At 60.3% G+C, this 212,500-nt stretch overlaps 64 protein-coding genes, 3 non-coding genes and 1 pseudogene across 68 annotated transcripts in view; all 68 read right to left on the bottom strand.

The window, feature by feature from the left end:
- Positions 1-7,206: 7,206 nt before the first annotated feature.
- Positions 7,207-8,484, bottom strand: LINJ_30_0010 (conserved hypothetical protein; the record flags this gene model as incomplete). Its single annotated transcript, XM_001466778.1, has 1 exon — positions 7,207-8,484. The coding sequence occupies one exon, from the start codon at positions 8,482-8,484 to the stop codon at positions 7,207-7,209; it is 1,278 nt and encodes a 425-aa protein (XP_001466815.1).
- A 764-nt stretch (positions 8,485-9,248) lies between these two features.
- CYP9 (putative cyclophilin 9) lies at positions 9,249-9,986 on the bottom strand (the record flags this gene model as incomplete). The annotated part of the gene is made up of 1 exon (XM_001466779.1): positions 9,249-9,986. The coding sequence occupies one exon, from the start codon at positions 9,984-9,986 to the stop codon at positions 9,249-9,251; it is 738 nt and encodes a 245-aa protein (XP_001466816.1).
- Positions 9,987-10,786: 800 nt separating this feature from the next.
- On the bottom strand, positions 10,787-11,503 carry LINJ_30_0030 (conserved hypothetical protein; the record flags this gene model as incomplete). Its single annotated transcript, XM_001466780.1, has 1 exon — positions 10,787-11,503. One exon carries the CDS (start codon positions 11,501-11,503, stop codon positions 10,787-10,789), a length of 717 nt encoding a protein of 238 aa, XP_001466817.1.
- Positions 11,504-12,541: 1,038 nt separating this feature from the next.
- LINJ_30_0040 (conserved hypothetical protein) lies at positions 12,542-12,967 on the bottom strand (the record flags this gene model as incomplete). Its single annotated transcript, XM_001466781.1, has 1 exon — positions 12,542-12,967. One exon carries the CDS (start codon positions 12,965-12,967, stop codon positions 12,542-12,544), a length of 426 nt encoding a protein of 141 aa, XP_001466818.1.
- Positions 12,968-14,037: 1,070 nt separating this feature from the next.
- LINJ_30_0050 (conserved hypothetical protein) lies at positions 14,038-16,326 on the bottom strand (the record flags this gene model as incomplete). The annotated part of the gene is made up of 1 exon (XM_001466782.1): positions 14,038-16,326. The coding sequence occupies one exon, from the start codon at positions 16,324-16,326 to the stop codon at positions 14,038-14,040; it is 2,289 nt and encodes a 762-aa protein (XP_001466819.1).
- Positions 16,327-17,554: 1,228 nt separating this feature from the next.
- On the bottom strand, positions 17,555-18,277 carry LINJ_30_0060 (conserved hypothetical protein; the record flags this gene model as incomplete). The annotated part of the gene is made up of 1 exon (XM_001466783.1): positions 17,555-18,277. One exon carries the CDS (start codon positions 18,275-18,277, stop codon positions 17,555-17,557), a length of 723 nt encoding a protein of 240 aa, XP_001466820.1.
- A 1,017-nt stretch (positions 18,278-19,294) lies between these two features.
- On the bottom strand, positions 19,295-19,852 carry LINJ_30_0070 (conserved hypothetical protein; the record flags this gene model as incomplete). Its single annotated transcript, XM_001466784.1, has 1 exon — positions 19,295-19,852. One exon carries the CDS (start codon positions 19,850-19,852, stop codon positions 19,295-19,297), a length of 558 nt encoding a protein of 185 aa, XP_001466821.1.
- A 984-nt stretch (positions 19,853-20,836) lies between these two features.
- Positions 20,837-22,099, bottom strand: CYC3 (putative mitotic cyclin; the record flags this gene model as incomplete). Its single annotated transcript, XM_001466785.1, has 1 exon — positions 20,837-22,099. One exon carries the CDS (start codon positions 22,097-22,099, stop codon positions 20,837-20,839), a length of 1,263 nt encoding a protein of 420 aa, XP_001466822.1.
- Positions 22,100-27,133: 5,034 nt separating this feature from the next.
- LINJ_30_0090 (conserved hypothetical protein) lies at positions 27,134-27,799 on the bottom strand (the record flags this gene model as incomplete). Its single annotated transcript, XM_001466786.1, has 1 exon — positions 27,134-27,799. The coding sequence occupies one exon, from the start codon at positions 27,797-27,799 to the stop codon at positions 27,134-27,136; it is 666 nt and encodes a 221-aa protein (XP_001466823.1).
- A 3,903-nt stretch (positions 27,800-31,702) lies between these two features.
- On the bottom strand, positions 31,703-36,400 carry LINJ_30_0100 (conserved hypothetical protein; the record flags this gene model as incomplete). The annotated part of the gene is made up of 1 exon (XM_001466787.1): positions 31,703-36,400. The coding sequence occupies one exon, from the start codon at positions 36,398-36,400 to the stop codon at positions 31,703-31,705; it is 4,698 nt and encodes a 1,565-aa protein (XP_001466824.1).
- Positions 36,401-37,405: 1,005 nt separating this feature from the next.
- On the bottom strand, positions 37,406-38,689 carry LINJ_30_0110 (conserved hypothetical protein; the record flags this gene model as incomplete). The annotated part of the gene is made up of 1 exon (XM_001466788.1): positions 37,406-38,689. The coding sequence occupies one exon, from the start codon at positions 38,687-38,689 to the stop codon at positions 37,406-37,408; it is 1,284 nt and encodes a 427-aa protein (XP_001466825.1).
- Positions 38,690-41,095: 2,406 nt separating this feature from the next.
- ADS1 (alkyldihydroxyacetonephosphate synthase) lies at positions 41,096-42,961 on the bottom strand (the record flags this gene model as incomplete). Its single annotated transcript, XM_001466789.1, has 1 exon — positions 41,096-42,961. The coding sequence occupies one exon, from the start codon at positions 42,959-42,961 to the stop codon at positions 41,096-41,098; it is 1,866 nt and encodes a 621-aa protein (XP_001466826.1).
- Positions 42,962-43,783: 822 nt separating this feature from the next.
- On the bottom strand, positions 43,784-45,394 carry LINJ_30_0130 (putative lysyl-tRNA synthetase; the record flags this gene model as incomplete). Its single annotated transcript, XM_001466790.1, has 1 exon — positions 43,784-45,394. One exon carries the CDS (start codon positions 45,392-45,394, stop codon positions 43,784-43,786), a length of 1,611 nt encoding a protein of 536 aa, XP_001466827.1.
- Positions 45,395-47,135: 1,741 nt separating this feature from the next.
- On the bottom strand, positions 47,136-48,176 carry LINJ_30_0140 (conserved hypothetical protein; the record flags this gene model as incomplete). Its single annotated transcript, XM_001466791.1, has 1 exon — positions 47,136-48,176. One exon carries the CDS (start codon positions 48,174-48,176, stop codon positions 47,136-47,138), a length of 1,041 nt encoding a protein of 346 aa, XP_001466828.1.
- A 1,189-nt stretch (positions 48,177-49,365) lies between these two features.
- Positions 49,366-50,016, bottom strand: LINJ_30_0150 (putative leucine-rich repeat protein; the record flags this gene model as incomplete). The annotated part of the gene is made up of 1 exon (XM_001466792.1): positions 49,366-50,016. The coding sequence occupies one exon, from the start codon at positions 50,014-50,016 to the stop codon at positions 49,366-49,368; it is 651 nt and encodes a 216-aa protein (XP_001466829.1).
- Positions 50,017-51,706: 1,690 nt separating this feature from the next.
- On the bottom strand, positions 51,707-53,551 carry LINJ_30_0160 (conserved hypothetical protein; the record flags this gene model as incomplete). The annotated part of the gene is made up of 1 exon (XM_001466793.1): positions 51,707-53,551. One exon carries the CDS (start codon positions 53,549-53,551, stop codon positions 51,707-51,709), a length of 1,845 nt encoding a protein of 614 aa, XP_001466830.1.
- A 2,141-nt stretch (positions 53,552-55,692) lies between these two features.
- On the bottom strand, positions 55,693-56,592 carry LINJ_30_0170 (putative 2-hydroxy-3-oxopropionate reductase; the record flags this gene model as incomplete). Its single annotated transcript, XM_001466794.1, has 1 exon — positions 55,693-56,592. The coding sequence occupies one exon, from the start codon at positions 56,590-56,592 to the stop codon at positions 55,693-55,695; it is 900 nt and encodes a 299-aa protein (XP_001466831.1).
- Positions 56,593-57,623: 1,031 nt separating this feature from the next.
- On the bottom strand, positions 57,624-58,099 carry LINJ_30_0180 (annotated as a pseudogene). The gene has a single exon. A coding segment is annotated over exon 1 (476 nt).
- A 455-nt stretch (positions 58,100-58,554) lies between these two features.
- LINJ_30_0190 (conserved hypothetical protein) lies at positions 58,555-60,033 on the bottom strand (the record flags this gene model as incomplete). Its single annotated transcript, XM_001466795.1, has 1 exon — positions 58,555-60,033. One exon carries the CDS (start codon positions 60,031-60,033, stop codon positions 58,555-58,557), a length of 1,479 nt encoding a protein of 492 aa, XP_001466832.1.
- A 973-nt stretch (positions 60,034-61,006) lies between these two features.
- Positions 61,007-61,366, bottom strand: LINJ_30_0200 (conserved hypothetical protein; the record flags this gene model as incomplete). The annotated part of the gene is made up of 1 exon (XM_001466796.1): positions 61,007-61,366. The coding sequence occupies one exon, from the start codon at positions 61,364-61,366 to the stop codon at positions 61,007-61,009; it is 360 nt and encodes a 119-aa protein (XP_001466833.1).
- Positions 61,367-62,135: 769 nt separating this feature from the next.
- LINJ_30_0210 (putative ribosomal RNA adenine dimethylase family protein) lies at positions 62,136-63,260 on the bottom strand (the record flags this gene model as incomplete). Its single annotated transcript, XM_001466797.1, has 1 exon — positions 62,136-63,260. One exon carries the CDS (start codon positions 63,258-63,260, stop codon positions 62,136-62,138), a length of 1,125 nt encoding a protein of 374 aa, XP_001466834.1.
- Positions 63,261-65,694: 2,434 nt separating this feature from the next.
- On the bottom strand, positions 65,695-66,855 carry LINJ_30_0220 (conserved hypothetical protein; the record flags this gene model as incomplete). Its single annotated transcript, XM_001466798.1, has 1 exon — positions 65,695-66,855. One exon carries the CDS (start codon positions 66,853-66,855, stop codon positions 65,695-65,697), a length of 1,161 nt encoding a protein of 386 aa, XP_001466835.1.
- Positions 66,856-68,718: 1,863 nt separating this feature from the next.
- LINJ_30_0230 (conserved hypothetical protein) lies at positions 68,719-69,774 on the bottom strand (the record flags this gene model as incomplete). The annotated part of the gene is made up of 1 exon (XM_001466799.1): positions 68,719-69,774. One exon carries the CDS (start codon positions 69,772-69,774, stop codon positions 68,719-68,721), a length of 1,056 nt encoding a protein of 351 aa, XP_001466836.1.
- A 982-nt stretch (positions 69,775-70,756) lies between these two features.
- Positions 70,757-72,547, bottom strand: LINJ_30_0240 (conserved hypothetical protein; the record flags this gene model as incomplete). The annotated part of the gene is made up of 1 exon (XM_001466800.1): positions 70,757-72,547. One exon carries the CDS (start codon positions 72,545-72,547, stop codon positions 70,757-70,759), a length of 1,791 nt encoding a protein of 596 aa, XP_001466837.1.
- An 883-nt stretch (positions 72,548-73,430) lies between these two features.
- LINJ_30_0250 (putative cysteine peptidase, Clan CA, family C19) lies at positions 73,431-76,829 on the bottom strand (the record flags this gene model as incomplete). The annotated part of the gene is made up of 1 exon (XM_001466801.1): positions 73,431-76,829. The coding sequence occupies one exon, from the start codon at positions 76,827-76,829 to the stop codon at positions 73,431-73,433; it is 3,399 nt and encodes a 1,132-aa protein (XP_001466838.1).
- A 1,629-nt stretch (positions 76,830-78,458) lies between these two features.
- LINJ_30_0260 (putative Zn finger protein) lies at positions 78,459-80,384 on the bottom strand (the record flags this gene model as incomplete). Its single annotated transcript, XM_001466802.1, has 1 exon — positions 78,459-80,384. One exon carries the CDS (start codon positions 80,382-80,384, stop codon positions 78,459-78,461), a length of 1,926 nt encoding a protein of 641 aa, XP_001466839.1.
- Positions 80,385-82,177: 1,793 nt separating this feature from the next.
- Positions 82,178-83,362, bottom strand: ATG4.2 (putative AUT2/APG4/ATG4 cysteine peptidase; the record flags this gene model as incomplete). Its single annotated transcript, XM_001466803.1, has 1 exon — positions 82,178-83,362. The coding sequence occupies one exon, from the start codon at positions 83,360-83,362 to the stop codon at positions 82,178-82,180; it is 1,185 nt and encodes a 394-aa protein (XP_001466840.1).
- Positions 83,363-84,646: 1,284 nt separating this feature from the next.
- Positions 84,647-85,300, bottom strand: LINJ_30_0280 (conserved hypothetical protein; the record flags this gene model as incomplete). Its single annotated transcript, XM_001466804.1, has 1 exon — positions 84,647-85,300. One exon carries the CDS (start codon positions 85,298-85,300, stop codon positions 84,647-84,649), a length of 654 nt encoding a protein of 217 aa, XP_001466841.1.
- Positions 85,301-87,518: 2,218 nt separating this feature from the next.
- LINJ_30_0290 (hypothetical protein, unknown function) lies at positions 87,519-92,090 on the bottom strand (the record flags this gene model as incomplete). The annotated part of the gene is made up of 1 exon (XM_001466805.1): positions 87,519-92,090. One exon carries the CDS (start codon positions 92,088-92,090, stop codon positions 87,519-87,521), a length of 4,572 nt encoding a protein of 1,523 aa, XP_001466842.1.
- A 1,792-nt stretch (positions 92,091-93,882) lies between these two features.
- LINJ_30_0300 (conserved hypothetical protein) lies at positions 93,883-94,329 on the bottom strand (the record flags this gene model as incomplete). Its single annotated transcript, XM_001466806.1, has 1 exon — positions 93,883-94,329. One exon carries the CDS (start codon positions 94,327-94,329, stop codon positions 93,883-93,885), a length of 447 nt encoding a protein of 148 aa, XP_001466843.1.
- A 1,225-nt stretch (positions 94,330-95,554) lies between these two features.
- On the bottom strand, positions 95,555-99,742 carry LINJ_30_0310 (conserved hypothetical protein; the record flags this gene model as incomplete). Its single annotated transcript, XM_001466807.1, has 1 exon — positions 95,555-99,742. One exon carries the CDS (start codon positions 99,740-99,742, stop codon positions 95,555-95,557), a length of 4,188 nt encoding a protein of 1,395 aa, XP_001466844.1.
- Positions 99,743-100,722: 980 nt separating this feature from the next.
- LINJ_30_0320 (conserved hypothetical protein) lies at positions 100,723-102,483 on the bottom strand (the record flags this gene model as incomplete). Its single annotated transcript, XM_001466808.1, has 1 exon — positions 100,723-102,483. One exon carries the CDS (start codon positions 102,481-102,483, stop codon positions 100,723-100,725), a length of 1,761 nt encoding a protein of 586 aa, XP_001466845.1.
- A 959-nt stretch (positions 102,484-103,442) lies between these two features.
- Positions 103,443-106,751, bottom strand: LINJ_30_0330 (conserved hypothetical protein; the record flags this gene model as incomplete). The annotated part of the gene is made up of 1 exon (XM_001466842.2): positions 103,443-106,751. One exon carries the CDS (start codon positions 106,749-106,751, stop codon positions 103,443-103,445), a length of 3,309 nt encoding a protein of 1,102 aa, XP_001466879.2.
- A 707-nt stretch (positions 106,752-107,458) lies between these two features.
- LINJ_30_0340 (putative KU80 protein) lies at positions 107,459-109,855 on the bottom strand (the record flags this gene model as incomplete). The annotated part of the gene is made up of 1 exon (XM_001466843.1): positions 107,459-109,855. One exon carries the CDS (start codon positions 109,853-109,855, stop codon positions 107,459-107,461), a length of 2,397 nt encoding a protein of 798 aa, XP_001466880.1.
- A 3,207-nt stretch (positions 109,856-113,062) lies between these two features.
- Positions 113,063-114,895, bottom strand: LINJ_30_0350 (putative kinesin; the record flags this gene model as incomplete). The annotated part of the gene is made up of 1 exon (XM_001466844.1): positions 113,063-114,895. The coding sequence occupies one exon, from the start codon at positions 114,893-114,895 to the stop codon at positions 113,063-113,065; it is 1,833 nt and encodes a 610-aa protein (XP_001466881.1).
- A 1,589-nt stretch (positions 114,896-116,484) lies between these two features.
- On the bottom strand, positions 116,485-118,413 carry LINJ_30_0360 (putative endosomal integral membrane protein; the record flags this gene model as incomplete). The annotated part of the gene is made up of 1 exon (XM_001466845.1): positions 116,485-118,413. One exon carries the CDS (start codon positions 118,411-118,413, stop codon positions 116,485-116,487), a length of 1,929 nt encoding a protein of 642 aa, XP_001466882.1.
- A 1,583-nt stretch (positions 118,414-119,996) lies between these two features.
- On the bottom strand, positions 119,997-121,229 carry MPK12 (putative mitogen-activated protein kinase; the record flags this gene model as incomplete). The annotated part of the gene is made up of 1 exon (XM_001466846.1): positions 119,997-121,229. The coding sequence occupies one exon, from the start codon at positions 121,227-121,229 to the stop codon at positions 119,997-119,999; it is 1,233 nt and encodes a 410-aa protein (XP_001466883.1).
- A 3,164-nt stretch (positions 121,230-124,393) lies between these two features.
- LINJ_30_0380 (putative phosphatase 2C) lies at positions 124,394-125,548 on the bottom strand (the record flags this gene model as incomplete). The annotated part of the gene is made up of 1 exon (XM_001466847.1): positions 124,394-125,548. The coding sequence occupies one exon, from the start codon at positions 125,546-125,548 to the stop codon at positions 124,394-124,396; it is 1,155 nt and encodes a 384-aa protein (XP_001466884.1).
- A 5,667-nt stretch (positions 125,549-131,215) lies between these two features.
- Positions 131,216-131,968, bottom strand: LINJ_30_0390 (hypothetical protein, unknown function; the record flags this gene model as incomplete). The annotated part of the gene is made up of 1 exon (XM_001466848.1): positions 131,216-131,968. The coding sequence occupies one exon, from the start codon at positions 131,966-131,968 to the stop codon at positions 131,216-131,218; it is 753 nt and encodes a 250-aa protein (XP_001466885.1).
- Positions 131,969-134,026: 2,058 nt separating this feature from the next.
- On the bottom strand, positions 134,027-135,517 carry LINJ_30_0400 (conserved hypothetical protein; the record flags this gene model as incomplete). The annotated part of the gene is made up of 1 exon (XM_001466849.1): positions 134,027-135,517. The coding sequence occupies one exon, from the start codon at positions 135,515-135,517 to the stop codon at positions 134,027-134,029; it is 1,491 nt and encodes a 496-aa protein (XP_001466886.1).
- Positions 135,518-136,439: 922 nt separating this feature from the next.
- On the bottom strand, positions 136,440-137,258 carry LINJ_30_0410 (putative dolichyl pyrophosphate phosphatase; the record flags this gene model as incomplete). The annotated part of the gene is made up of 1 exon (XM_001466850.1): positions 136,440-137,258. The coding sequence occupies one exon, from the start codon at positions 137,256-137,258 to the stop codon at positions 136,440-136,442; it is 819 nt and encodes a 272-aa protein (XP_001466887.1).
- A 467-nt stretch (positions 137,259-137,725) lies between these two features.
- Positions 137,726-139,165, bottom strand: LINJ_30_0420 (WD-40 repeat protein; the record flags this gene model as incomplete). The annotated part of the gene is made up of 1 exon (XM_001466851.1): positions 137,726-139,165. The coding sequence occupies one exon, from the start codon at positions 139,163-139,165 to the stop codon at positions 137,726-137,728; it is 1,440 nt and encodes a 479-aa protein (XP_001466888.1).
- Positions 139,166-140,135: 970 nt separating this feature from the next.
- On the bottom strand, positions 140,136-141,236 carry LINJ_30_0430 (conserved hypothetical protein; the record flags this gene model as incomplete). Its single annotated transcript, XM_001466852.1, has 1 exon — positions 140,136-141,236. The coding sequence occupies one exon, from the start codon at positions 141,234-141,236 to the stop codon at positions 140,136-140,138; it is 1,101 nt and encodes a 366-aa protein (XP_001466889.1).
- A 785-nt stretch (positions 141,237-142,021) lies between these two features.
- QSOX (putative quiescin sulfhydryl oxidase) lies at positions 142,022-143,704 on the bottom strand (the record flags this gene model as incomplete). The annotated part of the gene is made up of 1 exon (XM_001466853.1): positions 142,022-143,704. The coding sequence occupies one exon, from the start codon at positions 143,702-143,704 to the stop codon at positions 142,022-142,024; it is 1,683 nt and encodes a 560-aa protein (XP_001466890.1).
- Positions 143,705-144,632: 928 nt separating this feature from the next.
- On the bottom strand, positions 144,633-144,915 carry LINJ_30_snoRNA1. Its single transcript, XR_001203186.1, has one exon. It is a non-coding gene (small nucleolar RNA).
- Positions 144,916-145,390: 475 nt separating this feature from the next.
- Positions 145,391-145,441, bottom strand: LINJ_30_snoRNA2. The gene has a single exon (XR_001203187.1). It is a non-coding gene (small nucleolar RNA).
- Positions 145,442-145,622: 181 nt separating this feature from the next.
- Positions 145,623-145,684, bottom strand: LINJ_30_snoRNA3. The gene has a single exon (XR_001203188.1). It is a non-coding gene (small nucleolar RNA).
- Positions 145,685-146,739: 1,055 nt separating this feature from the next.
- On the bottom strand, positions 146,740-147,375 carry LINJ_30_0450 (conserved hypothetical protein; the record flags this gene model as incomplete). Its single annotated transcript, XM_001466854.1, has 1 exon — positions 146,740-147,375. One exon carries the CDS (start codon positions 147,373-147,375, stop codon positions 146,740-146,742), a length of 636 nt encoding a protein of 211 aa, XP_001466891.1.
- Positions 147,376-149,160: 1,785 nt separating this feature from the next.
- LINJ_30_0460 (putative eukaryotic translation initiation factor 4e) lies at positions 149,161-150,087 on the bottom strand (the record flags this gene model as incomplete). Its single annotated transcript, XM_001466855.1, has 1 exon — positions 149,161-150,087. The coding sequence occupies one exon, from the start codon at positions 150,085-150,087 to the stop codon at positions 149,161-149,163; it is 927 nt and encodes a 308-aa protein (XP_001466892.1).
- A 1,732-nt stretch (positions 150,088-151,819) lies between these two features.
- On the bottom strand, positions 151,820-153,472 carry LINJ_30_0470 (putative aspartyl-tRNA synthetase; the record flags this gene model as incomplete). Its single annotated transcript, XM_001466856.1, has 1 exon — positions 151,820-153,472. The coding sequence occupies one exon, from the start codon at positions 153,470-153,472 to the stop codon at positions 151,820-151,822; it is 1,653 nt and encodes a 550-aa protein (XP_001466893.1).
- Positions 153,473-154,457: 985 nt separating this feature from the next.
- On the bottom strand, positions 154,458-156,104 carry LINJ_30_0480 (conserved hypothetical protein; the record flags this gene model as incomplete). Its single annotated transcript, XM_001466857.1, has 1 exon — positions 154,458-156,104. The coding sequence occupies one exon, from the start codon at positions 156,102-156,104 to the stop codon at positions 154,458-154,460; it is 1,647 nt and encodes a 548-aa protein (XP_001466894.1).
- A 1,067-nt stretch (positions 156,105-157,171) lies between these two features.
- Positions 157,172-158,581, bottom strand: LINJ_30_0490 (putative bystin; the record flags this gene model as incomplete). Its single annotated transcript, XM_001466858.1, has 1 exon — positions 157,172-158,581. The coding sequence occupies one exon, from the start codon at positions 158,579-158,581 to the stop codon at positions 157,172-157,174; it is 1,410 nt and encodes a 469-aa protein (XP_001466895.1).
- Positions 158,582-159,517: 936 nt separating this feature from the next.
- Positions 159,518-161,668, bottom strand: LINJ_30_0500 (conserved hypothetical protein; the record flags this gene model as incomplete). The annotated part of the gene is made up of 1 exon (XM_001466859.1): positions 159,518-161,668. One exon carries the CDS (start codon positions 161,666-161,668, stop codon positions 159,518-159,520), a length of 2,151 nt encoding a protein of 716 aa, XP_001466896.1.
- Positions 161,669-162,296: 628 nt separating this feature from the next.
- LINJ_30_0510 (hypothetical protein) lies at positions 162,297-162,572 on the bottom strand (the record flags this gene model as incomplete). The annotated part of the gene is made up of 1 exon (XM_003392650.1): positions 162,297-162,572. One exon carries the CDS (start codon positions 162,570-162,572, stop codon positions 162,297-162,299), a length of 276 nt encoding a protein of 91 aa, XP_003392698.1.
- A 1,555-nt stretch (positions 162,573-164,127) lies between these two features.
- LINJ_30_0520 (conserved hypothetical protein) lies at positions 164,128-165,591 on the bottom strand (the record flags this gene model as incomplete). The annotated part of the gene is made up of 1 exon (XM_001466860.1): positions 164,128-165,591. The coding sequence occupies one exon, from the start codon at positions 165,589-165,591 to the stop codon at positions 164,128-164,130; it is 1,464 nt and encodes a 487-aa protein (XP_001466897.1).
- A 1,543-nt stretch (positions 165,592-167,134) lies between these two features.
- Positions 167,135-170,581, bottom strand: LINJ_30_0530 (conserved hypothetical protein; the record flags this gene model as incomplete). The annotated part of the gene is made up of 1 exon (XM_001466861.1): positions 167,135-170,581. One exon carries the CDS (start codon positions 170,579-170,581, stop codon positions 167,135-167,137), a length of 3,447 nt encoding a protein of 1,148 aa, XP_001466898.1.
- A 795-nt stretch (positions 170,582-171,376) lies between these two features.
- On the bottom strand, positions 171,377-174,067 carry LINJ_30_0540 (conserved hypothetical protein; the record flags this gene model as incomplete). The annotated part of the gene is made up of 1 exon (XM_001466862.2): positions 171,377-174,067. The coding sequence occupies one exon, from the start codon at positions 174,065-174,067 to the stop codon at positions 171,377-171,379; it is 2,691 nt and encodes an 896-aa protein (XP_001466899.2).
- Positions 174,068-174,964: 897 nt separating this feature from the next.
- LINJ_30_0550 (putative glycosyltransferase family 28 protein) lies at positions 174,965-176,278 on the bottom strand (the record flags this gene model as incomplete). Its single annotated transcript, XM_001466863.1, has 1 exon — positions 174,965-176,278. One exon carries the CDS (start codon positions 176,276-176,278, stop codon positions 174,965-174,967), a length of 1,314 nt encoding a protein of 437 aa, XP_001466900.1.
- A 711-nt stretch (positions 176,279-176,989) lies between these two features.
- LINJ_30_0560 (putative nuclear cap binding protein) lies at positions 176,990-177,556 on the bottom strand (the record flags this gene model as incomplete). Its single annotated transcript, XM_001466864.1, has 1 exon — positions 176,990-177,556. One exon carries the CDS (start codon positions 177,554-177,556, stop codon positions 176,990-176,992), a length of 567 nt encoding a protein of 188 aa, XP_001466901.1.
- Positions 177,557-178,688: 1,132 nt separating this feature from the next.
- On the bottom strand, positions 178,689-180,518 carry LINJ_30_0570 (conserved hypothetical protein; the record flags this gene model as incomplete). The annotated part of the gene is made up of 1 exon (XM_001466865.1): positions 178,689-180,518. The coding sequence occupies one exon, from the start codon at positions 180,516-180,518 to the stop codon at positions 178,689-178,691; it is 1,830 nt and encodes a 609-aa protein (XP_001466902.1).
- Positions 180,519-182,649: 2,131 nt separating this feature from the next.
- On the bottom strand, positions 182,650-183,627 carry LINJ_30_0580 (conserved hypothetical protein; the record flags this gene model as incomplete). Its single annotated transcript, XM_001466866.1, has 1 exon — positions 182,650-183,627. One exon carries the CDS (start codon positions 183,625-183,627, stop codon positions 182,650-182,652), a length of 978 nt encoding a protein of 325 aa, XP_001466903.1.
- Positions 183,628-184,215: 588 nt separating this feature from the next.
- On the bottom strand, positions 184,216-185,640 carry LINJ_30_0590 (putative spliceosome-associated protein; the record flags this gene model as incomplete). Its single annotated transcript, XM_001466867.1, has 1 exon — positions 184,216-185,640. One exon carries the CDS (start codon positions 185,638-185,640, stop codon positions 184,216-184,218), a length of 1,425 nt encoding a protein of 474 aa, XP_001466904.1.
- Positions 185,641-187,048: 1,408 nt separating this feature from the next.
- On the bottom strand, positions 187,049-188,488 carry LINJ_30_0600 (conserved hypothetical protein; the record flags this gene model as incomplete). Its single annotated transcript, XM_001466868.1, has 1 exon — positions 187,049-188,488. One exon carries the CDS (start codon positions 188,486-188,488, stop codon positions 187,049-187,051), a length of 1,440 nt encoding a protein of 479 aa, XP_001466905.1.
- A 1,276-nt stretch (positions 188,489-189,764) lies between these two features.
- LINJ_30_0610 (conserved hypothetical protein) lies at positions 189,765-192,260 on the bottom strand (the record flags this gene model as incomplete). Its single annotated transcript, XM_001466869.1, has 1 exon — positions 189,765-192,260. The coding sequence occupies one exon, from the start codon at positions 192,258-192,260 to the stop codon at positions 189,765-189,767; it is 2,496 nt and encodes an 831-aa protein (XP_001466906.1).
- Positions 192,261-199,594: 7,334 nt separating this feature from the next.
- LINJ_30_0620 (putative protein kinase) lies at positions 199,595-202,381 on the bottom strand (the record flags this gene model as incomplete). Its single annotated transcript, XM_001466870.1, has 1 exon — positions 199,595-202,381. One exon carries the CDS (start codon positions 202,379-202,381, stop codon positions 199,595-199,597), a length of 2,787 nt encoding a protein of 928 aa, XP_001466907.1.
- A 4,675-nt stretch (positions 202,382-207,056) lies between these two features.
- LINJ_30_0630 (putative nitrate reductase) lies at positions 207,057-208,670 on the bottom strand (the record flags this gene model as incomplete). The annotated part of the gene is made up of 1 exon (XM_001466871.1): positions 207,057-208,670. One exon carries the CDS (start codon positions 208,668-208,670, stop codon positions 207,057-207,059), a length of 1,614 nt encoding a protein of 537 aa, XP_001466908.1.
- A 1,085-nt stretch (positions 208,671-209,755) lies between these two features.
- LINJ_30_0640 (putative ribosome biogenesis regulatory protein (RRS1)) lies at positions 209,756-210,406 on the bottom strand (the record flags this gene model as incomplete). Its single annotated transcript, XM_001466872.1, has 1 exon — positions 209,756-210,406. The coding sequence occupies one exon, from the start codon at positions 210,404-210,406 to the stop codon at positions 209,756-209,758; it is 651 nt and encodes a 216-aa protein (XP_001466909.1).
- A 771-nt stretch (positions 210,407-211,177) lies between these two features.
- Positions 211,178-212,500, bottom strand: part of LINJ_30_0650 (putative histidyl-tRNA synthetase) — a gene marked incomplete at both ends in the record, with an annotated part of 1,422 nt that continues 99 nt past the window's right edge. Inside the window, one exon of the mRNA XM_001466873.1 lies at positions 211,178-212,500. This exon is cut by the window's right edge and continues 99 nt beyond it. Coding sequence (XP_001466910.1) covers positions 211,178-212,500 — 1,323 coding nt within the window.

A 212,500-nucleotide genomic window follows, 5' to 3' on the forward strand; every position in this document is an offset into this window, starting at 1 on the left:
TAACCCTAACCCTCACCCTAACCCTAACCCTAACCCTAACCCTAACCCTTACCGTAACCCTAACCCTAACCCTAACCCTAACCCTCACCCTAACCCTAACCCTAACCCTAACCCTCACCCTAACCCTAACCCTAACCCTCACCCTAACCCTAACCCTAACCCTAACCCTCACCCTAACCCTAACCAGTACACCAGTACACCAGTACACCAGTACACCAGTACACCAGTACACCAGTACACCAGTACACCAGTACACCAGTACACCAGTACACCAGTACACCAGTACACCAGTACACCAGTACACCAGTACACCAGTACACCAGTACACCAGTACACCAGTACACCAGTACACCAGTACACCAGTACACCGTCACGCCCCCGTCCTGTTGGAGAGGGTGTCGCTGTGCAAGGAATCAGTGGAGAAAAAAACCCTAACCCTAACCCTAACCCTAACCCTAACCCTAACCCTAACCCTAACCCTAACCCTAACCCTAACCCTAACCCTAACCAGTACACCAGTACACCGTCACGCCCCCGTCCTGTTGGAGAGGGTGTCGCTGTGCAAGGAATCAGTGGAGAAAAAAACCCTAACCCTAACCCTAACCCTAACCCTAACCCTCACCCTAACCCTAACCCTAACCCTACCCTAACCCTAACCCTAACCCTAACCCTAACCCTAACCCTAACCCTAACCCTAACCCTAACCCTAACCCTAACCCTAACCCTCACCCTAACCCTCACCCTAACCCTAACCCTAACCCTAACCCTAACCCTAACCCTAACCCTAACCCTAACCCTAACCCTAACCCTAACCCTAACCCTAACCCTAACCCTAACCCTAACCCTAACCCTAACCCTAACCCTAACCCTAACCCTAACCAGTACACCAGTACACCGTCACGCCCCCGTCCTGTTGGAGAGGGTGTCGCTGTGCAAGGAATCAGTGGAGAGAAAAACCCTAACCCTCGGTGTCAAAGGCGGCCAGCTGTGCTGTAATCGCTGATAGAACAGCGAAGTTGAGCACGGTAACGCACTTTGTGCATGGGCTGAAAGTTTGTCCTAAAAAGTCGTGCCCGCGCGCGAATGATCGCAAGGGAGGAGTGGGAGGAAAAAGCAGATGGCGAGATGGAGATGATTGGATGAAGTAGGGGATTTTACTGGTGTGCTAGCAACGGAGGGCGGTCACGGCGACATGGCCACCGCAGCCTCGTTAGCCTTTCATTTTCTGTGTTGCATGCTTTGTCCACAAGTGGCGTTTTCAAAGGGAAGTGGGTGTGGAGAGGGGCGAGGTGGCCGGCCGGGTCAATGGTACCGGCGGGGAAACGAGAATGGCGGCGCACGCACACGGTAGCACTCTCTCAGAAAAAGACAAGACTGCTGCAGTGCCATGAAAGCGCACGCGGATGTCTCTTACTTCTCTTCCGTTTGTGCACGTGTCGGTTTCACCTTGATTTTCGCCCATTGTACTTCAAACTGCTATGCACATGGGAAGGAGGTGGGGGAGGGGAAAAAAGAAGAACAGCCCGAAGGGCGACCTCGTCTCGTTTTTCATATTCCCGTCTTTAAAGAAATCAAGCAAAAGGCGAAAGAAGAAGGGAACCCCGAACACCGTTATTCCTTCACTTACTCAGCCGCCCTCTTCCCTCAATCCCCGCGCTCTCTCTCGTCCATTTCGCGCCTCGCTGTGTAGTCGCTTGTGGAGCGAGCAATGTCAGCACGGTCAGTCTGTTACACAATGAAAGAAAGATGCTAGGGTGGGGCTGAGGGAGAAATGGGGAAATAGAGACACCAAGTAAAGAGGTGCTGCCTGAGAGAGTCAAGACCAGAAGAGGAAGGGTAAAAGAGGTCGAAGGTGATGCCATATGTTGGAGGGGAAGAGGGAGTGGAAAAAGGGGCCAGCCTCTGTTCTGTTAGGGCAATCAGCTTCGCTCTTTTCTATAACGGGCTTGGGGGCTTCTTCGATGTGCACATGGATGCCATGCTGATGGTTGCGCTGCTGTGGTGAGAAAGGAGTAGGGGATGAAGACAGGGTTGGGCTGCGCACACATGCACGACAGGACGCGCTGTTTCTTCGGCCACGGGGACGTGAAGCAATGAAAACAAAAAGCTAGAAAAATGCGGAATAATCAAACCCTCAGTCTGAAGTCCACTTGGCCGCAACGAGTGGCTTTTTGAATGCGTCTGCAAACGGATAGGAAAGAAGAAAAGAGCGACCACGGCCTTTTACGCACTCAAAGCGAGCAAGTCTGCTGCGTCACCCCGACGTTGTCGCGTTGGTGTGCGCCGGTATGCAGGTGGCGGACAGTGCGTGCAGAATGAAAGGGTTGTGCATGCCGGCTACCGTGTAGCCCCCATTCATCACAGCTTCTGCGACTCCTAAGCTGTAGTCGCGACCACGACGAGGTATTCGTACGCAAAGTAGACGGGACACGAAAGCAGTCACGTGCCAGAGCGCACCTCGAGGGCAGCAGCCCCTCACGACACACCTCCCCTCATGACATATGCGTGGCGGCGAGTCTGTGTCGGTGGGTGTGGCATGGCACCAGGGTGTAGGCTCAGCGTGTATCGTGAAAGTTCGAAGGGGTAGAAGAAACGGAAAGCAACGACGGCAGAAAGAACATGCGAGAAGTGGAGCAGTGCAGGAGCTGCGCACACGTGAATACACTCACAAGCGCATACGCGTGACAGAATGCAAGACCAAAGGAAGAACCGGTCGTCAGTTGTGGCGCTGAGCCACCTGCCGACGATCGGGATGCCGCAGTCTTCATTGTGCGGAAATCCGAAAATCAAACAGTTGAGCGAATGGGAGGAAGGAAATTAGGAAAGCGGAACGACAAAAAAAAAGTGAGTTAGCAGAAAGCCCTTAATCCGCGATAGCAAACAAGGAGGCTGCCAAGATGGTGCTGGCCACGGCGACAGAGGCGACCGTGCTGGCCGAGTTGCCTGAACGTTTGCACAGGCCCTTGGCGGTGCGGAGGTAGCCCGGCGCGCACTCCTGGCACGCGTTGTTGCCAGAGGAAGAGCACGTCACACAGTTGGCGATGGAGCACGCGGGCGTGCACGTCTTGGAGGGGGTGAGAAGGTATCCAAAGGAGCATGTGGCGCAAGAGGTGTGGGTTGTGTCGTGGGGGTCGCAGATATCGCAGTGCGCCGCCTGGCAGTTCAGCACGCACGCGCCATTCACCGGAGTGTAGCCGGGTGCGCAAGTCTGAGCAGACACGAGCATGGCGATCGCCAGCAGAAGAGTAAGAGGAAGGAGGAGCTTGGAGGCCATGTCTCTCGATGGCGGTGATGACGGGGTCTGTGTAGTTCTGCTTTGTGGGGAAACGGGGAAATGAAAACGGCTGCGTGGCAAAGAGAGCAGAGGGGGACAGCGTGTGAGCAGGACTGCTTGGGTGCTTAATCTGCAGCAGGAAAAGACGGGTGTGCGTATGCGCACCCGAGCGAGTGCAGTTCAAAGCCAGCACAGACAGGTCACAAAAGAGAAAGGGGCGAGGAAGAAAAGGAAAAGAATGCGCCTGACAAGGAGAGACCACGGCATAATCGCGCGGACACGACTGCAGCAGATGCCCCTGCATCAGGCGTCATGGAAAGCACCAATTACGCGGAGGAGAGAGCAGTGGAAGCTTGGGCGCCCCCTCCCCTCTCAGCACGAGCAGCTTTGCTACAAGAGGCGCGTTTTGCTATCACAAGACGGGAAATCGGCAAGGACACAAGATCAACCTGCGAAAATGGAGAGAGGGGGAGCAGTCACCATGGCCCCATTTGTGGTGCTTCTGTTTCTCTGCCGACACGCTCTCTACCTCCCCTTTTTTTTGTAGTAAATCATCTGTTGTGTTGCTTTTGAGCAGGCAATGGAGGTCTGGACGGACGAACTAGTCATGCAACTGGAGAGCACATAAGCGAAGCAAATGATTCGCACATCCAAGTGGGTGCACGTGAAGGAGCCCAGGGAAAAGGAGAGAAGGAAACATATAAAGAGCAAGGCAAGGCGGAGGTGCTCCTCACAACACAACGCTTCTCTCTCCTTAAAATATATACGTATGCTTGGGTATGGGTTCGTCTGCATCAGACGAGAGAAGCTTGGACATGCACGCATACCCAAAAAGGGGATGAGGTGCAAAATGTTAATGTATTCAATCCCACCACAAGACCTCACCAATAACGCAACGATTCCGCCCTCGACGACCTCCTCCGGGGCACATACAGAAAAGAAAAGGAGACAGAAGGCGGGAAAGGATCGCTTTTTAGAAGGGAGCAATACACTGGATGATGCTGCAATGCGAATCTGTGGGCACGCGTGGTACGAGCAGGCCGCAGGATACTTGCCTGTATGGTGCGGTTGTGCTTATCTACTCGTGTGGGTGCTTACGCTGCCGCCGTTATCGCAGCAGCTTCACGGGGAGAGCGATGGTGGTGGAGGAAATACGGAAACAAAAGCAGCAGGTGGGAAGACCTTGGGAAAGCGGGGATGGTTTAGTTCATGTCCATATGCGCAAAGAGGGAGATGGATGCCACGATTAAGGCACTTGATAGAATACTTCATGTATCATGCCCGTCGCGGCAGCGATGAAAAAGGCTCGCTTTTACCAGAAAGAGAACTCGAGGCGGTGGCGCGTCGGTCGTACAATAGCAGATGGAGAGCAAGCAAGATGAGCCTATGCTCTAGAACGTGCCTGTTCCGCTCTACAGCATGAGTCAAACGCCACTCGGGCCCAGGCCTTTCACAGGTTCGTCACGTGGTGCGAAGCAGCCGTGGACACGCGCGGTACAGCAATGTGCCGACTCAGTCATCGGAGAGCACGGCCTCTGCCTCGAATACTACTCATTCGCCCCCCCCCCGGCCTCGCATGTCGCCTCACAGGCACTTCCCCATCATGGAGGTTGCCACTCCTGGCGCATTCCGCTCGCCATGGCACAGACTCTCCCACACAAGTAGGGAGTGCGAGGGCCGGGGTGGGATACGTTCGAGTTACGCTGATACTCTGTCCATCAGAAGGATGGCACAAATGTCTTCACTGCTGCAGGTCGCTGCGAAGCCACGGCATCCAGCGCTTCACCGCCGACATCAGCAGCGATACATCGCTCTGACCTCACCTACGTCGTACGGGCTTGTCCCTTTCACTGCGCTGAGGTGTCTCTGTCCCCGCTCTTTCGTGATAAGGAGCAACAACGAAGGCAAACGACGAAACAAAAGAGAGCGCGCGGTGATGCAGCCGCATAAAAAGCAAAAGAGCAAAGCAGAAAGTGAGAGGAGAGGGCGGCTGAGAACAACAGAACACTTGGGAATGGAGAAGCGGAACGATAGAGGGGGGGGGGTGCAGCGAAGAAGGACAGTGCTCGCCCTCATCTCTACCGCAGCCAGAGGAGCGTACGCGCCTGTGCGTGTCAACAAGTGGAAGCTTGTGTCCTCAGCATGCTGTGATTTGGGGCAGCAGAGATGAGAAGAGGGCCTCCACTAATGCGGGGGAAGTGGGAGGAAGAGGGAGGACGGAAGAAGACGTCAGCATGCGTCAAAGTGCGTGCACAAAGAGACCCGCACCGCTCTTGTGCCGACTGTAACGGCACCCTCGCTGCCGCACCCCTGGTGGCAACTTTGGTGTCTTCGCGAAGGATTTTCTTTCTAGGGTAATGTCGCCATACGCAGACACCCGCTCTTGGAGAAGAATGTGCTTCCTGCTCAACGCTGATCGTCGCAAGCCCAGCTGGAAGACAGAAAGAGCGAGCGTAACGATCAGCAGGGAAAAGGGCGCCATTGGCGTGAAGACGCGCCGAATGAACGGGCTGTCAGTGACGACACGCGGAAACGACGTCCTAGATGCGGCAATACGGCAGCGCTGCCAGCCGAAGAAGCCACCGAGAAATAGGAGTGAGCTATCGAAAACACTGTTCACGCACGCCTACGGGAGGCCGCGTTTCAGCACATCGTGGGACAAGCGATGGCGGGTCACGGCCATTTCGCGGTCGTCGGGGCGGTACCGATCGTGCGCCTGAAGTTCGGCTGGCTGTCGCGCTTGCATCGAAGGCCTATCCAGGGGGGGGGGGATGGAGCCATGGTGGTTCAGTGGTACGGTAGGTATATGCGTGCGATGGGTTTTGAGGGGGTGCTGAAGGGTTTAAGGAGGGCAACTGGCTGCGCTCGTAGACGGTCTGTGCGATCGCGTAAAAGGAGCTAGTCACGCGTGCCGCGTCCCGAACAGAGCCACACGTTGTATAGAGAAAGAGAGTAGGTAATGTCGAATGCGTGCAAGAGCGATCAGGGGGATGCGTGTGCAAGGTAGTGAGCGAAAAGGTGCGGCAAATCCACTCGGGAGTCCTGCTGGCGAAGTCTGGACGCGCGGAGGGGCATAGCTGCCGCTCGCCTCCATGTAGATGTTACGGGTTCCGGTGTGTGTGTGTGTGGTTGGGAGGGGGGAGGGCAAACGGAGATAAACATACACGAGATAGAGAGAAAGAGGAGTCAACGAAGATGCGTGGTGGTGAGGGGGCACGAAGTGCAGAGCGGCAACGTAGTCTTCTGCCCTGAGCACACGTACCACTTGACTTCCGACACCGCAGCTAGAGAGGCCGAGGTACATAAAAGAGTTGGAGAAACGATTTGATGGAAAAGAGGCAAAGGCAGAGAGACAAGAAGGAGGTACGCATATGAACTGCTGTGCACAGTCATACTGAGATGCAAACGCATGCGTCTGGCGCCACCACACTTGTCAGGTCAAGAAGAAACTGAGAGTGTGTAGAGAGAAGTCAAGAATCAACCGAGAATGCTTAAAAAACAGTTAAGGCAGAGGGGCTCGAGCAGAGCGGCACCGAATTCACGCAGCGCCGCGCAGAGAGTCTTTCGGTACTCCAGGCCTGACTGAAGCGGTGGTGGACAAGAAGAACATCGGGACCCCTCGTTTGCAGCAACTCGCCACCTCAAAGCATTCGTGTCCTTTTCCAGTGCGACGGAAAGTACCGCCGGGCGGGACTGTAACGTTGGCTGGCTACAGGTGCGCACGTGACGGTACTAGGGGATGAAGAACGAGAGACCGCAGCATGGGCGATGGCACGCTCACGCCTCATGTCACTCGCCGCAGCAGCAGCCCTGCCAGCGAAGATACGGAAGGGGTGAGGAGAGGAGGAGGGAGAAGGGACACCACCGCAGAAAAGTGCAAACGGAGCAAAAGACAAAATGAGTACGGGGTGCGGAAGATCGCGTTCATCGCATTAGCGCCTGGGCGTGATGGCGGCCGCCACCTCGTAGATGATTTTCTCCATCACCGTCTCCGTCCCGAGCCACTCGTCCCATACGCTGCGAATGTAGCCGAGGTGGCCGCCGTGCGGAATGACGAGCAGCGCCACGTTAGGGTTGGACCGCATGGTGTTAGCCAAACTCGCCATGGGTGGCTCTCCCGTCACCGGGTCGTCGGCGGCGCTGATGCACAGGACAGGTACAGAAAAGTGCGGTAGCCACTCGATCGGGGAGATGTGGTGATAGTAGTCCTCCGGCGTGGCGAACCCCAGCGTCGGGGCGGTGATGAAGCGGTCAAAGTCGCGCACAGTCTTCACCTGCGCTAGAACCTTCTCCAGGCGCCCCGAAGCGAAGGCGGCGCGCACATCCGGGGAAAGCCCGGGGAGATCCTTCAGCACTTTGGCGTGCCGCCGAGCATACGCCGTCAGGCCCCCTGCCATGCTTGGCTGGTAAAGGAGTTTGCTGATGCGTCGGTTCATGACGGCGTTGGAGTCGAGGCAGTCGAGAGGGGAGTTCACGACCATGACCGCGTCCATGACTAGCTCGCGAGCCGCAAGGCACTCCTCGCCAACGTACTTGGACAGAATCACGCCGCCCAGGCTGAAACCGACAGCGATAATAGGAATGCCAGCGCCACAGTGTTTTTCAATGGCGGCACGCGAGAATGGCCCGTCGCGTAGAACGGCGCGCAAGTCGTCTGTCCACTTGCCGGACATGAGCCGCGGTGTCTCGATGGGTGTGTTACCCATACCGCGAGAGTTGAAGACGCCGCAGTGAAAGTGGTGGGTGAAGGCGAACCACACGAAGTGCTCGATATAGTTGGTACCGGACCACGAAGCGAGTCCGGGGATGATGAGGAACACTCCTTTGGCATGGCGCGAATCTGTGAGCAGCCAGTCCAAGTACATGGGGTTGCCGTCCGCGCCGGGGTGAACCACGCGCTGATACGGAATGCTCCGATGGGGACGGAAAGCGCACAGGATGGTGCTGACATGCCCACTGTACAGCGGATCCGCGTACGGCACCTTGTCCAGCCTGTCCAGCTTAAAGAACGATTTTGCTTGAAGAGAGCCGTGCGTAGCCGTTGCCTCTGTCCTAAGCTGTGCACGGCTGAAGAAGCGCGTCAGCCGCAGCACGAGGTCTACGAAAAGCGCGCAAAAGACGTGAAGGCAGAGGAATTTCAGCTTGGGCAGAAACGGCACGCGGCACGGCAGAGGCTCAGCCGCCCCACTCGCAGAAAGACCCCCTGTCATGAGTGGCGCGCGCGGGCTCCACGAGCACAGAGGGGAGGGGGGCAGGCGGCGACGCAAGACGTATTGGCAGCACCAGGTGACGAGTCAGCACCTCCTCTGTGCTCTATGGAGAAGCTCTGTCAGTGTTGGTGGATGTATGTGTGGGGTTTGTCGGGGAGGAGGAGCACCACCGCACCACAGGCTGAGTGAGTTGCGCAAGGATAGACGAGAGAGAACAACGCGGGTGTCATGCACGGAGCGCTGCAAGGAATAGATCGGGCCGCTCCCTGAAACAAGAAAGGGAACAGTGGAACGGAGAGCACACAGAGGTCAGTCAGAGGATGTCATAGAGGAGTTCGACGTTTTGCATAACTGCAGCCCATGTGATACCACTAAAGCGTCTGTGTGTGGGTGGGTGGGCGCGCGCGCCTGGGTCGCCGCGCTGCCTTTCTCCGCCCAAGCAAGGAAAATATATCGGGAGGGGGGGAGGGGGCCTGCAGGTGGTGGCGACGACGAATCGTGCGCGAGTTTGTGTGCGCGTGCAGTGAGGAGGAGGCTGTTGCTTTCGTCGTGTATGTGTTTTCGTTGTCTTGGTTTTTTTCTGTGCGACTGTGCCGCGTCATGCAGAAATACAGAACATCGTTTCAATGGTTCAAGAAGAGAGGAGGGAAGGGGTGAGGGGAGAAGGAGACGCGGGAGAACGCCGACAAAGGGGTGGGCAAGCAGGGTCTGTGCAGTTCTCCAAACGCAGAGAAAGGAGGCGCTTGACTCTTGACTGCTCGTCATCACTGGATGGCTTCGTATGCAAGATCCTCGTCGCAGCCCGTCCTGTCTTGGGGCGAGGCCCATTTGCCTGGGGGACGCTCTCCCGTAAGGGTTCCACAGATCGCAATCATGACTGGTGTTAGAGGGCGGCCTACCTGATCCAGCGGGAGTGACTCTAGCTTCTCCAGCAGATGCAGCCCGTCCACCACCTTGCCGAACGCTACCTGCTTGAAGTCGAGAGAGGGCGCAGCGGCGAGAGTGATGGCGAAAGACGTGTTGCACAGATTTGGCCCGTAAGACGTCATCGTGAGCAGTCCACGGCTGGTGTGGCGCACCTTGAACGTTTCCTGTCGCAGAGGCTCAAGACGCACGCCATACGCCAAAAGATCCCCAAAGCGCGCGTAGCCGTGCTGGCGGTCAATCAGCTCGAGAGGGGTGTAGAGGTAGTCCAGCTTGACGCCAGTTGCGTCGTGGATACCGCCTTCGCCGGTAACGAGGCGGTGAAAGCGTGCAGCGGTTTCGGGTACGACATCCTCGAAGAGCTCCACAACGAGTCTTCCCGCCAATGCATCACCGATGCCGATGTCGAGGAAAATGCGATTTGTGTGCGCCTCCTCCATGAACCGGTGAGCCTTTTGGTAGTTCTCCCACTCCTTCAAGCGACGCTCCTCGATGTTGTTGTACACCTGCTCACGCGATGGCGGCGTCAGCAATGCCTGCGGAGCGTCCCTCCGCGGCTTCAGCACCCGGAAGGGCATGCTGCTCGAGACCGAATTCCGGTGTTCTTCAGGCGGCAGGGAACAAAAGAAAAAGAAGACGAAGCTGCGCCAGTAAAGAAGGGGAGAAGCGTGTGTGCGTGTACAGAGAGAGGCGCACATCGAGCACGCATCCTCACGAACGTACGCGGCCATCGAGAGGTGGACGCCCACAGCAAAGGGCGATGAAGTGAGGAAGATAGTAAGACGCAGAAAAAAAAACGGCAAAGTTGAGAGAAAAAAAGGGGAACAGAACGCGCGAGTAAAAGAGGGCTCAAGCAGCCACGCACTCGCGCACACGGCGATCTCGTCACGGCTGTGGATACTCAGATTTTGTCCGTGGTTGCTTTCTACTTGTTCGTTGTTTTTTTTTCGTGTGTATCTCTCCTTTGTAGGCGAGCCTTACGCAAAACCTCACGTGCGAGAATGAGGCTCGTCATGGCGCGGACGAGAGAGAAAGATGGAATGCGCAAGGCCCTTCGAGCCTTAGAAGAACGCGGCAAGAGAACACTTGGCAGACATCACCTCAAGACGGCGCATCTGACGTCTCCAATCCACTGACAGCGCGGGAAATCAACGTTATCAGGGTGCATTTCGTGCTTGGTTTCTTTGTGTGCCTGCCAATGTGTGTACGTCATTGGCACTCACGTACGCGCATTGGCAGCGGAAGCAGAGCGAAGAGGAGCACGACAGCGTCGCTCCCGAAATGCGCCATCTCCATGAGAGCTGCACGCGTCCATTCCTTTTTTTTTATTTTTTTTTCGTTTCGCGCTGCCCTTCTTCGCCGCACGCGCTCTCGTCTCTCATTCATCTTGCCGCTTTTCGCCATCCTTGGCGTCGAGCGAATTCAGCCAGGCGGAGTAAATCTCATTCACATGCATGTTGGAGCCGTGCATATTTCTAAACTTTCTCTCGAACTCCATGTACTTACGGCGACTCATTTGACCGTACTGGGGCATCCCTTTCGTGTGCTGCGCCAGCCGCTCTCGCGTAATATACCTGGCTGTGTCCTCGGAGAACTTGTCATTTATCCAGTTGTCCTCCATATGCCTCTTGCGCAGGTGAGCGTACGGGTCCGTGCGTAGCGAAGGCGGAATCAAGGCACTCTCGAGGAGCTTCATCGCCTCGTACGAGATGAACTTGGCCGCTGTGTCATCCGTCGGCTTGTAGCGCCGGTACCATGGCGTTCGCTGGAACTCCTCCACGGTCGACCAGGTGTTGAGAGAGGAGCGACTGCCGACCTCCTTGCGCTCGAATATGTGCGCCAGCTCTCGATCCACTTCTAAGGGGCTCCACTTGTTCTTTGTGAGGATGTCGCGCACCACGAACTCCATACGGTCACTCAGCTTGTACGCGCACCGCCACGACTCTTCTCGAGCTACTGGGCGCGGGTTACCGGTCAGTACTGGGATATCGCGCATCTTGTGTCCAAAGCCAAGCTCCTTGCCGAAGCGCTCATCACTGTCAAATAAACGCACCGGCGTGCGTGCGCTGAGAATGCGCCGCTGCAGGCGCCGCATCGCCGTTTTGGGGGGTGGAGGAGGAGGGGCGTCAATATCGCTCGAGAGTCCTTTTCGTGGGTGTCGGCGGCAAAAAGAGAGAGAGGGCTCTAGCGCTTCCAGCAGCGTCTCCTCAGCTAGTGCCGTGCAGGTCCTTCCCTTGTGAGACGACGGGGTGGGGGGTCACAGAGGGAGATGCGAGGCACAAGTGCGGAAGTAATGCCCCAATACCTGCATGCAGAGAAAGAGAGCGAAGAATGAGTGTAGTGGTAAAGGTAAAGAAGCAAAGAGAAGGGAGGGAGGAAGAAAACGAAAAGGCCCACCTTGGAACGGGTGTGCGATGCGTCATGTCGTGCGTGTGCGCTGGGAGACCCCGGAGTGTCTATGCGCAGGCGCGAAGCTGCATGGGGGAAGAAAGAGAGAGAAGAGGGAGAAGGACCGTCAGACGCTCAGCGCCGCTTGCGTCTCCTTCACCGTCCCCGCGCCTCTCTCCGCTCCATGGAGGAGAGCAAACGGAGATGAAGCCGCAGACGTCCACAGAGCTTAGCAAGGGGAGGCGACAGAGTAGCATGCACGCTTCCATACACAGACACACAGTCGAAGGGAAAACACCAAGCACGCAAGCAACGAAGGGAAGGCAAAAGAACGGAAGATGACAAACTTGAAAGAAAGAGCCGGCGCGCGCGGCAACAGCAAGCACACAAGGTGAGATGGGCGCCTTCCGTTATTCGGCGGAGCACCACAGCTAAAGAGGACGGTGAAGCTCTTGCTTTCGTTGTGCGGCAACCGCCCACTCGCAGCGAGGTTCGCACGGATGCACAGGCAGGCGCATACAGAGAGAAAGTGAGAGGGTCTGTGGGCGAGTTTGTGAGGCCTGCGCACGGTTGGGCCACCCCGTCTTTTGGACGCTAGAGAAATGAGTGAGCGAGGATGGCACGTAGCCCTACCGCTTCGTGGAGCACCTCCTATGGGCCTGGGTATGTGTGTCGGCGTTCTGCACCCTATCCCGTCACGGGGCCTGTGGCAGAGCGCAGGCTTTCATGGTTGCTCTGACGTCTATCACCATTCGTCACTGTCGACTACGCGGCGGCCCCACCACAGCACAGACGTGATAATGGGCGCTGTGCACGTGTACAGCACGAGCGACACTCCTGGCATGGCGCGAGTGCGTGTTTGCTTGCCTGTATAGCAGAAGAAGAGAATGACGAGGGCGCCAACGCTAGACCCAATCATGGCGAGCCATGACATGAAGAGCAGCACGCGGCCGCGCCCATCGCCCTCTTTGACCTCAGACGGCGACACGAGGTGGAGAAGAAGGAGACCCACGGTGGAGAAGATGGCAGGGACACAGTGCAAAAAGGAGAAACGATTCGCTTTGTTGGCCTCCTGCTGGGCAAGAACGATGCCATCGATGAAGAGGATGAGAGACAACCCGTATAAGACGCCAGCCACAATCGGTGGCAGGTGTGGATTGCGGAGGTTCATGCTGAGCAGAGGAGCAGCACGTTCGTGATGGCACTACACACAGAGAAAGAATGTACACGCGGAGCACTGGCTTCGCGCCTGCGGTGTCACTGATGAATGTGAGGAGGATAGGCGAATGACCACACTTTTGACAGGGTTGAACCCGTGAAGGGAGCTGTCTTGGTATCGGCTGCGCAGGAAAGGCGGGACGGAGCCCAAGGGTGATGAAGAGGGAAGGGAGCAAAATCGAACAGCAACCAGTGAAGCAGTAGGGAAAAGCCGCTGTGCGTGTGTGGGTGGGTGTGTAAGCGTACGTGGAATGGGCGAGAAGTGCGCTGCCAATCGCGTGAAGGCAACACAGCGCAGCCCATAAACAAAGAGATGGAGGGAGGGGGAAGGCACAAAAGAGGGGAGGGAGTACGAGATGGAGGGGAAAGAGTCTGACCAGAATTGAGTGTGCGGCGCCGCTACTTTCGCCAACACCATTCTTCCGGTGTGGAAGATGGGGCCACAGAGGCGTGCACCGGCACACGCTAAAGAAAAATATAGGGTGAGGCAAACGAGTGCGAGAAATCGGCCGTGGGCCCGTGCCCAGCCCCCGTTGTGAAAAGTAAGAGTGTGCGGTTGCGGTGCTTCCCCTTTGACACTCCAAACACCCTCCGGCCCCTGTTCTATTCCCCACGGCTCGGCAACGCTCGCGATACGCAAGCGGCGGACAAAATGCCGGCACCGCCCAAAGGGCGGCTCATCTCTGTTTTACATGAATGCTGTTGTTCCACGCTCCGCTCATCGTGTTCCTTCGTTTTTACTCTTAACACAAACTGCTGAAACAAGCACACACGTAAGCACGCATACACCAGCACACGCGCCCACGCACACGCAGTGGTGTCCTCATTGCCACACTGCTGACAAGAACGAGGTGGCAGTGAAGTAGGCAAAAGAGATAGAAAAGAAAGGTGCGCTACAAGAGGCCTGCGCGTTTGTATGTCCTTGCGTGGCTTTAGTTTGTGGCAAGACAGACGTCCCGGCCGATCGCCGAGAATATGCACGACGCACACACACACACAATCGCAAGAGCACTCAGTGCATGATTACATATCTTCCGTCATTAGGTTGATGAAGCGCGTGAGGTCCTCGCTCATGAGGTCGTTCTCATCATCGGACGGACTGGGGGTGTCGGGCTCCTCGGCCAGGATGCTCTCGTAGCGACTCTTGGCCGCTGCAAGCTTCTTTTCCTGTGTGTGAAGCTTCTGCTGGGTCGATTGAACCCTGTCCAAGACAAACTTCAGCTCCTGGACGATGCGCTCGCTGTTCTTTTTTGCCTCCTTGGCGGCCTGTGTGGCATCCTGCTTCGACTGTATCAGCTCCGCATTCTCCTTCTTGAGCGACTGTAATCGACTCTTGAGCTCCGCCGTCTGCTCCTGCGCCTGCTTGATCTTGTCGAGCTCCCGCTGCCGCTCCTGCTCCTCCTTGCGCTCGCGGTCCGCCACCTCCTTTTGGGTGCGCTTCGTCTCCTGGCGAAGGCGATCGCACAAGTCGTGGTACGCCTTGCTGGCCCTCTGTGTGATGTCCTTGCGTGTCTTCTCCTCCTCCCGGATGGTCTTGCTGATCTCCTGTTTCAGCTTCTTGCGCGTCTGCTCTACCTTCTCGTCAGCCAGCAGCTGCAGCATCGCCGCCTCGTCCACGCGGGGTTCGTTCTTCTTCTCCTTGGCGACTGGCGCCTTCTCGCGTGCAGTGGGTGTCTTGAGAGGCTCCACCAACACGATGCCAACCTCGATGGTGATGCTGTCGTCATCGGCAGTGACAAAGCCCTGGTCAGGATTCAGCAGCTCCGCAAACTTGATGACGTTGTTGAACCCCCAGTCGTTTTCCTGCGACATGGCGGAAAAGCTCTGCGTGCCCTCATTACAGATGGAGTCATCAGGGTTTGCCTTGTTCACCACCGTGATGAGGAACTTGCAGTGCACGCTGCCGGTCTGGCAGAGGTACAGCGCAAGCGACTCCTTGTTCGTCATGCACAGCAGGCTCCACTTGAGATTGGCAAAGTGGAACTCCGGCGAGTAATGACGCTCCGATTCCTTTGTCAGCATCGATATGTTGTTGACGTGGAACGTCACGAACCCCATGTCGCCCTTGATGCTCATGCTGTCCGGCGGCACCGTGAACTTCACCTTCTTCTGCTTGGCGCGGGAGAATTTCGCGCGAATGCGCTCGCGTGGAAAGGCAGCAAAGACGATAAACTCGCAGAACTTCTCCGTTGAGTTGGTGTCCGGCAGCACGATGCTGAGCTCGTTCGCAATTTTCTTGAGCGGTTTCAAGCGCAGATTCGTTAGCACGGAGAGGAAGCCCATGGCCACCATGCGCTCCCACATGTCCTCCACCGGGGGCTTCTCCTCCGGAAGGCCCAGAACACTACCCAGCGACTGCTTCAGGTGGTCCGGAAGCGTGTTCAAGAAGTCGATGCTGGCGGCCGTAGGCAGCGGGCCCGTTTGCACGTGTGACGTCATATCTTCGATGATCTTCTGCTTCTCCATGAGGACGCACGCCTTCTCGCAGCCCAGCCGCACCGCCGTCTTCACGATTTGGGACACGAATTCGTCGTGTGTTGAGGAGGGCCGCAGCTTCGCCTTGGCGCTCTCGCCCACTTTCTTGAGCGAGTCGATAGACAGGGGCTGAAGAAAGTCAGTCAGGTGGTTCACGGCCTCCCCGCCTTCGGTGGAGCGGCTGCTAATGAGCTGGTTGATCGCTTCATCATCGTCCGACGACGAAGACGTGGAAGAGGGGGTCTCGATGATGGTGCGCTGCTGCAGTGCCTTGCGGCTGGGAAAGGTATTGGTGGGGGCACGCACGGTGAGCCGCGGCGGCGGAAAGGGGCCGAGGGTGTGGTACTGCTTCCCCTTCTCGTCCGTGACCTTGCGCTCCTTCATGAGCATGTCCTCCTCCTCGCGACGCTTGCGCTTCGTCTCCTCCCTCTTGCGCTGCTTCTGCTCTGCGTCCTTGGCGGTGGACTTGATGTCGCTGTTGGAGTCCATTTCATCCTCGTCCTCGTCGTCGAAAAAGCCCTCCTCCTGGTGGAACTGATACTCGTCCTCGTCCGTGACAATGCGGCAGTCGCTCGTGGTGCGGTTGATGAGCTCGTGCGGGGCACTGCGGTGAGCAGCGGATATCAATGTGTCTGTCACGGTTTTGTACAGGTCCGCCAAGGCTGCGCAATATTCAGGGCATTCCTCCTGCTCCATCGATCGTACCAGCTCCTTGCGGAGTGTGCGCATCATTTCACGGCCGGGCTTCGCCTCGATCGGAGCATCCTGGATCAGCTGGTACAACGTGGACTGGTAGAAGCACAGATCCCCCTCGGACAACGAGGAAAGACGGTGCATGGCCACCGATGATATCGCCGATCTCCTCCGCGCCCGCTCAGCAAGGCAGAGCGAGATAAAAAAAAAAGGAGGAAAGAAGGCGGCGCGCACGTGTGTGTATGTGTATATGGATGTGGGTTCAGCTGTCTCTCTCTATCTCTTGGGCGCGTAGGCTGCGCACAAGTGCCCATGTATGGGTGCGCGGGTGTAAGCCCTCTTGTGGAAACCACGAGGCGGAGGAGGCGAGACGCGCAGGCACGCAAGCACAGTGGTACAGAGAGATGTGGAAAAAGAAGATCTAGACGAGCACGAAACGAGCGCGACAACGACGCACGCCTGTGGTGAGCACAGCGCGGCGACGCGGTAGATAGGAAGAGAGAGGGGAAACCCGATGCAGCTGGAGAAAGAGAGATCAAGGGGAAAAGAGAGGTGGCCGGGGGAGAGTGCGTGGACGTCGAGGCGCTCAGCCCGGAACACAAAGCACAATAGACGAACTGGTGGGAGAGAAGGAAAAGAATGTGGATGACGCCGATGGGGAAAGTACAAAAAGGGAAGCACAGAGAATCACAGTGGAAGGGCGAAGACGTAGGCGTGTAAAGGACACGGTGCCCAGCCAAAACAGAAGACGATGGGCGTGGACGATCTGCTCCTTTCAAATAGTTTCTCCGTTGCGAGCGCCATGGTGCGCGCAGAGAGGTGCGAGATCGCGGAGGGAACGGGGGAGGGAGGACGACATGCAGTGCAACGCATGAAGAACGCCAGCGGCGTGTGTGGGCAGTGTAAAAGACAGAGGAGGGGGTGAGGGGCGGAAAAGGAGAGACATCGATGAGGAATGACAGGATTAGCTGGAATGGCAAAGGCACCAGCCGTGGAGACAAGCGAGCGTGCATACCCAAACACAGAAAAACTCCGTACAGAGGTGGAGTTCGGCGACGGCGGAGAGCTGGGTCGAGGGCGATCAATGGAGAGCGGAAGAAAAGCGTCCCAGCAAAGCATCCTGCATCCATCTCCTCTGTGCACATGTCGGTGCACTGGGCGTCTGCTGGCAGAATCGGCTCCGACGTTCCCCCGGCCACACATGCCTCGCTCACTTTGCGTCTGCGCGCAGCCGTCGCCTCGCTTATGCGATGTGGGCGATGGTTTTCTTCTCGGGCTTACGGTACGAGCAAACGATCGCCTCGGTCAATGCAGCGAACGCACACCGGATTGCAGACGTGCATCTTTCCCACCCCAGCCACCAACCTCCAAACTACTCACTCAGCTTCGAACTGCCCTCCGCCGCTGCCTCTGGCAGCGCAGTAGCGTCGCGGGTGTCGCTCATCTCGTACCACCACATAAAGTTCACCTTGCCGTTCAAGTCGGTGTACGGCAGGTAGTCCATCTCCATCCGCTGAAACTTTCGGAGATGGGTGGTGGTGTCGGCCACCTGCTCTGACAGCAGGCGCAAGTGCTCCCGCTTCGTGTCCTCGTTCATCTCTCGGAAGCTCTCCGAGTATGCCGACGTCTCCGTCGCTGACGCGCCGCGCAGGCCTGAGTACAAATCCTGCGCTTCTGCCCGCGCGCCCACCAGCGCACGGACCTCCTCGAACCTCTCACGCGTCAAGTGGCACACCCAACGGTCTGTCACGGCGTCCTTCTCGAACGAGACAAACCCCTCCGCGCGGGCCTGCTGCAGGACCTCGCGCAGGTGTCGCTTGCTGTCCAGCACAATCTGCGGATCGTTCAGGCAGTGCTCCCATAGAGATGCCACCTCACAAGGTTGGTTGCGGTACAGCACGGACAGCAGAAAGTCGCGCGGGATCTTTCCCGTGTCTCGCGGCACGGCCTTCGCCTTGAAGCGCTGTTCATTCGTGAAGCTAAAGTTCTGCGGCACCTCCTGCACGGGCCAGTTCTTCATCCGTGCCGCATTGTATCGCGAGCCATGCGGTGTATGTACGCCCGCTTGAAACAGCCGAGCGAGGCAGCGTTGCATCTCTTCCGCGCTCTTCTCCAGCGTGAAGGTGTGTGTACGTTTCGACCTCGCGTGCTCGTGCCTCTCCCTCTCTCTGGCTGCTTCGAGAGGCCCTGTTGGTCGTCGATCGTGGCGCTCTAAAGTGAACGGGCAACCTGAGACTGGGTAAAGGGGTCGATGGCACGCGCACAGGCACGCACGCACAAGAGCTGCGCTGTTGCTGGTAGCGACGACGCCGTCGAAGGAGACCTGTATGGCGTGAGTGAGGGGCAAGGAGAGGTGGCAAGGCAAGGAGAAATGAAGCACAGCGGAGGCGATCACAAAGTCGACAAAACGAAGCGGTTGAGTTTTGGGCAGCCCGAGCGCATGGGAGAAAGAGGGAGGGCGGGGGCGTGTGTGGAAGTCGACGAATGTAGTCGTTTTCTCTCTGCGTGGGTGTGCGCCAATCATGGGCGCTGCGTCACTCCTACACTCGTGCGCGAGCGTCGCGGTACTTCCTCCTGGCACGGGCATTCAACGTGCCCACTGCGTTGCCGAGCGCCACCGTTCTGTGCGATGCGCAGGTAGCTGCAGAAGTGCGCCAGCTTGGCTCGCCCACCCGCCCTCCCCCCATCCTCTCACCTCCCTGCACACACACGCACAGGATGAGGAGCGAATGGGGCGCGGAGACAGGTGGACCTCCCAGGATGCGTGTGAGCAGAGGGGAGCATTGTTTTCCTCGCCTTCGCCGGTTTTCTTTTGTTGTAGCGTTGAGGGGGAGAAGATCTTACTGTGAGCTTCGCTACAGGATGCGCTCTGGGAAGTGTGCTGCGGAGCAACGCCTGCAGTCAGCCCGAGACGCCGTTCTAGCAGAGGAGTCCGGCGTATCTACTCTAGTTGTCGCTGGCACCGCCGCTTGTAGCCTGAGCAAGAGGGAGTAAGGAGATGCAACTGGAGAAGCCACTTGAGTCGTCCAAGCAGAGCGCCGGCAACGTATGCTTATGCTACGCACGAAGAGCGACGCGCGCTACTGGCACCGTTCCCTTTCTCGCTCTTGCTTTACAGGGGCTTTTCGCTGTGTCGGTGGAACGGATCGGGCAGGACGCACTGCAGCATGCGCTGTGTCGCGGGAATGCAGGCCAGGAAGCAGAGCAGGTAGCCAAGGCATTTGAAGAGCACGAAGCCCATCTGACGATAGTGAACGTGCCCGATAAAGTCGAACACCTCCACGTACGGGTCCACCACCTTGGTGGGGTTGAGCACCATCTTACCTCCCTTGATGCGGCTAAAGCCTGAAGAGAAGCCCAGCATAGGGGTGCCACTGAAGTACAAGAAGCTGCCGGTGTTGTCGCCGTGCTCGTCGAGCAGGGAGACCATGGTGAAGTGAAGCACGAACGGGATGCTGACGTCGATACCTTTGCCGAGGTGGATGACGTATGGGATCTGCGAGAAGACCACCCGGGGCGAGATCCATCCCATCTGCACGCGCACGAGCATCTCCAGCTTCATGCCACCGCTTGACTCGATGTGGCAGCGGTAGCGCGCACGGGCCATATTGCCTGCCGCGTCACGGGTGGTAATCTGCGCATTGGGGTTCATGCTGTCCTGCCCACCCATTGTGAAGTTCGGGTCAATCGAGAGAAAGATACCAGACACGCTGACTGGCCCTTCGAAGCAGTCGGAGCTCGAGAACGTCTTGCGTGTGCCGAAGGCGGGGTGCTCTGTAGAGATGAGGCGGTGGCGGTTCCTCTGCGAGGGGACTCGAGCCTGTTTCAGGCCAAACGCCGGGTGTGAGGTGCTCAGAGGGCAGTAGCCTGGCTGCAGGCTCCTGCTCGAAGGGCGATAGCTACTGACGTTGGCCGGGTTCATACTGGCAATGTGGTTCACTCGACTCCATGGTGAGGACGGCACCGGACGGGACAGACGCACAGCCACGGCGCGCATCCATTCGAGGCGCCCCACTTCCGCGGGGCCACTGAGGGCAAGCGCGAAGGGGAACAGCAACAGAAAATGCGCACGCGCGGCGCGTCGGCGCGTAGGTGTGTACAAAGCTGCCTCAGGATTCGGTCGTGTGCCTGTGTGTGTGTGTGCCCGCACTGCGCGGCTGAGGAAGAAGAGCGGAATCTTGCAGCACGTGCGGTGGCGGCAAGGCAAGGCGAGGCGAGGTGAGATGGCGAGTGTCACCCGCGCACGCTCTTCTTCCATCAGGACTCACATGACGGAAGAGGTAGGAGTGGAAAGCGCAGCGCACGCAGTAGAACATGTGCGCGTGAGGAAGTAGCTCCATGAGGGGCACCATGAGTGCACACGATGCACGCATGCCCACACGTCGGTGGATGACAGCCACCAGAGTATAAAGCGAGAATTGCCTCACTCTACGCTTGCTTGTCCGTTTTCACGTTTTGTCTTGTTTTGCTGCAGAGTAGGATTGCCGCCCGCTGCGGCGGCCATGAGCTCTTGTTCTTTAGCCCCCCTCCTCTCCTCCTCCCCCGCAGCCCTCGTCTCGACCGTAGGGAACACGTTTGTGAGTCGTGTGTGCAATCGTGCATCTCTTCCACTTCCAGCGTCGCTCGTGAATGTTTTACTTCCTTTTATTTCGCTTTAGGACAGTCTGCGATCAAAGCAGTAGCACAGCGTATCGCGGAAGGTCTCAGGCGGGAGCGGCAGGCTTTTGCCCTCTCGGATGGTGGGCAGGGCCTCCTTATACTTGGAGGTAAGCAGGTCCGCGACAGCCAGACCCTGCGTAGCGGAGATTTCCAGCTTTTTGTGCACGTGCTGCAGGAGGCGCCTGTTCTCGTCCTTGTCTGGGGACACAAGACACAGCGCGAGCCCCATTACGCCAAAGGCAGTTACATAGCTGTACAAGCGAAGAAACTCCACGTGCGTCACCACCTCCTGAGTGAGGATGTCGCACAAGTCTAGAAAGCCCGAGTTGATGGAACGCAGGATGACGTATGAGCCGCGCTCTGCAAACGTCGAGGTGATCTGGCTGCTCGAGGAGCACAGGAAGAGGCGACGGCAGCCCTTGCCATCCAATGGGAGGTTCCCCACCACCGCAGTGAGCGGCAGGCGCTCCGCCAGCAGAAAGCAACTACCAAAGAGCTGAAATACAGACGTCGAGGTGCTGTAGAGCAAGTTCGAGGCGGAGAACAGCTGATCGAGGCAGTCCTGCAGAGACACATGCGACTCCAGGACAAGGCTGACCCAGGTGCGGCCCTCGTTCGCGTCCAGCACGAGGACTTCGACCGAGACAACGGGTGGCACATTCTCCTCCGGCTGCGAGTCGATCAGGGCGGGGTCATTGATGAGGTGCAGCTGCAAATAGACATGGTTCACCACCGTGGTGTGGGGCAGGTACCACCTGTAGAAGCTGAGGATAGCCTCCTCCATGGCGAGAACGTGCTCCTTAGAGTAGGCCCCGTCGCATACGTCCACTATCTTGCGCAGATTCGGCAAGTCTGCGTCCATCTCCTCAAACTTGGCTGCAATCCACAGGGCCGTGACAGCGGCCAACTGGCACTTCTGCAGCTCAAGCTGGTGCAGGTTGCCGACAATGTACGAGTCAGCAAGTTGGACGGCGAGGCACAGGGTGGTACTTCGCAGGTTGAAAGCGCCGCACACGTCACGCAGCCAGCGCGTGATGATGCGGCGGTTTTTATAGTTGTAGATGGTTCCCTTCAACACGCTGATGTCGGACAGCGGTTTCACGTCCTTCTGCTTCATCTTGTTGAAGATCGTCTTCGGATCCTCGTACTCGTCCTTCATGCCCGGGTTGGACCGAAAGTCCATTGCACCGGCGGGTCCGAAGAGGCGGCTGACGGAGTCGGAGCTGACCGTCGTCACAATCGCGAGATCGGTTGACATCGTGCACGTAATTGCCTTCTATGAGCGCTACCTTTGTTGTCCGTGCTTATCTAGGGCGGTGTGAAGGTGGAAAGATCAGAGTGAAGGTCTGCCGCACACAGCCAAGGCCGCGGTGACTCTGGAAGCAGTAGAAGGCGTCGGCACCAGACCCGCATAGCAGACAGCAGACGACACCTAGTCGCTGCTGCTTCTGTCGGTCGGCTGCAGCGAGCACACAAGAAAAAGGCGTGTCGGCGCGGGTGAGAGGGGGCGATGAGGGAGCGGGAGAGAAGCGCAAAAGAGGAGCGAAGTTCAATGAACGCACACGGAGAGCCAAGACGGAGCAAGAAATGACGCGACAAAGAAAAAAATGAGCTCAACGCGTAAAAAACCCCGGCACGCGCACCCTCGAGAGGAAAACAGTTGGCGATAGGCACACGACGGCAAAGGTCCCATGCAACAGGCGAATTGGGGTTGGCGTCAGCTGCAAAAGACGGAGGAGCTGCGTAGAGAGAGAGATTAGTAAAGAAGAGAGACGAGGCTCAGCAATGTGGACGTGCGAGGGTGTGTGAAAAGAGAACAGAGCGGTGCCGGATTGAAAGCTGCCATGTTAATGAGACGTGGAGAAAAACGACGTGCAAGCAATCATGGCTCAGCGTCGGGGGTGGGATAGAAGACCAGAAAGTGAGACGGAGAGGAGCGAAGTCAGTGGCGGGAAGAGGAGGCGGGGACGGACGTGAGGTAGAGTGGGTGGGGGGGTAGGTGAATGCTCTGAAAGATTGGACGGCACGGTGAGGTGGTATGGTTGGCATCCCACACATGTTCGGCAGTCTTGCAGACACAAAGGCCGCGCCCGCCACGGTGCCCGAGCGGAGAGCGTAAGGGGGGAGCGAAAGGGTGGAGAGCAACCTCTGGTGAGAGAGAGAAACAGAACTTCATGCAAGCAGCTAAACCAGATACGCCGTCGCCCTCGCTGTGAGCAGCTCTGTTCCTCACGCGGCGTCGCCGGTATTCGCGGATGCTCAACTCGTGCGTGCGTGATCATGTGTGCCGATGGAAACGGAGGAGTGACAAGGGCGACGGTTCACAGGGATCAGAAAGCGCGCATTCAAAGACGTCCCGAAACAAATGCCGCCGCATGCACGCGCACTGGAGAAGCGCAACCGCTGCTAGGGCGAGAAGAGACCGGACAAATAAGCGGGCGAGAGAGTGGTGCCAACGACACGTGAAATTCAAAGATGCGAGAGTCGGTTGGAAAGGAGGGAAGGCTGTGCGTGGCAGCCTGCAGCGCAGGGGGTCGTCCCCGGAGCCTCGTGCGCCGGGGGCGATGAGGTGGATTTCGCGACAGTGCTCACGCTCCTGTGTGAGGTGACGCGCTCGACGGAGAAGTGAGGAAGTGGTGTGCAAGGAAGAGGGGGAGCATACGCACAGGGATGTGGGCGTTTCACAGCACATGCGCGCACCCTTCACGTGCAGAGAAAAGCAAGCGGGTCCGCTTTCGTTTAGGTGGTGACAGCAGCGGCTGAGGGCTTGTTATTGGCTTGGGGGCTGCATGCGAGAGGCAGCGCGAGAGTAAGAGAGGAGGCAGGGGCTGCTTTGCGCTCTACCCGCGTTGTCCTTCAGATGCACAGAGGTGATGGCCTACCCCGCGATGAAGCATCTTCGACGCTGGCGCCGCCGCCTCGCTTGGCGACGGAGTTAGAGTGGTGCTGAGATGCATGCATCGCCTCTCTCCCTCGTGTTGATGGTGCTCATGCTAAGAGGGAAATCGTTCGAAACGGTGGTAGAGGGGGTGCAAGGAGCGGAGCCAGCCTTCCTCCCGCCTTACCTTCCCCGACAGCGACAGGCCTTTTGCAAGCGATTCAAAAAAAAACGTCGAAAACAGAAAAACACGCGAAACGCCGAGGGGACGCCTAAGGCGAGGCATACGACGGTAAAAGAAGATGAGCTGAATGCAACACGAGCGACGTGGATAGCAGTAAGTCGTCGCAAGGAGTGCAGATAAGAGACAAGAACGAATGAAGCCACGGATTTTATGATACAGGGGGCGCGCATGCCGGTGCGTGTGTGTGTGTGGGTGAAGGAGGTGCGCCCGTGAGGACCTGCGAATGTTCTTCCATGGGAGCCTATATGTGTAGCTTCATGGGTATGGGTGTGTGTGAGCAAACCGTGTGTTTCATGAAGTGCGTCATCTCCAGCTCTTCGCATGCCGCCGCCTTATGAAATACGCGTCTGCGTGCACGCTGGCATGATATCTTGCGTTGCTTCTCACGCCCCCAGCAACGTGGACCTTCCGCAGTGCGTGAAAAGCAGTGCCGTGAGGTTGCGTGCGCAGCGGAGAGACATCGAATGGCTAGGCGTGGATCGTGGCGCTGCCACATAGGGTCTGCCGTGCTATAGAATGCCCATACGCACCCGCATCGGCCCCCCTCAAAGCAAGAAGGATAACAAGAACGGAGTCACGTATACAACAAGATGTGCTGCCCCGGCACAACATACGCTCCACGCATGTTTAATACGTGTCCTTAACGACGGTCGCCGCGCAGCTCCGGGCAGATGTGCGTATCGAAGCATCCCCACATTGCACCTGATGAGAGAGCGGCAGCCGCGACAGGGCGGATGTGCAGAAGCACAAAGAAGGAAAACGCAGGCTCCGGGAAACGAACAGGCCATAAGAAAAAGAGACCAGAAGAGCCCCGGCGCCGCTTGTGCCGCCTCCTGCAAGGATGGCATTCACGGTGGAAGGCGAGTGCATGGGGTGCCGCCCACACGGCACCGGCCCCCCCCCACCACCACCACCACTACCTCATCAACGCACCTGTCATCACTGCAGTGCTCAGTTGAAAAACGACTGAGGAAGAGAAGGCGCACAAGCAGGGGTGAGCCGAAAGCCGAGCCTACGCAGCAACGAAATATATATATATACCGTGAATGGAAAGTCAAGAGAAGGTGAGAAGAAAAGGGAAGCGGAAGGTGTGGGGGCGCTTGCAGGCCGTAGCATGGCGCTGACACGTCGGAGCGGCGCACCACGCGAGAACCAGCCTCTTCTTCGCCCTTATGTGTGCGAGCAGAGAAAGAAGGCATCAGATAGGTGTCAATCAGCCCACCGCATTCCACAAATCACCTCTCGCTATCTCTCCAGCTCTATTCCCTGCCCGCTCGTATCAGTCCCAGAAGGTGCACATCAACGCTCACCCGTCGAGATCGTGCTTGTGCGAACGCCTGCACACTCCTCACGTCCGCAAGGAGAGGGAGGTGGGAGTGGCTCGTGTGTGGCACTGATTCGCCGTATACCGTGTGAGTCGCACCGATCTTGCAGATTGTAAGAGGAGGGGGAAAGAGCGCAGCCCGTACGCCACAGAACTGCTGCTGCGCAGTGTGGATACGCAAAACGACACACCTACACGCGCGAACGCGCGTCTGCCTGAGAGTGTGTGTAGCTGCTCCGCTCGCTGTTCGCCGCGTCGTGGAGAGATTTGGTGGCGCTCCTCGCCCGCCCCACCACGCTGCAGTTGTCGAGGAGGTAGGCGAGGCCGAGAATGAGGGGGCGCTGGAATGTCTGCTCGGAAGCACTGGTTTGCGCGTCCTCTTCCTCTGCCCTTCACTCTTCACGCCTCATAGAGCTTTTCGAGGACATGTCGTGGCGCGGGTACGCGCGTGCGTCACTGGTAAGGAAGCGGGGCAAGGGGCAAGGGAGCTGAGGTCTGCTGCTGCCGCGCCCTCCATCACGATGTCCTTCGCCCTCGTCGGGCCTACTTGAGTGTTGATTTGTTTTCATATCGAATCCGTCCATACACGCCTGCAAACGCTGAGAGACACACGCGCACACGCGCGAATACACCCACATGTGCACGAGGGCTGAGGCGGCTGTGCGACGGCAGTGGTGCGATCGCCTACGTCAAGCTCGCTTGGATTGTGGTGGGAAGGAGGGACAGGGCTGCGCCGTGACAAGAGGAGCAGGGCGTGGCGGAAGAACCAGACTGGTGCACGGGAGACAGAAAGATCGTCTTCACGCCGTTTGGCGGTGTGTCTACGAGGGATCTGGAGCAGCAGCGCTCTTTCATCACACGCACCAACTCTGCGGGTGCGCAGAAACGAGGCCACGTCGTGCCGCTTCCATCAGCGATGCGCACGCCGCCAGCCCGCGCCACCCTCGTCACCCATCCGCCCAGCCTTAAGGACGAAAAACTAACGAGGGAGACCGAAGCTGGAGAAAGTCGTGGCTAGCGGGAGAGCTATACGTGCAAGCTACTCAACAGAGGAAAGGGGACAGAGCAGCGGCTGCTTGGAGCGAAGACATCGAGCCGCATGCAATCCTCCCGCTTCACGTCTATTTCGGCTCTCTGCAGCCCTCGAATCGACCTCAGTTGCCTTTGCCGGTCAGCCGATTGTCTTTCATCGAGAAGGTGGGCGATCCAGTCCACCCGCCACCTTCTCTTCGCGTGCAACGCTCCCTTCCCCTCGTCATGTATTCGGCGACGTGCGATTCGACACGCAACAGCAGGCTCCGTCGCCCACCTGCAACTGAGAGAAGGCCGTGGGGGCCGAGCACTGCCTTCGTCACTTTGCTCAGCCGACGTCACGGGAGCGCGCAACACCGACGCTCCCCCCGTGCCGCACCGCCTTCGTCCATCCAGTGGTGATGGCACGCGCGTATGCGTGTGTGCGTGGCCAAGAACATACAAAACAGAAAACAAAACAAGGCATGCACCCACCCTCCTTTCTCGTTTATAGGAGCAGCGAGGCGGTCCTCTGAACGGCTGTCTCGCGATCCGGGAGAGAGAGAGGATGAGGGGGTGGGAAACAACAAGGCGAACGCCACCCGGCCGCAGCCGTCGCTCGCCCATTTCCTGTGCCGTCGCCTCCTGCCCATGTTAGAAGAGCAACTGCTCTCCGCGACTGAAGCAAGATAGAGAGAGAGAGCGAAGGCGCCATGTCGAAGGGCGGTGGCGGTGAAGCGCGTTTTCCAGCACCGCCAGCCTCGGCTCGCGCTTCTACTCTCGCCCCGCTCCTTTGACGCCACTTTTTTGCCACTCCCTCACTGTCCGTCATCCTCTAGCTACGGTAGCTCTCCAGCTGACGGTCCAACTCCTCACGAGTGATCTGCGGCTCGCGGCTGCGCTGAGGCTTGTTGTTGCGCGACAGGCTACCCTGCTTGTTACCGCCGCGGTTGCCCTGGTTGTTATTGTTCCGACGCCCACTCTCCTGGCGGCGGCGTCCGTCACTGGCGCGTTCCTCGCGCTGGCGACGCCCGTCCACCTCAGCGCGGCGGTGGTCAACACGACCAGCGCGGGTGCCACGCATGCGCAGGCGCAGACGACGCGCCTCGCCGAAGCGTCGGCCCTCCACGCGGCGTCCGTCGCCGCGCCTCGCACGCACCTCTCGGAACCGCTCGCGGCGCTCCTCACGCTCAAAATCTTCAACACGACGGAAGCGATCGCGGACGTTGCGGCGGAAGATGCCACGGTCGCTGAACCGGCGCGAGCGCGGCTCATCGCGGCCACCACGCGCGCGCCGCACCACGCGGCTCACCTGAGCGCCACCACGGCCAAAGCCCTCGATTCGGGTCCGGCGTTCGCTCACGACATAGCGGCGCGGCGCAGCGTAGTCGTCCTCGCCACCGCGACGGCGGTCACGGGCGTCCGCCAGTGCCGAAACGCGACGGCGGTTGCGTTCGTAGAGAGCGCGAAGACGGCGGCGGTCAAAGTCGTCGCGCGGCATGGTTCGCAGGCGACACAGCGATACACAAGCGGGTGCCGTTCCGTCGTATGTCGAAGACCGCAGCACTTTGTCCCGGTGCGCCGTTTTCCCTCCGTGCAGCTGTCGTGGGGACGGTGGCAGAGTAACAAGACGAATCACAAAACGACGGCAACGCTTACGGCACCGGCGGGATGCGAAAAACGCGGTGACGAAGGCCGGCGAAAGAAGGGTGTGGAGAGAGAGAGACAACGCTGGACGAGAGCTGCGCAGGTGCAACGGACGCACAGGCAGCAGGCGTGTCTTAGCCAAGAAAAACGCAAGGAGGGAGAGAGAAGGCGTAACTACTTTGCGTCAACGCAGTGAAGCAGGCGAGTGTGAGGGCAGGGTGAGGCGTTGAGGAAGTTGGCGGAAAGAGAGTGCAGCAACGAAGACGCAGTGATAGAGAGATGGGGCACCATGGCCACAGAGAGAGAGAACAGTGAGGAAGTGCAATGAGGGAGAACTCACGCATGCATGGTGACATACGTCGGCGCACGAAGCAAGCACGCCGCTCGCGCTTCCCCGCGATACCCCTCCCCGCTTCTTCGTCGGTGTCGGCCGACAGAGACACATTCCGCCTCTGAGCAGGGTAGGGAAAGAGCAACGTTTCTTTTTTCTTTCGCCTCTGTTGTGTCCTTCGTTTCTGGTTGACAAAAGTGCAGGTGTACTCACCGATATCGTCGAGCACTCATTAGCGAGTGGGTGAAGCCAATGGTCGGGGAGGGGGCAGGAGCATACGTGTGTGTGTGTGTGTGTGTGTGTGCGTGTGTGAGCCATGGAAACGAAAAACAGGATAAAATTGCACGCAGGTGAGAAGAGGGGAAATCGTGCATTTCCTTTCGTTTTTAGCAGGGGGGCTACGTAGAAGGCGCAGCCTGGACCTGCCATTGCTACATGTGCCCGGTGCGCCAGCGTGGAATGCATCCGCGCCGACAAGCCCTGCGCTTCCTGCAGCCGTCGTCGCAGACGCCTGCGTCAAGTCCCCCAGGGTGACCCCGGGTGCGATCTGCACGGAGACGCGGGTGCGCTCGTCGAGGGAGACCCCCCTCGCCATCGGGTCCGCAGACCGTGAGCATGCGACCGCCCATCCAGACCCGAGCCCGGCACGCGCACACCGAGCGCGACGCGTGGCATCGGGGGGGGGGGGGGTGCAGTGAAGCAGCGCCGCTACAGCGACCACTCGTCGCGTGTGTACTGCCCCATTCGCTCTTGATGGGGTGCGAGAGGTGTGAGCAGTGTGCCCTATATATATATATATATGCGTGTGTGTGTGTGTGTGTGTGCGAGTACTCGCGGCCAGGGTACTTCGGAGTGTGAGGTGTAGGCAAGGGGTCCACAAGCGATTAGAGGAGGCCGGAAAGTGTGCCTCGCGGCTGCGACGGGGACGGAAGCAGAGAGAGATTTGGGGTGAGCACAAGGCGCTACGGACTCCATCTATGCGGCTCTTGAGGGCCACTGCCGTTCGTTTTGGTTTCCACGACTTCTCTTCGTCACAACGGTTGGGGAGTTCACCGCTCAGGCTAACAAATAAAGAAGGTGAAAACATTACTTTAAAAACTGCTGGCATGCATCTACGAATATACCGTCTATGAGCGGGTGCGCGTGCGGGTGTGCGAAGAGAGGCGCAACGGGCGTGAGGGGAGGGGAGGGGAGAAGAGGGCGTCTGTGAGGCGGCACATGAGAAAAATCGCAACTCTGCTATCCCAAGAAAATGAAAAAAGAGCTCGTACTCCGCAGCATCAGCATCACACCCCTTTTCGACCTCCTGATGTCTACGTTTGAAGAGAGCGCGCGTCAGCCGCGGCGCTGGTGGAGCTAGGGCCCCAAGAGTTGTTTGAAAGAGGGCACGAGGAGGTTTTCGAAGAAGATAGGCAAGCGCCAGGCGAGTGCCGTCCACGCACGCGCACAGCAGCAGACTCCGTTTAGTTCACTGCCTTTCTCCCATAAGGCGCTTTCGGTGGCGGATTACTGGAAATGGTGAGCGCGTCGATCGCCCGAAACCTTGTCGGTCCGTTCTGCATCTCTCCATTCGCCAACCCTCCCGCTCCCTCGCGCTGCCTTGTCACGCCGGCTGTTCCACCACCTCCCCCCTCTTGCGCTGCTCGACGTGTGTGGGAGCTCTGGTTTCATTGGTGAACGCTGCCGCGCCGTCTCCCGCTCCCTCCCCAGCTTATTGAGGTACAATCCGGAGCGGTTGCTCATCTAGCTTCCTGAAGAAGTCGTTCAGTTCCCGCTGCCACTGATTCACCTCCGCCTCACTTGGCACCGCCGCGGATGTACGTCGACGAGGGAAGGAGCAGCTGTGACTGCTGATGTCTAAGATGAAGACGCTGTCCTCGGACAGGCCGCCGTCGGTGCCGATGGTGGTGCAGACGGACGGTGAGCGGGAGTTCTGCACCGGCGCCACAAACGGGTTCGACGGAATCAGCGAGGCCAGTCCGTTCGTGCTACGTGGCGGAGTGGCCAAGAGGTGGTCTATCGGAGCAGCGTGCATTTCGTGCGCATCAGCCCCAGCCTCATCCTCCCGCAACCGCTTCATGCAGCCTGGCCGCAGCAGACGCTGGTGCATGGTTGCTGGCTACTCTCTGCCAAACGCGGGTACGTGCCTTCGTATGCACAGAAGTAAAGGGTGCGACGCCACCGACTCTCAAAGTGGCGGAGAAGATGCACAGGGAGAGAGACGATGAGAAGAGAGACCCTCTACTTCCGATGCCTCGTTTGCCTTCTTTTCGTTGTGTTTGTGTCTGTGTGTGGTGGTGGTGGTGGGGAGGACTCCGTTCTCCCAGCCGCAGCGACCGAAACGGCGGCAGGAAAGGCCAGGCTGAGGCGAATGTCAAGAAAAAAATGTGTAAAAATACCAAAATGTCGGAAAGAAGATGTACGCGTTGGTGCACGTCTATATATCTTTATATATATATATGTGTGTGTGTGTATGCGTATGTGTGTATGTATATGTATGTGTGCGCCTGTGCGGGAAGCTCTACTAAATCTCGGATTCAGACTAAGGTCGATGGGGGCAAGTGTGTGTGTGTGTGTGTGTGTGTCTATGTGGGTAGATACCTATCGGTTTATACTGCACGTACGCATGGATGTACAGAGATATATGTGTACGTGCGTAGGGGTGTTTATCTGTTGAACTATGCGCGTGTGCGGGCGTTTGCGTAGCACAGTAAGCGCATGAGAGGTTTCGAGACAGAGAGAGAAGCAGATGAAGTAAATGCACCGCACATTCCTGGGTGCACGTGCGCACGCGTGTTCATGATACCTTTTTGTTTCGCGGGAGCTCCACCGAGCCTGAGGGCGAAGCAGCCGCAAAGAAAGATGCGCCGCGCCTGCCCCCTCCCCTACACGTGCCACGTGCGGTGACGGTCGATGGGGAACGGGAGCGGAGGTAACGGAGAGACCTACACGGCCCCATGGCGAGAACCCTTCATGCGGGCCGTCACTGTCGGAGCTTGCTTCTCCCTCTGGCATTATGATGGCCGTCGCCGCGCGCCGAGAAGCGCAGAGCACACGGCACACGCGTTTCACGGCGGGGCATCGCTTGTTGTTGTGCTCGATGGGTGTGCGTGTGTACGGGAGACAGGTGCACACAAACAAGCACGCGGGGAGGGGGGCGAAGAGAAGCGGGCAATTGCGGTTCCACAAAACGAGGAGACACACAACGAAGAAAGAGGGGAAGGCGAGGGCACGTCAAACAGACATCTGGCCATGGTGCAAACCACCGCGGCATCGACATCCACGCCACCGGCCAATGTGGCAGTGCTGGCTTGATGTGCCACCGATCTCCTCCCCTCCTGCGGCGAAGTCAGCGTACTTTACATCTGAGAAACAACACCCACACACACACACACAGAAACGCCCAGACACATGGCAGTGCGGCGCCTATCGTCCTGAAGACCTGCGACTCTTCTCTCTCACGCCGGCGTGCAGCAGCGAGTTCAGTATCACCTTGCCTTGGCCGTGGCCGGTGAGGAGCACAGGGGCGTCCTTGATGGTACACACACACACGCGCTGGCAATCGAGGAAGGCAACGCGGTGGCCGACGTCGTCGCACAGCGTGTCCAGCAGCAGCAGCTCGCCCGTGGCCCGGACCAGGATGAGGTAATTCTTATACACGGACAGTTGCAGGATGGCGCTTGCTTGCACAAGCGGCACAGCAGCGTGAAGCTTCAGGCTCGTGACGACGAGGGCGGCGTGCTTCACAGAGACGATGTTGTCGACATGCAAACGCACGACGGCCCCCTCGGCGTCCACGCAAAAAAGCATCCCCGACCCATTGCCGGCGGCAGCTACCAGTGGGCAGGGATGCGTATAGGACGTGCGCTCCGCCTTGCGCGAGAGACTCCAGAGCCGGACGCACGCGTCCTTTTCACCAACCGTAAAGGCGAAGCTGCCAAAGAAGCTCACCTCGATGATCCGACCTGCGTGGCCCAGCAGCTGGCACAACGTGGTCTCGCCCCTCTCCACCTCGTAGATGAGCGTGCGACTGTGGTGGCACTGATGGACCGTGACGCCGACGCAGAGCTCGTCAGGGGACACGTAGAGGGCGTAGTCCGCCTCTGGCAGCGCGGTCTTGGGGAGCGCGCGCTTGTCAAGCTGGGTCTTCCCTCCCAGGTAGTAGAAGCCGAGGTGGCTCGCCTCCTGCGGCATAAAAACTACCATATCGGGCCCCACCGCCACCGCGCTCCGCACGCGCCCGACGGTGTGCTCGATCGGTGCCCCGGTGATGAGTGAGTAGAGCCGCAGGTAGTGCGCTGCATCCACCGTCACAAGAAGGGTCCCTGCGCGGTTCGTCGAGACGCTCCGCACCGACTGCGTCGACACCTTGGCGTTTCGCAGAATGTTGGTGGTGCGCTGGCCCTCCTTGACCTGGTCTATAGAGGAGAGTCCTCGCTCCAACGACCACGAATGAACGTCGCCGGTGGTGGTGGTCGCGAACACGTTGGAATCATGCACTGTCACGTGCTGTATGAGGCCCACAGGGGCCGACTCGGCGCCGATGAGGCTTCCCTTATCTGGGTCCCACACGATAATGTAAGGCCCAGAGCGCGCCACCACCTTCGCAGAGTCCTCTGTGAACGTGACGTACTCGATATCCGAGTCCACGCTGAAGGGGCTGCGCAGGGTGCTGCATGCGGCTCCGGCGAGAGTGCGCCACACCTGCAGAATGGTGCCCTGCTGAGTCACATAGTGGGCACCAGTGGCACTCATGCGCAGCCGCACGAGCGGATCGGGCCCAACGTCGATGCGGTGCAGCAGCTCACCGGCGGAGGTCCAGACGTGCAGGTATGTGCCGGCGTACGACACCAAAACGCGGCCGTCGCGGTTACAGCTAACGGTGGTCACGAGGCTGTCGTGTGTAAAGGTGACGTACTCCTTCATCTCTTCATCGTAGAGGCACAGGCAGCAGCGACTGAGCAGCAGTAGACGGTTGCCGCAGAAGAAACCACGCTGGCGAACGCCCTCCTCCATGTCCGGCAGCTCCCGCACAATGCGCTTCTTCAGCACATCAATGAGGCACAGCTGGTTTGTGGCGGTACTGGTGGCCACGAGCAGGGAGCCGAACGTGTCGAGATTCGTCGCCCGCGCCTCAATGCTTATGTCAGCGAAGAGGAAGTTCAGGTTGCTTTCGTAGTCCCAGACAAGCACCTGCGTCTCGCTCGCCACCAGCACGCGTGTGCCGGCTGCGTGAAGTACACCCGTGATGCGCTTCTGCCGCTCAAAGGGCATGTGCAGCTCGGCGATGGGCTTGCCGAGGTCTGAGGTGAACACAAACACGGACTCGTTAGTGGCTGCTACCACACAACCGCCTCTGCAGTGGCAACACGAGCACGCCTCACTCACGCGCGCCGACACCGTGGCGGTGTTCTCCTGGCCATCGTTAAGGGGTCGCAGAAACAGCTGCGGGGTAATGCACTTCGTCGCGGCCTCCGCGGAAGCATACGGCGAGAAGGAGCGGCGCAGGAGCGCCGTCTGGTAGAGGTCGGAGGAGTAGTTCGCCACCTCGCGGAGGCAGCACATGAGAGGGCCCTCGGCCATCACTTGCGGCACAGGCGGACCAACAAGGGAGGCCACCTCACGCAGTAACGTCCGCGCCTGCAGGAGATGCAGAAACGCATCCAGTACGTGCAGCCGGTGCACCGGCCCGCGCCGCAACATGGCGTCCACGAGCAGCGGGTTGCACAGGAGTTGCACTGCCTGCCGCATGTTGCCGTTTTCTATCATCAAAGGCGCCAGGTGCCAAAACGCATGCGGCACCTCCGCACTGTAGGTGATGACGAGTCTGTACAGGTGGGACTCTAGCAACACACTGAGTCGCGGCACGTGCTCGCGGCAGATATCCAAAAAGAGCGTCTTGAGGATCGGGTGGGCGACATGGGCGGTGGCATCTTTGTACCACAGGAAGAGGCCCATGTCCGACAGCATCAGCAAGGCAGAAAGGGTGGTGTGGCGGGGGCACGAGCCCAGTTCCTCGCAGATGTACACCAGCTCCGAGGCCGGCAAAGGGGCCAGAGAAACCAGTACGAGCAGCGTCTCCACAGTGATCTGCGGATGCAGCATCACAGCCTTGTCGTGCAGCGACTGTACTAGCTCCGCGACTGTCGGTGGCAGCGCGCCCTCGATCAGCAGGTGCGCCTCGTACTCGGATTCAACGTCGCTCCCGGTGTTCAAGAGGTGGTGCGCATACGACGAAGCCAGGCGCGGGTATAGCACCGTCAGAGCCTCTTCCTTCTGCAGGTAGCTCTTCTCTGACATGCCGAGGGCCCCGCGTGACTTGAGCTCAGACATGTCCATCCCGGGCAGCACCACGTTTCTCTCCTTCAGATACGTCTTGAAGAGCTGCAGCGAGTTTATGTCCGCCATGGGCGGGCACAAGCACTCGAAAGGCTGCGGCATGCGCTTACGCAGCAGCGGGAGCACCGGGCTCTCGGTGTCGAGAGACACCACGATACGGACCGCCTGGGGGAGGATATGCGGCAGCCACGCTGCCAGTATGCTGCAGTGGCACCCACATGTGTCGAGCAGGTCGATGCGGCCCAGCAACAGAGCTACCGTTGGTCCGGCGTAGGTGCGGATCGCATCCCGCACACCCTCCGCCAGTGCATCAACGCTGGTGAACCAAAGGGTGCTCCCAGGCGCGAAGAGGTGAAGAAGGCGGTACAAAAACACGGCAACGCTGCAGTGATCGACGTCCACGACGTGGCACACCACGCGCGCCGGCACCTCGCCACCCACGCTGGGCCGCCCCTCCCACAGCAGACTCGCCACGTTGCACAGGATGCTGCTCTTGCCAATGCAGCCGGCGCCGTAGAGAATGAATGGGGAGCTACTGTCTCGGTAGGGGCCAGAGACGTACCCCAGCACGAGCGCCGTCTTTTTGGGGTGAAAGCGGCCACACAGCACAAAGCCGCGCACCATATCGATCTCGTCGGCGTTGGTGTAGAAGAGCTGCGACGCCTCGAGGCCCTGCACCTCGTCCGCGTGCACGACGGCTGGCGTACTCCCGTCCACCGCGGGTTCCCGGAACGTCATCTGAAGGGAGGTGAAGAGGTCGCTCTGCCAGCGCACCACTCGGTTTCTCGGTGTCATCACCGCCGCCGGCACGGTCACCGTCGCCGTGAGGGACTCGTAACACGCGGCTCCGGCGAAGCCCGCACTGCGCAGCCACTGGCTTGCCGGAACCACGTCGTTGACGCCGCCCGACACCTCCCATGACATCGGCGTGTAGCAGAAGAAGGAGCGCGACGCACGGTAGACGCGGGGCCGCAGTTTTCCCATCTTGTCACGCAGTGGGAGTTGGGACGGCGGCTTCTGGCACAGCACCTGTGCCAGCGCAGACAGCTGTGGCTTCGAGAACGGCTCGGCGCCGAGGAGGGCAACGCACCACGTCAGTTGATGGTTGAAAGCGTCCTGGCACCGCGCCAGCTTGGACTCGACCTGCTCCGCCGAGTCCCCTTCGCTGAGGGTGAGGGCCGCCACGCGGACTCGCGCTGCGGCCATGTACTTGTTCACCGCAGGCAGGCACTTCTCGCAGTATTCTTGCACCGCCTCGCGGGCGCCAAGAGTTAAGAGAAAGACGGTGTGCCACGAGTGAGGGCTGCGCGGTATGCCATATGGCTCGTAGCCGTGCAGCTCCATATCCTCGTTAGCCCGCAGCGTTGTCTGCAGCCGTGTGACCCACTCGTCCGTCACCCCGCAGCCCTCCAGGACGAGGTGAGTGAAGCGCGTGTTTTGCCGGGCCGCCGCCCACACTCGGCGAATAGATGGTGTGGAAAGGAGGTTGCCGGCGACGTCGACACTGCGCAGACTCGGGTGGGCGTCGGTGATAATGTCTGCCAGGAGACTCATGCATGTCTCATCAACGCTGTTCTGGGGCAGGCGCACCTCTTCTATGCACCGATGCTGCCGCACGAGCGAGAGCACGGCGAGCACGCCAAGGCGGCCGAGGAAGGTGTGCGAGGCATCGATCAGTCGCATGTGAAGGAGATCCGACGCCATCACCTGAGCCTCGATGTCGCTGTTTGGCTTCACGCCGTGCCGTTGACAGCACTCCATGTAGAGGTCGTGTGCAGCGTTCATGATGCCGAGGAGGAGGACTGTCGAGGATGCAGCCGGGGAAGAGGAGAGGAGCAAGAAGCGCTGCCGACTCGTCACACAAGAGCAGGCGCCGCCCCGAACAGAAAGAAGAGCAAACGCAAACGCGAGAAGGGGAAGCTTGGCGTGGCGAAGAGCGGAGCAGGAGGCGGTGCGCCTGGCCCTCGTGATGACGACTGTGCGAGCGGGCTCTATTGGGCGTGCGGACCAGCGAAGCGGCTGGGCGTGCAGCACAAGGGAAATGAGAGAGAGGGTACCGCTGATGCACTAAGCCCCATCACCGCCAGTCGTTATTCCTGCCCTGTTTCCTTCTCGTTTTCTAGTGTCTCTGGCCCCATGTGAAGGGCAAGACGTGCACATGTGCGCGAAAGGGGGGAGAGGGGAGAGAGAGAGAGAGGGGTCATTCAGTGGAAGCAGTGTGCAGGCAGGTTGGGTCATCGAGAAGCCGGCGCGCACATCATTAAGCCGCCTGCATGACGAGAGAAGGAAAAGCAACTACTCGGCGGTGTGCAGCGGCGCACACCGAGGCAAACGAATACACGCCCACTGTCGTACACGCTGGCGGGGAGGAAGCTACGGCAGCGCAGTCGTGCTCATCTCCCGTGGAGCCAGTGGGCACTAGTGCGACTCGCTGTAGCCTATTAAGGTGATCGCGTCTACTGAGATAACGCTTCGAGATGCGGCGGCGCACGGTCATGTCAGCTCAGCCGCTTGCGTCTGCGACGACGACGAAGCAAAAACAAACCCGCTGCAGCTCTTCAGCGAGTCCGTACGCGACGCTGAGTTGACGTCAGAACAGCAGACGAGTGTCGCGCCGTCGTTGCGCTCATCCAGAGTGCAAGAGGAAGGAAGAACGCCTTTGGGAAACGACCCGCGTAAGGGCCTTGATGGTGCGCTGAGAGATCAGCAAGCCCGCGCCTGCGCACGTTCCAGCAAAATCGTCGCTAGGATCTGCCATGCGCAGCATGGCCCAAACTCCGCCGCGGCGCTTCAGGAGAGCGTCAGCGACAGGGACTGCTGCAGATCTACGAGCTCTGGGAAAGGATAAGGTAGGCTGCTGCGTGTTATGGTGAGCGTCGCGAGGAAGCGCAGCGAACGGGTAAAGTCCAGGTTTGTGTGCAGGTGCTCGCAGTACGAAAGTGATAGGACAGACAGGAGCGGTGTGTGCTGCACCAGAACCGCCATTTCGACGGCCGTTACGTTTGTGTGGTCCAGGCAGAGCTGCTCCAGGCTGTGCGCGCCGCACAGCCAGCGAATGTTTGGCACCGTGCCGTAGGAGAGGTGGAGGTGCTTGACGGAGCCCAGCACCTGCGTCGGCGGCGGGTCGTCACGAGGCCAGCGCATGTGCGCAAAGTAGCCGGTTTGGAGGTGCAAGGTGGGCTGCGTTATGAACGTCGCGAACTCAGTGGGGAGAAACACGTTGCCCGACAGGTCCACTATCCGCAGCGTCGCGAGGGTGCCGAGCTGTGCCACGAGCATGAGCCGCTCGCAGCTGGAAGCGCGCAGTATTCGAAGGGAGGCGGCACAGGCGAGGGGCTCAAGGCTGGACAAGTGTGGACAGGAAGACACGTCAAGGGTGGTAAGGAGAGGAAGCTGCGCCAAAATGCGGAGCTCCGCGTCGCGGATCAGTGTCTGGGACAGCTGCACCTCCTGCAGGTGCTGGAGCTGACTAAGCGGTTTCAAGCACTCCACACAACACTTACTCGCCGTGACGCGGCGCAAGAGAGGCGCGTACTTAGCCACAGCCAGAGAGCCATGCACGCTCGGAGAAGGCAGTAGAACAAGGTCCTGCAGCCCCGAAAGGGCAGAAAAGACGCGGCCAGTGCTGCGCCTGTGGGCTGAGACGCAGGTGCTGAGACGATGCCGCGACGTCAAGGCGGTTACCTGCACGGGCGTGCCTTCCCAGGCGGACAGCAGCGAGTCCAGCACGAGGCTGTCTAGGTCCGTCACGTGCACCGCCACACCCGCGGGCCCGAAGAGGCGGAAAAGTAGCTGTGTGTGCCACGTCACGAGCCACGGCGGCACGCGGTGGTGAAACTCGTTGAGAGTGATGCCCATGCGGTCCACCCGTACAGTGCACACGCAGCCGCTCTTCTGCTCGTAGGAGGGAAGGTAGTGTACACTTCTCTCGTGAGCGGCCTGCCGCGTGCGGGAGGGGGAGCTTATCACGGCCGCGAACGCTGCAGGGCTCGCTGCGCACCACGCCCACACGACGCCGCTGTCATGGCCCCGTGCGACGTACTCCGAGATGGCGCAGATTCCCTGCGTGTCCATCGTCTCTGCGCACTCACCGTCACCGCATGATGCGCACCAACAAGGAATCAACGGCGCGCTTCGTGCTTGCGCACCCCTCTACAAAGACACAAGGAAGGGCAACTAAGAGAGATGCGGACGGGAAGGGGGAGAGTGGGGAGAGAGGGGGGGGGCGTCGTTTGAGTGTACGAGTTCGTATGTGTGTATGTGTATGGGTGGATGCGTGCTATGATGCGCAGACAGTGTCAGGCGGCCGGCGTAGCGCATTCTCTGAGGCACATGCACACGAATTGGCGGAGAGCAAACACAGAACGGAGAGATACGGAGAGATACGATGAGGTCGCTCTTTTCGCCTAGTGGAGGCGGGCCACATGCCGCGGGGTACAGCGGCGATGGTGAACAGAGACAGCGCGCAGAGTCGCCTCCGAGAGAAACCCACTCGGTGCCGATATGCAACACGAAAGAGCACAACTCTTCGCACGGCTGTGCACTCAAGCCCACCAGCGACTCGCACAGCACGCACGGGCAGTGTAACTTCGAAAACAGCGACCAAAGCATCCAAACCCCCGACGGGGCAGGCAGGTAGCTGCTCCAGCAACCGCAATATGCGCGGCAGTGACGCGAGTGCCGACACTCCGTCATCCGCGCATCACCGCGTAGAGAAGAATAAAAGTGTCTTTGCTGTCTATCTGCGCTGTATCTCTTGCTATCTACTAGCGTCGTGTTGCAGAGCCCCAAAAGCGCCGCGCATTCGTCCTGTCCCCGAGTGATGCGTGTGGGCGTGCTGGTGCACTTTCATAGCATAGGCCGCAGCCTCTCCTCCTTTCACAGGCACACATACTGGCTAGCCACTCGCCTGCGCACATACCCACCAACGGCGATGCACATCAGACGAGAGCCAAAAACGATACGCGAGAAGGACGACGGCAAGGGGAGGAGCAACCACGCGTGAGAGCCTGAAGGGAGACCGAGAAGGGGGGCCCACAGGCGGGGCAGGGCGAGAGGAAAGAAAGACACGGAGGCCGCAAACGCCCGAGCCAGCCTCAGCTGGCAACAGGGGGAAATAAGCTCCACACAAGCACCCACATACATAGGAATGAGGGATGCACAAACATAAAACAAAAGCGTGGCGTCACCTGCCTCACTATCACCGCAGATGGGCCAATGCAGCATTAGACCCATGAACGCAGACAGCGCAAGGCCGCAATTCACGACTCGCACCCCGGCAGCGCGGCCACCACCGACCTGCCACAGTGCATGCGACCAGCCCACGAGTCGGCTGGAGGAAAGAGGCGACAAAAGATAGAACACTCAAATTGGGTTTTACGTCTTGCCAACGTGTGTCCGCTTCACCGCCGCACAGCATTAGTTAAACACCGCGCTGACCTCCTTCCCCCCTCCCCCGCCCGGCCCCGTCACAGGCCACCATCCGCGTGGTGCGAAGCAGCCCTCGACATGTGCAACAGCAATGCGCCGACTCGGCCATCTGAGAGCCCGGCCCCTGCCTCAAACTCTGGCCACTCACCTGCTTCGCATGTCGCCTCGCAGCCGCACCCTATCATGCTGGTCTCCATGTGGTGAATCCCCGTCGGGGCGGCTCAGGCCTCCGAGCACCAGTGGCCAAAGTGTGAGGGCCGGGGGCGGGGTACATGCGACTTGGGCCGGTACTCCGTCCAGCACGTGAACGGCACAAACCCGTGCACTGTCGCAGGTTGCCGCAACGCAACGCCATCCAGGACCTGGCCACCAGCACCAGTAGAGAAACATCGCGCGGGCCTTCCCTACGTCACAGACACTTGCCCCTATCACCACCAGAGGTGGCTCGACATTGGCTGGGTTAGGGGGAGGGGGGGGGGCCTGGCCTCCCCACCCCGAGTGGAAGTGCACGGGGCCCTGGATGCCACGCACTGAGCAGTGTGCCTCATCGCTAGGGAAGCACGAAGGCTGAATGAAAAGAATGAAGGGGCCCCCCGACCCGCGTCTGTGCACGACTTGGGTGCAGAACGCGGCAAGGGAAGAGGATGAAAGCAACGCACACGTGAAGCGGCTGCGTGGCTGTCCTCCTCGCAGCAATGGCGACCTCTATCGCTGGGCGAGGAGGAAAAGAGTCCGCTAGAGCACTGGCAAGCACCGGGGAAGGTTCGTCGCGTCAAGAGCGACAACGGGAACGGGCGAGGCAGCGTGAGGAAGAAAAGAAGGGGGTGGTGGACCAAGGAGAAAGTCTCCGCGTGGAACGTGAGACCGGCCACTTGTGTGGCCTTGCTGCTGCGCATGGCTCCGCCTGGCACGCACTAGAAATAAAGGAAGAAGAAGCGAATCGCCGAGTCTGCCCGAGGCAACTACGGAGTGGCGCGTACAGGAATGTGACAGCAAGCTGCCCGGCGCCTGCATCACGGACACACATCCCTGCCCTCACCTTCCGACGGCTTAAAGGTGCGACGCGACGGCTCCTGGCACACCCATCTTGTCGAACATCAACTCCCTCTGCTGGCGTGCCTTCAGCGCCGCGGCGCTCTCGTTCTCCCGCGGAGGCGACGGCAGCAACTTTCCAGGGTTGCAGATGTTCTTTGGGTCCACTTTCTTCTTCACAGCAAAGAGGAGGTCTATCGCATTAGGCCCCATGTAGCGGCTCATCCACGGCACGTGCTCGTAGCCGATGCCGTGGTGGTGGGTGAGGTTTCCGGTGTGCGCCAGCATCGCCTCCGTCGCGCGCTTCTTGATGGCGAGGAATATCTTCATGTCCATGTCGTCCTTTTGTGCGCTCGCGAAGGTGAAGTAGAGGCAGCAGCCGTACCTGTACTGGTGGGCCGTGTGACATCCAATCCAGCCGCGGTGTCCGTGTTCCTTCCACACCTGCCGCACAGCGGCCTTCACTGCGCGCCAGCACGGGATCGCCTGCGAATAGAGAACACTCGTCTCGAAGACGTCCGCCCAGTGCGAGAGAGACAGGGCGAAGTCGCGTATGTAGGGCAGGTCGTACTTCTTATCCTGCCACGTGTCACCCGCGCCGCGGCCGATACCGACGCCACCGTACTGCTTGAAGACTGCAGCCGTCTCGCTGCGCTGGAACTTGACGCGATCCGGCGTTCCCTCAAAGCCAACAATCACTAGGCTTATGCGGCGCAGGCTCCAGCCGCGGTACCTCTCAAGGAAGGACTTGACACCCGTACTCACCAGGCGCTGAAGGAAGCTGTGTTTGGTGGTGCTCATCGCCATACTCATACGAAAATCGTCCTCGTCGTACAGGCGCATCGTGCACGGAAGAATTCCTTTGGCGGTGCACGTGTAGAAGGCGCTGAAACCAGCCTCGAAAGTGGGGAACAGGTAGCCTTCGTATAGCTTCTTCTCCGGGATGGTTTCCAGCTTGATGGTGGCCTCCGTAATGATGCCGAAGGCGCCTTCGGAGCCGATGAAGAGCCCGTTCAGGTCCACGCCACACGTGCGGGACGTGGTCGGGGTTTCGATGATGCCCGTCGGCGTTGCCACCTTCACAGCCACCACCATGTCTTCAATGTCGCCGTACTGGTTCGACATGGCCCCGCTGCCACGTGCACCAATCCATCCGCCGAGGGTTGAGTACATGTAGCTGTCGGGGTCGTGGCCGAGCATGAAGCCGTGGCGGAACAACTGCTCGTCCAGGTCGGGGCCAAGCACACCGGTTTCAAAGGTGGCCAGACGCGACTCGCGGTCAATCGATATCATGCGATTCATGCGGCGCATGTCCACGGAGACGATCATGCGGGCACGCTCGAAGGGGTCTGCTTCGACGCCGCCCGTCACGTTGGTGCCGCCACCGAAAGGAATAACGACCACGTTGTGCTTGTGCGCCAGTCCCATAATCTCGGCGCAGTCCTTGTGGCTGTTCGGCAACAGAATGCAGTCTGGAGCGTGCTCGACCATGCCCTTGCGCACACGCCACAGGTCGCGGTAGTTTTTGCCCACGATGTGGCACAGGCGGCTCTTGCCGTCAGGGCGAATTTGACTCTTCTCCAGCACCGCGGAGATGTCTTTCATGAAGGCCTCGTTGATGTTCGGCTTGTTGAGCCTTGCAAGCGCCTGCTCGAGCGGGATGCTCGGCGACAGCGGCGGGATCTCCTTTGGACCTACTCCGCCGCTGACCTCCTGGTAGAGGAACTCGAGCAAGTTTTTGATGGGCTTGCCATCCACGTGGCGCACCCAGAGCGGGTTCTCGCTGTCGATCTGCATCTGGACACCCTCGACACCCCACCCATTCCACTTGAGGCGATCATACACCTCCGCCTGGGTGGGCGCCTGCGCCTCGTCAGCGGGCATATTGTCTTACGTTTTTATCGCTTCTTCTTGTCGCCTCGGGCTGTGCACGTCGCGCAACCACCCTCTTCTGCTGGGCTCGCGAGAACGTGCTCGTGAATCGGGGAGCAGGTGGGCACGTGACTTAGGATGTCTGCTCCGTGGAGAGAGTGGGCGAAGAGGGGAGTGAGTGAGGGTGCAGGCGAGTGCAGTCGTCAGTCCGGCTGCGGTGTGCGTCTCAGTGCACTCTACCCTTCTCGTGTCGCGGGGACAGGCAGCACAAGTCAAGGCGAAAAGAAGGGGTCAGGGATAGAGTGGACACCGCAGACACAAGAGAACCAAACAAGCAGAGATGATGATGGTGCGAATAATTCTATCAGCTGGAGACAGGCACACGGCAGAGACTCGCGGCGACACAGATATCAGCAGGAGAACGAAGTACGGTGCGGCACAAGGCAGAGAAAAATAGCGGAGGGGAGCACAGAGAGGGAGAAGAGACGCATGGGGCGCATGCAGCGAAAAAGAAGGGCCGGCGTGCGACGTCGGAGACGACGCTGGAACAGAACCACGACGCGGTCAGCGCCCACACACACGCCATGCGATGCAGCTCTCGCATTCGCGCATGCGCACGCACACAGACGGCAGATGCTTGGAGAAGTGCAGTCACCTAATTATGCTATAAGCGAGCGCGCAACAGAATACGAGGCGGCGCGCGCACACAGGCAGACGCGCACGTGAGCAGAGGAGCTGCAGTTGTTTCACTTTCTTTGTTCGCCGCGCGGGCAATGCCGTAACGAAGCAGCGCTCACGCCATACCACCCACCCACCCGCTCTGCCCTTAGCAGCTCAGTACTTTCCGCGGTAGCAGAAAAGGCGGAGCACGGCCATGGTTGCCTCATAGCGCCACCCTCGCGGTGCGCCATCCTCGGGCGCGTACGTCACCATGTCGCGCTGCTGCATCGTGGACAGGCATTGGCGCAGCTGGCGAATCTTCTCGAGCGACTCCGTCGGAGCGGCGCGCTTCAGCATCTCCTCTTCGAGCGCGTTGAGACAGAAGAGCGTCATGTTGTGGTTGAAGCCGAAAAAAGAGGCCGTCTTACACCGACGTTTTGCATCGTGCGACGTGGCGTCGTGGCGGAGCAGCGGAAACAAAATGTCCTCGCGGATGGTGGAGGACCCGTTGAGGAGCATGGCGACGCGGTCGATCCCCATCCCCCACCCCGCCGTTGGGGGCAGCCCGACCTGCAGCGCCTTGAGAAACGTTTCGTCCAGCGCCATCGCCTCGTCGTCGCCGGTTTGCCTGTCCAGCAGCTGCTGCTGAAAGCGGTAGTACTGCTCCTGCGGGTCATTCAGCTCGCTGTACGCGTTGCAGTACTCGGTGCCATTGATGAATAGCTCGAAACGAGCCGACAGCCCCGGCCGCGTGCGCTGCTCCATCGCCAGCGGGCTCATGAACAGCGGATGGTCCGTCACGAACGTCGGCTCCACCACGCGATCAGTGATGAAGTAGTCGATGAGCTTGTCGAACATCTTGGCAGCCGTGCGCACCGACGGCAGCGGGATGTTGTAGCGGAGCATGATGGCAGACATGTATGCCAGTCCACGCGGCGTACTCAGCTCTGTCGGGGGCGGCAGCTCGACGCCGGCCGCCTCCTGCACTGCGTCGTACGCGTTGACGCGGCGAAACGGCTGCGCAAGGTCGATTTCCACCGGCTTCTTTTCCACGCACGACGTCACAGTGATTTTGGTGGTGCCGTTCGCCGCGAGCGCCAAGTGGCGCAGGATCTCTTCCGTCATGGTCATCAGATCCTTGTAGGTGTGATAGGCGGCGTAGAACTCGCACGTGGTGAATTCGGGGTTGTGGCTGCGGTCGGCGTCCTCGTTCCGGAAGACGCGGCCGATCTCGTACACGCGCTCCATGCCGCCCACAACGCACTGTTTCAGGTGAAGCTCTGGGGCCACCCGAAGGAAGAGATCCGCGTCGTTGGCGTTGTGGTGCGTGACAAACGGCTTCGCGTTGGCACCTGAGGCGACGGAGTGCAGCACCGGCGTCTCCACCTCGACGAAGCTGCGCGCGTCGAGAAAGTCGCGCAGAGCGCGCGTGATGGCGTGGCGCTTGCGGAAACGCTGCACGACGGACGGGCTGGACATCATGTCGACAAAGCGGTAGCGGTATTTGATGCCGGTGTCCGTGAGCGGCACGAAGCCCTTCAGGTCGGGGCACAGCGCCTGGTCTGTGCAGACGTACGGTGCCAAGATGGAGGCCTCCGTCGCGTAGAGGGAGAGCTCTCCTTTCGCGGTGCGACCCGGCACGCCGGTGGCACCGAGGATGTCGCCCGTGTGCAGTGTACTAGCAAAGGCACGCAGGTCAGCCTTGGTGAAGGACTCGTTCACCTGCCGCAGCACCTGCAGTTGGGCTTCGCCGCTGCGGATGGTGATGAAAAGAATACCACCCATGTCGCGGATGCTCACGATGCGGCCCCCGACGCGCACACTAGGTGCCTCGCTGCACCGCTGATCGGCTCTGATGTAGTCATACTTTTCTCGGAACTCCGCGAGCGGCGTGACGGCGTCGAATGGCTGATACGCGTTCGGGAAGTCAAGAATGGTACGCGGCGGTGGAAGAGAGGCACCAGCCGGTGCGGTGTTGGTCGCGACTCCGGCGCGCTGGCTTCTCGAGGCTTGAAGAGTGGCGGGGACAACGGATGAGGCAGGGGCCCGATCGCGCCCCTTCCGCCTCCGCTCTTTGCTCCTCGGCGCCTCGCTCTCGGCGGCGGCGGCAGCGTGGGAACCCGGTGCTGACATTGGAGGAGAGGCAGAGGCGCTGGAGGCGGCCCCCTCCGCCGGCGGTGGCACAGTGTCGGCAGTCGTCGATGCTCCCTGGCGGACGACGGCAGATGTTCTCCGGTATTGTAAGGTTAAAGAGGTGAGCGGCAGCAGTGCCGCTGTCAGTGCTTTAGGGGCACGGTACATCACCGCACTCACCGAAGACGGACCGAGTCGACGAGGACGCAGAGAGAAAAAAAATCAGGGAGGGGTGAAAGAACCTGCGCAGCCGCGAAGCGCGACCCGGAAACGTGAGCATGCACACACAGAGCAGGAGCGGGGATTGGCCGAATGCGTAAGAAGAGCCAGCAGGTGGCCGAGTGCAGCCGTGTGACGGATGGCAGGTGGGCCGTGTGGTTCCGAGGACAAGAAAAGAGGCGAAGACGATGAGCGCGCACAGAGAGTCGGTGTTGGCGAGAGCGACGTGAGCCAAGCCATGCAAGCAGGACAAGAGAAGCGGTACGTCTCTCTCACTCTCTCACGCACGCGCAAGGGTGCATAAATGTCTAAGCGCGCGCGTACGTGCGTGTGCGCCGAGGTGATGCAAAGATGGCGCTTACTTGCCCTTCTCATCTCCTGTGAGGCGCGTGGGCGGCAAGCGGCATTGCGCCACGCCTCCCCGCCCCCTTCCCTCGTACCCCTGAGGCATGTCCTCCCATGGCGATGAACGGCACCCTCGAGTGGAGAGGAGGGACGAGCATCCGCAGCCACAGAGACGCGCGCGCACAGAGAGAGCGCGTGCGCCACATCCATCCTCTTCGCAGGTGGGTTCGTGTGTGCGGTGGGGGGGAGGGGGAGGGGGGCCTCAGGGAGTTTGCCTGTTTTTTTTCTTCCGCAGGGAGAGGTTCACTTCTCAGCTCGGCGGTGAGGGCGGAGCTTCGTCCCCTCGTGTCTCCGTCGCAGAATCCATAGTGAATAGCGTACGGTACCCTAAGCAGAGGTGCGCACAAACAACCTCGTCAACGTCCTGTGCCCGACAAAAATGCACCGCAGCACGACGCCATCAAGATCACAAGTCGAGAAGTGGCGAGACAATCGAGGCCTCCTCCCACACGGTGTGCGCGCTCGCTGGCATGCACGCTTACAGGCACAGTCATGCAACCATAAACCGACACGCAAACGCAGGGGCCGGACTTGGTGCCCTTTCCCCCTCCCCACACGCACACGCACAGGAAGAACGGCGCCGTCACGACGGGGTGAGAACAAGGGAGAAGGGGCCACCGCAGCGCAGCTCGCACGCAAAGGGAGATGAAGTGAGGAGGACGAAGAAGAGCCCAGCAAGAAAACACCACGCTGCGCTCGGCACCGTTGCCAGCCGCAGCGCTGGCATACACACAAGCAGGCGCACACGCCCACGGGTCACCCGCCATCGCTACAGCTTGTAGTTAAAGAAGTAGAACTTAAAGGAGAGCGTGAGGCCCATGTGGAAGGCCGCCACGAATACCACCAGGCCAATAAACCAGTTCCGCTCCAGCGTCGTCTTCCACATGTGCCACATGTTGATGAGCAAGTAGGCTGTAGACCAGGCGCCGCCGAACATGACGAAGGCCCACTGCGCTGTACTAGACGGGATCATGCAGAGGATAGCCACAAGCTCAAATATGAACATGCTGTAGCCGTACAAGCAGACAGTGTCGGTGAGAGTGGCAGGCAAGTTCTTCCACTGCATAATGCCCCACACAACGGCACCAAAGACGAAGCAGTAGAGGTAGATGACGGCGTACGCGACTGAAGCGACGGAGAAGTCGTACCTCCACGGCTGTGTCGTGTTGTTGTTCTTTGTGTAGGCAATCCTGCTCATGATGTTGCTGACCACCGCCAAGGTCATCCAGAGGGTGGTGCAGATCCAGAAGGGGCCGTACAGATCCGGTTTGCGGGACAGCACCACCCCCGCCTCCTCAAGCGTCGTGTCTTCCGCGATCCCACCAGTCCCGTCAACACCAACAGATTCGTTGAGGTGCCAGTTACGATCCATCAGGAAGTCTGGCGGGTTTATCGGGATGAGCGTGTTGCTGAGGCGCAACAGCAGCTGCCGCGTGTTGATGTCAAAGAATTGCTGGTAGAAGGGGAGCGTCCAGAACTTGCTCGTTGCGGTCGTCTGGGAGGCCGCAGCGGCGTCAGCCCCTGCGGCGGCAGGCCCAGTTGGCGGCAGGGGCGCCATCGTGGTTAGCGGCGGGGTGCCACTGCCATCGCCGGCGTACAACTGCATCGGGGGCACGCCTGCATTGCCGTCCGACAGTTGCTTGGAAACCTCCGTGTACGTGGCAGAGCCGTAGCCGTGGGGGTGATCGCCGGTGTTGCTGAGGGCAGCGGAGGGCGCGGACCCAGCGGGCGGCACGGCGGCGCCGGTAGAGGCGTACGGCTGCTCGCGGAACGGGTCGGCCGAGATGCCGCTCTCGTACGGGTTCGCCATGGCTAATGGACTGTGCGGAGCGCGTGTATGCGATATCGAGCACGTATATCGTTGCAGTGGAGAAAAGGGCAGGGGGGACGCGAAAACACCGCAGCAGCAAAGAAGTGGGTGAGGGCGGTGAGGAGCGTTCAGGAATGCGCAACGGCAAAGGGTCGAGTGCACTCGCTCTCACTCTGGCGGTGGCGATGATGCGTGGAAGTAGTATAAAAATATGAGGAAGCGAGTAAAGGGAAGCAGCGGCGCTGACGGATGGCGCGTGACAGAGTAGTCGGACGAGGAAGTTAGAGGCGAGTCAGGCGGGGGGAGACCACTGAGCATGTGGGAGACGCGCATTCGTGCGCTAGTCCTGTCAGAGGCATAGCGTTGAAGCGAAGAAAGGCGTGTGCATCCCTTCGCCTCTTTCTTCCTGCCTCTCGCTTGACCTCCAGCCGGCTCGATGGCATTCTCTCCGGCGTGAGGATGTCTTTGCTGTGCGCAGGACTCCGCAGGCGTGTATGAGCTCATGGAGGGAGACAGGGGGAGGGGGGCAGAGGGCAGCACCTTCTCGACAGAAGTCACCACAAGGCCACGCGCACACACACGTGCCCACCTACGCCCTCCCCCTCCGACGGGGAGATCACGCGGGAGACGGAGTAGCACGGGCGGTTGATTGTATCTGCTAAATCCATGCACGCAAAAGGTCTGAGATGGCTGGGGCGGAAATACGTCAGTGGTGGCCACAAAACTGTGAAAGACGAGAGAAGAGTGGCAAAGCACTCAACGAGAAGACGAATAAGGAAAGGCGGTGGGCGCAGAGGGCCTGCGCGTACTGAGCGGGAGCGAGAGCCGCCCCTTCTCTCCCCCCCACCCACCCACACGCAGACACACATACAGCCACGCCCAAGAAAACGCAGCGACCGCGCAGCGAAGCGGCACGTAGCGAACTGTCGCTTGAGGGTACAACACACAGCACAGGGCACATGAGGGAGACGCTCCCGTGTGCTGAAGAGGAGAAAACCTTGACGCAGCAGCGTGGCTCCGCGGCCGCCAAGGTGCTTGAGCAATCCCTTCACGAAACAACTGCCCACCCCCTCTCTCTCCCACGCATACACGCAAACGCTGCATCCCTCGTGAAGCGCATTGCCTCCATAAAGTCTATCACCCTCCCCTCCTTTATCGCCTATCAGCGCGCATCGACCACAGTGCACCTCTAAGAGTTCTGCCGCTGCCGCATAATGATAGAGACAACCACCATAGCTGCTGTGAGTGCTACACCAGCGTACAAGACGACGGAGCCGTCGCCTTTGAGGGAGAGGCGCGCAGCGGCCTTCGCCTCGATAGCCTCGTACAGCGCCTTCTCTGTCAGCAGCTTGATGCGCGGGTTGTTGTACCACTCCACCGTCCCGACACTGGTGCGGCTGCTACGGATCGCCTCCGTGAGCGCCTTGGCATTGTCGTCCGACAAGTCGCACGAGGTCAGGTCGAGGGAGTACACGTACCGCATGTGTGGCACCGCCCGCATCAGAGCCTCCCGCCCGACATCGGTGACGGCATCGTTGCAAGCCAGGTCAAGCGCGGTGAAGTGCTTATTGTTCGTTTTCGTAAGAGCCTCTGCAATGGCCGCAAAGCCGACGTCACCCATGTGATTGACAGAAAGGTTGAGCGACTCGATACGCGACGCGCTGGAGAGTATAAAAGCCTCAGCGATGGCTACTGCGCCAAGATCACCGATGTGGTTGTCGCTGAGGTCGAGGGTCCTAAGGCTCGGGTGGCTGCCGAGTATCTCCGCAGCTATGCGCCCGCCCTCATCGCCCAACAAGTTGAAGGCCAGTGAAAGCTCCGTGAGGGTGCGGCAGGCCATCACGCCGTCGCACAGCGTGGGCAGCCCGCGTGGGGTGATGTGGTTCGTAACCACGTTTAGCGTCCTCAACTTGACAGACTGCAGCAACAGCGCGAGAGGGTATAGCGCCTCGTCCTGGATGGCGTTCTCATTCACATCGAGGTAGGTGAGATGCGGACAGTGCTCCCGCAGTGCGTCGAAGAGAAACATCGCACCCTGCGGGCCGATCTTATTGTCTTTGAGATCCAGCGACTCGAGATTCACCATCTTCGAAATGTACCGGCTTACCAGCTCGATGCAGTACTCGGGAGACATGTTGCTGCCGGACAAATCCAGTGATGTCACCCCGGCGGGGTCGACAATGGCGGCCTCGAGCGCCTCCGAGGTGAGCTGCCCATACGTGAGCTCGATCACGGGTTCCTGTGATGATAAGGCGGGCATTTCTCTAGATGGAAGCGGCGGGGGAGAGAGCGGCAGAGCGAGTATGGTGATGTGAGACAGAGCCTAGCAAAGATGTCGCTGCACCCCAGCGCCGGCGACTGCACGCGCGAGTGACGGGGGTGTCCTACGAAGAGGGGCAACTCAGGAGGTCCTTTGAAGGAACACCAGTGCAACGCGAGACGGGCGAGCAACAACACAAATGAAGAGCCGACGAAGGCGTGCAAGAGGAAGACAAGGAGGCGCTGGGGTTGCGTGGGTGTGCATGGGCGCCACACACGCGGTGACAGCGTTGGCAGGGGTTAGAGAACGCCAATGCACGCAAGAAATCGAGGCGCCTTTTAAGAGATGCCGTGGAAACGAGACTCACGCAAGCGCGTCTTACGATGAGTGCCGACAAAGGAAGGAAGAAGATAAGGGCGGCTCCGCGGCTGCCACACAAAGAGGGCGAGGATAGACTGCAGTGCGCAAGTCTGCGTCCACGTGTCGCGCGTCGAAGGCTGGCCAGAGGATGTGGGCCCTTGTGGATGGCAAATTATACGTTAGGGGAAGATATCAGTCTGAAGATCTGTGCCAGCGCTCCACACCCTCCTCGAGGGGAGCCCACGCGCAACGATGGAGCAAGCGAGAGAGAAAGAGGAGGCGATGCGGCAACGGTGGAACGGCAAAAAAAGGGGATAAGCGAGAAATTGTCTGCCGCTTCAGGAAGCGGCTCAGCGATGTGGGCGTCGTGTGCGAAGTGGGTGGGAGAGAGTCGCCCACCACCGACCCATACACTGCGACAGAGGGGAGACTACAACGCCCTCACCCTTGAGGTGTGCCATCAGCTAAGAGGGAATGTATGCACCACAAGTCGAGGAGCAGGAGGGGGTGGTGGTGGTGCGGTACGGTGAGTGTCATCCCTGCTCCATCGCCGACGCCGTGACGGTCGCTGGAGCCACCCCCTCGCAGCTCTGCGCATTCCGCCTCGCCTTTTTCGTTCGGTAAGGGCTGTGCGCTCAACGAAGACGTCTGCGGGCGCCAAAGTGAGGTGGGGTGTAAAGATTTCGAGCGTGTGTCAGAGGAGGGAGGGGGAGCACCAGTGCAGTGGTGTTCGCTGAGGGGCAGCCCTGCCCCTCCTGTCAAGGCCCCACCCACCCAACCGTTGCCTCGCCACCCTGCCCATTCCCCGAAAAACACAAAGGGAGCGCAGGCGCTACGTGAGGTGTCGACGGTGTTTGTGTGTGGGTGTGTGGGTTGGGGGGGGGGGGGGGCGTGCGCGCTGGCACATGACTTACGAGTGGCGCGCGCACCACTCCAGACACCGGCTGGCAATGCGCTTGAGGCCTACACGAAGCTGCAAGCATAGCATGTGGTTTTTCGTGGGTTCGTCACCATGCACCTCCGCCAGAGTCTCCTCGTCCTCCGCAAGCGTTGTAGGAAAAGACTCCATGACGCACTGCACGGTGCTCTTCACCACCGACACGACGGCGGCCTCCGTCACCGGCGACAGTGGTTCAAAAGGGCCGTAGCGGCGACCCTCCATCATATCGAACTCGTCTGCCTGTGCGAGCTGTACGCGGAGAAGCGCCAGCAAAGCAGCGGGTGGCACGCCGTCGTGTGGAATCCAGCAGCGACCCGGCAAGCACAACGCGTAGCGACGCATCAACGCCAGGCGCCGCGCATCCCAGCTGCTCTCGGTGCCCCCCTCACGCGAAAGCGGTGCTGACGTGTCTGTGGCGTCGCTCTCGCCCTGCGGCTCATTGGGCCCTGCGGGAACGGCGAGTGGAAAGGGCAGCTTGTCGTGCACGTTGTCGGGCCCCAGCAGAAAGCCGTAGTGCTGAAGCAGCTCCCAGTTCTGCAGTGGGCCGTAGCTCATCCACAGCTCGCGCCCCACATCCGCCGCCGTCAACGCAGCGCTTACCTGCATAGTAAAAGGGCCCCCGTTCGGCTCCACCTTGCGAACAAGCACGTCGGTGTGGTTGGCGTGATTCACCATGTCTGCCAAGGGCACCAGTGCCATGACGACGGCGCCGTCCACGTTAAGGTTGAAGGCGCGCGAGTCGAAGGTCGACTGGGCCCACACAAGGTGCTCCCAGACGAAGGCCGCCGACATGTCAGCCAGCGACGGGGCTGCTGCCGACGCACCGTACAGCTTCGAGAGCGCGCGGTGGAAGAGCGGAAGGAGAGAGTTCTGAAGCTGATCGACAAAAGCCTGCATCTGACTGCGCTTGGCGAGGACGTCGTCGACCATGTCGAGTCCATCGAGTTCTGCCAGATCGCGCAGCTCCCAAGCGATGGGTATGGTGGGGTACCGCCCCGGGCAATGTGTAAGCAGCCGCCTCCAGTGTGAGCGCTCCACGCCCTCAACAAAACGCTCGTAGACGAGGCAGAGAACGAGCATGGCCTCCTCGTTTGCCAGGAGGCCGCGCAGAGACGGCTCGGCAGCGATGGCGCGGCCCAAGGCGCAGTACTGGAGCAGAGAATCGATAAAGAACATCTCAGAGCGAGGCACTTGAAGCAGCGTGCCGCGGCTGGGGACGGGGGCGGCGCAGCGCAGAGACCCCTCGCTGTAATCGTTGCCTGCCTCCATCGGGATAAAGGCGACCTTGTCCGACCACGCATCGGTCAGGGTGGCGCATCGGCCGTGGTCGGCATCTCTAAGGGCGGAGCGGGCCGCGCTGGACTCCGTCACGGACAGGCTGCCCTGTGGCTTGATCGTAGCCGTTGCGTACTCATCGAGTGCCGCGCGAAGCGCGTTCAATGAAGACGCGGGCGGTAACTCTCCACGTTGTTGCTCCTCCATAAAGTGCCAAGCCAGCTTCACGCTGAGCTGCTCGTTCCACGGATCGACCACATCGCGCACGCGACCTGCAATCATGCGCGCGTCCAAGCACTCCCACAGAGTGCGCCCGTCCAGAGCAACGAGACGCGCTCGCCACAGCAGCTCCGGCAACGTCCAGCCCGTGCGACTGGCGAGAACTGCCTGAACAAAGAGCGGGTCTTCATCGCTGTAGGGCACGCCCGTGTCTTCGGCATGCCATCGTAGATAGCGGCGCTTTACTTCGGCGTTGTCAGAGTTGTTCAGCTGCGCTGCAAACCATTGAACGGCAGTGGTGAGCGGTGCGGAGGCAGACATCGCGCCAGAGAGCTGCGTGCACGGGCAGTGGATGTCGGGAACGGTGAGGAGTTGCCAAAGAAAAGGGAGAATGGGGCGGAAGGGGTAGCGGAGGAAGTAGAGGAAGCACGCTACACCGACCAGCGCACGCACGAGCGGCACCACAGAAGGCTCGCAGCCCGCGCAGCAGTCGGCACACTCACACGATGAACGAGTCGTGTGGCACGGAGACCAACTAGAAAGCACACCGCAAAAGAGGGAGAGGGAGGGGGCATCTGCACTCCGCCCAGCACCGAAACGCCGACTTCGGACGGCCCTCTCCTTCGCCGTCTTCTTCGTCAGCGCCTTGCGTCAATGGTACCCCCCTTCATGCGCAGCAGGGGGGGGGGGGGCAGCAGCCGCGGTTGTCATACCAAGCCCGCGTCGCGCCAGCAAACACGCAAGCACATGCACGCCGACAGTGGGCGAGAGAGAGAGAGAGGCAGATCCGACACGCAGTCGTTCGCAGGCGCGGCAAGTACCGCGTACCCCTCGCCGGAGAGCTTCCGCCACAGCAGCCCGTATGCATCGGGACGCTGACGGCACCGTTCGACGTATTTGACCCTCGGCCACATCGCACCCTCCCCGCCATCCAGTTCAGAGCGCTCTGCGGGCTGTTCAGCACCGTGGGGGTCGGCAGAAATGGTGAAGGAGAGTCGCGCCTCCGCCGAAGAGCGTATCTTGACCTCAAACGCGGTGTAGGTGATGTCGCACATCACGCTGCTCTGGATGTCAGCGTCGGGGAACCAGAGGAGGCCTCCCACGGGCAGCGCCAGCAAAGAAAAGGCTATGCGCGATAATGCTGACGCGGTCGCGAGCCCCCAAGTCGTCGACGCTCACGCTCAACGCGAAGGCGTCTCTCGAGGCCAGCGGGCACGGCGCCCCGATCAGCATGCATGCGGAGCGTTAGAAGCGCGAGATCTTATCTGGGCTGATCGAGCTGCGGTAAGAGAGGAGCCACCGCAGGTAGATGCGAAGCGCTATGATGGCGCCGTATACGTGCAGCGCACTCACAGCCACGGTGCCGCGCAACTTTGAAGCAGTGCGCACCGTTCGAGTCGTCGTGGCGGCGGGAGGCGTCATCGACGCCTCCACGACCGCTGGTCAGGCGGCCACTCCTTCCTTGCCGCCGATGCCGCGCGTCAAGTCATCGCACGAGCGCGCGAGTGCCAGAGACGTCTGCTGCAGCGCCGAGGTCTCGGGACACCGCTGAAAGAGGGCGAAGGCAACGGCAGCGGCGGACGCGCCTGTAAGTGGGTGTCTGGTGATGCACAGAACGACAAGGTGACGGCAGGCTGCGCAGCCAGCTCTGCTGCGTGCACGCACACAGCGTGGCAAGACAGCACGACCGACCGCCACGATAGGGAGGTGCGAAGAGGATGCATACGGAGAGCCGTGCGCGCGAGGTGAAAGCACGAGCAGCGAAGAAGCGCTGCGCCTTGTGAGACGGCGAGCAAGAGAAATATGAAGAGAGAGCGAGAGCACCGTGTCTGGAGCAGTCGACGTCGCGGCATTGGTTCGGCAGTTTGCCATGACGGGCGCGGCCATCGTCAGCAGCGCAACACGAAAGCACCTCGAAGTGGGCGTGTGTGTGCGTGCTTCATGGGTGCCTGTTCGCCTGATGCCAAAGGCAGCCTTCACTCCAGAAAGTGTGCGCCAGGACTGCCCGCGAGGTCACTCGCGCCGCTACCCAGCGCCGTTGTCGCGGCGTCTGTCTTGCAGTTGTCGTGCGCCCCAGCGCCTGCGCACGCATGCACGCGTGTCGACTGAGAGACACACGTAGAGCGCGTCCGACATACTTGCACGCCATGACGTTGCATGCGGGTGCGGGAAGGGTGGCGGTGGTGGTGTCAATGTTGATACAGCCAAGGCACTCACATAAAGTGAAAATAGGGAGGCAGACAGACTGCGAACGCGAGAGGGGCCCGCAGGCAACAACCGGAGAAGAGGTACAGCGGCTGATGTGCTACTCCTCAGCAGCCACGCACTCATCGCACTCCACTCCCCCTCCCTAAGTACTCCTCATCTCCCTCAGGGGTGGTACGCCACACACGCGGCCGCCGTTCCATCTGCACTTCACTGCGCTCCAGTGGACAGCGTCCACAAGTGCCCGTGCATATGCACTATTCCTTCTTCACCTCCGAGATGTGGACGTTGGCCATGCGCTCGAGCACGCTGACGACAGCGGAGTTGTCTTGGTCGCCGTCGCCGTTCTGAATCATCGCCTGGAAGAGCTGCGTGTTGACAGCGGTGGAGGGCAGCGGCACGCCGAACTCCTTGGCCGAGTCCATCACAATGCCCATGTCCTTGCTCTGCAGGGCAGCCTTAAAGCCGGGCTCGCGGTTGCCAGCGAAGAGGCGATCCGGCTTCACATCGAGGGTCCAGCACTGCGCCGAACCACTCTTGATCGCCTCGATAACTGTCGGCCCTGACACGCCGCACTTCTCAGAGAAGACAAGGATTTCGCCGAGCGCGACCATCTGGGCAGCCACCATGATCTGGTTCGCCGCCTTGCACACCTGCCCCGCCCCGCAGTCGCCAATGCGGGTCACCTTCTTACCCACTGCGAGCAGCACAGGCAAAACAGTCTCAAGCGCAGCAGCGTCGCCGCCGACCATGACGGTCAAGGTGCCGTTGCGCGCTCCGATGTCGCCGCCAGAGACCGGTGCGTCCAGTGCACGCACTTTTTTCTCCTTCCACAGCCGTCGTGCGATCTCCTGCGCGACAGAGGGCTTGATGGTGCTGTTGTCCACAAAGATGGCCCCTTCACGAATGCCGGCTGCCACGCCGTTGGGGCCGAACACGATCTCCATCACGTCAGGGGAGTCCGAGAGGTTTGTGAAGACGACATCAGAGGCCGCCGCCAACTCCGCCGGCGTCGCGCACGCCGTGGCGCCAGCCGCGACGAGGTCGTCGCACTTGGAGGCTGTGCGGTTCCACACACTCACAGGAAAGCCCGCCTTGAGGATGTTGACGGCCATGGGCTTGCCCATGAGCCCCAGACCAATGTACCCGACGCGCATTGCTCAAGAGGAGCGGCCACGGGGTCCGTTTATGGGAGCAGGATGAAAAGATGCTGTCTTGTCGTGCTGGGAAAGCCCCGGCTTGCGGATGGACAGCGGTGGAAGCAGGCGAGAAAGAGGGATGGTGGGTGAGTGCAGTGCGGTGATGCGGGCAAAAGTAGCAGTGGGCAAGCGACACCGGAGATGTGGCGCAGTGCGCGTGACGGCACACAGACGCCGAAGGGGCGGCGGTGCAGCGGCTTACGCGGTGAGGAGCGACCTCCTGCCTCCCGCAGAAACGGCTCAGAGCACTCAAGCAATGCCCCTACGTGCGCGCTTGACGTGCACGTACATGTTCGTTAGCACGAATGCAGTTGCATCTACGCGCAAGCAGGCAGAAGTTCATTTTCTGGGAAGTGGTGGCTCTCGCCCCAACGCTGTCGTTTCAAGCTGCTGTTGAGGCCTTACTGGCGCGTAGGAGAGGGAAGAGGGAGGCCGGAGCTGCCGCTCAGCGCTCGCGCGCACGAGGCCGAAACGCTGGCAGCGCACCGCAGATGAATGGCACCCCACCGTTACGAGAGTGAAAGCACAGTCGGCTCCTGAAACACGCACCGAACCCCGCCTCGTCAGCCGGCGTTCAATAGCCCTCTCTTGCGCTATCTATGCCAGCCGCATAGAGAGTGAACCAGAGCAGCTGCCGCGGCACCGCTAAAATAGATGAAAGAAGGTCTCTTACGTCCGTGCGGGCGCACTGTCAAGACACACAGCGACCGGCAGCACCCAAACCCTGTCGGCGCGCAACGTCGTCGCCTTCACTGGCGTGGCTAATCGCCCCCATCCTGGCTGATAGACGCTGTGCGCAATGGAGGACAGGCGAGGAACTCTTTGTACCTGCGCTCGCGCCTGGTTTACATGTCCCGCCAGCTCGCGCGAGTGCATGAGCATAAGAATGCGCGCCGGCATCGGCGGGTCGTGTTGCTGTCACGCCCACCCCCGCGCTATCGGCCGCAGCGGTGCCCGTCTTCTTCTTTGCTGACGGCACCCGCTCCACAATCTCAATGTGCGCCTGCCGATCCACCGCGCCGGGGTACGTGTGTTGTCGATCACGACACTGTGTCCGCCCGCCTAGTACCTTTCCGCTTCCTTGCGGCACTTGCCACGTGTCTGCGTCGCGCCACGGTTGACATGACGGTGCCTGTCACGGTTGCAGATGGCGGAGGTAGAAGGTGGACTTGCCACCGTCCGGGTACCTCGGAAAGAGGGTCGTCACCTGCACGTTCGGGCACGCAAAGAAAGGCGGCGCGGCAGGCAGCCCGCCGACGGTCGCCACCGTCGGCGTGGTGACGCGAGCTGACAGGCCGGCATACTGCCACGGAAGCTGCTGCAACTAGACGGGGCTCACATCGCTTCGCGAGAACTCCTCGCGCTCTGCAAGTAATGTGCGCGTCAGACGCAACAGCGCATCACTCAAGCGCATGGATGATGGCGGTGACGACGGCGGCCATGGCAAGAGCGGCGCGCTGTGGCACTACAGGACACGAGAGAAATAGAAAGCACAGCGGAGACATCGGTGTGGTTTAGTGAACGGCACCTCGCCTCCACCGCCTCCTCCCCCTTTCAGCAGCACGCCCGAGGTTTCGAGTGCAAGGCACCGCCTGCGCACATCTGCATGGCCCTCCCCTTTTCGAGAGCGCCAAGCGTCACGGGGAACTCTTCGGTTATGTATAATGTTTTTCGAGGCTGGTTATCCTTGTTAGGACAGTGGCACAGACGACGCGCGCGTGTGTGTGTGTGTGTGTGCCATCGTATCTGTGGAGTGTGCAATTAGGTGGATAAAGCGGTCACTGTCCAAGTGCGCAGCAGCCCATTCTCCGTCGCGGTGGCCAGGCTGGCGTCCAACGTGCCATGAGCGCTGGTGGGGCGCGGTACCAGGTGCAGCGGCGCACTCCTTGTTCATTGTCCAGCGCGAACTCGGCCCTTCGCCTACAAGTTCTTCCGCAGCTCGTCTTGCAGCAGCATGAGTCGCTTGGTGATGCCGAAAGTTGCCTTGAAGACCTTCTTCAAGTCCTCCTCCGACATGGCCAGGAACACCTGCACGTCGATCGTCTCGCGTTGCACTGTGCGAATGAGCCCTTTCAACCCCTTCCGGTTGAACACCGCCACTAGTAACTCCACGCCATGTGTGCCCTGCAGTGCCTCCGGTGCAGCAGACTCTCCGGCTGCGGGTACACTATCATGCGCGGCGAAGCTGTCCGTGGCAGACGAAGATGCGCCGTCGGCCTCCCCCGACTCCGTCGAAGGAGGTAGCACCATGGCAGCGTGTGCGAGGCAAGTGGAGAGGCGCCCCCACTCCCCGTCTGTCCTTGCCCAGCAAAGGAACGCCTCCTGCACCTCGGAGCTCGTCGGCTCGCTTGCCTTCTGCGTGCACACCACCTCGTGCACAATGCGCTTCAGCAGTGCGATGGACCAGCGGTGTACATCACGACTCGTGTCGGTGGAGAGGCGCCGCGCGAGCCGGCTGCGCAGACGCTCGAGAGCATCGCTGCTGCTCTCCAGCCCTGCGATACAGTCCTCCACGTTGCCGCAGAGCTCACCGTAGGAGCCTGCAAGGACGCGCTCCAGCTCTGGCGTACGACGCAGTGCCTCAACCACGTCCTCGCAGCTCTCCAGCACCCGCCATGTGTCGAGCAGCGGGCTTGGTCGGCTGAGCTGGTGCTGCATGGCAAGGGGAGGAGGCATGGGCAGAAAAAGCTCGCGCGAGGCTTCCGTGAGCACGGTGGGGAGCCACGGCAAGCGGTGCAACGTGTGGCCCACGAAAAGCGCGTTGAAGACGTCATCATAGTAGAAGAGCGCCTCGTTGGTGAAGTGCGCTGGGTGGTGCGTCTGGCTGTGTTCCCTGCGCCGCTGTTGCTGTCCCTTGCTCTTGACAGCCACAACACGCAGCGCCCGCGCTGCTGCCGGCGCGGGCGCCTCCGCTTCGCTTTTTGCCACGTCGACGGCCACCGTATCCCCGTCCGCCATGGCCGACACGCGATCCTCCGGAAGCTCTGCGAAGCGCAGCAGCTCCAGCGGTGCGTTGGGCGCGTTCTCCAGCACTGCGCGCTGCACGCCATCGTGAAACGTGGCGTTTGTGAGCAGCGCGTGCCCAAAGCCGTTGCATACCAGTCGCGCCTGCGGGATGTGTTCGAGAAGCTGCTTGATGAGTGAGCTCTGGAGGGGAGAGACGCCACCGGGGAGGAGGACGTGGTGGACGCGGCTCAGCGTTGCGGCGTACGCGTCGCAGAAGCGGTGTACGGCGTCGATGCTCTGCACCTGCGGCAGTCCAACGAGCACCTGCGACTGCGCCGCTGGATCCTTGAACTCGACATCGGATATGCTCGTGGACGTTAAGAGATAGATGGATTGCGTGTGAGGCGGGGCGTTCGGCGACGCCTCGCGAGACACGTCAAGCACTGTTGTCATGTGCCGCCCGCAACCGTGGAGCGGAATGCCTTGATCATGAGAGCATGTCACGTAGAGCCGCGGCGGAGCGTGGCGCAGGTACCGCGAAGAGTGGAAGACCGAGGTCACGGATTCGACGAGAGAGCTTGAGCTGCTCGCGGTGTGCGGAGCTGCACTCCGAGCAGCGGTGACTCGACATGCCAGCGACACCCGTAACATGTGCGCACCGAAAGCAAGCGCGCGAAGTGGTGTGGAGGCAGTCCTGGACAAACTGGATGCCGACGTGTCCACGCGGGCGTCGCTTAGGTTGCGCGTGTGGAGGGCGCGAGGTGTGCCTGCTCACGCGTCTCAGGGCAGAAGACAGGCCGAAAGAGGGGGAGTAGAAGAAAGAGATGTTGGGGGGGGGGGGTACCGACGGCGCTTGTGTCACAGCTCGCCTCCCTTTCGTGCACACTGCCGGCGCCCCTAACCGCAGCTGGTCATGTGGAGCCGACAGACACGCGCAGAGGCACATCAGAGGCTGTCAATGAAGGCGGTGCGGTGCACGCCCGTGAAGTCAAGGACGCGCACGCAGCTCTGCGAGCTCCACCCTTGCCAACGTGCGAGGCGGCAATGCCCGCTCTGTTTCTCTAACCTCGTCTTGTGTTGGTGATGTCGATCAGCGCTCCCTTATGGGATCGGAGGAGGTGGAGGGGACAGGACAAAGAAGAAACAGCGACAGTTGTGAAGGAAAAGGCGAGAGAGCGGGGGGGAGCAGCTGCTAGATGTGTGCAGTGCGAGCGGGCCACTTCTAAAAGCCCCACATCGCCACAGAGCCCACCCCACAATGCGTCTCGCTGAAGAGAGGCGCGCACACGCCGCAGCGCTCATCCTCGACAGTCGCCTCTCTTGTGCTTCATCCTCTTCCTCAGCATGTAAAGATACGCGTGCCCGGCGCCGCAGGGGGGAGGAGGAGGGCGACGCCACCACTGACGAGGGTCTGTGGGGCTACTGACTACTTGCGCCACGGCTCCTTCTGCGACTTAGCGTAGAAGCCCCCCATGGCGCCAACGAAAATGCCGACAACGGCGCCAAAAGTGGTGCCGTTCAAGCTGCCGCCGTCGACGACGCACAAGGCGCCGCTCGCTGCTGCGGTCGCCAGCGTTGCCAAGGCAACGGAAGGGCTGATAGGGGTGACCAGAAGATGGAAGAGCCCGGTCGTCGTCGAGCATGTGAAGAACGAGGAGCATGAGCCGATCAGCACTTTATCCGTGAAGCGGCGGCTAGGGGTGAGGAGGACTGGATGCCTCACCGCACCACTGCTGCTACGCACGGGCAACAAGTGGGGCAGCGTGCGGGAGGGATAGCGAAGCATCGTAGACCTGTTGTTATAATGGTGATTGCAATTCAACAGTACTGGTGAAGGCTGTGGTGCGTGCGTGTGCGTGTGTCTGTAAAGGTGGTACTAAGGGAGGGTGCAGCGTAGATGGGTGAGCTAACCTGCCCAAGAGAGTGAGGTGGATAAGCAGCTAGCGATGGCAGGAGGTGCACGCAGAAGAACAGATAAAGATGCGCGTGGTGAGCGAGGGGGGAGGCACGCCATAAAACACAATGGACGAGAAAAGAGGTGCTGGGGACGGGGTACAGCACAGCTCTGCCGCCCCCCCGCCCACCCACCCCACCTCTTCTCTCCCTATTAGTCTTGCCCTGCACAGACACCTCCAGCAGCTCACCCACATGTCTGTAAGTGCCTGTGAAGACACAGCGGAGGGGACGACAAAACGAAGCTGGCAATGGGCACCGAGGAAGAGAGGAGAGAAGCTCGGCTGCTCCGCGTTGATGATGTCCGTTCCTTTATATCGCTCGACACGATGAGGTCGTATTACGGATGATGGTCGCACCATCCATCCTTCTCTCTGTGAGGATGTGTGTCCTTCACTCACATCAAATCTGTTCAGCGTGCACCTCTCTCCCTCGCTCTCTCCCCGCCCCTTCCGCAGGGGCCTGTTACGGCAGCGTAGAGGTGCGACGCATGCATGCATGCATGCGTGTGTGTAGGGGGGATACAGAAGTTGGTGAGTGCGAATGCAGCTCCACAGCGGCACAGACATCAAACACACATACACCCACAGGCACGCAGGCGCTTAGATGAAGTGAATGCCGTGCTTGATGAAGTGGGCAAGCATAGTCATCAATGCCTCCTCGTCAAGCATGCGACTGCGCTTTTCGAACATGGGGTCCGCAATCACCGAGTCCAGCAACACGCGGAACTGCTCGAGCGACACGGAAGAGCCCACATCCGCACTGCTACTGGACGTCAAGGGCTTTGCGCCGGACGTGGCGGTTCCGACGGGCTGACCGCCCTCCATCTTTCGATAGCTCACGTACTTGTCGTACAGAGCCTGCACAGCCGCCTTGGTACGAAATATCGACGAGGACTTCTTGTTCTTGCGGCTGAAGAGCATCTTCACGAGCCCGTCCCACTCCTCGAAATCCACATCAGGTCGTGGGTGCTTGGGGTCGAGCCGAATGACGCTCGACTCGACCTTCGGCGGAGGGTTGAAGCTGTTCTTGCTGATCTTCATGAGGTGGCTGCAGCGGGCGAGCAGCTGCGAGTTCACAGAGAGTCGACAGTAGGCCTCCGATCCGGGCTGTGCGCAGACGCGCAGGGCGAACTCACGCTGAAACATGAGTACGGCACATTTGAATGTGGGTGTCTTGAGCAGCTTGAACACCAGCGCCGACGAAATTGCATACGGCACGTTGGCCACACACTTGTCGAAGTATGGGAAGTCCTGCTCAAGGCAGTTGCCGCGGATAATCTGCAGCTTCGAGGCCAACGGCGTGTTCTGGAAGCGCTTGTTCAACTCCGCCACCATGCGCGGGTCAATCTCGAAGGCGATCACCTTCTTCGCCGTCTGCAGCAGTTTCTCTGTCAAGTTGCCCGTGCCGGGGCCGATCTCGATGACGATGTCGGTGGGCTTGATGGCGGCCTTTTCGACGATGGCGGCGATGACAAGCGGGTTCTTGAGAATGTGCTGGCCGAAGCCTTTGTTGAAGACGATACCGGACTGGCTGCCGCCAGTCTTGACACCAGAGCTTGCCCTCTTCTCCTTGAGACCCTCAGCCGCTGTGCCGCGTCTGTGTCCTTGTGGGGTTGACTTGCCTAACGTGATGGTCTTCGTACCGAACTTGATCTTGCGGGATGCAGCGTGGATGGGCTCGGCACTGATGATGCCCATTGGCACCGCCCGCGGCTCCTTCGGCATCGCTGCGTTGCTAGCGAAGAGGAGTGGAGGGAGAGAGAGAGAGCAACGAATAAAATAGCGACAGCAACGGCGACGCAAGTGATCACGGCTGCACTGCAGCTTGGCAGCCACACCGTGATGTTCATGTGAGAAGCAGAGCAGACAAGCCGCAGCAGAGGGCACAGTGTGAAAGAGAGAGAGAGAGAGATGGACGAGCGGGGGCCGATGCGGAAAGAGGCAGGGCAGTCGCACAAAACGAGGGAGATGTGCGCAGGAGGAGGGAGGGGGTGACGAGGAACCACAAACGCGGTTAATGCCGATGCGAGAGAGGGCATGCAAGCACGCTGGCCTGAAGCGCCACCGCTGAGGATGGGCGCACGTGCAAGCATGGATGAGGGGCGCATGCATTCCTCTCATCATTGCGAATGCTGTTGCAGCTTGGCTCGATGCTGACATTCTCGCTCTACCCAACGCGGCAGGAAAGGAGGAGATGACGACGACTGAAGGAGAAGCGTGTGGAGGTAGGGTTGGGGACCGGGATGCGATGACGAGCCGTACACGTCTCCCTGCACATCTGCGCACAAGCATACACGGAGATTCAAGCACCGCCACAAAAAGGAAGAGAGCGCGCTGGATCTTGTTGTACGATGGGTGCCGAAACGTTACTGCACCACCCACGCGACGCCCCGACGGGCGGTGTACGCGTTTCGCTTCAAGTTCGGCTGCGCTTCCACTCGCATCCATGTCTGCTTGCTAGTAGCAGATGGCATGGATCTGCGAGCCACGACGACTGGCGGCGGCGGCTGTGGCACTGGCGAATGTGCTGCCGAGCCGCTGAGTAGCACTGGTGCGCGAGGGAGGGGAGACAACGTCAGGAGACTTTCGTTGCACGTCGAAGAGACCCCCGTCTTGTCCGCCGCCTGTTTTATCGAGGTTTCCTTCCTCCCCGCATTGTCGGCCTCAGAAGTGTGCTTGGCTCCCTGCAGCCCACTGCTGCCGGTGTGTGGCAACGCCAACACGGACGCCTCCGCCTGAAGAAGCGCTGCTGCCCATAGCTCGTCTAGGTACCGGTACGTGCTAATGTCTACGCCACTGCCGAATCCGCGGGGGGCATCGAGGCACTCCGCTTCGACCGGCACTGCCGCGGTGGCGGGGGCACCAGCAGCGGCCTTCACGGTAAAGGACTGCTGACGGCGCATCGGTGGCTTTCTTTTCGGTTCTGTTTCTACTTTGTTGTGCCGCCAAGTGAATTGATGTGCGTGTGTGCACGAGAGTATCTGCGTGACGGGCGCGGTATGGTGTGGTGAGAGGTGGGTGGAGATGGAGAGAGACGGCCAGGTGGGCGTCCCTCTCTTCTATCAAGGGTGCCGTGGCGCACTAAAAGTGCGAGCGCTGCAAACAAGCAAGCACGCGCGCCAAAAGAAAAGGAAAGACGGCAACAAGACGCGTTGACATCATGATGCAGAGAGTTGCACGCCATCGCGCGCACCGGCGAGCTTCAGCGCAGGGACGTGGCGGTGCACCCATGAGGTTCTCACCCCGCCCTCCGTATAAGAGACAGGAGCGGCAGCAGTGGTGGCCCACTTAGCGGTACATCCTCATGGGAACACTTCACATCAAGCCAGTAGACCCGGTGTCCGTACTCCCACGTGTGGAATCACCATCACGAGTATTATTACACCGGCACGAGCCGCGCCATGCTCTGCACTACGTGTGTGCACGGGTACTCACGTGTCGCGCACACACACGCCCCCCCCTTTCCCCCCTCTGTCGTCCGCATTTCATGTATGCATTACGTGCCTTTCGCGGGTCATGCTGGGCACACACAGAGCGAGCTCAAAGTGAGAGAGAGAGAGCACGAGGCGGCGCTGTGTTGAGGAGAGGCGCCCACGTGCACACTCTCGTTGCCCTGTCCCTTGGTAGGCGCGGTGAGGAAGGGACGGTGGCGCACGTGGTGCCCCCACAAACAAGCACATGCGCAGCGAGAGCGGTAGAAGTCCGCACAGGGCAAGCACCAGTGGGCTGAAGCAGTCACCGGCCCTCACTATTACCAGCTCCATCCGCATCACCCGTTAGCCACCCCTCTGTCTGTCTGCCTGCCTCCCTCCATCTCCTCCGTGTGCCTTCGATGTAGGAGCCAAAAGGTGAATGGCGAGGAGTGGCGATGACGGGGTCGCGCTACCACCGCCATCGCGAGTGGAGACCGTCACTGCCACCCCGCTCGCCTGTCCCATCTCAGGTGCAGCTACGCCACGCACGCACAGCGCCACGCAGAGAGAAGCAGTAACGCAGCCGTGCGTAGACCAGCAGTCCGCCCAGGAAGAGTTTGGTTGCGTAATCAGCAGCAGCACCGTGGCCATGATGAACTGTATTGCCTCCGTGGTGCAAACTGCATGTCGCGCCGCGCTGGGTCAGGCTCCTCGTTGAGGTCATGCTCGGATGCGCCTCGCTGTCCCTACTTTTCCAGCTCGTGCGGTGCTACGCCGTTTGCTATGGAGCCTTCGATGCGGTCATAGTACGCCTCGCTAGCCACATCGCCGGGCTCACTAGCCGTCGATGGTGATATGTGTGCTGATATGTCTGACGTGGACGTCGACACCGCGGTGCTGGTGGCGATGTGAGGCAGGTGCGCCGGGTCTGCGTACACGGCTGTCGGCGGGACATGGCATGGGTGGAGGTGCCCCCCGGACGTATTGTCCCAGTCGCTGATGGGAAACGTCGCGTCCATGTCCTCCATGTTGGCACCGCTCGACGCCTGGGAGTCGCCGGTCTCCATCTCGCCCTCCACCGCCATCGGCAGCGGCGGCACAATGGGCGAGCGCCTTCCTACGTTGGTGCCATTCGCCGTTGCGACTGATGTGGAGGAGGCAGGTGACATCTTCGGAGTCGTGTGCGGCGAGGAGCGGTGAGTCGCCATGTCTGTGGTGTGCAGCGTCTCGCAGGCGGCGCAGCGCATGGCGGACGGGGCGTTGAGGTAGGCGCAAACGCGGCATGGCCACACCTCGGGAGCCGAGCTCAGCTGCAGTGGCTTCACAGGCCGGCCAGCAGAGGAGCTTGTGAAGCCTACGCACTCCTTGGGGCTGATGGGAATTATGTCGCTCTTCTCCACGTCGCGGAAGCGCACACGTCGATTCTGCACGTTGAGGCAACGCATCAAACTCTTGTGTGTCCGATGCTCGAAGGAGGAGACCAGTGCCGACAGCCGAAGCAAATCGCGATCATCCACGAAGAGGCGTGAGTACTCGAGCAGCGTCAGGCGGGCGAGTCGCTGAGTTTTTTGGTGCGCCTCACCTTCGCCGCGCTTCATGGCTAAGTGAATAATGCGGTCTTGTATGTCGTAGTCCCTCGCCAGGGCTAAGTGGAAGGCGTAGTTGCATAGCGACACCAGCTGCTCTAGCAGCAGCAGGCCTCCGTGGGCCCTCTCTGGCTGATTGTATTCGAGATAGAGTCGAATGGTTGACAGGATCAGTTCTGGGTGCCCGTCCGCGATAGTCACGCACTCGGTCAGAAACTGCGGAAACTCCGGCTGCTCTCTCCTGAGCACGCATTCGGCCACAACGCGACTAGCCCGGTACTTTAGCTTCACATCGGCTACTACGGTGCGCAGGTAGTTCATTCTGCACCACTCCTAGTCTCGTACGACCGTTTCTTTTCGCGTGCGTGTGCGTGAGGGTCTCCCTGGACGTCTGCTAGCAGTTCCTTGCCTCACAGAACTCGTCTGCGCGATGCCTTTCAACAAAGCAGCGGCGCCCTCGAGTGTGCGCACAAACAAGGAAAGTTCGATGAGCTTGAAATGACAAGAAAGGAGGGGAGGCACAGCCGCACGCACGCACGCAACAACAAGACAAAACGACAACGGGCAGCGTGTTGGGGCACAACGGTGTCCTATCAATGATGCAGGCACAAGCACACGCCGGTAAGAGGAAGGGCCGTCGCAAGATGAGCGCAAGCCAGCAGATGTGTTGGAGCCGTGTAGGCGTTCGAGAAGGTAACGAAGAGAAGCACGCGCTCCAGCCAGGGAGGCGAATGGACCCGAGAGCGCTTCACAGAAGCGACGGCAAAAAAAAAACGAGCGTTTTAAAAGCAGCCAAAAAGCGGAGTTGGTGCCGTGAGGCTGCGGACACTGCAACGGAGAGGTGGGGCAACGGAAAGTGGCCGCCGTGATGCGTCCTACACGTCTGCCTGTGTGTGTGTGTGTGTGTGTGTGTGTGTCCAAGTGCACCGACCTTCTCGCTCCCCCAGGTAGGAAAGGGCGAGGCAGCACAAGTGCTCGATAGCGCGCTGATTGAGAAAACAAGAAGGGCAGCAAACGCGGCGCAGAGAAATGAAGTGGATGAAGGCAGAGCGACGCACGCGAACGGGGCGAGGGACGGCCTTCGAAAGGCCGTGCGCGTGCCTCTCTGCTACACACCAAAGTCGGTCCCACGGCGAGAAGCAGCGACGGTTGCGGCACTAACAATCGGCGCCGCCCCTGTTTCCGTCCGCTCCACGTCGGCCTAGGAGAAAGACTGTGTAACGATGGGGGAATTCCGTTCGTACTCAAGGGAGGGTGCACGCAGAAAGAGAGGTGTTGGAGGGGGGAGGCTATGCTGCGAGCACTTCTCCCTCTTGAGCAAGCACTGCCGTTACGCTCCCAAGCTTTCGCTAGAAGAACTGGGAAGAGGGGATCCTGGCAAGGAACAGGCGCTCTTGTCGCTGTATGCCGCACGAAACGCTGAAGGATGTCTCGGAGAGAAAGAGGAGAAGTAGGGAACAATCTCAGAAGTACTACCTGGCCCGTAGGTACGAGTGACGTAGGCAAGCGCAACGAAGGGAGAGTGCTGGCGTGAGTCGATTGCAGAGGTGGGCCAATCGGGGGCGCGAGACAGAGAACCGCCAAGAAACAGTTTCAGAAAGGGATCGTAGTCGTGGACGGCGTGGATAGAAAGGTGCAAGGGAGGGGTCGTGGTGGCAGGTGTGCGTGCAGAAGCCGCGTGCGCCATGGGGTGGAAAATGGCGGGCACATATCACAGTGCGCCAGAGCAGACTGTCCCGCCCACTTTCCTTCTCCAAAGCAGAGGGCAGCGCAGGCGCCAAAGCAGGAGGGCTATTGCCGCACGTGCGCACTCTTCCGCATGCGCACGCTCCGACGGACGCTGAGTTGAAGGCGTCGCATCGAGGGCGTGACGTGGAACGCTAGGCGTGCACGGTTTTCTTTGCGTCGACGAACTCGGCCGCATCATGGTACACATGCAAGTGAGGGAGGAAGGCACCTGGGGGTATGTGACTGCCCGAAGCAGATGGAGCGAAGGCCTCGCCGCTGCCTCCGGGCAATAGTGGAGAAGTAGAGGGGTTATATCACCAAGCAGATCCTCCCCGAGCCCCTCCCCTTGCTTCATGCCAAAGGCGGTGCAGGGTTGCATGGCGGCACGGTCACACACACACACACACATACAAACTGCCAGACAACCGTAGGAACAACAACTACATCGACGGCGCCTCACGGGGCTTTGCGCGCGAATTCGTACGGCGGCGGGTGCGTCAGGTAGGCGGGGGCCGCGACGGAGGTGAGGGACTGCGTGTGGGTCGGCTTCGCTGTCGCCTCGGGGTGCAGGTATTCGGTGTAGTGTCGAGTGCTCACGTCGTACGCGGCTATCAACAACGCCATCGGCACCGCGCTCAGAATCGGCTTACCCCGGAAGAAGCCGTCGTACAGCTTCGTGATGCCGTGGCGCCGACGCAAATCGAGGAAGAGCGAGCGATAATTCTGTGGTCGCCCGCAAGTGGTGGAGTTGATGATGTGCAGCTGTTGTCGCAGAGACTGCACCGGATACTGGGCTGCCATGCCGAGGAACGTGGCGAGGTGGCAGTAAAGAAACAGCACCATGAAATGGCGGTACACACCGTCGTAGCGCAGCCAGTTGTAGAGGCCGAACTGAAGGGCGAACTGCAGCGAGCGGCCCAGCAGCGCGACGGTAAAGCCGCGATACACACCGAGCAGCACCTGCGGCCGCTCTCGCAGCGCCGTCATGAGGACGTCCGCGGCGCCGCTAAACCGGCGTGGTCCCGTTGGGGCCTCTGCCGTTGCACGCAACACGTCGTAAGGATGGGTCGCGGTAGCGTACAGCACACCCGTCATGGCGCCAGCGGCAAAGCCGCGGCGGCAGTTGTCCCACGGCGCCGTCTCCAACCCGTGTCGCAGCACGGCAAAGGTGGAGAGCAGAAAGCCGTAGTGCGCCGCCAGCCATCCGAAGGAGCGGCCCCTCCACCACCGTGTGTGGAACACCACCCGAAAGAACTGGGCTCGCTTATCTGACATGTAAATGCGGCTTGACTCGCCGGGGACGTCGCTAAGAAAGTAAAAGCGATCCAACTTCTCAATCGGCACCGTCAGAAACGCGCAAGCCGTGGAGCAGCCCACGATGACGGCGCCGTGCTGGCGCATCGTGAGTTGCGTCTCCGTGTACCCTTGTCGGTGAGCGATGGGCTGCTGGTACGGGGTGTCGGTGCGGTAGCCGAAGGTGCTGCGGTAGCCCCTCGAGCTATCGAAGCTCATTGTGAAACAGCTTAGCTGTGGTACTGCCGTTGCATCGCTGTACGGGTGTGCGCCCGGTGTGTGTGCGCCTTCTCGCCACCCACGTGCAACTCTGCCCGAGAGGTCGGAGTGCACACATGCACATTAAGGCACACGTCCAGAGAAGCAGAGGGAAGACCGAGAGAGGCGCAGGGGAGGAAGCGAATGAGAGCAGGGGAGCTCCGATGCAGCACAATGTACACACCCCCAGCGATAACGTTAACGCGCTCCGGGGGGAGAGAAGCCGAATGGACTGAATCCAGTCCACGCACGGCCACATGCACACGTGCGAGCGCACACGTTCAGGACGAATGCGTACGGTAGGCGCACATGCACGTGATCTGGGAGCGGCAGGAGAGAACGCATAACAAGGCGGAAAAGAGCCCAACACCACCAAGCGCGCGTAAGCGCCAGCCGCGGCTCGATGTGCGTGAGCGGCCACTGCTGCGTGCGTCTCGTTCGTTATTTTTTGTCCCATGTCATTCGGGTCTATAGAGCTGTATGCCGCTCCCATGACGAGGCTCGCTCTATCAAGGCACTTGGGAGCCGAAATACTGTGGCACAGGACAGCGCCGTGGCCTCCGCGAGCGAGCACAAGGCCCAGCACTGCAAACACGCACACCTACATCAAGAAAAAGGCTCCCATCCCATAACAGCAGAAGAAGCGCTGCGTCTACTCTATAAGCACTTATGCGAAACCTTGTCGGGCGGCATGGGAGAGATGAGGAGAAAGACAACAGACGTCTCGGCAGGCCACCACCTCCACCGACACACACACACACACCTTCCCTCGCTCTCCTCGTGCACGCAGCAGAGAGGGGGGAAGCCAGAGTGCCGGGTGAGGAGCGAGACGGGAACAAATCAAAAGCGAGACGAAGGGGATGTGCACGACTGCAGTGCAGCCGCGCGAAGAAAATGCCAACAAGAGGAACAACTCGCAGTACATCAACGCCGCCTCAGCGCATCACAGAAAGTGGCTGAACTTCTCCATGCAGGAACGGCTAATCTCGTCTCCGCGACGGCGAAAGACCTCCGCGAGGTAACTCACCACGTCCAGCTCCACCTCGGCCGACGGACGATCCAGGCGCCGCCCAGACGTGACCAAGTACGGGGCGACCACGTAGTGCGACGTCGACGTGGCCGCAGCAACGTCGGTAGCGCTACGGGAAGCATCAGCAGCCGCGGGATCGCTAGGCGCAGGAAGGAGCCCCAGCACCTCCACCAGCCCTTGCAGCTCCTCCTGTGTCAGCGTGCCCACGAGCGGGGCTGCCAGCTCGGCACGCGCCGTCGGCATCATGTGAGGATCATCAGCCAAGATTGTGGAGTATGTTGCGTACCATGCGTCCATGGCCAAGGCAACCAGCCCCTCCTGCACCTGTGCAACAGGGTCCGACACGAGCTCGTCCTCGCCTCCGGCCACACCCTCGTCATCGAGCTGAGACACGGCAGTGCATCGGTCCGGCTGCATGCTGCCGCTGTCGCGACCCACGAATGGCACGACGCTTACCGGGGCCGTCCCGCCGCTGCCCACCTCAAGGGCCAGGAACGACGCGTAGAGCGGGTTCTCTCGCTCCACTGGCGCCTTCTGATCGCCGCGCCACCGTGTCGGACGCACTTGCGGCCCGGTGCCGTGCCCCCTACCGCGGAGGCCAAGCGCCTTCGCCTGTCGCTTGTGGGACGCGTTCAGCGTGAGCGCGAACTCAAAGTCACGCGTCATTTCGAACAGCTCTGCATCGAGCGCGAGAAGCTGCCGCTGCCGGTGACGGCGTGTTTGCAGCCGCGTCAGCGTGCTGCCGCCGTCGTTGAGCACCTCTGTCCGCATGCTCAGGCACACGGGCACGCGCAGCAGCGTCGGGTTCATGGCGTCGGGCGCGACACGGATGCAGCTGCTCCACAGCACCCACATGCGACTCTGATCGTCCGCCTTCACGTACAGGATGAGACGCGAGAGCCGCTTTTTCTCTGTAGCGTAGAAGTGGTCTGCAATGCTCTCGCACAGCTGTGTCACCTGCCTCTTGGTTTCGTCGGCGACGAGGGTCTCATCACTGAGGTACGGTGCTCCATCAAAGGTCGCGGCGCGATTTGCCAGCGGCACGACGTGATCCGTCAGCCGGGAGCGGTTTGTGCGGCGGTAAACGGTCGTGATGTATGGAGTCCAGATCACCTGCAGCTGGAAGTTGCGCCGACTGGACCCCTCGCCTTTGGGGATGACGAACTTCTGCAGTACGCCGTCCGGCTTGCGTTTCTGGTCAAACAGAAAGCAGCGCAGAGCGTCAGCCGTGAAGAACTCCACGTACGTGAGCTGCTGGTTGGCGTACTGGTGCGCCCTCAGCTGCTGCGGCGTGAGCACCTCCTTCCAATCCTCCTCCACGTCGACGCTCGTGTGGAAGAACTGAGCAACGATGTCGCAGCCCTTTACGGACTCGGAAAAGTGCGCGTACATAGTCTGCGCATCCAGCATAGACCCCGGCCGCTTCACGATCTCGCTGTTCTTGCGATCGTAGGCGTACCACGCGCGGGGGAAGTTGTGGTCGAACACGACCGTGTCTGGCAAGAGCACCGCGGACATGGAGTGCTCCCGGCCCTTAACATTCTTGTGCAGGTACTGATAGAGATGGACGCACAGGCCGTCACCCTCCACCGGGTGCTGCTTCACCCAGTCCTTTGTGCAAGTGACACGAATGCCGGACGGAGACTCAAAGCCGTCCTCGCACCGCGGCGCACCCGGCGGGGTCGGCGCCAACTCTCGCTTCATACTACGGCGGCACGCTCTCAGTGTGTGTACGTGTGTGTGCCTGCGCGCAAGGGATGGCCCTCGGCAGCTAACAGAGGAGTGGGCACTCCAGAGCACATGCGCAGAGAATCAGCGCCGTCGCAGACACATAGAGAGCGAAGGAGAAAGAAGGACGAGTTGGAGAGGCGGGCTGGGTGCCATCCGGTGCGTGGGAGGATGGTCATGCAGGCAAGAGAGGGGGTCGCGGCCGTAGCAGGAGATGTAGCCGCCGCGTTGCTGCAGCTGCCTGCTCTGCTGCGGGCATGAGATTCAGGGGGCGCAAGGGCCGCTCCCGTGCGGTGCCTTGACGGGTTACACCATGAAGAGGGGGAGGGTGTTCGGCGGCAGTGGTGAGGAGGAGCGACGTGCTCGCACGCGCTCGTCGAGTGTCGCGCCCGTTAGAGGCCAGAGTGAGGGAGGGGGCAGGCCCACGATGGAGCTTGGTCTCACGATCACGCCCGCTCAGCGCGGTGCTGCAATTTGGTGTCGGCATTATCAAAAAAAAAAAAACAGTGGCAGAAACGTAGAGGGAGTCACGCATACAGAGACATGAAACCCCGACACGCACACGCGCGCACAGGGAGAGAGAGAAAGAGAGATATGCCGCGCCATGAGATGCACGCGCACCCCCGCACACGCCCGCAATACAAGGAAACACAGCGAAGAAAAGCGCCGAAATAAGCGTTCGTATGCGAGAGAGAGAGAGAGCACCAATAAGAAAGAAAAGTTCAACGAAGCACCGAAAAACTGTGCTCCCTGCCGACTCAGTGCCACACGCACAGGCACTCCGCCATGCAGCGGCACACCTCGTGGCACAACACAAAATGAACACGTGCGCGGTTAGCGTACGCCCTTGCCGCTCCGCCTAACGCTCCATGGACTTGCGCACGGCCTCCAGCACTTCGCTGGCAGTGGGGGCATCGTCGTCGCCGTCCTCGTCATCCTCGTCGCCTTCGGTCGTCGCCGCCACCGCAGCAGCAGCAGCAGCCATGTCAAACGTGTTTACGTCTCTTTCGTCGTTCTCCGGGACGGCCTTTGCCATCTTCTCGAGTACAGGTGAACCCATCACGGACACTGGCGGGGTCTGCGGGGTGTCGCGGAACAACGACTTCGTATCGGGCACGTACCAGCTCGTCTCCGCACCTTTTGCCATGAGATGGTCCAGCACGCCCTCGAAGGTGCCCTCGCTCTTGAGCTGCTGGTACTTGCGGTAGAGACGCAGTGACGTGCGGGCGTCCTCGATGGAGTCGTGCTCGTCCTCCTGCACGCTCTCGCCGAGCACGTGGTATGCCAGGAAGCGCAGCGAGAGGTACCGGGACCCGGGCTTGTGGAATATCTCGAGTGTGTCGATGATCTGCTTGCGCGGCACGACGATGTTGCACACGCGAAAGTCTTGAGCGAGGCCGTGGCCAACAAAGACAACGCCGCCGTCGACCAGCGCGCGCAACTTCAGGTACGTCGACTTGAGCGACGTTAGGCTCTTGGACGACTCAAGTGGGTCGAGGTCACCGGGGTGGATGCCGCTGTACTGCGTCACGTAGTCCTCGATCTCCTCGGGAATGTGCACGTAGTCGTCCACGATGGTGCGCTCATCGCCGTCCTTGCTGCTCAGGATGCAGCTCACACGGGCTAGGCCCATGTGCGGCTTGCGCTGCGACACGTAGAACATCTCGTTGCCCTCGTCTCGGCTCGCCCATTTGAGCACCACGTACTCCGCGTCGATGGCGATGAGGTCGCCAGCCCTGATCTCCGTGTACGAGGACAAGGGCGATCGGAAGGCCTGCTTCGCTGGGTCTCGCAGCAGCGGACGCGACAGCACGTCGTTTGTCAGCAGAGGGCCAAGTAGATGCCACAAGTTCGGGGTGCGCGAGTCGTCCAGGCGGGCGTACGGCGGCGTGGTGAGGTTGTCAAGGGCGTAGAAGGTGACCACAGCCGAGTAGGAGCGCAGCGCGGGCACCAGGCGCTCCAGCTCTTGCATCTTCATTGGCGCCGTCACGCGGTAGTCGTTCACGAGTGAAAAGCTGTCATCCTTGATGCGCTGCTGGCTGACGAAGTTGCCCGTGTCCTCCACGTCGTCGGCGAGGTGCACGATATTGCTGTTCAGCACGTAATTGTAGTCCTCCTTGCCCGCACGCGAAATCTTGAGGCTCGTTGGCGGCTTCAGGTTGCTGTGCTCCGGGTTCAGTAGCAGGACAATGATGGGTGGAAGTCGCTTAATCTGCACCTGATCTTTATACCCCTCCAACTGCTTCAGCAGGTGTTGCAGCCCCTCATCCACCTTGAGCGCGGAGCCGGGCACCTCCCAGTAGAAGCGCGGCTCAATGTGCACGCGGCCGTTTGACGTGAACTCAGTGCCAAAGAGAGCCGCGATGGCGCCCTCGTACTCGGGCGGCGCTTCGTAGTTCATGAAGGGGTACGCCTTCTGGTCTTGCAGATCCTTGTGCAGTGTTTCCAGCACCAGCCGCTGCGCCAGGTGCATCTTCGCCACCGCATCATCGCGGTTTTTTGGCCGCTGGAACACGTCTGTATTCGCGAAGGCACGGATCTGCCGCAACGTCCGAATGAAGTGCGCCACCGGCACAATCGGCGGCAGCGCCTCGCCCTTCATCCCCATCACACTCGCGGACGTGGTCAGCATGTTGGCGAAGATGAAGGCGATCTCGCACGTCATGCAGAACTCCCGCTTGCAGATGTGTCGCAGGATGACCTTGCGGATGGGAAACTCAGGCGGCTGGCATAGATAGAGCGACTGCAGGAGCGGCGTGATCCAACACTCAGGGAAGCTGTTGTCGATGCCAATGACGCGCTGTGCGATCTCGTTGTAGCTGCGCCAGTCCAACTTGTGCTGAACGCTGTAGCAGACCTGCAGGGAGTCCTCCATCGGGCTGTACTCGCCGCCGCCACCACGCGAGGACTTGTGCTTGCGCTTCATATCTTTGCGCAGCTCGAGCAGCGCCTCCTGCGCGCAGGCCGGGTCGTCGCCGAGCTGTGTGTTGAAGGGGTATGGGTTCGGCAAGATGGAGCTGAGTTTGTCCTTCGGATCTGGCAGGCAGCTGTCTGCCCGCATCAGCCCCCACTCGTTCGGCACAATGCTGTGCGACTCGTAGTTGACGCACCGCAGCTTCTGCGGTACGGTAAGGATCATGTAGTCCTCCTCCGGCCAGTTGGAGGCGAGGGTGCCGAGGTCGACCGAGTCGTCGAAGCCGTCTGCGATGTTAGGCTCCTCCCAGCTGTGGTGGTAGACGGGGTGTTTTGGCCGCACCGGCTGAACAAACGTGGACATCACGTAGTCGTCTCGCGTGGCTGGGTGGGCGAGGGCGTAGAAGGTGCCCTTGTCGTTACCGATGGCGGCGCACATGTTGGACGGGGAGACAGCCACGGCGGTGCAGCTGCCCTCGCTCAGTGGGCTCGACGAGAACACCGGCTTCTCCTGATCCAGCTGGATAATGTGGAAGCCTGCGGGCGACAGCAGGAAGGCGCGGTCGCTCGACAGCCCGAAGCCGTCCTGGTAGCGGCGCATCTGTGTCACATTGCCAGACGGGATGTCCTGAATCGTCGACACCGCCTCCGGCATTTTCCGCACATCGAACACCTTCACAAAGGACGTCGCTGACCGCTCCGAGTAGGCCGCCATCACCGTGTTGTCGAACACCTCCAGCGCCATGACGCGGTTCCGCGACGGGGTAGCCTGGCCAACCACGCTAAGATCAGACGCACTGCGCACGTACACGGCGCCAGAGGCGCTCCCGGTGGCAACCCATCGGTCGCACTGCTTCAGAGCCACCACCGTCGCCTCCATCGGAACGGTGAGCTGGTCCGTCTCTTGGTGGTTGAGGATCAGCCGCGTCAGGCCAGCGTTGCCGGTGTAGAACATTGCGCCGGTGTTGCTGTTAGCCTGGAAGAGGTCGATGTAGTTCTGCACAGCGGTGGGCTGCGGCAGGCACATCATCAACACGCCACCGCGCTTGTACCCGCGGATCACCTCCCGGTCCGCCACTGTCACCATACGCTCGCCACCCATGTTGAGGAAAAAAATATTCGTGGCAGGGCGGCTGGAGACGGAGAACGAGGAGTAGTTCACCCACGCCGGGGCCTCACCCTGGCCCTGCGACTGCAGCGAGAAGCTCATGAGCGTGCCGAAGGCGTCGCACACCCAAAGCAGCTCCACATCGGGGTCAAACTCCACCGCCGTGATGGCCCCAACAGACGCCGCGGCATCGCCGCGGAATTTCCACGGTGTGCTACCTTGCGAGCTGAGACTCATGACTTTCTACTGTCGAAGCAGGAGGCACTGCTGCCAGGGAAAAGAAAGCAGCAGAGGCAGGATTGGAGATCGAAGAGCGCGCGGCAGTCGTGGTGGCGAAGGTGCAACGAGCGGCAGAGTAGTATGTGCACCTGCCGTCACTCCCGTCCCTCTGCGCACACGCGAGGGTACGTCGTCGTGCTGTAAGATTTTGCGCCCAGCAAACCCCCACGCAATCAAGTTCACCTCTCCCGCGCGAGCAACAGAAAAATGGTCCGGTCGATTCCGCTCTTCCTGACCGATGGCACGCCGTGTGGTGTCGCGCCACGCGTGCACACCCGCCGGCAACGATCTGTGCGGCTGCTTCGGCTCACCTCACGCCGTTGCTTTTCCTCTCTCCCTGTATGTGTGGTCCGGATGGCGATCCGAGGAGGGTGCGTGAGTAGGAGGCGAGGGTTCCGTCCTGTCGTCCCTCGTGTGCGCGTGCGTCTGTGGAGTTGGTTCGGAGCCGCGCGCGGTCTTCGCCTTCTCCAAGGCTATCGTTCGCGTCCCTTCGCGCAGTTGCCGCTCTTGTGCGCTGCAGAGCGTGCACCTCGTATGCGTCTCTGCGCGGACGAGGACTGAAGGGTAGTGGGCGCGAAGGGAGCTAGGAGAGAGGTGGGGGCACACGCTTTTATGGAATGTGGAAGGATGGAAGTGACCGTCGTAGCGACAATGGGTCGTGGGGCATGTTGTGCTTGTAGTTGGTCCCACCCGCACACACACACACACAGAGAGAACGCCAAGAGCGGAAGAATGAAGCAGCGACGGCGATGGTCCGTCGGGATCCCGAGGAATGCAGCGCACGCAGTTAGGCGCACACAGGCACACAGGCAGCGGCCAACGTAGCAGCAGCAATAAAGAAGAAGGGGTCGGAAAGAGAAAACGGCGCAGAGCAGAAGAGTGCACAGAGGATGAAACAAGTGCGAAATGTTGAGCGGGAGGGGTGGAGCCGCCGGTGAGGCGCATACACGCGCCCGAAGCAGACAGAGGAGCATCTCTGACCTCATCCCCCCACCACCACTATCACCCGTCTCCGCCTTCAAGGCAGGTCACTTGCCTTTGCGCTTGTCGTGCTTGTGCGGCGTCACCCCGAATCGCACTGCCCATGTCCATCCACCGGTGTGCGAAGCGGCACCACTCTCGGTACGCATATGCGTTGATGCAGTTGTGTTCTTCCCTTGTAGTCTCCTCATGATCTGCTGAGCGCGCACAGACACGTGCAGCCCACCTAACGCGAGCGAGGCAACGAAACACGAGGCGCCAAGCGCCCATCCGCTCATTCCGCTAAACCCAACTATGAACGAGCGCACCGGCGCATCACACACGGGACAGTGAAACGGCAACACCACCAATGAACCAGCCAACGAGCCCCTCGCCCGCCCCGGCGCAGAGAAATGTACACGCAAACTCAAAGAGAGGGCCAACGACGAGGCTGTGAAGAGGAGCGCAGCGCACACTCGAGAGAGAGGAAACGAGCGAGCGTGTGCGACAGAGAGGCGACGGCGAAACGGCAGGGCGCGCGAGCACGCACAGGCTCAGAGGAGCCGCCGCCTTGCTCGCCGGCTTGAGGCAGAACCTCTGCCGTTTCGCATTGCTTTTCTTCGCACGCTACGACTCGGTGGCAGCCTTTGATGGTTCTTTCTTACGTCGAGTTACCTTGCGCGGCTTCGGTGGAGCGGATACGGCGAGGGGTGGCGTCGTGCTGCCAGAGGCATCAGCGCTCATGCCGGGTACTGGTACAGCAGCAGCAACAGCAGCAACACCGACTCCGTCTCCCGCGGTGGACGCCGACGCGGGGGTTAGGAAGCTGCGGACAGGGGCGATGGCGCTCTTGCCGTGGTGTCGAACGGCGTGATCGTGCAGTGACTCGTAGTTGAGAAAGTGTCGCAGGCAGTCGGGGCACTCCACGGAAGACTGAAGCCCCATATCCTTGAGGCTGAGGTTCTTGTGACAAAGCCGGACATGCAACTCTAACGACGGAACATCGCGAAACTCGCGCTTGCACGCGGGGCAGGGGTACAGGCTGGCGATGGTCGTGTGCTTCGACTCCGTGTGCGCGTACAGCGCTGACGCATTCGCAAAGCCCTTCTCGCACACGTTGCACCAAAATCGTGTCCGCACCGTGACCGGTGGCAGCGCTGAAAAGAGGGATGGCTGCGCCGTCTTCAGTTCACCAGATCCATGCGCCTGCGCCGTTCCTGCGACGACGCGCCCTCCCCGGATAGTGCTCTCGCCGGCGCAGCCCACAACCCCGTGCGCGTCACGCATGTGCGCATCCAGTCTGGCCGCGTCTGGGTAGCGATAGCTGCACTGCCGGCATTGAAACACGCGACTCTGCTTCTGCTCCTCGATCATCCGCTCCGTTTCGTAGGCCGCATCCTCCGCAGGATGGCGGAAGCGAATGTGTGAGAACAGGGCCGACGACGAGCGGAAGACTTTCTTTCGGTCTGTGCAGCGATCACATACGACAAACACCTCCACGGACGACGGCGACGCCGCAGCTGTTGAAGATGCGAAAGCAGTGCCGGGAGGTGCTCCACGCTCTACGTCGGCGTCGCTCGCCGAGGCAAAAGCGGTGGGGTTGGCGTGCTTGCTTTCGAGGTGCTGGAGAAGATTCAGCTCCGATACAAAGACGCGGAAGCACAGCTCACACGGGAAGCAGTCCTTGTCGAAGTGCAGGTCACTCGCCACTGCCGTAGCGCTGGCCGTAGAGGAGGCCAAGACGGCGGCCCGGGACCGCCTGCCCCCAGTGGAAATGGGAGCGGGGTCGAACGTTTTGCCACCTACACGTCCTACAGTGGTGCCCAACTGGTGCACCTCCGGCTTCACCGTCACGACGTTCGTGTCCTTCACGGTGCGCACGCCAGGCATGCGGCGCACCGGGTATGCTACATCCAGAAACCCCTCCGCCGCATGCAAGTTAGAAGCCGCCCCAACGCATCCTGCGCCGCCGCGCTGCTGCCGCGTCCACGAGTCCGACATCGCCACGTCACTCTCTGCCGCGGGCGCCCTCGGAGCGGGTGTGTCTGTGCCTTCGTTGCGTGCTGCTCTGGACAAGACCGTGTGAGGCTGAGGAACAAGCGACTCCACAACGTCAAAGTCGAGCTTCGGGTGATCCTTGGCGACGTGGAGAAGGAAGGCGTCTCGGCTCGAAAAGGCAACGCTTCTAAGCGTGCACCAGTTGCATGTGTACGCCCCAGTCTCCGAGACGGTCGGCAAGAATGGCCGCAGTGCGTCTTGCGCACTCAGAGGAGTGGAAAGCGAAAGCCCATCTGGCATCATCGCCTCAGAGTCGGCGGCATCGGCGACACCCGCAGTTGCTTGTACCAAGCAAGCGCCATGCATGGTCTCCGTGCCTTCGAGCGGAGCGCCGGTGACCCGCTCGTACAGGGCCAGTCGTGCATTGCACAGGCGCATCCAGTATGCCGGGTCCTGCTCCTTGTGCGTAGAGAGTATGTGGTGCAGCATCTGTCCCATGTGCACGACCCGGGTGCACATGGGGCACGCGGCGTAGGCGAGAGCGCTGTGCGACATAGACGATGGGGGTTCGAAGCGCAGCGGCTTGCCTGCCGACAGGGGGCTCACCGATGAACCTGCCAAATCTGACGCGCACCTAAGTGAAATGCGTAGAGCTGCACTGGGAAGTCCACCACATGCGCCAGCTACAGAGGCTAGCACGAGTGGCGACGGCACGCACGAGGAGGACGACCGGCAAGCTGTGGAGACGGCACCGGAAGGTGCGCTGCATGTACAGCGGCCGCGGACAGAGTGTTGTGGGGCCTCGGTCGTAACGAGCATCGGCTGTGAGAGACCGCAGCAGCGGTCGCTAAGCCGACGCCACCTCGCCCTTCGCAGCATCGTTCTCTTTCCTTTGCGCTCGCGGCCGCTGGTGAGTTCACTGGCTCGCGGAAAGCAGTGAAGATGGAGAGTATGGTGGGGGTTGGGGAGGCCAAAAAGCCCTGCGACACGCCTCCGCCGAGTCTCACGCTCCCTGGCGTGCGCGGAGCAACAGCTTCGAGGCCGATACAAGGCACAGGGCGGCAAAGGTCCTCAGTGCGTGCGCGCGCGCGAAGGCTGCTGCTCTTCGGTGGGCCACGAGTGGTACAGCGTTGAGCACGCGCGGCACAGCACACAGCGCTATTCGTTTTCTTCCTTGGCCGGCGGCGAACGGCAACCTGCAAAAGAGCCGCGCCGCCTCCTGCGATGGCGCTGGTGAGGAGTAGTGAAAAAAGGGGGTGGGGACACCTGCGCACGGGCTCGGCGTCTGTGCGAGTCTGACTGTGGCAACAGAGAAAACAGGCATGTGCGCCAAGAGAGAGGTGCACAGGCACGCGTTACAAACATCGCCGTCGCCCCCCGCACCCACCCGCAGCCACGGCAACGTCCAGGGCGAGAAGCAAAGAGAGAGGGAAAGGCGTGAGAGAGAGACACATACAGGAGCAAGTCGCCGGCACTCACAATACGGTGCATCCTTAGGGGATGCGGGCCCCACCACGTGCACGGAAATGAACGCGGAGAAGGGCGTGTGGTTGCCAGTCCACACGCCCACATGTCTGCTCAAGCACGCGGTGACCACTGTGGAGGAGGGACGGTGACCGCCAACAACGTATGGCAGCAGTGTCTCTTCGTTTTTCCGCCATTCGGCAGAAACAGATGAGCACACACGCAGCGAGAGAGAGAGAGAGACCAACGCCCGAATAGTAAAGGAGAGCCGTGAAACCACGAGAGATGTGCTGCCGTACTTCAGCGGCACTTCTCTTGCTCGTGCCCGTGGGTATGTGTGCAACTCGTTTTTGTGGTGCGAGGGGAGAAAAGAGGTGCTTGGTCTCCCTTGTGCGTGCATGGGAATATGCGCACGCGTGCAAGCGTCATGGCTGAGACCAGAGCGCCGTCGATACAGAACAGCGAGAGGTAGGCGAGGAGGGGCCGATGAGCTCCGTGGCTTTTTGCGGGGCAGCAGCAGGGTAAAAGAAGAGAACCGTGCCCCCACCCCACCCCACGCCCAGACACGCGTAGTGGCACACACTGCATGGAAAACAAAGAGAGAGAGAGAGCGGCGACCCCTCGTAAAGCAGTGCAGAGAAGCGCAAGGAAACGGCAACGCGGACAACAATGTCCGTGGGGGGGGGGGCAACACGCAACAGACAAGCAGTTGTTCACCGGGGGGAGGGGGGAGGGGGAGGGCAATGAAACGAGTAAAGCGGCTCGATGACGGGTACACAACGCAGCAGGTGCATGGGAGGACAACGTCAGCCGCTCGTCGAGAAAAGAATGCGAGGGGGATGGGGGGCGGACGACGAAGGTGGGCACGTGCAGCAGCAGCAGCATCAATCCAGATACTCCCACGAGTCCGTGTCAACCTCGTCTTCACCATCATTCCTCTCCGCTTTCGCAGCGGTGGCAGTGCCTACCTCACCCTCCTTGAACCTCTTGCGAGGCACCCGCAACGTACGCCGGTGTGCTAGTGGAGCCACCTCGGAAATTGACGTGCCGCCCATCCCACAATTATCGCCCGTCTGCAGCGGGGACAAAAAGGTGCCGTCGGCGTGCCCCGGCCGCGCACGGCTGAGCTGATCGCAGTCACGCTGCGTCCGCTGCGATTCGACGTGCATAAATCTGTTAGAGAGATGCACCTCCAGCGCGGCCCACTCATCGCGTGTCGTAACGGCAAAGGCGAGAAACAGCGACGTGTCCACGCGTGACCAATGCACACAACGCACATCGGCGACGGATGGCGTGACAGAGACCGCGGCGGACGGCCCCTCACTCAGCAGCGCGGCGGCGGTTCGCTGGTGCGGGTCCAGGTAGAAGAGCTGTGTTTGGTTGTGAGCAAAGAAGTAGTAGCTCCGTCCTGGTACTCCGCCGACAACCCCCAGACACTGCGGCTGCTCCATCAGCTTTTCTATCTGGAGATAGCTCTCCTGCGTCAGCTGCGCCGCAGCACTCACGCGCACGGAGGCCAAGACGAGCACCACATCCGCCCCCTGTTTGAAAGTGTGCTGCACCTCGTCGGCGTAGATGCACCCGTTTGTGGACGTCACCACCATCACGCGCGTCTGCAGCTGCTCCGTCTTTACGGCACCCTGCACCGTGCGCTTGATGGCCTCGCAGCCCTGCGATGGGCTCCAGTACTCCGCCTTGAACGCCCGCCGATTCCATAAACTTCGGATCATGTTGTGGATCGAGAACGGCGCCGTCTCGGCACTGTGGTCGAAGAAAAGAGAAAGTCTGCGATCCGCTGGACGGCCGTGGACCCACAAGAAATGAGCCAGAAGCATCTGCGAGGTGCGCAGAAGGCAGCCCCAGCCCTGGTCTGTCTCGATCAGGCGCGTGACGGCCGGGATCGCCTCGAAGCCGTCCCGGTACGTGAAGATGAGAAATGTGTCGGTGAGCGCCTTCTCTAACTCCTCTCGCGATTCTACGGCAGCGCCAGACCTGCCGACGACTTGGAGTGGAAAGACCGCCTCCGTGGGGAAGAAGGCGCTCCATAAGTCTTGCACGTAGCGGAGCATTGATGTATTGCTGGGGCAGCGAGGGAGGGCAGTCAGAGGTCGAGTGTAAGCAGCAGCAGCAGCAGCAGCAGCAGAGGGAGGAGAGGACGCAACACCTGGCAGCGCCGATGTGCTGCCGTAACGCCCGAAAACAAGCAAGCACAATGATTGGATAAGCCACACAAGAAGAGGAGTCGCCCCCTCTCTCTCTCGAATTCCTTCCCCTTCGTGCTGCCGCGCAGCCACCGAGCACGCGCCCGCTGGTGGGCTTCAACAACGAGCTCAGTGACTGCCCCCAACTTCTGCTCGGCTGTTGGACAGCCGCACTGGGAAGCGTGCACAACTTGGGAGAAGTGAGAGGTTGAGAAAGGAATGTGGCAAGAGGGAGGGGGAAGTCAGAGGAAGAGCAGCCTGAGTTTCAACACATATTCGCTCTTGGGACAGGCACAGGTAGCAGGACAACGCGCCGTGCGTAACGCGCGTCGGGGGTGGGGTTTGGGGTGGCAAGTGGTTTGCGTGTGCCGCAGACACACTAAAGAGAGAGAGCGGAGGTGCAGAGGTGGAGGGGGTGAGAGAGGAAGACGTGAAGACGGAAAGTTCGGGCACATCAGGAAGGGCTCACAGATGCTACAGAAGAGGGAAGGGTGCGGAGCCGCCAACGTCGAGAGAGATCACAGGCTCCCTCGGCCACCCCTGCGGCAGTCGCTGCACGACGCGCAGCACCTAGGCTGGATCTCTGCACACCCATGCAGAGGTGGTGCTTGCGATGCGCAGACACGTCGCAGCGCACAGTCACGGGATTCTGCTTTTTTCGCCCCGCATTTCCTTCGTTGTTGTGTTTTCGTGGAGGTTATCCGAGTCCGTTAGCCGCCGGCGAGGTTCTCCCAACCCCTCGCGCAACAGACACGCCGGTGCGGCAAGCCGCCCAAAAAGCGCGTACGAGTACAGCGCGGCGGCAATCAGCGAGGGAGGAGGGCGAAGGAAGCCAAGCAAGGCAAGAGAGCACTCATCTGTGCGCGTTTCTGTGCGCACATGGAAGTCAATGAGGGTGTGAAGCCCTCAACAACAACACTCACTGCTTTCGCACCTCGTGGTGGCGTGCAGGTATGGGGAGGGGGGAACCAGAGCGGCAGAGGCTCGTGACGCATGCACACCGCGCCTCTCTCATAAGTACTACCTGGTTTGCGACAGGCGCGTGCGTGTGTTCGCAGGTGAATGGCGTGTCCCTCCCCTCTCCCCCCCAGACACACACACACGCCATCGCACCCCACCACCCACGCTACTGCGGCACACCTTCGCATCGCTCTACTCTTTTGGGCTAAAGAGGAACTCCATCTGATGGCGGTGGCGAGGGAAGAATTGCCCTGTCAGGCGAGAGCCCGTGCGGTGCGTATTGACGTACGAAGTGTGCCAGCGCCGCGTCGGCACCCGGATGTCGCGTCCGAGCGCGCACGATAGACACCACGCGCGTCTGTCCTTCGAGTAGAACTGGTTGTGTATGATGCGGTACTTGCAGTTCCAGCACTTGAAGCACTTCACGTGGAAAAAGTACCCCTGCGCCGTCGGCACCCTTGCATTGCCAGACGGGACCCACACGTAGCTGTTGATGTCGTCCCCATCGATCGGCTTATCGCAGTTGAAGCAGCACGCACCGTCGGGCACGACCATTGGCTGGTCGACGTCCTCGGTGTAGGCGGGGAAGTGCGGGCGTGATCTGGCCTCTTCATGCGGGACGGCGGTGAGGTGGTGCGCCTTGGACTGCATCCACCAGCGACGGCTGTGTTGCGTGCGTACCTTGTGTCCCGATGCCGGCTTGCCGTGCATGGCACGACATGGAACGGCAAGCGCAGCCGTTGATGCAGCCATGACGGTAATGGCAGCGCTGCTGCGAGGCAAGCCGAACTGCCGCATATGATTCATCTTGTTCGCAGGACTAGGGATGCGTTGGTAGGAAAACATGAGAGCACACTCGCAGAGAAGCCGTGGGCGCGTAAAGAGAGCACTCAACGCAACAGAGGCCTCATACGCTCAACGCCAACGACGCCAACACCGCGCACAGGCAGCCACCGCGCAGAACGCAGAAGCACGCGGAGGCAAACGCGGCGAAAGCTTGTAGTTGTGCTTCGCAAGGATCTGTGTTGTGCTACCGAAGAGCGTGCGCTGGAGTTGAACAGCACGGTTGGCAGGAGGGGGAGAGGGAGAGAGGGTATGGGGGTTGGAGACATGCACCTCGAATGAAGAGAAAATGCAGAGACGTGAAAATAGTTTCAGCAGCGCCGTGCGGCGCCGGCGGATGCCAGGGAGCCGCGCCGAGGAGGCTGCAGCCCACTGCCCTACAGCCACTCCCGCCTCCCCACCCCGCATTCTCTCCGTGAAACGGCGTGCGTCTGTAAGGAGCGATATAACGTGCAGCCGGAGAAGCGAGGACAGCCATAGGAGGGGGAGAGGGGCTTGGATGTAGTGGGCTGACGTGTGAGCGTGCCACATCAATGCCTGGCATACGCCCTGCGACGATGGCGAGGTGGCACCATTTCGACACCTTGTACAGCGCAGCCGTCCTCAGCACAGCATGTGTCGGCATAGGAGGAGGCGCTATGTTGTGCTGCCCTCAGGCAGCGCCGCGGCGGGTACGGGCATGTGTTCATTGTTTGGTCCGTGTAGCCTTGCCATTGCACCTACCTTGCTGAGTGAACATGTATGGGTGGTTATGAGAGGAGCGGTGGCGGTGATGACGGTTGGCTGCACGATCCTGAGAGGCCCTTCCGTATCTTACTCGTGCCATCGCGGGGGAAGAGAGGGAAAAGGCGCACTCACGCCTCCGCCTCGCGCCTGTCCCTCCACCCTCCTCACTGCATGTGCGCCGACTGCGCGATGCGGGCCCTTTCCTACGACCTCCATAGACACACATGAACAGCGAAGCAGAAGGTAGAGAGGAGGCCGGCCTGAGCCAACGAAAAGAATAAGTGTGGCTTGGTGGCACACATCGGCAGCGTGCGCCTAATCCTCAGCGCACGCCACGGCAACGGAGAAGAGAAAACCGTGATTTGCCTGATTTCGGTTCGCTTGCTGCGCCTGTGCAGGGTGCTTCTGCACATGTGCGGCTGTGTGCGGATGTGCTCGCAAGGGGGTGGGGTGAGGTTTGTGGAGAAAAGGACGAGATAAGGCGCCCCTGGTCTCCCCTGTTCCTCGACGGACCGGGCCGTCCATCAGGGGGGAGGACGTGAGGAGGCCGTCTTCCCGCACAAGCGCCAGAGCTCATCGCCGCCGTCCTCGCCCAGAAACGAGCGAGGCACAGACACGCACACAAGCACAACGCGACGTGGCACACATCCGCCAAAGTGGGAAGAGAAAAGAGAGTAAAGAAGGCGACGAGCGCACGCCGCGAAGACGAGGGTCCGTGCATCTGAAAAAGGAAAAGAGACGAACAGCACGCACGCATGACGTGGTGGCGGAAACAGATGAGCAGCAGCGCGGACGTATCAACAACACGCGCACCGGCTGCGTAGTCTCCCGATCTAAGCACCACGGTGAAGGCGAAAGAGCCAAGGAAAGAGTGTGGCTTTGTGTCTGAGAACGCTTCTGTGCGTGTGCCTGCTTGTGGTAACGCATGAGCCGGCGAGTGCGTGTCTGGCCGTCCGCGTGACCATCAGACGGGATGCCTCCAGGGGAGGGGGAACAAGTAGCAAAGGTCGCACGAGCATCATGGAAGGAGAGAGGCAAGTCTGCTCGCGCGCGCGCGAGCGGCAGAGAGACACACATCTGCCTCTCCTGCCTTTCTCTGTCCACTGCGTCACGCTGGTTTCGGCCTTCTCTCTTGTCGCCCTCTCCTTCCACCCCCCCCCGCCGCCGCCCGCCTCGCATCCACTTCACACAGGCATGCGGGTGCACGTGTGCCTGTCAGGCGCACGTCTGCGGCCGTCCACACAAATGTGCTCAGAAAAGCAAGAGACAAAGCCATCTTCTGAGAAAGTCGCGTCAGCGGGGACGGAAGCCGTGGAGTGGGGCGGGCGCTCAGCAGGGAGAAGCGGGCGCTCAGCAGGGAGAAGCGGGCCCTCTGCTGCGTGTCCGCGCGTGCGAGCGTGCCATGGTACCGGGTGAGTTAAAGCGTCGGGGAGAGGGCGAAGAAGAGCGGAGGCTCTCGATCACCGCGTCGTCACATCCCTCTTTCTCTTCGCTGTCAGCTGGCACCTCTCTCTGAACATGCAACGCTGTGCAGCTGTCGGTGCTGGCAATGCCGCCTCGCTCGTGCGCGCTCGTAGGGGCGCCAGGAGAGCGGCTGAAAGGAAGGAGGGTGCACGCTGATCAAGATTATGCTGATGAGGGGGAGAGAGAACGCGAGCATGACGAAGGAGATGATAAGGCTGCTGCTCTCAGCCAGCGGTTCGTAGCGCAGCTTCGTCGTCTCAAAAGCTTCCACCGATGGGAGCAGCGTGTAGTGCAGCGTCGGCGATGCCTCGAAGAAGAGCGACGCGTTCGCTTCTGTTGTCAAATAGGTGTAAGGCCACGACGTGTACGGGGCGGAAGCCTCACTCGCGGCCGCAGTGGCGCTGCGCACCGTGAAAGACACCTGGCACTCCTCCGTGATCATTCCGGTGAGGTTAACGCGCAGCACGGGTGAGTCGAGCGATGAGGAGCCTGCCCAGGTGAAATTGCCTGCGTCACGCAGGGGCGAGCCGCACCGCAGCACGGCCGACACTGTTGCACAGCGGAGCATGTACGTTAGGAAGGCGGCATGATACTCGGAGATCCCGCGCATGTGCAGGAGTGAATCCATCGCGTAGTGAGGGAGAAGGGCGTAGTCTCGCACGCCAGCCGTGAGCACCGTCTGATTCGCGAAGAGCCTCGAGTTGTTGGTCAGTGTAATGGTGTGGGTGGGCAAGCGCGATGCACGCAGACGGAGGCCGTAGCTGGAGAGAGCGCTGTAGGTGGGCTGAGTAGTCACGGCTGTGGCCCCGCCGCGGGCAGCTGCCATCACGCCGCACTCCTCGGCGCCGAGTCCTGTGGTGTACTGCAGGGTCGCCGAGAGGTTGAGCGACCCGGTAGGTGCGGTGGACAGCAGGCGCGGAACGGTGAGACCGTACATGCAGGTCACTGAGCCCTCCAGAGACGTCGTCGCAGGCAGCCCCGTGCCGGCTGCACCGGTGCCCCTGCCGTACCCGCCGAGGGGGATGCCATAGCCGATCACCACGTTCGAGTCCACAAAAAGACGGCCTGGCGATCGCAGGTAAGAGCTCGGTGCGGCCGGGCCGGCTGGGCGGCGTAGACACGCACGCACCGGTTGACCGGCCAAAGACGTCACGCCGCCCAAGGCACGCTGCGGCACGCACGCGCACGTGTTGCGCTCTGGTGTGGCGCTCAACACCGAGTAGGAGCCACTTGTGCACGTCGCACACACAGGCGTAGCAGAGGTGCCGCCCGCCGCCACGCCATAGCCGTAGCCGGAACGGCAAACGCCATCGAGTCCTGTGGACTGACGCACCGACAAGGCGCTGAGCGCCGCACTCACTTTGGCGGTGACGGCAGGAAAAGAGGCCACGTACAGGCCAAGCGAGTGCACGTCTGTAAGAGCCTCCACATCTCTGCCTTGCTGCTCGACGAAGGTCTCCGCCTGCGATCGCCACGCAGTCTCAGCTCTGCTCAGCGCTTCGTGCAGCGGGCTGACAGGGGACGCCGTGCTCGAGAGTCGCGTCACCATCCCCGGCACGTAGTCGTAGTGCAGCGGCAGCGCGGCAAGTTTCGAGATGCCGCTGGCGGGGAGAGGTGGACTCTTGAGCACCCACTGCTCGCGCTCCACGTAGCCGGCCACCCACCCTGCCACAGAGAGGTACATCGTCGTTTTGCCCAAGGGTGGGGACATCATCTGTGACTGCCTCCACAGCGGCCAGTCCACTGTCACCGGGTTGCCAACCGCCGCCGCGTCCTTGTAGAAGACGACCGTGCTCGTCGAGCGGCTCAGCACAACGCGGTAGGTGGTCTTGGCGAGTTGGTTGAGAGTCATAGATGTGACTCTCCACTGCCACGGGGCACTGAGCACCGTGAGCGACGACGGGGCGGGGGTCGTGCAAGGCGTCCTGGTACGGTCGCCCGAGGCGGCGAAGGCGTCGGTGCTCTGCGGAGCGGACAAAATGGACACATTCAGCAACAGTCGCAGCGTGAAGGTGACGGAGGGCGGCGGCGCTGCTCCAGTGGCAGAGGTGGTAGTAGCTGTCTCACCGCCCTCGGGGCGCTGATAGCTGGAGACAAGCGACCAGGACAGTCGCGACTGCGATGCGACTCCCTCGCCACCCTCTCGCACAGCAACCAGCACATGGGCAATAGAGGTGTTGGCAGCGCCTGTGCCGGTACCCGACGCCCGCTGCTGCGAGCGAAGTAGCGACGTGTGCATCTCCCACAGCAGCGTGGCATTCAGCTGCATTGCCGCCTCCCAGGCAACGCCGTCGCGATGTGGCGGCAGACCTGCAGACGACGTCGCAGTCGCGGAGGCAGCGGAGACGGAAAGGGGTTGCAGCAGCAGTCCCACTGTCTGCAACGCCTCCGCCGACACGGCAGAGGACACGACGCGATGCATCAGCACAAAGCGGCACGACATCGGCTCGTCCGTCGTGCCGCTACCAACGAACGCGAACACGCGTGCGTCGTGCGACTGAGCAGGGAAGCTGGAGGGCAGCAACGATGCAGGCCCCACACACGCGTCGTACCAGCCGCCGCTGCGCTTGTCACTGATGACTGCAGTGGTGTTGTAGAACAGGCCAGGCGTGGACACGCAACCGTTGTGCAGCGGTGCCTGGTAGATGTTGATACAAGCGTATCGGCAAGCAGCCTTGGCGTTGTCGAGTCCTGTGCTGGGGCTGCCAGCGAGCACGGCGCCGGCAGGAAGTGCGGGGCAGCCGTGCATGAGGCCGTCACCTGGGCAATAGACAGGCGTCGCAGCCGTCAGCAATGCGGAGCAGGCGGACGGGCACGCCTCACAAGCTGCCGTGTCGGGGTTTGCGTAAGTGCCGGCAGCGCATGTCGCTGCAGCCTGTGAGCCGACAAGAACGCCGTGGCGGGCCTCCTTCGTCGCTGCGCGGTTCGACGCCGTGCCCAGAGCTCTACGAGCAGCAGAGCCAGCCGCGCACGGCTCCTTGGGCACGGAGGCAACGACGCTCGGCGTGTAAAGAGACGTTTGGCTTGTAAAGCTGGTCGACGCCTGCTGAAACATCGTCCAGTAGATGGGTTCGCTTGGGGCAGAAGCCCTGGCGTCAGTGGATCTTGTCGGCAGCGATACCGTCGACTCGTAGCGCGTAGTACCGGGGACAGTGTCTGAGGTGGGCTTCACGGCACGCATCTGGCCCATGTCCCAGAGAAGAACGAGAGAATCCCTGACGGTGGCCCCTGAGGCCTCTGCGCGTGCCTTCAGCAGCGCCTGGGCACAGTCGGATGGAGACGTTACTGCAGCAGAGGTCAGGGGTGTCGTCGCGTCGAGGAAGGCAGCCAGACACGCCATGAACGCTTTCTCGCTCCTTGGCAGCGATTCGGTCAAACGCGTCACGCGCGCTGTAGTGGCCACTTGGAACGCCGTAGCATTGGCCATGGCGTCTGCCACCGAGGCCTCTCGCATCGTCTGCATCGCCCACGCCTGCATGTGTGTCGCGGGCTCCACCCACACCGAAGAGGACGCGTCCAGGAACGGTGCGTCAAAGAGGGCGGTGACGGAAAAGAAGTACGTCGTGGTCACGCAGTAGGTGCGCTGCAGGAGCTGCAAAACAAGCGCATCCGTCTGTTTCTCGCTGAGAGTATCCGCGCCGCCGCCGCTGGATAGAAGCTCTTCCAAGCTGTCGAGCGCGTCCTCCATGTAAGCGACAAGACGCGCGAAGGTTCGAAGCCCGCGGTTGCTGCTCGTCAGAGAGTACCGCAGCTGCGGCCACGCGTCCACTATCGGGCACGATACCTTTGGCGCAGGTCCCGGCTCACCCGTGACGGACTCAGTCGCTGTGTCGTCGAGCGATGGCGCCACTTGCGACGGCGTCAGCGTTGCGACGGCAAGGTGGTAAAACAGCGTCCACTTGCGCTGAAGGTGCGGCACGTACGTGGACCACAGGTAGCTGCCCCACTGCTCTGCCACCGCTCGCTGCATGTCCGCTGCCTCCGCTGCATCCGACAAGCTCAAAGGGGCTGCGCTGTAGGCGCGCGCTGCCTGTTCAGCGTGGGCAAGAGCGTCCACTACACGAGGCACTACAGTCCGCAGCCACGCGCGCTGGGGAAGGTAGTCGCTCACAAATACCGTAAGCAGCTCCGCTGCACACAAGCCCTTGGCGGAAAGGGTCAGTGACTCGTCGTCGCGCGTGGCGTTCGCCGTGGCGGCGAGGGAGTGCGCCGTCCAATTTTCGTGCAACGCGTCAAGTTCGCCCAGCACGCACTGTGCGGGCGACGACCTCAGTACTCCTGCACAGGTGCCCAGAGAAGTGGGAGTGGTGAGCGTCGTGTAGCACCCTTGCTGCAGGTCGAGTCTGCCTGCCACATGGGCAGTGAGCGATGCGGCATCGCCTGTTGACTCCACCGCGGATGGCGACACGAGATACACAGGGCTGAACTGCGCGTCGAACATGGAAAAGGTGAATGGGGCAGTTATTCCGCCTGCCGACGTGCGCGTATGCGCACACACCGGACCCGAAGGACCGGCGGGGTTCTCCGTCGTTTCGCCCTTCACGATGTAGGCAAATCCACCCGCACTCCAAGCAGGCGCCAACACCGCCTCTGAGAGCTGCATGAGGTTGGTGAAGGCTGCTGTCGCGGTCCTGCTCTCATCGGCAAGCGCGGGTGCGATTCGCTCCACATTCGAGAGCGGCGGCTGTCTGGCGGCATGTATCGCAGCACCAGAGTCGCCATAGCCTGGCCCCAGTAGCAGCAGTAGAGGCAGCAGCACCAACCACGCGCCGACATGGCCAGCCCGTCCACGCAGCATGATGGGTCTCCCTCTTCTGTGCGGCGAGGCTCGAAGAGAAAGGTATCTAAAGCAAAACGACGAGAGGCAGAGAAGGGAGAGGGGGAGACGAGGTACAAGGGCCTCACAGAGAGAGAGAGGCCGGAAGAAGAATGCGTCAAAGCCTTCGACTGATCACGCACACGCACAGAGAGAGAGACGGGTGGGCTCACAGCAGTGCGACTGTGCGACAAACAACAGAGGAACGGCAAGGCAGAAGAAAGAGCAGAACGATACGCCCAACGTGTGTCTCATTCAGAAGGGCGTGGGAGGGGGAGGGAAGGGAAAGACGTCAGCGGGAAGGCGGTGTTCAGGTGGGGAGCAGTGCTTTAATGAAAGCGAGATTGCCCACACACACAGACACACAGACAGACCCAGCTCAGAGACTATGTGTGCGTGTGTGTGTATTATATATAATGTAGAAAGAAGGGAAGAGGCACCAACGCCAGAAAAGGGCAAGAGAGAAGCGAAGAGGAGCGTACACTTCGTGCGAAGGTACGGCTGCTTAGTGTCTGTCCGCAAGGTGTGGTTGAGGGGGGGGGGGGCGATATTCGTGTCAAGACGCATACACGCGTACGAGCGGAGTTTGAGAACAAGGGAGGGGCGACAGTGAGCCAAAAGACACGTTTGCGTAACCGAATTATCGAAGGCAGAGTGCGTGCCGTGCGTGTGGTAGAAGTAGGTCAGGTGCATTAAAAAGGGGGCGACACACGAGAGGGCGAGAAGAGAGTGACCGGTCGACAGCAATCACACGAAGGAGCACTGAGGCAGTGTGGAAGAGGGGGAGCGATGCGTCCTGTAGCCAAGGCACTTGGCAGTCGTAGGGGGGTAGTTGGGCGACAGGCGTGGATATGACACGCCTTCTCGCTCGGCTACTGGGACAATCACCTCGCACATGATGAGCGCTAAAGCGCAGTCTGAGGATCGCAGCTGCCACAGCTTATAGCGACAGCATGTGCGTGGACAGAATTCGTAAGGAAGAGGATACAGCCGCGCTTCGCACGGCTGATATTCGCCCCCTCCCTCTCTTCACTGTCTCTGCAGAAGGGCGAACTTCGTCGCCCCTTCGCTTACGCTTTCCTGTTTTTCATCTTCTGCGCTCTTTATGTCATCCTCCATGTTCATTCTGTGTGGCCTCTATGAGCTCAGGTACGCGTGAGACACGAACACGCACGCATGCGGGCATTGGTCTAGTTGTCTGTCACGCAACAAGGTAAAAGAGCCCTCGGCGGCGATACTCCCGACGGCAGCACCACAGGCACATCACACCTACGCAGAGTGGCAGGGGAGGGAGGAGAAGGAGGGCGGAGGGCGGAGACAAGAGAAGCACGAGGGTTGCGAGGGCCGCCTTCAGCCGCCAAACAGCAGTGCACAAAACACCACCGCGGTGCTTTCGTGAGGCACAGAGGCGCCAGCAGTGCACACCTGCGGATGTACGTGCGCGTGTACAAGTGGGCGGCCACAGCTAAGGAGATCATGCGCCAGTGCATCTGTGGCCCAGCCGCCTGTCCACACTCGACCACCTCCGCTTATCTACACCACAGGTCTCCAAAACCAAGCGTCCCTCTGCTCTCCAGGCTCACTTAAGGTACTCCTCACCCAGCAGGAGCTGGTCGCGCTCGTCCACGAAGGCCAGCGACTCCCCAGACCACTCATCCGCCTCCCCTTCACCAAAGAGGCTGTCCAGAGAGACGGTGTCGTACGGAGTGTCCGCGTCGTCGTTGGAGTCCCAGTAAAAGTGGGTGAGACGATCCGCATCCACGTCCTGGACGTCGAAGAAGGTGTTGGAGATGTCCTCCGTATTGCTATCGTGCGGGTTGCGCTCTTGAGCGTAGCCGCGCCTGCCCTCCCGCAAGGAGCCGGCGTAGCTCAAGGGCACCACCGAGGAGGACGTCAATGAGGCGCTGATGGGCAGCGCCAGCGCGGTGCTGGAGGCGCGGCTCATGACACCGCGGTAGAACCGCGTGCCGCTCAGCGACGGCGCCACGTAGCAACTCACGCGGCAGAGAAGTCCCGATAACGCCATTGGACGTGCTTCGGTCCGCAGAGTTCGCTCACACACGTTCGACCGAAGCTCAGGAAAAGTGCAATGACTCAGCGGATCGTATATGTGACTGCCGTCGCGCAAGACTCGCGAGAGAGCTTCACGGCGTGGTGCTCCCTCCCTTTAGTATCTGCGCGAAGGTCAGCGTGTATGCCTGCGCCTTCACAGGTGCACTCTGCAAGCCACGTCGCCTGAAGCTCGCGCGCCGTCCGCTCTTTGACACACGCAGAAGCGATACGAACGCCAATGACAGTCCCCAGTCCCTCCCCTCTTGCCTGCCGGCCCTATCGGGGCAGGCGTGGTGGGCTGCACGTGCGAGAAAAGATGCCACGAAAGGAGAACCGAGAAAAGGGCACGACGAGACAGTGGCGCGCTCGCTCTTCCACCTTCGTCGGCCCTTGCCTGGCGAGTTCGCGAGCTTGTGTCCCTATGCGAGCTCTGTGGAAAGGGAAGCCCAGTGGATGGGCAACGTAACGGTGGTGGCGCCTACAGACAAACCGCGGTGTGTCTTGCTCGGTGGTGCACAGTGGGCCAGTGAGGAAGGAGATGCAACCGAAAATGTTTCTGACGGGAAGCGCGTGAAGCTGGTGTGAAGGGCGTCTATGGGGTGTGCGTGTGCGCCTGTCTCTCCCTCGTGCGTACGTGTGTGCGTGTGCCTGTCTAGGGTTACACGGAAGCGATGCGAGAAAGGGAGAGAGGTAGAGGGAAGGACGCGGGGATGAGGTAAGCAGGCTCCTCAGCTCAAAAGGCGGTGGGCGAGGGTAGAGAGAAAGAGAGAGAGGAGGAAGGGGCAAGAGAGAGACAGAGCGATAGTCAAGGGCGGGCGCATCGGCTTGCACATAAACCGGCGCAGATGGGGCACGGTTCCAGAGGACGGAAAGAGAATAAGGCCAAAGGGAACGACGGACGGTACCCATGGAGTCGGCGAGGCACCAGCGCAGTGCACTGGTCCAGCGGTGCACGCACGCCGAGGACAGGGAGGAGGAGAGAAAGGAGAAGCGCAATGCGGCCAGGAAAGATTGGCGAGCAACGGCACATCGACAACGCACGGAGCGAAGACAGGACCGAGAATCGGGCCATGGAAGCAACTACGTAAGAGAAAACAAAACGAAAGGCGCCGGACGCATACAAGCAAGTGCACAGTGGGGGGAGGAGGAGCGAAGCACTCGATTAGGTGCGCAGAGCAGAAAAAAAATCGCGTCGCGCATCATTCGCCGTGCTCACTGTCACTGCTGCTATCAAACAGCTTCGGTTTCTGGGTAGCGCTTCCTGCAGCTGGCTGCTTGGTGGTGGGTCTGCGAGCACGGCATGGCACGCTTGTCGGCGACTTCTGAGACCCCTGACCCCTAGACATGTCACCGCTGAGGTCTTCACCGATATTGCTGGAGTCGGCGCCGAAGGCGCGCAGAGGCCTTCGCTGCGTCGAGGATGGTGAATCTCTGTCTACCGCTGCCCCCTCCTCCCGCCCCGCGGAGTCGTGCTGCAACGGCAGCGCGGTGAAAAGTGCAGCAGCATCGCCAGCCCTCTGCACCGCAGAGGTGGACGACGTTCGCAAAGATGAGGAAGTGCTCTCACCCCCAGACGAACCGCTGCGTTGATCAGACATGTGCTGTCGGTCAACCTCTGCCACCTCAGACGACGGCGGCAGCGTGTCATCAGACTCCGCTGTAATCGCCAATGTAGGAGCTGCCGAGAATTCGGCGTGTGATGAGCAGCGTGGCGGAGGTGGAGCAACGACTGTGGCGACTGCATGAAAAGTGCTGGCGCTGCGCTGCTCGCTCGGCGCCGCCACAGCCTGCGCCAAGGAGTCGGCTTCGTCTGGTGGCGGAAGGGGCGGCGGCTCACTGGAGAAGAATGTGTCTGTGGTCATCGTCAGCCCCCCGTCTCTCAGACGATTAGATCCGCCACTGCCACTGCTGTGATCGCCCCACGCAACACGCGGAGGATCGGCGAAGCCAAACCCGAGCTCCGCCGCTGGCGGCGGCGGTGGAGCTGGTGACGAGTCCACGTGCTGCAGCGCGACAGCGGGGCCGACTGGTGGTTCGGCATCTGCAGCACCGTGTGAAGGTGCCGGCACACCGGCCACCTGGGGTGTCGTCGCGCTCTCATCAGCCGTCGGTGTTCGGCCTTCGACGGGGTGGGTCGGTGACGGTGGAGAACGAGCGTGGCTTGAGCTGCAAGGTGAGGGAAGAGGGCTGGCTGACGTCTCCTCTGCCAACGGAGGGGGCAATGGCGCGCTATGCATGGTCTCCATAGGTGAAGGGGAGAAGAGGTTAGCAGGGCTGCCCCCTTCCTGTGGTGTCTCAATCGGCGGTGCCGCAGCCGCTTCGGCAGAAGAAACAACAGCTGCAGCAGCGAGGCGACAGCGCTCTACCGCATCCGATGCCTCCTGCATCACGGCCTGCCGTGCCGCCGTCTCTTCAGCCAAGAGACGCTGCTGTTCCACGTGCTGTGCACTGAGCTGCTGCGCGGCGCGAAGGGCGTAGGCGCACTGAAATTCCAGGCCACTGTAGGACATGTAAGCCTCCGCCTCCAGGCCGGCACGGGCGGCCTCCTCCTCTTCCTCAAACAGACGCAGGGCAGAGGAACACGACGCAGCCCATTGCTGCTGCGCCTCATCTGGCAGTAGCCGCCGCCGTCGCTGTTCTTCGGACACCAGCTCATCTCGTGCCTGCATCTCCTCATGCAGCAGCATCACCTGCGCCCGCAGCTGCGATGCGCAGAGCTGCACCACCGCCTCGCCGCCGTCCATATACTCCTTCCACAGTGCCTCGCGTGCCGCCGCCTCCTCGTCCTTCAAGTTCTCCTGCGCCGTGCGCTGAGCAGCCAGCCATTCCTCAATCTCGTGAATGGTCGACCACCACTGCTGCTGCACCGACCACCGCTCTTGCGCCTCCTCCGCGCAGCAGTCGAAGAGCGCGCGGCCGCCGTGTTGCTGGGCGTACAGTTGCGCCACCGCCTCTAGCGTTGCGTCGTGCGCCTCTATCAGCGGATGCAGCCACTCGCGGTCGAAATGGACGAACGCGCCTTTCGTGTAGAGGTCCAGCATGTCATCCCAGAGCCATCGCTGGCGCTGAGCAATGCAGCGGATGCGGGTTTGCCGCCAATGGTCGAGCTGGAACTGCAGGTCCACCCGCACCGGGCCGCCAGTCCCGTCACTGCCTTCGTCGCCATCATCGCTCGCGTAGCTCGACTGCTCAGCGGTGCGCACCGCCTCCATCATTTTCAGTAGCTCATCCTGCGTGCACGGGTGGGTGGCGTAGCTGAGCAGCGCACGCCAGTGCTGGCTCACGGTGTCCCGTGCCGTGCGGCACCATGTCTGCCACTGCGAGAGCTTGTAATGCAGATTCGTCTGCTTGCGCGTCGCGGAGGCGAGTTGCGCCTCCAGCTCAGTCACCTTGCCACCCAGAGTGCGGCGCAGTGCCATGGCGGACTCGATGCTTCGGCGCACCTCCTCTTTGCGTATTTCGACCTCCGTCTTGGCCCGCTGCAAGTTCAGCCGCAGCTCGTCCTGGTGTCCCAGCAGGTCTGTCTCTGCGACCCGGCGGCCTTCTGCCTTGCCGTCGCGCAGACCTCGCATGAACTGCTCCTCGGCAAGCCGGCAGCGATCCACCTGATATTGCCGCTCGCGTGCGTCCAGCGCATCGACGATGTCCTTACGCAGTATATCCGCGTCGGTGGCGCGGTGGCTGCGCTCGTCCTCCATCACCTGCAGGTAGCGCAGGCGCTCCCGCTCCGCCAAGCCGCGCGCGGCAGTCAGCTGCCCGTCAGCTAGTCGATGTTGAGCCTGTGCCTTGCAAATCGCCTCCTCGGTGGAGGACGACTTGGAGGCCAACGTTGCGCTGCGGCGCCGCTCTTCGCTGAGAGACTCCTGAATCGTAGAGATCCGCTCCGCCAAGCCCTTGGACTGGATCTCATGAACGTCGAAGCGACCCTGCAACTGGCGCAACTCCTCGCTTGAGGTGTCGATGTAGCTCCGCAGCGCTGCGACGCGCCGCTGCAGATCTTCCTGCGTCTGTTCCTTCACACGAATCTCATCCTTCAGCTTTACAAGCTGCCGCTCCCGCTCCAGCCGCGCCTCCATAGCTTTCGTAGCGCCCCTGCTCTTCTCCTCCAGCAGCCTCTGCGAGTCGCTTACGGCGCGATCGATGCGCTGCTGGAGTTCTTTGTTGCGAGCCTCAAGAGCCTGCAGGGCGCTGTCGCACGCGTCAAGGTGCTTCTGTGCCGTCTCCTCCTCCTCCACAACCCGCTGCACCTGTTCGAGGAGAGCGCGATTGCTCAGCAGCGACGGCTTCGGGCGCTCTATGTACCGATGCCAGTCCTGGGAGAAGATGGCAGTCACGCCGTGAACGTCCCGTGCTGTCGCGACCGCCGTGTTGACGCCGAGCTCTATTTTGCGGAGCACCGACATGTGCTCAGCTGGGATGCCGTTAGTGCTCAGAAACGCGGGGACGGCGGATGCAGCCGAAGAGGTCGCCGGCGCCACTCCCGCAGCGGTCGGCGCCGCCGCGACAACCATCAGTGCCTGTTCCGACGGCGCCGACGCCTGTCTAGCGTCCCCGTCCTCTGTCGCCGCGTACACAGAGGGTGGTGCCCTTTGCCCGTTGTCAGCGGCCTGCCTTGCTGACGCCGGCTCCTCGTCCACGTGCTCGACCTGCGCCAGGCGGACCACAAACACTAGCCCTTGTGCGGAGACGTTCGCAAGAGAGTCCGACACGCGTGTGGTGAAACCCGCAGGCACGACGAAGACCCGCACGTCCTCCTCACGCATGCCCACGACGCTGCCCTCGAAGCCGAAGGAGCCTTGTGCGAGCTGTGCCGCACTGGTACTCGGCTGGAACACATAGAAGGGCTGCTGTTGCTGAGAAGTGGTGGTCCCGCCAGCTGCGTCGCCTCGTTGTTCGCCAAGAGCGCCGACAGCGTACATGTTGTCCTTCACGGTCAGCTCGTAGGAGGTGAAGCTCACGTGGGCTCTGTCGCCGACCTCGAGACGGAGCGACGACGACGGGAAGCTCACGTCGTAGCTGAAAACGGACGCCCCCGGGGCACCGAAAAGGGCGTAGAATGAAACACCGCAGCAGGCCAGGAAGCGTGTCTGCTGAGCCGCGTCGGCGAAGAAGACACTCCAGCGCTGATCCGCATCGTCGCTGAAGGAGATGTGCCCCGATGACGCATGAGTGAGAAGGCGCAGCGATGTGTTGTACCCATCCACGTAGCTCATGCGTGCCACGCAGAACGTTACCTGCTGCGCACTGTAGCACACGAGGCTGTACTTGGGAGGCCGAGACGGAAGGGCGACAACGGCGCACACACACGCGCCCTTGCTAGAGGAGGCGCCCGTGTCGCTCACTGAAAAGAGCTCCACAGGGAAGGCACACACAGTCTCCTGCTTCATGCTTCTCGCTTGTCCTTCGGCGTATGCATGGAAGAGTGGGTGCCAGCCTTCCTGTGGCGGCTCAGATGCGAGACGAGTGATGGAAACGCCGAGAAACCCGGACACAGAAGAAGAGGAGGGCTGACGCGAGGTGTGCGCTCGCTCACTGTGGTGGCGGCCAAGTGAGCCCTCTCCACGCCTCGTGAGTGGGCGCGTCTGCCGCCGCCTGGTGCAGGATGCGTTTCGGTAGTGCTGACGCAAGTGGAGAGGGGGTGGAAGAAAGGTATACGCTACTCGAGGACCTCACGGTGCCTGCCTACAGAGCCCTCTTGTCGATCCGGTGGCTACTTGACAAGACACACCAGACGCGCTCGACGAGGAGTGCGGGGAGGGTGCACGTGTCTGCCTGTGCGTTGGGGCGAGCTTGTGCACGCGTGCGTGCGCGTGCGCCGGAGTGGAACGCAGAAATGGCAAGGGGTGCCGGTGGCCCACCAGCGAGGTCAGATGCGCAGACGCGTGCCCATGATTGTCAGACATACACAGCCAAAGAGGAGGGAGAAAACGAAGGAAAGAGGAAGCTCCAGGCACGACAGAGAAGGATACGACATTAGAAGCGGCCGGCTCAGCACACCAGCTCTGGCATCGCTACAAGCATGCGCTGGAGGGGACGTTCGGGACTGCAAGTGCGGTGGCGCGATGCACTGCAGTGTGGAGAGCCCTTGGTTAGAGGGAAGGGGCGAAGGGGATAGAGACAAGCAGCAAGTGGCCCGCACTCATACCCTCCAGCCACGGCCACATCGCAAAGCCGGCGGCGCTGCTCGCTGTTGTGGCTGATCATCTTAGTTGGATGCCTAGCAGACTGCGCACGCCCACAAAAACTCGGAAGTTCACGCATTCTTGCCAAGGAGGAAACAAGCGAAGAGAGACGCACAAGAGCGCGCTCTGCTTGGCTCTACAGCACATGAGAGGTCGCCCACCCCAGCCTAGCGCACATCACTCCACTACCTTGCGCGGCCTCGCTGCGGTCGCGGCCAGAGCGGGGGCCTGTTGCCGCCACCCGAGGCCACCCCGCCGCTGCCACGACCAATGTTGTAGTAACATCCCCAACCACTCGGGGGGCCAACGACAGAACGCGATGACGAAGATGAATACATGAGCATCAGTATCACGGCCAACGCCAATAGCGCGAAAGATGCCACCGCCATGGCTGTGTCGCTCCGCATTATGCTGCCGCCGCTTCTGCCTGCGCCGCCTCCCTCGCCGCAGCAGCTGCTGTGCTCGCGAAGAAAGCGCTCTTGGAGCAGTTGCAGCTTCGACTGCAACCCGTGCAGCCGGTCGCGGTACTCGTCGGCCTCCCTCTCCGTTGCCTTGTACCTTGCGTAGAAGTCGCTGAGGAGGATGCGGGTACGGTTGAGCTCTTGGGCCAGGTGGCGCTCTCGCTGCATCAGCAACGTCAGCTCATGATGCGTGCTGCGCTGCTGCCGAAGAAGGTTCGTGAGAAGAGATCCCGCGGCGCTTTGATAGATAGACCCGGATGCGGAGAGGCCTTTGCTGCTCGGAGTGCTCACGGACAGCGCAGGGGCGCTAGTGGGGGTGGTCACAGCGGTGAAGTCGGACGCACCAGACGTGGCCACCGCACACGGACCCCACAGAGCAGTCAGGTCTGTGATGGTGCACTTCACGGACGCGTTTCGGCCAATGGGCTGCGCAGCGCTGCAGTTCACCGACTGGAGAGCAGGCGCCGTCGCGGCGAGCGCTATGGAGTTGGTTGGGGAAGACCGCTTTGCATCCGCATCAGGCTGGGACAGCGGCCCTGTCTCGGCTGACGCGCCGACGTCCACAGGCGCGAGAAGGAGGTCATCGGCGTCGGCCCCCCTCGAAGCTCCGACAGTCGCAGCGGCACCGGCCCACATACCAGCCGCAAGCTCGTCAATGAAAACGGCGGGCGCCGGGGCGTCATTCGCAGACGTGGCGCCGTTCCTCGATGGAACTGCGCTGCTGCCAGCCAAGGGCGGTGCCGCCACCTCCCCCGGTGTTGGGGGAAGCGCTGGTAGATGAAAACGATGCATGTCTGGCGTGCCGCGGAGGCCGCCGCTGGCCCCAGCGGCATCTTCGCCCGCTACAAGGTCGTCGCCCCCGTCGTACCGCGTCAGAGTCTCCAGAACGTCAATGCCGTACACCTGGAAAGAAGTGATCGTGCACCACGGCTCCGGTCCATACGATGTCGCCCACTGCAGCTTGATGAAGCGCACTCGGCTGCGCGGGGCGACGTCAAAGTACTGGCGGCCGCGCCGCTGCTCCGCCTCAAAGTGCCCCAGCACTAACCAGGTGGACGTCGGGTACTGTAGACTGCCAAGCAACGTGAAGTTGCGCACACCGCTGCTAAAGTGTTCAGCGTTGCGCACCATCACAGAGCGCACCTGCACATCGCGGATCAACTGCACCACGAATTGCTTCCGAGGTGCATCACAGGGGCACAGCACGTACTTGTCCACGCTCTCGCTAATCAGCGCCACACCGCCGTGGCATGAAGACGGCTCCATCGACACCACCGCGGCCCCGAGATACAAGGAGGCGTAGTTGGTGGAGAGGCCCGGCGCCGAGCCCGTAGAAAGGCGCTTCAGAGGGGACGGCGACGAGATGCCGACTGCTGCGGAGGTGGTGCGGTGCCAAAAGACGGTCAGCAACTCCACCGGGGCGGAGAACAGCACGTACAGCAGCAACAGCGTGCACAGCACCGTCAGTCGCTCCTGTGGCCGCATAACGCTTGCATCGAGTCGGGGCGTGAGAGCGTGATGTAGTGGCACGCTGTGCAAAATAAAAATGTGGTGTATGATATCTGTTACAGATGCTGGAGCGATGGAGGAGGCGTGAACCGCTTGTGGAGCTCGGCAGTCGCCGGACGGTGCACGCCTTTGAATACGTCCGTACCTTCGCCGGCATGAGAAAGAGGGGGGAGACAGATGAGGGAAGAGAGTTACAACGAGGTCACATCGGCAGGAGTCGAGTCCGTCCTTCACATACGCACAAAGATAGGTGTCTCTGTTGTGTCTGCGTATAGACGACACCGCGGTGCCATTGGTCCTTCCAGCTTCTTGTCGGGCCTACCCCGAGTGTCGCCAGCTCCACCCCTCCGCGATGGGTATACGAGATCGCGGCTCCGTCTCCCCAGCGGGGTTCTCGCCGAATCGTATGCAGCCGGCCGTGGATCACGTATGGGCTGTGAGTCACGGAGTGATGTCGCTCCGCGTTGACTGCACGACTGTGTGGAGATAGCTCGTGAGGACAGCAGCGACAGCAGACAAGAAAAGGTGCCGCACATGCGCAGCGCACCGCTAGGCGCTCTCCTGCACTTACACAGTCGGCGGGGTCATGCCCCCATCGCGTACCCGTCGTGACGGCTTGCTCTGTCGCCCGCCTAACGCACGCGACTTTCGATTCACGCTATGTCGCGTCGGTGCAGAGGCCGTACTCCGATGACTGAGTCGGCGCATTGCTGTACCGCGCGTGTCCACGGCTGCGTCGCAGCACGCGATGTGGCCTGTGGCAGGCCGTATAGAGTGGTGCTCTACTCCCTGCTGTACGGCAGAGAATGGGCTCGCTGAAACGAACACAACAGAATCCCCGACACACGTGCACACGCCACAAACATACATCAGCAACAACGCAGCCAAACCGCCCCACTGATGCAGCGCCTCAAGGATCGACGAGGGCATGCTGGTCAAGGGAGGCCGTCGGCTTCGGCGGCGGAGAGGCCCGCCACACGCGACGCCGCTGCAGGCGTCACGGTCAGGTCACCGAAGAGCTCATCGAACTCGGCGTCGAGGTCCGCGGCGATTTGGGGTGCAGACGCCCCGCGCGCCGCCGTGGCTGCCACTGGAGCAGCCGAGGACGTCGGAGGCGGCACTGGCTCCAGTGACGCCGCCGCCACCGTCACGGCAGGTGACGATGCGGGTGCAGTCAAGTGCCGCCGTTCGGGAGCGGAGACAACGGCCGCCGAGGACGCCGCTGCAGGGGCTGAAAGCGCCATCTCGGCCGCCACCGGTGCCGGCTCCGGCACCACCGTGCCGCGCAGCGGCCTAGCCGGAATGGACGTGATGAGGTCTAGATCCTCTTCTTCGCAGTCCTCGCCAAGCGAGAAAACCTGCTGCGGCTGCTGCGATGGTCGCACGGCGGTAGGATGAGCTATGGCTGTGGGTATGACCGCTTGGCCACTCGTGGAGCTTTTCGACGCTCCGGAGGGAGCGGTGGCAGAGGAGGGCCCAGTCTCGGCTGCAGAAGAGGGGGCTGAACCGCTGATGGCGGTCGTCGTTATCTGAGCTGCCGCGATTTTGCCGCTCACGGAGGACAGCGCTGTCAGGGCCTGCTCGCTGGTTTCACTGAGGCTCTCGCGGACGCGCTTCATCATCCCCCAGCCCCACGAGCCGGCCGCCGCCACGCCCTCCTTCGCCTTCGTACCCAGCTCCTGGGCCTTCTGCCGCACCTCAGCCCCTTCCACCTGCGCGAGATAGCCCGACACCTCGTTGAGAGCGGCAGAGATCGTGTGCGCCGTTTTCGACGCCTGCTGGCCCCAGTCGATTCTAGAGATACCCCACTTGCCCGTCGCGTTTTCGAGCGCCGCTGCAGCAGCGGGGCTCATGATAGCGTCAATGATGCGATTGCGGATCAGCGGAATCGTCGTCTTGAAGCCGCCTGGCACGATGCACACGAACGGGAACGCCTGTCGGTTGACGAGGTAAAGCGCAAAGACCTTCAGCAAGTTCGTCTCCTCCACGATCGGCCGCCCGGTGCCAAAGAGGGCAAGGGGGTGCCCGCGGCAGGACTCGAGCCGCCGCAGCGCCTCCGCGAGGTCCTCGTGGCGGTAGCTCAGCACATCCCCTACGTGGACGGCCGTGGGCAGCCGCACATACTCGAAGCTCTCCCGTGAACGGCAGTCGACAATTATGTACTCGTGCGAGGGGAGCGCGTCTCCGCCGCCCTGTGCCGCTGCGCCGCGCTTCGCAAACGCGGAGGCGATGTCGGACCGCTCCAGCGGTAGGCTTGGCGTCTTGGCGTAGTACTCCTGCAGCTCCTTCGGCGTCTTGTTCAGCACACCGACATCCGGGTAGAGGCAGAAGGCCAGCATGCGCTGTGTCGACAGCGGTGTGACACGGTAGAGCAGATCGGCGTTTTGCAGCAGGGACTTGCCGCCCCACACAGGTGTCGGGGCGGTTGCGCGGCCGTCCACCAGCTCGGGGTCGATCGCGTCTGCCTTGCACGCTGGTAGCGTGAACTTCATCTTGTCGAGATGCTGCGTCAGCGCCTGCTTTGTGCTCAATAGCATGAGCGACCGACGGTGGGTGATGAGGTAGGCGTGTGCCACGTAGGGGACCATGACGGGGTCGCCCAGGATGAGCACCCAGTCCAGCACCTTCAGCGCTGTGTCGTAGTCCGACTGCAGAACCAGCAGGCGCCGCGACCAGTCGAACAAGTACGTGCCGATGTTCACCTGCTGCTGGTCCATGTGGGTGGCGAGTTGAGGGTCGTAGAACTGCAGCATCAAGCGCAGCAAAGACGTCGTCGCAGGCTCGTAGAGGTGAGAAGCCGCTGACGCAATGAAATCCTTCTGCAGCACGCACAGCATTCGATAGAGAGTGCGCAGCAGCATATTCTTGTCAGTAGAACGGCTGCCGGCCACCACGTACGTTACGCACAGGATGACCTCCATCATCACCGGATTGAAGTAAAAGGTCGCGTCGGCGCCCAGGCGGTAGAAGAGGCCGGCGAGTTCGTCGGTGGTGATGTGGAGGGCGGTGGGGAAGAGAGCAGCGGCCTGCTTGGCCACGTGCACGTGTGTCTCCAGTGCCCGTTTTGTGTACGTCGTCCAGTCCTCCTGCCCAGCTACCCCGCCCGGCACCGCCGGGTCATCACTGTCCTCGAGAAGAAGCAGGCAGTACAGCTGGAAACGCTGCGGCCGAGTAAGCTCGTTGGAGAGCTGCGGAACGCGCATGCACATCTTCTGCAGGGAGCGCAGAGAGATGCTGCCGCGCCTCGCAGTCTCCTCATCGCTGTCGAGCACGCTCATCAGTGCCGCCAGAGCGTTCTGCGTCTTGGCCTCGCCTGTTGAGTGAGGAGAGGGCGGCGACTCCGTCGCTGTCGCCTCGCTCTGTTCGGCAGCGGCCATCTTCGGATGCGATGCGCCCTCCATGACAACTGCGCCTTCCGCCAGACCGGTCAGTGGCGGTGTGGGTTCAGCGATGGGGGCGGCCTCCACCCCTGGCGCGTGTGACGCCAGGTCCGTCGTGTGGTCGTTGCTCTCCATCGTCCACCGCGCTGCGCTGGCGACACGGAAAACGAGAAAGAGAGAGACGGTAATATACAAAATCCCGAGAAGGGGGCAAAGGGAGCGGCCCTGGGCCACAGCGGCGGTCTTACCGTGCGCGTGTGCTTGTGCTGGCACCTGACAAGAGAGCAGCGTGTACGACAGAGGGGAGAGGGGGCAGAGAGGAGAGGAGAGGAAGGTGGAAAGGCGCGCAGCAGAGCATCGAGTGCAAACTGCAGAGAAGGCGAGAGCCGTCGGCGAGAAGTGGTGCGGGAGGGCGGCGGGAAGGAAGCGGGCAAAGCCCAGCGTGCCCCTCCCGCCCTCCTTCTGCTGCAGCATTCGCCTGACCTTCTGTGAGCGGCGAAGCAAAACAGAGAGGAAAGCGCTCGTCTGTATACGCGTCCGGCACATGCAGCGGTGCTGCGCGCCAACACACAACCACCAGCTGTCCCTCTCACAGGCGAATGGGCACCTAGCAGCCCTACACCGCAAACAGCACACACCACTTCCCTTGCTGGTTTCGAGTTCGTCTTTTTCCACCGTAGGTGGTGTGTTGATGGATGCACTCTGCATCAACGCAGCCAAACGCAATAATAGAAGACGGAAGGGAACGCAGAAAGCAGACGAGCCTGCCGGCATGCGCTCTCCTGTGTTCGTTTCAGCGAGCCCATTCTCTGCCGTACAGCAGGGAGTAGAGCACCACTCTATACGGCCTGCCACAGGCCACATCGCGTGCTGCGACGCAGCCGTGGACACGCGCGGTACAGCAATGCGCCGACTCAGTCATCGGAGTACGGCCTCTGCGTCGAGCTCGGCCCGACCTCCGCCTCGCAGCCGCCCCCCGTCGAGCCGGTTGCCACGTGGGGCATCTCTCTTAGGGTGGCGCAGGATCCCCACACCAGTAAGCATTTGCGAGGGCCGGGGGTGAGATACACGCCTGAGTCACGCTGACACTCTGCACAACGCATGGATGGCACAAGCCTGTGCACTGTCGCAGGTCGCTCCGACGCCACGCCATCCAGGACCTGAGCGCCGACATCAGTTGCGATACATCGCTCTGGCCTCCCCACGCCGCAGGCACCTGACCCTGTCACCACCAGAAGCGGTTCGGCGTCTGGCAAGGGTTAGGGTCTGCCTGGGTCACCCGCAGAGAGTGAGGCGCTGACCCCTGACGCCACGCGCTGAGGTGTCCCCCCGTCATTCAGGGGCACCGTCGTGAGGCAGAGAGGAAAGCGAAGATAAACGATGAGAGACGCTCACACGCATGCACACATGGAGAGAAGCGGCGAGAGAAACGGGCAAGGAGAAGGGAGAAGGAAGGCAGCGTGCGGGGGCAGGCGAAGGGAGCTGAGAGAGCGTGAATAGGCACAGACGCACGCAAGCAGACCGCACGTCCCTCGCTCTATACTCCCTCTCCTCTCTCCTGTGATGCTCCGCTACTGAATTTCTGCCAGCCAGTCATCATCGTCAGTCGTGTCGTCGAAGGCGATGGCGGGGTCGAAGCGGTCCTTCTGCAGGAAAGCCTTCGCGGCGGTATCGTCGGGCAGGGCTGCAGACTTGCACTCCTGTGCTGTGATAGGCCACACGTTGGCGCTGTCCTTCCGCTCCACCACGTATGGGGCCCAGAAATCGGTGTCGCGGCCGCACTGCCGTGCAACCACCTCCAATTTGAGCAGGAAATCGTTGTAGTAGGCGGCGTCGTCCTGCTTCACGCAGAACTGGCGGAGGGCCATAATGCAGGCCATACACTTGCGGTAGATGGCGTCCTTTATGCTGCTGCGCAGGAGCTCCCAGATGACATCGCTGAGGTCGTCCTTCGCCTTGTTCAGTTGTGCCTCCGTCACTGCAGGGTGGTGCACAATCATGGAGAAACTACCCACTGGGTCAACGGACGTGATCGCGAAGGAGAGACCGCCGCTGATGGTGTCGTGTGGAGCGGTGGAGATGCTGTTCGCATCCGACGTGGCATGGCTGCCGGCAGACGCTTCGTCCGCCTCCCCGCCGCACCTCACGCCTCTAGCAATGGCAGCGGCGATTGTGGACGGGGCTCCACCAGATCCCTGGGATGCTGAAGGCGGCGATACGGCCTGAGGGTCTATCAGTGATGACGTCGTCGCCACGTCTTGGTACCATGGCTTTCCCTTCCAACCCGCGTCTCTGCTTCCTGGCAAGAGCGCGTCCACTTCATCTTCGTACGGGAACGCGCTTGCGCAAGACGCAAGAGCGGCCCGGTGCGCCGATACCGCCTCATACACCGCGCTGCCCTCTGCGAAGAAGTCGGTGGAGGTACCCCTCAACGTGGGCAGCAGTTGTGGTACCGCTGCTTCGGACGAGGTCGCCTTCGCGTTGCCCTTCTCCGCCGAGACATTCATGGCGGACAGCTTGGATCGCAGAGTGGCGTAGTACTGTTGCAGGACCGGGTTGAAGGTGTCGTGAGGCGCCAGCACCGAGTCATCCACAGAGAGGCCGTCGATCAGCTCGTCCATCAACTGCTCCTCGGCCGCACTAAACTGCAGCTCCGGGTACTCGGAGAAGCGAAGGGCTCGCACGTCCTCGGCGAACGGGAGAGGAGCCAGCACCAAGTGGCGCTGCTCCGCAGACGACCCCGCTGTCCGCGCAAAGCATACGCATAACGACGGAGCAGCATCTGCCGTGCGCACGAGCCGCACCAGCATCGCCTTACGACTGGATGCCATCGCGTCCACCAAGGCGTTGAAGCCGCGCTGTCCGGCATGGTCGCCCGCCAGTGGCAGCAGCGCGCGTGTGCCGCCCATCAACAGGTACGGCTCCACCTCGGCCTCTCCAACGAACCCGATCGCTTCCAGCGCGCGCGGGCCCTTTACTCTCATCGTTTCTCGATCGGCCTCGCTGCATGAGATGCGGTCGGCGCCCAAGAAGAACGCCTCCACCCGCTCCTCCTTCGCCAAGGCACACGGCTGCTCTTCCACGCCGCCGACGGCGACGTACTCGATGGTCTGCACCACGTCTACGCCTTCCTGGGTGCTCCGCCGCAGCGAGGGCAGCCGCTCTTCCTGCGTGAGAGTGAACAGCTGCGTGGCAAGCCGCACGTCACCAATGCGAAGCGCAACCTTGAGCACGGGCTGCTGGCGGATCCTTCGACAGCGCGGCAACGAGAGACTCGCCAGCGCCTCTGCGGGGCTGACGAGTGTGCTCGGCGACCCCAGCTCGGCGCACAGCGCCGCGAGTATTATCTCGTTTTGTGCCTTCCTATCGAGCGCAGCCCACGCACTAGCTTCACCTGCGGTGAATTCGTTGAACTTCCCCTGTGAATCCGTGGGTGCTGGCAGTGCCTGAAAATCAAACCCGATCACCACCAACGCCACCTGGTCGCGCTGCAAGGCACCGATGAGGGAAAGCAGATCCTCCTTGTGCCGCACCTCGTGGCGGGCGTCGGTGAGGAAGTAAATGCAGCGATTGTACCGCTTTTGGCTCGTGCGCACTTGCAGCACCGCCACCGCCACCTGAAGGGCGTCGATGAAGTCGTACGCCTCCGCGATAGATTGCCGCACAGTCGCGCCGTCAGGCAGCACAGCAACACCGGCGCGAGTAGCAGCAATGGGTGCGAGGGTCAGCGTCGTTGCCGGTCCGAGATCGGCAGCCACAGTGATGTGGTTGTAGCGCGCCTGCTCAGACCGTTCGTACAGAGCGCTGCGAGACTTCTCAGTGCCGGCTAGAATGACAGCCACCTCGTCCGATGGCGCGTATATCATCTTGTCCGCGAGGATTCTGTCGCACAGGTCACACGCCTCCGCCAGCGCCGCAGCGCGGGGGAGAGTGATGTCCAGCACCAGCACAGCGGCACCCTTGGACATGCGATGGCTAAAATACGGTATGTGCACCCAGTGAAGAGAAGCTAGCCTCTCGCTTTCTAAAGAGAAGGTTGAGGAGGAGAAACGGAGCAGGAGGTATGGCCCGAGTTCCTTCGACTCACAGGCTTGCATAGAGGGAGGTGGAGGACAACACGGCGGAGGGCATGAAGAGGCGCGCCGCGAGTGCGTGTCGCCCCGGAAAACAGCATGCAAAAGCTAATGGCGCCGATTCTAACACTGCAGCCCGCGGATACAAAAGTGACAGCAGCTCGTGTGCTCGGCGCGTACACTCCCGCTCGTGCCGGTGCCGTGCACGGCGGTGGAAAAGGCCGCACGAGATCGGGCACACATGCAGAAACATGTGCACAGATCGGAGAAAAGGTCATGTGGTGCTCATTCTGTTGTGTTCGTTTCAGCGAGCCCATTCTCTGCCGTACAGCAGGGAGTAGAGCACCACTCTATACGGCCTGCCACAGGCCACATCGCGTGCTGCGACGCAGCCGTGGACACGCGCGGTACAGCAATGCGCCGACTCAGTCATCGGAGTACGGCCTCTGCGTCGAGCTCGGCCCGACCTCCGCCTCGCAGCCGCCCCCCCGTCGAGCCGGTTGCCACGTGGGGCATCTCTCTTAGGGTGGCGCAGGATCCCCACACCAGTAAGCATTTGCGAGGGCCGGGGGTGAGATACACGCCTGAGTCACGCTGACACTCTGCACAACGCATGGATGGAACAAGCCTGTGCACTGTCGCAGGTCGCTCCGACGCCACGCCATCCAGGACCTGAGCGCCGACATCAGTTGCGATACATCGCTCTGGCCTCCCCACGCCGCAGGCACCTGACCCTGTCACCACCAGAAGCGGTTCGGCGTCTGGCAAGGGTTAGGGTCTGCCTGGGTCACCCGCAGAGAGTGAGGCGCTGACCCCTGACGCCACGCGCTGAGGTGTCCCCCCGTCATCCAGGGGAAAGGCAATGTGTCGAGAAGTACGAGAAACAGAGAGGCGGCCATCATGGCGCACTGGATCCATGACAACTGCGCTCACTAGTGGCTGAGACCAAGGGGAGGAAGGACTGAGGCGGCAGCGTTCTCCCCTGCGTCCGTGAAACCCAAGATAGAGGAAAAAAAGAAGAAAAAAAAAGAAACGGCAGGCGCTACGGACTCGGTGCTGCCACGCCACTGGAAATAGCAGCGGTGTGCAGGTGGCGCTGATGCACCCCTATCCGCATGCACGTTGCCTCGCAGAAGGACACGCGCAGACTCGCGCACAAGTGAACGCCAGAAGGGTGCCGTACGTAAGTGGCGTAGCAGACAACACACTCAAGACGCATATGCGTTACAGCCCTTTGCGTTTCCTTCGATAAAAAAAAAGCTGCTTTAATCGACACCAACGCCACAAGTCAGTGCATCAACGATAACCCTCATCCACGTCAGCGTCACTTTTCCTAGTCAAGACCCACCACTGCACAAAACAACGACGGCCATCACGGCGACGAAGAGAGCGCACGACACGAACAACGAAGACGAGCAGACACGAAGAAAAGCCGAAAGAAACCCGCACGACGGCGAAAATGAAAGATGAGTGAGGTCCAGCATCGCCACCGCAACCGCCAACTTTCACACAGCTGCGCACGAGCGCAGAGACACGGGCGCAGACAGCACACACAGAATAAAAGATCATAAGCGAAGAAGATAGAACAGATCGAGAGAGTGATGGAGGGAGGGAGGGGGAGAGAGAAGCATGAGTTTGTAGTCATTGAACGGGAGATAAAGAAATAGAGATAGAGAAAAGGGCTAGGGAGGCGGACGGCAGAACTCAGCATTGAGCGCCACCACCACCACCACCAAAGAAGAAAAGGGGAGTTGCATATATATATATATATACACAGAAATGAAGAAGGCGTGTGGCGGTGTCTCTCCCAACAAGTCGCGCGCACACCCACGCTCAAACAAGCAAGCAACAACAGCAAAAAGCAGGAGAAGGAAAGGAGAGGGAGCGGTGGTGGTGGTGGTGGTGGTGGTGGTGGTGGTGTGTGTGTGTGTGTGTGTGCACGCAACGTCCTTGGTGGGCACGAGAGCAAAGCCCAGCGGATGGGCATGCACGCAGCACACACAAATATTTACGGAACTTCAGCAAGCACGCACGGACAGGGGGAGCGAAAGAGAGAGAGAGAGACGCCATCGTTAAAAGAAAAGCATAGAGGCACAGATCGAGCAATCGAAAATAGAAGCGTCAACGAAAGCGGCAATGAAAACAGAAGGACACAAGACAGCAGGCAGCACATAACGCGAGCGGGCGCTACGCATGCGTGTGTGTGTGTGTGTGTGTCATCGTCGGGCCACGTCACACGCACAGACGCAGAGAGAGAGAGAGACATGCCCACAAGCGAAGTCGATGACGGCAGACACGCACACACACACGCATGCGCACGCAGCCACTCGTGCTCGAGGATGTAGTGAGGACAGCCGGGGGAAGGGAAGAAAGGCGCAGGGAGGGAGAGCAAAACAACAAAAGTGTGTTATGGAGGGAGACGAGGGCGTGGCTGTGTGCGGGGGACGGCCCCGTCGAAGAGGGACACCGCACGCGAGGTCCGCCTTCACCACCATCACCACGACATGACTCGCAGATGTTCTTGGTTGAGGCAACAATAACAGGCACACGCACGCAGATATATTACTCTCGTACTCACTACTACGGGCGCCTTCTGATATAGGGCGGCGCTTAAACACGGCAGCGCCGCCACAACGCAGACAAGAGAGCGCGTGCGCGTGCGCATCGGCTCGTTAGCGAATGGGCGGGTGGAGCGGTTGAGCGAGGTGACATAGCAAAACGCGGCAGCTACTCGGACAACGAAGAGGGCAGCCCAGCCGACACGTGAGCACTCTCGAGCAGAACAGCGGGACACAAGAGCGGCAACGACAGCGAAAGATGAAGAAGCGAGAGACAGATACCGACAATGGCGACGGAGGAGACGACGTGAGGGGCCTGCGTGAAGAGGGAGGAAGAAAGGCCACGGCGACCGAAACAGCCCCCCTTAACCGCCTCCACCCCCCCCCCCTTGTTCGACTTTTCCACGCGCCGCCCTCTCACTCTTCCTCTATGCTGGGCTAACCCCTCCCCTCCCTACTGCCCAGTCTATCGCACATAATGATGGCATTCGCACTTTGCCGCTGGTACGCAGCGGTAGGCCGGCATGTACCAGTGCCCGCACAATTACGCTACCTTGCGCTGCGCAGCGTCACGTTCCTTCACGAGCATGCGAATCGCATTGGCCGCCTTTGCCTGGTACACCATGAGCTCCGTACGCTCCGCCCGCAACGCGCGGATCTGCGCCTGAGCGCTTTCAGCGTCGTTGAATTCTTCGCCTTCACGAGGATAGTGCGGGCTGCCTGGGCTGCCTGGGCTCGCCGTGGCGTCGAAGTTGCCGACGGCGCTGAGGTAATCGGTGCCCTTAAGGGCCGCCAGCTCGGCGCACAGCTCCTCCTGGCGCTGCGTCGACTGCTCGCGCTCCATCTTGTAGCGCATGGCGAATGAGCGCATCTTCTGTGCGAGCTGGAAGCACTTGCGCTTCTCCTCGGCCACCACAAGCGCGAGGCGCACCCGCTCATCACTGATGACTTTCAGCTTGTCATCGCGTTGCTTCACTAACTCCCGCAAATCCTGGTTGGCCTTGGCCCAACCTCCGCTGGCAACTTCACCATTGGCACCAGGCACTCCACTGGATGGTGTCTCATCAATCAGCTTCAGTCGATCAGCCGGCACGTACTGGCGCAGCTGCTTGTTCTCGTTGCGCAACATCGCGTTCTCATCGCTGAGCAACTTCATCTCCTCGTCGAGGGCGGAAATGCGTTCCTCGTAGACGCCACGCTCCTCTTCCAGTGCTTCCTCCAGCGTCTTGTCGTTTTTGTTGTCCAGGTCTGCCATGAGCTGCAGGTACAGCGCCTTGTAATCCAGCACCTCGTGTCTCTTCGCATCCTGCTTGATTTGGCTGGCGCGCTGTCCAAACAAGATGGCGCTCAAGCTCTCCTCCGTGTTTTCATCGGAGGGGCTGATGTTGACGATGATGGAGGTGTTGCCGTTACCCATCAGCGAGTACTGGAGAATGCGGGTCAGCTTCGACTCACGGAAGGGTGCGTGCTGGGCGTTATCGGTTAGCGCAGTCACCACCTTACCAAGGGTTAGGAGACTGCGGTTAATGTGCGTGGCTTCGTCGAGCGTCTTGCCCTCCGCATGTGTCTTGCTCACACGCTCGCTACCGGCAAGATCGCACAGCACCAGGCGGCCCTCCAGTGCAACCGTCGGACCCTCCGTTTCAGCGCCGACGGTCACGGCGCCGACCTTCTTCGCCTTGACGATGTTAAGTGTGAAGATAGTGTGGGAGCGCGAGCTTGTGTTGTTCATGGACGTGCTCGCCATCTCCTTCCGCGCTAGGCCCGCTTTGAAGTAGGCCATGGTGCTCTTGTAGTCCTTTACCTCCCGCTCAACTGCCAGTCCGGTGGTGTCGGACACCATCACGACGTCGCCACGGCCCTCCGAGCCCATCTGGATGCGGACCTTACTCTTCTTATCATCCAGCAAGTCGGTGAGGATTTCGTTGTAGAGCTGCACGTAGCTGACGCTGCACGAATAGTCATTGGCCGTGTCGCTGGCGATCTTGTTCCAAATCTCCCTCATGGACTGCTGCAGCACACCCTCGTTATTCGGATCATCGTTGCTTATCGTAAATGTCTTGCCAGAGCCGGTCTGGCCGTACACGAAGAGGACGCCGTGCTGGCCATCGAAGGCAGCGTCGACGGCATTCCTGGCGAAGTTCTCGTACACATCCTTCTGCGTCACATTTGGCCTGAAGACGCGGTTGAATAGGTACTTCTTTTCGAATGATTTCGCGCCGGACTTGCGGTTCACGGTGATGGCGCGGGCGTCTCTGTCATCGTAGCTGATGTTTTGGAAGGTGTGCCCTTTCTCATTCGGCACAGGCGGCCGCACGCGGCAGTAAACCGCGATGGTCTTCGGCGCCGACTTGCTGCTTGTCTGCGTGCGTGACATGCCGATGAAGGGAGACGACAAGCAAAGCGAGAGAGCGCAGGCGCAGACACACGCGTCTGGTACGACGGGGAGCGGAAGAGGGGAGGGGGGAGGGAGCCCTGGGTGAAAAACGCAAGAGACAGCAATGAGAGAAGGACCCGAGAGGAGAGGATGGCGAGGCGGGGGTGTTGAGAGGCCGCTCAGCAAAGCGCTGGTGGGGGGGGGGGGGGGGGCTGGAGTAGACACGCGGGTTGTGCGCACGGCGGGAACGAATGAAGAGGAGGAGCAATGTCTAGCGTGTGTCAACCCTGTATGCTTCTTGGCGGTTAGTAGTCCACTGGGAGAATCAAGCGTCTGTGCAGCTCGCGCTACTAGCTGCGCGTCACGGTAAGCGGGGAGAAGCGGTGGGGCCGAAAGTAGGCGCGATGAGTCAGCAAAGGAAAGTGAGCGAGCGACAGGGAGACGGGAGGGAGGGCGATAAGAGGTGGCAGAGTCAAGCGAAGCAATGTAGAGAAAGAGGTGTCTTGGCACGTGCATAGACGTGGGCACGTGTGTCATTGCGTGAGACGCACACACACACACAGGGAGTAATGGAAGCAGACGTGAACAGCTCAAACAGTCACCACACGCACGGAACAGAGTTGCGTAGCGCGAGGGGAGGGAGAGATGCAGACACGTGGGTGTGGGTGCGCGGATGATAGGTCGCCATCGCAGCAGCAGTGCCAGCACGCACGCGCAGACTCTCTCAGACACAATCCGCCTCCGCCAAGCATGGGCAACGAGGCGCTTCTATGGATATCTATGCCCAGGTGATTTCTTCTCTACATACGTGCTTACGCGCCTACATAAACGAGCTCCCGGCGATGACTGTCAAGCGCATGCGGAGCACGTAAGCGCAGACACGGGTGTGCGTTCAGCACACCAGTTCACATGGGGGGGGGGGGGGGCTGCTCTGTCGGGCCCTTCCTCCTGCCGCGAAGGCCCCCCCATCCTCCACTCCCGCCCCGTCTCTGCGTCTCACCCACACGCTTTCCTGCGCGGCTCTACAAAGCGTCCGTCTCTCCTGGCACACACGCCTCATGTGCGAGACGGCAATGAGACAAGAGGGCGAGGGCACGCGGCTCGGCAAAGGGAGTGCGCAGCGCGCGGTGAGAGACCGGGGCAGTGGAGAAACTGCACGATGCGGGCAACCACGTCAGAGATCAAGCAGAGACACCAAGAGCAGGACAGTGCCAACGGGAGCACCGAGCAAGTTCGAGCGGTGTCCATGCGCATGTGTGGGTGTGTGCCATTAGCGAGGGAGGAAGGCAACTATAGGTACACACATATCCTGCCTTTGCGGTAGGCGTGCGAAGAAACTCAGTAAGGGCGGGGGCGGGGCGGATAAAACCGTTCGAGTGCAAGAACGCGGATGGCGGGAGGAGGAGGAGGAAGGGGAAAGACAAGGAGAGACGCGGTGCTCCGCTCGACCCCCTTTTCGCCGCCCACACCCTCCCGTCGCCCTTCGCCTTCTGCCAAGCCCTCGACGCATGCGCGCCCCCCTCCTCCCCCGTCAAGATCCGTCATCCCTCCGTCCGTCCGTCTGCACCTTCGACGCCCGCGCGCGCCGTCTAATCGGCCTTGACACTCGCAAACAAGATACGGACGAACACCAGGGACGCCAGGAAGCCGACGGCGCCAAACATAAGCGCCACCGTCACGCAAGCCAGCCCCATGTACCCAAAGAACAGGATCATCCCGAGAAAGCCCTTCACAACGGAGATGAACCAGTAGTACAAGACGCAGTACAGCATCAGCCACGCTCCGTACGACGCTGACACGAAGAAGGAGCGCCACCACCAGTGGTAGTTGAGGAGGCTCAGCTGGTTATAGGTGGAGAAGATAGATACCTGCGCCACAATGACCAACACCAGCACAAAGGCTGCAAGTAGGAAGGAGAACATGCGGTACGCGACGCCGAGCCACACACTGCTGAAGATGGACTGCAACTCCACATAGGACGCCGCCAGTGGCACGATGCCGAGAGCCACGTAGGAGAAAACGCCTTTCACGTACCACGGCTGCGGCGGGATCGTGCGCGGGATGGCGTTGATCTTTGCCGGGATCGAAATGTTGGAGCTGAAGCCGGCGACGGCGCCGCCGAAGCAAAGCGGCACCGAGACGCACAGCCACAGCGCCAGCAGGTAGAGGAGAGATGTGAAGGGCAGCGTGCTCGCCGCGTGGGAGCCGAGGTGTATAAAGTTGAGCGTGAGGTAAACCACGAAAAGAAACCCCGGCAGCGCGATGGACGTCAGAAAGATTGCCTGCCACGAGCGCCGCCGCAAGAGCTTAATGAGACTCGCCGTCACGAGCCCATTGACGCTGGAGAAGAGCACAAACAGCATCACAAGCAGCGATGCCAGCGTACCGCGCGAGTCGTGCGAGAGCATGCCAGCCACGGCAAAGAGCAGCGAGGCAATCACCATGCACATGATCTGCATGCCATTGCCGACAAGCACGGAGAGAAAGACAGCACCGCGCGGCGGCCGGAACACATCCCCATGCACAAGCTTCCATCCGCTGTCCTCGCGATCGCCCAGCAAGTCTTCCTCGTTGTAGGATAAGATGTCGCGCCGCACAGACCGCACGAGGATGTACCACAGGAGCACCGACTGCAGCAGCACCAATGATAAGACGTTCACGATGGAGTGCCAGCGCGCCTTCGACTCGCGCGAATTGTCGTCGACGTAGTTGTCCCAGCGCGTCTTCCACGGCGTCGTCGACACCACCCACTCAACGGAGTAGCTGAAGCGAATGCTCTCCATGGGCGTGATCTGCGGCTTGAGCACGGCGGGAAAGGTGCAGGTGCCGTCCCCACCGAGCTCGCTGGTGTGATACACGCTGCGGGGCTGCACCTCGAACTGCACAATCCGCACCGTTAGCGAATCTGCCGAGGTGATTGGGTAGTAGGAGACAATTAAGTGAAGGTGGTTGTACGCCTCTATAATCCCCGTTGCCACGGCCCTAGAGAAGTTGCCAAGCGGGAAGCCGGTGCGGATGCGACGGTGCTCGCCATCTACCGACGGCGCCTCCAGCGCCGGGAGTCCATCCAACACCAAGTGTGCCCGGTAGCGGCCCAAGATGCGCTTCTCGTACTGTTCCCTCTCGGCCGTGTTGAAACGCGCTGAGCAGATGAGAACACACTTCATGTCCGTCAGCACCTTCAGCCGAATGCCAGAGTCCTCCAGCGTTTCACCCATCAGCACCTGACCAATACTGCGACGCGATGGCGGCAGTGTGCTTTGGCTCAGTGACGCCGCGCACGGAAAAACGCTGCTCCACCGAAGCGGTACGATTTTCGAGCGAGATGTGACGGATTTCGCCAGAACGTGAACGGTCTCCCCCTGCGAGTACGCTAAGCCGAGGTCGTGCATAAAGGAAAAGCTGAAGCCGTAGGTGATGGACGAAGCCCAGCAAAGCACAACGACCACCACGCACAGCGCCGCCCGCAGCGTGGCCGGCGCGGCTGGCAAGCGAGTAGGCACTTCACGACGTCCCATGGCGCTCCTCTTTCTTTGAGCCTAACTATGTGCGTGTGGGTTCGCCACAGCACTGGTGCGATGGTGGTGGGGTGGAGTAGAGCGGCGAGACCGATGTTGAAAGGGGAATACAAGGAGCTCCTCGTGTGTATGTGTGTGGAGGAGGGCGAGGAGGAGGGCGTTGAGCGGTACAGGGAGGTGTTGGCGACGACGTCACGAGTGCGTTCGCGCGCGGCATGGGCAGCACACAGAGGTGATCAATAAGGAGGGAGAAGCAAAGTTTGCGAAGAGTGCATCCGCGAAGGAAGCAAGGGGCATGCAGAGAGCGAAAGGTGGGGACGGCGGTGAGCACCTTCTGTCCCTCCGCATCACTCCAGGGTCGCTCACTGAAGGTTCGGGAACCGGCAGATTATCAAGAGGGAGAGGGTCGCTTGTGAGAAAACTGCGAGTGCGTCTGCAAGCGCATGTGTGAAGATTGTCGTTGCTGTGCTGGAGTACATGGGCGTGCACATTTTGCGTCCCCCCTTCCTTCAGCTGCTCCCTTCAATCTCCCTCTCTGCCCCAGCCGACCATCCCTCTGTCGCCCACTGCCCTCGTGAAGAGACGCGCGTGCGCACAGCTGCAAGCGTACGCAGATTGCGTGAGGGAGACACGAAGAACCGAGAGAGAGAATGGGGAAGAGGAGAGGAGAGGAGAAGCGGCAGAAGGAGCAAGTTGGCAAACAGCAAAATGCATGTGCTCGTCGGGTAGGGGGCACATTGGGGCGTGTGGCATTGCAGTAGAACGCCAGGACACAAACCCGGACCACCGAAGAGAGGGAGAGATAGGTACACACGGGGCGGGGCGGCACACGAGTATAAAAGTGCACATGAAGTCGACAAACACACGGGTGTAGGGAATAGGGTCAATGGCAGAAGGGCGGGCGAGCAAGCAAGCGGGAATAGTGTAGCGAGGGATGGGGGGAGGGAGGCTGAAAAGGGATTGCGACGGCATCGACAACGGCAGCAGGCGAGAGCAGTGACGACCGCCCGAGAGAGCAAAGCACCCGTTTACTTGCAAGCGCGCAACAACGGCCGCACACGCACACACGCGCTCACACGCAGAGAGAGAGAGAGAGACAGAGACGCACAACGGCCTACGCCGAAGACACCAAAGCAAACGGGCAAGGCGACAAGAAAGTGCGGCTGAGAGACGGGAAGCGATGATGTAACGGCTCACCTCCGCCGGCGCTCTTATTTGTCGATCGGGAGAGTTGATGTCGCTGGAAACGCGGCCGTTGAGTGAAGACTTGAAAAAAGTGCGCAGAGGAGGAGGACAATGAGAGCGATCACGGAGAGCAGCAACAGAGCGAGATCTGCAGTGACGCATAGCGAGAAAAGGAAAGTCAGAGACGGAGACGGAGAGAGAGGTGTAGAGAAGGCGCTGATGGCCCCCACCCCTCCAGATCTCACCCGCTTACACCCCCTAGCAACTATATGCCATCCCACATCACCGCTTTCCGCCCTCTCGGCACAAGCGCTTGCTCCAGCACCTCCACCATCAAGCGCCCCGCCCATCGACTTTAATCGGGATCGGCGTGCGCGCATCGAAAGCCTCGATGGCGCTCAGCTGCCCCGGGTAGACGCAAACTTTCCGATCTCATCTATAAAGAGATGGCGAAGTTGTGGGATGGTGAAGGCGGTGCCGTCGGCATCCCAGCGGTATATTCGCTCCGCCTCGCAGCCGCCAATGGTCTCCTGTGGGCCGCGCACGTCCGACAGCCACGCATGCGCTATGGACTCCTTCGCTGTGCGCCGCTTCTCGGGGTTGTAACGAAGTAGTCCAAAGATGAAGTCGACGAACTCGGCGTAGTACTCCTCCGGCGGGCGTGGCTGAGGGCGGGCGATGGTGGCGCCCTCCGCAGCGATCGCCTCCTCTAGCTCCGTGTCGAAGCTGTCATAAAAGGTGGTCTCGTCAAAGCGACGCCGCAGCTCCGGGGCGTACTCCTCGAGCTTCTTCCCCTTGCTAGGGGGCAGGGAGGAGAGGTAGTGTATCGCCTCCGTTGACGTGCTCGGCGGCAGGTCACGTGCCAGGTCCGGTATGCCCAGCAACTCCACTATGAGATTGATCTGGTTGATGTAGTCTTTGCCAGGGAAGAGCGGCTTGCCGGTGAACATCTCTGCCGCAAGGCATCCAACAGCCCACATGTCCGCGCTGTAGTTGCAGTGCTTGCACACCAGCAGCAACTCTGGTGGCCGGTACCACCGCGTGAACACATACTGTGTCATGGTGTCGTCATGCCCGATACCCCGCGCGAGGCCGAAGTCGCCCAGCTTAAGGTTGCACTCCGAGTCTGTCAGCAGGTTCCCCGGCTTCAGGTCTCGGTGCAGCACATGAGCGCTGTGAATGTATTGCAGTGCGCACAGCAGCTGAAGGGTGAAGTACTGCCCGTGCCCGGCGGCGAGACGGATGCGTGGGGAGCGCAGGATGGCGTCCATGTCCGACTCCATCAAGTCGGTCACAACGTAGAGCTCGCTGTACGTGTCGACCGGGTCCGGTGACTTGAAGAGATCCTTGAGGGAGAGGATGTTGGGGTGCTTGAGATAGGCTAACAGCTTCACCTCCCGCAAGACGCGCTTTGCATCGACGGCATCGTCGAAGAGGTGCGTCACCTTCTTAATCGCCACCGGCTCGTTCGTCACCGCGTCCACGGCGCTGCACACAAAGCCGTAAGCGCCACGCCCCACAAAGTGCTGAACGTTGTAGCGCTCTGGGACCTCAAGGCGGTAGTCGTTCACACCAAAGACGTAAACCTTGTTGCCAGCCGCGTTAGGGCCCTCTACCTTGGTGAGTATCATTGCCGCCCACACTGTCCCCGATCCCGGGTAATCTCTGTAGCTGCCCCTCCTCTGCTCGCTCGACTCTCTCGTCGTGTGCGGTTGTACCCCCACACCACCACCCTATGTATGGCGACAGGGGCAACACGTGAGAAGAATGCGGAATGGGCCGAGAGGGGAAGACGAGGGCGTGGCGCGTGCCGCACCAAATACACACGTGTATTTGTCGCTTTCCTCTTCTCCCGCTGGGCGCATCGGCGAGTGCGTTTGTGTTGCCTCGCCGCTCAGCGCTCAAGTTAGCACGCACACGTTTTATATGCGCACAGATGTACGAGTGTATGTTTGTGTATGTGTGTGTGTGCGTTCCTGCTTAAACAGATACGCGCACCTGTGCGTGGCGAGAAGGGAGGGGCGCGGCAAAGGAGGCACGGAGAGGTGAAGCAAGAGAAAAGGACGTCATTCGTGATAGCGCAAGAGACCGCAGGAGCAGTCGTGGCTCTCGTAGTGTGCCCTCTCGTCTTCCCTACTATGGGCACGGCAACGCGGTGGTGTGCGGACTCATTGAAGCGCGTCGAACACAAGAAAGCAACAAGATGAAAAGCGATGGCAGGCAGGGGTTGGGGCGAAGCACGATCGGAACACACACAAACACGTGCACGTGCTCACGCAGCCGCACTGGCGCACATTGCACAACTAGCTGAGTGAGCCTGCACGCGTCCTTAAACCAGTGCCCAGTCGGCACTGTGCGCTTGAATGCGCATAGATGGAGGATAGAGAGAGAGGCGGAGAGGGGTGGGGTGAGGTGGGTCCTGTGGCAGTCTGTATTCGCTTTTCTCGCGCGCGTGTATGTGTGTGCTCCTTTTCACCGCACAAGAGAGGAGTTCAAGGCGTTGCATCGCGTTCGTCCCTGGATAGCTTCTTGATACTTCGAGTTGATAGTGACACAGGCACAGATGAAGAGATAGAGCAAAGAGGATGCAGCTACAGCGGGCACACACGCACACACACAGAGAGAGAACAAAACGAGCCGGCCAAAGAAAGGAAAAAGAACAGGCGTAAACAACAACAGCGACGACGACAGCATGATCAAAATCAGCGCGCAGGCACATACACACACAGGCTCACAGGTGCCCCACCCCACGTTTGCTTCCGAAGCTCTCCTTCTCTGCTGCTGCTCTCTTCAGCGTGCCACACACAGACACACACACACACACACTCGACGCACGCCATCGAGCAAGCAAACATATGAAAGAACACCATCAAATAGAGAGAGGTGGGGGAGAGACGTACACATACACACCACGCAGAACAGGGCAAACAGAGCCACCGTCACCATCCCCTTTTGCTTTTTATTCGGCCTCTCAGGTCTTTCGCTCGAAGGGGACGACAAGAGGGAGGCGGCACACGCGAACAAAAAAAAAAGATGAGCATCAAAAGAAAGACCCGGAGTGAGTGTGCGATGGAGGGAGAGGGGGAGGGGAAGGAGGGGGTGTCTCAGTGGGGCATCAGAGGGGGGGGGGGCACACGACCGCTGCGGCAGACAAGGCGCGCCTCCTTCCTCTCCTTCACTCGGTCTTTCTCTGTTGTTTTTCCGTCACGCCCGCCACCCCCTCTCCCACACAGAAGAAAAAGAGGCTATCGCAGCCAGTGCCAATGCACACAAGAAAACAAGGAAAAGGATGAGGCGCAGTGGTCGCAGTGGCAGTCAGGGCCTCAATGTCTGATCAGCCGCTTCTCCATCCTCTCCTCCGAGACGTGCCACTACCTGCTTGCTCCCTCAGCCTACCCCAGCCCTTACGCGCAGACGCACATACGCGCCAACAAGCACACGAACAGATACAGGGAGCGGGAAAGGGGAAAGGGGTAGGAAGGCGTACAAACACGCACACGCATACAGATTCACAGCCCGCTCGTACAAGACAGGACAGCACAGCCAATACAAGCCGAAAGATGAGAAGCGAAGGAAACCAAGACAAGCGCGGAAAAAAAAAATGAACAGGCAAACGGAACATCACAAGACCGTGAACGCCCACCTAGCCCTACACGCGGACACGAGAGACCGGCAAGGGGGATAGGAACGAGGGAGAGAGAAGGGTGGAGAGCTACAAACACGCGGTGAAGGAAGACGGAGGAGGACCAGATCAATGCGCTCATGCCTCCGCAGTCAAGTGCACGTGTGCAGCGTGAGCATGCACGCGGGTCTGTGATGTGGGTTGTTCTCGGGTAGAGGAGGGGCGATCGTGGAGCGAGGAGGAGAGCGACGTCATCGCACACGCATGCGGTTGTGCTGGCGCAAGCCGCTGAGAGAAGACCCCGCCGCTGCTTTCCAGCCCATCATCGAGAGGCGTGTATACGTGGACGTCCGTGTCTTCGCGTATACTTCACCGGCTTCCCAGCTCCATCTCGGTCGCCCACTCCTCCTCCCTAACAACGCTATTGAGCTTGATATTGAGGGGAGTAGTCACGGCCGGCAACGATTCCGGCATGGAGAAAGCTCAGCGGTGCCTTTGCGTCGACGCGCCCAAGCGATGGTTGACGGAAGAGACACTTTTCATCCATCACTACCTCATAGCATCTCTTCACTCGCCACGTTAGTCCCACTACCCATACGGCCCCTCCTCCTCCTCTTGCATCCCTCCAGTAGCACTAATACACTCCTCCTCCACTCCATGGGTACCACCCCTCGCCACCCTCTCTATTTCCCTATCTGCTTGGCAGCGCACACATACTGCATACAAGCCCGAAGAAGAAAAACATATACAGAAATAAAGGAAAGAGGCAGACAGACAGACAGAGCGCTGAGGTGTGTGCAGTTGACTTCCTTGGCGTGCCCCTCTCTTCCGCCATCCAGGGCCACCGCTTCCACCGCCACCCACCACCCTCCAGCCCCAATCCCTCCATTTCTCTGTCCGACTGTATAGGCGTGCGTGCGTAGGTATGTAAGTGTGTACATGTTGCTCTCTCAGGTTCATCGCCTCTTCCAGGCACAAGGTGCGATTGCCCGCGCATTACGCCGTCCGCCGCACAAGCAGTCCGTAGCACGGTGCCGAGACGAGCTCCGAGCATGCAAACACCAGAATATAACAACACGCATACGTGGGCTAAGAGGCGAGAGGCAGGAAGGAGTGACGCATAGGGGCAATAGGGAGGAGGATCGCCGTGGGAAGGTGACGGCGGCATGTCCGCTACGAGCTGTTGCCCGTATTGGCGAGCGCCTCAAAGAAGCTCTTCTCGTTTCCTGGCGCGGGGCCCTTGCCGAAGAAGGACCATTCCGTCTCCACATCCACCTCGTCGCTCATCTCGAAGGCGGTTCGCATCACAGGCGGCTGCGAATTCAACTTGTTCTTGGAGAACGCCTGCAGAAGCTGGTAGCGCGTCTGTAGCGCTGCCGCCGTCGTGGTGTGGCCGAGCTCCGCCATCTGCGCGTAGGCGGCGCGGCAGGGCTGCTGATTGCGCGGAAATGGCGGCCCCGGGACGAAGGATGTGGCGCCGAACGACTTTACCTTGGAAGCGCCCTCGGCCAGCTGCACCACTAAGCAGGAGATGTTGTCCTTGCTGCCGCACCGGATCGCCTCATCGCAAACGCGGCACGCTACAACCGCCAAGTCGTCCCAGCAGTTTTGCTGCTGCTCCCACACAAACTGGCAAACGTCCTCGTTGGAGAAGTTGCCCTCGAAGACGCCGTCACAGGCGAGAATGACAAAGTCGTTCGGCTCGCATTGCAGCACCGACACGTCGGGCACGGCAATCACCTTCTGCATTCGGTAGTCCTTCGTCCCCTTTACCTTGAAAGACGCATCACCGAAGGCGCGCGATACAGCAAGGTCTCCGTCGACGCGGTTGCTGACTACACTGCCGCCGCAGGCAACGATGCGCTCCGTCTCTCCCGGAATGTACGGCTTGTGGTCCTCAGTGGCGAAAATCAGTTTGCCGCCGCGGCAGACGAGGATGCGGGAGTCGCCGACGTTAGCGATGGTCACTGTGAGGTCCTTGCGGATGACGCAAAAGGTGCCGGTGGTGCCGCCCTCGGTGTTGGCCTTCATGTAGGCCTCATCCACCTCTATGCATACCTTCTCTAACATCTCCGCCGTGATCGTCTCCGGCAGCTTCTTTAGCCGCTGTGGCAGCTCCCTCGCCACGTAGGCGCTACACTCGGCGTTACTATGTCCATCGAAGATGCCAAAGTACGCCACGTCGGCGTCGTCGGTAGCGACTAGCATGTGCGCATCCTCCATGGAGTTGCGAAAGCCGTTCTGCGAGGCGCAGGCAGCGTTTACAAAAGAGTTCCCTGCACGATCCACGACCTTGCTAAGGATCGGCTTCGGTAGCATAAGGCCCATCTTGGCGGGGAGGGGTGGGGGAGCGTCCCGGGGGGTGTGGTGTGTATAGGTATGGGTATGGGTGTGGGTATGGTCAAGATACAGAGAAGGCGTTTTGGCGGAAACGGCGTATGGGGCGTACCACGTGACGGTGAGGGCTGCAGTCAAGGGGCAGACGGACGTGGCAGGCGAGGGTGGGGAGGACTCGGAAGGCACAGGTGTGGATGTGTGTCTAACTGCGTAGCACGACGCACACGATCAGGCCAGGACAGCAACACGATGTGACCGTGATGAGACGAATAGCTGATAAGGTGAGAGGGGAACGGGTTGGAGTGGCCAACGCGTGAAAGACAGAAGGACGCCGCAAAGAGAAAGCGTGAACTGAGTAGTGATTGAGGGAGGGGGGCAGGAGAGAGAAGGGGGGGACAAGCAGGCAGAGGGGGAATGTGTATGAGGGGTGGAGGGCAAGGAGGGAGATGTGGCCGCACGCACGCAGGCACACACTGAAAGAAAGAGATGCCTTTGCTGAGCACCGGTCCGACGAGGGAGGGCGTAGGCGCCATCAGCGCTGAGGGGCATTCCCCACACGCACTGCAACGGAGAGAGAGAGAGAGACAGAGCGGCAAGAGCGAGACATGAAGCCGTTTCAGCCGCTAGCAGCTGAAGGAGAGGGAGGGTATATTGCCGCGGATGACGTCGCTGGCACGTGGCTTCCCCAACAGACAACCGCGCACTCGCACCAAATGCCAAGAACAGGCAGAAGGAACAACAAGCACAGAAAAGAGCGGTCGTTCACATTGGCGGAACGCTGCAGACACGTCGCAGCAGCTCGCCTCTGCTCTGCAACCGTGAGCGCGCCTCCTTCAGATGCAGGAGCACATCCTTTTGCGGCAGCGTTAGCAGCGGCCCTTGCTCTTGATGGAAAAGGGCGACGGCGATCTCCACCGTGACAGGCCAATCAGGCACGAGGAGCTGGCCCCACGCACGCAGCAGCACCGCCGGGCGACAGTTGATGCACGAAAAGGCTGAGAAGCCACGGAGAGGCGAGCAGCGAAACGTACACAAAATTTGGATGTAAGTGCGCAGCTAGCACCGGCAGCAGTGCTGGCAGGAGTGGAATACCGAAGAGGCACAGCTCCCGCAGCCCACGCACGCAGCCCGTAACAGGGCCCCTTGCGAAGGCAGCAGCCACAGCAAGAGGTTCGGTGCGGGTACGTTGCCCTCGCGCGTGAGACTGCAGAAGAGCTGAAACGATTGAGTGCCCAGCGCCACCATGAGCAGCACGGCGGTGATGACTGCCATTCCTTGACAGCTCTGCGCATCTGGGTCCAGAAGCGCGTATGCACAGAGAGGGCGGCGTGCACGCACTGCTGCCCGAGAAAATCCTCCAGAGATCCACGAAGTAGAACGCGCGATGGGGGCTTGTGGCGCACGTCGCGGTCGATGGACTCCGGGCGCAGCACGATCGTGCCTCGACGAGCTGATTGCAGAAGCGGCATCGCTCGCGTCTGGCGTGGCCACCGTCGAACCCGCCAAAGCGTGGGCAAGGGCTCTATAGAGGTCCGCCCCAGCCATCTGATTCGTGGCTGGCTGCTGTGGGCCTCCCGAGAAGAAGCCTTACAGTAAAGCACAGAAGGTTCTGTGAGAGCCCCCGTCGTAGGGGCACAAGCGACTCAGCCGCCGCCCCCGAAACCATTGCTCAGTGAAGGTGGCGTCAGCATCTGCGCCCCGGCGACTCCTCCAGCGCGGGGGACGATTCCGCTTCACAGCATACAGCATTCACCGCGGGCAACGAGGCAGGTGGCCCCAAGGCCACATTAACGGATGCACCAGACTGAAGAGTCGCAGCTGCTCGTGCTGCTGGTGGCTCGTACAGCATTTCCATTCCTTGCCTCCAAGAGAGGAACAGACCGAAATCGAAGGCCCGCCACTTCTTCGCCGCCAGTGCCGCCCCGTCAGCCGAGCAGAGGTTCCCCGGCATCGCGACTGCGGGATCATCAGAGAGAGTGCTTCCATCAGCACCGGCGACAGGTGCGTACGGGACACAAAGTAGACAGAGAGCCGCAGGCACCCAACACCAGCGGCGGCGATGCGTTGCCGCAAGACGAAGACAGCATCACCCGGCCACCAGCCGCCTTGAAGCAGCGACAAGCGCCTGTCGGCCAGAGGACGATCTTCCTCTTAAAACGCGCGTTAGATGTACCGCGACGCACTCTCGCTGTATTATTCGCCGGAGAAGACGTAGGCTACCAGTGGAGCTCATGACCACTGAAGGGGGCGGTGCACGCGTCGCCGTGCGTGTTCAACGGCATTCCTTGAGCCGTGAAGGCGATGCCGAGAGTCTGCCTAACGCGAAACTAATGCCACGGTAAGCGACAAGCGAAAAGAGAAGCGGCGGTGGAGACACCACGCAACACATCCCCGCGCATAGACACGAGGAGAAAACAAAAAGATCTAGAGCGTTCCAGGGATACGTGGTGTGCATGTGAGTCTCGTTCTTAGGGAGGGAAGCACGTACACGTGCACAGGGCAGGGCGCAGAAGAAAAGGTTGGTTGTATGTGAGCCAATGACGCCGAGGCAGGCACGGAAATCGCCCTCAGCCTACTGGGTGGACCAGCAGCGAAACGCCTCCTCTGTTACCTTTTCTTTACAGCGGCTACGCACTGACATCTGTGCACGAACTACCTTCGATACGTGATGATGCAGCTTTCGACTCATATGCGATCTCCCTTCGCCATACAGTGCTCAGTGTGAAGGGGGGTGGGGGCAGGACGACGATGCACGGCATCTCCACTGCCAGCGATGGTACCAGCGCACTGCCTGGGTGTCTGCTCACAGTGCATTCCTTCGGTTTTTCGCTCTTTGGTTTTCTCTTCCATCGGCGCATCCAAATGATCCGGCAACCTCCTCCAGCGAGGCGCGCGCGTGTGCACGTGGGGGCGCGCTCTATGTGTTCTCACGGTAGCGCACACCCACGCGCCCGCTCACATGCGGTCCCGTACGTGAGAACGAGAGCCGTCAGCCCGAGATTAGCGAATGCGCAGCCAACACAGAGGAGCAGAGCGACGGAAAAGATGAAGAGAGCGCGTGCACCAAAACAGAGGATGGGCGGCCGCGCTCACGACATGCAGTGCTCGTCTTCTCATCGACCCCACCCCTGCCCCTCACCTCACTAACCCGAGAGGGGCACATGCACACGCTGAAGAGCTCTCCTGCGCTTCACACAAGGGAAGGATATGCGTGTATACGTTTCTTGCCGGTGCATGTGCAGGAGACTGTGTGCGCCAGTGTGTCGCACGTCCCGTCCATGTCACAGGTAAGCAGCCGTGCGTTGCATCCGTGGATTCTAAACGAGGCTAGTGCGGTCCCGTAGATGCGCATAAACAGAGAGCGGGAGAGACGCGCATACGCTCGCGCCATCACCACCACCACAGCCACGGTACCAGCAGCACACACCATCCTCTCCCAGGCAGCGCAGTCCCTCCATCCACGACCACAATGATATCGAGGAAGATGTTGGGGGGCCTTCGTTGGAGAGCGAGCACCCCCCTTCCCCGTATAAAGAAGAACAATCAGCCAGTCGCCATCAAGATGAATATCAGCAACGCAGCACGCAACATCACCATCGAAGGCGAACACGAGAAAGGAACGCACAGCACGAGAAAGCGGAGGGAGAAAGCGAAATGGAGAAGCACAGAGAAGACCAAACAGACAGGTCATGAAGGAGGGAGAGAAGGGGGCAGGCGAGGGCACACACACAGACACAGACAGAGAGATGAGGAAAGGGGCGAAGAGGATACACAGCAAGTAAAGGAGAGCGAAACCAGCTCTCATATGAAATCACAGGATACGTACATGTTTGACGGATGAACACACACACAGGCATCAGGCATTGGTAAGAGAGAGCGCACGTGTTACGAGCGAGAAGAGCTGTGAAGAGCAAGGCGGGCAGCAATGGCAGTGGCGGAACTACAGCAGCGACAACGACGGTTGCCACCGCACCCCCTTCTACTTCCTTTCTCCCTCTCTTGTGGCAGCAGCAGCACCAACAGAAACAGTGACCCTGCGGTGGTGAAGGCAACGCTCGAGTAGGATGAGTGCACCAGAGCTGCTCAAGAGGCCTCAAAGAAAAATGAACCGAGAAAGAAGACCGTTGGAGGGGGGAGGGAAGTGCGAGTTGACGGGAGAGGAGGGGCACACAGACACATGTGTAGGTAGGGGGGTGAGCGGCGTGGCGCGGATGCGTCCACAGAGACAGCCCCCGTCACGAGTCAAAGAGCCACAACACACCACACTGCAAGAGAGGGCGGCATGGCGCAGCGGAAAGGAAAGAAGGCGTGAGAGTCGAAGGAGAGCCAGTGACGGTGACATCCCCCGGCATTCCTCTCTAATCGCCCCTGGCTAACATCAAGCACTCATCACTTCTACTCACGGCCCCGCAAACTGTCACGGCATGAAACACCCATGCGAAGCAACAAACTAGAGAAAGCGGAGAGAAAGCCTTCAAGGAATCACTGAGAGCCAGTACCATCTGGGATGGCAGAAAACAAGTAGAGAAGGAAAAGGGCAGTGCAATGGGCAAGTCACAACCGGAGAGAAGACAGGAAGTGGGACGTGTCACGTGGCACACGCACCGGCACTCATGCACGCACACCACGAGATCAGGCTGGCCAGAGAAAAGAGAAGAGTTTAGAGTATAGGGTCGTTTACAGTGCACATGACAGCCCCTATGATGCTTCACTAACTGGCGGTACCACTGGAAGCAGTCACGGCAGCCGGCGCGCCTTATCCCACGCTCAGTACTCCTGACCATCTACACCTTAAGTCCTGCTCGCCCCACAAGCTCCCCTCTTATGCCCTTCACCGACCTCGCCGACTGCTCACGTCGAAAAAGAAAGGCGGAGATAGCGGCCTCGCGCCATCATCGCCGACAAGAATAAGAGGAAGGCACATCGTAAGGCACGGCCCGCACGCACACGCCCGAAAACAAAAGATGATAGAAGAGCTAAGCACATGAGTCACGCACGTGGCGTCATTCACCGCCGCACGCCCGCCCCCCCCGACAACTCCTTCGCCAGTCCTGCATCAACTACGACTGGACAGCGCGAGGGGCAAGGGATCGGGGGAGGGGGAGGAGAAGGACAGGAGGCCAGAGGAGAAGACAAGAGGAGAGGCACCGCCCTCACAGGGCACAGGGAGAGAGAGGGAAGGAGAGAATACACAGACTTGCGCACCGTCACGAAAGGCAAAAGAGCGACAAGACAAGATGAAGAGAGGGAGAGGCGCGCTGCGGAGACACACATGTGCGCGCGGCACCCAGAAATGGAAGATCGAGGGGAGAGAAAGCCAACCGGTGCGGCAGCGAACAAAGCAAAGGACGAAAAAAGTGCTGACGCACGCGTACACACTGGCAGGCACACGAGGAGGACGACATCCTCGCACGCTTCCGTCGCGTGTTTCCGCGACTGCCAGAGATTTGGGCGAAGTGTTGCGCAGGCACCAGCAAGGGCCCCGGCACGTTTTTTTCTGTGCTTCTGTCTCGTCCCTGCGGCGCCCTGCTCTTGCTTTCGTAAAAAACTGTGCCCTTGATGGGCCCAGTGTGCGGGCTGCCGAAGAGGATGAGGAAGGGAGACGTAGTTGCGGGAATTGGGGCCAAGGTACTGCCGATGCAGCCCCTGAGTCCTGCGTCATCTTTCCTTTCTGTACAAGCCGCGTCGACTGCACGCAAGAGAAAGACGGGAGCCGGTGCGCTGAATCGCCGTGGCCGCGCCGTCGCTAAAGCTGGGGGTTGTCTCCGGCGGCACGAACAAGAATTCGCTCGACTCGTTGGACTGCGTGTCCGCCTGCATCACTGGCTCTGGAAGATCAGCGTTGTCGTTCTCCTCCTCGTACGCCACAGGGGCAGTGATCTCGTTTGCTGCCGGTGGCGGCGGCATGTGTCGCTGGCGGGGCGTCGCGTAGGCCGGCGCTTCGGCGGACGAAGACTCAGATTCACCAGAGCTGGTGGACTGGGAGGTGGTGCGTGAGCATACGCTCTCTGTGTCGCTGTCGTCGCTCGTCTCCAGCAGCTTGTACTCACGGCAGTATGCACAAAGAATGACGATGAAAGCCACCACACCAGCGCCAGCGCACACACTCACGAAGATAATGAAGAACTTCAGTGTGACGTTCGCCCACTCGTCATCATCGAGCGGAGGCTTGTTAGAGGGCGGCGATGGCGACGGCTGGTGTCCACTATCTATACTAGTGTCACTGTCACTGCCAACGCTGCCAGAATAGTGATGTGAGCTGGGCGTGCTGGAGACCGCCATGGAGGAAGATGACCCGCTCACAGCAACGAGGGCCACTAACGCGGCTGCCTGAAGCAGGATGCACACATGACGTAACGCGAGCCTCATGTGCAGCAGGCGTGACAGGTTGCCGGGTGACAACGAAAGCATCCTAGAGCACGCTCCGCCAGCACAGGAGGGAGGCCCCGAGAGGGTCATGGAAAGACAGGGCGTGGAAATTCAGCGGTAGAAACCGAAGGAGGGGAGGCAAAGTCGCTCTCTCACGTGCGCAGATGCAACCGAACGCTTGCTGCCATCTCACTCACTCCGCAAGCTCGACGTGCCGCAGCACGCGCTCCACACCCGTCACAGAGTGTTTGTTCGACTGTCAAGCACACGCAGAGAAAGAGCAATAGAGGAAGGACCGAAGATTGAGTCACCACACCCTCAGACGACCGTCGCGATGTCGTGACGCCGTCGATGGAGCAACGTGCTATATTACCGCGGGCAATCGCGTATACGCCGGTGACTCCCTCTCCGCTTCCTCTACGTATGCGTTGCCAGCGCGTCCACTGGGAGTGTGTGTGTGAAGATACAAATCCGTCGCAGAAGCATGCGAGGAGTGGGGTGGGGGTGGTGAGGGGGCGACAGAAGACGCTAACGGGCTGTGCTGCCACACCGGCGCGAATGGTATCAGTGGATGACGTCAGTGTTGTGGTGGCGGCGAGGAGGAGGGGGAGTATCACACACACACACACAAGAGAGAGAAGCAACAGGTGGCGCCGCGCCGCATCGAAGTGCCATGCAAAGAAGAGGAAGAGAGAGAGATGCCGTATGACGACAGCAGCACGAGAAGCGCGGAGAGCTCAACAATGAAAGGGAGGCGTGAGAAAAGAAGGCGTGCATGAGAGAGCGAGCGAGTGCCGCGGCATGTCTGAGAAGTCCCAATATACGGCTGATCCGTCAACTTGCGGCAGCAAGGCACGCGTAAGCGGCGGCAACAGCGGCCTCTCCCTCTCCCTGCTCCCTCCGAAGCTCCTTTAGCGCCCTCGTCGCATGTGGGCACCGATTTTCCTTCCCAGTGGCGAGCGCAGCTATATCTGCGACTTTGACAACGGTCATCGTAGTACACCCGCACAGCTGCGCGGAGCTCTCTCGAGTACCGCTGTCGTTGCTCGTGACCTACGTGCTGCCTTGTATCTTCGTTTCCATGTTCAGATGCTTTCCCCCTGTCACTCCCCCCACACACACACACTTTCCCACCTAGATCTGTCCCCCCCGCCGCGCAGTAAGTGCGTTGCGTTCTCTATGTACGCGCCGATGCGTGCGAAAATCCGCTTTCTCAAAGGAGCAACATCCGAGCAGGAACACTCTAGGGAGAAGGAGGACCCGGCGTTGAGCGAACGTGGTTCCCCCCAACACCGTCCCCCTCCCTCCCTCCCTCGACGCACAACATATATGCACAGATGCATACACACCAGAGCGCTATCGCACGCGGCCTCAACTGCATGCACGCAGTCCGCAGCGAGGACGACGACGATGGCGATGCAGGGCAAGAGAAGTGGAAAAGGAGGAGGAAGGCAGCGCTCGAGAGGCGCGTAGCAGACATCTGGCCCCCTCCTGGGAAAAGAGGGTGAGCAGCCACCGAGAAAAGAACGCGGAGCCGAAGGAGGGTGTGTTAGGGGATGCAGAAAGCGAGCGAGCAGTGCCCTCTCAACAGCAGCACACATGAGCGTACACGGCGCGCACAACGTAAGCAGAAGAAACCAGGCTGCTTCGGCAAAGCAAGTGAGCGCCATCAGCACACTGAAGCGGAGCTGAGATAGAGGCAGCGAGGGCACAGTGAAAACGGGGTGGCGTGGTGGGGACGCGGAGGAGCTGTACGCCTCCTCAGCAATGCCGCGAAGAGGAGGGAGCGAAGACGAGACTGCTATGCGCTGAAGCAAAGCCTTCCTCGTGTTGCCCGCAGCCTCCTCATTGTCCCTACCCGAGCCTTCTTTCGGAGGCCGTCCATTACCTCGCCTGTTCGTCACTGTGCAGACTTCTCGTCTGTCAACGCCGCACGCCGTCTCCCCTCCCACACACACACAGACACTCCTTAGTCTGGGTGTGCAGAAAAGCAGCCTTATACATCCTTCTCCCCGCCCCTCGCCTTCACGTGCAGCGACGCCCACCAATAACCCGCACATAGCACTCTTCGAGAGTCGCGCCACAAGGGATCAACCATCGCTACGGGCTTGCAGTGCAGTTCTGCAAGCCGTCAGTGGAATCTGCGGCCGGAGAGCTGGGCGGCGGTACGGTAGCTCCGCTGGTCGCGTGCCCCTCACCTGCCACTGTCGCCGTGGAAGCGCTGACGTGCGCTCGTGTTCCACTGGACGAGCGGAAAGGCGTGAGAGACGGTGGGAGTGAGCTGGCCAGCGTCGCCGCTGCCTTTGGTGGCGGAGTGGAATCTCGTGAGTTGGAGCAGTCGTAGACCAACCTGTTCTCTGGCGACAGCGGCACACTTAGCGCAGCTGGCAAAGGCAGGGAAGAGTCGAACGATGTCGATGATGACGCGGATGTGGACGGAGAGGTGGTGGAGGAAGACGCAGTCGCCGACGTGGAGGAAGAAGAGATTAGTGCCGTCCCAGCGCACCTCATACCATAGCTTGCCGGAGGTACGAGCTGCTTCGGAGCTGGAGCAGCAGGCGCACTCGGCCGCGAGATGGCCCCCTTGTTTGCTGCCGCCGCCGCGACGGCGGCGGGTGACGCAGTATTGGCCAGCTGGAGCTCACGCGCTGCCTGTATCTCTCGTGCTCCTTGTGGCTTGTCGATCAGGTAGAGCCGCAAAAAGGCCCTGATGAGTACGTGAATGTCCTCTTGGCGTTCGCAGTTGTGCCCGCCTGGCGTGAACTGCTGCAGGCACGGAATGGGGAAGGCGTCACGAATCATCTCACAGTGCGTCGGGGACACAAAGTCGTCGTCGGCGCCGTGGAACAGCAGTGCGGGCACGCCGCACGCCTTGGCGTACTTGACCGCGTCCAAGTCGTCAATGTCGAAAGCGGCTCGCTTCATGATGCGCTTACGGATGCGCTCCACAATCCCGTGCACCAAAATCTTCGGCAGAACCCGGGCTGTTCGCCCGCCATGTCGCTCCACCAAATCGTCGATGAGCAACCGCAGGGATGCGAATGGCGAATCGCAAACAATACAACGAATCCACGGATCCTTCGAGGCGTACATGATGGCGGCTACGGCGCCCATGCTGCGGCCCCACAGCGCCACTCCGTCCACCTCGTCGCTCTTGAGCGTGAGAAACTCGACGACGGCGACCAGGTCCTGGCGTTCGTAGAAGCCTAGGGAGATATACTCACCCTCCGACATCCCGCTCCCGCAGAAGTCGAAGCAGAAGAGGCTGAAGCCTTCCCGCAGCAGAAAGAGAGCCTCGAGGCCGTCGTAGCGCCCGCCGCAATTCGCGTGGCAGTACACCACGCACGGCACACGGCGGGCAGGATAGGTCTTGAACCACGAGCACTGGAAGCGCAAACCCCGCATGTTTTCCAGCTCAAAGTCGTGGCGCACGAAGCGCTCCGTGCCATCGTCGCCGATGCGGAACACGTTAGGCCCAAGATCGTCAACCTCGTAGGTGGACCGAGGCGGGCGAATAATAAAGTTGCACATGCTGTCCATCAAGCTCGGGCCTGAGGTCAGCTGGAGAATGGCGTCCCTGGCGCTGATCATTGCCTGGGAGGGTGAGAAAAGTGCGAAGCTAGTGAAACAACACGCGGAAGGCGGAGACAGAGAGAGAGGGCGAGAAGAGATGTAAGAGATGCGCACAACCGCAGAAATGCGCGTAAGGCGGGGAGTTCGCGAGGAGTGAGAGAATGTGGAGGCGGCGGCACGTGTGCGTGTATGCGTGCAACGGACGCGAGCGGGTCGTGACACAGAAGCGGGAACAAAAAAAGCAATCACCCAAGATGAGTCGCGGCACGGTTGCAACTGCACAGGTGGTGTTCTTGGTTGTAGGCGTTGTTGCCATGCGAAGCTACACACGCCAGCAGACACGCAAGGTGGGTGCACGCGATCGACTGCAGCTGTCCAGCGCCACAATGAACGAAAAACCGGCTAGAGGCACCCGCAGAAGAGAGCGAAAGCACAGAGCAGCGCGACCCTTGAGAGGCGTCAGCAGAGAGGGAGGTGGGGGACGAGTGGGGTGAGGTAGCGAGAGGAGGGAAGAGATGCGCGATGGCGCGGACAACACAACCAAGCGCGGCAGAGAAGAGAAGTGCTGCAGGGCCCCTTTCCCTTTTCCATCTTGTTACCCCCTCCCCTCCCCTGCAGAGAGAAAAGCACGCAGACATGCACCAAGTGCAGCACGTGATACGGCACGGCGGAAATAATGTGCGACAGATGACGGCCTTGTCCTGCCGCCGCCGTATACGCGATGTCTTCGCCACTGTCATACCCACCAGTTGGGTGGAGCAGCAAGAGGGACTTCTAAGCGAGCTGCCTGTCACGTGGGTGTTTCGATCGTCTTCTTTAGGGCATTGCCTCTCTCTCACGTTCCCCCCCCCACTACTGATGAGGCATTCTCTCCCGGCAAGGTGTCTCATGGCCACAAAAGCGAGAACGGCAAGGCTCTCCTGGAGAGCGCTGAGGGCGCTCAGCAGATCGCTTCCGTCCAGAAAGTGCACACAAGCATGACTGGCACTAGCACCTTCTCCGACACCCACGTGAACCCGCGCTGCACGTGTGCGGTGGTGCACGCGAACGCCAGCGCAATCCCCACCATCCACCCCACGAGCGCTTGCCCAACGGTGTGGTAGCCATTGTAGACACGGCCGACGCCGATGAAAAGCGTCGCGAACAGCAGCAATGCCACCAGTGCATACGGCGATGAGGTCCTTGCCAACGCCGCCGATGCGGAGGCGGCCTTCCGCTGCTGAAGATGACTATATTTGCGCCGTTCCGTGCGATTGCGTCGCGCGCGTGTCCAGCGGCGCAGGAGGTAAACGGAAAAGCCCGCCATGAACTGTGCGTGGTCGCTCGGCATTCCGTACACTGTGGTGTAGCTCATGCCTGCTGCTGGGTGAGCGGGGCGTGGGCTGCGGACGGTTGCCTTGAGCACCACGTTCAGGCACACGCTCAGGATGAGGTAAAGAATAAGATTCATGGCGGGTATGCGACGCTCGCGGCATGGCGCACTCGTCAGCCCAGCCAAGAGCATCATCATCGCCACAGGCACGATAGAAGAGATGCCGAAGAGCTTGCTGAGCAGGTCGTGCTGGCGATAGACAACCTCCGTCATCGCCCACGACCTCCAGTGAGGGGGCTCTGATGGCGTGGCCGACGTTTCCGCTGTGGTCGCTAGAGCTGCAGCATGCTGTCGGTGCTCATGTGCCAATGCCTCACCGTGCCGCATCTCCACGGCCGACAGATGCGTGTAGTCCCACACCAGCCTCGCCGTCTCTAACAACGACATGAATAGAGGAAACGCCGTCTCTACCCAGCGCTGAACACTGGCGCGGGCCACAGGGGCGCAAGAGATGCAAGAAGCTCTCCAAGAGCGAGTGTGTCACGGGAGAGAGAGAAGGAAAGCGCACGAGTGGTCGAAAAGGACGTGGACGGCAGAAGACGGATTGATGGCCGCCAGTCGTTCGCGGTCGACATCATTTGCGATGAAGAGAGCAAAAGCCAGCGAGCGCCGTCGGGGTCGACGCGTTGGCGCTGCCTCGTTCGCGTCTGTCGGTGGACGCCATAGAGAGAGGGAGAGAAGGGAGAGCAAATACTTCGTGTGGCCGGCCATCACCGCTGCCGCTGAGGTCTCAAAAGCTACTTTTTATGTCGCCGTCCATTAGAGGGAAAGAGTGAGCACCTGTCGTGTGCATACTACTGACGCCACGCCCCTTCCCCCACCGGCACCACCAGCGCCACCGTTCAGTACTCTCATCACACCATCACTTGGCCTTGATCGTCCAGGATGTCGCTCTCGACGCCGCGCTCCTTCTCTTCCAGCGCGCCTGGTTTGTTGCGAGTCCAGTACTTGACCTCATGGCCGCTAGACGCGAGGATGTTGCCCAGCGGAGACCAGGCAACACAGTGCACCGGGTTTGGCTTGTCGCGAAACTTCTCATGAGCCGCCTCGATCATCGCCGCGTCGTGGACGACCTCCTCCACGCCATGGGTCATGGTGCCGTCTCCCTCGGCTACCATCCAGTACATCACGCTTCCGTCTGCCCCTGTGCTCGCAAACAGGTCCGATACCGTCGGGTGCCAGTCAACCTTATCTACAGCGTCCGTGTGCCCAGTGAAACGCTTCACCTCAGGCTGCGTCTTGCGTATGTCCCACAACTTCACCGTCCCATCCTTCGACGCGCTCAGCAGCGTCCTTCCATCCGGGTGCCACCGCACGCACGTCAGCGCCTGGCTGTGGCCGTGCAAGGCCGCGATGCTGCCGCGAGAAGCTGTGCGGGGGTCCCACAGTCGGCACTGCGTGTCCTGACTGCCGGTGGCAATGAGAGCTCGATAGGGGTGCCAGTGCGCCGTCGTCACATCACCGCCGTGGCCCTCAAGCTTCACCTCCTCCAGCACGGCCTGATTGCCATCGCTCGCGCCGGCAGTGGCGGTGTGTGCGCCAACCGTGTTCGTGTCCCACACCTTCGCCGACCCATCCTGGCCAGCCGTGCAGAACTTTAGCTCCAGAGGCGCCCACGAGATCTCGCGCACGGCGCGGTGGCTCGTGTCGACCTCTGACATGAAAACAAAGTTGGACATCCACATCTTGAGCTTGCCGGCGTCATCGCCGCTGAGGATGAGGTCGTGGCGACGGCCCCACGCGATGGCGCGGCACGGGCGGTTGTCCTCGTGAGCCACCGTCTTCACCTCCACACCAAAGGACTGCCCGTTGAACAGCAGGAACTCGCCGCGTCCGGTGGAGCACAGCAGACGGCGCCCGCTCGGCGACCACTGCAGGGCGTAGAGTGGCGTGCGGATGCGGCCGCCTTTGCTGTCCGGGTGGTACGAGGTGTTCACCCACTGCGTGCACAGCGCCGTGCTCGCATTGTAGTTGGTTACACTCGCCGTGACAAGGTCCTTTGTGTAATACTCGTGCGGCGCAACGTGGTAGCTGTACGGTGTGCTGCGCGGCACCAGACGTGTGAGGACGTGCCGGATGGCAGGCGAGTAGAAGTCCACCGGTCGCTGGCCGTGCAGTTTGCGACGCGGCGCATATTCCTCGGGGTCGAAATCGCTACGAAAGCGCCGCCGCGGGTCGCCTGGTCCGCCAGCCGGGGGGCCGCCAAAGCCGCCACTGAATCCACCAACACCGCCAAACCCGCCGCCGCCGAAGCTGGCGCCACCCTCGCGCCGTCGTGGGTAGCCGCGATCCATCTACCGCAGACAACGTCAGCCGTAGCAGCTGCCGATGTTGTGCGGCAAGACTAGTGCGCCGGAAAGATACTTTGAAAGAGAAGGAAGCGGAAGACGTCAACTCTCTCAGGTGCCCTTCTGACGCAGCGGCACTCAGGCGATTAGGCGAATATCTGTTTCTCCGTGGGTATGGGTGCGTGTGTGCACACGCCGTCATCAAGCAGCAGAGGCTCGAGAGCGAGAGAGAAGAGAAAAGGTAAGCGGCACGGAATAGTAACAAAAAGCGAAGATTAATACGCAGAGAGAGAGGGGAGAGGCACGAGGTGAGAAAGCCGCCGTTACTGCCATCAACAGCGGCAGCAGCAGCAATGGCACTCAGTTGCAGCAGGCCCCAGTCGCGACTCTGTCACCCCAACTCCTCTGCAGAGCTCAGAGAGCCGACGTCTTTTATCATGTTTCCGTTGAGGTCACGGGCACACGCACATGTGCAAGCATGCGGGCAGGTTCGAGTGATGAACGGAGAGTAAGAGGTAGGCGTGGCGCTGGAACGCAGTCAGGGCTGTGTGGCTATTCTTACTTTACTGGTGCCTCTCACCAGCAACCGCAAGGCACCGTCTCGTCTCATCCCCTCCCTTCCCTCTGCAAGCGTGCATGGATAAGAGAAGTGTAGGGCTGCAAGGAGGGAAGGGGGTGTGGCGCTGATCAATGCTATCCGTGCATGTATTGGCTTCATCGGCCTGCGTCTCCGTGCGTATCTTGCAGTGACGACGGGGTGCTGCGCTCTCAGCGCGAAGGGGATGGAGAAGAAGTTGAGGAACGGGTGAAGCGAAGGGGACGATCCACGTGCCGCCCGCAATGACTGGGCACAGCAGGATCCAGAACGTGCACAGGAAGAGAGACCTGCTTCGCCGTCCCCTACGCTCTCTGCGCCACTCCCGCCCCCGACTCCCACTCCTACCTCCATGAGCATGGTCGGACCGTCTCCCTTTGGCTAGCTTACGATCAACTGCACCGACAGCTCCGTCGGCATCACTGTGACCGAGGAACCGGTAGGCACCTGCACAGACTCGCCGTCCACCACCAGCAGCGCCGACCCCAGCCTCCCCTCACCCCCATCGTTCTCTGGTGGCTGGGTCGAGCGTGTTGCGAGGACGGGGAGCTGTGAAGCAGCAGGGAAGTCGATGCGCAAGCCGCGCACCTGCTCCTGCATCGCGACGCCGTCCTCTGCAAGAATATAGCCTTCCCTCGCCTCTCGGTGCAGAAGATGCCACATCCGCATGCGGGTTGCCTCGGCTGTGGCCGTGGTGACGGTAAGTTGTCGCCGATGGTACGTGGCAGCGGGGGTGAGGGAGTATCCGGGCTGCAGCTGCGGCATCTGCGAGGCCACGAGGAGACGCAGCGGCCCAACACTGGAGGAGGCGGTCTCATTGTTGATGTGCGTCAGCACTACCGTCGATTCAGGAGGCGCGTGCTCGATAGTGGTGAACAGTGCTATGGCGGTAAAGCACCCGAGTGCGGCGGGCATGGAAACGTACTCCTCCTGCACCTTCTTCCAGTTGCCGTGCCGCCGCACCGACGCCGCGTAGGTGCCAGTAGCAACATAGGAGCACATGTAGCGTATTGGAAACGCGCCGTAAGGCGCGTGTGGATGATGCAGATGCACGGCCCACAACGGAACACGAACGGCGCGGCCCACCACGAGACTCGAAACCGCGCGCTCCACTGAGGTGACACCGAGCGAGGTGGCTATGGAGTTGTGCAGGCCGGCGGGTACCAAAAGCAACGGCATAGACTCCAGCACCGACGGCAGCGGCACTGCTGTGTTTGGCCCTGCGCCTGAGGATGGCATGGCCGCAATAAGATTCAGAGCACTGTTCACCGTACCGTCACCACCGCAGAGAACCAGCGCCTCCGCCTGCGGCAACGCCCGCTGCAACTGCTCCGCAACATCATCGTTCGGGATGTGCACGTCGTGGTGCACAATGCCAGCGCGGTCAAGGTACCCTTTAAGTATGCTGGCGAAGGTCTGCACGGCATGCCGACTACCGCTGCGGTTGTTGACGACGAGCACGCATCTCTTCAGGAAAGGCATCCGACCGCGTCGAGGTCAACCTCGACGCGAACGCTCTCTCCTCTTCAGTATAGCTTTCCTGTTGGCCTCCCCGAATGGCACGTGTGTGCGCACCACACTCACTCACGCGCTAGGTAGTGGATGGCGCTCATGCAAAGGCGGGCACCGGTGCACATGCCACGACGTATGAGAGAGACACGGCTGCTGAGCTCACTGCGCGCTGATAGATAGCACGGGTCGTCGATTGGGTGCAAGCAGTGGGCACGCTGCAAAGGAGGAGAGAAAGGGGTGAGAAGTGATAGAGTCGAAGAGAGTCGTCCCGCTGCGCACTTGAAGCACACGCACAACGAAAAGCAGCATGCATGCACTCCCGTGCAGGCATCAGGCCCTCACTGCCTTCTTGTGACTCGTTTGGACATTGGTGGTGTGGCAGCGGTACCGAATCACGTGTGTGTGTGTGTGTGCGTGCGAGTGTGTCTGAGAAAGAGAGGGAGGGATGGGGAAGGGAGGGGCAGACCGTCACGCCTGATCGGCCCGCCCTGTCCCTACGTCTTTTCGTTGCCATGCTTCCTCAGATCCTCTTTTATTTCCTGCCTTTCCCCATTTGTGTTTTGGTAGGAAGCATCACTGACAGTGAAAGCAACGCCGGAGTGCACACTCATGGCGCGGTGTGGAGAAAGGCACGGGTGCAAGAGCGCACACATGCCCATGTGCGCTTTTACCCCGATGTACCAGGAATCATAAGGGGACTCATCACATCACGACCAGTACCACCGAGATGCGTGAGTCTTGAGCACTGCGGCCTTCTAGTCTCGCGCTCGAAGGGGCAGAATCGGGCGGCGCCGTTTCGCGGCAGACGAATGGTGACGCCGCAGCACGTAAACCATACACAGCACCGCCGCCACGATGACAAGGACGATGGTCAGAAAGGTGTCCATGCTGAGAAGGTTGTGGTACACATTTATGGCACCGCCGTGATCGTTGATCGAGCGCTTCGTGGTGGATTCCGTCACCCTGACGGTCCCCTCGTGCAGCGCTTCGGGGTTCCACTTGTAGCGGGATCGCAGGTACTTCGACACCTCTGCCTCCACAAAGCGGTCCTCCTCCTTGCCGGTGACGTCGTCGCGAATACATGCGGGGCACTGCTCGACCGTCGGGAAAATCCGCTTTGGCACCAGCGGATCGCCTCCCTCCCCCAACGAGGCGAGACGCCGGTTCACCTCGTTGTGGAAGCGCCACAGCTGCAACACCGGGTCCTTGTCCCCTGGCTGAAAGCGGAGAAAATGTGTGAGGCACGCATCACAAGCGAAGAAGTGCCGCGCGTAGTCGAGAATGATGAACAGTACCTCGGTATTGTTGTCGTCGGCAACGCCTGCCGTGAGCTCGTCGGCGTCCACGCGCGCCGCATTCACCGTCAGGGAGTGGTAGAGCAACCACATACCGCACGGAAAGCCGCGGTAACGCCATGAAGACCCCTTGCACGTTCGCCAACTCAGATGTCGCGGTGTTCCCTGGTATGGGATACCCGCGGACAAAACAAGCTTCTGCCAGTCGCCCACAGAGGAGGCAAAATCGGCTACGCTGCTCTGCGCGCCATCCACCCTACGGTTGACGGTCATAGAGTACAGCAACACATCCGCCCCAAGTCCAGGCAGTCGCTGCTGCACCAAGCGAAGAAACCTAAAAAGAGCTCGGCGCCGTGCAGCAGACTCAAGACCCTTCAACGCCACTTCGTGGAAGAGGGTTTCGAAAAACGCGTTGGCGACATCTACAACGTGAAACGTCGTCTCTTCCACGAAGTTCGAAGTGCTGGCAGTGGGTAGAACCCCGCCAGCGCCGGCTTCCGCGGCGTCGCTCTCCTTCGAGTTGCGCAGGTAGGTGCGCATGTGCAGGCAAAGTTCCTTATTCGTTGCCCTCCAGAGGTTAGTCGAGGCACTCGTCCACATTTTGCGCGCCGTGTTGAAGTGTGCGTTCGGATTTGCCCCTTGTCCTATCAAGGCGCGCGTCATGTTGATGGGCTTCGCCTCCACGTTACCCTTGTCGAGGAGATTCTTATTAGCGACGACAGGTTCTAGAGTAGTCGCGTTCACGGGCATATCAGATGGAAAGAGGAAGTAAAAAGAGGGAACGCCGACCACCCTCAGCTCGTGGCAGTCGTGCATGCTCGTCTCGCAGTTGAGCGCCGCCACTGTGACCTCGTTCAGCACATCTCCGCTGTCTTCGAGCGTCTCCTCCGCGATGCGGGCAACGAGCGGGGCAGAGTGGCGGCAGTGGCCGCAACTGTCCAAGTAGGTGACCAGAATCCATGGGCACATGTGCGCCGACTCGTGCAACTCCCTCAGGCTCGTGCTGTTGATGTCCACCACCTCGAAGGCATCGCGGAAAAGCGAGCGCGACTCAGAGAAACGCGCGGCGACGCCGGGGCAGTAGAACACCGCGAGAGCGCATAGGCATAGGACTGCCACGGCAAGCCGATGAAGCCGTGTCATGGGCAACGGCAGTGGCGCCACCGCAAGACGAGAAATGCGCAATAAGAGGAGCACGAGAAGCGAAGCTGCGCCCCACCTTCCCCCCTTCCTTATGAAGCGAGACAGAAAAGAAGCACAAGAGAGAAAGTGAGTGCAACACGCAGGAGTCGTGACGGTGGCCGGGATAGTCAGGGGATGGCGGAAGCGCTGGACGAGAGAGTGAGAACGGGCGGAAACAGGTCGAGGCGTGAGTAAAGAAGAGTTACCACTTCTGCTGGTGCTGTGTGTGTGTGTGTGTGTGTGTGTGAAGTCACCGCTCTTGCGGTGCCCCGCCGCGCTCACAGATGAAGAAGCAAGCGCGAGTGGCATTCGCAGCCGCGTATGTGTTTCATGGAAACGGGCGGAGGGGGAGTGGTCAGGAGGGGAGGCAAGATGGACAGAAGCGCGTGCACATGTACAAAACGCAACGTGAAAGATGAACAGCAGCGCCACCGGCTGCTAAGGGAGAGGAGCGTGAGCCCCAAAGGCACACACATGCAGACACACATGCGAAATGTCTCAGCGTCACAGAAAGCATAGAGCGCCACGGCTGTCGCCGCCCTTCGTCGCCTGAACGAAGAGAGCGGGTGCAGGCGGAGAATGAGCACACAGCGGCACGCATCCAGACATCTCGCCATTCGCCTTCCGCCTGTGATGATGAACCTTCACCTCAGGCACGATATGGGCGTCATGCGAGCAGCGTCCTGTTTTCTCCGCAGATATGTTCCTCCATCCATGAGCAGCCCCACCGTACGGCTCTCTCCATCGCTCGGCACCTTTTCCACCACCACCCCCCGCTACTCTGCGCCCAAAGCCTGATCAGTGAGCGCCTGATATGAGAATCGAGAGACGCAGGACAAGCGGCTCCCTCCCAAGACATACACTCGCACATCGCATACACCCCAGCACAGCTTCAGGCATTGGGAAGGACGGCAAGAGTAAGACAAGAAACGCTAACGACAGCGATGAGGCCTGCTCCTCGCAGGCAACAGAAACTGCGCCGTACCATCCGAATTCTCACCGCAGCTACGCCGCACCACCATCCTATCCCCTCCAACTCTCCAACACCTACAACGGAACACACCCACGCTCCTTTCACACAATGTCACCGTCGCATCGAGCACCGTGAACCATAGTCACTCTCACGGAGCGCACTCTCGCTCCAGTGGCACATCGCTGCCGCCACACTCAAAACTCCGCCGCCTCAGTCTAACACGCTGCACGCGTGCATCGTTCTGCTTCGCATCAATGCAACACTTGATCAGATCCCACAGGTAATAGAATCGTGTCTGGCATCACCACGGCGAAGGCACACACACAGGAAGGGGGGACAGCGGCCACACTCACATGCACCGCAGGAGCAGCAGTGCTGCACCGCGAGCAACGCAGCACGCCATGGGCACGCACTCACGCGCGTGCAGCCCCACTCAGTTCGCACCGCTTCGTCGCGAAGGGCGCTCGTTGCGTTTTTCGTGTTCATGCAAGATGCATCAGATACCACAGGAATGCACGGCGAATCATCACGTGGGGGGGATGCAGGAGAAGTTTCGTGCACGCACACGCGCGCTCGATAGCCCTCTTTCGCAGATTGGTATGCGTGTGCGGATGCGCACCGGCGCCGCCACACTCAAAACTCCGCCGCCTCAGTCTAACACGCTGCACGCGTGCATCGTTCTGCTTCGCATCAATGCAACACTTGATCAGATCCCACAGGTAATAGAATCGTGTCTGGCATCACCACGGCGAAGGCACACACACAGGAAGGGGGGACAGCGGCCACACTCACATGCACCGCAGGAGCAGCAGTGCTGCACCGCGAGCAACGCAGCACGCCATGGGCACGCACTCACGCGCGTGCAGCCCCACTCAGTTCGCACCGCTTCGTCGCGAAGGGCGCTCGTTGCGTTTTTCGTGTTCATGCAAGATGCATCAGATACCACAGGAATGCACGGCGAATCATCACGTGGGGGTGCCGCAGAGAGAGAGAAGGGGATGAGGGCCAGACGACGGTGCTGATCGGCGTGGAGTGTGAAGAGGAGCACAGGCGTCACATGGGCGACTGGCGAAAGCAAAGGAGGTTGGCTGTAGCGATGAGATGGAGCCTGGATGCCATGTTCCTGTTCTTGAAGATGTCTGCGGCTGCGTCTCTCTTGAAGTGAGTGCAGGTGCCGCGCTTATCCGGCGTCGCTGCAGACGGGCAGAGACTGCACAGGGGCGGAGCGCAGTGGCCGCTTACATGCGAATTGGTGCAGAAGATGGGCCGGCACAGTAGCAGAGGCGTTGCATGTGCGTGGAGATAGAAAGAGGAGAGGTGAGCGACCGCATGCACATTCAGAGGGAGTGGGGGAGGAGGAAGATTGAGGAAGCGACAAGGGCGTAATGCGGTTGATCAGCGCGCAGAGCTCGCCTTCACGAAGTGAGTCCTCCCCCTTCCCCTTTACGCGCCAAATAAGCATAGGCATGCAGAGGGAGCGAAAGCCTTATGGCCACAGCGGCACAGGGGTGAGCAGGGCACTGTCGCGGCGGCAGGAAGTCGGCATTGCTGCACAACTCTGTAGAAGATCTCAGAAAGAAAAGTTTCATCTTTATCACTGCACGTCTCTCGCGTATTCGAGATGGCGGTCGCTGTCACTTGACCGCCTGTCTGTGTGCCTCTTCGGTGTTGTGGCGCCGTCTTTGCAGCTGCCTTGTGAGATACCGCGCAGATGCGGGCGCAAGGCGGGAGCGGAGGGCGGGGGAAGGGAACGACGACGAGTAAAAAAATGTATATACACGCATAGCCCTCCCGCTTTCCTGCCGGTCAGCGGACACAGAGGCAACAGGCAAGACCACCCACTCGTAGCCACCGCCCCACATTCAGCTGGGAGGAGGGGTAAGACAAGAGCGCTGCCTCACGTTGTGGCGCTGGTGCCGATGCGCTCCGCTTTGCCTTCTCAGCACAACTGCAGTTGCGTCGTCCCCTCACCCGCCCGATCTCCGCGCTACCCCATGCATCGTCGCACAGGGATAGAGTAGCGCTAGCGGCCAGCAGCGACGTCTGACTCGTCAATGCCCATTGTCATGACCTCCTCTGACAACAACTCCAGCTCTGCCGCCTTCTCCTCCACAAAGGCGTTGGCAGTAGAATCCACGAGCGCAGTAAGCTCTTGCTGTACCCCATCAGCCAGACCGGCATCCTGAAGTACCTTCACTGCCTTCGTCCTCGACTGCTTGACGCGCTGGCGAAAGGTTGAGATGAGGTTGTTGACCTCTGCGACGGTCTTGTCGCGGCGCGCCGTCGTGATGGGTGGTATGACGACGCGTATCTTTGTGCCCTCCTTGGAGACTTGCAGGGCGCTATCGAATCGACTCACGCGCTGCAGTATTGTGTTGCCAAAGGATGCGGAGTTCGGCGTAATTTCGATGGTCGTGGTGCCCGTCTTCACCACCTGCGCAACCTTAACGAGCAGCACCGTGTGACCGCCAGCCACCTCCACTTCTAGCAACTCCAAGCACTTGGCCATGTTCAGCACCTTCATGGCGCTGATGTTCGCCTTCTCGGACGTTTTGGCGTAGATGGCCTCCAGCTCTTCAGGGAAGTCCTCAGAGACCATCACCTGCGCCTCCTGTGCGAGCTGCTCGCGGCTCTCGCGCTGGTCCTTTGTCTTGCCCATGCGACGCTCAGCGCGCTCCTCGAAAGTCAGTCGTCGAGCATCGCCGCGGTCGTTTTTGCGAATATCCTTCCTTAGTGGTGCCGTCGCGGAGCACCACAACGCCTTCGCTGTAGTAAGGCTGCTCGAGGATGCCCAGGTCGAAGTGCACGTGACCTGGGACAGGCGAGGCACAGCGGCGCCGCTGAGTAGTATGGAACCCGGAAGCCGAGAGTGGGTGATGCAGCGGAGCATGGAAAACGTGAGTGCGCAGGCATGCCAGTGTGTCTGCGCGAGCGCATAGCAGCGCCGGAGAAAACGAAAATGTGGAGGGTTAAGAGCGAGTTCTATCCGCAAGTGGGGAGCTCCAGCACGCAGACATGATTAGAGACGAGGAGCGTGGCCGCAGCGCGTCGCCACCGTCGCAGAGCGGCAGGGCAGTATTCCGAGCGAGCGAGCGAGAGCGAAATGCATCAAAAAAGGAAGCGAGGAAGCAAGTGCGTTCGTACAAGCGCCTGCGGTACATGCGCCAAAGGGGACCTCCGCGGGTACACGCACCTACACAGGCTCCGATAGCCCAGAACGGCAGTCGCCACGTATACCAGAGAGTGAGGGAGGCTGTAGCGATAGAGGTGCGTGCGGGCACCGCTGCCCTGTTCGCACACGCGCATTAGCGCCCCCTACACATGCGACTGCTAAACCCCTCTCGCTCCCTGTCAACTGTCGGCGGGCAGCTCATACGTTTTCAGGGCTGTGTAATCGGGACGGTCGCACGTCTCCTTTCCTCCTCCCTCCGTCTGGCTATGTGGTGCTGCGCCGTTGGGTTAGTCTGTCGGCGTCGCTTTTTTTTTGCTGTTGTTGTTTGTTGTTTTGTGTGACGCTCTTAATCGCATAATCCCCCTTTCGCGTATTAGACTGTTATCAAATTCGAAAAGATACAAAGGCCGGTGGGCCGGCCTCCCCTCCCACGCTACACGCGCTGCACGAGCCCTCCGGCCGTGTGGGCCCGCCCGCCCGCTCCTCTCTCTTTCCTGGTGTTCTTTCTCGGCTTTGCCTTCGCCTCTCTCGTGTATGTCGAGGATGAAGAGAGGAGGGGGCGGATAGAGCACAGCAATGCCGCTGACCTAGCCACCGTCACCGTCACCATCGCGCTCCCCTCGGCCCAGACACACCCGCAGGCAGACACCAAAAAGAATCACAAGAGGGAGTGAGCGCGAGAGCGAGCGAGAGAGCGTTGATGTGCTGACGCTCACCCTCAAGCAGTTGTGGCGCTTTCCCCAACAACAGAGACAGACAGACAGAGGAGCAGCGGTAAAGAAAAGACGAAGTCTACCGCTCCATGCCGCGCATGCCGCCTGCCACTGCTTCCGCCACATCATCGATTAACGGCGAATGAGGCATTGGTCTTCCTCTCCTCTCTCCCTATCACCGTGTGCGTCGCATCGCGAGGAGGGTGGAGGGTCGGAGGAGAATAGCCAACGATAAGCCACGGAAAGGAAGGGGTGAAGCTGAAACACGTAAATCACAAGCCCACCCACTGAATAGCAACACCGCCGTCAGGGCCTCAAGCTCACTGCAAGCGGGAATGCAAGGAAGCTCAACGTGCGCGACGGGAGAAAGAAACAGAAGAAGCGAAAACAGAGAGAGATGCGGACAGCTACTTGTAGGTGCACACAGACACACACGCACAGAGAGAGAGAGAGTGCACGTGATTGTCAAAGATGGCCACGACGCGCAGATGCGACGCCACAGACCTCTCCTCCCCGCCCCTCACCGCGGCAAAACAGGGGAGCCCACAGGCGCTGCAGCTTAGTAGCGCCGACGGTTCTTTTTCTGCTTTTCGGCAGCTAAGGCGGCAGCGGCGTGGGAGCGCTCCTGCATCATGGCGTGTGTCAGATACGTGGTCGCGAAGGAGGCGCCGAGGATCGGGTGCCAGAGCTCGGCAAGGTCCTTCTGCAGCGCACTCGAGTTCTTTGTGACCCACAACTCCAGCCAGTAGGCGCGCTCGCGGACCTTCAACACCACACCGTTGACGGTCTCGCGCACCGATGGGGACCACGAGTCTCCGATGGTGCGGCACAGCAGCAGCTCCCACGCCTCATCGACCTGGGCAGCAGTCGCCTTCACTTTCACGATGCCGCCATCTCGGTTCGCGGGGTCTTCCCACTTGGGGTCGATGCCGTCCCGGAAGAGATACAGCGTGCTGAGCTGCAGCTCGGATGGGGCCGCGATGTTGTTCACCACCCTCCAGAAGGTCAGGATGCTGTCCACGCGGAATACCAACGTGGGGTTGTAGTCCTCTTCCTTAATGTTCTCGCCCAGCGTGGTGGGAAGGTAGAAGAGACACCAAAGATCGTCCAGCATCATCTCGATATTGTCCTTGGCCGGGTCCTCAGAGGGGGCGAGGGCAAGCGGGGATGGCTGTGTCAGCACCACACGCGCCAGGGTGCGCTGCGGCACGTAGGCGGCGGCAGCTGCATTCAGGGCACTGTTTTTGCTAATGGCCTCGATCTCAGAGGCGCTCTTGGCGCTCAGACGAGAGGGCTGGATGATGGGAGAGTTCTGGAGGCTGCGGCGCGCCGCACCAGGCAGCGATGGCGCGTGGACAGCAGCGGCAGCGGCTCCAGCGGGAGTCTTGGCAAGCTCCATGTCCGCCGTGGACGTGGGCAGCGCCTCAAGCCCGCCGTCCGGGCCGTTGCGCCGCCCCGGCATGAACTCCGTGGCGTTGGGGTTCATGTGGTGGCGCGGGACCGTGGCAGGACTAAAGCGGGTCGGCACACTGCGTGCCGCAACAGCGGGGCTACGCTCACCTGGCGCCGTTGCAGGGGACGAAGGCGGGATCGAGTTCGACACCACGGAGGCAGTCGGGGGTGCTGAATGCATGGGTGGCAGCGGAGACGCAGGTTGCAGAGGGGGCATCCACGCCTTGGATGCGGCAAACGTCTGGCATCCCGCCGCGAAAAAGGGCGCGTAGTTTTTCTCTGGCATCGGCGGCGGCGGCGGCGGCATCGGGTACGTGGTGTTGACGCCAGTGCGAGTCACGCTGATCTTTGACTTGGCCGGAGCCGGCAACCTTGGCGGCGCCGCAGCCGCCGTCTTTTTCATCGTGACAGCGAAGGAAGGGCTGTACTCGGCGGCCCTCACATCGAGAGGGGTAGACATTGGCGCAGCGGGTGCGGCAGCGGGCCAGAGCGCCGTCGATAAGATACAAAAACGCGAAGAGTGTAGAACAGGAGAGAAACCCACACCAGCACAGCCGACGGTGGAGGCGGGGAAAGTGAGAGGCACCGAGAATGGAGGTCGGAGGCGCACGCACACACAAGCAGCCACGCGCAGCGAAAAGATGCAGATGCAAGTGAAGACGGCGCCGTTGTGATTGCGCGTGGCGACTGGTGACTCGCGTAACTGCGTAGTACGCAAAGAGAGCCGGAGGAGAGAGAGGGACGGCGGTGTTTAGAGGAGTGATAGGCAGAAGAAGGCAGAGGTGAAATTGGCTAGAGAGAAAGAGAGCGCGCGCATGTAGTTCCGCACAGGCACGCCTACAGGGAAGAATTGTAAAAGGATTCGTCACACGGGGAGTGGCGCAAACCATCCCTCCGCACCTCGCATACCTTTTATACCCCCCCACACACACCACCACCACCGCAGCGAACGACACCCTTACGAGCATCAGCAGCCATCCCGGGCCAGAGGCGGGTAGCGCTGCATGCGCGTGCTGTGCTGCAGAGCAGCACCGGCTTGAGCCCGGCTCGCTCACATAAAGATAAACGTCCTTTTGGGTTTGGAGAGACGCTTAGCGCACAAAAAAATACACGAGAAAGATCAGACGCGCGCAGAGGGAGGCACATGCACCCACATACGCACACATGCATACACATACATGTGTGTGGTCGAAATTAGTACGAGAACAGAAGAACCGTTGCAACTAGGCGGAGCTCCATAGAGAGGGAGAGAGATGCATGTGTGCGTCCCTCGCCGTGCCCGTGTCTGTGCGCGGGTGCGTGTGACCGAAGGTTTACTTCGGTGGTGCGACGGAGAAAGATAACGAGGATAGAGCAGATGAGAGACAGAGACGGAGAGGCCTTCGCTCCTTCACGCAACCATCCACCGCGACACCTCCCACGCACACGCGAGCCGCAAGGCGTACGCCGCGCAGACGCACACACAGACACGAGCGCGGCCTTTGCCACGGAGTCGTGCGGGCATCTTCATCGTGCCTATCAGGATACTTGGTGAAGAGCACAAAGCCAAAATAATCTCCCGCCCTCACCGCACCTCATCCATTTCCTCCCTCTGTCCGCAGTATACCGCACGCCAAGTCTCTCTGCGGTCCGCCACTAAACACATATGCAGAGCGGCGGAAGGCGGGGAAAGTGCGAGAAGAGCGCCACATCAGTCACCTCTGAGACGAGCTTCGGAGAATGGGAGTTGGAGAGTCGACCGAGCAGAATGGCGTCGTGCGCTGCCTCTACGGCGTCGTGCGCTGAGGGTCACGCGGAAAGAGCGAAGCAAGGCGCACGTTGCTCAGCCCAAGGTACAGCATCACCACGCGCTCCAGCCCAACGCCAAAGCCGCCGTGCGGCCACGCACCAAGACGGAAGGAGTCGACGTACTCCTTGATCGGTGTGAGATCCACGTTCAGCATCTTGGCGCGCGCCAGCAGCAGATCGGGGTCGTGGATGCGCTGCGCTCCGCTGGAGATCTCCTCACCGCGGATGAACATATCGTACGAGTTCGTGAAGCGCACGTCGTCCTTGCACTCCATCGTGTAGAACGGGCGCACCGAGGACGGAAAGCGGTCCGAGATGAAGAAGTCCGTGCCGTAGCGCTCCTTCACAAGCTTGCCGAGCAGCTTCTCGTTCGTCGTGTTGATGTCATCCGTCGGCGCCATCTTCTCGTCCAGCACAGTGTTCAGCAGCTCAATGCAGTGCATGTAGTTGATGCGCAGCATACGGCTATCCATGTTGTGCACGCGTGCCTGGAACTTGTCTGTCGGCACCACGTTCTCCGAGATGACGCCAACGCCGAGCTCCTTCATCTTCTCCGGTGTGAGCTTCCACACAAGAGGTTCAAAGGGGTACTGCTGGCACACGTTCTTCAGCTCCTTTGTGTGAGTGGCAAGGTGCTCGAAAATGTAGTTGAATAGGCTCTCCGCCACATCCAGCACCTCGTAGTAGTGCTCATCGATGCGCATCTCCACGTCCAACCCAACAAACTCCGTCAGGTGGCGGTGCGTGTTGCTGTTCTCTGAGCGGAACACCGGTCCCACCTCGAACACGCGCGGTACATCGCCCTGCAGCACCATCTGCTTGTACAGTTGTGGCGACTGGGCAAGGTACGCAAAGCGGTTGAAGTACTCCAGCTTGAACACGTTGGCGCCGCCCTCGCTTGGCGCGTTGATGATCTTGGGCGAGTGGATCTCACAGAAGTCGTTGTCGATAAGAAACTGGCGGAAGTACTGGCACACGCGCGACTGAAGGCGGAAGATGGCGCCGGACGCTGGTGTGCGCAGGTCCATCCAGCGGCTATTCAGGCGAGTGTCGAGGTTCACCTTCGCACCCTCGTCCGACTCCTTGCGGCTCGCGTCCTCTAGCGTGAACGGCAGCGTACGCAGCGACTCCGTCACGGTGTGGATCTTCTTCACCTTCAGCTCGATGTCCGAGTGCGACGTCGACGTAATGGGCTGCTCCACCTTGCACACCGTCGCCTCCACGTCAACAATCGACTCTGTCGCGATCTGCCCCATGAAGTCGATCATCTCCTTTGGCACATTGCCTTCCACGGCAGCCATCGCCTGCACCGAGTCGCTCCCGTCGCGCAGCACCATGAACGCCATCTTGCCCTTCTTGCGCGTCGTCGACACGCGGGCACGGATCAGCACCGTCTTGCTCACCAACTCCGGCTGCGACAGCTTCGCGACCGGGATGTGAGTGCGCGACTTATACGTCGTCGACTGCACCATTGGTGCGGCACCAAACACGTCCTTGTACTTCTCCACAAGAGCCGCCTTTTCCTCCGCGCGGGCCTTCTCCTCCGCCAGGCGCGCCGCCTTACGGGCCTCTTTGTCGCTCATCTTCTTCTCCATGGCTGGTGCGCCGGCATCGGCGTGGTTTGAGTTCATGTTGCCGCGTTCGATCGAAGGAGAGGGGGAGACAGAGAAACAACCAAAACGCTCTTTTTTTTTTTGGGGGGGGGGGCGATGCGCGGAGGCGGAGGCGTTTTTGCTTATTCTCTCGTCGATTATGGATGCTAGTCGAAGCGCTTGAACTGCCAAACAAAAAAGAAGGAAGAGAAGGAGCGCTTCTGTGTGTGTGTGTGTGTGTCTGAAGCGGGAGGGTGAACTGTCGATGGACAGGTGTGTTTGATGCGTGATATGTATCGAGGTATGAAGAGGGAGGGTGGGAGGAAAGTTGAAGGTTTGTCCACAGATGTGCGTCGTTCTATATTGGGAAGTTGCGGGCCACATTGCAGTACACCACTGTGGCAAGACATGGACGAGCCTGGCGTCCCTTTTCCTCACACTGGCAGCGCCTTCACAAAGAAGAGGCCAAGTGAGCTGTGCAGCGAGTGAAGATGAGGTCTTGCTTGCTGTTCTGCCTCGATCTGCATTGCCGCCTCAATCCCTCACACAAGCCTGCGGTGTGCAATGAAGAAAGTCCGCTCATAATGCAGACACGTACGTGCATGCGTGCGTGGGGGGGAGGGGGGAGACGGGTGTGATGATGCCCGCGCATGCACACTTGGAGCGTCGTCATTTCTAGGGGGTGCTTCCTGATCGGTACGAGTTCCGCCCCCTTCCCAGCCAAGCGCCGCGTTTCGTCTCCCACTGCTTTCTTGGCTATTGCTCTGTGAAGTCAACGCATCCAACACATAGGCACGAGCGTGTACGCACACGTCGGCGCGCGGCGCAACGCGGCCCTACGCAAGAGAGGCAGGAAGGCGACCAGCATTGTCGCTTGCTCAGAGCCAGGGTTGGGGGAGGGGGGAATCTTATCGTGCGCGCAGCACCCCGCTACTACTTGGCAGGAGGGCTCGCGCCGCCTCATCGCATGTCCATCTCTGTGCCACGCCCGTTCCCGCCTCCAACGCGCTACATTGCGTGCTTGTCAAGTCTTGGTCACCGACTCCTCCAGCCCCGCCACGTCAGCGTCGACCTTCACCACTTCTCTTTTCCTCACAATTTTGCTGTCGCGCCGCTGCGCCTTCTCGAGCGCCTCCATATCCTGCAGCCGCCGAATTGTGAACGCCTCTTGCTGGGGCGGTCCACCCACCACGGCGCCCCCACCACCTCGGCACTTTTCGATCAGCAGCCACTGTGGCAGCACGCGCCCCAGTTGAGCAAGGCCGATGCCTTCTATAACGCGGCGCACCGACGGGTCCAGCTTGTGTAGCACCTCGGCTGATGGGCACGGCGTGTCCTTGTCAGGTATCTTGGCGTAGAGGGCGGCAACGAGGTCCAGCGGCTGCCGCTCCGAGGCGCGGCGGATCAGCACCTTAGTGGGATCCTCCTCCTCCGCGAAGTCGACGGAGAAGTAGTGAGGATGGGTGGCGAGCCACGGCGCGATCTTGGTGGGAAGGCCGGAGGCGCGCATCTCAACAGGCAGCAGCTGCATCGCGTCGCGCAGGTTGAGCGTCTTGTATGGCGGAAAGCGATCGTACCAGGCGTTGAGAATCTGCTCTCGGGTGTACACGACGGGTGTGGGCGGCGCAGAAGTCGCACCCGACTGCCCCGCCGCAGCCGCTGGCGACACAGGCGGCTCCGATGGTGCCCCTTGCTGTGACGACGACGACGCTGCTGAGGGCGTTGCAGCACTGGAGTCCCTCGCAGTAACAGCCTGATCATCCGCGCCTGCGGAGGCCGCGTTCGCGCTGGCGGAGGTCGGCGGCGACGGCGAAGACACGAAAATCCACATGGACACCTGAAGCATGTCCGTCGACACCGCAAGTGACCGGCCGTGAGCACGCAAAAAGCCAGCAAAGCTGCGGTATCGCCGCTTGATCTCCTGCTTCTGTGCGCGGGTGAGCTGCTCATACAGCGGGGTAATGCTGACCCAGTGAGGGATGTCGCTGTCACAAACATGACGCTTGATGAGCGCTGCCACCTCTGGAAGGGGGGAGGTGTCCAACGTGAACTCGTCGAGCGCCAGAGGGGCAAGGTGGGGTGGCCGGCGCCGGATGCGTCCGTCGACGACCTGGAACTCCTCTGGCATTTTGCCGGCAATGGAGAAGAGGCCGCCTTGGCAGTTGAAGTACGGGTGAAACAATATATCCTCCGAAATGCTCTCCTCCAGTGCATCTATGGCGGTGAACTCCGCCGGCACGAGACTGCGCAGGCGGTCCAGGACTGGAACTCGCTCCTCCAGCCGCACGCGCATGGCCGGCGGCGGGGCAGGTGGCGTGAGGAGCACTCGCTGCATACCATTGGACTCGATGTTCTCGGCGCAGACGATGAACTCCGGCTTCACCACGTAGCTGGTTGTCTGGCCAACGTCTGACATCATGTACTTGTCATCTGCCACGCCGCGCTGCGGATGTATCAGGTCGGGGTGCAGCCGCACGTTGATGCGGCCGGAATCGACGACGAGGACGTCAAAGATAAAAGGAAACTTTTTGAAGAAGTTGACGAGGCGACCGCGGCCCGTGATCTCCTCGCGTATTGCATCCGGCAGCAACGACGCGACACACTGGAAAGAGACGTAATAGGTCGGTACGTAGAGCACAAAGGTGTTGGCGACCTCCTGTGGCGAGAGCATGTATATGCTTGCACTGTGGCTCGTGCCTCCACCGTGGGCCGGCGTGAGACGTGCGGAAGATAGCGGTGGTGGTGGTGGGAGAAAGCTGCCGGTGCGGCCTGCTGCAGGACCACCAAGCGAGGGCAGTGGAGGAAGGGGTCTCCTGCTTGCGCTTCCGGCGTGGCGCCTTGCCATGGCGGCGGCGCTGTGGAAGCATGTCGCGGCAAAGTGGTGGGAAGCTGGTGTGGAGACACTCCGACAAGGTCTCAGTGCGCCGGTGACGTGCTCCGCGTGTTGCAGTAACATCCGCAGCGCGGTGTCACTGCCGAGGAACCGGCTGTGCAGGAGAGGCGACGGCCCGCAGCCCACCCTGTACATGACGGTGTGCGGTACACGAGCGACAAAAATACAAGAGCAGAAGGGGCGTGAATGTTGTACGCGTGCTGTCGCTGCGCCCGCTAAATGCAAGCACTTCTGTGGCGATTCAGAGGGAGAAGAGGAAGGCGGAAGAGAAAGGTGTGGGATCACTGATCCGCGCATGGGGCGGCAGCGCACTACATAAGGAGTGATGGCGGCGATACCGGCGGACGATGCAGTGGCGCCGATTCACGGGTCACGTTCACCTACCCTGCTCATGCGCGCTCGGCGCAGAACTTGTTTCCGATCAGCCCCACCCAACCCCCACGCCTCCACATCTCGTAGGTGCGGCGCTTCACTTTTCCTTGTTCGCTGTGGCAGTAGTATGCGCAACAGCGCGTGAACACAGAAATCGTGGGCCTTAATCGCCTCGATACCTCTCGCGTGCGTAAGTGTGGAAGAAAGCACGATCATGCACGCAACGCGGTTGCGGCTGATGCCGGCTTACTCGTATTCGGTCCTCTCCTGCCCTGTGCGTGCACTGGTGAGGGGAGGAGGGGGCTTACTCTCTGCTCAGCTGTTGGTGCGCTTACTATCTGGCGTTAGTTAACCGGATTCAGTGCGATGAAGGAAAGCCAACAAAGCACGCCACTGCTTTTCTCGTTGTCCACAAACGAGCCGACACGGGAGGCGCGCGTGTGTTTGCTTGGGCAGCTGTGGCCCCGCACACGCTAGGAAACGGGTGCCGCGCCCTGCTTCATGCGCAGCGCCGCCCCAATCTCGCGGCGGATCTCGGGGGTGATCATGTAGTGAAAATGCACGTTGCACACGTTTGATAGCAGCCCCAGCTGCGCCTCGGCCAGGTCTGCCTTGTAGTGCTGGATGAAGGAGAGCAGGGTCTGATGCCACAGCACCGGCAGCGCCTCCTCCTTCGTGTGCGTTTCCAAGAAGCGATGGAAGTACTTCACCAGCTCGTCGATGGCCTGATACGGCAGCGCCATCTTCTTGTCGATGAGCACACGAAGAAAGACGGAGCACCGGCCGCTAAAGGGCTGCTGCGCGATCTTGTAGATGGTAACGGCGGTAGGCACCGGTGGCAAGTGGCAGCGCTGCAGCACGCTTGCCACCACAAGGGCCTCACGCAGCGTGCACTCCTCATCCATTGCCAGCGGCAGCAGAAAGCCTTTGAAGAAGGCGACGGGCTTGAAGAGCGCCTTGCGCACTGCCATGTACAGAGCCGGGTGCAGTTTCTTTTCCTCGAGCAGCCGCTCGTGCACAATGGGCAGCAGCACCGCGGCGTAGAAGCGCTGCAGCATACTCTCGTTCAAGTTGGCGGCAAAGATGCGAGTGGCCTGGTACGTGGCGTGCGGGGACCACTGATCCGGACGCGTCAGCATCAGCAGCTGCTCCCAGTTCTTCACATTTGGCAAAATCTTGAACGCCTTCGGAATCTTGCCGGAGGTGTAGCGCTTCAGCACCGTGCCGATGGCCGTGTACACGCGTGCCACACGATTGTCGATCTTGTCCTCACTGTCCCCGTCCACCGCGCGGGCGTTATCGCTCGGGCTCGGAGTTGCGCCACGGTGGGCGCCCTGCTCCTTTTCCCTAATCTTTTCCATGATCATGTCCGCCAAGTTGCGGGTCTGCACACGCGAGGCGGGCTGGAAGGCGTTCAGCAGTCGTGCCTCTTCCTCGTCGATGCCGTACATCTCTGGGGACACGTCCGGCACGTCCACCGGCATCTCCGATGCAATAGACTCGTTGTCGTCGTACTCCAGAACCACGTCTTCGTCATCCGCCGCCGCCTCCACCTCGTAGCGGTGCTCGCGACCTTCCGTCGTCATCTCCTCGTTGTCAATGAGGTCCTGCAGGCCGTTGTCGCGGTAGTCCTCTCCGCACACCGCGGTGGCGTTCTCCTCAGCCGTCACCTCACCCTGAATGGCCTCCAGCTGCTTCTTGGCTGTGCGCAAGATCCGTTTCGTCGTGTGGTTGGGGATGAGGTAGCCAGCCTGATCCGCGTCGTTCTCGTCTGCGGCACGGCGCGACGCGCTCTTGGCGCTGGCGAAGCGCTCTGCGTGGATATCGTCGCCAAGCGGGTTGGAGCGGTGGAGCTCCTTCTTTGCCTTTTCCTTGCCGGGCATCCTCAGCGCGTACGTGTGAGAGAAAGAGAGAGCTTCGAGTGTGCACTGTAGATGGTGAAGTGCAGGGCAACCGCTAACGTTGTGGAGGGAAAGAGAGAACATAACAGAAGGGAGTGAGCATGTGAGATAATCGCATGAGGGATGTGCGGGAAGCGCGCAGCGCAGCCGTTGTTCGATCAGTAAAGAGGGGAAAGAGCGAGCGAGAGAGAGAGAGAGAGAGAGCTCGAAGGTGTGCGCGCGTGACAGCACGCGGGTGCAACACATATCCGCAGGCCCACAGCAGCAGCAGCAGCAGCAGTGGCGGCCACACTGAGTCCGCTAGGAAGAGGGGGAGGGGCAAGGGACTACGTGCCGGTGAAATCTTTCCTTTTTCTTAGCGTGCACTTTTCGTTTTAAAGGAATAAAGAGGACAAAGTATGGAGAGACGACTGCGCGGAGAGAGGGGAGGGGGCTGACGGTGCCACGGCAGCGACAGCACTCATACAAGGAAAGAGAGGGCGTGAGGGGATCGGGGGGAGGGGCATGACGGGAAGGACCACCAACGTGGACACACAGGCACACGGTGCGAGTGGCATACAAACCATTTGCTTCCAGATAGTGAACCGGATAGCGCATGGCGGTAGCTGCACTAAGACCCCACCCCCTTGCTCACATAGGCCCTCCCCCACCCCCGGCTAGCAGCTCCTCTCTTGCCACCGCCGACACATCGGCTCGTTACTTCCCAACCTGCTGGGATCGGCAGCGTGACAAGTGAGAGGAAGAAAGAGAAGTGAGGAAAGGCGGCGTAGCGGCAGCTGCATCAACGTCCTAGTGGTGGGAAGACTCCAAGAGGCGCAAGGACGGCTGCATCTGTGCGTGGGGGGGGGGAGAAGGAGGTGTCCGCGTTATTAGCACGGCGCCAAAGAAAATAAACGAGCTGCTCGAGAACTTTTGCGGTCAGCTGATACGCGGCGGAGACGGTGGTGGCGGGATCTGCTTAATGCGCTGCGTCGCCCTCTTCCACACAATGATGTCTTCGGTGCGCTTCAGCAGGTCTGCCTGCACACGCTGCAGACGCTTCTCCTTCCTGGCCAGACGACGATCGCGCTCTTCAAGAATCGCTAGCCACGAGGAGACCTGCTTGCTCAGCTGTTCCACCTCGCCTATCTGTTCCTGCGCCGCCTTCTGCTGATGGTCATGCTGCTGCAGGCGGGCACTGTAGTCCTCCTCTCTCTTCCTCAGCTGCTCCGAGCGCTCCATGAGGCGCTTCTCCGCCGCGGCGACCTCGCGTTCGACGATGAGCCGGGCCTCCCGCTGCTTTTCAATGTCCAGCTCTCGCTGCTTCAACGTGCGCCGCTTCCCCTCGACGACTGCCTCACGATCGGCGACGGGCTTCAAGGACTTCATCGCTCCGTCGAACTTCTCGCGGAGCAATCCCAGTGTCCTCTCGATGGCGGCGCTCTCGCGCTGCCGCAAATCCTCCAGCGACGTCCCCGCCGGCGGTGCCGCCCGCATCTCCGTGTCACGCTTCACTACCATGTCGCGCTGCTCAGCTAGTGCGCGGGCGTCCTCTTGGCGCGGGAGCGGACGTGGGAAGCACTCCGGTCCCGCAAGCTCGGATACGTACTTGGCCCCTTCTTGAAGGATGAGCAGGCGCCGATAAGCAGTCTCGAGCTGATCGAAGCACAGGGCAGAGGAAGGAAGCAACTTCTCCGCGCTCGCCCCCTCCGAGGCGGTGCGAGTCGCGATTGCTGTGTCTGCGAGTGACTGCAGTGCCGCCGCCGATAAGCCGCTGTTTTGTACAGCTGCGGTCGCGTTAGCCGCAGTCAGGTGCCCTTTCGAAGCCGCCGAGGGACAGGAAGAGCCGGAGGCGGAGCGGCTCTCAGACGCGTCACCCAGCCCTTCCGTCGGCTCGGAGGTCGACGTGTCGGTCACGCTCGTCTCCTCATCCGTGCTCCACGCGTGGCCGGTGTTGAATGGACTATGATGCTGCTGCTGTTCCTGAGTGGCTTGGTAAAGATGGCGCTGGCGATAAACTTCTGCGGCTTGCTGGAGAAAGGGATAGGTAGCACCTACGGGACAGGTGGCGGCAGCGGTCAACGTAGCACGCGTCGCCGCAGCGGCGGCGGGTGTTGCAGATGCCAGTGACGGATCACGCGCAAGCGGGGATGAAGCGGGCGCGGCTGCCATAGCCTGCTCTAGGGGGGATGATACCGCCGCATGATCAACGGAACCGCTGCAGGCGCGGTGGAGGCGTCGCAGCACGTCCTCCAGCGTCAGGGACGCCTTTCCACGCGCGTGCTCGTCGGCATCCTCCCCGTCATCATCGCAGTCCTCCTCATCTTCCATGTACTCCTCCACCTCCTCCACCTCGTACTCGTCGCCCTCGCTCCCGTCAGACTTGGAGTCCTCGTAATAGTCGAAAGCATTGGGGGCGAGACGAGGGGAGCCGGCGTTGGCGGCTGTCGCGGCCGCTGTTGCCTCGGTTGCCGACTCAGGGTAGGCAGCGGTGACAGAAGGACGCTCCGGTGCAACCGGGGAAGCGGCTGCCCCGCTCGTCATCACCGAAGAGCGAAAAGCAGCTCTCGTCGGCGACGCATGAGTCGGGCTCGCAGCAGACACGAAGAACTCCTGAGCGAGGTTGCGGGCGAGCTGGGGTGCAGGCACCGGAGCTGGCATCTGCGCCTGCGGCTGCTGCTGTGGTGCCGGCGAGGCCCGCGACACCTCAGCTATTTCAGTGGCTGACGGCGCGGCTGTAGCGCCGCTACCGCTGCTGTTGTCTCGCTGCAGCCCAAACGTGGATGACGGTGCGCCTGCATCTGCCGCTCGCCGCGGAAGGGGAGAGGCAAAGAAGAATGCGTTGGAGGCGGGAGCCGGCGTCGGGTTGGGATTGGGCGAGCTGAGCATCGGTGCAGCCCGGGACGGCTTCGTCGCCGGCGCTTTGTCGCCACTACCGGTCTGAGGCCCGCCAGCACCGGCGAAACCTACGCCGCCAGCAGAGTTGCCCGTCGGGTCCGTGTGGCTGTCAGCGATGTTGTACAGCTCAAGCCGCTCGTGGAGTTGCTGAATGCGCCGCTGCTGCTCGGCACGCTGGGTGGAACCGGACATCGTGGTCACTGTATGTTTGTCTGTGTGTGTGTGTGTGTGTGTGTGTGTGAAGGGTGGAGTTCTTGCAAGCAGTGTTGGCCAGCCGAGGCAAGCAGGAAGGTAGAGAAGGCGGGAGAAGCAGCGGAGGGGGCAGGGCAGTAGGCCGATGACGTATAATCTGTTCTATGAGTGTTTATGTGTGCGTGTGTGTGTGTCCGTCTGTCTCTGTGCAGCAGATATGCACAGATGCTGGCACACTCAACAGCAACAAGTCGCAAACTAAAAAGGCGCACCGAGTCCTGGCCGGAGTCGCTACGTGCGAAAAGGAAAAAGAGAGCGATGAAGTAGCAAAGAAGAAGAGCGCAAGAAACGGTGGACGAGTGGAGGGGGTGAGGAAGCTTGTCCTCCGTTCCTTGTGCATCACGAACCTGACCACAGATCTGCGCAGCTATGCATGTGCATGGGGAGGAGGGGCTGGAAAAAGAGGCGTGATGAAATGAGGCGCTGGTGAATCGCCTTCTCTTCTTCAGTCACTCGAGCTCCGTGCAACGCAAGCGCCGCTTTCGCCTTCAGTCCGATTTGCCTTCACACGCTGTTCAACACACCAGCCAAGAGAAAAAGAGGCAGCCGCAGAATGCGCTGATGTATTTCATATATAGCACCGACCACCAAGCAGCTGTCCGTCGTCTACCCTCTCCCTCCTCCGCTGCTGCCTCTGCGCGGCCCTCGCAGCTGCGCAAGAATGAGCGAGGGAGTCCGGTGCTCTCTTTCGTGTGTGGCAACAGCGATGACGAGGCCGGAGAACTGCACAGACCGCACGAGCTCCTTGGTCTGTGACTCCGGCGTTCTGCGGAGGCAGGGGTAACGCTGACGTTGGGTAAACCCTCGAGTGCAGCCGTTTCTCAGCCCAGTTTTCGGTAAGCATTCGCAATTATGTTGATGTGATGGTTCTTAGCCGAATGGCTTGGCTGAGAAACGTGAAGAGAGAGAACGAGGGCTGGACGAGCAGCACAGCAACAGGAGCAACGATAGGCGCAGCGCTTGTCGTGCAAGTCCGTCCGTGAAAGTCAGGAAGAAACGACGTCCATGGAAGAGAACGTGGTCACGTTCGCTCATGTGTGCCACAGCGATTCGATGAGAATCCAAGAACAAACAAAAGAGAAGAGGCGAGACGTACGTGAGCGCACAGAGAGGGGACAAGGGGAGGCGGCGCACGAAGCTGGTGGACATGCTGCTGAATTGCAAGAGAGTGGCATGGACATCAAAGGTGCTCCTCTCTCTTTCTCGCTGGCACAAGTGAGGCCAATCACAGTTGCCCGTAGCGTGGCGGTGGTGGAGAATGGGCTCGCCACCACAAATGCACACGACCATCGGACCCGCGACCTCGAGGAGAAAATACAGAGAGAGCAAACATACAAGCGCAGGCCGGTCCTGTACAGCCTTGCCATGTGCGTATCCGATAAAAGGGATACCCGCTTCACAGGTGAAACGGCGGCTGCAAGTCCCACGCCGAAGCGCATTTGCACTGTCGATGATTGTTCTGTATGGCATGCACGGATCATCCAGTGGTGCGTGGGAGAAGCGCGTCGCAGCTGTTGCGTTGCTCGTCCCAGGGTAGCTCATTCCTCTCCTCACATCCCCATCCTCATCCCAATTCCCTCAACCACTTCACCCGTCGGCCTTCTTTTCACTCTCGCCGTCCCCGCCCCGGGTGCTCCGATGCGCGCAGCGCGCAAGCAAAACCGAAGAGAAAGAAAGAGACGTTCAGTGGGTGGAATACGCAGCGGGAAGGGAGAGAGAGGACCAAGACAGAGATCGGGCGTGTGAGAGCACCAGAAGCGAAAACTCGGAGTACACACCTACAAGCGTGCAGCCTCATACCACCCCTCTGAGCAGGCACGTAAGCTGTCAGTCAGGGAAGACGCAGGTGTCTGTAGAGGAGCGTGCACACAGCACTCTGCCATCGCTCTCCGCCGGCGTCGACGTTTGCCTGTGCGTATACTATCTACTTGGGCTGCCGAGCCGCGGAGAAGAAGGCGCGCGTTCGCCTTCGCATTCGCAGGGCACACATGCCCTCTCCGCGCGGCAAGAGAGCCACACGCAGAAGCCCTAGAGGAGGAAGAAAAAGGGCGCGCAAGCAAAACAGAGAAAAGCGAAGGGGGCGGGAAAGACAGGGAGAGAGAGAGAGACAACGAGCAGCCACGCCAACGCTTCAGATGCATCTAAAGGTGCTATTATGCAGAAAAAAAAAACGGAAAAAACATCACACTGTAGTCTACGGTAGGCCGCTCCGCGGTGTGCACACTCGCTCTATCGTCACCGTCGGAGTCAAGAGAGAGAGAGGGAGGCGAAGCCCGATAGGACCGCTCTGTAGCGGATGGCTCGACAGCACATAATGCGCGTGCGTGCGTACAAGTTCACCGCATCCGACATTGCCTGGTGCCTCCTCTCCCCTCTTCCCAGCCACTCTAGCTCTGTTGTCAGTGCGGCGCCAGCTCCTGCTTGATGAGGGCACGGATGTGTGCAAGGAGTTGTCGCTTCAGCCAATGTCCCTCGGCGGGCAGCGCCACGCCCTCCTCTCTGAGATAGTCCTCCATGTTGGCCCTCGAGATACGCGAGAGCGAGCGGCGGATGGTGTGATGTATGACGTACTCCTTGACCTCGTCATGATCCATCGGCGGGCGACTCGAGGAGGTGGAGCTGCGACCACTTCTGCTACCATCGCCACTGATGCCGCTACACTGGCGAGGCGAGGTTGTGTGCGTGGAGGATGGCGATCGGGTGCCCTCCCTATGCGAGGACGGCGGAGACGCAGTGCCGCGCGACGGCGGGGGGGACCTGGAGGAGGGCAAAGATGTGCTGCTCCCGCTGCGGCTACGGCTGCCGGACTTTACGGCGGACGGAGGTGGAGCTGGCGGCACTACTACGGAATCGCGGTGAGGCGTGTGGCGGCAGCCGCTCGACTCAGCGCGCGTCTTCTTGGTGGGCGGCAGCTGCTCCTGCTCTTCTTCTTCCTCATCCTCGCTTGTTTCCTCGTCTTCTTCGTCTTCGTCGTCGTCATCGTCATCGCTCGATAACGCGACCACCTTTGTCGGTGTGACCGTCTCCAGCTTGTCGGGACTGGCGAAGCGCACTGACTTGCGCGGGCTCATGCGTGCGATGCCGACGGACAGCGCCCCATCGGGCGACGACGGCGTAGGCGACGTTGCGTGGGCCTCCCATGCCAGGCCGGATCCACGCTGCCAGGATTGCCGAAGGCGCTGAAATAGCGAGGGAGGCGAGAAGCGGCCGACGGGATCGCTGGGGCTCTTGTCAGTGGCTGGCTGCGTGGGCGGCGGGCTGTGCGGGAGGCCTGCCGGAGTTGGCGGAGGTGCCGGAAGCAGCGGGAGAGAGGGCGATGTGGTGGTGAGGGTCGACGACGCTCTTGGTGGTATCACCGGCGTAGTGTAGGGTGCGTTCAGCGTTGCTGGGGACGACGAGGGAGAAGCGAGGCCGGCCGGCATGTTTGCCGGCGTCCGTTGCGGGGTCATCTCTCTTTGCGGGGGTGGCGTTGCTTGGCGCGCGGGGGATTGCGACTTACGCTCCTCGAGTGCCTTCGTCACTTTCAACTCCTGCTCACGTGTGCGCTCGAGCATCTCCTGCGCGCGCTGGATGACACTGTCGCATTTGTCCGAAAACTCGCGCAGGGACGGCGAGCGGGACATGGCGATTACAGCGGGGCGCCGAGTCAGCGAAGACGTTCGAACGCGGCTGCGGAGGCCGGTGTCAACACGACTAGACACGTGTGAGTAGTCGCCTGTGGCAGCGTTGTGGAAGATCGGCTGTGCTGGGAGGGGTTGTGCGACACCCGCAGTGGCAGAGGGACCTCCATGGAGGTGTTGCTCGTCTTTCCCACCGTTGACTGCGCGTCGCAGGCTTGACATGGTTGGACGAAGAAAGGACATGGATGATGGGGGGGGGCACCGTACACGTTCTGGTGGTGGTTGCTCAACGTGTATGTGTCTTTGTGGGTCTCTGTGTCAAGGGGGTTTGACCTCCTAAGTGTATCTGCCTGTGTATCTGTATACAAGTGGTTGTCAAAAAGATTCTGTCGCACGGCAACGGCATCCTCATGCGCCGGCCGGTCACTTGAATAAGTGCAATGGAACTGCTACCAGCCTCCCTCCTCCCCTCCCCTGCATACTCGGGCGAAAGAGGAGAAAAAGGCGTGGAGGAGCTGGGTTGAAAACGCAAGAGCCCCGTGCGCCTGTGTGGGAAGTTGATTGTTGTTTCCTAGGAGTAGGCGAAGGAGCGGGGAGGTCATGGAAGGGTCTACAAGCAGTTGTCTGTCATCAGCGGCTGCAAAAAAGACGCCGCATCAGTGGGTACGCATTCCCTTCAGCGTGGGAGGGCGACAGAAGGTGGCAGCAGCCACGTGGCCACAGACGAAGGTGACGCATGCCAAAACACGGTCGGCAGTTGTTCGGTCAGTCCACCCTCCACCTCCACCCCCCCCAAAGGGAGATAGAGGGAACGGTGGCCGCAAGAACACCAAGCATGCGGCGTCGTCGACATCAACACCTTCTTTCACGCATTCGCATGCGCGATCCTCCCTATCATGCGTGTGTGTGTGTGTGTGTGTGTGTGTGTGTGTCGTGGTCTGTGGGTACGTCTCCTCCTCTTGTCACCGCACCTGCGTCACTAATCCTTGTCTTCCAATGTTTGTGTTGTGTAACGCGTTCTTGTCTCTCTGGGGAAAGGAAGGCAAGTGCCGCGTGCTCGCACCCGGTTCCTTTCCATGACAGAGAGAGAGGCGCAGGCGCGGGTGTGGAGCGGATGAAGAACGAAGCTAAGTCGACGGAAAGAGAGGAGAGGATGCAGCTGTGCCCTCCGCTTCGCCTCCTCTCCCAGGGCGCGCTGCTGTGCATACGCCATCAGCCTCCTCAACACGCATCACGCGCAGTCGCGCCCGCCCCCTCCCTCACACCCCATGTATCGCCCTATGCCCCTCAAAGATATTATACACACATGCAGATGTGTGGGAGTGTGCGTGTGCACGGGTCCACCACCACTATCCCCAGCACCCTCTCCCGAGAACTGGTCATCACCGCCCCGCCCGCCCCGCGGCCTTCACCCCGAGAAGTGGGCTTACATTAGAAAAGAGGGCGTGCCAAAGGAGAAAGACCAGTCATCACGAAGAGAGCGCGGGGAGGAGCACGGGATCGGTCAGACTCGAGGGTCGAACAGGAGTGGGGAGGAGGGGGCGGTGGTGGTCGCCATCACACGTCAAAATACCAGCCCGCATGTGCCAGCCGGCTCACAGGGCGTCAAAGAGAAACTCGGAAAAAAAAAAGAAACGTAAAGAGCGGAGTGTGGCGTGCGTCCGCCTTGGCACGCCCACGTGCTACTGTACATCGAGCGAAAAAGAGGGAGGGGTCGGCGAAGATGTTGTCACGCAGCGGCGAAATCGATTCAGTGCCACCGCTAGTCAGAGTGCCATCGTGCTGTCTAGCGACGAGTTCCTTTGGCGGCCTGCTGGCGTCCTTTGCGACCCTTGGGTGACCCGGTGGGGTGGCGCAACGCCTCCAGTTCGGCATCGGCGGCGGTCGACGGCGGCGGCACCGCGCCACGTCCGACGCAAAACCGAACGCCGACGGAGAGAGACGCGCCGCGGAGCTCGTCCAGTCGCGTCCGTAGCGCCAGCACACGTAAGGCTCGCTGAGCCACGCGGAGTTGCTCAGCTTTGAGGCTGGCATACAAACCCTGCAGCTGTGAGGTGTGAGCAGGCGGGGTCAACACACTCGCGGGGCGGGAGCGGGCGGATTGCTTGCTCGACGACGCGGATGGCAGCGGCAGCACCGCCGTAGAGGAGTTTACCGCTACGGAGGTGCGCCGTCTGTTCGGCTGCGGTGACGTCGTGCCAGTGGCGACGCTGTCCTTACCGAGTGCTGCTGACGGAGCCGGAGAGATAGAGTCGAGGTTTTCCAAGCCCTTGCGACTTGCCTCCTTGTAGTGGTGGTGCATGTCCGAGTATGTCGCAAGAGCCTCACGGAGGCGACGCTGACACTGCCGCACCTCGCGCTCTGCGCTTTTCAGCGTGTGCGAGTCTCTTTCGAGAGCCGCATCGTGCACATACAGCACGCGGCAGCGAGGAAGCGGCGTGGGAGCGCAAGGCGCCCCTGTGCACGTCGCTGGATTGTCGCCAGCCACCAAGAAAAGATCGCGGGGGTCCAGCGTTATCACCCCGAGCTCGCGTCGCAGGTGCAACACTGCCTCCTCCTCCTCGGCATCCTCGCTTCCGCGTTGGCAAGATGTTGCCCACGGCGGTGCCTCCCCCAGTGAGAAGGCAGAGGGTAACACTAAGTTCGATGGAAGCTCCCCAGGGGCACTCCGCGCACCAGCGCCGCTTCGACCTACCGGACTGCCGCGGGCCGCGCTCGACGTAGAGGTGTCCAGCTGCGAGCGCAGGGCAGCCTCACCCTCTGAGAACCGGAATGTGTCTTGCACCACGACCCGCAGCACTAGCGGCTGCTGAAGAGCGCAGACGAGGGTATCGGTGACGGGGAGGCTCACTACGCATGAAGCTCCGCCGCCGCCTCCGGCCCCCGCCGTGAAGCGGGCCGGGATGTACGGGTCGGGGATGGGGAGTGGCGGCGTTTCCCCGTTGGTGGCAGCCGCGGTCCCGCCAGCCCTGCGCTGCCTACTTTGTGCGGCAGACGGCACGCGCGGTGGTGGCGCACCAGGTGCTCCAGCATGCCGACCCGCCGAATAGGTGGATAAGGGAGCGGGTGGCTCCAGACATACCTCCACAGAAACACACACACCGTCTCCGCTGCCGAGTGGCGCATCGCCGCTTGAGACGCTGAAGCCGCCCCAGCAGCCCTCCACCGTGACCCGTGACGACACCTCGTACAGCGGCGGCACGACTCGCTTTCCGTTTGTGGAACTGCCGTTGGCAGAGGCGCCTCTGCCACCGCTGTCCCCGACCGCCCCGCCATGGTGGCGGCCCTTGCGGCTGCCTGCCTGCACAGAGGAGGTGCGAGGAGATGCCAGTGGTGACGTGACGAGTGAGCTCGCCTGTATAGGCGAGGCGCAGCCGCCGCTCGGCACCGATGCCTTCGCCGATGTATCTACTCCTGCTAGCTCAAGCAAGAAGCCGGAGGAGGGCAGCAAGCTATCTGCCAGGCAAGTCTGTGGCACGGGCTGGAGACTGGCCAGACCTCTCACCATGACCAAATCCAGCCCTGCCGCCACGGTTGTCCGCAGCACCTCATCTGACACAGGTGGCTGCGAGCCCACCATGGACACTACCAACTTCGATTTGGAGATGGGAGGAGCTCCGAAGGTCACGCAGCCTCGTGTCGACGGGTTGTGCTGCGGCGAAGGCGGGGCCGGAGAGGCGGCCACGTTCAATCGAAGCCGCCCGCAGATGTTAGGCAGCGCCGTACAAGATGGCTTCCTCGCAGCACCGGCAAGTGCGCTGTCGAGCAAAGGCCGCCCCGGCGAGTCCTCCTGAGCGGCGTCCCCGTCGTCGACGGCCGGGCAGCTCAAGGCTCGCTCCTCCCCGGTGACGGCGACCCCGTCGAGTCGGTCGAGGTGCACGCAGCCACGCACCAAGACAGTGCGGTAAGCATCCAAAAGCGAAATAGGGTTGCCCTGCAGCGTCACTTCCGTCAGTGACCCGTGCGCGGCCACATCCCGCACCGCAGCCTCCAAATCACTCACGTAATTGAAGGACATGTTCAGAACGCGCAGAGAGGGTAGCTGCTGTACGAAGTGTAGGTGCCGCAGGCGGTTATAGGCGAGCCCCAGTGTCGTCACCAATGCGTATACGCCACGCGGCGCTGCCGAGGGCGGCGACGGCGGCGTCGAACGCGCCTCCTCGAGAAAGCAACCAAGGCTGCATCCGCACGCGGTTACGACGCGGCAGTGAGGCGGCAGCACGTTCAGCTCTGTCAGTGCTGCGTTGCCGTTGAGCCGAACCGTCTCCAGGCGAGTGCACTTGCGGAGATCCGCCACGGCGTTGCTCAGGCGCTCCCCCGACGCGTTCAGCTCCGTGAAGACAGAGAAGAGGAAGCTAGGCGGTACGTGCGCAGCCTTCTCAGCGGCCATGGCACGGTGCAGCCCCTTCAGCTCCTTGGGCGAGAGAAGCCCCCAATGATCGGCCAGCGACTCGGCAATGTCCACGAGGCGCAGTAGCGCCAGGTAGTAGGCGCCGACAGCCGCCCGCAAGCCCTGCAGCGCAAGCGGGCCGCAGCGCTTTGTCAGCTTCAAGTCCCTCCATAAAGGCAGCACGCCGTCCTCCTCGGCTGGGAGGTGCGCGCGTGCGTTCTCCGCCGCCAACTCCCGCTCCATCAGCGAGGAGGAGCTATCTAGATCCTCGGAGGCGCCGGCGGTCATGAGAGCCACGGACTTCGTTGCATTGTGGTTCAGTGTGGCAGCAGGATCAGCAGCAGTAGCCGAGGCGCTCGACTCAGATCTGAAGGGCAGCTTTCCTGCCGACGTCGCGCCGCGCGGAGCGGCAGCGCTCACGACTATGGTGCTGCGAGGAGAGTCGCCGGCGCCAATGGCGCGTGCACGCGCCGCCCGCTGGCTTCGAAGTGCCTGGGCCCACTGCTTCAGAGCGGGCGATAGCGACGGATGCACGGCTTCGTGCGCAAAGGTGGCGCCGGCGCCGAGCTGGCGCCGCAGCGCTGCCCCCTCCTGCTGGATGTGGAGAAAGGTTGACCACGATGGCACCCCGGTGTAGGAGAAGAAGATGTCGTCGAGGAAGTCCGCGAGGCTTCGCGTGGCGGAGGAAGGCGACGTGGCATGGCGCGCCGCTGACATGTGTGCCGACAAGCTGTAGACATTCTCCAGCTCTGTAGAGGCGAACGCACCGATGCTTCGGGACTGCTCATGCATCAAGTCGTACACGGTGGGCACGTGCACCGTCGCTGAGGGGCTCGCGCACATGTCGCTGCCTTTCTTGAGTGTTTGCGTGTGCGTGTGTGTCAGCGATCATGCGAGTGAGTGAGGTGAATGCTTGTGCGCCTCTCGATGTGTGTCGAAACTGCACCGCTCACACGATTGCGTCTTGTGCGTTCTGCCGAGGAGCAACGGTATCGACAATGGGGTGTGTGCACGTGTGCGCGGGAGTGATGCAAGAGAGGGAGAAGAGAAAGAGAAGGTGATGCGCAGGTAGGAGTCACAGCACAGGCACAGAGAGCGAGGTGGCCTGCACGTCTGCACGCAGCCCAGACTACGCTGAACATGTCGAAATGCGCCTGTCTGGGTGCGCGTGCGTGCGAGCCGCTCTGCGCACGGCGGCCCTGCACAGGATGCGCCGCTGGATGCATATGGGTGAGTGTGCGTGATGCCTCCGTGCGCCCACACCGCCGTGCTGACGCATGCATCGTTGGCCGTGTACCGATGCGCTTTTCTATGGCCGCTTGTCCGCGTATGGGCGGCGCGGGAAGGGGGAGGGGTAGAGGCGCGAAAGCCGGCTGGCCACATGTGGCCTCTGTGTCTTGCTCCTTGCACACACGCACGCACCGCGCCCCATCGATTCACCGTTAACATCAGATTATACCGCTTCGCCCTCGAACACCGACAGACACCACACACAAGGATAAAGCTGTAGAGGGAAACAGCAGGCGGCACCACGAGAGAGGAAGCGGAGAGAGTGAAAGCAACGTGGCAGTGCCGAGAAAAAGGACGGAGGAGCTGCCTTCGTGCCAGCGCTCACTACAGTCGCTGTCCGTCTTCCTCTCAACGCGCATATGCACCCATCTCGACCTTGAGGCTGGACACGTAACCAACGATGCGGTGCACCTTTTCCGCCTCCAGTTTCGCCGTGAAGCTGTCCGGCGCTAGATTGATGCTCTCCACCGCGCGCGCCGAAGGCACAGGTGTCCGCCCGACTGTGGTAGCGAGCGCGGACCACGAGCGCGACTCGTACCGGCGCTGCGCTGTCTCCAGCGTCTCCCGCACATCGGCGACCCACTGCTTTACCGGCAGCTTCGCCGCCGGCGCCATCTTTAGCAGGGCTGATAAGATGTACGCCTGTGGATAGAGGAACACTTCAAAGGCACCTGCGCTGTGCTCTGAGTCGGCGACCAGAGACTTGAGATAGGTGCGCAGCTCCGCAGTTGCGCTGGCGGCCTCAGGCGCCACCTCGCCGAGGGAGTCCACGTAAGCGCGCAACACACCGGCCAGCGGCTGCACCGCCGGCAAGTACTCCACCGAGGCTGACGGGGTGCCTAGACGGCTGCTGTACAAGACCGGGGCAGCTGCCGAATCGCTGTCTGCGCGTGCGCTCTTTCCCTTGCGCGACTTGCTCGCCTGAACCGCGGCTTCGCGGTGAGAGCTGACGGCTGCCAAGTCGTGCACAAGGAAGATGGACGAGAGCAGTTGGCGGCTGCGGCGCACCTGCCAATCCCGCGACGGCACAACAACGAGAGAGTCTGTGAGCTGCTGGACGGTGGCGGAGTGGATGTTGCCCAACACCACCGACTTGGCGACGATCCAGTCCGTGTTGTCAATGAGTGTGTCGGCTGCTCCAGCGACGCTCAGGCGCTCCCATGCCGCCCACAGCCCCTCGACACGGACCTTTAACGACTCTTTCACGTCCTTCTGTGTCTGGCACTCAAGCAGCGCGGAAGTGAACTCGTTGGCCGGGCACTGCCAGCGGTAGAGCGAGTTGGTCTGTGCTGCCTCAAAGCGCTGCACATCCTGCATGGCTGGCCAAGACGTGTAGTTGAACACCTTGGCACGCAGCAAGCTACAGTCACGCTCTTGCAGGCTGTAGTAGTCCTCTGCCCAGCAATCCCAGTTCGCGACATCCTCCAGCGCAAGCCCAGTCAGCAGCGGCCAGTATCCCACATGCGCCATCGTGTCACGCTGGACGTTCTTGAAGGCGAGCTGGTGCAGCGCCGCGCGCTCGGTGAGGCCGAGCAGGTTCGCAAAGCACACCGCGTAGATGAGCCACGTCGGGTTGTTCATGCGGCGGTCCACCACGCTCATCAGGTCGAGGCCCTCGACGAGGTATGAGTAGTCTGGGGAAGTCTTGTCAGCCGCGTAGCAGCGCAGGGCGATGTTCAAGGCAACGGTGACGTACCCATCACACAGCCCCTCCTCACTCCACGCAAGGCTCTCGGAGAGGTGCCTGCTGCTTTGGTAGGCCTCCACGCATTCACAGAACAGCGCGCGAGGCTCACCGGCCGCTGGTGTCTCCTCCCACGAGCCCACAAGGCAGCGGAGGCCGAGGATGCGGCGTGTGTGCACATCTACCTCATCCCTCGATGCCGCGCAGGCGCAAGAGCGCGACCACTCGTACACGCTTGCTGCGATAGTCGGTGTAAGGAAGGTGGAGATGTCAAGGTAGCAGCTCGGCTTGCGGTAGAAGCGCTCCACGTACGCGATCACGCGCGCCTGCATATCCGTCGACTGAAGCGAGTGCAGCAGGTCCAGCTCCGCGAGGTAGGGACCACGCCGATGCTTGTTTGGATGCTTTGACTCCTCCTGCTCTTGCAGCTCGCGCGCCAGCTGCACCGCCTCCTCCAGCGAGTGATGAGCCATGGTGCAATCGACGGTAGTGCGCATCTCTGGTGCGGGGCCACGCAACTCCAACGCAGAAGCTTCACCTCCCCCTTCCCCTGCATCAATGTCAGCAGCGGGCACCAGCGTATCCTTGTAGATGGTGAAAGAAGCCCAGTTATCGCTCTCCTGGCTCCAAAGATACCGCGCCACCGCATTCGCCGCCGACACCCGCCCCGCCTTCTGCAGCATCCGAGCCAGCGCCTCGAGGCGCGTCGCGAGAAGCCCGATCTTTGCGGCACGCCCACTCAGCAGGAAGTCCACGGCGGTGGCGTACTGGCCCTGCTGTGCGAGCACGTCGACGTAGGTCTGCACTGTCGACGGCACAATATGCCCTTTCTCCGTCAGCACGGCCGCGTCCAGAAGTTTCGTTGAGAGCTTCAGCAGTATGTGGTCGGAGCTGTCGGCGGGCACCTGCGCCAGCATCGCCTGCACCATCCATACCTGGTACTTGGGATCGCTGTACTGACGGTATAGCTGCATGGCCGCCTGTTGCACCTTCGCATACGCACCCATGCGGGTGTACGTCTGCACTAGGTTTTCCGAGATTTGCCGTTCGTTCTGCAGCGGTTTCAAGCGCTCGTACGTCGCTGCAAGGGCATCCCAGCAGCAACAATTTTGCAGGACGTGCACTAGCGCGTTGACAGCCTTCGGCTTCGTGATGTTCCTCTCGCTCAAGGCAACAGCCTTGGCTTTTGCGAGGCGGTAGTTGCCGTTGCGCATCACAATGAGAGCCTCGGCCGCGCGGAGGCTGTCGTCATCAGGGAACTTCTGCAGAGCCGTCTCCAGCGCACCCTCCGCCTGACCGATCTGGCGTGCGTCGATCAGGTCGAAGATGCGCACCGCGGCGCGCTCGGCGTCCATTACGTCCTGCAATATGATTATCTGTGTTTATTATGCGTGTGTTGCCGGTGGGGAAGCGCAGACAGGGCTGCGCAGCGTATATTGGCAGGCCCGTCACCTTCGTGCGTCGTGTTGCGTCACACGTGTGTGTGTGCGTGCGTGTATGCCACCCTTCGTCCCGCTAGGTAGTGCGCTGGTGTGCTTGTGGGTATGAGTGTATGCGGGTTTACGCGCTTGCTTTGGTTGGGTTTCAGGCAGCGCGACCCGTGCTCGTGAGAAGAGGGGCACCGCAGAAAAACCAAAGACGCATTCGTGTCACCTCCTGCGGAAAGACAGCTCCATCCACCGGAGAGAGGGAGACAAGCAAGCCATATAAAATCCCGTGCGCAGCCACACAGTAGGGCCAGTTGCGGCAAAGCAGGGAGGAAGCGCACGAGCGGCAACGATAGTTACAGCAGCCAGAGAGCTTCCAGACGCCACAGTGCAAAAGTCGCACTGCAGGTGCACCAAGAGGTGCTTGAGCAGCTCATACAGGTACATTCATGCGCCTGCGTGCGTGCCAAGGGTCGGCTAGAGTACGCCTTGTCAACGGCGCGCATCATGCTCCTCGCTGAGGCGCTTCCACAGCAGTGTAGGCACCAACAATGCGCAACTGACGAGTGTGCGACGCGTCCTTCACGTGCCAGAGAGTATGGCAGCACATTCTGTGCCCCATTCGCTTTCTCTGCTTTGCATAGACAAACACACTGCGAGCTTGTGAGCAGAGGGACAGTGCGGCGAACCCGCAGAGCACAGAAAACGAAGAGCAGCGCCGAGGAAGACGAGGATCGACCGAGAGTTGTGCGCACACGCAAAAGAAAAAAGAGGCTGCAGTGGCCGCCGTGGTCGATTGCGCAGCGCACACGCACACACTCGCGCCTACTCGGCCTTCGCCCTCTCACCGCTTGCAGAATGCCCCGTCAGCACCAGCCGAAGCGCCTCCTGAAGCTGCGCGGCATCCATGCCACCGTGTGGTCGAAGCGTTGTCAGGTCAAGCAACGGCAGCCTCTCTGCCAGCTCACCAACTTGAACGCAGAAGAGAAAGCCACCGTTGGCAAGAGCCTCAGCGAGATCCAGCTGGTGGTCAGACATCAGCTGACGATTCGGCACCACCACCAAGGGCCGCTGCGCTTGCAGTCCTTCCAAGATGGTGCCGGCACCAGCGTGGGTGATGACGAGGGTGGCGCCACGGATCACGGCCTCCAGGCAAGGTCGGTACGGGAAGGCCTCCACGAGGAGGCCCCCACAGCTCCACTGCTGCGTCGGATGAGAAGCATCTGCGCCAGCGGCTGTCGGCAGTGCGGGCAGTAGAGTCGCCTCTGGAGGTGCTACCACCTCAGCGGTGCCATGCTGCACGTAGAGACGCTTGATGCCGAAGCGCTGGTGCAGGGCGGCGCAAACGCCGGGCTGCAGCACCGCCTGCACCAGCGAGGAGAACTTTGTCGACCCCACCGTCACCAGCGCGTAGGCCTCCTGCTCCGCAGCAAGAGACCGGAGGCGATCTGGTGCGCCGTCTGTGACACGCGCTGTCTCCGATCCAACGTGCACCAGCGTGCCGCGGCGGCGGCGTCGAGTCACAGCTCTCTCCAGAGCACGCCAGTGCACCGTAAAGACGTCCGCCAGCCACGGCGCCAGCAGGCACCCTGTCAGGGAGAGGTGCGATACGCACGTGAAGGACTCCATGTAGACAATGGCAGGGCGCCCGTACCACCACGGCGCGCACGATGCCACGCAAACGGCCGCCACGATTACAGGCACGCACACGCCCGGGCCATTCGTGAGCAGCACGTCCGGCTTCTCAGCGCAAACAAGCCGAAAGCACGCGAGGGTTGCCCTGATTGTGGTGATGATCGACGTCAAGTAGCTCTGGCCGACCTCGCGTGCGCGTGGAATGGTGTGCACGACGACGCGCCTCTCGAAGCGCTGCTGCTCCAGCTGTGAGGCCAAGCTGGCCGAGTGCGGATCTGTGGCGCTTACAACGTAGAACGGACGCGTGTCTAACCAGTAAGACAACGGTAGCTCCGTAATGGCGCGCAGCATCTCACTCGTGTGTCCACCAGAGCCCAGCACCACGCCAACCTTCATGGCACCTCGGTGCGGCGACCGCATTGCGAGGGGCACGTAACGCACAACGCTGTGCCACAGAGACGCCAGGAACGCAGATCCGAGAAGAAGAGCAGCGAGAAACCACATTTGTCTCTATTTTCGCGTGTACGCCCGTGTGTGTGTGTGTGTGTGTGTGTGTTGGTCGGCGTGAGCGTGTATGCTGCGAGCAGAGCCGGAATAAGAGAAGGGTCGTACGCCATCGCTGACGCAATCCTTCACAGGCGCACCAAGAAGAGAGGAAAGAGGGGCGGTGGTGGCAGCAGCAGAGGGCGTGGTAGACGTGGCGCGTTAGTGAGGAAAAAATGCGAACAGCACAAAAGGCTGCGCATGTGGAATGAAGAAGCGGAGGCGGCATAGCGCGCCAGGCACAAGTCAGCGCTACCATCTGCAAAGCAGGGGACGGAGTATTCGACGTGGGGGAAAAGGGGTCCAACACCTCCTCGCCCCCTAGATTCGCTGCTCATGTTCTCATGCCATCCGGATCTGTTACTCGGGAAGGAAGGCTCGCGCACTCGCTGCATTCGAAAGGGATCGGAAAAGCGGCCCACACGCTGGGGAAGCTACACAGCTGCACCACGCAGAGCACGCATAACGCGCAGCACAACTGTCGCAGCCCACTCGCGCTGCCACCGTGTGCGTGCGTGTGGCCTCGCGTGAGTGGACGCTACAGTCAACGCAAGTGTGCACCGGCGAGGCGAGGTTGCAGTCTGCAGCTGCCAACGTGCGTTGCTTCGGCGTTTGGGGTCCAAGCATCGTCAGCACGAAGCGCAAAACAAAGCAGACGTACATGAGCGAAGGCTACTTTGTGTGGGCACCTCTGCGCTTCGGTGGAGCCTCTACCCAATCGTAGGCGACCAGCTCGTCCTCCGCGGTCGAGGCAGGCACGCCCAGCGCGTCGCGCCGCAGGGCACCCAAGCCACCGCGGCCCTCGTCGAGGTTTTGGCGAACGCCGTCTACCACTTGGCCGCCGTGAGCGCCACGGCCCCAGCGGCGACTCCCGTCGCAGCCCACATCCCAGCTAACGGACACGACGCGGTCGTCCAGCAGTGACCCGTCGAGTCCGTGCACCGCCAGTACCGCGGCCGCCTGTGACTCGAACACGACAAAGCAGAACCCGCATGGACAGCGTGTCGCCTCGTTGAGGCCCATCACGATATCGCGGATGTGTCCACAAGGACTGAAGTGATTGTACACCTGCTCTTCCGTCGTGTAGAAGGACAAGTTGCCCACGTAGACGGTGGCGCTGTAGTTGAGCTGCTCCTGCCGCCGCTCCCGGAACTCCTCCGTTGTCAAGAGAGACCGGAGCAACTCGTGGCGATCCACATACTCCATTCGAGGGACCGTGTCCACCAAATCACTCGACATTGTCTCTAACAGGGCTCAGTGCTGATGCCCGCGACGCGCTGAGGGAGGAGGGGAGTTCGAAGGGTGAAAGGGTCGAAGGCCAAAAAGACAGAAGGTGAAGAAGAGGGGAGGTCGAGACAGACATGATGAGTGCCTGCGTGGGGGAGGAGAGATACGGGTGGCAGGAGCGCAGGGACAGAGACGCACGTGCGCATACAGGCACTGGCCGGCAAGAATTGTGCCTGCTGTTGCCCTCCCTCTCGGCCCGACGCACAGCGAGTACTGCGCGTGTCGTCGGTGACCACATGGGAAAAAGTCCGCGCTCGTGTGTGGCTGTGCGCATTGGCAAGTGACTGACTGAGCTTTCCTGCGTGAATGTCGGGGTACGCCTCTCCAGTAGCGATGCGAAGGAGAAGTCAGGCAAGCAGGCGAGTCGGGGTGGGGACGGGCGGGTGGCAACTACGAAGCGATAATAATAATGAGTCGATCATCGGTTAAGCGCTCGAAGAGGTGAAAAGGGAAACGGAGCACGGAAGGCGGAGTCAAGGATGGGAAGAAAACGAGGAGGGGGGCATGGTCGCACACAAACACAGACACCCACAGCACACACCTCGCTCTCCTCGTTTTCTTTCCAGGTTAGACCCCGCCTTTAGTGCTCCGTTTCCCTTGTCGCCCCTCTACTCTCCCTTCCACTACTTCACATGGTCACCAGGACACACACACACACACATGCAACTAAGCGAAGCGACACAAAATAAGAAAGCAGCACGATGCAAAAGCCATAAAACGGTACAGGGCGCAACCGGCGATACACACACGCACACGCGTTCGGGAAATTCGACCAAAGAGTCGGAGGGCGGAGGAGAGATGGAAAGCACAGAGCAGCCAGCGCGCCACATGCACAGGAAAAGAAAGCCATTAGGCAAGGCCAACAGTCTGCAGCAGCGGACAAACATGCTGCGCGCAGGCTCACCCCTCCCTGAAAGCATCCTCCTGTCTAAGAGTTTATGCATGTGTTCAGAAGCGAGTGACTGGTACAGAGTGGGCACCGTGTGTCTCTCTCAGATTGCGCTGCCTTCATCCCGTCCGATGAGTGGGAAAGAGCAAGAGGGCGTGACACGACACACAAGCAAAAGGGGGATAATAGAGGTGCTTAGGGCTCCCCTTCTCTGGAAGTTCCGGCAATACGGAAATTCATCATCTCTGACCCGCCATCGGCAGCGCTGCCGGCGCTGCCGCGCTTCTTCTGGAGGTAGTCGCGATAGCGCTGGCCACGCTTCGTATCCGACTCTTCAACGCCGTCGCGGCCCGGTCTTGCAGCTCTCGGTGACGGACTTGGCGACTTTGTCTCGGTGACGCCCTCTTCTGAAAGGAATGGCGAGGTCAGCTGGTAGCCCAGCTCTGCCTCGACCAGCTTCCGCCCATCAATGATGCGCTGGCGCACCGCCGGGTTCTCTACGTCGTTCGGGTTATGCACCTCGATTCCAACCACGGACAGTACCTGCTGAGTGAGCTGGAAGAAGACGGTGGCGGCGATGAAGGGAATCATGAGCGGCAGCAGCTTGTTCACGTAGGAGCCGAACAAGAGTCCGATGTCCATATTGCTGCGGTAAACATGGCCATAGGCCACGTCGACGCGCGTCTCGCTCGCAGTGGACGACAGCCCGGAGATGAGGAGGAAGTTGAAGCACAGCGGCATCAACAGGCGTACCAGGAAGGTCTCGTTGAAGCAGAGCGAAGCGTTATCAGCAATGCTGGGGTAGACCACGTACACGTCGTGCACCTTAAACTGAAAGGCCGCCCAGTAGGCGCAGTACGCCATGTAGAAGAGCAGCACAACAGACCCGATGAAGTGAATGGAGCTCTTCATGACAAGCTCGATCACGCCGAGCGGCTTGCCGGCCCAGTCCCGCAGCGGCATCGTCAGCTCGCTCCACAGGATGAAAATTGTCAGCACCGAGCAGACAAAGCAGCCGGTGTAGTAGACGTACTGCCGAATCGGGAACCACATCCGCTTCAGGCGGTTGTTGGTGCCCTTGACACCGCGCACAATCTGATCAAGCGAGTCGCACTTGCGCACCGTCGAGTTCCAGCGGTAGTTGGCGCGGTTCGCAATCTTAATCGCCTTCTTGAGCCGTTGATTCAGTGTCTCGAGGTGCAGGAGCGACACATCGTTGCGCTCCGTGGACGGCACGGTCTTGACGCGCAGGGCCGCGATGTGGTACATGGGAATCTCCCTGTCGGCGGCCGAGATGATCTCCAGCATAAAGGCGAGGTGAGGGCGGTCCTCCTCCGAGACTTGGGGGTCGATGCTGATGAGCTCTGCTTTGATGGACGCCAAGTCCATCGCGGCCAAGTCGAGGTCCTCCTGAATGTCGGTGGCCTCGTACAGCTGGCGACGCAGCAGTCGCTTCGCGTCGGCGTAGCGCCACAGCATGCGCGGCACACCAACCAGGCCAGCCGGCATGAACAGAGTCAAGATGAGCAGGCCCCACGCGTTGGCGAGCGAGATGACGACCTTCATAACCTTCGCGACGGACCTGTACGAGTTCGTGATTACGACAAAGTAGCCCAGCGCCGCTAGCACGATGACGATGATGACAGCGTACAGGATAAGGTTCAGCTTGATAGAGTGCAGCAGCCGGCCCTTCACGGTGAACTCGCCCACCTCCGTGTACATCTGTGCCAACGGCAGAGACACCCACGCGCAGAAGTATGTCACAGCGAAGATAGTGATCCAGATGGGTCGCATCCAGTCTTGCTTCTGGCTGGCGTCGCTCTGCGCTGCCAACGAAGCATCGATATCCACAACCAGCAGCGGGAAGGGTAGCATGCACATGTACAGCGCGATCACGTGCCACACCGCGCAGGCAAGCGGTATCTGCTTAATCGACACCTTTGTGTAGTAGTGGTAAGTGAGCAGGCAAACCCCGAGGGCCAGCACGAAGAAGATCACCGTCACAGCAATGTACTCGCCCGACATGATGATCAAGTCCTTCGACGTTTTCTCAAAATCAGTTCCGTAGGCTGGAGATATGCGAGAGGTGTGTAGCTACAGATGCATGATACAACGCACTCGCGAGCACACTATTACACGTCTGTGTATTTATATTTCGGCTTGCGTTCTCCACTTGCCCGACGCACGAGAGCAGCGTCACAAGCACGATATTGGACTCGCCGGTGCAGTCGACGTTGTGCTGCTGCAGTTGCAGGCGGTGTACGCTGATGGGTTACGTGTGCGCAGCGGACGCTCTAGGGGCCCCACAAAAACGAAAAGGATGCGCACAGGCGCGTACCAACAAAACCGCGAAGCACCCACGCAGCGTAGCCGCACAGATGAGAGGGGAGGGTTACGAAGATGACGGCAACAGAGAGGCCCTAGTCAAGCGTGCACACGCAGGTGGGGGGAGGGAGGGAGGGAAGGCGCACAGAGAAAAGGTGACAGAGGGATTGGGAAGGAAAAGGTGTACGCGCACGGACTCGCTGGTAAAAGTCGCCCTGCGACCGTTCCGTCTTTCACAGCCCAGGCACCACAGCCAGCCACAGCCAGAGATCCGCACCCACGCAAGGAGATACAAGGAGGGGGCGGCAAAGAGATCGAAACGATACACGCAAGCAAGGTAAGAACGAGCAGACGCGCGCGCAGAGAGAGGCGGCACAGAAAGCAGCTGTGACGACGCCTCGAGTGCAGATCGCCTGGGGTATGCACCTACCCGTGCCGTCCCGATCGTTTATGTTGGGTTGTGCGCGTGTGCGTCTGTCGACGCTTTACAAGGGGTGTGGAGGGGGGGGGGTACGTATCAAAAGGAGAAGTGCGTTACGCAGCATGCGAATTAGGCAAGAAACGGGCTACTGAGTGAGTCTGTTCACGTACGTATGTGTATGCGTGTATGTGTATGTGTATGTATGTGTGTGTGTGTGCGCGCCCTCACGCTATCGTACAAGCAAGGTGCCGGGAACTCACAGAAGACCACAGTGGGGAGGAACACGTTGAGCTCGATGCGTCTGCGCCTTCGCTTGTGAAGAGGACAGGCAGAGAGAGAAGGAAGCGGTGGAGGAGTGTGGTCAGATGGGACGCTGTAGTCGCTTCCCACGCGAACGCAAGAGGCGTGCGAGAGAGAAAGCGGAGAGAGGAGTGCAGCGTAGAGAAGCAACAGATATGTTAAAAAAAAAACGAAGCGTGGCAACGAAGCGAGAGGCACACGCGTCTCCATGCAAGCAAGGCGGGACACATCTGCAGGCGGTCAAGTGCGTTTTGGGGTTTCTGTGCGCAGAAGCTTCGCTCTTCCTGTGCGTGCGATGATCTGGAACAAGCTGCGATACGTTTTTGCCGTTTTATTTTTGGCGGTGCGCCGCACAGTTCCGCATTCGCCCCTACGCACACGCACACACATGAGTGGGTGCCGATGCAACGGCGCAACCCTTTACCGCTTGCTAAAGAAGTGCGTAGGTTGAGGACGCCAGCACAGCATCGAGGAGTGCCCATTGCAGACAGGCCTGAAACCATTTTCAGCTTTTTCCTTGCTGATGCCTTCTTAAGGACTGGTCACCCCGCATCGAGGCAGCCTACACTGACGCGCAGAGTAATAAAGAACGGCGTGCACTGAGGTCATACATAAGCCCCTCTCCTCTGTGTGTGTGTGTGGTGGAGAGGGGGGGTGCGCTCCTTTGGCAGACAGTGAGCTATGCTTGTCTCATTACAATAATGTTGTTATTCAATATACCGGGAAAGGCGGTACGTGCGTGCCAAGCGGCAGTGGAGGAGGGAGAGGTGGTGGCGCACAGGCAGCATAGGCACGCCCACTCGCCATATATCCACTCAATCTCTCAGCACGCGCCAACTTATTTTCTCCTCCTCTGTGAGTGGAAGCTAACTCCTCGAGCTCGTGAGTGAGAGAGGATGTGTGCGAGGCACCGTGGAGAACGGCCGCTGTGTCTCCCCCGCCACCCACACCTTTGTCCCACGCGTATTCGCGCATCGTCGTTGATCTCTCGAATAAAGGCGCCGGTGGCGAGCTGCGCGCTGTGTGCGTGAGGGACGCGAGTCGCATCGCCTCTCGCGGCCCTCTGCGGCTTGTGTGAGCTACTTCTGTGTTGAGTGTCTCTTTTTTCTTTTACGCGTTCTCCGCACGCTCCACCGTTACAGCCAGCACGTCACGCTGCTCGAGCACTGAGACGAGCTCATCGCGCAGCGGGTTGGGCTCCATGGCCTTGAGCTGCAGCGCCCGGCGGTTCTTGTCCATGGTCTGCTTTGCCAGCTTCTGCTGCAGCTGCGTCACCTCGCTCTTGCTCATCTCCTTCGTCGGCGCTGCCGGCTCACCAATCGCCGCCGCCCTCTGCTTGTACTCAGCCAGCGACCTCCTCGCCTCCTCGAGGGCGGCCGGCAGCTCCTCGTCGCTGGTGTGCAGTGCCGTATCGAGGCGCTCCTTTTCCTTCACAATCAGCGCCACCTCCTCCTTCATCTTCTCTGCATCCTCGGCTGACAGCTGGCCGGCCTTTGCAGCGCCCTTGCCACCCTTCTTCTTGGTAGGCAAGCCGGAGTCGACAAGCACGGCACCGCGGCTCTGGAGCTGGCGCTGGAATGCGTCGATGTCGACCTTCCGGGCCTGCGCGCGCAGCCGCTCCTCGTTCTCCCGCTTCTGCAGCTGGAGCGCCGCGTAGCGCTCCTGTGCCTTGATCCACTCCTGCTCCTTGCGCTTCTCCTCCGCCTCCTGCGCCGCCTTGCGGGCCGCCAACTCCTCCTCTGTCACCTCCTCAGCGTCGCTACCGCTGTCCTCGTTGGGGTCGCGCCCCGTGGTGCGCTTCTCGAAGACAAACTTCTTGCGATCCTTGTCGTTGTCGCGCGCCTCCTTGAGGACGGCGTTCTGCCGCGCCATCAGAGCATTCTCAAGGGCCTGCAGCATCTTGTCGTCCATCGACGGGTCCTTGGAGATGTGCTCGAAGATGGAGAGGAGCAGCTTCTCGTAGTTGGGAGAGTCGTGGAAGCTGGAGTGCACGAAGTTGTCCGCCACCCTTGCCATAGCCAGCGCATACGTCTGGCCCTTCTTCAGCTCGCCATACTGGAAGGTGTAGATGTCCTTGTTGCCTGACATGATCTGTGTGTGTGTGCTTGAGAGTGGCAAGTGGCGATACAGCAAAGGAAGAATAATAATAAGAGAGATGCAGCAGGTGTCAGACGCGAGTGTGCGTTGCTGATTTCGTTGCTGAAGAGCTTTTTGGTAGTGAGGAGCAGGCAATTGTGGAGGGAGAGATGTAGCGTGGGCGCGTGCGGAGTACGTGTGTATGCGTACAGGGGGGGGGAGGCGATGGGGAAGGCGGAAGAAAAGAGCCGGCGAGCCAGTGAGCAAATGTGTGCCGGCGTGCGTTCTGGGTAGAGAGCGCGCGCATCCTGTGGTGCAGGTGCGAGAGCGAAACCAATCGAGGGGCATCGAAAATACTTGTGGAATGCGTGTAGTGATGCGCGAGCGTGCGCACGGACGCGCAAGCACTCCTGCGCAGCCTCATGGCACCAATGAGGCAGCGCACCGCTCTGTTTGCTGATGTGGCCGCTTCCCTTCACAAGATCATTACAGGAGCCCCAATCACAGACACGCCCGAGTTCGCAGAGGACACCCGGGGACGCTACAACAACAAAATAAAAAGGAAGCACTGACGGAGCTCTACACACCATCAATGCGCATTCAAGAACCCTGCGCGGGTGGGTACCGCGACGGTGGTGGCTGCGACTGCACTCCGTCCTTTGGCATCATCATGTACCCTACAGCAACGGTGGAGTTGGTCGTGTTGTCCTGCACCTGCACGTACTCCTGCGGCGTGACACGCGCGGCCGGGACGGCTTGCTGCGGGACATAGGCTTGCGGCTGGAAGGGCACGGGGGTGATGACAGGCCGGCCAGCAGCCGGAGTGGGGCGCGGCAAGGCCTGTGCCGCTGTGGCGGGAGCAGGGGATGCAGCGCCGGACGAGGATGCACCGGCGGCACTTGGCACCTCCTCGTGTGATGTGACGAGGGGGGGAACGGTGCCCCAACGCAGCTCGGCCTGGGTGGAGCCGGCGGCAGCGGCCTCGTCCATGACGCCCGGAAAGAGGAAGGAGTTGTCCTCCGCGCGCGGCGGCTCGCCCCACTGGTCCTGTCCCAAGCCCCACTGCCCACCAGCAGGGATGGGCGCGTTCAGTCCGGGTATGCGCAGGTCTGGGTACGCGGGAGGAAGGCGGCGCATTGTTTGCATGCTGTACAGCCACGGCGGTGGTGCTGTCGGGCCGATCCCGAGTGCCTGCCGCAGCCTCTTCGACAAGACGCCCGGTGTGTGGTGAGCCTTTGGCCGCCACTTGCCCTCGTAGAACACATCCCCGCACCTGCTCAGCTCGACGTTGTAAGTCTTGCGCTGCAGAGGCGTGCCCGTCATGAAGCACGAGATGAAGGCGACCTGGTTCGGAGTCGCCATCTTATCCTTGGTGGCGCGAATCTTCTCGATACCGAGAGCGGCGACCTCTGCCGGCACAATGCCTACCGCCTCCTCACGGTCCGCCTGACGAGATAGGAAGGTGCGCTGCAGATGCCAGTGGTGCGGCACCGGCACCGTGTGCGGCTCCATCTTCATGCGCACCGTGAAGAGAGGGTCAACGGCGTTGCCGTCGTGCTGGTCGACCAGCTCCGTGGCCTCAAGGCCGTACATCTCTGCCGCCCGCAGCTTCAGCTCCTCCCACGTCATCCTGTGATGCTTGCGACCGCTGAGGGCGGAGGAGGAGTGTCGGCAGCCCTTCGCGCCGCCCTCGCCTCCATCCAAGGACGGGAGCACAACTCGATCCTCTTCATCCTTCTCCGCGCTGGCAGCCGCTGCCGCCTGCGCCGCCTTCGCTGCAGCAGCGGCGGCGGCTCTCTCCTCGGCCTCCGCCGCAATCGCGGCTTGCTGGCGCTCCTGCTCTTCCTCCGCCGCCCTCAGCTCTGCCGGGGTGGGGGGCAGCGTGTATACAATCTCCTCGACCTCGCCCTCCGCGGTCGCCACCTCCGCCAGCAAAATCTTCTCCTGTATTCTCTGACTGATCTTCTTCAGATGCGCCTCGCGCTCACGGCGAGCCGCCTTTTTCTCTTTCTTCGACTTGGCCATGCCGCTGGCGTCGAGGCAGCAGCACCAGCGACAAAGGCTGACTGCACACACGCGCACAGTGCGAAGAGCAATGCGCGGCGCCAGGCATGCAATGAGACCCGTCTCTGCGCGCAGGTGTGTCGCACGAGCACCGGTCGCCGCGCTCTTTCACCTCGAGAACACGAAAGCCTGTGCGTGGGCAGCGCGCAAGCAAAAAAAAAAGAGGAAAGGAAAGAGGGGCAGCGAGAGGTATGCGTGGAAAAAACGAGATAAGGTAGAGACACGTAGAGAGAGTGAGAGACGCGAGCAACGCAGGGGGTTATCCACAGGCATCGCCCGTAGAAAGGGGAGAGATTGGGCGCGGGCAGAGGTGCACTGTGCCCACCACTGCACGCCCGTCTGTCTGTTGCCCCCTCGGAACGGCAGTTTGTGTGGACCTTTGAGCGAAACAAACGCAAGCAGCACCCAGCTTGCTTGTGCACGAGTATGCATGGTGTGTGTGAGTGTGTGCTGGTCTGGTTTCCAGTGCTAGATGCTTTCAAGACGGCAGGCACACACCACATCGACGGGTTGTCGAGAGTGCTAGAGTACTCAGAGTCCGCCAAGATCACCATCGCGCCCCCCACCCCCTGCGTTGGGAGAGCAGTGTCATCGTTGTCAACTTTCGAAGAGCACCAGATGCGCGCCTTCTACCCCGCGCCGAGCGGTGCTCAGCAGAGCACGGCACCTGCTGCTTTTCCTTTTTTCGGGCAGGAGAGTTTTTGTCGTCTCGTTTCGTCTGCGCCCCTGCTGGTGATAGGCACACACATCCACAGGACACGGGCGCACGCACATGTGTGTATATACCCAAACACATCCACACATCCACACGGCGAGTGATAACCACCGTCACTCCCCCCCCTCCTCCACATACGCTCCTTCACCGGAAAAAAAAGAAAAGAATCCCAACAGGCGAGAGAGAGGGCCACAACAAAGACACGCACAGTACGAAGGAGCGACGCAATACGTGCGCGAGAGAGAGCGAACAAGTGAGTCGGCGAGGCAGAAATGGGAACGCACATCGCGGCCGTCGTGCGCACGCCGCGCGCAACGGCACGGCAGACAGTGGGCATGCGAAGAGACAAAAGAAAAAACAAAAACAAAGAGCGAGAGATAAGAGAGGGGCGGCCTCCATCCACCACCGCAGACCACTAAAGCCGCCCATCTCACGCTACTCTTCCTTTCTCTCGCACATGGCTATCCGAGTATGCGCGTGTTCGTGTCCCTCTACTCTCAAACACTCACTCTCATCGCTATCGCGCACCGAGTGCGAGGGCATCGCAGCGACACGGGGGGAGGGGGACGCCACAAAATATCAGAGCCCTCCGTTTCGTTTGCAGCTCCCCTCCATGCACGCGCTGCTGATCATACATTGCTGCTTCCTTCCCGTTTAATAGGTCTGTGCCGACATGAGAGTGATGTTGTCCTTGCCGTCTATCATCGCCTCGCGGCTTGTGCTAGCAAAGCCGTGCTCGTCGATGAGCTCCGTCATCAAGCCTGCATTGTTGTAGTAGCCCGCTGTGACGTGCGGGCCCTTCAAGCGCAGGTTCCCGCGCGTGCCGGCCGCCAGCACCTTGGCGTCACTGGTGCCACGATCACCGACTACCTTGGCCTCGACGTGAGGGACCATGCCCTGCGAGCCCTTCTTGAGTGTGCGCCACGTCAGCATGCAGGATGCCTCGATGGGGCCGCGGAAGACGTACACGTCATCCAAGTTGAGAGACTTGGATAGCTTGTTAAGATACTCCTCAGAGACGGGGGCCTCGATACCGTTTTCGAAGATGACAACGGAGCGGAGGTGCTCAAACTGGTCTGCGTCGAAGTTTCCGGCGTGCTTCAGGATGAGGTCGAAGTCTGCCTTGCGGCCCACGAGCGTCTCCACCTCCTCCACGCAGAGCTTCTCGATGCCGTTGATGGCGTGATCATCTGTGAACATGTCGGAGTGGATGTGCACGAGCACTGCACCGGAGGTGAGAGCCGCATACGGGGCGATGATGGCGCCGATCGGGTCCGTGTGGTGGTTCGGCATCACACCAAAGCGCGTCTCTGCCTTGAGCTGCATGAGCTGGCTGAAGAGGAAGCCGGCGTTCACGCAGTTGCGGTGCGAGTAGGTGATGTGCAGCTTGTCCTCCATGGCCGGGTTGGGGTCCTCCAGTGCCAGCACTGGATCGTCAGGGTGCAGCAGCGCCGACAGCCGACGCAGGCGTTGCTCGTAGTACGAGAAGGGGCCCCACACCAGCATCTTCCGCATCGGTGTCACGCCTAGCAAGTTCATGTTGTGATCTGTAATGATGATCTTCTTGAGGTAGTAAAACTCCTGCGAGTGCACCCACTGAAACTTCTGGCCTGGGTAGGAAAGGCCCAACTCAGGGATGACGTTGTAGATGGTGTCCCAGAAGTGCATGTTGCGCTCCACTAGCTCGCCCTGCTTCATCTCCGGCACGTTGATCCACTCGCGGGCCACAAGATGGCGAGGCTGAAACTCGTTCAGATAGAAGCGCAGCTTGTCCGCGCTGATGGTGTCTTGAGGGACGATACAGAGCAGCGCGCCAATCTTCGCGCACGCAAGCTGCAGGACGAAGGTCTCACAGTTGCATGGCTGGATTGCAAGCACGCGATCACCAGGCCGCACACCCGTCTGCAGCAGGCCGTGCGCCAGGGCCTCGCTGTTCTTGCGAATGTCGGCAAAGGCCCAGCGGACTGCCTGATGCTCAATGCGGAGAAAGTCCTTGTAGTACATCTTACGAGACTGGATGTTAACGTAGTAGCCGATCAGCTGATCCAGCACTGGTGTGCCACACGTGCCCTTCACCTCCGAGTAGGCAGGCATGTAGGGACCTGAAGACGCCGCGGTGGCGGCCCCGGGTGCCGACTTGGGGATGGTGCCCGAGGAGGTCACGCCGTAGTTGAAGCGCGCGGCGGCGGCGCTTGCCGCTAGCGGAAGAGCGATCCGGCGGAACATGGATGGAGTACTAGCCTCTGAAGGAGGTGAGATGGGTGACTAGGAGAAGGAAGACGCTAAGGGGGTGCGCTAGAGGTTTACAGACACGGAGAGGGAGCCCATGATCCACTCCACTGACTACGCGCCTAAGTGCGGCTGCGACAGCTCCTATCCGCAGCCGTCGCGCGCGCACAAACACGCAAACGCTACAAGGCGAAAGAGATACTAGAAGGAATTCTTGGCGTGAACCGAAGGCCGAGCGCTCCCACACAGAGAGAGCCGCCTCTGGGAGACGAAGATGGCCAATGCTAAGTCGGTTGGGGGAAATGCGCTAGGTGAGTCGCGACAAACAAACGATGAGATGGGCAGAAGGGAGAACGAGTGAGGCGCGTGCGGGTTTCTACACAGAGAAAAGCGAAGTAATGCCGGACGGACGGGGAGGGGGGCGAATGGGTGGGCAGCTCTTTACTGCTGTAGCACACCCGCGCCATGCGGGCAGAAGAGGAGTGGCAAAGAAAGAGAAGGAGGCAGAGATGTCGAAGCAGCAGCAGAGCGGAGGAGCCGCACAGGTGACGACAGGGAGAAGCGGCCAGATGGGCAGACGCGCGCACATTGTCAACCAAGGCAAAATGATAAGTATAAACGATGCCTGCGCGTGCACTGACCATCGTCGGGGGTCTCGCAAACCAAGAGAAAAGCCGCCTCCGCAGCACGCGAGGCCGAGGTGGAAGAACGGATAAGATGGAAGACATCGCACAGCTGCTCACGGCAAGCAGCGGTGATGGCATCCGTCATCACACATCCACGGAGCCCAGGGAAAAGAGTACACTGAAATCACTGGTTGACTGGTGTTGCACCGCTTCGGCGGAGAAAGAGGGAGGAGGAGGAGAGAGTCACACGCCGATAGGGACGACAACACGACAGCGACGATATCGAGCTGAAACGGCACAATGAGTGCGGTATGCGCCTCACGGCACGCATGAACCCCCCTGTGTGGGTGCAGAGAAAAGGGCTCGGTTTGGGAGCGCATCAGCCTTCCGAGGAAACGGCAGATAGGATAAAGCGCCAGCATCGCAAGGAGCGGAGATGGGCAGACCACACACACACACACACGAACGCAAGGCCGTCCGGTATGCCGCCTCGGCGTCGCTCGTGCTCTCGCCCTCTACTCGGACCCGGTCCGAATGATCTCGAGCAGACTGTTCACCTGATTCTCCTTCAGGGCGTTGCGGCAGCTAGCAATCAACTGCGCGCGTGCCGGGCCAATGCGCACCATTCCCGCCTGCTGGATGCACGTGTTCACCTCCTTCAAGGCCAGCTTGAGCTCTTCATAGTTGTTGATCCGCTTCGCATTCTCACAGAGCAGTTCCTGATCAACGTCGTACAGCGCCGCGTACGATTTCTTCATAGAGGCCATGTCACCCAGCAGCCGTGCGTCCTCGGCACGCCCGAGCAGTGTCTTCACGACTGTAGCTGCATCCGCCATGTCGGTCGTGAGTTTCATCCGCACCTCGTTGAACTCGTCCACCCTGGCGAAGATCGCGCGTAGCCGCTCCAGCTCGAGAGGCATCTCGCACCGAACCGCGACCGGGTCCGCCTTCCCGTCAGCCCACCCACCCTTCAAGTCCTCCACGAAGGCATTGATAACCGCCCCGCATGGCGCCAAGTGGTCAGACCACAGCGTAATGGTGTTGAAGGCCGCGCCCGACGCAGCAGCGTTGCGCACCTCGATGCCAAAGCTGCTGCCGTCGCGGACGTGAATGAGCTCCAAATGAAGCACCTGGTCAGTCGGCGCGTTAGCGTCAAGCAGCACGACATCCTCCGGTACGCAGAAGGAATGCCGCAGCCACCTCTCAATCACGTCAAGATGGAGCAACTCACGCCACTGCAGTAGCACGCAGCCATTGGGCTGCCGGTAGGCGACTGTCTCGCCCTGCCGCTGACGCTGCTGCTCTGGAGGAATTTTGTAGGGTAGCTGGTACATCATGAAGCGGGGAACCCTGACGGTAACCTCGTGTATCTGGTAGCTATCGCCAAATGCTGGACCTACAGCCACCGAGGCGCTGACGTTCAGCGGAAGGTCATCAGGGTGGGCAAAGCTGCACACGAGTGTGGCGCTGGGCTCCGCATTCGCAAAGGCTACGGTGTCCTGCTGCGCTGCGGTGGCCCATACCTCACACTGCAGGAGACAGCTATGCACAACAATGTCGCCGCGCTTCGCCGCTGGCCCCGTCACTTCCACACGAACCTCAACGTGCTTCGTCGCAAGGTTGGCAGAGCAGCAACAACGCACCTCCACCCCCGACTCTGGCATCGTTGTGTCCTGCGCCCCAGCAGCCCGGCGAGCCAGCTGCTCCTCAAGGCTGGTGAGTTGGGCGGCCAGCTGCTGCTTCTCCTGCACAAGCGCCTCCAACACCTGTAGCTGACGCACCTCAGCAGCCTCGTCTTTTCGCGTCTCGAGCAGCGCCAATCCACGCACGGTGCCATCCACAGTGCAGATGACAGGCAGAGGCATGCCGTCCTGCCGATAGTCTTCCGAAAGAACTGCTGCCACGGCGCTGGAGTAGGTGTCTCGGAAGAGCACGCTACCGCCCTTCTCCAACCCGCCGCCGCGATCCGTGCGCACCTCCACCCGCCCGTTGCTCCACCCAATCACCAACTCGGCCACGCCGTCGCCGTCCACGTCGCAGAAGGCGGCGGACACAGGCACAGACTTGCCCCTCACTCGCCACACGCGCTCACCGCGCTCGTACATGCCAACGGTTCCGTTCTCGAGCAAGTAGGCATACCGGCCAGCGCTGTCAGCGGCGGCAGCCTCCGTGTCTGGGATTCGTGACGGCTGCCACAGAGGTACGAGCTTCTGCACTCGGTCCACCTCGTGCACCGTCGCGATCGCCTCCTCGCCATCGTACACGCGCACCTCAAAATCATCAGAGGCTACGAGCAGCGACAGGGGAGCCGATCCCGAATCCGGTACCGAGGTCCATGGCATGAGGGCCATGGCCGTCACCTGGTCGCCTGTCACTGTCCAGTACCGCTCGGCGCCGAAACGGTCGAAGCCGAATATGCTGCAGTTACCGCCAACGACGGCCAACGGCGGCGCTTCTCCAGAGGTGCTACTCGGCTTCATGACAGTGCCGCACACCACTGCCTGCACCCCATCCTCCACGTCTTTATAGAAGACCTGCTTGTTCTGCTCCGCATCGTACGCCAGTAGGCTCGTTGCAGCACCGAAAAGAAGCACATCATACGTGGCAGCGATATCGGTGCTCCAAGTGTCATAGAGTTGGCCTGCTGCCAATGCTGTCGGGGCCTTCCCAAAGTTCAGTGTCTGGATGACAGACTCATCATCCTCCAGCCTGAACGTGACGCCGACGCTCGCTTGTGCCTCTCCTCGCTTAGCGGAGCGCTTGGCTTTCGCGGTGCTGGTGTTGTTGTTGTGCAGAAGAATCCGCTGACCGCTGCTGCCGAAGGCCAGTGACACGGCCGAGGGTGGTGGGCGTACGGCTAGTGTCTGCGCGCTTGCACTAGCCTCACGGGCAGCGGCACTGCGCAGAAATCGGCCTGCCGCGACGCGGTCCGGTAGGATGGGAGCACCGATGTTCAGCTCAAAGGCGGTGTCGAGCCGAATGTGGTTGCTCGCGTCTTTGGCAGTCGCCATCTCTTGACGAAGAGAAAGCCGGGGGGGGGGGGGGGGGGGAATGGGCGTGAACTCAACACCTGCAGCACTAAAAGAAAAGCAACAGGCCAACAGGCGATCGGGAGAGGCGCCCCCGTGCGTGGAGGGGGGAAAGAGAGACCGGTGTCGGATCGCTCACCTCGCTGCTTGCCTCTCTTGCTTTCGTTTGCTTTCGCAGACTCCTCAAGGTGAACGCAAAGTGTAGGGGGTGAGATAAACAGGAAGACCGTGAGGCACCGGAAGACGACCCTGATGGTTTCACACGCCTTCTACCGGATTAGGGGAGCACACAAGCGAGTTCGCCTTCCAGCGTTCTCTCCCTTACTCACTCCTATGGAATTAGCGATTGAGACCTGTATCAGAGAGAGGGAGAAAGAGCACACCGACAGTGTGTGGTGCTGTTGTCGTGTCGGAAAGGAGCGCAGTGCTCCGTTCTCCTTGCTTTTAAGTGCGTGTGTGTGTGTGTGTGTGTTTCGTTTCTGCGGTGCGCCCTCCTCTTGTGGCTTTGTGCCGTCCCCCTTGTACGGCGAAGCCGCAGAGCACGTGAAGCCGTGGTACCGTGTCTTCCTTCCTTCTGTCCTCTACGTCGATGATTTCCACCACCGTTTGACGCACGCATAGCGCGCGAGACACGCAGAGATCGTGTGGCAGTGCAGCCGCCAACCGAAAGTCAAACACTACGTTGCGAGATGTAAAAGAGCAGGCATGCAACGACGACAGAGTGCTCACTATGCCAGTGAAGAGAGCACGAATGCAGACGTGGCCAGAGAGGGAAGGTAAAAAGAGAGCGGTAAGAGAGAAAGACCAAGTACTTTGTGTGCTTCATCCGCGTGTGCATGACGCGCCCCGCCCCCTCTCGCTACGGCTGCAGCAAGGATCATCGGATGTTGCCGTAATGGACAAGGTACTCTCAGAAACCCCACCGTCGCGCACAACACGCGTGACACCCTGTGTGCGCTCCATGATGTGCGGCGGGGCGATACGGGAGTGCATCAGAGGAAAAGGGGGAGATTTGGTTAGCGAGAGCGCAGGCCTATCGGCTGCATCAGGGAGTACGTAGAAGTACGGCAGGGCTGCCCCACCGACGTCCTTTCCCCGTCGTCGAGGCAGAGTCCGTCCTAGAGTCGATTGCGCGCTACAAGACATGCCACATTCGCGCTCGCCATCCCTTCAGCGTTGACGGCGCGATAGGCTGCTTCGATGATTTTCGTTCAATTCTCTGCTTCCGTTTACATGTTTGTGAGTGGCGATTGCAGGTAAGGAGTGAGGGATACGAACACATGTTCAGACGGCGAGTTGGCGGTGAAGCAAAGATGCAGAGAAACGAAAAAAAAAACGAAAGGGAACACGAAGAGCAAGAGGCGACGAAGACATAAACAGAAGAGGGGAGCAAAAACCCAAAAGACGACACGCACGCACACAACTGAGAGGAAGAGAGCACAGGATAGAGGCACAAGCCCGCTAAAGAGCACCACATACAGAAATAGAAAGGAAGACGCGGACACGCGCGCCAACAAAACAAAAATGTGCATCGATGACTTTAGAGACGTGAGCAACCGACGTCCGTCGACATCTGTGTACTTCGGCCGACGCGGTGAGGAATTGGCGCCACATTGCGTGCGCTGTTTGTGCGTGCGTGTCTGCGCGTACGCTTTTCCTTTTGTGGAAAGGGGAAGAAAACCGGGGGGAGGGTAAGGGGACGTCGCCCTCTACTCTCGCACATCCTTGGGAAACGCCTCCCAGCTCTGTCGCCTCCCTCACTACACTTGACTATGAATGAGTGACATCCTTTTTTGTTTGCGTCGTTTCACGCTTTTATTTCAGTGTCTCTCTTTGCTTCATTGGCTGCTCCGCACGTGGGCGTCACCACCGCCACCACGACCCCCGACACCGCCCACCAGAACACGTGCGCAAAGGCGATGCGGAGGGTGCCAGAAAGGGGCAGGTGAGTGCTCGCCACCGCGTGGAAGCGCTCTAAGTAGTTGCGGTTGCTTGCTTTTTTGTGGTGTCCGTATGCACAAAGAGAGCAGCACGGGATTGTAAGCGAGAGAGAGCACGGGTAGGGGTTGGTAAGGGAAAGAGAGAGGGGGAGGGGGGGGGGGGCAAAAAAAAAAGCGGAGATGTGCGCACGAGCAATGCGAGAGAAGACTGTAAGAAGATAACCGGCAGCGAAACGAAAAATAATAATAAAATTCATGATAATAACAGCAACACGAACACATTACGCCGACAGCTGCGACAACGACAGAGAGAGAGGTGTGAGTGGCAAGGTAAAGCAACGAGGAAGAGGAACAACAAGATATGGCAAGAGAGAGAGAGACACGACACATGCAAAGGGAAAGAGACGTCAACGCAACGGCAAAAAAAAAGTCGACAAGAGAAAGCCGCATGTTTCATGTTCGCACTACGAACGAAGTCGATGCACAAAAAAAAGGGAGGACTATAAAGCGCAGAAAACAAAAAAAAACAGAAGCTGCGGGCCTCAACGTCGGCAGGTGACGCTAGACAAAAACACGCACAAGTAAGATATGACCGCCATTCGATGGGCGAACGGACGGGCGAGGGACCCGATGAGAGTGTCAAGGGGGAAGAAGAGGAGGCAGTGGCTGCGGAAGAAGAGAGGTAACAGAACAAGAGAGATCACAAGAAGCGGCGAGAGCACGCATCTATTCGCTCACTGCCCTGCCTTCTCTTTTCCCTTTCCTGCCATACATTCACCCTTCACCCGGATGACAGGGGGGGGGTGATGCCGCAGCGCGTGGCATCTCAGGGCCCAGTGCCCCCACTCTGCCTGGGGAGGCCACGCAGCCCCTCCTTCGTCTCTCCCCCTGCCCAATGCCGAGCCGCCTGTGGTGGTGGCGCGGTGAAGCACCTGCCACGTGGGGAGGTCAGGGCGATGTACCGCCCCACTGACGCCGGCGGTCGGGCCCTGGATGGCGCTGCGGCGGAGCGACCTGCGGCAGTGCACAGGCTTGCGCCACGCATATGGTAGGCGAAGCGTCAGCGTGGCTCGAGCGTGTAATCCCACCCCCGGCCCTCGCACTGCGTACGGGGGTGTGGGGAGCCACCCACCCACCCCTGAGGAGAGAATGCACCCGGTGGCGCCCGGCATAGTGGGGGAGCGGCTGTGAGGCGACCTGCGGGGCGCGGGTCGGTGGGCAGAGTGTGAAGCAGGGCTCGTGCTCCGACGGCTGAGCCGGGCGCATTGCTGTACTGACATGTGTCTAGCGCTGCTTCGCACCACGCGATGGAGTCTGTGACGGGACCGGAAGGGGGGAGTCAGAGTGGAGCTCGACTCATATTCTAAGGCAGTTAAATGGGCACGCGTTGAACCGAAAAATAAAACGGTTCATTTATCTTTCTCACCCTGGCGTGCTCTCCGGTGCCAGCGTACAGACACAGAACAAAAATGGCGTGGGAAAAGCAAACGGAAAGATAGGAAAGGAGAGAAGGAGGGGGAGGGGCGGAAGTTAAAACAAAGAGGACCAAAGGGCAGAAAAAGAAAACAAGGGGGAAAAAATAAGCATGAAGACGAGCTGCACCAGAGAGGGAGAAGAAAACGAAAGACGAAAAAAGAAAACAGTAAAGAGACAGAGACGGAAGAGAAGGGGGAGAAGAGATGTACTTCCAATAGATTGCGGTGTGTATTCAATGCATAAAAAGAAAAGGAGGGGCAAAGGAAAAGCGAAAAAAAAAAAGAAAAACGCCTGTATATGTAAACGGGACGCGCGGACACAATATATCCAAGGGGTTCGCCGCACCATGCTCAAAGGAGTCCAGTACGCATCTTATCATAGAGACAAAGGGGGAAAGGGGGTCTCGCGAAAAAAGGAGGCGCACCGACAACACGACGACAACAGAGGGAAGGTGCAGTGGAAGAGAAGCAGACAAACCTCGAACAGACGCGCAGCACCACACAATCAAAGACGCATATTCGGTGAAAAAAGCGCGTAAGTGGGGCGATGCTGGAGGTGGAGGAGACAAGTGAGGCGAAGAACATCTACGCACAACATCTACAGAGAGAGGGGGAGAAAAAGAGAAGCCCCCCCTTGAGGTCAGCTGCTCACGCGGTCAGTTTAGGAGAGAGGAGAGAGAGGCCTACTCGAGCACGTGGAAACTCTCCCCTTGCTCTCTTTTTCGGACCTCTCCATCTTCCTCTTCTTTTTCCCTCAGCGCCCACCCTCGCACCACCATCTGCCCGCAAAGGGTTCTCTAAACGATAGAGGCGTAAGAGGAACAGAAACTCTCACCAGTGTGGCACAGCCTTGTGCGCTGTAGCGGAATAAGGGGAGAAGGGGGAGGCTGTGGTGTACCAAAGAGAAAGATATGAAAAAAAAAAAGGTAGCGTGGCTGGAGATGAAACGACGTGATAAACCCGGTAGAAACTAAAGCAACGTACTCACAGACCGGCGGCGCACCCACACGCACTGGCACGCATACACATGTCTAGAGACGGCAGACAAAAAAAAAAACAAGAAGCGCAGAAGAAAGAAAAAACACCCTACACAGAGGAAAAGGCACACACACACACGCGCGCACGCACGCAAAGAGGAAGGGAGGGAGAGGAAAGAGAGAGCCGTGCTACAGCCGCGAGTTAGGAAGAGAGCGATACAAGACCAAAACAGCCAAAATGAGAGCGAGGTGGAGGGCAACGACAAGCACCACCACAGCAGTGAAACCAACAAGAGGATGCCAATCACAAAGCGCCGCCCCACCCTTCACTCTTTTCTGCTCCGCAGGCGTCGACACAACAGAGACGGGGAAAAAGAAGGGGCGGAGGAGAAAGGAGAGGAGGTCAGCGCACGGAAGAGAGGTTGGGGGAGGGGGAGGGTTCACAGCGAAGCGCGCGCTGGGGGAGAGAACAAGTGCTAGTGTAAAAATGCCTGTATGCAAGAGCTTATCTCGAACGTTAAGCGTGCGTACGTGCGTGCTCAACACACATCAGTGCAAGGAGCGGTGGAAAACACGCGGCAGCACACATCTTGGCCTCGACAATGATCAACTAGGGGGCCGGAATCGAAGGAAAAGGATGGCAGACGGAAGGGAGAGCAATCGGCAAAATGAGAGAAAGAAGCGAAGGCACGGTTATGTGGGGGAAGGGGGAGGGGGGAGACACACATGCAAACACACACACACACAAAGGAAGACAATCACGAAGCAAAAAGGGACAGGAGAAGGCACGCATAGCCGTTGGGAGTCTTGTTTTTTTTTTCTCACCCTTTCCTCCCGCTTCACAGCAAGGGGGAATGCGTGCGCGTGCGCGTTTTTTGTGTTTGTTTTTTTTTTGGCGGTGAAGAAATGTATACAAGTCCGACAATAAAAAAGGGGTGTGAGCGACCGAAGCCACCCACGCACAGACAAGCAATAAGAAGGGACGCATACTCAAGAACGGCGAACCACGATGCAGATGTGCATTCAATGTGACAGCTCCAATAGAAAGAAACCACGGCACAGGTACTATAAAACGTTGTGTGAAAAGGGCCGATCACACCACGATGACTGTTGATCGCTGCTCCACCTTTTTCGATCCCTCTCATCATTCCTTTTTTTTGGGGGGGGGTGCGCTTGCTGTTGTCGGCTGGTTGGTTGATGTTTCGATTCGCGTTTTTTTTCCTGTTGTGTGTGCCCCTCTCTCCTTTGAGCTCTCTCGAGAGACGCTGCGTATAAAAGAGGTAAAACGCCGTTGAAGAGAAATATGCCACGCCGCCCGTCGCTTTGGGTTCGTTGTGTTGGGAGAGAAGAGGGAAGGTGAGAGAAAAGCAGTGGGGGCAGCTGACCGTCTCTTTCACAGCTTCCTCCTTTCTTGGCGTGGGACACGCAAGCTCCCCTGGTGTGCTGTGTGAAGCTGGCGGCAAGCTGAAGAAGGGCGAGACGTGATCGAATAGAAGAGGCGAAAAAAGAAACAGAAGCAGGTCGCAGCACCACCCGAACAATACACGCAAAAAGAGAAGTTCAGCGCCGTGCATAGGGAAACGCTCAGTGACGCTCGTTCTCTCCGTCTTGTCCACATTGATAGTCCTCCTTGCCTTCTCGCCCTCTCCCCGTTCTCGGGGCCCTATCTTCTTCATTGGGAGTGCATATGCGTGCGTCTACGCGGGGAAAGAGCAAGGGGTCAGCGCATGCCGGCTGCGTGGAGAGAGGAGAAAAGAAGCCACCGAGAAATGAAGAAGATACCTCAAGAGTGGGAGAAGGGGAAGACAGAAGAAGCGGGAGGTGTGAAAACAAAAATGCGGCTGCTCGTTTTTCTTTGCTCTTTCCTCTTCACCTATTGTTTTATACGTACACCAACACGGGTGGAGGGGGAGAAGGAAGAACAGGAGGGCGGGTAGAATGGGAGGTGAGAGCCGGAAACACAGGAATGGAGGGGGCGCGCCGACGCCCGCCGAGCCTCTGAAAAAAAAAGGGAGCACACGATCAAAGTGCCAAGGCCCGCAGCTGCCGCCCATCCCCTCCCAATAATGAAATCCAGAAAAGAGAAGGGCAACTCCGCCCTGTTGGGGGGGAGGGACGATGCTGAACTTTGCGCAACCGAGTCGAGAAGCGAAGAGACACAAAAGAAAAAGAAGTCAAATCTACAAGCAGCAGAAGCGGGAGGCAGGCGAGAAAGGAAGGAGAGAGGGGAGGGTGCGGGAAAAGGAAGATGCTGAAGGGGAACGCACACGTACCAGCGTAAAGCGCACACGCAGATCAAACGACAGCGGTGGATATACACACATGTATATATGGAAATTGCAAAGAAAGCAAAGAGGGAAGCACGTACACGAACACGCTTGAAAAAAAAAAAAACATGTAAAGCACAAAGAAAAAGAGACGACCATACATCGCAGCACGCAACGGTAGCAGAGGGTCACAGAGCACACTCCTTCACACGCACACGCACGCATACATAAGCCCACTTCCATGAGTCATGAAGGAGCAGCGTGGGCAGCAATGTAGCATCGACAGCTTCACTCTGGAGTACAACCACAGGAAAGGGCACAAGAAGAACGCTCCGTTCCTTCTACCTTCAGCATACGCGCGGCTTTTTCGAAATGCCGTACATCGCCACCACCGGCGTTCCACCAAGGGACAATCCGCATCTCAGCCCTTGAAAGGTAAAAAAAACGCACACGTACACGTAACAGTAGGGAGCCACGGAAGTGAACGCCTAAAATGAACAATGGTGATAGGAAGAAAAAAAGCGATGAAAACTGCACATCGGAGAGTGGTGACCATGGATAGCATCACGCAGCCGAGTGAACAGCACGCGACAACTAGGGTACGCAGCCTCTCACAGCGACGCCTATACGTGCGCATATGGGCGCGTACCGCGCCGGCTACGCCTTGTGATCGTCTTTCAGTGCGTGCCCAGTTGCCCGTACCGCCGTCGTTTGGCGCTTCTTTCCGGGGGAAGAAGTTTTGTTCGGTGTGGTGCGGCTCGGCTGGTTGGCAACGCCCGAGACACGGTAGATCGACGAGCCTGCCGGTCGAAGATCGGCACGCTGTTTGCTGGGAGAAGTGCTGAGGTTGGCCCGGTTATGAACAGGTGTGTTAAGAGCGCGTGACACCGGGCTCGGGTTCGATCGTCTCTTCGACGAAGACTCCACAGCCGCGGCGCTTCCCGTCATCAACGCTCGGTGGCGTGGCGATCTCTCTTTGTGCAGGTGCGCAGGCCGTTGCGGCCGCTGCGCCGGCTCCGGTGGCGACTTCCTCCGCCCCCGTGCACCGCTGCCACCACTACCCTCTTGTCTCACCATCACTAGCGAATCACCCTGCCCCGGGGTCGCCCTATGGGCACTCTCGTGCGTGCGGTCTAGCCTCCCTCCACTTGGCAAAGCCTCCGGTAACGCCATAGGTGACCTGTGACGGCTTTCCATCGACGCGCCTTCGCTGAGTGGGGACGACCCCGAAAAAGGGACGCCCGCATGCCTGGTCGCCGCCGCGTTTTTGGAGCTCGGCGTCTCGCTTTTGGAGGAAGAAAGGTTGCTACTCGTAGTACCGCCCGCCTCGTGGTCGCCCGTCTCGTCCTCGAGTGAGTACTGATACCCACCGGGGCTGCTGCTGCTCGGATCTTTCGTCATGTCGTCGCCGCCCTTCGCCTTCGCAAGGGCGGCGGTGTCTAAAAGAATGGAGCGAGGAGGCTTGCCAGGGTGTGGATTCGGGTGCGCCGGCTCTTTAGTCTTCAGCGGCGGGTGCGCGGCGATGGGCTTGTGACCAGCGCCCTCCCTCCGCTCACCGGCAGCCTTGGTCACTGCTGCGGATGCTGTGGCGGCTGCTGGAGCGCCTTGTCCTAGGAGCCAAGGGTGCCGACGCAGTTGCGAGGCGTTCCACCGATCCTTGATGTTGGTCTTGGTGCACATGCGAATAAAGTCCTTCGCGCCTTCGGAGGCGCATGCCGGAATCTGATCCTCGATCTTGGAGCTGATGATGGCGAACATCACCGCCATCTGGTTGTCGAGGTTCGCGAATGGCGGCTTGCCAGTGAGCATTTGAATGACGCAGCACCCCACCGACCATACATCTGCCTCAAACGAGTATCCAGAGCAGGCAATCATCTCGGGTGACATGAAGCTTGGAGTACCTTGCACGGACCGCGTGATGAGGGTGTCCGCCAACTCCTTGCTCTGCCCAAAGTCGCCCAGCTTGAGCTGGTCGTCCTCTGTGAGGAAAAGGTTATCACCCTTCAGGTCGCGATGAAGGATGTGCGAGACGTGCAGGTACTCGAGCCCCTCTAGCAGCTGGGCTGTGTAGTCGCGCGTCTTCTCCTCGGAGAGACCGCCGACGCTCTCCAGCTTGCTGCCCACAGTGCCACCCCCTACAAACTCCATGAAAATGCGAAGGGAGTTATTCTCGCGCACAGCGCCGAGATAAGTCACAACGTGAGGATGGTGCAGTCGACGCATGACACGAATCTCCGACTCGAGAGCGGTCAACTGCTTCTCCACGTCCTTGGTGAAGTCGTGTGGCACAATAATCTCCTTCACGGCAATGATGTTGCCGCTGTCCAGGTCCTGGGCCCTATAGACATCGCCGAATGTGCCACGTCCGACACGTTCCAGCAGTTTGACACTCTGTACGCGTGGCCGCTGGTCAATGGAGTTACTCAGAGGGCTGCCGCGATCCGTACCCTGGACCGCAGACGAGTTGTCGGCGGTGAACTGTAATCCCCCGTCACAGAGCCGCGCCACCGAGGCACTTGGAGCGCTCTGTGCTGCTGTGGATGCAGCGACATGCGAGGTTCGAGCTGTGTTTACCCGCGCACTAGATGTGGAAGGGGAGATAACGACCACGGGCGGGTCCCTCTGCGGAACAGCAGCCGCTATGCGAGGCTCTGCCGCTATCCCCACTGCTACATCCGCGGCGGCGCTGTCGCGTGCCTGGTGGTGTGCGTTGACGCTGGCACCGTTGTATGGGTCAATCCCGCCGGAGCCGAAGATGCTACCAAAGCTGTTCGACTCCCTATGCGGAGGTGGGACGTTGGGCTTGCGGAAACGGCTCGCCCATCCAGTGGCGGCGTATTTATTCTCAGTCAGGCCGGTGAGGCTGCAGCTCGGTACACTTTCCGAGATGGCTGTGTAGGACATGCTGTGACTTGAGCCCTCCGTTTCTGCAGAGTTCGAAGACGCGTCGGAGTCGCACGCGTAGAAAGAGGGGTCATCGCTGTAGCTGAGGAAACTCTCCTCCACCTCGCGACTGCTACCGCTGGGAAAGCTGCGGCGCATACGCGCACGGATCTCGTGCCCCGCCCGTGATGCGCGGCTGCGGCTCATGGAGCTGCTTACTTTGCCACCATGCCGTAAGCGTCGATGGTCGAAGAACGACGATGTCGAATCCTCTGTCTGCTCCTCCATTGCAACACTGCACAGCTCACTGCGCACCTCGCTCACGGAAGCCTCACTCGGGATGCTAGCCGTGTTGAAGCGTGAAAGCAGATGAGGTGGGCGACTGTTCTCGCCACTGTCCAGCGGTACCAGCTGCATCACGCACGCCAGCGGATTCTTGAGCGACCTGACGATACGCCGGGAGGCGGTACAGCCACGAGAGATGGGGATGCTGCCCTCTGTGGGGAGGTCAATGTCAACCCCGCCCGGCCGCGCGTAGCCTACATTTTCGCGAGAGTGCATCTTCACTGGCCCGAATGCTCTGAACACCGGCTTTTGAAAGCCGGCGAAAAAGACTACGCAGCCTCCCGTCCACAAAGAGAGAGCCAGCGAAGGCGGGAGAAAGAAAAAGGGGGAAGACGAGCCCGCCTCCGACACAGGCCCCCCACGCACGCCCACACACAAACTAGAACGTATGGATGCACAAGTAGGCACCCACGTGAGTCCGGGTGGTGGGCGTGTGACTGAGGCAGCGCCCGGCGCTTTGCTGCTCTTCCCTCTCTCCTCTTCGCAGTGCCCTCTCGCTTAGTCAACGAAAGAGAGAGAGAGACACGGCTGACCGGGGAAGCGGCGCAGACTCGAAAAGCGAGAAAACGGCGACAACAAGGGGGCGCCAAAAGGGAAGAGGAGAGAGGGTCGGAAAAAGTAAAGCCGAGGAGAACTGAAAGAAGGAGTGTAGCAGATGGTAATGGAACGCGCTTGAGACAACCGAGAGAACGACGGGAGAGCCAAGTAAAATCCGAAAAAAAAAGGGGAAAAGGCGCACACATACAAAGGGCGAGGGGGAGATGAGGTATTTTCTGCGGTACTAGAGAGCACGGAAAAGCGTCGTCGAGGAAAAAAAAAATACTAAAGAGGACAGAGCAGTGCCGTCCTAGGGAAAGCGAAACAAAAGGAGAGGAGTGAAAGAAGAGGGGAGGGAAGAGAAAGGGGGCAAAATGCGCTTCGCGACCCAGCCCACAGGAGTTCCCGCTCCGCCGCAGAAGAGGAAGTAAGCACACACACACGCACGCGTGCAGCTAAAGAAGACAAACATACGACACGACAACAGAAAAGAGAGCGGCGGCAGCAGCGAATGAGAATGAACACACAACACGTGAAAGGAGAGAAAGCCGACAGAGAGAAATCGAGAGGAGGAGAAGCAAACAGGTCGAACAGAGAGAGGGGTGAAGAGAAGGAATGCGGGAGGGGCGGGAGAAAACAAGACGGCTAAAAAAAGAGTAAAACAAAGAAAAAAGCGGGAAGAAAGGCAAGCAAAGGAAAGGATGAGGAAAGAGAGAAAAGGGGAGAGGGCAGAGATATGCAAGCTACGCCGTCGTATTAGCTGCCGTAGGTGATACACCTGGGATGGAAAGGGGTACTTGCGTATGTCTCTTCCTCCCGCTGCTCTCCTGCTCCTTGATCAACACACGCAAACACACACAAAAAAAAATGAAAAGCCAGACAAATAAACGCGAGAGAGAGTGGGGAAATCAAAGGCGAGCAACGCAAGAGAGAGAAGGCCTCGCAGAAAAAGAAGGTAGTCAAAATATAGAAGACAGCGAATCGAGATAAAACGTGTGCGGAACCGGCGCAATCAAGGTAGAAGGCGAAGGCGCTCCGGATGAGAAACTCGGGAAGGCGGAGATGAGCACACCCACACGCATGCACACCAGGCCGAAGTGAAAGGCGAGGTGTGAAAGGACGGCAGACTAAAAAGCAACTGTGACTCTATACGTTTTTGTTCCCCTCACAGATGTCTGTGTGTGTGCTTATAACTTACCCCCGCATGCAAGTGCGAGAAGTCGATGTGCACACGCACAGAGCCAGCGCTTAATGATCTCTACTGCACTCTTTTTGTTCTACTTCGGCTCACCCTTCCTCCTCTCCCGCCTTGAGTTTTTGTGTGCCCGCCGCGCCTGTCTGTGTTTTGCCCCTCCTGCGGTTCCGTATCGACGCTTTTGGAAGACTGCTTCAAGACAAGAAAAAAGGAAAAAATGCACAGAAGGCGCACACCGGCACGTCCAAGAGGCAGAGGTAGAAAAGACAGAAAAAAAATGGCACGGAATCACGCACACACACACACACACACAACAGTCCCAGAGGAGCAAGAAATAAACTAAAAAAGAAAAGGAGTTGCGAGCACCAAAACAAAGAAACAAGGACCAATACGTACCGCAATTTGCGCTCTTTCTCTATCTCGCTGTTTCTTCGTGTTTTTTGTTGAATACGTTGTCCACGACTTTTGTATGTGTCGCTGTGGCACTGCTCCGCTACGTCGAGGTGGCGAACGACCACTTCAGAGCACAAGCCGACGGAAACGCCGCAGAGCTCACCCTGCCCCCGCACAGCCCTTTTAGTACGAGAGAAAGAACCGAAAGAGAAGAGCGAGGTAGGAAAAGAGACTTGAGATGATCTTCTTCTTCCTGCCTTTGCGTTTCAGTTATCCCCTATTGCTGTTTTCTTTACACCTCTTCTTTTTTCTCGCACCACCCCGTGTCCCGGCTTAACTGCCTCTCCTCTACTACGAGGCAAAGGAAAAGGGAGAGAGTCCACCTCGGTGAGAGAGTCACGAGGTGCTGAAGTCGGAGAGAAAAGTAAGACAAGACAAAGAACAAAGAGAAGGAGGTAGCGAAAAAAAAAAAGATGGGCTCCTCCAACTCTTCTTGGAGGGAGGACGCGCGAAGTGCCGAGAGCGCGCGGCGCCCCTTGTCTCCCCTTTCGCTCACCTTTTCAGTCAAAGGCGAAAACAGTTGCGTGGCACGGATCCAAGCACCACAACTCCTCTTACGAGGATTCAGATAGATAAAAGGAAATAGAGAACGAAATGGATGTACAGCTCGAGAGAGTGAGAGTATATGTGTGTGATTGGTTAGTGTAGGTTAGTTGAAGGGGAAGGCCAAAAGACGCCCTAGCGCTCCCCTCTCCCTTCTCGCCGTTTGAGAGTCACTTGGGGCTCTTCTTTTTTGATGTTGAAACGGTGGTCGAAAAACAAAACGAGAAAACAGCAACAGCAATGTGGAAGCGTCTTTGACGATGATGGGGCTCGGTGGTAAGCGAACGGAGAGAATGTGAGCGCCACGCCTGTGTATGGAGAGGAAGTCGGAGATGCCGGTGCCGAAAGGAAAAGCCACAGGAATGGGATTCCTTTAGTGTTTTTCTTTGTTCGATAACTTCCTCGTTTGGTCCCTTTCGTAGATGTTTGCAGTAGAGGCTCACGAATATGCGAGGTGATGGGAAAATTGTGAACTAGAACGCGGGAGGGAAGGGAGGTCGGATGCGCACACACACGCACGCACGCACTAATTTCATGTACGCTATTCCCCGCTCAAAAGAAGTTCCCTAGCACACACACGCACACACACTAATAGCGCGCGTTACCTCCTTCGTTCTTTCGGAACTGCACGAGCACTCGCAAGGGATGCAGATCGTCAAACTACACAATACGTATCAGTCCCATGGGTTGTGTGAAAAACAAAAGGGGTGAGGGAAAACGAGAGGCGGAAGAGGCGGGGGGGAAGCGACATTGATGGGCGAGGTACAAGCAGTGTGAGGAGACGTGGAGAAAAGAGATGAGTAAAGGCGACGCTAACAAAAACCCGCCGCTTTTACAGACGGCATCCGCCTCTTCAGTGTCTCTTCAGCCCAGCGGACCCCTGCACCAAAGAGGTACAACAAATGAGAAGAGACTGCGGGTGAACGGCCACTGAGGGGCAGTGTGTCCGCTCGCGCGGTAGCTACGCGCAGACAACCTATCAAGAACAAATGTGGCCTCACCTCCTGAGAGAAGACAAGCCCGCCTTGCTAGCACCTTCCTTGTGCACTCGCCTGCCTCAGGTTGTTTCTCTCCTCTATATAACACGCAACGTGTGAGCTAAGCCAGCATCGGCTCGTGCCCCAGCACAGTTAAATTTGCCGCGCAACAAAATCAAGCACGCCTGGAAGGGGGAGTCCTTTACTTTTTGTACATGAGCGGATATCCCCTAGCGCCGTAACATGAATAACATGATCATACACGCGCCTTGATTTCGGTGACGGTCCGCTTTTCTCTTCGCGCATTTAGGTTTGGTGTCAAATACGTTTTCGATCGTCTAACGTGTGTCCATTTAACTGCCTTAGAATATGAGTCGAGCTCCACTCTGACTCCCCCCTTCCGGTCCCGTCACAGACTCCATCGCGTGGTGCGAAGCAGCGCTAGACACATGTCAGTACAGCAATGCGCCCGGCTCAGCCGTCGGAGCACGAGCCCTGCTTCACACTCTGCCCACCGACCCGCGCCCCGCAGGTCGCCTCACAGCCGCTCCCCCACTATGCCGGGCGCCACCGGGTGCATTCTCTCCTCAGGGGTGGGTGGGTGGCTCCCCACACCCCCGTACGCAGTGCGAGGGCCGGGGGTGGGATTACACGCTCGAGCCACGCTGACGCTTCGCCTACCATATGGGTGGCGCAAGCCTGTGCACTGCCGCAGGTCGCTCCGCCGCAGCGCCATCCAGGGCCCGACCGCCGGCGTCAGTGGGGCGGTACATCGCTCTGACCTCCCCACGTGGCAGGTGCTTCACCGCGCCACCACCAGAGGCGGCTCGGCATTGGGCAGGGGGAGAGACGAAGGAGGGGCTGCGTGGCCTCCCCAGGCAGAGTGGGGGCACTGGGCCCTGAGATGCCACGCGCTGCGGCATCACCCCCCCCTGTCATCCGGGTGAAGGGTGAATGTATGGCAGGAAAGGGAAGAAAAAGTGCCAGACACATTGCGGTAAGGCTGCACAGCCGCTTCCACTGACGATGTGACCGTGAAAGGGCGCGAAAAGTGAGAGGCGGGCGAACAAAATAGGAATATGCACCCCCGTGTGACTCAATGACTCGCGTAAGCTCACCTTACCACGGTGCACGTATGCCTAGCAGCTGCCTGCGGTGCATGTTGGGATTGCGTTTCGCATCTCTCCTACAGGCGGTGAACCTGTGTGGCAGTGCAGATGCCTGCCTCCAGCACTGCTGCGGCCACAGCATCGTTGAAGGTTGGAGGACCGCACACAACAACCGCCTGCGCAGGGCGGATCTCTGTACCCTTGAAAGACTCCGCCGTGAGACGCCCGCCACAGAGCACGTGCGAAGCGAAGGATGTGGCCTCCACTGATATATCCTGCGGTGACGCGCGGGAAAAAAGAAGCACAATACGTAGCGTGTGCTTCTGAATCGGCAGCGCCGTTGAGTAGCGGCTGGCAAGCCGACGCAGCTCTGTCGCCAAGATAAGATCGTCTGGTGTGCGGACGGAGCAGACGAAGGTGACGCTGGACAATTGTGTCTCGAGCGCGTCAGAGGAGATGGAGTACAGAGGTACGATACCGGTTCCGCCAGCAATGAGCACCACGTGCCGCTCCTCCGGCGCAGCGCGCTGCACAGCGGCATCGGTGTTGAGATGCCAGGAGGGAGGAAGAGGGCCATCAAAGAAGACCTCATCTCCTTCTTTCAGGTCGAAGAAGTACCCAGACGTGCGGCCATTGGGGTAGTGCTTCATGCAAATCGTGAAGCTCGTCGCGCCCGTCTTGAATGGGGTGTAGAAGCGGCTCTCTTCCTTATGCAGATTGCTGTAGAGTTTGATGTGTCCGCCAGGAATCATGTGGAGTGGCTTGGGGCATGAAAAGGTGAAGTACCGGATGGTAGCGGTCGAGTTCACGCGCTCCATCTCCAAAATGCGAGTGGACTGAGTCTTGGGTCCCGCAGGGGGGATGGCGGCGGATTCTGCCTCGGCTGCAACCGCTGGTCGTAGCGGAGACCTCCTCCGCGCCGGCCCCTCCACTGGACCCAGGTAGAACTGCTTCACCATCTTCTTTGCCAGAAGGCCGTGAATGCGCATAAAAGTGTCGCCGCACTCGCGACCGTTGTTGTTCGCCAGTACGCTTAGGCCCCCAGGGTGCTTGTCGCGCATTGGTGTCACGTCGTAGGCATCGCTGAAAAAAATAAGAATGATCCGGTTCGGATCCTCGCTGAGAGCCTTCGTGATGTCGGCCATACGCAAACGTACAGGGACGAGAGCAGCAGTTGGTGTCTCTTCAGCAGCGGCAGGCGTACTCTCGGATGGCGCTAGCTCACCAATCAAGAAATCAGGCAGCTTCCTCATTGCCGTCGCACTGTGCATGCTAAAGAAGGCGTCCGTCACGTCTTTGCCATTGTTGCGCCGCAGCGCGGACTTGCCGCCAGGGTGAGAAGCGAGAAAAGTGGTCACATCGTAGACTTTGTCCCGAATGATCACCAACGTGCGGCCTGGGTTTACGGAAATCAGCTGCTGCACCTCCGCCATCGTGAAGAACTTGCGGGGCAGGTGTTGCTGCTGTGGAACCGCAAGCTTGCTCGGCTCCTCTCCCGACAGCATCATAGCCTCCTGCTCCATCGACGTCGGCGGCGTGGTAGGAGTTACCGTCACCTGCATCTCTGCCGCCTCCGGCGCTGCTGTGTTGAAGAAAGGGGGTTCGGTGTGATGTTCTGTGTCGACGTGGGCCTGCCGCTCCTCCTCGCGCGCAGGTGCGGAGGTGGTGCTCCTTGGGTGCTTTGAGCCCATGAATTATGGCAAGAACGAGAAGCAACTGAGAGAGGGAAAAAGCAGATTTGTGCACGCACTGACCGCAGCGGTGACTTCAAGCGCGTGGTTACGCTCGCAGTGCCCGTGGATGCTGAAAATACAGCCAAGCACATACGAAAAAGACGCGCCAGCACGTGGGCGTGCGGAAAGAGATCTCAGCCGCCCTGAGTGCTGTGCGCGCGTGATGCGCTCGCTCTTACCTAGCCGCTTTTGTGCGCGCGGCGTAAATGCCAAAGAAGCGCAGTCAGATTTACAGACACACAGTGAAGCAAGGCGTTGCAGTTGTCTAACGAGCATAGATAAAAGGCGAAAAGAAGTAGTGGGCACCTGCACCCGCGGAGCCATGGGCCACCGGCAGGTGCGAAGCTTCGCCTCTTGAGGTCTACGAGCACGTCAAAGGTGGCCGTAGAAGTCACAAAAGAAAGACGGGCTCACTTTGCGCAGCCGCGCTTGCACCTGAGTCTCACGCTCTCCGCCCCAGACCACGCTATCGTCAAGTAGTCTCCGCTGCGTCACGATGCCCAACATGTGCTTCGCCAGTGGGCGTGCCACTCATGCCGTGCGTGCGATGTGCGGTGGTTTACCTCATAATGTCAAGAACGACCAACACATACACAAAACAAAAGGGAACGCATTATTCGAGTTACCAATGGGGAGTGAAGAAAGAAAAGAAAAACGCTTCTGTCAAGCATCGTCACAGTGGTCGGCGCCTTGCTCTCCTCTCCCGTTCGCTTGCTGCCTAACGCGCAGCGGAGTGCGTCTGCGTGCAAGTATGTGCGTCGAGCACCCACAATATCCCTGTTGTGGGCAGGAGAACGCAGGTGAGGGTGTAAGACCTCTGTCAGTGCCTGTAATGAGACAGAGAGAGAGTGCAGCCCTTTCCTCCTCACATCACACGCACGCACGTGCAAGCGCGCGCACACACAAGGCCGCCTAGCTTCTGCGCCACGGGGAGAGGTGGCGAGCAAGAAAGCGCACGACTTCATTAAGAAAAGCAGGCGCAAATGAGGTACGCTCGCCGCACACCCTACTCCCGCCACGACGCACTTGTGATCCCGGGAGGCTCAAGCGAGACGCTTTGTGTTCTTCTTAAACTTCTTTGTCTTTTCAAACTTGCCGTTGGACGCCGTGGCGAGGTTTCGCGCAGCTGCCGAAAGGTGCTTCACCTCCTCCTGCGCCTGCATCAGGTGCTCGGAGCGGCGCTTGTTGTGCTCCTCCTTCTTCTTCTGCTTTTCTAGGCGAGCCTGCTTCGCGCGGCGGTCATCCAGGAACGGGTCGCCGCCATCCTCGGCAGGCATGTACCCAGGCTTCACCTCGCGCAGCCAGTCGTACTTGTCGCGGTCCTCGCGAGCACGCTTGCCCCACTTGTCCTTCCACACCTGGCGATCCTCGTCAAAGACGCGGTTCGCCTTCTTGCGGTGAATGTCGATACCCTTCTTGAGCGCAAACTTCTGCCATGCGGTGAGCGGCTTCGTCTTTGGCGGCGCCTTCTCGCGAGGCAGCTGCATCACCGGCTGCGGCAGCTGTACTAAGGTCGTCGCACTCTCGTACTTCGTCTTCTTTACCTCCGTCGGTAAATCGACAAACTCGCCGAGAAGTGCCTTGAGTGCATTTGTGCATGAGCTCATGAGATCCTCTTCGCGGCGCATTGGCCCACTCACGGTGGACACATCCGTCACTGTCAAGAGACCGACATCTAGCTGATACTCACTCATTGCGTCTGTCTTAAGGTATGGGAGGCGAGGCGGACACTGCGCAAGCGCGGGCACATAAGCGTTTTGATAGTCACGTTTTGTGGCGTGTGAGGAGACAAGAAGCGAGAAAGGGACAGTAGGGGCTGGGTCGCGGCTAAGTTGAGGGATAAAAAGCAGAGAGGAGGCCGCACATTTCTCGTGAAGGAAAGCGGGCTTTTATGCACATTGCTACACCTTATCGAGATTCGAGTCTTAGATACGGATACTGAGGGAGGCAACGCAAAACTTGCACATGTACGACGGTGAGAGACGAAGCGCGACTCGTGCAACGCTGCATGAAGAGCCCACCTCGTCTTGCCTGCTACCTATCCTTTTTCCATAACCGATTCGAGTTGGCGCAGCATGCACGAGCATAGAGCGCACACTCCGTGATGGTACCGTGCGTGCATCTTTGTCCATACAGGCGCTTGTTCAGCACCCTACCGGGTCCATAAGTGTGCGGGCTTTCCGACTTACTTAGCGTGGAGAGGAACAACCAAGGAGACAACACGTAGCACAACGCTGAGAAAGCGAAAACAAGAAATGAGAGCGCGGCCGCCCTTAGAACAAAGAAGAGATAACCCCACATAAGCGAGTGTTTGATGCTGCTGCCGCGACAGTGATATGCGCGCGACGTCCTCGGAGAAGGGGCGGCGATGCTGCCTGCCAACGGACCGTGAAGAAGAGAGGAAAGAGGGGAATGCACCCGCCCCAGTATGCCGATGGAAGCGCACAAGACAGCAGTTTCAAAGGCTACAAGTCTTCGAAGGGCACAGGGTCACCGCGGTCATCCTCACCCCTCTGCCCCTCGCGCAGCATCTTCACGCGCGCCATGCCCTTCTCCGTTTCGTCCGGCGCAATCAGCACGGCACGGTCAGCGCCGATACGATCCGCGTAACTGAAGGTCTGAGCAACCTTCTTGGAGTCCATAATGATGTCGGCACTGCGGCCCTTGTCACGCAGCTGCTTCAATACCTTCAGGGCGGTGCCTCGCTGAGACTCATTGAACGGAATCACCACATCATCCACCTTATGCGGCAGCGAGTTGATCAGCTTCTTCTTCTTCAGCAGTTCAACGATGACACAGTCGCCGAAGCCGAACCCGACGCACGAGACAGGCTGCGGGCTGCCGTACAGAGTGAAGAGGTTGTCGTAGCGGCCGCCTCCGCAGATCGCGCGGAACTCACCACTGCGGTCAAACGCTTCGAAAACGATGCCGGTGTAGTAGGCGAGTCCACGCACGACACTCGCATCGAACTGGATCCAGTCGCCGTACCCGTACATCTGCATCTGCGAGAAGAACTCTGCGAGCTCCGAGAGGGCGCCGTTCTTGTCAAAGAGGTCCTTGTCGAAGTCGTCGACAGACCTGAGACTAAGTGTCTTGATGATGTCGTCCGCCTGCTGGCCATCCAGGGCCAGGTCCTTTAACTCCGCGCGGATTTGCTCCTCAGGCAGCTTCTCCATCTTGTCGACGATCACGCACACTGGAGCAAAGAGAGAATCCGGCACGCCAGCGCCGGCGAGTGCACACTGCAGCAACTTGCGCGAGTTCACCTTCACGCCAACGTCCTGCGCGGTGAGGCCGAGCGACTCCATCGCCGCGCATGCGGCGCACACGAGCTCCACCTCTGCGGCCACGCTCTTCACACCGACGATATCCATATTCCACTGGTAATGCTCACGGCGACGACCGCGGGAGATGGCCTCGTAGCGCCAGCACTGCGGAATGGAGTACCACTTGGCGGGCAGAAGCAGAGAGCGGCCCTTGGCGAGCTGCAAACGCACCAATGACGGCGTCATCTCAGGCCGCAGTGTGACACGGTGGCCACCCTTCGTCACAAAGTTGAACATTTGTTCTGTAATCTCCTCTCCCGCTTTGCGGATGTAGAGCTCCTCCGACTCTAGAACTGGGGCGTCATACTCCTCGAAACCGAATCTGCGGGCCGTATCGTGGAAGACGCCGAAGAGGTGCCTGCGCACTCGCATGTCCTCGGGAGGGAAGTCGCGGCAGCCCTGCACGGGCTCTTTCTCGATCATGTTCGCTTGGCTCTTTTTCTTGGACTTCTTCGATACTAC

Source organism: Leishmania infantum, chromosome 30, assembly GCF_000002875.2.
Source record: "Leishmania infantum JPCM5 genome chromosome 30".
Lineage (NCBI taxonomy): Eukaryota > Euglenozoa > Kinetoplastea > Trypanosomatida > Trypanosomatidae > Leishmania > Leishmania infantum.